General features: G+C 34.1%; 1 protein-coding gene across 1 annotated transcript; it reads right to left on the minus strand.

Annotated features, from left to right (window-relative positions):
* Window positions 1–12406: 12406 nt before the first annotated feature.
* On the minus strand, window positions 12407–182992 carry LAMA4 (laminin subunit alpha 4). The gene is made up of 38 exons (XM_051997568.1): window positions 182546–182992; window positions 132088–132189; window positions 118931–119055; window positions 113303–113383; window positions 99892–100106; window positions 97119–97214; window positions 94412–94563; window positions 92433–92543; window positions 82523–82634; window positions 76329–76496; window positions 72914–73107; window positions 68455–68571; window positions 66257–66405; window positions 62918–63059; window positions 62205–62301; window positions 58534–58650; window positions 56699–56878; window positions 55123–55262; window positions 53265–53438; window positions 52228–52373; window positions 49979–50141; window positions 46975–47108; window positions 45708–45879; window positions 43597–43728; window positions 42047–42189; window positions 38842–38980; window positions 36262–36399; window positions 33706–33839; window positions 32366–32530; window positions 31203–31356; window positions 28334–28518; window positions 26930–27119; window positions 25840–25995; window positions 23817–23976; window positions 20664–20794; window positions 19295–19388; window positions 18244–18363; window positions 12407–12876 (listed from the first exon to the last, which is right to left on the minus strand). The coding sequence occupies exons 1-38, from the start codon at window positions 182738–182740 to the stop codon at window positions 12731–12733; spliced, it is 5469 nt and encodes a 1822-aa protein (XP_051853528.1). The 5' UTR covers window positions 182741–182992; the 3' UTR covers window positions 12407–12730.
* Between the last annotated feature and the right edge of the window lie 105366 nt (window positions 182993–288358).

The following is a 288358-nucleotide window of genomic DNA, read 5'->3' on the forward strand; positions in this document are numbered from 1 at the left end:
GGCTTGTGTGAATTTGGAAACAAGAGGTAATTGAGTTTGAATGGAATACCTAGTTTGAATCTCACAAACTACTTTGTGTTAATTGATTTTAAAATAACTTTTTCAGTTTGTGTGTGTGTGATAATTAGAAACTTGACTGTAAATTACATGAAATTCCTACACGTTTTTGTGATAGGTTATATTATATCTATTTGACTATCACTTATGATAATTGTGAGAATGTTAATTAAGTTACTTGAGCTTATTGTCATAATATTGAAACCTAAAATTGACAATTACTATGCGTGTGGGAAAAAGTCCACACAACTTTAAGGATAGAAAAAGGGTGATTTGGACAGGTGGGGAAGTGAACTCAGCTCCTGCTCTGGGGTCCATTCCTCTAATTTGTAAACTTTCCAGGTTTGAAAAAGCTTGATTCTAGGTATAAAATTCCAATTTCTTCATTTTTATAGTTCAAAATTTTTTAAGATAACTTTTTATTGATAGAACCCATACCAGGGTAATTTTTTACAGCATTATCCCTTGCACTCACTTCTGTTCCGATTTTTCCCCTCCCTCTCTCCACCCCCTCCCCCAGATGGCAAGCAGTCTTTTACATGTTGAATAGGTTACAGTATATCCTAGATACAATATATGTGTGCAGAACCGAACAGTTTTCTTGTTGCACAGGGAGAATTGAATTCAGAAAGTATAAATAACCCGGGAAGAAAAACAAAAATGCAAGCAGTTTATATTCATTTCCCAGTGTTCTTTCTTTGGGTGCAGCTGCTTCTGTCCATCTTTGATCTATTGAAACTGAATTAGCTCTCTTTATTGAAGAGATCCACTTCCATCAGAATACATCCCCAAACAGTATCGTTGTTGAGGTATATAATGATCTCCTGGTTCTGCTCATTTCACTTAGCATCAGTTCATGTAAGTCTCGCCAGTCCTCTCTGTATTCATCCTGCTGGTCATTCCTTACAGAACAATAATATTCCATAACATTCATATACCACAATTTACTCAACCATTCTCTAATTGATAGGCATCCATTCATTTTCCAGCTTCTAGCCACGACAAACAGGGCTGCCACAAACATTTTGGCACATACAGGTCCCTTTCCCTTCTTTAGTATCTCTTTGGGGTATAAGCCCAGTAGAAACACTGCTAGATCAAAGGGTATGCACATTTTGATAACTCAAAAATTTTTTTGATTAGAATTTTTGGTAGTTAATCTGAATTTTAGGATTGAAAATTTTATACTAGTTATTTTCATGATTTCATGTTTTTATTTTAGATCATTTGGTTTGGGAAGGTGAGAGCATAGTCCCACTCTTTCCCCACTTGAGCGTAACTGCCCCTTAGCTCTGGTCTGAGCCCTTTCCCCTAGAAGGAAGTGAGAAACCAAACCCATTCACTTGTGCTAACCCCACCTCCCCCCTTTCTCTGCCCATGCCCTTTTAAATGAAATTCCTTAACAATTACTTCTGTTGTTTAAAGGAATAGCTTATGTTTACGTGGTGTTAATAACTGAATATTTGTTTTTAATTTTTCAAATCTGTGGTTGTTTTAAAGTAGTCATTTGTGATGCTTTATCAAAGTTTGTTAGCATTGCAAGTTCTGTGAAAATGATCACTTCTACCAATCTCCATCTGTCTTGAGCAAATTTAACATTTATTTAAATGCATCAGTCTCATTATTTAATGAATATGATAATATGATCTATAGCTTTCTTTAAGTACTTAGAGCAAGATTTCAACTTGACAGTCCTGCACATGGCTTTGACTGCTCCACAGGTACCTGGAATTGGTAGTTTAGGATCTAAAACTTCTGATTAGTGGAACTTGTTATTGAAATGAAATCTCTTGAGACTCTTAATTGATACTGTTTTGAGTTTTGAATTTGGGAATGATTGTCTGATAAATTAAGTCAACAATATTAAGTACTATTTGAGAGATATGATATCCTGAGTCTGGTCATAAGGTGGGATTGTTACTACATGATTGGTTGTCAACTATGATAAGGTGGGGATTGTTACTACATGATTGGTTGTCAACTATGACTTACTATGTGCACTTAGGCTGAAGCCTAAAGGACCCGTTTTGATGCAATTATAATCATGCCCTGCTTTTTCCTCTTAAAGCACATTTCTATAATGATGATAAATGGTCAGTAGAAGCCTAAATTAGCACAATTCAAATATGTAAGGTTTTGCTGTTTTCAGTCTTAAAATATGTAGCCTATCTTAAATAAACGAGTATTTGACCAGGTAATCTATTTGTTGCTAGGTGTGTATGTCTGAATGAAATAAAGTCTTTAAAGGTTTCAAAATAATGTAAGAACCAACTGTCTGTGGGACCTAACTTATTTTATTGAAATTAAAGTTGAGACATCTTTAGTATGGTTTAGAGAAGAGGATTTTAGTGTATTCAAGTTTTCTTAGAGGGATGTAACTTATGGAATATTTTGTTACATTAGTGGGAAAGCCAGTTTTATTTAAGTTTGTTACTAATGTGGGAATAACATTTATTTGTATTGCGTGGCCTATAGTACAAACATGTTTTTTCATGAAAAATTTATTTGATATGAAAAGCTGCTGGCCAATCTATGTTGGCCTCTCCCAATTCATCGCCTCTCCCAATTCATCCTACCATAGACTTGCTTGGAATGGTTTTTAAACTCTCAGGCCAGTTTCTATTCCTAGGGCCAAGCCAGTGGAAATTTCTCTTAGGCCTAAACTAGGCTACATCTCCTTCAGCGTCTTGTGAAATCTATTTTCACTGGTCACAGGCAAGGAGAAACTATTAGGCAGGATCTTCAGACTGATATTTTGAGCCCAAGTGACTCCTGAAAGTGCCATATTAAACCTCCTCCTAAAACCTGTTCAAAAGAAGGATACTTATCTAGGCAAAAAAGAAAAAAAAATACTGGCAGAGAGGCTTTACACATATGCCTCATGTAGAAAGTTGCATTAATCTCTTTATCTCAATATCTGGCTTTAGACAGGTAAATGAAACCTGTTTGGGAAAGATTTTGTGAATATTTCTGTTATCCTGAGGGGATTTACTCTATTTCAAATTTGCTTTTGGGTTATATAATATAACTTCTATTGGAAGAGATGATACCTAATTAACTACTTACAGGATCTTCAGGGAAGCTACAAATCCCCCTCCAAGGAATGAGGGCCCTGGTTTTAGTGCTTGCTCTCCTTTTCTCTCTACCTGTGGGTTCTGTCCATGGGAATAGGAAAACTCTTTGGTCAGACTAGAACAAAGCCTGATCTTAATCTGTTGTTCTCTCTACCCAATGCCTGAGTTCTTTAGAACACTTTGGCATTATCTCAAACGACCCCTTTACTATTTTGCTACCATCTCCAACCTCTGCTTTATTTTCCTTTAGGATATGGTCAAATGACTAGCACTAGACAGCTTCATTGACCAGATTAGCTATTAGCTATCTGACTCAACCCAATAGATGCTTCAATAAGTTCCAACTTAGCATCCTTCTAAAATGGGATCCTATAAGATGACCTAGCTCAATGCTTATTTTTAGTAGGAAGTAAGTTTCAAAAGAGATCATCACCCCATTCCCCAAAAGACGCTGGGTCCCATTTGTTTGGGAAGGAACTGGAACTGATTGATGAATGTATGAGGGGGATGTAGAAGACCCTTACTCAAAATGACTACACAGAGATCACTTAGTACAAGGCAGAAAAGTTGTTTATTAAAAATCTCTGAAGGATGAGCCATCCCATCATGAGATAAGAAAGAGAAAGCTCGTGGTAGGAGGGCTAAAGAAGTAATAAAGATACATAGTTTTCATATAAGAAATTACATCACAAATAAGAGAGCATTGAGAATGGGAGGGGGAGGCATCTAATTGGTTGTTTCTGTTTGGAGCGATTGGAATGGAAGGTTTCTGTTTCCCTGAAATCTCATGATTTCTAGGAAACAGAAAATCAGGCCTTCAACTCAATCAAGCAGATAGTGGTCCAGCTAACAGACTAAATATCGATAAATGTCAAATACTGATAAATGTCATCAGCTCATGTTAAGTAAATATGTTTATAGCTGGCCAAGGGTCAAGTTATGAGCCTGCACATATTATACAGGTCATAGGGGAAACACAGAAATAATGAAAATAAAATACAGAAAAAGAATTAATACATTCTTGTAAGTTCTTCACCTTATCTCTCTCTATTCCATACAAATGGATCCCAAACTTACCAGTGTCTGAGTGGATCTCCGATAGGAGTTTATTCAAGGGAGAAGATGTGTGTACAGTATTAATGCTGCTCCTCTACTACAATAGTATTTATGACTTAGGATAGGGATATAGAATTAAGATTTGGGTTAATATAACTGAGAAAGATTCCTCACAAACAATTCATTTTGCTGTTTGTCGAATTATAGAATGTAAAGGCTTGACTAGCCATAGACAAGTGTTTACAATAAGTATTTGTGTCTTGATAAAGAAGGTTTTATGGAACTTCCAAAGTGGAATTCCACTTTGGAATAATGTTTTGTTTGCTACAAGGGCTGGACATTTAGAAAATACAGATCAAAAGAGTAAGTTGGAAATAGATGTAATAAGTATAGATCTCTTAGGAAGATTTGGAATCAAGTCAAAGACTTAAGGCAAGTGATAAATGCCTGGGCAGTATTCTGTAAAGAGTCTGAACAAAAAGCAATTTCTGTCTGTGCTATGAATTGCCTTATACGCATATCCATTCCTTTGGGTATGGGAAAAGAGTGAATTCAGATTCATGATTCTCTTATCCCCAAAATAATAACCCTGGAGAGAAGTTACTTATTCCTTTCTGTGAGGGAATAAAACAGGCTTTACTAGTTGCTTATTTCATCTCTGGGAATCAATAAGCTTGTGTCTTATGGCAGGGTGGAAGATTCCAAATTCTAGGAATTATAGTGGTATGTACCAAATCAGAAATGTAACTGAGGGTTTTTCTCAGAGATGAATATACCTCAAGCAAACTTTGAGTGATGATGTGGAGGCAACACACTTAAACCTGCTTTGCCTGGGAACTGAATGGGAACTTGTGCATCGATCCAGTTGGCTATTCCTTTTACCCGGACATTTGATGAAGAATGTAAGACTGAATTTGGAAGAATTAAGGATAGTCATTGGTGAATTTAAGGCTAGAAATCTAGTTTTGGATTTGGGTCATTCCTACTCTGATAGATAAATATTATTTGGTAAATTATATCAGAGAGGCAGTGAAGGGAATAGCAGAGTTGTTAAAAATCACTAGCATTTAACTCAGCATGAACAGCATGGGAAAAAAGAATGACACTGAAAGATGATTTCAAGATTTTTTTTTTTTTTGATCATGACTTTTAGGTAGACCAATAATTTTTAAATTATTGCTCCTGGATCTATTTTCCAGGTCAGTTGTTTTTCCAATGAGATATTTCACATTTTTTTTCTATCTTTTCCATTTTTGCTTAATTATATCTTGATTTCTCATAAAGTCATTAGCTTCCATTTGCTTAATTCTATTTTTAAGGAATTATTTCCCTCAGTGAGCTTTTGTATCTCTTTTCCCAATTAGTCAATTTTGCTTTTTAAGGCATTCTTCTACCAATATTGCATTTAGTGTTGTCACCTTATTTGTTTGACTTTGATGAGATGTTTTTATGTGTTAGGAGATATTTATGAGGAGGTATGATGAGAAATGGCTATTGTGTAAAAAACTCAAGACATAAAACGTTTACTTCTATTTGTTTAGTTCAGCAAAACATTTCTACTTTTAGTTCTTCTAAATTTTCTCATGATATTTTATATTCAATTTCATTATTTCTTTGTTGCTGTTGCTACTGTTCAGTTTCAGTCATATTTGACACTGGGACCCCATTTTAGTGTTTTCTTGGCAAAGATATTAGCATGGTTTGCCATTTCCTTCTCTAGTTCATTTTATAGATGAGGCAAAAAGAGTTAAATGACTTGACCAGAGTCACACAGCTATTAAGTGTCTGAGGCTCAGTTTGAGCTCGGGAAGATCAGTCTTCCTGACTTTCAGGCGATTATTCACTGAGTCACTTAGGTGCCCTTAAACATTATTTATTATTGCACAGTAATATTAATCTACATTATCACAAATTGTTTTGCTATTCCATGATAGGTGTATATATCTACTTTATTTCCATTTTTTTTGTTACTATGAAATAATGGTGTTATAAATAATTTAGTATAAATGAAAACTCTTGGGAAATATGTCTTAAGTAGCAAGCTATATGGGTCATAGGTATGGACATTTTAGTCATTTTTTTAGCATAATTCCAGATTGCATTCTTAGTTAGACAGATTCACCAACAAGGAATGTATTAGTTTACCTAACCTTTCTACAACACTCTTAAAAAGTTACTGAACAATGTAGAAGCTAGGCTAGAATCACGCTTTAGAAAACCTATAAAAAGAAATACAATGCATTATTTCTATTTTCTTCCCATTTCCCTGTTATATTGGTTCCCTATTACATATATGTAGGTTTCTAATGATTTCTTGCCCTCAAGAAATAGCATATGGGATATTGCCAAAATGTGTGATTGGTGAAGGAGGTGGATAGATCAAATTACAATTTGAGGGATAAGAACTGGACATTGAGAGTACTCTCAAAATATAAAAAGACCTAGAGGAAGAATTTTGGTGCAGGATCTATGAAAGAATACAATGATAAAATGACAAGAATAACATAAGATAAAAAGGCTAAGAAAGGTTTTGATATCTGAACTGCTAGGATTGCCCACATTGTTGAGATTACATATCCATTGAAGTATTGATAAAAATATCGAATTCTCATAGCGGGAATGAATATGGCAATGATTTCTGACTGAAGGAACAAGATAATTAGTATGGATCTTTTCATTTTTTGATTGTTTTTATTCTTTATACCAAACCTCTGAGAATATAAATATTCAAATCAATGCCAGGGTACATTAAATTATTTGGGTAAGTTTGGGCAAAACTATTTTAAATACACATATGCAGTACAATGTATTTCACAGGGCCTTTCAAATCCCATAAATCTGAATGTATATGAATATGTATGTAATTATAATATAGGCTGGTTGCTGCCCCATGATGTAGTTTGGGGTTTAGGGATGACTTCTTTTTTTCTGAGTCATAGTTACTAAGGAACTTTTTCAAAAACATGATTATCAGACTCAAACGTAGTGTTATGAAACAACTCACAAGACTGTTATAGTCTAAGGAATCTCCCTTCTTAAGTTAGAAGATTAGATCATGAGATTATGTTGTCCAGAAAAATCAAATCTCCTTAGCCTCTACACAGGATATTGGGATTCAAGAATATTGTGATGAACTCCCCTCAGATTAAATGGAGAGGAGGCTTGGTATAGTAAAAAAGAATGATGGACTGGGAGTCTGAAAGACCAGATTTAAATATCATCTCAGATAATTACTAGCTGTACAAATGTAAGGAAGTAATTAAAACTCTGTAAAACATTGTACATTTTTTATCTATAAAATGAAGGGATTAGGTTGTGTTTAGTGGTCCCTGAAGTACTTTTCAAAACTACATTAGGAAGTAGGGAAAAAATAGTGATTGACTCATAATAAACATTGGATAATTGATATCTGATTCTGCTCTGTGCTTCTTTAGGAACTCTTAATCTTTTTTTTTAAAACATATATTGGCTCCCCTCTCCCCTTCCCATTTCAGATTTTCTAATTGAATTTATTGGTTTGTTTATATACATTATTTGTCTCTTCCACTTCCCCTCTCCCTAAGAGAGCAATAAAATGAAAAAAAAAAAAAACCTAGTTGAACAAAATGAATCCCTACCTTAGTCATGTTCAAAAATTGTAGGGCTCATTTTTCATTTTTAAGTACATCTCTTCTCTTGCAGGTGGTTAGTTATTCAGTCAATAAACATTAATTAGTTATCATGTGTTGGGTAGTATACTATGCCCTGGTGATACAAAGAAGGGCAAAACAAAAAAGCTCTCTCACAGAGCTCATAGTCTAGTGACAAAATAAGAAATAAGTAATAAATATTTGCTATGTGCCAGGTATTGTGATAAGTGCTTTATAAATGATAATTTGATCTTCACAATAACCCTGAAAGCTAGATTCTATTATTCCATTTTACAGTTGAGAAAACTTAAAGGTTAAATGATTTTCTCAGAAGGTTGCACAGCTAGTAAGTGTTTTAGTCCTTGGCTGATCAGAATTGATCAGAATCCTAAAGTCTTTCAAAGTTGGTTTTCTCCTCCTTCTCTGATCCCCCTCCCCCCTTGCTTTTTTGTTTTTCTAACATTATTATTTACATTTTCCTTCTAATTCTGCTCACTTCACTTCAGCTGATTTCCTCTAAAACAATTCAATTTCCCATTTCAATTTGTATCATTCACCTTATATATATTATTTCTATTTCTTTTACTGTTACAACTTTGTTTATATAACTAAATATGAAGTTTTCAAATTACACCTAAAATCTGTTACAGAAGTTTAGAAATCAGAATAGTACAATAGGGGACTCTTGATACTCTACTATTTAGATGCTAATGGCATTTCTTGGGCTTGGAATATTTATATATAGTAAATGTACAAGAAGATGGTAGTCAGAATCCTAGGAACTCATCTGGAAGGTCATTTGTGGCTCTCCATGTATTTCTGCCTTAAGGCAATCATTAGAATTGCTCTTCTCCCTCCTAAAGAAATGTGAAAAGGGAAACGGGTAAAGAAGAGAGGGTTGATCTGTTGGTTCTGTCTTGGAGGCTAGCATAGAATTTGATTCTTCCATCCAGAATATGCCCTCCTAAAAAATCCAGCAATCAAATAATCTTGAAACATCCCCATTGTTGAAAAACAATCAGACATGGTCCTTTGTATTTATTAGGTGCCAATGAGGCCAATAAGAATAGCTATCCATCTATTGGGGAATGGCTGAATAATTTATGTTGTATGACTGTAATGAAATACTATTGTTGTATAAGATATAATGAGCAGGCTGATTTCAGAAAAGCCTAGAAAGATTTACATGAATTAATGCTGGGTGAAGTGAGCAGAACCAGGAGAACATTGTACATAGTAACAGCAAGATTGTGTGATGATCAACTATCATAGACTTAGCTCTTCTCAGCATTATAATAATTTAAGACAATTACAAAGGACTCATGATAGAAAATGTCATCTACATCCAGAGAAAGAGCTATGAAGACAATGCAGATTGAAGCATACTATTTTCACTTCCCCAGCTTTTTATCATTTTGATTTTTTTTCCTTATGGTTTTTTCCTTTTTCTCTCCCAACATGACTAATATGGAAATATGTTTAAAATGATTGTACAAACATAATCTATATCAGATTGCTTGCTTTTTGGGGGAGGGAGGAGGTAAAGGGGAGAGGAAGAAAAAATTTAGAATTTGAAATCTTAAAAATTTATGTAGAAAACTATTTTTACTTGCAATGTAAAAAATAAGATTAAAAAAAAAACCCCCCAAACCCCCCCAAAACTAGGATACCAATATCCTTTCTGGAGTGGTGCTTTCTGACCTCAGACAAAGCTTTCCATCCTTTAGGTTCAAATTGATTTGTTAACTTCTTTAATTGATCATCTCACACAAGGAGTGACCTGAAAGCAGAGTGTTAAATTTAGTCAACATGATAGATTAATTGTTGGATGAATTAATATGCTTTCAGAACCATTAATATCTGTGAGACTTCCTGGAGGCATGGGGTTTTGCTATGTCTGTATTTGATTCTGTTTGCTCTGAAGAAAGGGGAAAAGAGGGCATTCCTAGAGGCAGAGTTGTGCCAATCTCATTGTGACTATTTCAGATTATGACATTTTTTAATGATTTTTTTTTTTAGAAAAATATTTTCATATTACTGGTTGGAATCCAGTTGAAATTAGGAACCATTTTTTTCACTCTGTTCTCTATGCAGAATCTTTAGTTACTCTTTCAACCTTCTATTTTGAATTAAATTATTCTCTTCAAAGGCATTAACTCTCTCCTTCTTTTACTATTATGACCTTGTTTATATAGCTTAATTCATAGTTTTCCCAAATTATGCCTGTAATATATTGTAGTAATTTAAAAATCAGCATAATATGGTAGGCATGTGAATGAGAAAACATTATCTTTCAAATCATAAAGACTCAAGTACCAAGCATCTGCTATGTGTTCTTATAAGTGACAAATGTATATGGTGAGAAGAGTACTTGCTAGTCTAGAACTTGAGATCTAAGTCCTGTTTCCAGTCATGTTTCTGATTCACCAAGAGACCATGAGTCACTGCATGATTGGAGGCAAGTTAATTTCTTAAGAATTCAGTTTCCCACCTGTGAATTGAAGGGGTTGGAACAAAATGCTGTAACGACCCCACCTGGGTCTAAAATTCTTTGTAGTAGAATTATTTTGCCAAAATGGCCCTCATCTTAAAACCATAGCATCATATACAATTCTACAAAGTTATTTGGAGCCTAATCAGAAACTCAAGTGGTTGAATTTAGTAAGGGCTATCCTAGAGTTTACCTACCCCATTCCCAAAGTAAATATGGTCAGGAAATTTCTATGATACATCCTTTGTCCCTGATGTATTCTCTTGCCTGGAGTGAATGCATTAAATTAAAATTAATAAACATATGCTAGTTGAGTCTTATAAACAGAATGCTATGCTAGGTCTGAGATAATTCATGTGTGTGTTTTGTTTAGTTGTTTTCTAGTTGTATTTGTTTTTGAATGACTTCTTTTGGGATTCTCTTGGCAAAAGATACTGGAATAATGTATTTCCTTTTCTAGCTTATTTTACAGATGAGAAACATGAAGCAAATAGGGGTAAGCAATTTGCCAAGGTCACACAATTGGTTAGTATCTGAGGTCAAATTTGAACTCTGGTTGTCCTGTCTCTGGGTCCAGTGCTCCATCCACTGCCACCCTGCCCTTAGGTCTGAGATACAGAGTGATGAGACAATTCCTATTCTTAGTTTATAATCTGTAATAGAATGTGTAGTAAAATAGTGTATTCACAATACACATATGTACATGTCTTTGTATGTATATATACATAATATTTGCATCATCCAGATTATTGCAATAATTTCCTTTGTGGTTTTCAGTCCACACACACTGATAATTATACCATTCAGTTATTCAAGATCATTCAGTTCTCCAACTTCATAATGAATACTAAAGTACAACTCCTCAGACTGGCATTCAAAACCTTACATTGAAGTTAGCTGGGTAGTACAGCAAGATATTGCTGGGCTTCAAGAAGACCCGAGTGGAAATCCTTCCTTAGACATTTACTAGCTGTTTGATCCTGGGATAAGTAACTTAGTTTCTGTAATGCCTCATTATCCTCAACTGTAAAAAAGATGATAATACTAGCACTTTTCTCAGAGGGTTGTGTGAGGATCAAATCAGATAATATTTTTAAGCATGGTGTCTTCAATGTGGTGTGGACACTCAATGAATATTTATTTACTGCTTATCTTATACCAATATTATTAATGAAGAAGTCCAGCAATAATACTAACCCCTGATTGAACTTTAAAATAAATCAAGAAATAGATGAGAGGAAACAGAAATTTGTTTTCCATTATTCAATTGATCTAATTGCCTTTTGCTCTATTCTTGCCAAATGGATTCAGCTCCACTTGTGCCACAGTTCTAATTGTCCCTCAATTAGGGAATTGGTCCTGCCTTGGTTTCCTTAATTGTTCTGCCTCAATCTCCTTACTTGCAACCCACCCTCCCCCTCTGGTTCATGAAGACTGATATAATTCAGGGCCATTTGCTCTAAGGTATAAATTGTCAATGTAGGGGGACTCCAGACTTTGTGTCTGTAGTCAGACACTTTCTTAACTCCCAGAGTGTTAGAATTTATGGTCCTACCTCCCTTCCCCCCCAACCTGTCATAGCCGAGTTGATGGTTCCTGCCTAGAGATTCCTGCTCACCAGAGTTTGGATTCTACTCCCCTACCTTTGTGTAACCACTGTGTATAAATATGTCATGGAGAACTCACATGAGCTGTTGGATGCTGGCTAGATGCTGGATTCTTGGAGATAATAATCTCATTCAGCCCTGGGACCAAACCATGGATTCATTTGGTCCCAGTAAATCTCTCCCTTTCAATAAAATATTAAGAAAGCTCTCTAATCTCTATCTTGTCTTAGTTTCTCCAACATTACACACTTTCTTAAAAATTAAAAAAAAACTCTTCATATCTCCTACAAACAAAAAATATGATTATTTTCCTGTCAGAACAACATAATTGTATTAATAAATTTATTGTCCAGATATATTCTTTAATATGTACTTTCAAAGTAAAGTTTAGAGCAAAGTTTGGGATTGGATAAAGCTTTTATAACATCTGCCTGAAAAATGATGATTAATCTGTGAATCTCTCAGCACATTGAAAACATATGCCATGACATGTTTAGAAACAAGATTTTTATTTTATTTTTTACAGATAGGATCAGGACACCTTACCAACATAAAATAACTGTACTGTCAGTACACAGAAGTTTAGCATTCCTTTGGTTTTCAACTTGCAAATATTTAAGACCGAAAATGAGCATTCAAGTGAGAAATCCTAAATACAATCCATCATCTCTAGGAGCTCATGACTCATTTAATCTTGTTCACTACATAGGTACTTCTGTTTAGAAAAAGAGATGCTGTTCTTTGTTGCTGGTAGGTCTTTTGTTTGTTCAGTGCTCTAAAGAACTTTGTACTTTGGTTGCTGCTCTAGGCTTAATATTAGGCTGCTGGACAAGAATTAATGCTCACAGCACCACTGACCAGTGCTGCTTTACTGAAGCTTACTGGACGTTCATCAATCACGAAGTTTCGGATACAGCCAGAGAAGGGTCTACCCATGGTCAAGCTTGGTGTCAGAAGAGACTCTGCAAGGAGCAAGAAGAAGAATTATTTCACCCCAGTCCCAGATGTTTTTGCACTGTGAAAAAAAATATAATGTTTCAAACAAGATCATGGTGATTTACACATAAAAATAGTAGCTAATAATTGAATTAGATTGGGCAGAATCTGACTTTAGATCATTAGAATCAAACAATAGAGAGACCCTGATGATTGTAGCTATCCGTTTTCCCTTTTCTGTAGACAGTTCACTTGTGAAACCCTAACTTTTAGGGAAAGTATATAACAGTCTCATAAAGTCCTTATCTACTTGTAAGATTTAGATTTAAGAAAACTCAATTAAATAACTGGTATTTTTTTGAGTAACTTTTCTTTGAAATATATATAGTTTTGCGTTGCTTTCTATGGTCAAATTTCCATTTGTGATTCAATTAATTCAGTTGTATCCAAAGATCAAATGTTATTTGCATCATACAATGGCCTTGCTTCTCACTCAGAGATTAGTTTATAGAATCATCCTGTATGGCGAAAATCTCACATTATCAAAATTACTTTTTCAATATAGGATTGTCAGAACAGGCGTAGCTGGAAAGGAAGAAGGGTGGGAGCATGCTGGGCTTTATGATTGTTAAATTTTCTATACGAGCATCAGTACTTCAGAAATAAGGGATTGATTTATGGTTTTTGAAATGGACAAATCCCTCCTTTCCGCCTCGGGCCAGCAGAAGAAAGTTTGCTTTGGGATTTCTTTTGTATTTCAAAAGACCGGGTCAACAATGCCCTTAAGGTTATCTGTTCCGGGCAGGTGGTGCTCCCCGATGCCCAAGACTGATCTATCTATGTAGAATATCTACTCCCACCCTGTTGTAAAATGCTAATCACAGATTCCAATGTAACAAAGCCGAACCAAAAAAAAAAAAAAAAAAAACGTTTATAAAGCTGTCTTTAGTTCTGTGAAGGTCCGGGAATTCGATTAGAACTCCATCCCGAGCTCGGTACCAAATAAATCCTAAATCTTCCTCATTGCGGCTGTCTTGAATTCTATTGCCTGGGCTATTTCAGTTTTGTCCATTGTCTAGATTTAAAAAGTGTTAATAATACAGATTAAACTTAAAAGTGTGTGTGTGTGTATATTTTCCCTCTAGAGAGCCTTGTTGTTAAACATTTACTAGTACACTCCTATATTGCTTTATAAACATTGCTTGAACTCAATTGGAGACAAGGTTTAGAGACTGAAATTATCACCAGAATTTGTCTTGTAACTGTTACAATGGCTAATTGTAGCCAAAGGCTACAAAGGCATTAATGACTGTTACTGCTGCTGTTTCAGCTGTTATTCCTGCTGCTATTCTTCCTATGACAACTATTACTATGATTACTATGATGACTACTGTTATTATCGCCACCACTATTATCACCACCACCACCACCACCACCACCACCAATAATAATTGGCATATGAATAATGTTTTAGAGTTTGCAAAGTGCTTCACATGCATTTGAGCCCCATGAAACCCCTGGGGTAGGAACTCTTGAATAGAAATCAGTGTGTTTCAGAAAGTAGATAGAACTGAAATGACTCTAAACAATTGAATGTTAATTTTATTTTTTTCTCTCACAATACCCAGCTAAACAACTAATAATCTGGAGAAAGAGGAGTAGTAGGATTTCTACTTGAATAAAAGAAAATAGAAATAAATAAAGACTTAACTGGCAGGAAAATTAATGATTAAAGGAAAAATATTTTGAAAGTTTCACGCGTAAGTGATTCTTTTAGGAAGTAATCACTTTGAGCATGGCTTCAACTTTTTCTTTTATTAGTATTTTGCTTTTTCTAATTATACATAGAAACAATTTTTAACACTCATTTAAAAAAATTTGAGTTTCAAATTTTCTCCCTCTCTCCTCTCTTCCTTTCCCTAAAATAGTAAGCAATTTGATAAAAGTTACATATGTGCAATCATGTAAAACATTTTCACATTAGTCATGTTGTAAAAGAAAAAAAGACCAAAAGGGGGGAAAACATTCATGCATCTTATTTTTTCAAAGAAGAAACAAGATACAGGCAAAAGTCAAGTCAAGGAAATCAAAGTTAATATAGCAAGGGGTTTCTAATTGATCATAATTCTAGGAAGATCAGCTATTAGCTTTACTATTCAAAGGAAAAAAAAGATTATCTGTGATTTAGATTAAGATGAGATTGCAATATCCTACAAATTAAGATGAGAGGTCATACGAAAAAGTTTGTGGGAAGCAAGATCTCTAGAGGAAACAGCAGATTTGCGTCTACCATCTCATGTTTATTATGGAGATTACACTAGCAGAATTAGATGTGGGGAGAAGAGCCAACATTATTTACATTATCTCCTTTTTACTTTTTTTTTCTTTTTTGGGGGGCTAAGTATGAATTATGAGTATATGATGTGATTCCATTGTTAAAGTCTCAGTTGTGAATTTTCATGAGCCTCTTAGACTTTGTACAATTTATTTCATCTTTACATCACTCATTTTGAGTCTGTCACTGAATTTTATTAACTTTTCTATTTTTCTTTTTATATTATCTATTACCTCCAAGTCTTTGTGTTTTAGTCAAATTCTTAAATCTCATATAAAATATATATATTCATATGAACTTGAGCCTTTTTTCTCCCCAGAGGATGAGATTTTGGATGGTAAAAAAAGAAAGTGAAAAATGTCTTTCCTCTGAATTGGGTACAGGTGCCCAGATATCAGAGGGACTTATGTTTAAACTTATTTTATTTTTATCTTAATAATCTTGAAGAGAGCTCATGGATCATGTTTATTAATTGCACAGGCATGATTAAATGAATTGGGAGCATAGAAACAATGTAAGGCAAAGAACCTTTGAGAGATTAGAAACATTCAGAAAATTTAAATTCTATTTAGGTAAAGCTTATCCCTTTGTGTGTAGAGAAGTAAACATAGATAGGATTTGGCATTGTTGATAAAAGATGGAAGATACTTAAAAATTAGTAACTCAGAAAGGGGAATAGAAAATGGTCAGGACTACAAAGGGGACATCTTCATGCAATTGTTATAGGTTGACTAACAAAAATGAAGATACATAGCCAAGGAGATCAAACTGCATGTAAGTGTGGGGAGAAATCCAATTCCTACTTAAAATTGCAATAAAATCATAAAATTCTAGAGCAGAAGGGGAACTAAGGAAACTTAGAAAAAAAGCTATGAAATCCCCATGAAAGTGAATTGTTATAACTTGACATCTCTCTTCCATATATTTCATCATCAAAAGTATGAAAATCAATTACAGAATTAGAGAATACCAATGATAGAGTAAAAGAAGATGAAAAAAAAAAAAAACTCAGCACTCCATTGGCTAATTTAGAAATAGGTACATGATTTGGTTAAGGCCAAGGACTGTGGGTTAGAGCATAGTACTGATGAAAGATTTTTGTACATAACAGGCATTCAATAAATATTAGTTAATTTGATTGGAAAAATAGGGTCCAAAAGACCAGTAATATTTAGGGAAACTACTATTTACTTTGTTGTTTAGTCATATCTGACAATTTGTTTCCTCATTTGGGGTTTTCTTGGCAGAGATACTGGAATGGTTGGCTATTTCCTTCTCCAATTCATTTTATAGATGAGAAACTAAGGCAAACAGGATTAAGTGACTTGTCCAGGGTCACACAGCTAGCTAGTTAGCTGAGGTCACATTTGAATTCAACTCTTCCTGACTCTAGGTCCAGTAGATCACCACACCACCTACTGGCCCCACTTTTTACTATTTTCCAGTAAAACTACTTGTGAATTTCACCTACAATGTTTTCCCATTAATGTTTTCCTCCCTTCTTTGTTTTGGGGATAGCGCCAGGTGGGAACAGAAGAATCTAATATGGTGATATATAGGAAATGGGATTATAAGCTTTAGCAAGTATGTATATTTTTTGGCACAGCTTTGGATTTTAAGCACCAAAAAAAAAAAACAAAAAAACAAAAAAAAAAAAAACCAAAAAACTGTGAAAGGTAGAAATAGCATCAATTTTCTGAATGTGCTAGAGTTATATTTCAGAAGAGAATTTTGGTTGCAAAAGGAAGGAGGTGGAGGTTGAATGATTTTTTTTTTTAAAGCAATGGGGTGGGGAGAAAAGGGCACATTTTTATACCTGTATATATCACTTTCACTAGCTCCTGAAATAGTTATTTTTGTTTCTGCTGCTTTTTGGAAGACTATCAGAAGGCGAAGGGAACTCAGTGTTTCCAATTACAAGTTTAGAAATTTATTGATGATTCTCAACTCCCATCCTCACTCACCACTCTTTGTGCTCTCCCACTACTTTCTTAAAGTATTTGGGAAAGGTAAGGTGAATGCCTTGGAACCTTACCAAGAAGTAGTCTGTAATGCTTTTGCAAGAAAGTAAATGAAAAATCTTTACAAATCCCTAATGCAAAGGTTTAGAAAACTTACTATGTCTGCTCTATTAGCTGCAACATTTATACTTAGGGACCAGAATTCAACTTCTGCCACTATTAATAAACATTTGAAATGAAAGTAGGTATAAAGAAGATAATAAGGTTTTGTTTGGTTCATAGCAAAGTTAAAAAACTCCAATCCTTCTTAATCCTTAAAACATTTTCTTAATACCATTCCAAAATATTCTGCATTCTTCATTGATGAGTTTTAATGATGTTTATATATTTTTTCTGCAGATGGTTGCAGCTGTTGTCTCCATTTAGATTGATTTTGGAGAAGGGAAGATATATGTTCCTTCCCCTCCTCCAGTGAGTTGTGGGCAGTGACAACAAACTTAGCTGTATGTTTGTGTGTGTGGGGTCCCCCAAATTCCCATGATTCTGGAACTGTTTACATGACTAATTTCCTCCTTAACTCTAGTTTTCAATGACTGGGGGTGTGGAGTTCTTAGGGATTTTGCAAATATATATATGGCAATAGCGAGTAGTTAGGATAAAATATTTTATCTTAGGAATTTCATATTTTCCAGTTCTCTGTTAATTTTTCTGTGATTTTGGGTACAATCTCACAACTTTGAATGCTAAGAAATGAAATTATAGAGTGTTCTTTGGCATTTTTGGATGAAGAATGAAAATCAATAACCAAGGGATTTTCAACAATGTAATGACAGTTGTGTGAAACTAGTTTTGGCATTCCCTCAATTGAATCAATAACACCATTGCTTCTGAGTAATGTACAATAACTGTACAATAGCTTCACCCATTGTCCTAGGGTCTTCTCAGACCAAAATTCCCTTTGATGGCCAACATTCTCCTGTAGGTAATGTTTAAATTCCTGAAGATAGGCAGCATTACATTTTTTTCTTCTTGTATTTGTTTCCTCAATGTAAGAGCTTAATAAATGTAACCTTAATTCATTAACTTAAAAATCTTACCTGGAACACCTCCAACAAATACTGGTTCTCTGTGATCAACTGATTTTGGATTGAGGGGACCAACCACATGGTTGACTTCAGAATCTACGTCCAGTTGAACCACATTGGAATCTCTAATAACTTAAATGCAATAGAAAAGCTGATTATAAAACATACCCAACAGCATTTACTTTGTATGCAAAAACTGAATTTACTTTGTATATTATCTCTTATTTAGGATACTTTTCTTTCTTTTTATATACATTTATATAGGTATCTATCTATATTGATAGAGATATGTATATACATATACACACTGACATATAAGATGTCATTGTTCTATAACAAAAGTTAAAGAAAAGTGGAATTGGCAGTGGACTTGAGTTTGAATTCCACTTCTAACACTTACTAGCTATGTCAACTTTATCTCTATGAATTTGTTTCCTTATCTGTAAAATGGAGTAATAAACCCAGTGTCTACGTGACAACCAAATGAAATAGGGATTTTGTGGGCTTGCTATCTGAGTAGGAAGCAAGGAGTGATATATTTAGAAATGAAAATAATAGTTCAAAAAATTAAAAAATGACATAGTGTGAATAAAGTACTTTGTAAACCTTAAAGTTCAATATAAATATAAACCATTATCAATACTATTAAAAATTTAAAAATGGCATTTTTCAGTTAAGGAATAAGAAAATAATTTGAAGACTTTTCTCATATGTTTTAACTTTGGAAAATTAAATGTATAATTATAATTTATATTTTTAAGGTAATTTTAACCATGCACTGAATTAGATAGATATAATAATTAATAATATGTGTTAATTTAAAATTTAATAGTTTTGATTATATTAAAAACAGTATTGTGAATATGCCATGATTCAAAGAATGGGGAATTAACCATAGAAAAGACTAAGTTAATATGTCTTTAGCCAAAAGTATAAGCATTTTTTTTGCTATTTTCCTCAGTTATTTTGATCATATGATCATTCTATCTGTAATATTGCTCAATCTACATTCCACATAAATTTCAACATACATGAGTGCTTATGTCCATTCTTTTTTACTCACCTGTTATTCTGTGCCATCTGCCATCACAGAGACTCTGTTTGGGTGTCACTGAAGTAGAAAAGTCTCTGATACCATTGTTGACCTTTGTTATGACCTGTAAAAATAATATAAAATCACATATCCACTTAATTAACTGAAAATTATTTTATGTTTCACTTTCCTCCTCAGATACACTCGACATTTTCCATATTGAAACAGAATTCCTAATATATTGTATAACAGAAAAACAAAAATAAACAACCCATTCGTAGTTTCAGACAAAAAGATTTATTCTGTATTTGTACACTAGGGGACACTGTTTTGCCAGATAAGTCAGGTAATCTATATATTCAAGTCCCCAAGTGAGAAATTAAAAGTGACAAATTTTAGAGGAAGAAAAAAAAAGAAAGCATAGGGAAAGAATAGCAAAGACAGACAATAGACGACATTCTATTTGTGGTATTTTATATGATTTAACAGAAAAAAGTATACTTGAGCTTAGATAAGGTATTATATATGTGATACATCATTGAAAATGTAGCTTTTTCTTTATTAGTGCTTATATTCAAGACTCTTAGGAATCTGTTAAATCATATCCTATTGTATTCTGCTATCCCATTTGGGGTTTCCTTGGCAAAAATAATAGAGTGGTTTGCCATTTCCTTCTTTAGTTCATTTTATAGATTCAAGAGCTGAGGAAACCAGGGTATAGTTATTTTCCCTAAGGTCAATTGATTAGGTTGGATTTTAACTCAGGTCCTCCTTATTCTAGGGTCCATGCTCTATATACTGTGCCAACTAGCAGTTCTCTTATGCATCTAATGTGATAATATTTTGTAGTAGAAATCATTTTAAATTAGAATTGAAAAGTTTCAGATTGCAAGTCATTAAGAAGAGGATACAGATCAAATCTGATGGTCTCTGGTAAAGATTCTGATTATATGCTTTTAGGGTCATAGTTTGTTTTATGAAAAAGTACATTCAACTTTCTTTGATTTGGCAAAATTCCCCACAGTTTTTTGGTGGGGACTGGAGGGAACAGGGATGGGAGAGGAGTATCATATCACTATGCTATTCTTAAATACTAAATTCAAATACAACATTTATTATACAGTCATCTCAGTTACCAGGGATCTCAGGTGCCATGTGATACCCCCTCCAACAAACCAAATATTTTGTGCAAAGTGTTCTTGCCATGTAGCTTTTATTGACAACAATATACTTAGGGAAGGAAACTTCAAAAGGTTCATTGGAATTAAAATGTTCACATTCAAATGTAATTTTATTACTTTTCCATTATTTTATTAGTATTTTAATTTCACAATTCCATTATAGAAATCATTTTCTAATTTGAAGAATCCAAGGATGGAAGATGTGAATAAGTTCCTACCTGACCATTTTTCATGTGAACATTCAGGTACTCTCCATTCACACTGTGACCATGGACCAGGATTCCTGAACTACTCCTGGGACGAACTTCAAAGGCTATCTCAAACTTCAGTCCAATATTGAAAGACTCATCTGTAGAAAGAAATGCTATCAATATACAATCATGTAGAACATATTCCATTCCCCGCCACGCTTTATTTGATTCTATGAGGTGTAGATTTTACATTTAATTATTTAAAATTTTCAGACTATATTCCAGTAAATATTTACAAAATAAGTATTTTCATTATGCTATAGTATTATGAACTGTGTAACTATAGGCAAATTACAGAACTTCTCCAAACCTCAGTTTTCAAATTTATAAAATGGGAATATTACTTGCTATATCTCACAGGATTGTCATGAGCTTAAATGAGATAATGTATATGAAGCAACTTTTAAATCTTAAGTGTTATATTAACATTAGCTATAAGCATCACTATTAAATTTACAAAGCATCATTATTCCATGGAAGGGAGAGGTAGGGGGTACAAGATATAGAGTGCTGGAACTGGAGTAAGGAGAACTCATCTTCTTGAGTAATCTGACCTCATATTCTTGCAAGTTGTGTGACTCTGGCCAAGTCACTTAACCCTATTTGCTTCAGTTCCTTATCTGTAAAATGAGCTGGAGTAGGAAATGTTAAATCACTCCAGTATCTCTTCCAAGAAAACACCAAATGGGGTCATAAAAAGTTGGACATGACTGAATAACTTCTAAACAACAAGATTCCCTGGAAATTAGAATTCAAAATCCTCAGAGGCACACCCTCTACTTGCCCTATATATGTCAGCTTTCTTTTTTAAAAATTTGTTTATCAAAAAATGTCAAGAATATCAAGGGTACAAATGAAAAAGATGTGAAGGAAATTAGGCTAGCAATATCAGATTTTGAGATTATTACAAAGCAGCAGTCATCAAAGTAGTCTGGAATAGATTAAGCACACAATACACAGTAGTAAATGACTTTAGTAATCTAGTATTTGGTAAACCCAAAGATCCAAGCTTTTGGGACAAAAACTGGTTATTTGGACAAAAATTTCTGAGAAAACTGGAAAGCATTTTGGTAGATGGTAAGGATAGATCAACATCTCACACTGTATACTAAGAAAATGGCAAAATGAGTACCTGATTAAGACAAAAAGTGACACCATAACCAAAGAAGGGGACTAATAGAAAATGTTACATCTGCTGTTGGTGCAGGTATGAGCTGCTCCAGTCATTCAGGAGTACAATTTGGAATTTTGCCCAAAGGCCTATTACCTGTGCATATCTTTTGATATAGCAATACCACTACTAGGTCTGCATCAGAAAGATATCAAAGAAAAAGAAAAAGGACATATTTGTATAATAAAAATATTTATAGCAGCTCTTCTTGTGGTGGCAAAGAAGTAGAAATTGAGGGGCTGACTATCAGTTGGAGAATGGCTGAACAAGTTGTGGTATATAATTGTGAGAATATACTATTTTGCTATAAGAAATGATGAAGGGGATGGTTGCAGAAAAACCTAGGAAGACTTATATGAACTCTTACAATGTGGAATGAACAGAAATAGGAAAACAATGTATACAATAATTGCAATATGGTAATGATGATTTAACTGTGAATGACTTGGCTATTTTCATCAATACAATGATACAAGACAATTCTAAAGGATTCATGAAGAAAAATATTCATTTCTAGAGGAAAAAAACTGATAAAAGTCTAAATGTAGATCAAAGCATACTTTAAAACTTTCTGGGGCTGCATGTGAGTGTTTGCAACATGACTAATATGGAAATATGTTATATATGACTTAACTTGTTTCTCAAGGAAGAGGTAGGGAAAAAGAGATAATTTGGAACTTAAAATTTTTTAAAAAGAATGTTAAAATGTAATTGAGAAATAGTCAATGAAATAAAATGATATTGGGGAAAAAATCTAGTTTTTGAAGTTTTAGAGCACATAAAGATTTTATGCAGACAAGGACTAGACAATGCTTTTTATGGTTTGAATGAAACAAAAGGCACAGAGATATGAGTGTAGTGAGAGTAAGAAAGAGAAAATACAAAATTATGTGCCAGCTAGGAAAAACACATAGTGCTCCCAGGCAACTGTTTGTTCTTTGCAGTTGGGAAATTTTGGGATGTGGGTAGGAAAGTGAGCCTTTTACTTTGCTTCAGGAGTTGTCTTTGGAGTTAGGGGGCATAGAAAACATTAGTAAGTTACTAGGGATGATCAATCAGGAAACAAAGTTAAAGAAACTTTCTCATAGGCATGGACTATGGGATCTGTGGATAAGTGGATAAAACCAAATAGAAAAGGGGTGGAGTCTAATGGAATCAGAATAATTAAAGAATAACAATGTGACCAATTAGGAGCTAAAGAAGCAGTAGAAGAGAGTCACTGTAGTCTGATGGAAACACGGCTGGGTTTAGAATCAGGTGATCTGGTTTCAAATTCCAGTTCTGTCATTTAATTACTTATATGACTTTTGGTAAGACCTGTTTAAAGTTCAATTTGCTCATCTGTAAAATGAGGGAAATAAACTTAATGGCCTCTAAGGTCCCTTTCACTCTAAATAAAATATATGATGTTATGATCTATGAAAAGAGCTAGAATCTTTTCAGTTCATTCTAATTATCTGACTTTAAATTTTACTAATAAGTATTCCAGTGAGTAAACACAGGATTTGGTAGTGAGATAACTATTCCTTCAGATTTCAATCTATTTTTCATTTGCATTAAGGTATATTCATTCTCTTTTCTCACTTTGTTGATAAATGACTGTTATCTGCATGGTAGATACTTTTTGATAGTAAGGAAGAAAAGAGTTATAGTGATGGAGAAGAGTCATCTTGGGAAGTTTGGTAGGGAGTTTTCTGAAATTCTTGTCTGTAGCCCAAGTTATTCCTATCTAGCTGCTACCAATGAAGAAATGTTTCATAAGCCATATTATCTATTTATTCTCTCCCCACTTAATAGTATTTTATTTTTTTCCAATCACATGTAAATATCATATTTGACGTTTATTTTTATAAGATTTTGATTTCCATTTTTCCTTTCCTCCTTTCTTCCCCTCATCTTCACCAATACAGGAAGTAATCTGTGAATCACATTATTTAGCATCATATTACCCAGAATCACATATCCTCCTTCTGATGAAAAATACGTTCCACTTTCCATTGGACCTTCAAAACAAGGAGTCACACTGAATGTTTGAGAAGCTGTAGTAATTGAGGTCCCATTGAGCTGAAGATTGCTAAGACAACCACTGAAACTGTAGACTGAATTGATCTGAGGGAAGAAGAGATTAATGGAATATTAATTTAAAAATCAGTTTTCTCATGTTTTCTATAAACACATTAAAGCAGGGGGTGGAGAGAGCAAATATACAAGGCTTACAAGAATGAAGGGAAAGTAACAAGGAATATTTGTATTTTAGTTATTCAACTATTCAAGTGCCTGATCCTATCCTGCTTTTTGTCTTGTCTACAGGCTATTTTCTTAAACTTTCATCGTAGATAGAATTTGGTATTTAATGGTGGTAATCTGAGTCAGTTAAGTCAAAGAATTTTTCACACACTCATGAAGTGAATTAAATATTTAAACATTTAAATATGTTTAAATCTATTATGCTTTATTACTTTGCTGCCTGGCTTCTCAGAAATTGCTTATATATTTTGTATTTACTTATATGTGTACTTATTTCTTCTTGGTAGAGTGTAAGTTCCTTGAGCCAAGAATAACTTCATTTTTATTTTAGGGTTTAGCTTATAGCGCAATACCAGGTTCAGAGCAGGTGCTCCATGAATGCTTGTTGATTAACTGAATACTACTAACTGTACTTAAAAACAGTTATTGCTGTTGCATGAAAATAAGGACAACAGTGCTTGTGGGCCATTCTGGCTTATCAAACATCATAGAATTTATTTTTTACATTTTTATCTATTGACTGGCTGAAAGCACAATGTTGTATAGGATGTGAAACTTGGATCTCTCAGATGTAATAAATTTTCCATTCAGCTTTTTGGAAATTTTTTCCTCCAGAATCTTTTCAGTAACATGCCTTAGTATAGCATACCTAATAATTCTAATTCTCTGATTTTAAATTTTACTTATAACTATCACAGTGAAAAATATAGGGTATGGGAGTAAGCTGACTATACTTTATATTTATATCTGTTTTTAATTTGTATTAAGACAAATCTATCATCTTTACTTACTTACACATTGATAAATGACTGGAAACCATTTTAGAAAGGTAAGGATAAAAGGACTATTTAAGTGTTACCATAATTACTACTTTAAAAAAATGGATTACAAAACTAAGTTCAGAGTTGAATGAGTATATATATTACAATAATGCATTTGCTTAATAATTTAATCTACCAGAAGTGAGTTCCCATTGCCATTCTCTCCCATTACTTCCTTTAATAAGATTCTACAAGAGGTTCCATGTTTTCATTGATAGAAATGTTGTCTTAAGACCTGTGTTCAAATCCTGAATCTAGAAATTATTGGCTATGCAACCTGGAGCAAATCGTTTAACTTTTCAAGATCTTGGGTAGAACAGTCACCAATCTTCTTTTGGAGAAGGAATTTCTCTACTAGGAGTTTCCTATTATTAAGTAAACAAGTCTAGTCAATCTTTTCTCAGGAAAAAAAAAAGGATGCCATAGACCTTGTTTTTATGTTTCATGGAGATATTAAAATCATTAAAAAAAATTCATCCTTATATTTATAAAGATCTTAGTGCATGTTGGCTAGATGGCTAGGATTGGCAATTATTTATGTATTGACATCTGGCTAATGGTGATTTTTACAAAAAGTTTGCTTCTGCATTACAGATATGTTTTACTTTTCCTGTCAGTCTTTAGATGCTGAAATATACTTCATTTATGTCCCTTTAATCACAAGATTATCAGAAAACAAGTAGCACTGTATATCTTAGCTCCTGTCTCTGATATAACAAATAATTATACTCATACTACTTTCTCTAATCTGTCAAATGTGGTGGGAAGACAGTAGTGATGGAAGGGGAAGAATAAATAAAGTCTTATCTAGCTCTAAAATTATAACTCTATGACTCTGTCTATGTAGGTGGTTTGCTTGGTACCTATTAAGCAATTAACAAATGCTTGTTCAATGATTGATTACCTGGACATTTTTAATAGCTTTTCCAGGAGCAACACCTCCCAAGTAAATAGGAGCCTCAATTTTCCAATCAGCACCAGTTGGAGGAAAACTTTCTTCTAGGACCCGGAGACCATCAATTATCAAACGACCACTGTTTTTTTCTCGAATAAATATCACCTTAATGTAAGAAAATGAAAAATGCCACAGGGACAAGGCTGAGGTTACATATAGTGAACAAAAATATTGCATAAGACATTATGGTTAAAATAACAAACATTTATTATGAGGTGAAAAAAGCTTCATTTTGTAAAAAACACACTACTCCCTTACATTTGAAGTTTTTTATATGCATATTACATTTTACATGGTTATATTTTTGTATAATTAAATTAATTTAAATGTAGGTTAAATTTACAAATATATTTATGTTGAAGCCATTTATATTCATGTGTTTTCCTACCTGGCCAATAACTTCTTAACATGTAATCACATATGCTAATTCTCTATTCTCCTCGGTATTATTTTCAACTGAAACAAGCTTAAGTCAGAAGATACAATTTGGAAATTGAAGAGATTCAAGTTCTAGTTTCAGAATGACCACTGTTTCAATGTGTGACTTGAGGTCATAACTTCTCAAATTCTTGGTTTCCTTGTATGGCTTCTAAAGACCAATAATTTATGGCCCCAGCTTATCTTTCTTTTGTCATTTTACACTACTATCCTTCCCGTATTCTGGGGTCCAGCCAACTGGCCATCTTGCTGTTCTTCATACATAGCCTTCCATCTCATATCTATAGATGACAATCTCTTCTTTCAACATCTGGCTCTGCTTGAATCCAGATAAGAATCCTATAAAAACCTACCAGGTTTAGCATATCAAGTCAAGTGGAAATAATCTATGACAATAATAATATAATAATAATAATCTATGAATCAAAGGATAGGTCTTTGTCTCTTTTCAGATGCCTCAAGATTGTTTTATTTTAGGAAAGTTTTTTAAAAAATGTATGCTAGAATAGGGATTTTAACTTATACTCATATTAAACTATTAATGCCTCTGTGTTTGGTTCAACATGTTTAATAGTCAACTAACTTTCCTTTTTTAACTTACATCATGCCATAATCCATCATTATACTTCTCCTGACTCCTAAGCTTCAGTTTCTTATGGCCAGCATTAAACATGAAGACTAGCCGTCCATGTGCCACAAAAAGAGTCATGAAATCATTTTCTTCTTGATCAGAGACATAGAAGATCATTCCATGGGAAGAGCGAGTTTTCAAACGAATAGAAAACTGAGACCTGGGAAATGAAAATTAGAAAGAAAAACTATCTGAAAAACATAATTTATAATAATTTCTGATCTCCCCCCAAAAAGACATTTATGTTGAGTAATTGACAAATGATTGTAAAATGCATAGAATAGAAAAATACTACCTAAATGCCAATTGGTGATATTAAAATTGTCTTTCTTAGTAGAATTAATAAACATTTGTCAAGTAGCATTGAAAGATACATTTAGTTCCTTATAAACTTACCTTTCTTAAATGAAAAGTTTCCCATTTAAGAAAATAGTTTTTCAGGCATTAAATTTGGGGCATTTAGTTCTTTGGAAAATATATTTGCTGGTCTAGTTCAAATAAATGTGACAAGGAATCTCAAACTTAAGGAGAAACACCAACTGGTTTATGAAGATTAGAGGACTTTGCCAAGATTATGATTTTTCTAAATATTTCAGATGTGTTCATGCCTTCATTGATAAAAGCCTTGATTATTATTTTTCTTTTCTGAGCAACAATAAAACTTATGATATTCATGTGTATATCTATCTGTATTTGTAGCTATAGGTATGTCACATATAAGTATATATATATGTACAGGCTATATGTAAATCTTGAACAGAATTTGTGATTTCATTGGTTTAGGGAACTTTTAGCTAAAGAAATCCTTTCTATCAATGTTTAGTCATTTTTTAGTCATATCTGACTCCTCATGGCTCCATTTTGGGTTTTCTTGGCAAAAATCCTAAAGTTGTTTGCCATTTTCTTCTCCAGCTCATTTTACAGATATAGAAACTGAAAAAGGGTCACATAGTTAGGATGTTTCTAAGGCCAGATTTAAACTCAGGAAGATGAATTTACTTAATCTAGGCCCAACACTATCCACTGGGCCACCTAGCTTCCCATAAATTTTCTTCTTTTTGGTGAGGCCCAGGGTCACATAGGTAGCAAGTATTAGTGTCTGAGGCAAGATTTGAACTCAGGTCCTAATGACTCCAGGGCTGGTGCTCTATCCATCATGCCATCTAGCTGCTCCTAGGAAAAGTATTTCATCTTTTTAAGTCTCTAGTTCTGCATTTCTAAACTCGGAATAATGATAGCCTCTTCCTTCCAGGATTATTATGATGCTTGAAAGAGATAATATATGAAAAGCATTTTGCAACATTAAAAGTACTATACCATATATAAGCAAGCTATTATTGTTATTATTGTTAGAAGGATTGGGTTTTACTTTACTTTTCAGCAAAATTTCCTTTTAAATGTTCAAACTCCTGGCGGCTGTTAGCTGTCCCTCCATATTGATAGGCATGGGAGATTGCTTTTGGACTGCTAGAAAGTTGACAGTGAGAGTCCCGGGAAACATTCTGTTTTAAGGTTTTCAGGCCAATTGGATTCCGAGGTGAGTCTTTAGTTTTCTCATACTGTATAAAAAAGTAAATGAAAAATCCTATTAAAATATAGAACTGAAATAGTAATAGATGAGATTCACTAAAAATTCATGTTTTTAAATTTTTTTAAAAGTTTTATTCATTTTTAAACTTAAATACAAAAAAACAAAAAACAAAAAAGAAAAAGAACATTTTCAGGTAAACAGCCCAACATAAATAGGAGATTCAGTATAAAACCATGAATTTTCATTTCACACTGCTAAATTTTTTTTTTAGAAAATTATGTAATAAATACTATACATAATTTTCAAAGCTCTACTTTTTTTTGAGCTTCCTTATAAGTTTTCTTTTGTTTTTCTGCTCTATACTTTTATTTTTTTCTTCCTCTGTCTAAAGCAGGTTACCATTAGATACACATATACATATTTGTGTGTATAAATATATATATATATATATATATAGATGTATGTTTATATATATAAAAATACATACATAGAATACATACCATAGATACATACACATACACCCACATCCACATATTCCATACTATACATATTTCTTTCAGTTCTTTCTCTGGATATGGATAGTATCTTCCTTCATAGATCCTTGGTAGTTGATTTAGTATTTATATCTTAATTGTTCAAAGTTGTTCTTAGAACAATATTGCTGTTGTGTATGATGTTCTCTTGGTTCTACTCTTTTTTGCTCATTATTTCATGTACATTTTTCTTTATCTTTCTAAGATCAACCAGTTCATCGTTTCTTATAGCACAGTGGCATTCCAGCATAAAAATTAGTGTTAACCAAATCAACCATCAATAATGATTTATAGAAATGAAATGGAAACTTTTCCACATCTGAAACATTACCTCATAGTTTGCCCAGCTCCCTCATTTTATAGGAAGGTTAAAGATCTTGCTTTAGGTTGCACAGGATCTGAGCCCTAAGGCCTCTGAGCCTAACACCTGTGTTCTTTACTTCCCCAATTTTGTTTGCTGGTTTGACATAGGACCATTGTGGGTCCTTGATAGGGACATCGTTGCCCTATCCTTCCCCCAACCAGGTTCTAGTAGCCAAAAGAGCTACTTTGGATTTAGATCTGGATTTGGAATCAGGGGACCTAGATTTAAATACTCACTATGCCACTTATTATTTATATATCCTTGGATAAGTGAGGCACTTAATCTCTTAGTTACCTTAGAAACCTTAGTTTCTTCGTTTATAAAATTGAGGGGTCTGGAAATAAGTGACCTCTAAGGTTTCTTTCAGTTCTAAACTCTGTGATTTCTTTTTCTCTGAAATTGAGTATATATTTTAAAAGAATAAATAAAACCAGATATTGACAATATAATATGCTAGGAAGTAATGAACTAATAACTTCTTCATTTTAAAGCAAATGCTGATGCAATTCAGTATACAAATTATAATTGGAAATGAAATATAATTATTATTAATCCCTATTCCTATTAAAATAATTCCCTATATTTAAGAACTTGGGATATAAAAAGATTTTAAAAGATTGTCTATTTTAATTAAGCTTACTAGTTTTTTTTTTTTTTTTGGCTTGAATTTAAAAATTGAGGGATTAAGTAGGATCATAGGCTGATATTTTAATTTGGACTGAATTTCAGAAAATAGGTAAAAGAAAATCACACACAATCACACACACAAATTGTCTATTCTATAGTATATCTTTTTGGGTATGGTAATATTTTGATTCAGAGTTTTTCTTTTTGAAATAAATAATATTTCCCCTAATTACATAAGAGTTTTTTATTTTTCAAAATGCATGCAAAGATAGTTTTCATTATTTACCCCTGCAAAACCTTGTGTTCCACATAAGATTTGTGTTTTTCTCCTCCCTCTCTACCTGTTCTCTCCACTATACAGCAAGTAATTCAATATAGGTTAAACATGTGCACGTCTTTGAAGCATATCCCCAATTACATGATAACCCCCTCCCCCAACTATCACCAATTTTAACACTTAAAAATGTTTCGAGCTCCAAATTCAATTCTTTTATCACTCCCCCTCCTCCCTGACACAGTAAACAATTTGATATAGTTATACATGTGCAATCATGTAAAACATATTTCCATATTTAGCCATTTGTGGAAGAAAACCCAAACATAATACCCCAAAAATGAAAGAAAAAAAGAAAGTGAAAAATAGCTTGCTTCAATCTGCATTCAGACTCTGAAGATGTTTAGCATTTTTCATTATAAATCCTTTGGAATTTTCTTGGGTCATCTATTGCTAAGAATAGCTAAAACATTCACAATTGATCACCATACAATATAGCTATTGCTGTGTAAAGAGATTTTCTTAATGAAGAGTTTAAATAGCCTCCATTAACACTGGAAAGGAAAAGTCGGATTATGCTATAAGCTATAAACTATATCTTTTAATAGCCTCTATTTTAATAATTAATTTTAGGTAAGGGAAGAGGGACACATAAAAGTATTTTGATAAGTGTAACGGAAGATACCAGAGGGTGTGACATGAAGAGAACATATTTAACAACATCCTTGTAGAATCTTTTCTATAACTGAATTGATGTTATGCTGTCAGTAAATTACAGTATCTGAAATCTAGATATGTCATCTTTCAAAAAATGTAATGATAGAATAAATAAGTTCCATTAAACACTAGACTCTCCAATATGATATTTAATAGTTGGTGAGGGGAAATTAAGAAAGTTTCTCAATACAACTTACCTTTTTGTTCTTATTTACTTTGGGCTTTGAGGAATTTTTTCCCTTTTTGTGAAGGAGAGAAATTGGTGCTGTCTCAATGGGGCACTCGTAAAGGGAGGTTTGGACTTTCTCGGAGTACCGTTGGAAATCTTCTACCTCTACATCCCTGTCCAACCTGTGTTGTGGGTTTAAAAAATGTGTTTTTAAGGGCTGTTGAAAACTGGGAAATTAAATCACTGACATACCAAATTTATTGATAAAACATGACTTATGTTTAGTTTTAAATATTCATATAATCTCAGCACCTGGAATATAGTAAGTTCTTAATAAATGCTTTTTTGATTGATAGATCAATAAATCTGAAAAGATCCCCTGGCTTCATTGTAATCTTAATCAAGACACATTAAACCATGATTTAGTCAAAAAGCATTTTTCATGTGTGATCTATATGTTTAGAACTTCTGAGAAGTGACAGCTGCTTTCTCCTTCAATATTTCTTTTGTGTGAGTTGAAATTCTTATGTGTAATTTCAACTCATTTCTCAATTCCTGAATTCACTAACATTGTGTTAAAGAACTAGCTGTATGGCTTTGTTTTTATTTTCTATTAATTCCAAAATTTTAACAATAAAACTTTATATTCTTGATATTGACAATTTTTTTCCCCTAGTACTCTCCTCCCATAGACCTATTCTATATAATAAATAATAATTTTTAAGAAAAAAAGGAAGAAAAGGAAAAAAAATCAGCAAAATAAATCATTATATAAAAGAAGCCTGAAAATATACACAGTGTTTTACACTCTTGGACCCTGCGCATCTCCTCTCCCCTACCCCTGCAAAGGAGTAAGGATTAAGGAGTAGGATTTTGAACAGTTTTAAATAAAGCTTTTGAATTTATTTTCAATTTTTTAAATAAAATCATCATCTAAGGCATTCCCCCTTGTAATATACTACTATTCTGTTTTATTGTAAAGTTTTAAAAGTTTCCTTTCTTTGAGAAGACCAATTATATAATCTTAGCATTAGAAGGAACCGCATATATCATGCTTAGCAAATCTTACTCAAATGAAAAATCCACTGTACAATATTAATACTGTATCTCTTACTGGAAAAAATTATTCAGCAATGTTAGCAACTTCTTTCTCAGATACACTGGATAATTTATGATGGAAATAAAACATACCTGGTGAAATAGGCATTGCTTATGCATCCAGTGAAATTAACATACTGGGGACTGATTGGTGAGCCCCCAAAATAGAACTTGCTCTCTCTGGCAGGAGTCTGATCTATTTTTCCTTTGCTTGGATTATTTTTACCCAGTTTGTCTTTATCCACGATGAGTTCATATCTGCAAAGAGAAAGGTTTCCTTATTAATTGCCCACTGGATATCTTATTCAGAATGAACAAGAAAGTGGATAGACATTGAATTTGGAATCAGACATGGGTTTAAGTCATGTGTATATCTGCTATTTACTATTTGTGTAACCCAGGTCGAGTCAAAGTCACTTTATCCCCTGAGCTCAAATTTTATCACAAGTAAAGTGGGGAACTACAATACAATACTGTACAAGCTTTGTTGTGAGAATCAAATCTGTTTTATAACATTGATGAATTATGTCATCAATTATTTGCTCTGCATTATTCAAAGAATCAATCCCTTATTCTTCCTATCCTAAACTAAGGCTGAGATGTAAAGTAAATTAATAAAGATTTTAGGTAATCTGACAGTGTCTGCTATGATCCTTTGGGATTTGTGAGGCAAGTAAACCCATTCATTACTTTTGTCCATCTTCTAATATTGGGTAGAAGACCATTCACAGTTCTTTAGTTGTTCATATAAATAAAACCTGTTGGGTGGATTTTGATTATAGGGATACAGAAAGATGCTTCTTTTAAATGAAGCTGGAACTGATCCAGGAGAAAAGCAGTTATTTTCAGAACTGGTTTCTAGTCACTATGGTTTCCATTTTTTTTCCATCTATAGACTTTATTCCTTCAAAAAACAAAATCAGAAGTTTCTAGCTTGAAGATCAGCAATTAAAAATTTTACAATAAACTATAGTTATAGGTTGCTTGATAATTAAATATAGACTCTAAACATTTTGTTTATTCACTTAATGCATATTCATAGAATGTCTATCTTTCAGGTTCAAAGATATTCACAGATTTGTTAAAAGGCAAATAATGTTAATTGTATTCTAGGGTCTTAGAAAATTGGGAGGTGCTTATCTATATGTTTTAAGAGTTCTACCAAAGACTCTATACTCTGATAGTTTTGAATGTTAATAATTTAACTTGGATATATATAAACAAATCTCCAAAATTAAGTTATACCTCTAAAAAAAGAAGTCAAGTTGGCTTTTATTTGTCTGAACATATGAAGACTAGAGGTGTATTCTTTATATTAGATAGTAGAACAATAAGTCATGTATGTGCAATAGATTTGCTTATAGTTTACAACCAATATTTCAAGGACAAAGAAAAAATATTGTAGTATAATAAGAAACACTAAAATGTTTTACCTTGTGGGTGATATAGAGGCAATGATGAAATGAGATTGACCATCATCATACTTTTTATCTGTTGACTGAACTTTGATTCCCTTTACATTTAATATCACTGTTCCCTTATCCATGGAAATGGAGAATATATCTGACTGAAAAGTAAAAAGAGAAGTTTAAGTATTGAGTCTAGCTATGGAAAAGATTTATGAGTTATGTAACTAAAAAAAAGTATTACTAAAACAGATGGATCACAAGAAAACTGAATGCAAAATAAAGGATATTTTATTTTTCTGTTGACTTCCATGATAAAATTGGAGCCAGAATTCCATGAGGAAAAAATTAATTCTGCCAACTGAAAATTTTTGGTGAGGAAGGAGTTAAGGTAGTGGCCAGCTTCATGTCATAGTGGAAACTATAATCACCACTAAACAGTTCTCTTTTTGATTGCAAAATTTGCCAAACTTTGTGTTTTCTACCTATTGTCAACCCTTCATTTATACCTCCCCAGAGACTATAGTTCTAAGGCCTTCATCACCTAGGAGAAGTTGAATAGACATTCATCTGTGAGTCAATGCAAAAAATGTATCTTCATGTACAATTGGGTGTTTATAGCTTCCAAAAGCTTTCTTCTTTGTTGTTGATCTGACCATGACATATTACAGGCTATGATTTTGTTCTGTGATTCATCCCCTATTTCTTTTGATGCTGTATTCAGGACTTCATTTTAGTAGCCTAATTCAGACTTCCTTGTGTTACTGTCACCTTTCTTCCAGAGCCATCATCTTTAGGTTTTTGGTTTCAGCTTAGTAATACTAGCCTCAGTTTCTAATTCTATCCTTTGCTTAGCAATTTGGTTTGGGTATTCTTTGGTCTTGCACCCAAATTTAGGCATAGATGTCTAAGCTGTGTCTTTTGAAACATAGGAATTTTCCCTGTGCCTAAGAAGTCCCTAATATGTAGCATCATTCAGGAATTTTGTTCCTTTTTTGTTTTTGTTTTTTTGTAGTACTTATAATAGTAATAATCTTGAGATAAAATACTGGATTTTATTTTTGAGCTGCCATATAACATATAGATTAATCTAAGACTGATGGCTCTGGTTAAGCAGAATAAGTTTTTTGTATATTTTTACCAATTCTTTACACACAAAATTTGAGAAGCAGCATAGTTCAGTGGAAAGAACATTGGAACTGGTGTTGGGAGACTGGTTTTGGAACCAGCCCACTTCAATTTTGTGATTACGAGTGAGGCAGTTAATTTACTCTACATTTCAGTTTTCTCATTGGTAATTCAGGGATACTAATCATACTTTCTATCTTGTTGTGAGGGAAGTGCTTCATGAAACTTAAAGAGCCATACCCTTGTAAGTTTTGATTTTTCTTGTTGCTATGGACATTCTAGAATAAAATTAAGTGACTTGCCCAGAGTCATAAAACTAAATGTCTGAAGCAGAATTTGAAGTTGGGTCTTCCTGACTCTATCCAGTGTCCTTAGTTGTCTTTGCTAGTCACTTCGGAGCCACATAGACAAAAGGTAAAGGGGAGGACTTGAGTCCAGTTTTTTCTGATGTTTGCTTCAGGTATGCTGCCTCTGGAATTCCCACAGGAGGCATTCATAGACAATGTAGTTCTGTGCTGACAGTTTGCTGTCACACAGATTTGAATATACTCCAGGTCAAATCACATCCCCTAAGATATAATAAATATAAGTAATAATCTTCTGATATGACTTGGTTAACCTATGATGTGGGTGCCTGCCTTTTAACATTAATAGGATAAAGTAGTTCTGCTGTAACAGACATATTTTTCCTTGGCTTTCAAAACATTTAATATTTATTCTTTAGAACATCATGAAAAAAACAGAAGAAAGGAAAGAATGAATCAGCGATAAGACTCAGCTTGCTCTCTCTTTATTACTTAGTCCTATCAACTCCTACTGAGTCTTCAGTGGAAGCTGCTTTCTGGAACAAAGAAGATTCTACCAATTGTGATGTACAAAGGCCTTATCTCAGTAGTAGAACTCACACAAAGTGCTTCTGGTCAAATTTTTCTTGTCCATAGATAGGATATTTTTTATATTGAACTCACTGGGGATGCTGCATATATAGGGGATGTACATGAGAACTGAATCAACCCTACTTCCTCAATGAGCTTTGTGTACACTGAAGCCTCAATTAATGAATCTTACTCAGTGGAGAAACCCCACTGAGCCACCTGCAGCTTTTGTACTATTGTTCTGTTGCAGAAATAAAATATTTCCTTAAGCTAAGTTTTAATGTTCTATAGCAGGCTTGGGAACATATGTGCATTCCTTTTGATTTCTTCTAAGCTATAACATACATAGTCTTGCTCTTGATATGCATTGTAGAATTGCTGTATTTAGTTCACATTTTGTATGTATTGTATGTACTTTCTGAAACTAGGCAGGATATCTATCCATTCGTTGAAACACAAACACCTTAGATTTAAAGTTAATTTGAATTTATTACTAGCTCGAAGTTATTTTTATTATCGAATCAATGTGACAATTAGGATATGGAATATCCCCTGGTGTCCTTTAAAAGCAAATACTCACCCCTGCAGCATAATAGAGTAGTAGTCCATTGGGCTGCAGTGTCCGGAAATTAAAACCTCCTTCAAAGGCATCGAAGAAAGATATTTTCTGGCTTGAAGCAATGAAACCCTGTCCATTGAAATATGCTCTGCGGGATATCTGCGTGCCAATTAAAGAATACACATAAGGCATGCTGTAGTTTTAAAACAATTAGGAAATACTAAAACCAATGCTACTTTAAAAAATTTTAAAGTCTATATATGGTAAATTTTCATGTGAAAAAATTCCCATTTTCCCTAGTCAGCTTACAATGACATTTAGACATATTCATAGTCTGTCAAAAAAGCCTTTGAGCAAAAATAGTTATATAAGCTGTTTAATTAAAATGCTTCCCTGGGTCCTGGAAGAAATGTGACCTTGATGCGAAGACAGGTTTTGCCAAATAAAGATTATAGGCTATAGAAGGATATAATCTATTTTTCATTAAATATAGTAAATGGAGTATATAGAAATGAAAGAGGCCTGCCAGCAATATGAATCTGGTGTACAATATGTCAAAACATTCAGAAAATTTGCAACATTGAGTAACCTAAGAAATGAATTTGTTGTTTCTTTTCTTTCTCTCACATTTTCTTAATTTTCTTTTGCTAATTGTCAATTAATCAACAAGCATTTATTAATTACTATCTATTGGTGCTGTGCTAAACACTTGGGGAAAAAAGAAAACACATTAAAACACTTCTTGATGTCAAGAAGTTCAGGATCCAATGGGAGAGATGACATTTTTTTAGACCTAGTCCTATATGAGACACTAGAAGGGGGACATTTGGATTAGATAGATTTAAATATACAGATGAATTGAACTAGATTTTCTGCTGGTTTTACCAGATATTTGTTTTTTTTTCCCCTTGATTGTGTTGAGGAGATATAACCCAAAGAGAAGATATTGGAAAGGGAAGGAGCAGGATTTGAGCAAACAGGAAAAGATCTTTTAGAGATTATTGTGATATATTGGGGTATAACCTTGAGGCTAATATCACAGTGCCCATATTTTGGGCACTCACTGGGGTTAGGGATCCAGTGACTCTGCAATCTGGAAAGTCTATGTAAAATTTTTTTGGCCTTCTTTTTGTATCAGAGAAGAAGTCTGAATTATTATGCTATTAAATGATAAAATATTTTGGTATCATCCAATACTATAGATATGTCATGCATTTCTGAGTCTCTGAACTGTTTTCTGTGTTGTCTGCTGATCTTTGCATATTAATTGCAAATTCCACAAAACTTCCCCCAATTTCCATTTAATTTCTCGTGCCAACCTTTGCCATTTCAAAATATGAGATAGGGAAAGTTGTGATGTGGAAGGGGTAACTATATATCATGAATGCATGGGACTGACATTATTGATTGATGGTTAGGTCTCAGTTCTTAAATCTTCCAGAATATAGGCCTCTTGATCTGTTGGATAACTTAACTATGCATGGAGGTAAGTTCACCCCTTTTGAAAAGCCCATATGATTTTTCCCATTCTACTGGAACAACTAATATTGCAGAAATTTTCTTTTTCTTGAAAACAAAAGGACTCTTGTAGTGTTAGTATGTCCAGTGACTTGGATTTAGATGACATATATTTTTTCTTTTTTTTCCTGATTTATGAGTATTTATTTTCTCTCCTACATCCCATTGTGAGGAGAGGGAAGTCATAACAAATATGGATAGTCAGATTGTATGCTGAAAATGACTGGAATATGAAAAGAAGTACTCCCAGGGTACATTTTTATTCTGGGAATTTTTAAACTAGAACTTTATAATCATGTCAAAGACTATGGTATTTTGAAGTGTTGATTTGTGTCTAATCCTTCTTGTTGCCTGGAAGCATTCTAAGTTAGAGATGTGACAGGTTTTGAAGATAATTGACTGTAAGACATCACATACATCTGATGGTAAGTTTTATCAATTGTTTTCAGGAATATTTGCAGCTATTCAGATCTCACCAATTCAACTGAATTTTATCACATTCAAAATAAAAGGCATGTCAAATCACAAATTTATGTATTCAACAACTTATATGATATATAGCTGCTATGTGCAAGGTATTGTGCTGTATTTTGTAAGGGTGACTGTCCTTAAGAAACTTGCTAGTGTAACTGAGTATGTTTATAGGTATGCACATTGTCACTGTATGTCAGCTCTACTTAAGAGTTTATTCTAGAGACAAAATTCATTTGCTTCAGATAAAATCAGGCTACATTCAGTCTTGTAAATGGAAGGAATAGGGCTTACAAATAAATAGGTTTAGACGCGATGCTTCCAAAAGTATAAGAATAGAAGGAAGAGTAGCTTTCCCAAACAAATTATTTGAAATAACCTCTCATACTTACCTCATTCTTTTGAAAAGGAAAACAAGCAAAACAAATGATTTCCAAAGTTTTGTTAAGCTCAATGATTCTATTTCTGTCTAGGAAAGCCAACTATTATTAGTAGCAGGGAACTCAGAATTTATATACTTTTTCAGAGGAAGTAGACTCTGAAGATTTACAAATGCACTTGTCTATAAATTAGTGAGTTTAACTTCTTTCTGGCATATTGATTGATACTTACAAGTGAATCTTCTGGGCAGCCATAACCAACTCCCAACGTTTCTGGCTGCTCCAATAAATTGAAATCCTTCTTTTGGAACTGGAAACCCTTCATGCAGCCCCTGAAGTTGACATCTAATGGAAGGTGTACTTTTATATTACTGCAAAAAAGAAAATCAGTTTAAGTTCAATTATTCTAATTTAAATATTGCATAAGACATTCAGAACATAGATGTACCCCTGAAAAGGACAGGATTTTTTAAATGACATGATTCTTATCTCTCAGTAAAGTAAATATGTTTATAAAACTAATTCTAAACTCTAGAAAGAATTTGAAGTAACTTTAATCTTCAGGCTATGTGTTATTTGATCATCTACACCAATCTTGAGTTTGAATAGAATTTTAAAAATAGAAGTTAAAATATAATTAAGAATTTTAAATTAATCTAGAGTTACATAATACTGTTACTTTACAAACTCATAGCCAAAGTTGAACTCATAGACTGCCATAGACCATCTTGACTTTGTTTCTTTCAGGGGCATCACCATTCACCCAGTCACTCATCATGGAAATTTTATCTTCCATCTATCCTATCACTCTTGTCTCTCAATGCTTCTCTAAATATTAATGTGATACAATTACCTGAAATAACAACTAAAAAAAAGCAATAATAGGCTGTCTTAAAAGGAGAGAGTTAAGAATAAAATAAGTAATAGCTTTGTTATATTTTCCCCTGATAATCAGATCATGTCTGAAATATTCCAAAGGAGGGCCAAAAGGACAGTGTGAAGATTAACCATGTTGTATGAAGATTGGTTGAAAAAATTAGGGATATTCTAGCCTAGCGAATATCATTGGAAAGGCTGTGAGGTAGAAGACAGAATTAGACTTTGTTTGAACCTTGACGGGCAGAACTAGGGACAAGGAAACAATAGAGAGAAAGATTTTAATTTTATGTAAGAAAAACTTTCTAACAATTAGAGTTCTTTCATGGAATGGGCATCTCAGGTGGATTTTTCATGTCCTGGAGGTTTCAAATGACAGCCATAATTGTTAATATTATAGAGGGATTTCTGCTTAAATATAGATAGAACCAGTTGACTCTTAGGATCTCTTCCTGGTATATAAACATAGTTTCTGGATAATTAATCATTTTAAGAATGAATGTGTCCAGTCAACTCTGACTGGTTTACAATTAATGAGAAGAATAAATATTATAATGAGAGGGGAACCTATTCTAATGAGGGATTGGGAGATGGTGACCCTGCTCACTCTCACTCTTACACATCCCTAGCCTCAATCTAGACAAAGGAAATTCTCTCCCCCCAAAATGGAGAGTAGAACACAATGGGCCAGAATTCACCTTAGATTAATTTTTTTGTAAGATTTTCTAGTTGGTTGGTCAGTAACTCTACCCATAAGATGGTCTAGGTAGGGTATATTTTGGGAAAGGTCTGGGATTTCCTGAATAATTTATTATTTAATAAATAATTTCTCTTAAAACCCTGTGATTTGAGCACACACACATTTGTATATGGATTATTATAGCAGTAACATTATTGAAGAATCCCATAGATCACTAATTAAAGAATTTTATTTAATTATTTAATAATTAATTTAATAAATTAATAAAAAATAATTTAATAAATTAAATAATTTATTAATATGCTATTAATATCAGATTTTATAAGCTCACAAGAAACCCTATTTTCCCCCTGTGATTTTTGCTTTTTAGAACACATGTTAAGCTGCTTTTAGTAGTTCTGCTTGCATGTGTCAGTACTTCTGAAATGGTGGTGGCAGGGCAGGTGTCCTAGACCAGGGTTTCTTAACCTTTTTCTACTTGTGACTCCTTTTCACCCAAGTAATTTTTACATGACTCTGGGCATATAGGTATATAAAATAGGTATACAAATCAAACATTTATTGATAATAAATCATAACTCCCACATTCAACTGCAAGACCCCATATGAGTTCATAACCTATAGGTTAAGAAATTGGATCCTAGACTATAGTGCCATATTAAGCAATGTCAGCGAACATTTAAACATGTATCAAGACATACCATGTGAGGTATAGGTAGTATAAAGACAAATGTTGGGATAGCTAGTGATGCAGTGGATAGAGCACCAGCCCTGAAGTCAGGAGGACCTGAGTTCAAATCCAGTCTCAGACACTTAACCCTTTCTGGCTGTGTGATTCTGGGCAAGTCACTTAACCCCAATTGCCTCAGGGGGAAAAAGAAATAAAGATAAATGTAAAATTCTCTGATCTCAAGGAATTTGCATTCTTTTGGGAGTGAAAACAGGCACATAAATGAATAAATACATACAAAATAGATACAAAATATTTTAAGGAGTTATGACACTAACAGTTGGAGGTGAGAGAAAGAAGGTTTTCATCTAGAAGCTACTGATTGAGCTGAGTTTTTTAAAGAAAGAGAGAGATGAGGAAAACAATCAAGGCATGGAAGACGGCCCTTGTAAAAGCTTAGAGATGAGAGGAGAACTGTGTGCAAGGAACCGTTAGAAGGCCAGTTGGATTTTATTCTAAAAGAAGGGGAATAGTGCTTAAATGTTTGCCTAAAAACTCGAGCAGGCAAGTGCTCACATGGAGGAAAGAAGTGACCCAAGGACACTCTCACAGTCTCTCTTTAGAACTTTGGAATCTGTTACATGACGTAGGAGACACTGGCACAGGTCTGCCCACATTCAGAGGGTGCTGTGTTCTATAAGCAAAGCAGAATCACAATAATTCAAAAGAAATGTGAGATGCACAAATTTAGAAACATTTCCCCTCCAAATATTCATATGGACTATTTGTTCCAGACCAATGGTAGAGCCTTCCAAGTGTTTATTGGTCAGAACAGCCACAGTTGCATACTTTGACTACAATGATACCGATGTCATTTTGATTTTCAAGAGTGAAGGGAAATAACAAACTAGAAAGTTAGACTCTGGCAGGGTTGTGAAAGGCTTTAAAAATTAAACAAAGGAGTTTATATTAGATTCTACATAAAATAGGGAGCCCCTGGACTTGACTGAGTAGGAGAGTTAGAACAGAACCTGAGGAAAATCACCTTGATACTTAGAAGACACTTGCGAATGCAGGGAGACCAATTAGGAGGCTACTGTAATAGCCCAGGTGATAGATGATCTATACTATAAATCACTTGGGGTTTTGCTTAATATATGAATAGATAACTAATTTAATCACAAAACTCACCTGGATTGTAACACTTCTGGAGGAGCTCCTCCAATGTATATATCTGTAAAAGGTATTTTCATTTTTTCATTATCCATGCTTTTCACATGCCGTCTGTCAACTACCAAAATCATTTTTTTATCATTGTGGTAAATGATTGAAATCTGAAAGAAATAACAGCACAGTCAAGGCCAATTTAGGAAATCAGTAGATCAGAAATGAAGTATTAAGTCTTTGTACCCAGGCTGGGAAATCTTTATCAGTCCCCCAAAGCTAAAATCTTTTTATTTCAGATTACTTTCCATGTACTAGTTATATACTTGTTATTCATGAGTTGCCTTCTTCATTTGAATGTAAGCTCCCTAAAGGCAGGGACCTGTTTTTGCCTTTCTTTGTAGACCGACCACTTAACCTAGTACTTGGCCCTAAGTGGTGCAATAGATAGAGTTCCTCTTCAAATCTGACCTCAGACATTTATTAACTGTATGATTTATCCTTGTTTGCCTCAGTTTTCTCATCTGTAAAATGAGCTGAAGAAGGAAACGGCAAACCACTCCAGTATCTTTGTCAAGAAATCACAAATAATACCATCAGGTAATAATGGACAACAACTTTGTAAGAATTTAATAAATACTTGTTAACTGTCTAACCAGTCAGTTAATAGGTACATACAAGCAGATGAAGGTGTATATAATGCAGTTCTACCACAAGCATAATATCTTCTCTATGCTGCTTCTGAGTCATGAGTTTGTTCACTGGAAAGTGGGCATAATAAGGTCTTTCTGCAGACTGAAGAAGGTTGGTGAGGAGCTGGAAAACTATTCTCCCCTCTGGGCCCTCGATGACAGCTGTAAGCTGTTTGCATCTTGGTTGCATAGTAACCATCACTTCTGATTTAGTAATTATTCTCTAAGCCAGCAAAATTGCTGTTGCTTTCCTCTTTTATTAAAAACAGAACTCTGGAAATGAAAAGGAATGACATTCCCTAACTGCAAGTTTTCCCCAAAGATGACTGAATTTGAAAACCCTTATTTTTACCTTTTAGGGGCTCCATTAAAACATATAATTCTAAGACAGTTTATAGTGAAGACAGAGCTGATCTTATAACTGTCCTCCCCTGGGAGATATTATGATACACATGTATCATTCATATTCGTGTATTTAATAAACACTATTATTTACATGCGACTATGTGCCAGGCATTGTGCTAGGTACTGGGGATACAAAGATTTAAAAAAAGAAAAAGACATCTACCCTCAAACAGCTTAAGCTTGTTGATTGATTGATTGATGTTTTGATGAATTATATTAAGAGCTGACACAAGCCCTTTAATCAACAAGACATTTTTGAACATGTCAATAATGCATTTTTTTAATGAAAGCTATCAGTCCTTATTTAGGAACTAGTGTGTTGGCATTGGATAAAAGGTGAAGGCTCTACTTTGTGCCTTAATGAAATAGTCCATTCCATTTCATTAGAAGGAAAAGCTGCTTATGGGGACAGACGTTTCAAGCAATGAATCATTTTGATTCATTTGAATAATTCATAATTGGGTCTTCAATTATTGGTACCTCGTGGTATTTTGCATCATTAATTGGCGCTTTCTTCTGGGAGTCTTCGAGATGCACAGGGCCATTGCTGAACCCAAAATCATAAAATACATTTAGGTAGCCATTTCTCATCTCCAGGCTGAAAAATGTACTCTGTGGACACAAAACATTATTGATGAATGAGATGATGGACTTCTATAGGGACATAAATCACAGCAAGTCCTTATATGTCTAATAAAACTACCTCTACCAAAACATTTGTGAAACAACAGCTATTTCCTAACTTAATATGATCTTTCTTCAAATGCCAATGTATTGTACTAGTCAAAACTACTCTATGTTCTTGCATTCATTACTCTACTTAATGAGTCCATGGGAAGAGTTTTGAAGCTTAATTACATTAGATAGATCATTTTCATTTCCTGAAAACTGAATAAATTGAAGTCTATGGACTTAACTGCCTTGTTTTTTCCAATAATGTATGAGAATCATCATAGAATCACAGAATGGTAGAGTTAGAAATAGTCTCACAAACTAAGTAGTAATCTCATCCAAATCTACAAGGGCCTCCCACTGAAAAATATTCACTATATAATCACTTACTCTTTCCCAGAAGATCTTTAATTAGGAGGAACCTCCTGAGGCAACTCATTACACTTCTGTATAGCTCTAATTGTAAAAATTTTTTTTTCTCTTAGATGTCAAGCATAAATTAGCCATTTTAATTTTTTTAAATTTCTCTTCTCTGGGAGGCTAACAACACATCTAAATTCCATTTTTTCATGACAGCTCTTTAAGTACTAGGCGATAACCAGCAATTCTCACCCTTCACATTTTTTTTTTTCTCTATAGGTTATACATCCGTGATTCCTTTAATCAGTTTTTGTGTGAAATCTTCTCAAGACCCTTCACCAACCTGGTTACATTTTTCTGGCTTGTAACTTATCAATGTGTATGCTAAAACATGGTAACCAGAACTGAACAAAATATAAAGACCATATTAAACCAGCAGAGCATATGGCCCCTTTCACTTACTTGTTCCTGGAAGCAATGCCTTTCAACATAAATGGAATTCACATCAGCATTTTATGGTTACAACATTATATTGCTGCCTCATTTTGAGTTTTCAGTCCACTAAAGCTGCCACTGTCTAATCATGTCTCCCCATGTTGTATTTCTGAACATAATTTTTTAAACTTAAATTATATTAGACAATGTGACTTACCCATCAAAAATAAAATGAGAACTATTGAAATTAATGTACATTGAAAAGAACCTTAAAACCAATAAATGAAAAAAAAAACTTGTCATTGATAGTAAATTCTATACAGAAAGAAGAAAAAAAGAATATAAAAAAGTGACAGAGAATTAAGAATAAAATTATTCCTAAATTCTATTTGTAATCTCCCAGTGTGTCATAAAATGGTTTAAAATCAAATTTGCATTTAAACTTATATATTGCATTGAGACACTGAATTTATAATAATAACCACAATATTATTGTAAATTTTCACCATATATGTTCTAATAACATCATTTTGTGTCAGTTAAGCTTCTTCTTTACTATGCAACTATACTGGAGATGTTTTATATTAAAATTCAGAAATAGCAACAGTCAAGTAAATGTGTAAAACCATGGAATTATGACATAGTTCCTATTTCCAAAGCATCAAAGTATAGTGGCCATCAGAGGCTTCTTTGGGAATACTGAAAGGTATTGTAATCCTCTTGTTCAAATTTTGCTAGAACCTGGAACATAGGAGCTTCTTAATAAATGCTTACTAATAGATTGACAATGTTGATATTACTTGAGGTCCTAGTCTCATATTTTGTTATTTTTCATTTTTCTACTTATTCTACACTTTGTTTTAGCTGCATAGAAGAATTAAGAGAATATCATTAAATTACAGCCAACTATATAATGCATGGTCCATGGTCTATTTATTTCAAAGAACCAACTTGTTTGGTCTTATTGCTACCTTAAAAATAATCCAACTTTTTCTTCAAAAGTTGAAATGCAATTTGATGACAAAGTATGCTTCTCCAAGGGAAATTCTTTAGTTATATTCATGTGAACTAATGAAAATATAAAAATAGAGATGGCATTATTAAAATGCAGAATTGTTACTCACCCCATTTACCATGAGAAGCACCAATCCATTGGCTGTTGGTGTTCTAACTTCAATGTCAAAACGTGTCACTTGTCCAAATTTTCCTCTCCTTGTGATATCCCTTACCACTGCATAACTTGAACCATCAAAGAAATAACTGGCAGCCCGACTTTGAGTGAAGGCCAATTTATCCCTGAAATAGTAATTAAAAAAGCAAAATGAATAAAATTACATGTATCTTTTGTTCTACTCAGGGGAGATGCTAACTATTCAATTTGGTACCTTTTCTTAATGATCCTCACAACATCTTGGTGGGGGACCACTATTTCCATTAGAGTAAAAAGGAAGAAAAGTTAGGAAAATGACTTGTCCAAACAGAGTGTGTTGTCCAGGGCCATGCACTAAGAGAGTAGTAAAATTACTTAACAGAATATTAGAGTCTCAAGTTTCACTCTAGGGTTGTTTCCTTCTTAGGTCATGTGACATACAAAAAGTTTGAAAGACATAATTTCTGGGTAATTAAAATTTTTATTAATTATGGCTTGGGAATAATTAATTAAAAATGATCATTTGGGTAGCTCTCATAAACCAATGATAGATCATGGAGGCCTATTGACATATATACCTTTGGAAAACTGGGTGTTCCTGACAGATGCCAATCAATTCTGATTGGTTGCCAATGAATGAGAATGAATATTATAATGAAAGGGTTAGGGATATGACTTTGATATGTCATTCTTACTTCCATACCATCCTCAGCCTTGTACAATCTAGACAAATGTTCTATTCCCCTGCCCAAGCTGGAGTAGAACACAGTCGATCAGAATTCACTCAGATTAAATTCTTTTTACTCTTTAATCAGAATTAATGTTCAATAGTTGGGTGGGGGCTGACTAAGACTGAAGAGAATGTTAAAATCCAATCTCATTCATTATCAATCCTATACTTCAGGGACTGATTTGACCTAATAGAGAAAGATGAAATAGGAAGGGATAAAAACCTTAGTCCTAATTCAATAAGAAAGAAATAACAATTTCTCTCACTTCACAATATTATAGGACCATATATTTAGAGCTGGAAGTTGTAAAGTATTTCTTGTTCTGCTCTCTCGATTTGCTCTGTGTACACAGGAAGAAAAACTTAAGGAGACAGGTATGACCTACTATGCTAGTTCAAAACTAGCTTTCATGAAGGAGATTGGATATAATAAACCTCTGTTTGTACCTGACCTCTCTGTAGACTATTCTGTAGTTGTGCAGGACTTCCTATATTCTTAACCATATCTTACCTTGCACTGGGTATTGATTTTGAAGGGTCCATGTTGTAGATGTGCTTAAAATTATATAAACTGATCACCTCATTATTCAAAGTGGCCAACTCCAAATAGCCAATGAAACCAGGCAGATTCAAACTAGCAGGAAGCTGTGTTGTAGAGAAAAGGGATATAAAAAACACATACATAGACACACAAAACAAGATCTCCAATGCAGGGGGATTGTGGACTTAATGACAAGGTCTCAGGGCCTTTAGGACTAAAAAAAACCCTAGAACAGAGATGATTGAGTAAAATGACTTAATATTTCAATTGACTTGAACATCCTATCAGTGGTTCTCAAACTCTTTTTCTCAGTATCTTTACGGTATTAATAACTATTGAGAATATGTCCAAAGAGTTTTTGTTTATATGGGTTACATAATAGATATTTATCATAAATAGAAAAAAAATTAATTTTGAATTTGTAGACCCTCAGAAAGGATTTCAGAGACCTTCCAGGATTCACTGCACCACACTTTGAGAACCATTGAAGATTGTGGGAATGTTGTGTAATCCCCAAACATCTAGTCAAAAGTGAAAAAAATCTGTGAAGCCTGTATATACCAGATATTACAAAACAGCCAATTTCTCAGATCTGGAGAGCAGAGATGATTTAATTTAATTTTTTTTTTGGTCTTGTGTCCTCAGGCTAAACAGTCTTTAGCACATATTAAGTGTTGAATAATTGCTTATTGATTGATTGATTCTTAGATATTTCCTCTAGGTCCCACCTGGGAAGTATGAACAGTCAGTTAAAAATTTTATTTGGCTCTCCTGGATGGAAAGGATACTTAATTATTTAATACTTAGGGAGTTGGAAGGCAATTACCAGCAGAACTATCAAGGGCAGACGAGGAAAGGATGTTTGCTCTGTGTGGTGCTGTTGAAAAGTTTTTTATTCTTTAAAAAGCAAACTACCAGCTAGTCTAGTGTCATCAGTAACATAGAACAAAAGTGGTAAGTTGAGAAGGAAGACTTATAATGTTGTAATAAAGTAGTTATTTCATTTTGATCAAATAAACATTTATTTAAAGTCATTGTGTTAGATCTTAGGAATATAAAGAAGCTAAAGATCTTTAATAAAACTGCTTATAGCCTAATGGGGTGTTAGGTAGGTGAAAGAAATGATATGTATACAAGTATATATGATAGAAGAGAATATGTGCTAAAGGCAAACAAGCTTTGTACAAAGTGTTTTGAGATAATTTGAGGAGGAAGAGATTTCTTTCCTCTTCTGTGTGTGTGTGTGTGTGTGTGTGTGTGTGTGTGTGTGTTTGGGGGGGGGGTTGAGGGAACAGGTAAAGGTGTGATTAGGGAAGACTTCATGGAATAGGTGGTACCTGAACTAGATTTGTATCCAAGTGGGACAGTAGATAGAATTGTGTCTAGAGTTAGGAAAACTCATATTCCTGAGTTCAAATCCCATCTCACACATTTACAAGCTGTGTGACCCCACTCAAGTTTTCTGTTTGCCTCAGTTTACTCATATGTAAAATGAACTGGAGAAGGAAATAGCAAATCCCTCCAGCATCTTTGCCAAGAAAATTCCAGATGAAGTCATAATGAGTCAGACATGACTGAAACTACTGAACATCAGCAGCAATAACAAAATTCTTATCCTTGTGGACACAAGGTCTAGTCAAGGGATATACAGAAACATGGCTCAAATTCATAATGATATGAGAGCCACCAATCCACACATGAAGGCCTACAGGCCATATGTTAATTATATATATATGTAAATATATATATATATATATATTTTATATGTACATGCTATCTTTCCTATGGGATATAAGCCCCTTCAAGGTAGGGCCTGCTTAATTTTTGACTTTGTATTTCTAATGCCTACTATATAGGAGAATAGATAATAAATACTTATCACTTAACTGATGAATTGATTGATCAGCTTAATGGGAATATCTTTTTGACACCATATAACTCTTCTAAGTCCATATTTACCAAGGACAAGTTTTCAACTTTAACTTGGTTTGCTCAGTAAACCTACTTTCCAAAAGTGAACATTCTATATAGTTAACTAACTTCCCCATTCTTGGACCATGTATTTATTTCTTTGATAAGTCTCACAGGGCACTTTAGAGCTTGTTATTTGTTTATATTCTTTAAAAGTTATATTTATCTGTGTGTATGTTCTTTTTACTATATGCTTCCTCTAGTACCTCGGTCAGGGTATTGCATAAAGTAGCTGCTTCATACATATTTAATGAATAAATGAATTCATATTCCTCATTAGTAAGTGGGTATTTTAATTATGAATTAGTCTTTGGTGGCCTGGTTATGATGCATCAATCCCCTAGAGTCTTATAATCCCTAGAAAAACTGAGTGCAGAATTTGCTAAGCTAAGCACAAGATTGTGATGTCGCTAACAAGATGTAGCCTATTTTGTGGTCCAGGCCAAACTAGACAGTCTTGTTGCTATCACACATGTTATTTTATCACCTATAGATGCACCTGAGTAAGAATTAGTAGAATTTCAAAATTTACATTATTGGCAAAGAATAGAATCATTAATAATGGGTTGAAAGTTTGGCATATTAGTGGCAAAAAAAATGAAACAAATTTCTAAATGCCACATTCAGTGTCCTCATCACTAAACTAAGGTACTTCTTTTTGAGAGTTTCAGACTTGTGATTTCATGATTGGGAAGCTTTCCAATGAAGAACTAAATGTAAATTGGCAGTCTTTATTATTTCATAGTCTTAGAGAGAGGTCTGAGGACAATAAGAGCTTAAGTGCCTTGCTCCTTATGTATTAGACATGAATCTGATTATTTCATCCCTGAGGCTGGTTTGCTGGACACTGACTCTTATGTTGCTTCTAATGAAAATTAAGGTCACCTTGTAACTGAATCATTTTAAACCTGAGAGGTTTGTAAGAAAAATTGCTTAAGAATTAAAAATTACCTGTAAGAAAAATACCTTTAGCCAAATATCCAGTAGTTACAATTTGTCTTACCTTAAAATTTGGTGGCACTCCTCCAACATAAAAGACAGTGTCCTCTGGACTCAAATCTAGGAGGGAGTCATCGCCAGAGACTTCTCCTTTCTTGATAAACTTTTCTTCAGCTGTGCTGGTTAGGCTTGGAACTGTTAGGAATATTTTCCCATGTTTTCCTACCCTGTTGAGATAAATTCAGTTTGATTAAAAAAAAAAAACAGTCATCAGGCATCTACTATGTGTATTTATTGCCAAGATAGAAAGATTTAAAAAAACAACAAAAACCAAAAAGTAGGTCATACCCTCAAAGAATGGTTTACATTTATTGACCAAATAGAACCTATGAAAGTCTCTCTCTTTCCTTATGTAAAAATGTTCTTAGCAGATATTTTTCTTTTTGTTAAAAGGCAATGGTTAAATTTTATAGTAATAATAAAAATCCACAAGCTTCAGAAATCAATTAAAGGAAGAAAAGACATTTTGTCTTGGAATAAATTAATGGTTTTTATTAACTAAGATCTAATAAATAGGAAGTATCCTAATTGGAGGTAATTTCTCTTAAAATTTTTTTTTTTCCTAGAAGAAAAAAAATGAAGAAAGCAAAAATTGGGATGGGTAAAAGAATGCAAGAAAATATTTATACAGGAAGAGAAAAAAATGTACAAGATACAAATAGAAAAAAAAAGTTCCTGATAATTTTCTTTTTCTTCCTGTATGTGTTTTATTTATATATATTTATATACATATCTATCTATCTATCTATCTGTCTATCTATCTATCTATCTATCCAGGTAGATCTCCATTCATGAAAATAATGAATCCTGTAGACACATTATTTAAATTTGTACGGCATATTACTATTGGGTTGTAGCCAATGATTATATTTTACATCATTATAACTTCAGATAGTGGCTACTTCAAGGGATTTATTATTTGCACAAGTTAGGACTTCTTGATCTAATATGTTTTCAGTTGTATTCTATTCTTCATAATTCCATTTGAGACTTTCTTGACTAAGATACTGGAGTGGTTTGTCATTTTCTTTTTGAGCTCATTTTACAGATGAGAAATTGAGGCAAACACGATCAAGATAAAGTGATTTGCCCAGAGTCACACAATAATGTGTGTCTGAGGCTGTTTTTGAACTCAGATCTTTCTGACTCTAGGCCTGATGCTCTATCCATTGTGTTACCTAGCTGCCAATCAGGATATAAATATCTCTCTGTCATCTGTCTACTCTATCTTAAAATGTCATTAGAGACAGGTCTTATAGGATAAGGATGTATCTGTATATATTTATATACTCACATGTTTTACTATAAACAAGAAGAATCAAATAAAATTTTGGTATATCACTGTGCTGTATGAAATGATGAGCAGGTTAATTTTAGAAAAACATAGAAAACTTTGCATGAAATAACAAAAAGTAAAATGAGCAGAACCAAGAAAATGGTATATCTAGTAACAGTACTGTTTAAAGAATAACTATTCTTTACTCTCACTATTCTAATACTCACATCAATACAAAGGACCTATGAAGGAAGATACTATCTACTTTCAGAGAATGAACTAATAAATAGAAATATGCAAAGTATGTTTTTATGATCTTTTGTAATGGGCTGAGGCTTGAGTTGATGCACTGAGGTCCCAAGCACATGAGGCTAAATAGTAATTGGACCATACTCTATTAATATATAAGCTTGGAGAAATAATGACCCCCGCCCACTCTTTGTGCAAGTCCTGATGTGTTGTATAGGAAATGACGATTTTGGTGGGTGGAGGCAGGGAATGGAAAGGGAAGGGGAAGGAGAGACTGCTCCTATTGTCATTTGCAATGGTTTTTCAGCTCAGATTCCTCTCTGTTAGCTGGCTTCCTGTCACAGCTGCCCATATTGCTATCACAATCTTTCTTGCCCATATTGCTATCACAATCTTTCTTGCTCATCTTGCTATCGCAATCCTTATTCACCTCTTCACTTCAATAAAGATTGAAGATTTTTCCCTTAACCTGAATTCCTGACTCTGGCTGATTTTAAATACGTGGTCATCACAATCTTTAATATCTTTATCTATATTCACACATCCATATATCATATATCTATATTTATCTGTATCTGTCAAATGGTGTTTTTTTCTCATATGGAGTGGGAAGGGAGAGAGGCAATTCAGAATATAAAATGTAACAAAAAATTAAATTAAAAAAAGGAAAAAAAAAGAGGCTTCTTATAAGATTTGCAAAACAACCTATATCAGTCATTCATGGTTACCTTTCAATTTTGACGATACTGAAGTGGGCTGGCCAAGTGCTGACTGGTTTAGAGTCTAGAGGAATCTCCACATCCTTATTTCCCAGATTATAAATGTATACCAGGTTATCATTTTTGATTGCAAGACCCATATAATCACTTTTTGCCTGAAACAAGAACAAGACTATTAATGGTATAGTAACAAATCATGTTTTCTGTCTTTTAAAATTCGTATTCCAATGCAGGATTGCCAGTGCAGGCAGTGTTTATATTTGTGTGTGAGCAGCCTACCTTGTTCATGTAGGTTTATTTGGCTATATTGGAATTGGCTCCAGCCTGCTGATAGCATCGTGGGAATAGAACTGAGTGACTGCAGATGTGTTTCAATTTAATTCTGAACAGGAGTATGCTGGAATTGTTTGGTTGATTAAGGAAGCTAGTGCTGATTGATAGCATAACTCAAGACACTTTCATATAGTATTTTGTGGTAATATAATATCAACAAACAGAGGTTGTTTTAAAGGTCTGTGCTTCTGAAAGGTTTATTTGAAACTCTCAGAGCTAGAAGTTAACAATTCATGTAAAGTGACCCCCCAAAAAAATCATACATTGCAAAGCAATTACTTGTCTTTGAGTTGCAAATTGGGTCTTTGTCACTAAGTTCACAGTCATTTTGAATGACTCCATTCCAGGGGAGAAATTTTGTATGTTTGGAGATATTGCCTTAGGATAATAGAAAACGAACTGGAAGGTGACTTGCAGGTTATCTAATTATGGAATCAGAGATAATGGATTTAGAAATAGAAGTAATTGTGGAGGTGGAATCCAAACTTCCAAGTTCTATAGAAAAGAAAATGGAAGTCTAGAAAGTCAGGTAACTTTGCCAACGTCATAGAAGCTCATACTTTCCCAAGGAATAGAACTGGAATATGAGTCCAGGACTCCTATCTTTAAATCCAGGGTACTTTATATAATGTTCCAGAAAAAGAGTTTAAAAAATTTAAACCTTTCTTTTATATGCTTTATCTTAAGTTAAAATAAAACTTGATTATGCTTACATTTTTGCTTCCAAGATATAAGACAAATCTATCTGCATTCTCATTCTTCACTGCTGACTTTGCTGGAGGTTTCATGTACAGGCTCATGGAAGTAAAAGCTTTTAAGTCATCCACACTAGTTTTGGTGTTGACTTCAACTGCTGACTGACCATCAAACATCATGGAGACTTGAATCTAGAAGCAGAAAATATTGTCTCATGTTAGATATGCTAAGAATTATGCTCTGGGGAAATTAGTATATTGATCACTGTTTTTTTCTTATCCCTTCTTCCTTGTCTCCATCTTTGGTCATTAGATTCAATTCAAATCAATTCAGCAAACATTTATTGAATGTCCAATATTTGCAAAGTGAAAGGTGCTGCAGATAATGCAAAAATTAAGATAAGGTCCATATTCTCAAGGAATTTGCAATCTATGGGGTAATTAAGTATATAGATAATTGTAATATAGGGACAGGAACTGGTGATTTGTGATTTAATTTATTTAGGGAATTGCTAGATGAAGAAACTAGTCTACCAGTTCAGCTCATTATCTTGTCTCCAACTTCAAGTCTTAGAGTTGACTAGGACACTGAGAGGTTGTGATTCATCACATAGGTTGTATGTGTCAGGTATACAATAGTTTCAAAAAATCTTAGTGCAATTTTTCTATTAAAGCTTAAAATTGGAAAAAAAAAACCTTTGCTGTATCATAAATATACATATAATTATATGTATGCATTATGTAACATGCATATATATTTATATATTTGTAATAAATATATTTATAAATACTACATATTTCTGTATACTACAAATGAAATATATTGTGCATATAAATATATAATTAAATTTATTTATATAAGTATATATTTAATATCTAAATATATGTATTTCTTCAATTTTAAACATTTTTAGAACTCTGAATTCAGCCAAATTATTGGTTGAATAAGCACAATCTATAGTTATATTTTAGTCATATATTTATATATTACATATTTATATGTATCATATATTTATATATTACAAATATATATATTTATACACACTTTTTGGGAAGAACTGTAATCTTATTGTTATGGGTAACTTCCAGGGTAGAAACCCCCTCTACTAATGCAGATCAGTGACTTATCCATAATTTTCATATTATAGAGTTTCCTGGGGCACTTAGAGGTTAAGTGACTTCTCTAGAGTCACATAACTCCTGTATGTTAGGAACATATTATTCCTGATGTCAAAGCTATCTATTCACCATGCAATTGTGCTATTTGAAATAACTAGGGGGATGGTTTTGGAAAAAATGTGGAAAGACCTATATGAACTGATGCAAAGTGAAGGGGATAGAACCAGGAAAGCAATGTAAAAAAATAGCAATATTATAACAACAATCAACTGTGAAAGATCTAGCAATAGATTATTGCATCTGTTCAATTGTTCAATTCAAGACCTCATGAAAAAAATGCTATCCATCTCTAAGAGAAAACTGAAGAACTTTGAGCGCAAACTGAGGTATATTTCTCACTTTATTTTTCTTGCTTTTTTATATAATTAATATGAAAATGTTTTATGTGATTTCACATATATAATTTATACCATATTACTTGTTTTTTCAATGGGTGGGGAAGGGATGGGAGAAAAGGAATGAATTTAGAACTTAAAGTTGAAAAAATTAAAAAAATGTTAAAAATAAAAGCACAATCAAATTAATGAATTGGGTGCTTTCTAATATTAGTTTTCCCTTCAAATGATGCTAAAATTTCCCTAATTTATGGTTCATATGAGATTATGCAGCCCTAAGACCTGAGGCTAGAAAGTGATCTAAGGTCTTGAAGTTAAAATCTTTGCTCTCAGGATCCCACTTCTCTCTTCCATTGTTTTACCTTGCTAGCTACACTCCTGGTCTGTGCAATGAGCTCTCTGATCCTCCGAATGCTGTCTGAAACATTGCTTGCAGGCCTCTTCTGCTCCACTGTACGCAGTTGATCCAGAAGCTGGGGGACGACTTCGGTCAAATTTCTTACTGAAATTAACAGAAAACAAAGACTAGCTACAAATGTCTTGATATCCTCTAAATTTCCAGGAAGATAGATGTATAAATAAATAGATAGACAGAAAGATAGCTAGCTAGACTGGTAGTACATTAAACAATTACTTTGTACCCAAGCATTGTACTGCAACCAAATGGGGAGACGCAGTTTTAGTGAAATACCAGGAAGAGAAAAAAAATTCAGATACTTTTCATCAGAAGATAAAATAAAATGGAAAGCTAAGCTTACGATCAATATCCATCAAAGGATGCTATTAAGTATTCTGGTCTCTGTATTATAAGGTATGAGGCAGATTTTCTTAGAATAAAAACGTCTAGAATATAAAATCCAATCTTCTGCAAGAAGGCTTTTTTAGTCCTCCTTCCCTTTGTGATCATCTACAATTTAATCTTCTATACAGGCTGTTGTAAAAGTCTTAGTATAGTTTCAAACTTTTGTGACTTTGGTAATGAACTAAACTAGAGAAATGTCATAGTACAATATAGAAAAAAATATTTCAAAACTAGGAAGAATTGGATTCAAATCTTGTCATAAGACAAACTGGGGTCAAACTTTAATAGCTTAAAACTGCACTAAGACTTTTGCAATATCTTGTATGTCTCATTCAAGGACTGAACTTATGATTTCATTAGAACGGAGAGGTAAACTTCCTCTATTAATGAAGATTGCAACTCATAGTACTCTGGATTAAGTGATTGCCCAGAGTTACAGCTACACCCAGAGAAAGAACACTGGGAATTGAATGTGGACTACTTGCATTTTTGTTTTTCTTCCCAAGTTATTTTTACCTTCTGAATCCGATCTTTCTTGTGCAACAAGAGAACTACACAGATCTGTATACATATGTTGTATTTAAGATATATTTTAATATGTTTAACATGTATGAGACTGCCTGCCATCATGGGGAGGGGGTGGAAGGAGGGAAGGGAAAAGTTGGAACAGAAGTGATTGCAAGGGACAATGTTGAAAAATTACTCAAGTTTATGTTCTGTCAATAAAAAGCTATAATAAAAAAAATAAATCAGCATATCCATCTCAATAGTATGCAAATTTGCTTTCATCTTTAATAAAACAATTATATATACCAAATAATTATTTTAAAATACATTTTTATGATTTATTATCAGTAAATGTTTGATTTGTATACTTATATCTAGAACCACATAAAAATTTTTTGGGTGAAAAAGAGTTGTGAGTGGAAAAAGTTTAAGAAGCCCTGCTTCACAGAAGGGAAGTAATTTTCCCAATGTCACCTTGTTTGTAAGTGGCAGAGCAAGAATTTGAAGAATCTGAATTCTTCAGATTTCAAATCTTCCATTCCTCTCTCCACTGTACCACACTGACAAATACATAAATATAATGGCTAATTCCAATACCTAATCAGATATGAGAATATTCTGCATAATACCTGCAGCTCTAGCAGAGTCTACTGCAGTGTTGTAAGCTGAAGAATCAAAATGGTGAAGGCTCTGTGACCAGTTGGTTAGATTGTTCATCATTGGGGTGGTTTCTCGGCCTACCACCATGGTCGTCTTCTCAGCTTCTGCAATAATTCGCTTTGAGTGATCCAGACGCTGTTCTGCATCCCCTAATTATGCAAACCATAAATAGTGATTTGCCTTTTAGAGAAACTGGACCTTTAGTTATAATATATACAAATTCATTTATTGAAGGAGGAATAATCTACTATTGAGACTATTAATCTATTAGACAAATACACTATTGAGTTAAACTTCAATATTTAAATGCTATTTGACAGTTTTAGCTCATTTAAGACAGACATTTATGCCATTAATCTCCAAAGATAAAATGTAAATTATGATCCTGAAACTCTTAATAAGGTATTATGTTCTCTTGACAAGGTTAACTATTTTGTCATGGTTGATTCCTCGTCATCAAGGTTAATTAACACTGATCAAGTCTTTGTTCTGGTATTGCTGATGTTTCCTTGATAAAGAATATTTCCATTGAACTTTTGATACCACATTCAAGATGATTAATTGATTCATAATTAGTTTATATACCCTTGAACTTGAACTTTAAAGGAGAAAGCAGAAATAGACTAGCTAGGACTTCCAGAGGGCTAAGGACAAAGTCTTCAAATGAAGATAAACAGTTCCCTGGAACAGAAGCTCATGCATTTGTGAAGTTCTCTAGCAAAGGAAGTAGCCACTAAGATGATAATATTTTTGCATCTTTAGAGCAGCAAAGAACTAGCTTGGTTCAGGCTGGGAACAACAGGTTTCCTAACCAGCAGTGGTAGAATGGAATATGTTCATGTTTTTGGACTCAGCCTTTTGTATTTAGAGAGTCCATTCCTGGACAATGCAGATAAGGCCAGCATTGGACCTGAGTAGAATCAAAGTGAAGGAGCAAACCTGGACTTTTGCTTTGTACTGAGACTGTGAGTTAGGAAGCATGTTAGGGCATCCTAAGTGTTTTCTCCTCCTGAGTGGTAAATAGTCAACACCAAGGTAATAATACTATAAGTCAATAGGACTACATAAATTTTAGGATAAGATGAGAATCAATGAAGAAAGACAGAAAATTATATTGACTATTTATGGACCCACATAAGTTTAAAAAACAACTCCAAAATTGAACATCACATTCTTCTTTTACTAATTTATTAGATCTAAAATAAATTTACAAAGAATCCACCAATTTCTCTATATTAAAAATCATAAAGGAAATACCAGGGGTAATATACTCCTAAGGTTTTAATACTACAAATGTTCGAAAAAAAAAAAAAAGGAAATCCAAATTATACTTTTTTATATTGTTCTTAGGTGAGTTTTTAAAATAGCCCCTCCCCCCTTTTAAATGGGAATTTATTTAGTTCTTTCTTCTCCCTAATACTATCCCACTCTCCATCCTTCTCTTGTAACATGAAATTTGAAATGGAGTTGTAACCCTTTCAGTGCAGAGAAATGTATTCCCTAAGAAAACATTATAGTCTCAGTTCAAGCAAAACAAATGCCAGGGTGTTTATTATGGCTCTGTGACTTCAACTACACAGTGTTAACATGATAAGAATTGGAATGTGGAATGTTACAGAGATTTCTATGAACAGTTAACGGTCAAAGAAATGATGACCAAGTTTGGGCATTAGGTATGAGCTCCACAAAGGCTGCTACTTCCTCAAATGTTTTAAGTACTTATTAGAATGTTGTCTTTCATGTCAATTCAGTGGTTAATATGGTAAACAAAAAGATAAGCCTTGCTTTAACTTATGTCTCTTACCTCTCTCTGCTGCTTGAAGTTTCTTAATAGCTTCATCTAGCCTGTTTTTCAGAAAAGTCTTACGAGCTTGGGCTCCATCCACACGTTGGCTGGTATCAGCCACAGCCTGTTCATTGCCTATGGATAAAAAGGAGAAAAAATTCTGGAGCTCAGAGATCCTAATTTAATTGAAAGCAATGACAACCACCATCAAATCACTATCAAACCTTGCTCTTCTGTTTCTGTTATCTGTGATAACCTATTTTTCATATAGCTCATCTCTTTTTTAAAGGTAGAAATATGTAAAGAATCTAGAACACACCAATTTGTTGTGACATGAATTATTCCCTGGGGGGACTACATCGATGCAAAAGGACTTTGATTGTATGTACACAGACAAACATTTGTTCGGATTATATCTCTTTTTTTTTAAAATAACTTTTTATTGATAGAACTCATGCCAGGGTAATTTTTTACAACATTATCCCTTGCATTCACTTCTCTTCCGATTTTTCCCCTCCCTCCCTCTACCCCCTCCCCCAGATGGCAAGCAATCTGGATTATATCTCAACCTTAAGTTTTGATAATTTGCTCAGAATGGTCAGTGTAGACTGGGGTACAATTGGAGAAGATCTGGGATGTATCAGGTATAAATGAGATATAGTCAGAAGGTGTTGACAAATAGCAAATATTCTATAAATAGAATACGTTTTTTGATTTAAGCATATCAGTACAAACTTTTGGTTGCAAGTTGGGACTTGAGCTAACCAAGAAATTGGTAAAATTTATTTGTACTTTCCATACAAATATTTATAGACAACTACCACATTCCCTACTGAATCTTCTTTCCTTTAGTCTAAATATGCCAAATTCCTCCAGATGATTTTTACATGTCATAGACTAAAGAAACTTCATTCACTGTCCTGTTTACCCTGCTCTGGACACTACACTTTATCACCTGGGATAGGGATAAGGACTGAATTTGTGATTTCATTAGAATAGAGAGGAAAACTTCCTTTACTAATGGAGGCTGTAATTCTCAATGCTCTGGATTAAGTGATTTACCCAGAATTATAGATCCCACTTTATCTTCTGACAAGACTTGAATTCAGTTCTTCCTAGCTTTAAAGTCAATTTTTTATATATTGTACCATGACATCTCTCTAGTTTATTACCAAAGTCCCAGGCAGAGATACAATTGTTAATATTCAACAAAATATAGCTTCTTTATACCTTTATGTCCCTCTTCTCATCCTGAATGCCTCTTGAAACATCCCTTTGCTATTAAATAATTTAATTTAAGCTCCTTAAGAATATGGACTTTTATTTTTTTTTTTTATCCCCTAAAACACAGCCTAGTATCTGGTACATCACAAATGTTTCTTGAATGAATGAATGATTACTTAGCCATGTCACCTAGCAAAAGTTATAGGCTGTATTTTATTTTTATTGTTCCCATTTTGGGTGGTGCTAAGTATTTCTTAGATTATGAGGAATTCTTAATAAATACTGTTCAGAAATGTTGCTTAATTTCATTGTCAACTAATTTAAGCAAACATTAATTAAACACTCATACACAGTATGCTGGGCCAGATGCAGGGCATAATAAGTCCAGATATATAATTTTTGTTTCCAGATAAATTTTCATTTTCTTTACCTATTTCTGTTGTCAAAAGGGATCTGCTAAGGCAAAGAACTAGAGAAGAATTGGATCAACAAAGTATTTGAAGATTTAGAGATGATGAAGAGGACACTTCTCATTGGGCACTTATGAAAGAAAACGATTCTGAGGAAAATGGCCCTTAATCAATATTCTTTTAAGTAGTATATACCACAGTGAATAAAAAAAAATTATCATAGACTATTTACCTACTTGATGGAAATCGAGGAAATACATAATAACTAGGACACAGAAAATCATAATACTATCATATTAATTTTTACAGTGAATTGAAGGTCAAAGTAACAAATATTAAACATGCTGCTAAATATAATATGATAAAACTAGCATTGGATTTTCAAATATTTCATTTAGGCACAACTTTTCAGGAATATATCCTAGTGTGTAAAGTGAGGTACAGCTGTGGATTTTCTCCTCCATCTCCCATCCCTACCAAAAGGAGGAGGGATCTGAAGAGGCAAGTCCATGGAATATGGTTACAAGCCCTATTGTATAAAAGGACATATATCATTGCTATAGTGAGAGTTCTCTGGGTATGGAGCATGGGATCCTAAAGAAATATCCTATCTTTAGTGTATAAGAGATTATTCCCATGAACTTCAATGACACATTGTTGAAAAGAGAAATTTCACTGATGAAATCACAGATCCTTTAGGAATATTAATGTGGTATATAATTGTGTGATGAATTGCATACAGATGAATTTCATATTAGAACTGAGAATTGATATTTCCAATTGTGACTAAATAGTTCTACTCTCATCTGTTCTATCAAGTTTTTGACCTCTTGAAATAAAACTATGTAAAAAATAATTTGATCTTTTCATGACAATTCGGAAGACCCTTTAGAATCTTCTAATGTTTTAGAATGATACATTTGATTGTGATCATAAATTATGATCACATAATATCTTGTATCAGTCACAATGTTTATAACAATGATGATCTGGTAAGATTCTGAAGAATTTAATAAATCAACCAAAATAGATTAAATCATGTTCAGTGAAATTTTATTTCAGAGTCCCCAAATTAGATGGTATGTGTCAGATTTGCCCTACATCACAAAGATACAGCAATTAACTTGATAATGGGGCACATAGAAACAAGGGGTTGAAATGATTTAATGTATAAGTTTTCAGAAAAAAAGAGAATGCTCAAGATACAAAGAACATGACTGAAATTAGTCATACTAAATATAGAGAATGCCAAGGAATATAACTGAAATTCATCATACTAAATATAGGGAATACCAAGGAATGTGACTGAAATTACTCATATAAATATAGGGAACTGGAGCACTAAATGGCACAGTGAATAGTGTATGAACCCTGGAGTCAGGAGGATCTGAGTTCAAATCTGCCTCAGACACTTAACACTAATTATGTGACTTTGGGCTAGTCACTTAACCCCAATTGCCTCTCAAAATATAGAGAATACCAAAATAAAGGGAATACCACTTCATCTAGTTTAAACTGCTTTTTTGAAAAGAAGGGGCACAGTCCCTGCTCCTGGCTGGGACTCACATCCCTTTTGGTCCTGGGGAGAATATGTTTCTACTTTCTCCTGACTTAGTCACCTATATAAATTATTGATCTATATAGGATGAGCTAAGAATCTGACCATTTTGATAAGGATGGAAGCACAAGGACAGATAACTTCAGTTTAGATGCTTAATAGATTTCTGCTTATATCATGCTATAGAATATTAATATGAATATTTTTAAGTTAAAAATATTCTATTCTTTGAAAATTAGTGACAACTTGAATAACCAAAATACTTTATTATCTAGAACATCCCATCTACTTATAATTCCAGATAATACAAAGTTTACTAGGTTACATTATACTAAAAATAAATTATTTACTTTTTCATTCATTAAATATTATTAGGAAATACTCATGTATAATTCTGTTTTAGTATTATTTACTTTTTAATGTTAGAATTTTGAAATGCCTTTCCAAATTCAATAATGGTATTATTAGAAATAACAGTAGGAAAAGAATATATTTACTAGAATCTGCTGCTGCTTGCAGTGTCTTGGCTTGACTGAGAAGATTTTCACTTTCATCTTTGTGGTAAGTGATCTGAGTGTCAATCCCAACTACAGCCTACAAATTAATGGGAAAAAGAGAGTGAGAATCACAGCAGAAATTTAGCTTTCCATTGCTTTGGGATTTAGCATACAGTCTAATTTACTTAGACATTCTCCACCAAATTTCTCCAATTCTGTTTTCAAAGCTCAGACTAAGATCAGATGTGACTATGAAAAAAATAAATTTCCTGTTGTTTCTAAGTTTCCTCATCACTACCCTTCTCCTCCCCTACTCTTCCCTCACTTCCCCACTAATGGAGAGGAGCCTTTTCAAGAATGGCTCAGCATAGAGCATTTAATCTACAAAGATTTACCTTTTCTTTGTAGTGTTTTCTCCATGGATTTAGGTCAAATCATTGTAGGGGGAGGAATATGCTATTCGATGCCTTTGATCTGCCATTACTAATAGCACAATTTCAAAAGCCATACATTTCAAAACTCAGTATCATAAATAAATATGATAAATATCATAAAAAGTCTATCCTTGCTCTTTCCTTTTCCCCTTTATTTTCCCTGTCCTTCCCACATTTCTGCCTTTCTTTTTCATCTCTCTTCCTTTTCTTCTTCACCTGCCTAGCCTTGACCTGTACATCGAAGAAGCAGACAATCTGAAGCAAAGCCACAAGACTTACATCATTGACTCTGTCTGTAATGCTCAAAGCTAGTACTGCTGACTCGTTGGCCTCATGGACATATTTGATGATATTTTCATAGACATTTGATGCATCCAGAGCCTTCTGTACTAATCCATTAGTATCCAATCTGTGGAGACTCCTGTGAAAAAGACAGAGGTAAAAATGTGATTTTCATTTTTATCATTTCTCTTTCTTCATATTTCAATCAATCAGAAAAGCATGTATTAGCTATTTAGAAAGTGCTAGTCACTATGCTAAATCCTGAGGGCATATAGAAAGGCAAAACCAATTTCTGCCCTTAAGGGGTGTGTTCTAATGGGAGAGATAATGTATAAATTAATAACATGTACATACAAGATATATAGAGAAACTGGAGGGTAATCTTAGAGAGGAAGGCTCTAGCAGCTTGAAAATGGAGGGGATTGTGATTGAGAAAGGCCCTCTTATGAAATAGGGACATTTCAATTTTTTTCTTCTCTCTTAAAGGAAGTAGATTTGCTTTCTTATTTCTATTTTTTGAATACATATTTCCTAAAAGTGATTTCTTGAGTGATTCCTTTAGGCACAATTATATATCTTTAGTCTTTTTCCTCTGCTTTTATCAGTATTGAACTGAGGCTGTTACTTCCAAATGCAATCTCTGTCTTTGTGCTATTTATATTCTATTAGGAGGAGGCCACACAGATAGGAGGTTTTAGCTGTAAGTCAGAGGAAAAGCCTCAGTGGTCCTTAGAGTGCAGCAGTAAATCAGGTGTAAATGCTTCTTTAACGCTATTTCCATTGAAAAAGCATATCTGTTTGTTGAACCCAATGGTTCAACAAGATAGAATCTTCAACAATTCAGGAGATGGGGACTAAGTCATCCACAGAGGCAGTTACCAGGCTCCATGTCTACAAGGATTGCTCCTTTGGACAGTGGCTTCAGGACTGAAAGCAAGCATAGTTAGTGGCCTGATGGTATAGTAAGCAGTGCTATTCCTGAGACTCTTGGTTTGTCTGCCTGTTGGTAGCATTGGGTACAGGGAACATCATCTTTGTCATTTGTGAACATATTTCTCTCTTTATATCCTTTGTTTAATATTTGTTTTGTTTTTTACTTTTTTAATATTGATCAAGTATTGTTAAATAAAGTGATGACTGGGATTATAGTAATATAATTGTGATAGTAGTAATCAAGGAATCTTGCATGCTTTTAATCATACAGAAGAGTTCCTTGTTGAAGGAGAGTCTTTATAGTAGGGTCTTTTACTTGGTCAGATTAAAAAAAACCTAATAAACAATAAATCCAGTGGGATCTTAGGATCTTTATGCCTCAAGGTCAGTTATGTAACTATGGAAAAGTGATATACTACTGAAAATTGTCTGCAAATCCCTTCTCTTCTCATTTCATATTTTCATCAAGGATACTTTCACATGTGCAGATTATTTTAATAAAGATATTTTGGAAATTGAGAAATAAGAGCCTGAGTCAGTAGTTGCAAATGTTGTCAGATGGCTTTTTTTTTGTGAGGCAACAAAATAATTTGTGATAGTTTCCCTTTCTTTTAGAGTCTTCTGTTCTTTGAATGATCTTGAAAATAAACCTTAGAAAGCTTTATTTTTGTGATGCCTTTAAAATGGATTTCTTCAGTATTTATTTGATCAGATTCAGATGATCTTCCCAACTTTATCTTCTTACATGTCATTTCTATTTCCTTAGAATAAATGCTTGAATCACTGGTGATATCAACATATTGTTATAGAAATGCTCAGAAATATCTTCAATTTCTTGTAATTTTTTTTCAGTTTCAACTAGAAATGGCCTTAGAATGTGCCAGTTTAACTGAAACTTACTCATACTAACACAATATAGGACACTGACTTATAAAACCTATAAAACAAGTTATGTTTATAATATTCTAGGTCCATGAAGTTTTTCATCTCTCCCTTTTCAATTGTCATGTATACTCTTTTCTGTTTGTATCTTGCATATCTTTATGCTCCTTGAAGGCAGGCACTGTTTTGTTTTGCGTTGTTTTGTTTTTATTGCAAAAGAACCTAGCAGAGTGCCTTGAACATAATTTGTTATCCAGTTGTTCTCCTTGACTCTTTGTGACGCCATTTGGGTCACATAAAATACTGGGGTGCTTTGCCATTTCCTTCTCCAACTCATTTTATAGATGAGCAAACCAAGGCAAATAGGGTTAAGTGACTTGCTCAGGGTCATACAGCTAATAAGTATATGATGAATCTTTCTGACTCCAGACCCAGCATTCTTTCTATTTTGTAACTTACCTGTCTCTTTTAAGCATAACAGCTTCATAAATGATTGCTGGATTCATTGGAATTTTGATTTAAGTAATAGATAATTTTGTTTATAATTTTTATTTTTTTTTCAAAGTAGGCATTTCTCAATGTATTGTTTCAGTGTTTGGGGCAGCTATGTGGCTCTGTGGATAGAGTAATAAGACTAGAGATGGGGAGACTCATCTTCCTGAGTTCAAATTTGGCTTCAGACAATTAAAATGAGTTGAAGAAGGAAAATGGCAAATCACTATCTTTTCCAAGAAAAACTCCAAATGGGGTCACAAAGAACTGGACAAGATTGAAACTAAACAAATGAACATCAACATTTCCAGTACTTAGCATAGTACCTTGCACATTGTAAGTTTATGATAACTATTCAATGAATTTACTTGAAATCTTTCAATGTAGTAGAAATGACATCATTAGAAATCCTGCAATAAATATTTTCTATGTACATAAGTTAAAAGCAATATTTCTCAAAACTAAGACACCACTTAAAAAGATTTGTACACCTACCTTAGAGTGATCTGAAAGTCCAAATGTTTAAAAATGAAAAGAAAATAAAACCTGAAAACATTTAAAATTCTTGATAATAAAGAGTCAGTTTAAGTTTTTTGTGAAAACCAATATTGTTTCTTGTTTTATCCACCAGCTTTACCTGTTGTTATTTATAATTTCTAGTTTTCTGTTTTTTTCTATAGTATTCTCACTTTCCCCCCCTGTTGTTTCAGGTTCAAAAAGTCAATTCCAATTCCATCCATACAATTTAGTTAACATTTATTGATTGCCCAAAGGGTACATGGCACTCTATGAGGTGTTATAAGGAAAATTGTCAATTGATTTTCTCTTAATAAGTGTTGAAATCAAACAGTTCCTGCCAGGCATAGTTGAATGGCTCTAATACTTACCAGAAGTCAGTTTCATTCCTAATTCCCAATTAGCTTCACTTAACATGTTATGTATGGAAAGTTAACTTCTTTGTACAAAATTTATGGCTGATAAGAGGATGAAAACTCAGATTGTTGAGAGTGCATAACAGCAAGAAATTACCTATTTAGCTCATTAGCCTGTTGCTGAAGGTTCTGTGCATGCTCTACAGCTTGCTGGACCAAGTCATGATCGAGAGTGGTCAAATTGGAGAGTTTATCTTGTAGCTCTGTTTTGGCTCCATCGATTTCAGCATAAATCCTTGATGCATTCTAAAGAGAACATCAAAGTGAATTTCCTTTTAATTTTAATAGGAATTTAATAGGAAAAATAAATGTAATAGAACATCAAAATTATTACACACACACACACACACACACACACACACACACACACAACCAAACAAGCTACATCTTCTCAAATTTGAGAAGCATGTCAGAAACAATGAAAGTTGTTCGAAGTAAATTTCAGTGGAACTGAATAATTACATTGCTGTAGTGTTTGACAATTCTTTCCTAATGTGAAGCTTATTCAAACATTTAAGGTAGATTAAAAATCTACCTTAAAGATGATCCACAAAGTAAACAATAAATTGATTTGAAAAATGAAAATTCCAATCATACATTTCAGAATTCAAAGACATTTATTTCAGTGTTGATCTACTTCAAAACATATCTGGAAATGAATTCTCTTCAGAACATAACTCAAAGTTTTTCAGTTTTTTTATTAAAGACCTTCAGTAAAGGGGACCCCTTCTAGTTTCTAAGGTAATCCATCCTTAATTTGGGTAAATCTACAAATTAATAACAAAATTGTTGTAGCTAAGGACATGATGATTAAAATTATTGCTACTGTCTTCCTGTTCACACACACACACACACACACACACACACACACACACACACACACTTTCTCCTCTGGGTGGGAAGTAATATCAACTAATCTGTCATTCTCTTTATTGTTAATTGTGAACCTTCATTCAGGGACAGAATTGATGGCAAAATACCTCAGTGTTAGATCCATCTCCATCCCCCATAGTTTTTCCCATATTTGTTCTTCTCAAATATATTTCCAAATATATTCTCTGCCATGAAATAGCCAATGTCAGCACAAGGTAGACATGCTTTTTCTAAGACCAGAGAAAAAACCTTTGGATTCCCATGAAGAAATTCAAAGGGATAAAGGAGATATACAATTACCACCTTGGATAATCTGTTGTCTGATAGGTGGTTTCAACTATATAGCTTCATCTTCCAAATACCTCATGCCTAATTGATCCAAACAGTATGACTTCTAGACATCTGAACTTTGTCTTTACTTCTTTCTACTGTCCCAGTTCCAGGTGCTTTTTGCTACCTCCACATGTCTTCTTGTAAAGTCAGGAACAAGATTTCTCTTTGAGTCTCTTTCTTGGACTCAGTGAACTAGCTTATAAAAACTACCCAGAGACATTGCTTATCATTCTTCCTTACATGAAAATTAACTCAAAAGACTAATTTATTCTAAAGGAATCTCTAGTTGCGCTTTCAGTGTTGTATTTACATAGTTAACCATCTCATTTTCTGTTCCCTTTTCTGTGATTAACTGTGTGAAAGATCATCTTTCTTAAAACATTATTATTGCTAATAACAATAATAGGCAACATTTAAATAGTTCTTTAAGGTTTTTGAAAGCATTTAAAAATGTTATCTTATTGGAGATTCACAGCCTTGTGAAGGAGTATATTATTCCCATTTTACAAATCATAGAGCCATAGGTTTAGAGATATGAATAAGATGCTTATAAGAATGAATGAAGAAACAGATCATAAAAGATGTTAAGGAATTTTTCAAAGATCACAAACAAACCCAAAAAGAGTCTGAGGTAGGAATCAAACCTGAATCATCCAGCTCTATCCATGGCATGGACTTCAATTTCTAGGCATTGATTTCAGTTTTGCCCCTTGGGAACATTCAGAACAATTTTAATCTCTTTTCTAGCTGATAGTCCTTCAAACAGGGGAGAATGCTATTATGTTTCTTCTAAGTCTGCTCTTTATCAGGTTAAAAATCACCAGTCCCTTCAAGTGATTCTTATATAGCACTTCATCATTCCAGCTGCCTCCCTCAGTGTGCTTTCCAGATGATCAATGTCCCCTTAAAAAAGTGGCATTAAGAATTGCACATAATATTTGCAACATGATTTGACCAGGAATCAAGGAACTTGTTTTATTTTCAGAATATTAACTAATCAGGTTTTAATTTAACTATTCCCATCCCTTCCAAATGCCAAGTTTCCTAAGTATGTAATCACAAACTGAGTTGACATAGAAAGTTAATTACCTTTATGACATCACTTAGTTCAGAGATGGTCAGACGAGGGATTTCTAGAGATTCTGTAGATTCACTCAAAGAAGTGTTCACCACTTCTACCTGTTCTTTGATTCTTTCATGTTGTTTCTAGACAGAGAAAATATGGAAAAAAGGAATAAAAGGTATTTGTTTTTTTTTAAATAGGCAAGGAGACTTAAAAAGTAGGAGTTACTAAAAGTAGTTTTTGATAGCAAATTTGTGTCCTTATGATATAAAGCAACACAAGAGCAGCATGAGAATACAAGTACAGTTTTGATTTCTTATTAAGTGATATGCAGTACAATGGATTGTATACTATCTATATCTAACTATATAAAGTATATCTATATACTTTATAAAGTATATAGGTATATTTTATATATATAAGTATACATACATATATGTGGTTAGTATAAAATTCTAACTTTAATTATAGCATATATAAAGTACTAGTCTTAAGCAAAATATTGTCTTAATTGAAAGCTGCAAATAAATGCCTCTATTATTTAAAATTTGGTTTGTAGAATTCTGCTCTTTAGTCATATTCTCTGTGAATTCTTCCTAATATCAGTGGATACTCAAATACGCATATGGAAAAGGTAATTGCTTAGATTTTGTAACATATAAGTTTATCCTCAGATGTATAGTTTAGTAGTGTAACAGGTATATTATTTTTCGGAGATCTCTTTTACCTAAGAGTCCCAATCCCATTTGAAATTTGAAAACAATAAAGGTTTAAAAATGTAGCATGTATGTGAATGAATGAAAAGAGTTACTTATTAAATGCTTGCTAAGTTCACTCTTTTAGTGATGGAGATAAAAATACAAAAGTGAAGATAGTCATTTCCCTCAAAGAGCTTATGGTTTTAATAGGAAGAGAGCCTCTCTATAGGCTGTATCACTGATTCTGCTCTTGTACTTTCCCTACAATGTCTTACAAACCTTTTCACCCTGGAAACTCATTTTAATCTAATTCTAATTCACACATTGTAATTATCCTGCAGATTCTACCTCTGATTGATTGGCTCCTCCCAGAACTTCCATTTTAAGAAGGATGCTCAGGTCCTATATATCTTTGTTCCTCTCCAGGTCTTGTTCATGATTCTCCCCTAGACATTCTCTACTTTTCTACCTTGCCCTGCCCTTTCCAGTTCATTGTTTTCTCCTGGTTTTCTAGCAAGGACTGTTTCTTTTCTTTCTTTTTTTCTGCTTATATTTGTATCCCTAGAATTTAGCTGTTTAAATGCTTATTGACTTGACTTGTTGAGACTCAAGATATATGAGGAATGATTAAACTAAGAGCATTTATTGAGTGCTTATGCCTGTGTTAATCTGGGGATACGAATATGAAAGTGAGACAATCACTGTCCTAATGTGGTTTGCATTCTAATGGGGGAGGAAGCACATACAGGGGAATGGTAGCCAGAGAAAGGAGTAATAATCTGGGAACTCACAAAGATAGTAAGTAGAATAATAAAGCATCCAAATTACATGGCTTTTCCAGAAGGGAATGGTGGTGTTAATTCAATTATAGTTCTTAGAACAAAGCTGGAAAATAGGGAGATGAGTTTGGAGAAGGGAAGAAGTAAATAGCAGGGTGAAAAAAATAGCTTGGTGAAGAAACTACAAGAATCTAGGGAAGGCACAGCTGGTTACTTAACTGTAATTAAGATTTCTTGAGATCTACATTGGATAGTGGTGCTGAAAAGGTTAAGACTTAATATTCACTGAGTTGAACTGGACTGTACTTTAGAGGTGAAAAGTTAAATATTTATTTTATATTTGGTCACAGTATAGAATAAGAAGTTATTTTGGAAATGGTAATTTTAATTGAAGTAGGAAGCCCTTAAGTTAAAACTTAATTCACAAAGGCACTATTTCAGACCAAAGAACATTAGCAGCTTTATAAGATAATTAGCCATTTGCATATAAAGTCTTCCTTCCAATCTGTCTTCACTTCCATTTTTCTCCACCTATCCATCCCTGATTAAGTGGAAATGGAATGTAGGTCACCACTTACTTTAAGCATATTGCTGGCTGACAAAACAGACAAAATGTCTCCCTTTCTCCTACCCCCTCATCCCAACCCTACTACCACCACCAAAAATAGAGGGCATTCTTTGTTTATCCACTTCTCTTCCCACAGGAAAGGCACTGCATTGCTGCATGTTTACATCAGACCTATACAGTCTTGTTATTGTGGGAGCTCAATCAGAACTAGCCTATGATGACAGAAAGATAATCCACTTCACTCTTAGTTCCACAGGGACTGTCTTTCACATTTGTAATACTAGAGTTTAGTGCCGTACTTGGCTCTTAGCATTTAGAAATAAGCACTTAGAATATTTCTTTTTTTCTTTCTTTCTTTCATTCTTTCTTTCTTTCTTTTTTTTCTCCTCTCTTTCCTCCTTAACTTTAGTGCATTATTACTGTTCTTACTAAAGAAGTAAGCACTTAAAAATGCTTATTGGCCGAATGATTGGTTGACATGGAAGGGAGTAGAAATAAGCAATTGAAAACTTTTTACTATTTTAATTACAAAGTTTGCTGCTGTCTGGACTATTTGCATGACTTAGCTTATTTAGGGTAGTTTTTCTTAGATGACAGTCTGAAATGGGACTTTGAAGAAATATTTATGATTAATTACCTAAAGTAGATAGTTGATCTTTCCCAATTGGAGGTTATAGCATCCTAAATAAGGAATCCTGCTACAAGATTGATCAATTTTTCAATTTAGTAAAGATTTTTTCCCCAATTTTTCATGTAGCATTAAACAAAAGAATAAAACTCATAGGAAACTTCTATGTGAGGAATCTTCTACTAGTGTCATTTGACATCTTTGCCACTTGTAATTTTAGAAAGTTACTTAAGTGACTTGCCCAAGATCACATAGCCAAAATAAAGCAAAGTCAGACCTTGAATCCAGAAGTTCCTGGCCTCAAAGCTGGCTCACTAATTATTACACCACCAGTGCCTTTCTAAAGTATTAAACAAAGACCCTGAAACGATAAGGTCCTTATGAAGAAATTTGCATTCTCTTTAAAGAAGCAGAAAGCAATGAAGAATAATTGGGAAAAAATGAAGTTAATATTTGCATATTACAGCATGAGTACTACCATATTCAGCTTGCTTCAGGCTTTATTTCACACACGGGAGGAGTGCTTTGCCAGTTTTGCTTTAAAAAAAAAAAACCCTACAAGAATAATGGGAAGCCAGCACAAAGGCAATTTCTATTTATGAGAATTCTTACACTTCCTAAAGATCAGCTTCTAAATTCTAATACTGAAACTTTATTTAGCTGATCAAACCCATCACTAGCCATTTACTCTTTAGAACAATGATCAGGAGAGATGAAAAAATACATTGAGATTTTCTATATGTTGATACTGTTTGTATACATCAAATCAAGTATAATACAAAGTTATTCTTGGTGTGTAGTGAAGCAACATTGTTAAAGAGGCATACAAGCAGAAATCTTGTCATTCTTATCTCAGTCAATCTCTGTCATTCACTGATGTCATTCTTTGAGAACACATGACATGTGCTGCCCTATAGGACAGGCAGAAGTAAAATAAAGAATCATAAGACATTCAGGTTGGCTTTGTAAAGTCACAAAATCAGATTTCGCTATAGCCAAAGCAAAGTAATTTGAATTAATTAATTAGAAAAAAAAACCTGGTCTATTTTAGTGAAGAGTCTTAACTATGTTAGTTTGTCAAGAAATATAATTTTTTCTGGTGGAAGTATCTAAAATACCTCAAAAGAGACTGACAAAGTGTTACATAAATCTGCTTGATAGTCACTAAGAATTTCATTCATTCATTCATTCAATAAGCATTAATTAAGTGCCTGCTAGGTACCAGACACTGTGTGAGGCACTGGGAATGAAAAAAGAAAAAGACAAATTAAAAATAGTTCCTGCCCTCAAGAAACTTGTCTTTTAGTTTATATAAAAAGCCTTTCCAGACATTTTCTGCAATTACTATAGCAAGTGCATGTGAATAAGTGTTCCATAGTATTCAAAGATACTTTAGTCCTTAGAGAAATAATTATTAAGCACCTACTCAAAAGATGCATAAGATATGAGGTCTCTGCCATGGAAGACCTTACTAATAGAGATATTATGAACACAAATTATTATGATGTAAAGATAGTACATGGTAAGCAACAGATGTAATAACAATAGTTTATAAGAATGAATAAAAAAGAAATCACTTTTAATGGGATAATTGGGGATAGTCATTATAGAGAAGAAGTTGAGTGGGAAAAGAAGAGTAGGTGTGATTTGTGTAGGGCAGTTACTTAGGAAGGAAAAAAAAATCATTGACATTTGTAATATTAAGAGTCACACGTCTCTGTAACATTGTCTGCTTTCAGTTCTATTTAGTTCTTCCTAATGGAAGCTCTGTTAGGGATTCATACAGTTATTGTTTGGGGGTTTTTATTGTACCTCATTGTCCCGTTGTCTGGCAGCATTGGCCCTGTTCAAGTGTTCAGCATCTCTGACACGGTCAAGAGACTCATCCAGTGACTCTTGAAGTTCTGACAACTTGGCGTCATAGTCATCAAGCTGCTCTAATACCACAGGAAACAGTGACCGTGTGTCATTGTGGAGCCGTTGCCAGTTTTCAGCGAGGGATAACACTGAGAAAAATGACAAAAAGAAACCAATTTCATTACTTCCATTCTCTTTAGTCTTTTGAAAAAAGTTCAATTTACAAGCATGTTTAATCAAGGATATTCTACAAAGCAAAGACTTTAGTAATCTTTTGATGGTCAGTGGTTCCTTGAGGTGGGGTTTGGAGGATTAAATTCATGTTCTTCTACTTATACAGAAATTATGATAAGCCATTGTCAATTGGATATTTTTAGTCTGTTCAATTTTGCCATTATGATAGAGACCAGGTTCAAATTCTTCTCTGGCTCAGTTTCAAAACTCATATGCTTGGTCCAACCCATCCTTCATGCCAGCCTCAGACTCATTTTTCCTAATTCATGCATGGATATTGTTGTGTTATACCTCTACTCAATACCTTTCAGTGATTCCCTATTGCCTTCCAAGACTAACATTTTACACTGCAGTCCTGAATCCATTACTTTACTAAACTTTGGGATCATGGGTAAATTATTTAACTGCAATCCTGAATCCATTACTTTACTAAATTTTGGGATCATGGGTAAGTTATTTAATCCATCCAAGTCTCAGTTTACTCATTAGAGGGATAATAGTATCTGTCCTGGAAATTTTAATTGGCTTACATGGAACAAATGAGATCTGTATGTTCATAAAGCAGTTTGCAAACTTTAAACATTATATAAATGTTAGTTATTTTATTATAGTTAAAGTAATAATGGCATTAGAAAAGATTTGGGAACACTTACAGAGCACAGTTAGGGAGAACATAATTGTTTCTAAACATTTATACTTGGATCTAGAAATAAGCTACTAAATTTAGGATTTGAATATTTCTTCTACCTAGGTCATTATTTTTACATGGAAAAACTCCCTTTTAAAATGTGCTAATTACTTCCCTGTCAACCATTTATCATACTTGTTTAATTATATGAAAGAATAAGAATTATTATGATTTTTACTGATAGAATTATATGGAGCTAGTTGACTGGCAATATACTGCAAAGAAGAGGCAAAACAGTGTTGTTAGTCATCTGTTTTCTGTTTTTTATTCAGCTTGGGTATTTATTTAGCTTCCCGCCTTTCAATTTAGCTTACTCCCTATATCAAGTCCTAACCATCAAAATTTGTTATATAATGAAGAGAGAATTTTGGAAGGAAATTATAGTACATTCTTATACTTTAATTAAAATAAGATTAGTAAAATGCTTATCTTAGAGATACAGTTTAATGAAGAAGAAGGGACACAGATTTGGGATCAGGAAACCTAGGCCCAACTCTTGTCTTTCTGATCATAGGTATGCGTGATTGGGTTAGTCACTAAAACTTGCACCTCTATTTAATTTTCTGTGCAATAGAAATTACAAATCTTATATAATTTACTTTAAAGGAATGGTATAGGGGAACTGCAAACTTTAAGTATAATATAAATCTGAGCTATTGCTTATAAATCTTAAACTCTATATAAATAGTTTGCTGTTACTGCTTCTCTTCAATAAAAAAGTGCATACATTATCTTTGTGTTCCCATTCTGCAGTTTTTAAAAGTGAGCTGTAATATGTCCTATTCATGCATTGCATGTTATCTTACATTTACAACATTTAACAATTTGCATTGCACTTGTGAAATTTGATAGATATATTCACTGATCAATCTATAGGAACTCTGAAAACAGCAAGAAAAGTTCTTTCTAAGTGGAGCTTCAGACTCCACTGCTGGTGAAGATTTCTTTAGGAGATATAGTGAAGTGAAACCATTATGTTTTTACTTGTCTGAATCAGAGACATGTCTTATTTTCCATGACCATACATACTCTGTATTATTACTTATGCCTGAACTGTCCTATTGTCCTCACCTGGATTTCTCTCTATCTTTTAAAGTTCAATTCAGAGGCCATCTTCCCTGTGAAACCTTTACTGATCATTTGAGTAGTGATGAGGTTTCTGTTTTCAGTTAGGTGATGCAGAGGATAGAGAGCTGAAATTGGGGGTCAGAAAGAACTAGATTCAAATTCTGCCTCAGACACTTAATAGTCGTATGACCCTAGGCAAGTCACTTAAAAAGTCACTTAGTTTCCTCAACTATAAAATGGCATCTATTATCAGCTTCAAATGTGATGGTATTTGTAAAGTGTTTAGCAAATAACTGGCACATAGTAAGTGCTTAATAAATCCTTTTTTCTTTTCCCTCCTCTCCCTTCGTACCTCAAATCATAGGATCATGGGAGAGCTGGAATGGGCCTCAGAAGCTATTTAATTTAATTTTTTTACTTTACAAATGAGAGAATTGAGGCTAGCAGCAGGGAGAGAGGGATAAGAACATAATGGATATGTTAAAAGACTTGTTCAAAATTACAAATACTAAGTAGTAAATATCAAAGGCATTTGAACCCAGGTTCTCTGATGGTAGAGTAAATGTTCTTCTTATTATATCACCCTGTTTTTGTTCTATTTATATGTATGTATACATATATATGTTTACATATAATATATGTGTGTATCTATTGAGATATCCATAGTTGCAATGTTATATATGTATGTATATATACACATATCTACACATATGTAGATATACATACACATATATGAGAGTGAGAGAGCAAGAGTGAGAATGAGAGTAAGAGTGAGCAAGAGTGAGAGTGAGAGAGTGTGAGGGGGAAGGGAAGGAGGGAAGGAGGAAAGGAGGTAGAGAAACAAAGAGGAAGGAAAATAAGGAGGGAGGGGGAGAGAGAGAGAGAGAGAAAGAAAAAGGGAGAAAGAGAGAGAGAAAGAGAGAGAAAGAAAGAGAGAGAGAAGGAGAGAGAGAGAGAGAGAGAGAGAGAGAGAGAGAGAGAGAGAGAGAGAGAGAGAGAAGAATGGAGGGAAGGTGAGAAAGGGAGAGAGGGAAGGAAGGAGAGAGGGAGGGAAAGAGGGAGAGAGAGATGCACCTATATGTGTGTGTCCCTACAGCATTTTCAACTCCTGGGAACTTGTGTGAGGTAAACTTTGGACTTATCTCCCGTACTATATCCCATTATGCTTTTCATGTCCTACCTATGTCAGAACTTCCTAAAAGTCTGAGTTGAAAGGAACTAAGTTCATCAAATAGCAGGTAGACAAAGCTATTTCTGGTTCCACTGCATGCATGACAACAAGTGGTAGCAAAAGCAGTGCCATCAGTGCCAGAGTTAGAGTACTTTTGCCTGGGAAACTCTCTCCTCTTTAGGACAGACAGTCAGAGATATCAAACCTACATTCTTGCGCTTCATCAGCCTCTTCATCCACAAGCTCCCGTTGAAGGAAGAAGGGCTTTCGACGTCTGATTTCCATCAGCATGTCCTCTGCTAATACAAGCTTTTCAGAGATTTCTTCTGGACTAAGGTCCTGCTCAACTCCATAATATAGCATCTTGCTGTTGATCTCTAAAAGAAAGAACAGATGTTCATTTTGAGTGAAGAGAAAAGCAGCAGAGAAAACCTGCTTATGTATTTTTAAATTGTGCTGTAGGAGTGCCAAAAGACATCTGGGATTGTAAGTGATGGTCACAACCCGCAGATGGTAATGTGACGAGAGCTTGATCCTGTTCCAGGGTCTTTGTCAGGAGCATCCATATAGCAAATCATACAATTTGGAAAGGACCTCGTGAGTGCAATTCCATTTATAATATTGCAAAGCAAATTCAAGCTAAGCATAAAGAACTCTAATAGTGAGGAATAAACCATCTCTTTCAGCAGCCTATTCTAGCATCAAGATTGTCCATCCTAGTATTAGGATTAAATAGGACTTAGGCTATTTATCTATCAAAATTATAGAATAAAAGTGAACCCAGCATGGCCCAAGGATAAAGAAAATAAAAACAGAGTCACTGTTCTTTCCAGATTCAACCATGTTTGGAATTGAAGGGATGAAAAATTTGCATGATATCTATCTGCCTTTTTTTTTTTTTTACAGTGGGCCAAGACTGATAATATTAAAATCCACTAATTGGGCAGTGCTAATCAGTGCTTTGTTGTGAACTACAAATATATGGAAAAACATTCTGGTGAGCTGTGTGTAATTTATGTGGTATTTCACCATGCTCCAATCCAACCTCCATTCAGTTGCCAAATTGATATTCCTAAAATATTGCTCTCAAACCCCTTTATTAGGCCTCTGCTCAAGAAGCTTTCAGGGTTTCCCTTTGCTTTTAGGATAAAATAAAAACTATCTGTTTGGCCTTCACTATCTGACTGGAGAAAGAGTTCTGGGCCTGTAGGCAGGAAGCCTTAAGTTCAAATATGGCCTCATACACTTACTACCTGTGTGACTTAGCCTCATATTCTGTTTCCTCATTTGTACAACGGGTATAATAAAAAGCATCTACTTCCCAGAATTGAGGGTCAAGTAAGATATTTGTAATTGGTTTGGCACAGTGCCTGACACATAGAAATGTTATCTATTATTATTATTACTATCATTTTTTAGGCCTGTTTCATAATATTCTCCCATTGTACTCAAAGCTGCCATCATATTAGCCTACTTACTTTTCTCAATATATGATAATTCATTTCCTATCTTTAAGTCTTTGTATATGCTGTCCTAAATGCCTAAATGCCTCCCCTACTCCCTCTGCTTCTTGAACCCTTATCCCCCTTGTACACTCTGTCCTAGTTGCATTTCCATTCAGAGACTTTCCCTGATAACCCCAGTTGTCAGTATTACTTTTCAAAATCATCATTGTGTATGTACTTTATTCTTATGTGTGAATATTTTATTTCTTGCAGTAAATTATAGAGATAAAACTTTTTCAACTATAGCATTGAACTGGAATGCTTCCTTGAGGTAGCTAGTTACAGACTTGAAAAATGAACTTTTAAAAGGTGACTACATGAAAAATTCAAATTCTAGACCATATTTTTCCATTTATAGAATTGAAACTGAATTTGTAATTTTGACACACTCAAAACGACCTGCTCAGTACTTAATGTCTCAATTAACTGATGACATAGTCATAAACTATTATAGTTGAAACCAACTAGAAAGCATTTAAGTGCTAATTATATGCCACACACTATGTTAGCAATTGTAGATAAAAATATAAAAATCTAGCATCCAATCAATAAGTCAATAAGTAGTCAATAATTAATTGTTAAGCACTTACTATATATGCTAGGCAACTGTTTTAAGTACTTGCTAAGACCTGATTTCAAATCTGGCCTTACACATATACTGACTTTGGGGAAGTCACTTAATTTCTCTAAGTTTCCTCATTTGTAAAATAAGATGGTTAGCCTTGAAGATTCTTTCCAGTTTTAGATTTATGATTCTTACAGTTTTAACATTCTGAGTGATTTGAATTGCCTCCTAGAAACTTGAAATCTTAGTAGAATGCTTCAGATCCCTAGAATCCTTGAGCTGAAAAAGGCCTTTAGAGGTCTTTTAGTCCAATTCTCTCTCATTTCACAGATGAGAAAAATGAAGCCTTACAAAGATTAAATAATGTTATCAGTGTTAATGTCAGATGTAGGCCTCTTGACTTTCAAGCCAGCCCTCTGACCAGTACATCATGTTCTGAGATTGCCAACTCTTTCTAGGATAGATACCAGGGAAAGTTATTCTGCCTTCAAAGCATAAATAAAAAGGTCTCTGGGCTTTATTATGATTGATGTGGTTGGTGAGGGGTGATGGGTAAACAAACACTGCAGTCCTATAAATCAAGCTTAGATTAGAAAACTGGGCTGGGTGTGAATAATAGCTCACATGTCCTCATCAGTTATTTTATAGACTGTTAGTCACAAGGAATGTCGCTACGGATGCCATAAAGCATTCATATATACTGGAGGAGGGAAAGAAAAATAGATGAGGAGGCTTTTACTGCAAGAATGGTTGCTGAGAAAGCTATGAGGATATCAGGAAATGTGGGTCCAGATAAACCTTATGTCATCTCTGAAATTAATATTCAAAACACTCACAATTGGGAGCAAATGTTGCTGTTGTTGTTCAGTCATGTTTGACTCTTTGGGACTGTATTTGGAGTTTTCTTGGTAAAGATACAGGAATGGTTTGCCATTTTTTTCTCCAGTTCATTTTACAGATTAGGAAATTGAGGCAAATAGAGTTAAGATATTTGCCTAGAATCAAATAGCTAGTAAATGTCTGAGTTCACATTGAACTCAAGTCTCTAGGTCTAGTAGATTGAGCACCTAATTACTCCCACCTGCCTTTGTGTATTTTATTCTGGTTTCCTTCAATTCAACAATTAAGAGGAATTTTTTTAAGTGGGCTAGGCACTGTTCTTGGCATTATGTACAGACAACATTTAAACAACAGCTGTTTTTGAGGAACACATGAATATCATATACATATATATCCATATATTCTAATGATAGCGACACTATAAACAAATAAATCATGCAGAATAAATACAACACTGGAAGCAGTGAGGCTCCATAAGGAAGGTGGGGTTTGAGCTGAGATGTGAATGCTATAAGGGCTTCTAGGAAAAGGGGGAAAGCCAGTTGGAAAGACAGGAGGTGAGAATGTCATGTGTGAGAAATAGCAAGGAGGCTCATTTGTCTGGATTGTAAAACAGAGTAATGTATTAGGATCCTAGAAAGATAGGTTGGGGTCAGATTGCTAAGAGTTTTAAAAATCAAATATTTGAAACTTGAGCTAAGAGGAAACCAATGGACTTCATAGAGCAGGAGAGTGACATAGAACTTAGCTTTAGGTGAATCACTTTAGCAGTAGTGTAGAGGACAGATTGGAAAGAAGAGAGGCTTGAGACAAAGTGACCAATTAGGAGGTTATTGCAATAGTCCAAGTGATGAAAGTCTTCATTTAATCTATGCTTGAACAAAACTACTAGCTAACTACCAAACATCTTCCTTTTCTCTGAAATTTTAATATATTATTAATTACTTAAAAACACTGTGAGGAACAAAATCCACAAATTTTCTATATTAATGTAACAGCCTTAGAGAGTCAGGTAAGAGAGATTTCAAATAATTTTCTTTTTCTTTTTTCTTTCTTTTTTTTCTTTCTTTCTTTTCTTTCTTTTTTTTTTTTTTTTTAACATAATAGGCATCAAAGGAAAGGCAGCAAATGTTTTAATCACAGCTTGATATACCCATTGGACCGAGATGGGTCCTTGACATCTTAGAATAAAGACAATAATCTGTGATTGTTGTTTTCTTTACTTTCATTTGCTTTGAGCTGCACTTCCTATTGTCAAACCTATCTCTTTATATAGAAAAAAATAATAATTCTGGAAAAGATGGAAAAAAAGAAACAACTAGAAAACTTTCATTTTTGTCCCTAGTCTATTTTTTATCTGAGAATTTATAAAACCATGTATGCTGGCATTAAAATATGTGTACTTTAGAGGTAAAAGAACACTTTCAGAGAGTAATTGAATTTTAGAGCTGGAAATAATGATTATCATTTACATTGTAGTTTCTATGTGTTAGATGTTGTGCTAGGTGGTGCATTGGATAGAACTCTGGGCTTGGAATGAAGAAGACTCATCTTCATGAGTTCAAAACCAGCCTCAGACACTTACTAGCTTTTTGACCCTAGGCAAGTCACTTAGTCTGTTTGTCTCAGTTTTCTTATCTGTAAAATGAGGTGGAGTAGGACATAGCAACCACTCCTATATTTTTTGCTAAAAAAACCAAAAACCAAAAAACAAAAAACCTCAAATGAGGTTACAAAGAGTAGGGCATGAATGAAACAACCGAGTAAAAACAATATGCAGGCTAAGCCCTTTAAATTTATCTCATTTGATCCTCACAAGAACTCTATTTTACAACTGAGGAAACTGGCAAACACTGATTAAATGATTTGCCCAAGTCACACATTAGTAAGTGTCTGAGACCTTATTTGAATTCAGCACTTCCTAAAACTTAGTTCTTCAATTTGTCTTCTAGCCAACATTATGGACCATCTACTCTAATCCATCCATGAAAAAGAATTCTTGTTTTCAATCCCTGCTCTATTACTGAGAGGCAGTTCCTACTGACACAAGGAAAAGGAAGTATTCATAACACTATGATACAGATACATTCTGTTAGATTTGGACTTGTTACATGCTCTGCTCCAAGTGCCAACTGTCAAGTTAAGAGTTTATGACAGTTTGCATTACCCAATTTCCTTCTATTGACTATAAGTAATGTCTGTAGATGTTAAAAGGGAATGGATACTTTCCCTTTGGTGATACCGAGGCATAAAATTTTCTTTCCTGGGCAAGTACTGGGGTATTCCATTTCTCTGAACTAACTGAAAAGCAAAGCATTCTGAACATTTCTTTCTGAAAATCACTAGTTATTAAATTAGGATATATGTATTGAAACCCCAAAGGAATCAGATTTGAACTTGAAATTTTATTTTCTTTAGGCTAGATTTGGGCTAGATGTTTAGATTTTTTTCCTTTTCATTTTTTCCTTAGGAATGAAGCTGTTAGGGTTTTGTGGGTGATGAATACAGCTACTGGGGAGACATGCAGTCAGTGTATTGTCTCATCTAAAACATATCTTCTCCCATAACTCCACTGGCATTTTCCCATTTGATTTGCTGATTTCTTCCAATTTGAAGTTTTCTGTTTTTTTCTTCTTTTTTAATGGAAAAAAAGGAATTTAATATAACTGGAAGATCCACATGTATTCCATTCTGCACAGTAGGAATCCTCTGTATGGGGCATAGGCTAAGTAGTCCAAGGGAAACCATTTACTATTTGGCTGTCAGCGTTGTCTCAATATTGTAGAATTGTGTATTTGTTTTCTGCTTCTGAGAAGAGAAGTTTTATATTTTGTATTTACCTTTAAGAGCACTCTCAGCAGAAAAAATTACTAGGGAAAAAGCCTGAGATTAGAAGGAAGGCTAACATTCTGGACCAGGGGTATACTGGAGCCCATGAGAACTGGAAAATCAATTGCTAAAATTTTAAAGCAAGCATTTGAACCTCAGAAATTTGCAAATACTACAAATAAAGGCTTAAATCATTGTTTTGTTTATGATCTAAACTTAAGAAAGTGATGCACACAGTATTAATATTGCAGATTAAATTTAAATCTTTCTGTAATATATTTTCTTTTCCAGAGGGTTGGTTGTTTTGGCAGAATATCTCTCGTCTGGTCCCATTATTGTCTTTTTTTAAAAAAGGATTTCACCTCCTCAATAGTATTTTATTTTTCCAAATACATAGTTTTCAACATTCATTTTTGTAAAATTTTATGTTCCAAATTTTTTCTCCTTCCCTTACTTACCTCCTCCCTCCCCAAGACAGCAAACAATCTGATACACATTATATATGGACAATCTTAAAAAAGGGATTTTTCATTAAAGAATTGAATTATTTTTTGTTGGGTAGCTATGCTACTGATACAATAACATTTGCACTACTGATACAATAACATTTGCACTACTGATACAATAACATTTGCTAAGTTGAACCAGAAGAGAATATATTTACCTTGGATCTTATCCCTCATGTTATGGGCTTCTTCTACAAGTTGGGTTGCATAGTTAATGGTATCCATAGTTTCCTTATGAACCAGCTGGCTTTTTTTTGAAGCTCGATTTTCCTACAAATAATCCATAATACACAAGATTAAATTTGTGAGCATGGGTCTCCTTTATGTGTGTGTGTGTGTGTGTGTGTGTGTGTGTGTGTGTGTGTGTATGTTTTAAATATTCACTTCTCTGGAAAACAGAAGTCTAATTAAAATGATCCAAGAAGACATACTTGAAGACTGATGTGATCAACAATTCTAGTATTAGGAAATGCCTTAAAATGAGATCACAGCTCTATGGTGTCAGTGAAATAAACTAAAGCTTTTCCCAATCTCTCTTAATTCTAGTGCTTTATCTCTGTTAATTATTTTCTAATTACTCTGTGTATTACTTTGTTGTTCAGTCATCTTTCAATTGTCCGACTCTTTATGACCCCATTTAGAATTTTCTTGGGAAAGGTACTGGAAAGCTACATTTCCTTTTCTAGTTTATTTTATAGGGAAGGAACTAAGGCAAGCAGGATTAAATGATTTGCTTAGAACACACAACTAGTATGTGTCTGAGCCCAGATTTGAACCTATGAAAACGAATCTTCCTGTCTCATTTTTCTACCAACTTCCAGGACACATTTGTCCTGTGTATAATTTATTTCTATATATTTGTTTGCATGTTGTCCCTCTCATTAGATCATGAGCTCTTTAAGTGCAGGGGAGTATCTTTTGTCACTTTTTGAATCCCTAAGCTTTCATATATGTCTGGTGCATAGAAGGTGCTTAAAAATATTTATTGGTTAATTGATTAATGTTATTTTCTCCTTGAAATTATGTTACACATTCTGATTGTTGGACTTGTAATCATCCAGATTTATTGATCAATATGTTGAATGAAAAATTTAAAGTTCCAAAGAAAATATTGTGATGAGGTGAGACTAAAGCACAATTGGTCAGGCTTGAAATCTCCCATATAGACTGTTATTCCTGGGTAGTTCAACCATGACTGTAACTGAACCATGACTGTAACTGAATTATAGCAGAGATTTCAAGAATTATGCTCATTGGGCTAAATACTGCTTTCAGAGTTTCATTCCAAATTCCTATCAACATTGATGGTACTTGTGTACAAATAACTACTCAAGCAGATTTGGCTCTCAGTGAATAGAGTTCTCTTCTAAATAGTCAATTCCATTCCCTACCCTTGGAATCTTACATTCAAGAACTTCAAAATATTATTTGTCAAAATCCAGTGTGTGCGTGTGCGTGTGTGTGTGTGTGTGTGTGTGTGTGTGTGTGTGTTTAGTAAGGGGAAGGGTGATTAAGAAGCTGAGCTCAGAAAATGAAAATCTTTCAAGGCATGGATGTTACTTTGCATATTGTGCACAATGTGTGTGAAACATATTCATTTCCGTTCCATATTAGAAACACTGAGTCCTTGGTTGGATTTAAAAAGAAGGACGTCTTTAGCCTGGCTTACCATTTACTTTGTTTTCTTGATTTACTATGAAACACGGTTCTACTTTCTAATATCAAAGAATATGCAGACTGAATGAGGTGCAAAATCAAACCATTGTCCTGGTATCCATAATAGGTAATATTTATATGAGAGACAATGTAGTATAATGGGTAGACAATGCGATTTATTCAAGTTCTCCTACTATCCAGAAGAAGCTAGACTGACCTGGGAATGAGATAAAACTGAGCATTCTTTGCTGAGCTTCTTAGAAATTTCTTATAGTATTTGCACATCAGAAGTTCCTTGCAGTAGTGACATTGAACCCAGAATTTCTCCTGCTGTGCCAGATAATTAAGATATAAAAAGAGGCAAAAGACAATTTCTGACCTCAAGGAGCTTACAACCTAAAGGGACAGCAAAACTGAGAAGTTAGGGAAACAAGAAGGCAGTGAAGGTTTCAAAACAAATGATTCTTGAAGATTTTATGTTGAGTTAATTAGGTCATTCAGTAATTAGAATAATTGCTCACTCTTATATAGGGCTTTATACTTTATGAAATGTTCTCTCTCAATAACCTTTTGAGATTAGGTTGGTAGTGAAATATTAAGACCTTAATTTTAAATGACAGGTAACTTTCTTAGAAAAGTTAAATGACTTTTCTAATGTTATAGGACTAGTAAGTCTTAGAATCAGAATTTGAACCCAATACTTTTACTTTTAAGTCCAGGGCTTTTCCCAGAGATTATGTGTATGTTGTTTAGCTACAGAGAAGTTAAATGAATTATATAAGGTTACACTGGTACTCAAATATTAAAGTATAATATAAAGTATAATGAAACTCCCCAGTGAAATGTTTCTTTTTTTCCCCGTCTTTTAATTTAGCACCTAGCATAATAATTGAGACATAGTAGGTACTTAATAAATGCAGACATACTTCAACTAAATTTTTGATATATCAGTGTTTGGGAAGAGGTCTGGTGGTATAGATTTCATGAAAAGCTGTCTTGTCTATACAGAGGGTATCATGTTTCAGAGTATTTTGTGTTCCTCAAATGAATCAGCTGCTTTCTTTAACCTGATGTATTTGATGAAATGATTCTTTTCATCTTTATTTTCTTGTGGATTCTTGTCATAGTTCCTATTCTTAGAAGATTATTTTCTCTCAGGATTGAAATGAAAGTGCTAAATTTTACTCTCAGATTAATTTTTCTTTTAACCAACTTAGTTTTAAATGTTAATCTAAATTACAGAAATTTTTGTTCACAATTTGTTTGTTCATAATTGTTAAAATACAATGCTTCCTTTTTTGGTTTTGTGAGTCTCCATTTCTATCATTATTGAATTAGCATCTTTAGTTGTTTCATTTGATTCAAACTGAAATGGTGAATAAAAGACTGCAGCAATACAAGACCAGCCTCTCATACAAGTAAACATTTTCATTTAGAAAAGCACCAGAGGGCACTGCAACCTCTTTTTTCATTAGTTAAGTAAGCATCAGTAAAAGAGACAAAAAATATACTTATCACTCACAGCATAGCATTTGAATGTAACAGATTTGTTTACCTGAAAGGTGTAATTATTGGCTACAATATAATGATGGTTTATTTAAGTTGCCTTTGTTTTTTCAGTCATTTCTTGATGATCTTGTAATATATAAGGTAAGGAACAAGATTATAATAGAGCACTTAGTTGTCCTTAATGAATTCATTTCACTAGGCACAGACAAACTAGTATTCTATAATTCTTAAAAAAAGTAACTGATGTAATTGCTGAGCCATTGTCAATAAACTTTGAAAGATCATAGAGAGTGGGAGAAGTAATGCAGGATTGGAGAAAGGCAAATGTTCAGTTTTTTTTTTTTTTTTTTTAAAGGGAGGATAATAGAATGCTAACTAGAGATCAATGAATTTGACTTCAATACCTGGCAATGTTGTAGGCTTGTTATTAAAGGGATAGTTAGCAAACACCATGAAAATAAATGGTCATCACAAAGAGCTACCATTTCTTCATCAAAAATAGGTCATGCTGATTTCAGAAAAGCCTGGAAAAACTTAACACGAATTTATGCTAAGTGAAATAAACAGAACTAAGAGAACATTGAACACATTTTCAATTGCAATAACAAGTTAGGTGATGATCAGCTATTTTGGATTTGACTCGTTTTAACAATGAAGTGATTCAAGGCAATTCCAATAGACTTGTGATAGAAAGAGCCATCTGCATCCAGAGAGAGAACTATGGAGAATAAATGTGGATCAAAGCATGGGATTTCCATCTTGTTGCTGCTGTTTGTTTATTTTCTTGTGTTTTTTTTCACTTTTGATCTGATTTTTCTTGTGCAGCATCACAAATACAGAGATATGTTTAGAGGAATTGCATGTGTTTAACCTATTTTGGATTGTTTGTTGTCTTGGGGAGGATAGGAGAAAAAGAGAAAAATTTGGAACAAGATTTTGCAAAGGTGAATGTTGAAAACTATATTTGCATATATTTGGAAAAATAAAATAGTGTAAAAATACCCCCCCCCTCCCCGCCAACATTTAATGCTTAATTTTTTTAAAGCTACCAGATAAACTTCACTGCTTTTTTTTTGGGGGGGCATAATTATTAGGCTGGTAGATAAGTTGAATGCTATTGGCATAGTTTACTTATTTTTAGTACAGCATTTGACAAAGTATTTTATTTTTGTTAGAAAGATGGAGAGATATGGATTTGATATAAGTAACATCAGATGATTTCAGCACTGGTTGAATGGATGGACCTAAAGAGTAGTCATTAATACTAGATAGGTAAATATATAGTAGTAATATATAAGTAAATAAATAGTAGTCATTAATACTAGGATAGAAGTTTGAAATCACTGGAATGGAGTGCCCTAAAGAACTATGTTTGGTGCTGTGAAATTTAACATATTCTATCAATGATTTGGCACAGATAACAATTTTATTAAGTTTTGAGATGATAACAAGATGGGAGAGATAACTGACATACTGAATGAGAATAAAGATTTAATAAGATCTGGATGGGTTAGAACTCTTGGCCAATTAAATTTTTTGCTGTTTGTACTTGAAGAGAGCAAATAACATCACAAGCATATCTTGACTTGAGAGGGACTTGGATTTAAGTGAGACAGAACTGAGCAAAGTTGTGAACTTCACTCTCCTTCATAGTCATCAAAATGGCAAGACAAAAGTCAAGACAATTGGCTAATTGAATGAGATGAAATTTAATAGTAATAAATATAATTTGATGACTACAGAGTGATAGATCTGGTCATAGTAGCTACCTACTTCAATTTCCTCATTTTATAGATGAAAAAAACCACAGTCTTGAGAGGTTAGTTATTTGCCAATGTGATTTGTGATAATTCTCTTGGAAGTGGGATTTAAACATAGGTACTATGACTTCTTAGTATTTTTCCACCCTCAGAGTAAGACAATAAAGTGGATAAAGCACCAAGCCTGGAGTCAGAAAGACCCAGGTCTTAATTCTGGCCTCAGATGCTTGCTAGCTAAGTGATCTTGGACAAGGATCACTTAATTTTGTTTGCCTCAGTTTTCTCATCTGTAAAATGAGCCAGAGAAGGAAATGGCAAACAACTCCAGTATCTCTGCCAAGAAAACCCCAAATGGGGTCATGAAAAGACAGACACAACTGAAATAATTGAACAACAACACAAATACAAGGTCAAGAAGACATAGGTAGCAGGCTCTAAAAACGTCCATGAGTCTTAAGAGGTCTGCTCAATATTGTAATATGGAAGCCCTAAAAGCCAATATAATCTTAGTATTTATTAAGGAGTTCAGCACTAGGGGAATGGTGGATAAGCTGTACTCTATCCTGGTCAGTCTACATATGGAAGTAATAGATTCAGTTTGGGGTACCACATTAAAGGGAGGGCATTAATGGGAAAAGAGCAAACAGAGGAAGTCAATTAGGGTAATGAAGAGCTTCAGTATCATGCTACTGAAGGCTGAAAGACATGGGAATATTCAGTCTGGAGAGGAAAAGATAAGAGGGATATGACAGTTGTCTTTAAATATCTGGAAAAAAAAGGGATTATCTGGAAGAGATATTAGAGTGATAAGATCATAGAATCATATATTTATAGTTGGAAGGATTCTTAAAAGTCATCTAGCGCAAACTGCCCTCATTTTACAGTAGAGGAAATTGAGACTCAGAAAGGTTAAGATAATACAGTAAATAATAGATTAAGATCTGAACCAAAGTCCTTCCTTCAAATCTGGTATTTTTTAAATGTGCCTATTGACTTGATCTTAGCACCAAAGGCCAAGAAACAATTGCAAAAGTGAAAATTCAGTAGTAATAACCAGAAATTGAAGGGGAGGGGAAGCAAACAGATTTAATACAAAGGAAAAAATCATAACAATGACAGCTATCCATGTATATATTGAGTTGCTTTGGAAGGTAATTGTTTTTCATTTCTTGCAAACCTTTAAGTAAAGTTTGGGATGACCACTCATCAGATATGTTGTAGAGGGGATTCTTGTTCAGAACAGGTTGACTTTTGAGAGTATATTTAACTAAAAGTCTGTTATGCTGTAATACACAGTATTTAACTTTATGAAAGACTGATGTTAAAAAATCCAGAATTTCAACAATAGATGTGATTACTTTTATGATATAATTTATAAAAGAAGAGATATACCGAAATGCCAAAATTTTCAAATGTATATGAAGTATGATAATTCAAACATTAAATTCCTGACATTTTTAGTAAAATTCTATGAAGTAAGCATATAGCTCTACTCTCCTTAGTCTTGAAAGGGGAAAGACCATCAGATGCAAAATAAACATTCCACACTTAGAAAGGGATTTGGCTGGAATAACTTAATTGCTCATGAAGAGGTCAACAAAATAGTGAATGACCCAAAGGGAACAATTGCTTGCCCACCTTTGTACCCAACCACTCATCTGTGTAAGACCTAAAAGAAATGTGGGAAATATAACTGAACTATAAGTAAATGTGTAGTATCTAAAGCAATCCACTGATCCAGGAAGAATTATTGTTACCTGAAGGTGACAAAACTTGCAATCAAGGCTCTGAGGAATTCAAAGAGAAAAGGTTTCTGTTAATTCTAAGATAAGAGTTATTACTCTTGCTGAAAGGAATACTATAATACTGTGGGCAAGTTTAGCTCCATGCAATCTTGCTTGACTTAGCCTAGCACTAGATTTTTGACATTCCCTTGGACAGCAAAGAAATCAAATCAATCAATACTTAAAGAAATTAATTTAGACTATTCTTTGAAAAGATGAATACTAAAGCTGAAGTTTAAATACTTTGGCCACATAATGAGAAATCAGAACTCATTGAAAAAGATCCTGATATTGGGAAAGATTAAAGGTAAAATAGGGGATGGCAGATAGATAGATAATGTTATGGAAGCAACAAAAATGACCTTGGACAGACTTTGGATGATAACGGAGGATAGAAGGACCTGGAATGCTATGGTCCATGAGGTCATGAAATGATTATATAATTAAATAACTGAACAGCAAAAGCAATAAATGGACCCATTTATCCAGCCAAATTTATCCAAGCAACAGAATGAATTTAATGGCAAATTTTATGAGGATCTCTGGAAGAAGAAAGGACAATACCCTATAGTTTTGGAGATGGGAGCTGCCTTGTAAGCTTACATTCACTCTTCCATCCAAGGTCCTATGTGCATTTGTAGGAGAGTGTGCTCCAGCCTTTGGGGGATGCTTTGTAAGTACTGTTATTATTATGCCATTTGAGTAGATATTTTTGTTACTGACTAACTGGGTCTACTGGTTGATTGATGAAAACCCTGGTGAGGACTGGTATGTTATAGTGGTAGGGAATATAGTTATCCATATATGGGGTTATTCCCAGAAACTTCAGCAATCTCTTTGGGGAAACAACCTGCTACTATAAGAATGAATTAGAAAAGTGTGCCCAGTGGATTCATTCATAAAATATTCCTGTAATTTAAAACATTGGAGATATATTATTTTAAAGGAATCAGAAGGTTAACAGCAGTCAGATTCCTGCTGTTAACCTTCTGATTCCTTTAAAAAATATATTATTATTATTATTAGTGTACTTTTTGAAAATCACTCTATGGAATTATGTCTATTCATAAGCTAAGATGGCATCCCTTGTGTCTCTGTCTCTTTCAATCTCTGTGTCTCTCTTTTCTTTTCTCTGGCTCTCGTTTCTGTCTCTCTGTCTCTCTTACGCTTTCTCTTTTCCTCTCTATCTCTTTCCTTTCCTCTCTCTCTCTCTCTCTCTTTGTCTCTGTTTCTTTCTGCATATTCCAGGAGTGTTTTTGGTAGACAGATATCAGTTATATTCCTTGGATAATCCTCTCCAGTGAAACTTTATTTAAATGCTTCTAAGAATGTCAAGGCATTCTATGAACTCCTGAGATTTAAATGAGTTTTCAGTGAAGAGTATTGCTCTTAGAAAGACAGAGAGAGAGAGAGAGAGAGAGAGAGAGAGAGAGAGAGAGAGAGAGAGAGAGAGAGGTAGAAACAGACAGAAATGGAGGAAGGAAGGAAGAAAAAAGAAAGAAAGGAAGGAAAAATGAAAGAAAAGATTAATAGATAAGTATTCCAAAGTATATTCATTTTGGTCTGTCTGTTTGTCTGTCTCTTTTATTATCTCCTATATAGTTATTTAAATGTTGCCTTCTTAATAGAATGAAAGTTCCTTGAAGGGAGAAACTATTCTTGTCTTTATATCCACAGCACTTAGCACAGGGTCTGGCATAGGGTAAGTACTTATTAAATACTTGTTGACTGACCAATTGACTGATATTCCTCAGTCAAATGTATTTTCTCTCTCTTCAAAATTTCCTCAATCACTTTGAATACATCTCCATCATGTCCTTTGGTAGCACTCTATGGCCCAAGATTACAGTTATTTGTGCACATGTTGAATCTCCTTACCTGACAATAAATTCTTTGAGATTAAGGACTTTATTATTTTTATATTCCCAGTGGTGCCTTGTATGTAGAAGTAGCTTAGTAAATGATGAATTCAAGTATCTTATTCTTTATATGTGAGCACTAAATCCATTGTTTCTCTAAAGCCATCACATGACAAAAGATTTTTATTATAGAAATTCATGAAAATACTTTACTAGGATATTTAGGGGTTGGGTTTGTACTGGTAGAAGAAGCACTCGTATTGATGGAATCATAGAACTTTAAAAAAAGAAAAATGTAATAATTGCAGATCAGGATCTGAGCTGCTGAATGTGTTATTCTTGGAAAAATGTCAACCTTCCTATGAACTCAGATCCATTTGGGAAGATTCTAGTTATGATATGAAGTGAAATATAATGATGAATGCTGTATTCTGTGAAGAAATGACTAGATCTCTATTTTGGTCTTCCAGTTCATTAATTTCACAGCCCTTTAAATACCACTAGAGAGAGGAATGCTTTAGCTTGTGCAAGCTGTCTGGGAGCCATCATTCTAAATTTATTTGTTTGGTTTTACTTTTCCAAGATACTTGGTTTGCAAATCCTAAGTCAGAACCTGCATCTCTATACTGAAAGCACCAACAGAAAATCCCAACCAATTTTCAAAGAATATTTAAAATTCTTAATTCTGAATTATTGATTCTGAAAGTAGCAAGATCTTGAAGGAACCAATCAGTGCAATTTACATTTTGGGGAAGAATGTCCCTTTTGAGATCAGCATTTCAAATGTTAAAAAAGGTATCAGTCTTTAAAAACCTTGATTTGTAGAAAAATGATCGGATACTTGTAATTTTAGCTTAAAACTTTTGAAAAGTAAAAAATACATTGGGTGTATCATTTCCTTCCCTTATTTACTGAAATTGAATGATTTAAAACCAAACAAACCTCATGGCCTATCCAGTGTGACTCTTTTCATTGTCATTTAAGGCAACATAAAGTAGCACTTAAAATGCAAATTCAAAATTATGATTTTTTTAAAACATTGATTCACATCTCATCAATATTTTTTATCTTCCTTATAGCACACTCTTAGCAGTGAAATGTTAAATTGGTCAGCAGCAATTCTTCCCAGCAAAATCTGCATTGAACTCAACCATTTTTATTGATACTACCCCTTCTTAATAACCTCACTTAGTCCTCCCTACTGATCACTGAAATAAGAGAACAGGAGCATATGTGGTAAAAAATATTCTTCATTTTTCCACTAACAAGTTTTTATTAGACCAAACAATAGGAGAAGATAAATAAGAGAGGATTACTTTCAGTTGGCCCTGATTTATTTTTAATATATTTGGGTCATTGTTTATTTTCAAACCTGAGTTAAAGATTACTTTTCTTTTGGTTTGAACCTGTGAATCCATTTAAAGAATAATAATGCAAATTGTTGTATTTACCCAGGTTTTGGTTTATCTCTGAAAGTGATTTCAAGAGATGAATGCCTACCTTTTCAGTTAGTTCTTCCAAATCAGAGAGAAGATCCTTCATTGTATTCTCAGCATCACTGATCTGTATTTTTCTTAGGAGGTATTGGTTTTCTCTTTCTGAAAACTTTGCCTGTGGGGGAAATGTGTTTTGAAAGATTTGATTCAACTTATGCATCAGTTTTTCTGAAATATTCATAAAGCAATGTTCTTATAAGACTGCTTAGAATAAATGGAGGCACTAAATTCATTCCTGTTAGTGTAAAACCTGGAGAATTTCAGGGAAGGAGGCCATTCTGGGAACTTATCTTCAGGATCAATGGAAAATGGAATAAATTCATCTCTTCCTAGTTTATCATAAAGGAGATAATTTTCTAAGAGTGGCTCAGATCTAATGATACTATGACTTCTTCCTTGCCTCTTCTGTCTACTAGGGTCTTATAAAGCTCGTAATAGAGCTATCTATTCCACATTGCAGAGGTTAGGGAATTTGTGCCCCCATGACCTGGAAAATACATATGAACTTTTTTGGCCCTCCCTTTGTATCAGAGAAGAAGCATGAGGTTTTGTTTTTTTTTTCCCCTTTTATGGAGTGTTTGCGGTGCCTCATTTATTTATTTATTTAATTTATTTTTTTTCTTGCTGAGGCAATTGGAGTTAAGTGACTTGCCCTGGGTCAGATAGTCAGGAAGTGTTAAGTGTCTGAGATCACATTTGAACTCAGGTCCTCCTGACTTCAGGACTGGTATTCTATCCACTGTACCATCTAGCTGCCCTACATACAGTCCCTTATTGTAACATTTAGGTTAAGTATTTTGTCATAGGTATATTTTATTGAGTTTCTAAACTTTTTTTGTGTCATATGCTGAATTCTGTATGTTGTCAAGGCTTCCACAAAACTCCTCCAAAATTCTCATTTACAATAATTTCCTATGTCAGTCCTCAATATATTAAAAACACGATGGGAAAAGTTGTGATGTGGAAGGAATGACTGTAGAGCATCATCTAGGAATTGTTGCATTTGACTCAGTTTAGATAAAGGGCTAAGCAATAACAAGTTTATTGCTAATTAAGAAAATGACATTATGTCTCTATTAATATTGTGGTATAATCAAAGGAGAAATTAAAAGTCATGGATACTACCTCTAATGAAAGCAAATCACTTTAACTTCATGTGTCCTAGTTAACCCACCTGTAAAATGAAGGGAGCTTCTCATCTTAATGGGTAACTGTGGGAGCTGAAGTCAAGTTAAATTCTACCAAAATAATCCCTTTATTAAAGTTGATTAATCGGAACTCCTTAATGAGAAAGAATTCTGAGGCACATTTCCTATTGTTTTGACTGATCATGTTTGTAACTTCTAACCACTTTCCTTATATCTTCTGTGGGCAGCCCAAGGTATATAAAGTAGGTCAAGTGGAAAGACTCTGTCAGGATATCTACTTTCAGTCCTGAACTTTAGGGGTATGCTGATAAATGCTTCACCATCAGCTCTCCAAAAACAAAACAAAACAAAACAAAAAAACCCGAATAAACTTTTAAATTATTTGTATTATTAACATTTTCTCCATCACTTTCCTATGTCTAGATAATTAACAAAACAATCCAGGAAGTCCTGATTTGTAGCATATCTTGATTTCTGAGTTATAAATGTTCACATTGAAAATTTAACAATTAGCTCTATGAACAAGCTTCAGCACCATCCCTGTTCAGTTCTGATTCTCTTTAGTGGACCCTCACCAAGTCATTTCTCTCTCTGGGCACAAATTTTCTTCTTTAGCAAATAAGGGTTATATTAGATGATCTCTGAAGTTGTTTTCCACTCTAAATTCCATGAGCCTAGGAAGCTTATTGCATACCTATGTATACAATCTGTTTTGCATGACTTTCTTGGGCCAGCTAAGCTTTAAGAAATCAGAATGGGACTAGTTGGAGCTGATAAGATTTATCTTACAAGGCTGAAATGGAAATATAGCCAAAGACCTATAAGCAAAACATACCTTGAGGAAGTAAACAGTAGAATTGATTTCATTTACATGCCTGTGAGCAGCTACTCCAGATGATACACTCAACAAATTTGATTTGCTTTCATCGATAGCAAGAGCTGCTAATCGTAGGTCATCAGTCAAATCCCAGATGCATTTGTCACAGCCTGGTGATAAAAATGGGAAAATGCCATTTTCTCTCACTATGTAATTTAAAACTGAAAACATTCTGACTTTGCTAGGTCATGCATCATGTATCTGTATTTTTTGACTATTATTGCTTTCATTTAAAAAAATCCAGAGTAGGGTTTTCTATTTTTCTCACGAAAACTGGTCCTAATCTTCATGTCCAATTCATTTACATGGTACATATCTCCTACACACATAGTTTTTTGCATTTGTCTTCTTTTGCCTTTACCCTCCTCCAAATTAAAATATAAAGCTTGGTATTTCTCCGTATCCTTGGTGTTTAGTATAATGGTTGTCACGTATTTGGAGCATAATAATTGCCTAGCGATCATAATGAGGAAGAGGAAAGGATATAGGGTCATATAAAAATGAAGAAAATCAGCTAATTTTAGGCAACTTCTCCTGACAAATATTTTTAGATAAGTGCAATAAGATTAAAATGAACTTTGATGGCAAAAAAGAATCCTAAAATGCAACATGAAGTTTTGAGGGAGCTTGTGGGAGATAACAGAAACCAATTTCATCCAATTTCTCTTGACATTAAGTAGGTGGTTTTATGGATTAAACATATGTATATGACCAGTTCTTTCTAAGTATTTGTTTATATAGTCTTTCTAAGTATTTGTTTAACAGCAGCAAGGAACATGGGCTAGTCAAGGGTGGAGGGCTAAAGTGATTCTTTATACCATTAGGTATGCAAAATTTATTCCCCATTCTTCGTATTTCTTTGAAAAATTTCCCTATCAATGACCATCTTCTTGGTAGAAAAGATTCATTGGGAGTTTGCTTCATTAAGAAACATTCCCTTTTCCAGAGAAAGAGATTTTTTTTTTTACTTAGGGTGGCCTAGGCAAAATTATATAGTAGGTGAAGTTTTCATAGAATCACTCCTTACTTCAATACCCTGGTTTATTTCAATTTAGTGTCCTCTTCTCTGCTTTCAATTTATTTCCAGGTATCTACCTGCTAGCAGCAAAAAATATCCCATCATTTCCCTGATGGAATCTGCCTTTTCTAGAAATTAATAATTCACCTTTCCCAAGGATCACTTCTACCAAATCTCCCTTTGCTTTGAGAGCATGGATTAGTTCATGTTAATGTGTTAATGGTTATTAATATGTTAAGTCTCTTACATTTTAGCCAAAGACCTCATTTTGGATGATATCATGAATAGGGAGTCAATCCTGGAGAATTTCTGGCACCAGTGCCAACCAATAAAATAGGTACTTTGAGGGGCTTTCCATATTCCTCTTAATGCATTTCACAAATAATCTCTACTTTAACTAAGCTAAGACTCTAACTTATTAACTTCTGCCAAAACAATGCCTTTCAAAATTAACATTATCCTTCATGTCACTATTTATCTGAATCTTTTATTTCAAGTGGATTTTTATTTTAATCATAAGATCAAAGCCAAACTCCTAAATGGAAACCTTTCTATCTGGGGAGTATGTATTGATTTTTAAATCTTTAGAAAAAGAGAAATGATTTAATAAAGAATGAAGTCACCAGAGATTCAGGAACTCTTAATTTTATTCCTGGTTTCACTCAAGATCTGGCCTGATTTTGGAGAGGTCACATAGTCTGATAATTCAGTTTGCAACTATGTAATTTGGAGCAAGTAATATCACTTCCCTTATCTATAACATGGGAACGATTGTATCTGCTCAGCTTAACTCTCAGGATCACTGTGAGGATTAAGAGAGAAAATATAGCCCAAAATGTTTTGGAAGTTGAATTCTTGTACACATACAAAGTATTATTATTAAAGTTGTCCCATATCTCCTCCAAAAGAAGTATTGTGAGACAATATCTATAAATCATACTGAGATCTTGAAAGAATTATAAAGAAATACTCCAAAGATTCACAAATTCACATGTGTGGGAGCTGTTCCATTAGGATATATCATGACTCTTGTACTCATTAGAAGAGGACCTTCTTGTATTCCTGCAGCTGATATAATTGATCACCTGACCAAGATTATTGATGAGTTTTTTCTAAATTTAGCTAGACTGGTTTTTGGATTATAGTCAAGCTGTCATCTACTCATACTCAGAAACTTTCTTATTTGGTAAGATCTAAACGAGTTTCTGATCTATTATTGATGTGGCCTTTGGGAACCTAGGACACACTAGAATATGGATGGATAATGAAATCTAAAATAAAATTAAATTTGACATCTGCTTCAACAGTTTCTTGAATTATAAAATGTTTGATCATTGACTTATTATTACTATTATTGACTCATTATTACTATTAATATATTGAGATACTGACCCTAACAGGATCTTAAAAGCTGTTTTTAAAAAGTTGTTATTTAATTTTAGAGCATTTACTGATAAATTTGTACTAATTATGCCTAATTATTTTCTTCTCTTTGTGGTTCATTCTGTCAAAGGATGTACAGACAGAGTTAATACCACAGACTCAAGTATTCCTGAAAGATACTAATGCTGATACACTGTTAAAAAGCACATACTTGAAGGATATTAGAAAAAGTGAGGTTAGTAAATCAGGTATTGTTATTTTTACTTATAGTTGGGCAGTCCATGCCTGTAGGGGGTTCAAAACTTTCTTCAAGGCATTCTCCAGTTTCACTGTCACATGGTCCTCCCCTGCAATTGCATACTGTGGAAACAAAAACAAAGAACAAAGATTTTTTGATTTATTACTCAATAGGAGAAAGAACTGGTGCTTTCATGTTTTCCATTCACATTTTGCATCTGTGTACGTATGTGCTCTTTGATGGGGCTCACACCAAGACTTTATGATATCTTACCATGGGGTCCACTTTAATTGTCAGAGAAAGGACTGATTTTTTTTTTTAATGTAGCTAAAAGGAGTGATTTTTTTTTTTTTAATATAGCTATCTCCAGGAGAATTTTTTATTGAGGGAAAAAAATAGCAAAACTACCAATATTCTTCCCCTTGTCCTTCCTGAATTTAACTATGTTAGGGATTCTTAACTTTTTTGTGTTTATAGACACATTTTGATGGTCTGGTGAACCTTTTAGACCCTTTCTCAGAATGCTTTTAAACATATAAGAAGCAACCAAATATACTAAAATAAATTTTTGTTAAACCCATGAAATCTATTTATAATTGCCTTGGAGCATTGATCCCGGATTAAGAACCCCTGGACTAGACTATACAAATGGTCAGATCCCATATTTGGTACTTCTCTTATCCCACTGCAGGCATATACCACTGGGAAAAACTAGGCCATGTTTCTTTGGTTAAAATTTCTTTCCAGTTTATTTCCGGCTCTAGCATTGATTATCTATATGGTAGCTGCCAGATAAACGTCACAGAGCAGCTCACTAATACCTAAGGAGAGAATTCAAAGCAATAAATCTAGGCTCTTGAGGTATGGGAACCTGGACAAGCCAGATATGTAACCTCCAAATCTTCCTATGAACACTGAAGAGACCATTAAGACAGGCTATAGGCATTATTAATATATTTGGACTGCTTGGAAATGACCAGATTCCTATTGCTTATCTGCCATTTATTTCCTTGAATTCTACTGTGGCTTAGTCAATGAAATTTAAGATCACTAAAACAAACAAACAAACAAACAAACAACAACAAAGATCAAAATAAAACTCCAGAAACTCACCAGACCATTCTTCTTTACCATATATAAAAAGAGGATTTCATTTGCAAAATTAAAAAAAAAAGTATGGTGACTTTTTTATATTTGAATAAAACTGTAACTTTTTCTACTTCTTAAGTGACTATCTTAAGGATGTGTGACAGCTTGGTGGTTCTAAAAAGTCAGCTTCAAAGAGATAACAGAATTATGATTCTTTAGCTGTTACATAAAATTCAGAATTATTAATCAGTTCATACATATCATGGCTCACTGTTGCAGAATATTTTAAAAATAAGCTGATCTTCTAAGAACAATTTGCCATATTAAGTTGAGCTTAATGAAAATCTTAAAAGCAATACTAAGAACAGAGATGATTAAATGGCATTGTGGAAAAAATGCTAGACTGGGGGCCAGAAAGACCTGAGTTCAAATCGTCCTCAGATACTGAGCAACTTTCTTAGTTTTCTCATCTATGTAATGAAGTATCTAGCTCTCAGAATAATTGTAAGCATAAAATAAAGTAATATTTGAAAAATTACTTTATGGAAAATTTTGAGTTACACATTCTATCCCTCTGCTCTCCTGTCCCTGAGATAGTAAGTAATGAGATATGGCTTATATACGTGCATTTTGTAAAACATTTCCATATTAGTCATTCTGTACAAGAAGGTTTGAATAAAAGAGGAAAAATGAAAGAAATAAAGTGAAAAATAGTTTGTTCCAGTCTGTATTTAATCAATATCAGTTCTTTCTCAGGAGGCGGATAGTATGTTTCATCATTAGTCCTTTGAGATTGTCTTGGATTACTGTATTTCTGAGAATATTTAAGTTATTCACAGCCCTTCATGAATAATCACTCTGCAAATTCTTAAATGCTGTAGAAATGTAAGCTATTATTATTATTTAAGGCTTCAGTTGAGCTACCACTAGTCTATTTTTTTTTTTTTTTTTGGAAAGAAGGTTATTGAAGAATATCCACCGTCTCACTCCCTACTCTCAGCTCTCTCTTTGGCCCTTGTGTCACTGAAATGTCAAGTTTTAGAAAACAATCAGAGAAATAATTGAGCATCTCAGGAAAACTGACCCGTCAATAAAAAAACTCATGAAATTTGATTAATGTAAAAAATAAACTACAAATAGCCCCACAAAATCATTTTTTAGCATCTCAGTACCTTTGACAAGATTTAGAAGGATATGAACATATGAGAATAAGGCAGCTAGGTGATGCTGTGGATAAAAGCATCTGATCTGTAGTTAGGAAGACCTGAATTCAAATTTGCTTTCAGACACTAGTTGTGTGGCTCTGGGCAAAATTACTTAAGGCAGTTGGCCTCAGTTTTTTTATCCATAAAATGAATTGTAGAAGAAAAGGCCAAACCATCTAGTATCTGTGCCAAGAAAACCCCACTGGTGTCATGAAGAGTCTGAAATGACTGAACACAACAACAATAAACATAAAAGAAAATATCTACATATACATCAATCAATCAATCAATCTATCTATCTATCTTCTGCCCAAATATATTTGTATCAGTTTCCTACCTCATAACATTTGCTTAATTTTCTAAGTTACTCGAGGTATCTTGGCAAAAAATATTGTTGGTGAAATTGTGAAGCACTTTTCATAGAAGATGGCTAATCAGTGTTTTCCAAACGGATGTGTATAAGAAAGTCAAGCAACTATGTGGAAATGGTTAAAATATAAAATACCTGCACAGTTCTTAGCTATCCTGGCATCCCCATAATATCCAGGGGCACATTGTTCACATTTGAATCCGGTGGTATTTCGTAAGCAGTTGCGACACTGGCCAGTAACTTCATCACAATCCTCAAATATCAGGTTGGGATCCGAATTTCCACTGCAGTCACATTTCTTGCAGGTGCTCCCAATCAGTAAGGGGTTTCCATAGTAACCAGGGGCACACCTGAATAAGAATCATGAAGCATGAATAATTAACATAACAATTTCCTCACTTTTTTATGAGTCTCTTTCTTTTCACCTAGCAGGTTAATTCTCCTAATATTGTGGAATAATACTTTAATAAAAGAAAAACAAATAATCCCTAAGATACTTTTTGTTTGGCTACTACTATCCTAAGGATAAGAAGAGTCATAATTCTATTTCTCATTCCTATAATGCTTTAAGGGTTACAAAGTGGGCCTGCAGTGATCTATGCTACTGGGAAGGCAGAGCCGGTGGATTCCTTGGGCATAAAACTTCAGAGCTATTGTGGGCTAAGATGATTTGCAGAGATGGTTCATGGATGTGAACATTGCATAGGTTGTCAGAGTTCTTTGATGTATTGATTAGTTTGGCTGATACTGCATTCCCCCACCAATTTTTTTTTCCCCTTATAAATACTTATATGGTATGGCCCTCTGAGAGCAGAAAGGGAGGGATACAGGGGAAATTTGATAAACATTAAAACAAAATATATCAATAAAATTTTATTTATTAAAATAAAAGAAAAACCTTTGGTCCCAATTGTAGTCTTATGTGCCCCAACTACACAAATTGTGTGAAGTTTTACTTTCTCTGGGAATTGTTCCAATTTTTATTAGAAGTGGAAAAGTATTTCTCTCCTTGCCTTATGGGGGAAATGATGTGTAGATGGCACAGTTGCACTTCATTAAACAGGCCTTTCATTTTCGTAAGGACCAGAACTCAAATTTTTAGCAAAGAGTTTAGAAGTTACAAAAGTAAAATTTTATTATGAAACAAGGAAAATCTCCAAGGCGACTAGCAGAACCTTAACTAGAGTAGAGGGAATGAGGTTTTGCCCTATTGCAACAAATTTTGAGGGAGCTGGAATTATTTGCTTTGGCGACTATTCCAGGGCCCCCAGTGGAGAAATAAAGGTCACAGGCCTCCATGGTGTTGCCTCGTACATACTGTGCAGGGATTGATGAGCCCAGTGGGTCTAGGAGCATGGTAATGTGTGCCGTTGCTTCCAAAAGGCTGGAGGGTGGTTGTGTGTACGGGGTGTGTATAGGGATGCAGCTGGGGGTCCTGTCAGATCCCTTTTCCCATACATCCATCTACTTTATTGTCTATTCTCTTGGTATCTAGTATCATCTAGTTGAGGTTCAGGTCCAGGCAGGGAGTGGGAAAGGTGATATGAGTGGAAGCTTATGATCAGTCTGGGAATCAGGTTGGGTACATGCCCTTCCCTGCTGATGTCAGCAGTCCTCACATACTCCTTCTGCATTTCCTTCAGTCCACCCTTATAGTCTCATTCCCACTAGCAGAAGCAGAGGACGTCCATTTATGTAGGTCACTGGCTATAAGCACTATCCTGCTCCCCTCCTACCCTTAAAAATTGATGCAAGGGCATTATTTCCTTTCCTGCTCCTGAGGACAGTTTGTGCTGCTTTAGTTAGGATTTTGGGAAATATTATTTTTCTTTGTTTTCAATGTCAGGTCACTCTATGTCCCACTTCTGACATCTTTATGATTTCTTTGGAATTGATTAGAAGCCAAAGCCATGATGATATTGGATTTGCTTAACTCCTTGGCTTCAATTAATGAATCAACCAATTCTAAAACATTTATTAAATGCCCATTATGTTTCAGGTACTATGTAAGAAGCTAGAGATATAAACATAAAAAATGAAACAATAATTCTTCTAAAGGATCTTACATTCTGCTGGGAAAAACTTTAAAGAACTTCCTTTTTTTTGAGGTATCTTTTTTTTTCCTTTAGCTAAAGCATTGGTTGTTAACTGTTACTTTTTTACTGTTGCTGCTTCTGCTGCTACTTTTGTTTGTATGGAGCTTAATGCTTTCCATAGAATTTCCACATACAAATCTCATTTTATATTCACTACAACTTTGTGAGCATATTGAGAAGGAAGACATAATTATTCCCATTTTACAGATGAGAAAAATGAGGTACCCAGAAACTGTTACTTGTCAAAAAGATTACATAGATTGTTAATGAAAAACCCAGGAGTAGAGTTCAGTTTTCTAATTACTATTATACATTCCAAAAGTTGACTTATTAATATTCAGCTTGGCTTATTTCCATAGAGGCAGAGAACCTCTCTTTTAGTCATGGGAAAAACTTATCAATGACTTAAATTAATGAAGTTGATTTCAAAATATTCAATACTTTTATGAATTAAAAAATCTCTGGCTTGGAAAATAAGTTAATTTTCAACCCATTTAAAATTGTCTGATCTAAAATATTTCTTAAGAAAATTTCTCATTAAAGATGAAACACTAGATAATTTTTAACTCAAGTGTATTTGTAAACAACTCCATTATTTTTGAAGTCTTAAAACTCTAATCAAGTTTCTCTTTCTCCTTTGTACAAGTTCCTTTTTCAACCCCTATACAATCTATGAATCCTCTGGATTCAATCTGTATCTGGAGATCCAAAGAACATCTATAATTCACTATTTTAATGAATTCTATCTCTCATCAATGTGTACATTCCCTTTGATCTGTGTCAATTGTAACCCAGCTATGTCTTTCTTATGAAATTCTTGTTCATGTTTTACCATAGCTCTTCCAAAGAGGAGCCACTCAACACATTGATGTCATTGTTCTTCTCTCTTTACATTTTGAAAATATTTGATTGATTGCACATTGTTTCCCCTTATTCACTCAAGATTCCAGTCCAACTGACCTTGCTGTTCTCCACATATGGCATTTACAGTCTCACTGTGGTGCCTTTGTAATTCTGTCTCCCATGCCTAAAATGCTCTATTTTTCATCTTTAGCTCTAAGACTCCCTAGAGATATTCAAGGTTGAGCATAGAAGCTGCCATCTGTAAGGATTTTGGCAACAGATTGGATAGAAAGACTGAGAATAAAAAATCAAGGTTGACTCTTAGTGTGTGAGCCTTATTGATTGGGAAGATAGTGTTATTCTCAACAGTAATGGGAAAATTAGAAAGAGAGGAAAGTTTTTGGGGGAGAAGTAGTGAGTTCAGTTTTAGTAATGTCAAGTTTAAGATGTTTATGGGACATCATTTCCAGATGCCTACTAAGTATCTGGTAAGGAGAGTAGAAGAGTTAATGTTTTCAGATAGATCTAAGATTCATCTGCAGAGAGATGATAATTGAATTCATGGAAGTTGATGGGATTACCAAGTAAAATAGCATAGAGGAAGAAGAGAAGAGGGCCCAGGTTCTGTCCTGGCAGACGTGAGCTAAAGATCCCACAATGAAGACTGAAAAAAGCTATCTGACAAGAATGAAATGTTATAAAACTTAGAGAAAAGAGTCTCAAGAAGAGGGTGATGAACAATGTAAAAGATCATAGAGAAATTTGTGGGGAGGTTTGAGGAAGAATGAAAAGATCTAGAAAAGTCATTGTGTTAAGTGGGATGCTGAATTGATTAGGGAAGTATAAAAGGATTGCTTTGTCACATTGAACACCTAGTTAAAATCACACAACCCAAATTTGTAGTGGATTGTAATCTGTACAATTTCACCATTTTCTTTAGCTTCATTAGCAAACTGTGAGTAGGAACAATGGAAGCAGATAGTGGGATTAATTCAAGGCTAAGGATAATATCATGTGGTAAGAAGAAGGGATTAGAGGGAAGAGAGCCTTACAGAGTTGAACTGAGTTGACCAAGGGTCAAGATGGGGAAAGAAAGTACATGTAGCCAGTGTAGGAATGATGGACTTAAAAGAATTAAGGGATGGAGGGATTCGAAAGCCTAGTGAAAATGATGAAAAGTATTAAAATTTGCAACATAGAAGGAGAATTAGTATGATAACAGATTATGATTAGGTAAAAGAATTTTGGGAGCTCTTGCAGGTGGTGGCAAGATCAAGGATATGTCTGTCTCTTTGTGTATCAGAAGACTCGAGGTACATTACAGCTGTGTTACTTAGTGCTCGTGTAATTTTAGGAAAGCAATGTATTTGAACCTCAGTTTCCTGATCTATAAAATGTAAGAATTGGTAGAAGTGGCATCTAAGTTTGCTTCCAATTTTAAATCTATCATTCTATGATGATCCTACAGTTTGAGTATTAGCAGCTTTTAAAAATAAACATACTAGAATTTAATTATATTAGTGAGATCTTTTAAAGTTATTCCTTTATAGGTAGAAAACTTATTCTAATATATATTCCAATTTCATTCAAGTGTATTCTTTTGTAATTGCCTTTAGAATCAACCATAACTAAAAATCCAGGTCATTACTTAAGCCACACATAATTTTGTATTCAAAATTTTATTAGTATTATTAAGTACATTATTTATTAGCTAGCACATAGTAGGTATTTAATAAATGCTTATTGCCTAACTGACTTCCAATAGCTTTTTGTCCTTTCTGAAGTGTCAAAGGACAAATGTTTATCACTACTTAGGATTTTCAGCATAAGAAGTCAGAGATTCTGAAGGTAATATTAAGAAAAATTATGATATCCTTTTGAGCAATACCAGCATTGATGGAAGAAGTATATAATTGACTATTATGAAGGGTATGCTGTTCATTGGAACTATAAATGCTGTTTTGGTGGTTAAAAATGAATAATGTTATTTTTATAGACTTTGTGAAAGTGCTATAGAAGTATAGAATTGAGGGAATTCAATGGGGGTGGGATATTTAGTTTTTATGGAAAAAATGGAACCTGATATGGGTTTTTAAGTAATGGATTTTATTAACATAAGAAAAGGAGAGTGGAAGAAACACTTTAAGCAAGGAGAACAATGGGAGAAAAATGGGGAGGTGAAATGGGTATGACTAAGCATGTCCCAAAAGTCTTAGTGCAATCAAAGTATGAAACAGTATTGTACTAAAAACTTTTGGGATATCCTGAATTTTCAGGTCAAGACCTAAGTAAGGCAGAAGATACTTTGAAAAAATAGTGGGAAATGAAATGAGGCCATATAATGGAAGGCTTTGAAAACCAGGCAATTTTTTATGTGGTAGGCAATTCAGAGCCACAAGAGGTAGTATAGGGAAGAGAATTTTGACTCAATAATTAGAGGATATGGATTCAAATACCAGCTTTCACTTCTAATGTGACCTTGGGCTGTTTGCTTATCTGTAAAATGGAGTTCCTTATGGATCTAAATTGATGACAAATTCTTTGAGTAAGATTGGCAAAATTAAAGTAGGATAAAATGATTAGCCTAATATCAATCTATGTTATCAAGTTTCTTCATTCCTCTTCCTCTCCCCCTCTTTCTTTCCTTCCTTCCCTGTCCCCCATTCCCCTTTCTTTCCCTCTCCTCTTTCCTGTCCCCCTCATTGTCCCTTTCTCTGTCTCTTTCTCTCTGCCTCTCTGTCTGTCTCTTTTGCGAACAGAAAGAAGAGAGAAGATGAGTTATAGGGTTGCCAAAAACAAACAAACAAATAAAAGAGAATCATTGAAACCTTAAAAAATGTACAAACTGAGGGTATAAGGAAATAGATAAGTAAAACAGCTTTGAATATTACAGGTTGATTTTATAAATATATAATCTATACTAGATATATCTAATATGTACATATATAATCTATGTATATATATATATATAAAATATGGGTGTAGATATATTGTTAGAAGATAAATAAGCTTATATAAAATATTCATAGTTTCATGGAAAATCCTCTTTTTCTCACTTTATTTGATATTTGTCCATTTCAGAATATAAAAAATGAAATAAAAACTTGTTCCTACAGATCTAGGAGAAACTAGGAAGGGAAGGCTAACTAGATATCTGCTTCAGTAATACAGGAGTGAGGTGATGAGGTTCAGGAACAGGAAGCAGGGGTAAGATATTTTTGAAGAAAATAAAATCAACAATATTTTTAAAGGTTTTGATTTCAAAACTATTTATTGATTGACCACCTAACTCAAATGTATTGCTCTATAAACCTGTGGGAGAAGCAAGGATGAAGGAGACATAGAGACATAGTCTCTATCTTGAAGGAATTTATAGTGAAATATGTCCAATATAACAGAAACTAGGATATTTAGATATCTTAAACAAGAACAGAACTTCAAAAGGAGAATAAATACTACATGCAAAAAAGGCAAAACCAAAGAAACTGTTAAAATTAGTTCCTCTACTAACACTTTCTCATGCTACTGAACCATGAGATTTGAAATTTGAAGCCTGAATCAGCCTTAAGTTACTCCTCCATTAAGTTACTGGGAGGGCTGACCTCCCAGTCCACTCCCTTAGTTCCTAGACCATATGGTCAAAGGCTTTCTATTCAATTTCCTTGGCTACAGTCCACTAACCATGAGACTTAATTTATCTTTTCCTCCATTTTATTTTTCTTTATATGGTCTCAAAAGAATTATAATCCTGTTGATATCCATTCTTCCATAAGGATAAACCTACCTTGTCTTTTCCTAGGCTAATCATCTTCACCTAAGGAGCCTTTTTGAATATACCATCAAAATCATAATTCAATGGAAGCTCATCAAGAATATCCCTGGACCTTATCTTTGGCTTAGGGCCTATTCCCAATTCTCTATCCATACGTATAATAAATCCTTCAGATTTTCTTGAGTTAAAATACAGATGTTAGTGTATTAATAGTCCTGCCTCTGGTGTTGAGTGTTTCCTTCCCTGGAGAATATGAAACTTTGCAGTTAATTGAGCTTTGGGCTAGATAGAGGAAGCCTCAGTTCTATTTCTAGCTTTGCCAAATGATTCAATGAATTCAGGGAAATGAGTGAAGGTAATAAAGTTCTGAAGCCAACGTAATGAGTGTGAAATTTGAATTTCATAATATTAGTCGTTGCTCAGGTTTTCAAGAGTGAATATCAACCAGTAAAACGTTATTTTATGGAAAACAAATTTGACCAAAAATCATTGTTTTCAGCATCCAAGACCACTTTTCTGAAGGTGGTTAGGTGAATAAAGCCCAAGTCTACTTCTGGAGGCCTATTCTTTCCTCTTCCTCCTCTTCTTTCCTTGATTTCCCTTTATAGTTAGCTATAACGTCCATCATCCACCAGTGAAGATTTCTGTGATCAGTTGCAATTCACCAATTACCCTAGTTTGTAAAAACTCAAGGACTGTCTCCATAATCCCTACCATGTAGGTGGTAAAGAAAGAAAACTGAGATAATCCCAATTTATGTTTATTTAATGCTTTAGGGTTTTTCAAAGCCTTTTTAGATGCATTGTTTGTCACTCCAGAAACTCTATGAGGTAGAAAATGTAGTGGGTAGAGATGGAAAGATTGAAAAGATATGAAGCCACTTGCCCAATATCTCATAGCCAATGAATAAATAACATGATCATGACTAAACTCTCCAAACCCTCAGAGACTGGACTAGAATTATTTCCAGTCAAAAACAGACTTGTTATCTTCCTATTAGAAAATTTCACTATTTATCAGAGAAACATTCATTTTAGGAAGATTTTCTGGATAATAAGAAGACTACTTTTCAGAGGGATTTGGTTGATATATTAAAAACAGAGATTATACTGAATTCCTGAACTCCTGCTTAGTGGTTTAGGTTAACCTGAGAGCATTCTAGAGGTCACCATTAATTCAGTTCAATTAAATTCAATTCAGTTCATATGGTAGTGAGTAAGTTGGTGAACTTGAGGGAGAAAAATCTATCTTAAATGCTTACAATCAGTGTGACTTCTCTGATCCTCAGTTAGGAGCCAATAAGGAGTTTGGACCCACTGTTCTGTACGATTTCTTTCAGATCTAAATGTATGATTCTGTGATTTAATTTAATAAACACTTTGAGATCAATGTACTTGCTTCCCTGTCTTTTTCTTCTGTTCTTAGATGCCAAGAAAATATGAAAACATCATCATCATTAAAAAAGTATAAAAATAGATATCAATTAATTATCCTTCCAGTTGAGCAGAGAAGAAAATGTAATCAAGTTTTTATGGGAAGTAGTGTTTGTACAGCAGTCTATAATAGACCTAAAATGTAGAATCATTGAAATAGGCTTAGAAAAGCTTTGGACTGGAAGTCCGAAGGCCTGGGTTCTAGCTCTGATCTCACTAATAGCTCTGTAATCTAGGATGAGTTTTATTTGTTCTCTAGGCTCAGTTTCCTCGCTTGTATGTAGCAGTGGTAAGATGGGCAGTATGGTGAACAGTGTTGTTCATTTAAGAGCAAGTGTAAAACATTCTGTTTGGGGATCATAGTCCTTTATGATCTCTATATATCCCCAGCCCCCAATACACCTTCCTAGTCTTCTTATACCTTATATTCTAACACATATTCTTTGATCCAGTGACACAGTCTCTTTGGGCGGACAAACTATCTGCTCTTTTCCTCTATCTGTGTCCCAGTGTTTATCACAATGCCTGGTACATAATAGGTACTTAATAAATGTTTATTGACTAACTGAAAAGCCTCCTTTGCTCTTCCTCATGTAAGAAACTCTATCTCCTGACTGGGCATTTTCATTGGCTTTCCCTCGTGGAATGCTTTTCACCCCTTTTACTTTTCAATCAAACTGAGACCTGTTGAAGACTTTGTCTCCCATTGCATCCAGGGCCATTTCAGTCATCCTGATCTATATCTGGCCACTGGTCCAGTTGGCTCTGGAGGGAAAAAATGAGGCAAGTGACTTTGCACACTCTGCTCTCACTTAAATCCAATTCAGTTGCATGTCATGGCATCATCTCCCTGATGTCATGGTTCTCTTCAGAAAGGAATAAACAACAACAACGATGTCCATAAATAGTCATTATTTCCAATGCCAGCTTAATGGATTTCCTGGGCTTTTCATATACAAATGAACACTCAAAGTTCTTTACTAGGTATAGATAAGTCTACTCAAAGTTTTGCAATCATTTTAAAGTTCAAATGATCCATTCCTATTTAAAATTTGTTTAGTGCAGATGTAGCCTGAATGGGACTTGCCAATTTACTGGAACATGAAGAGATTGATCTCCAAATGCTTTATCCTGCTCTGAAATGTTACATGGGCAAGACTAAATTTTGTTTTATGTTCTATTTTTTTCTCTTTATTTGAAATCTCATCTACATAGACTTGACTGTATATCTTATAGAACTTAAAACTGGAAAGGATCTGACATTGTCTTAATGCATTCCCTCATTTTGAAGAGTAAAAAAAAAAAATAACAAACTACAAAGTACTTGTCTATGGTCACAAAGGTAACAAAGAGATAGGATCTAAATCCAGATCTGTTTACTCTATGCTATCTCTTGACCTTAGTTACAGTAATAGTTTGGAAGTGACTTTGGGTCCCTGAAGATTATGCAGGTATAATACAGAGCCTAAATTTTGTTCAGCCATTTTTTTTCAGTTGTGTCCAACTCTTCATGACCCCATTTGTTTTTTGTTTGTTTGTTTTCTTTGTCAAAGATACTGAGTTAATTTGCTATTTCTTGCTTCAGCTCATTTTACAGTTAAGGAAGCTAAGGCAAATGGGGTTAAATGATTTGGAGTCTCACAGGTAGGAAGTATCTGAGGCAAGATTTGAATTCACAAAGATGAGTTTTTCTGACACCAGATTTGGCACTCTTTCTATGAGTATTAAGTGACAGGATAGAAAGGTTTTGATTAAATAGCCTGGTGACTAATCTATCTATATCATCATCTATATCTATATCTAAATATCTAATTATCCATGATCAGCCAAATTCATAATCTCTTTGGGTTCAGGGCAATGAAATTTTATTTATAAAAATTCCTGAAGACCATCTAGCAAGCTGGGGAGTTTGTGATCTGCCTTAGTGAAGAGAATGCTCACAATCAAAACACATAGAAACTTGACTTTGATATGAAAAGATGAAATGATCTCTCCAGTTTTTTTCATCTCTAAATCTAAGATCTTATGAACTTAATTAATCCTATCAGGCAGCTAAATTAAAAATGGAAGCTCTTATCCTATTCCAGGGGTCAATAACAAATTACAAGCAGTAGATATAAAAGGAATATAGGAAGACATCAAGTATTTATAAGCTCCTATTATGTGCCAGACACTGTGCAAAGTGCTTTACAAATATCTCATCTGATCCTTACAAACAACCCTGAGAGATAGGCACTGTTATTATCCCAACTTTAAAGTTGAAAAAGCCATTCACAAAGCTAGTAAATGATTGGGATCAAATCTGAATGAAGGTTTTTCTGACTTCAAGAGCAGAGCTCTATCTACTATGTCACCAAGATAAACTCTGTTAGTGACCTGAATTGATTACTTCCTTTATGATGAGGTAATCCTTATTTCTAAGATGAGTTCTTGAAATAATGTTGCTTTGGTGGAACTGGAGGGAGGAAGGGTGGAAAGTACAGAGTGTGCTCCACTAATCAGTAAAGGGCTTTAGAAGAAAGAGCAGATGAAATGAATCTTTCCCCCAGCTCTTATCTGTAGTTACAGTCTCAGCCAAAAAGTGATACTCATAGCTTAGGAGTAAAGTGACAATTATTTTCCATAGTGGATACAGCACTGGACCTGGAGTCAGGAAATCTCATATTCCTGAGTTCAAATCCAGTTTCAGACATTTACTAGCTGGGTGACCCCAGGCAAGTCATTTACCTTGTTTGCCTCAGTTTCTTCATCTGTAAAATAAATTGGAGAAGGAAAAATCCAGTATATTTGTCCAGAAAACCCCATATGTATGGGGTCATGAAGAGTCAGATACCATTGAATAATAGCCAAAGAAGAGCTAAACATAGATTTTCGTGTATAGCAAATGCTTAATAGAGGATTATTGACTGACCGATTGTTGACCAACTCCTGTAGTGCAAGTCTGGGATTGGGCCACTAGAAAAGGATTGACTTACTTTCTAGCTGAAAGTCCTGCATTTAATTAGCAGGAATTGGATCAAGGCCATTAACTTTTTTTCACAGGGATCAGCAAACACTCCTTAGGTAGTAACTTTGATTAATCCTTAGCAAGCTACACTGACTTTAAATCACAGATATACAGGAAAGAGGTTCCAAGGCTTATTAATAATCCTTTCTACTATGCAGTGACCAGAAAATGGGACAATCAAGGGGTTAGGCAATCTGCTCATTTGCTCCTTAAATAGTAAAGGCTGTCACACAGGGGATCTGATATTCACCATGAAATCTTCCTGGGGGGAGGGAAGAAAATGTAATCATGTTTTCAGCTCTCCATTTTCTATGTTGTCTTGGTAAAACTCTTTCTGCACAGCCCAAAAGATGAATCTTTTGATTCATCAGATGTTTTTCTCCCTCTCTTTACATATTTGACATTTCAAAATGAGTATGTCATAAGTCCTGATGAGAAATGAGTTTTTCTTGTTTTATACTCTTCTTGTATAGTAATGGGACTTGTTCTCTGGACACCAAGCCCATTTCTGGAGCCCCAGACTGGCCTGTTAAGATTCGGAGAGCCTTTCCCCTGGATGTTCCTCTTTTTTCTCCTGATCTCAGTGTGTTAGTGGTCTTCCTCAGCTGGCACACAGCTCAGCTCTTGCTCTGCCCAGGATGTCTGAACATAGTTCCATGATGGCTTCTGGATATGAAAAGCCCCCCATACTTCTAAGACATTCCATGTTGAACTCTTTAAGATCTGAATGGAGCCCTCAAGCCAAATATGGACAGTGACATTTTTTTGAGGAAAATGAAATGATCATTATACCAGTCTCTTAGCTAAAGTTCCTTCATCTTAGAAAACAGCATTTGTTATGGGATAGAATGAAAGGAAACTTTAGAATGCCACTTAGAGGAAAGTCTTATAAATTCTTAGCCAGAATATATAACACTCTACAAGTTGGTACTGAGCCCATATCCCAAAGAGATCAAAGAAAGAAGAAAAGATGCGTCTATATAAAATATTGCACCTATTTTAGTGCAATGAACTAGAAACTAAGAGATTGTCCATTGTTTGGGCTATAGCCAAAGAAATTATGGAATACTGTTTTGCCATAAGATAATAAAAAGAATGGTTCAGAGAAATCTGGGAAAACTTGTTTAAACCGATGCAAAGGGAGCTGATCAGGAGAATGACTTATACTATAAGAAAAAATTGAAAAAACAACTTTGAAAGACTTGAGAACTGTGACCAACATAATGACAAACTATGATTTCAGAGAATTGATCATCTGGAATTTTACTTTCTGACAAGAGATGTGATGGACTAATATAGTGAATATTAAATATGGCTTTTGTCATGATCAATGTGGGAATTTGTTTTGTTTGACTCAGCCTATTTGTTACAAAAGTTTTTCCTCCATCCTAAGGGATGGAGGAAGCTGTGAAGAAGAGAAAATAAATACTTTTTAGTTGAAAAAGAATAAAATTTAATTAAAAAAGGGAGGTTTACCAGTTATCCAATCCATTAATCATCAAGCATTTATTTAGTATTATGTGCCAGGAAAATGTACTAGGTACAAATACAAAGAATGCAACAATCTTTACTTTCAAGAAACTGATATTCTAATTGCAGACAAGTACATGTGTAAATATACATTTGTTGCTTTCTTGTTGGTCTGACTCTTCATGACCTCATAGGAGTTTTTTTTTTTTTTTTGGCAAAGATACTGGAGTGGTTTACTACTTCCTTCTCCAGCTCATTTTACAGATGAGCAAACTGAGGCAAAAAGGGTTAAGTGACTTGTCCAGAATCACAAGCTATTAAGTATCTGAGTTGGAATTGTACTAAGTCTGGAATTGTACTAAGTCTTTCTGATTCCAAGTTCAGCACTCTACTGTACCACGTCACTGATTATAAATGTATATAGAGGGCCCCAAAGAGGGAAGTAGGATGCTGATAAATGGGAATAGAAGCCTTAAACCTTCATGAAAATTTAGTTTCTTTTCAGGAAAGAAGAGAGAGTCAATACATCTTTTTTCTTTTTCCATTCTGTTGCTTGATGTAAGATGCATATATTCTCTGAGATAAGCATAGTGTCTAAGCCTTTGATTTTATTGACATAGGGAATTCTTGGATAAGGAATATTCCTCTATCAGTGCTGATTAGCACCTTCACTGCAATACATGTCTTAGAGTTGCTAAGATTGATGAAACATTAAGTAACTGGCCAGTGTATCTTGTATGTATCCAAGATAAAAACCTGAACCCAGGTTCTAATGGTAGCTCTCCATTCATTAGATCATAATGCTTCTCTGAGAAACATTTATTGTTGTTTATAAGAAAACCAAATAAACATTATTATTACAGTTTAGAAAAGGTGATGTATATAACGTTGAACAAAAATACAAGTATACAAATTGTTAACTCACCTTTCACAGTTAGGGCCAGCATATTTTTCTTTACAAATACATCGTACCACACCACTTTTTCTGTAACAGGATACTGCAAAACTAGATTTTGAGAAGAGAAAATCAGAAAAAATAATTTAAATGGAAACATATCTTTAACTTTTGAGTATCTCTATTGCAAATTACTGCCAGAAAATCTTGCTATCAAGTTTTCATTTATTTCCATAATTAAGTCATTTGTTGACCAAAACATTAGTTTATTCTTAAATTATTTATAGACACTTATAGGAGCTTTAAAAATTGTACAACTCTTTACATATATGCCCTGATCTATTATGAGTAAAACCCTTTACATATATTATGTCTTGATTAGAAGCTTGAATCAACCATTGAACATTTTTTAAAGCACTTACATATTCTATACTCCATGCAAACATTGGCAAACAAGACAAAAAGAAATGTCATGTCCTCAAGAAAATAACTTTAAAAAAGAACACCTTTGACAGCAAATTTCTTTGATGTCTCTGATAATACTTTATCTGATAAAGATAAATAAAGAATTGGTTCAAATATATAAGAATGACAATTGTTCCCCAATACATAAATGATCAAAGAATATGAACAGTTTGAATGCAAGAAATTCAAGGTATCAACAACCATTTAAAAATGTTCTAATAATTAATGATTAGAGAAATGCAAATTTAAACAGCTCTGAGGTTCTGCTTCACATTTGTTATATTGATCCAATAGTTGATAAAAAAGGAAAATGACAATTGTTGTAGGGGCAGAGTAAAGAAAGGCTCTATGGAGCACTCTTGGTGGAGCTATGAATTAGTTCAGTCATTCTAGAAAGCAATTTGGAACTATGTCCCCAAAGTCATTAAACTATGCCTACACTTTGACCCAGCCATATTCTTGGTCTTAAATCTCAAATAGATCAAGAGGGAAAATACATACACAAAAATATTTTGTACAAAAAATTGTATTAAAAACATTTTTTAATAAAAATAGCAGCTATTTTTGTTGCAGTGGAGAATTAGAAACAAAAAGTACAGTATGTATCAATTGGGAAGTAGCTGAATAAATTATCATATATGACTATAATGGAATATTATTGTATCATAAGAAATAATTAAAGGGATAGTTTCACAGAAACCTAGAAAATTGTGCCTGAAGTGATGAGGAGTGATATAAACTAAAGCAGGATTACACTTTCTATAGTAATAGCAAGAGTGTAAAGGAAAATAACTTAGAAAGACAAATCAATTTTATGACCAACTTTGTCTCTAGAGGACCAATAACGAAGCATATTTCTTACATCCTTATATAGGGTGATGTGCCCATTGAGCAGAATGTGATGTATATTTTGCATCTAGCAAATGTATGGATTTGTTTTGTTCAATTATGCTTATTTGTTCCAATTGCTGTGTTACTCCTTTATTTTATTTTAATTTTTATTATTTGGGAGAGGTTCTGGAGAAACAGAGGGTTAGTGATAGTACTGTAGAAAAAAAAAGGAAATAAAAAAGATTCTTTAAAACATTTAAAAGTGAACAGAAGGCAAGAGATGGAAGTCCAGAGAGACACACAGATTGGCAGGATAGCTTTGAAAATAACATGGTGGATTTATAAATTTCTTTAAAAAATATTTATGATATATTAAAATATTTCACTAAGATTAGAATAAACTATATCCATAGAGTTCTCCTCATCTACTCTTGTTCTGACAAAAAAAGGGGAAAAAAAGAAATGAATTTATTATGGTATGACTTGTTCTTTTATTTTCTATTGTTTATTTGTTTAAGACCAGAAAAATAGAATTTCCAGGCCAAGAGATTCTAATTTTTTATACCCTCTCTATAGATAATTAATTCTTAATTACTTTCAAGCAAAAAAAAAATCATTTAAAAATGAGATGGAAAGTATTAGAAATGTTTGGGTAAGAAGGCAACATTCTGATGATTAAGCAGGGAAAATTGAGTGTTCCGTTTCTACATTTGTAAGATTTGGCCACTATACATGAATCCTTCTACACAAAAAGAGCAAAGGTGAATGTTTTAAAGACTTTTAAATTAGTTTTGGCTCTGTTATTGTACAAGTAATAAAATTTGGCCATAGTGCTCTCATGTTGCTGCATATACCAGCACCTCTCAGCTAATATTATTTAGGAGAAAACAAATGGACTTGTTTGCCATGTTTGGAGATGTTTATAAAATCACTTAGAAAATAATATGTGATTCTCTGGGAAAGACAATGTTGATAATTTATCTTCCGTAACAGTTAGCTAAAAACATTCCAATCAAATTACTCTTTCTTGATCTTTTAAAAAAATCTATTTTGTTGGTTTGGATTATTGAGCCCACTAAGAGAAACATGGGTAGTTTAGAGTACAGAACATGGAAAAATAAAAAAAAGCCTCTTGAATAATTCCTTTTGGAAGACAATATAGTTGCTCACTCCTTAGATTTAGAGCACTAAAACATCTGCTAGTGTCTGGAGGAGTATGCCTTCAATTGATTCTTTCTTCTCCTCGTGCCTCTGCATTGCAACTATTGCCACGGTGCCCAGTAACTGGGAAGAAAGGGTAGAATGACTGGCCAGTGCCCAAGTAAATACATAAAATCTATACAGACAATCCTTAAGATTAACTGTGTAACCAATGAGTTCAGTCACTTGGAAGCTCTAATACAGCATGGTTCACTTAGTGTTGTAGTCAACACTAACTGTTTATATTAAATTTTAGGGTAAGTTGGTTTTTGTTGGCTAAGAAAATATAAAAACCCTGGGATTATTTCTCAGTCTTCTCTCAGTCTCATGCTGTTTCTTTAAGCCAGTTGGAGCATCATGCTCTTGGAAGCTCCTTGGAGGCTTTATAAGAGAATTAGACTTTCTTTTCATTTTTGCTTAAAAAAATCTTTCAACTATTATATTCTTTGCTTTTCAAAATGGCCATTTGAATGGGGAACCCAAATTCTGAATATATGTGCTCAAGTTCTTGATACCTCAATATCTGAATATAGTCACAGTATTATAAAATCACAGACTGTTGGAATTGGAAGGATAATGGACATCCGTTAGTGATTAGTGGACTCCAGTCTAGCCAACCTCATTTCTCTCACTCCTTTCTTCCCCCCGCTTTTTTTTAACAGAGAAATGGGGGTAGCAAACATTTAATGATTTGTTCAAGGTCATACAATGGGTTTGTAAAGGATAGGGGCAGGGACTTGTGATTTCATTGGTATAGAGAACTCTTAGATCAGGAAACTGCCTCCTACAACTGCAGGTTGGTACTTCAATTTAATAGTCTCAAAAAGTTGCCTAAAATACTGAGAGATTAAGTATTGTGCCAAGGATCACACAGTCAATATATGTTGGAGGTGAGAATTGAATGTAGGTATTCTTGGCTCTGAGATCTACTCTCCATTGTTTATAGAACTGATTAAAAAATAAAATCTCTCAAAACTTGGGCCTCTGAACTTTCAGTTTAGGCTTCTATTCACCATGCTATAATAATTTTCTGAGGGAACTGTAGCATTTGAGCCCTCTGGACCATGAATATTGCGGGGAGGGAAATGAAAGAAATAGAGAAAAAGAGGCTCCTGATTTAATCAGTATCTGAAATTAGTTCTCTAAATAGTCCAGTATGCAGCATTAATAAAGTCAAGTTCATAGGTTAGATCTTAATATGAATTTATGTATTGTTGATGGTGGGACCGGATGGTAGAATGTGGATAGATAGTGCAAATCATAAACTTCAGTATTTCAGGGCATGTGTGACCTCATCCAAATGGGTTCTCACTTCCATTTTGTTGTTGGTTAGTCATTTCAGTTGTGTCTGACTCTGACCCCATTTGGAGTTTTCTTGGCAAGGATACTGGAGTGGTTTATCATTTCCTTCTCCAGCTTCATCTGTAAAGTGGACATGATGACCTCTAATGTCTCTTTCAGCTTTCTTCCCAGGGTCCAGCTGTTATTCCTTCCTCTTATACATGAATAATTTACCTTTTCTCTAATTATTCTCTTTCCTCTTTCAGTAAGTCATTATTTTTCCTTCAAATACAGCCTTCTAAATTATCCTCTCTTTGTGTAGATCACCATCATTCTTATATGCACTTGGGTTTGCAACTTCTACGTTATACTCAGCTCCCTATTTTCGCTCCCCTCATCTATCCAATCATTTACCAAGTTTTGGGGATTCTACCTTCACAGCATCTCTTCTATCTGCCTCTTCTTCACTTACACCATCCAATATGCTCTGGCCCTAATTAACTATTTATGTCTGTGAATTGACATCTATCTAGGCAAATTTTCCTGGTATCTTGTCTACTTACTGGTCATAATCTATATATACATAAAGGAAAAAAAATAAAAATAGTTGTTTGGTACCAGTAGAATTTTTTAGACCACTTAGTATATGACTATTTCTAGATACTCACTACTTTAGTGACTTGAAAGTGTTAACACAGCTTTCAGAGGAGCCTTGTCTTACTCTGAGCCTAAGGCATTGGGAATCCTGGCTTGAAATTGAGAATAAGTTTTGCAATAGCAATTTAAAAATAATGATGTAGGAAAAGAGTATTGATGCATGGGGAATGAGATTGTGAGCACCTCATCTCCCAACAAATTAGTGTTGGATAATTCAGACAGGAAATTTTTGTCATTCATATAAGGGAAAATGCAATCACAGAATAATATAATTAGAAGGTACCCCCAAAGGCTATCATTTTAATTCATCTTCCTCCCCTCCCCCACCTGGAGAATCTGCCTAACAGCTCAAAGTCTGAAAAATGAATGTTGCAATAAGAGCTCTTACATAATGAAATAGTAAGTGAAACTTGGAATCATTAGAATGTTGGATAGAACACATTTAACCCAAATAACTGTAATATGACAGGAAAGCCTGTTTTCAGGTAATAATAAAAATACTATCTTGCATTTAAATAGCTATTTAAGTTTTGCAAAGCAATTTACATACATTATCTCATTTAATATTCACAACAATTGGGTGAGATCAATGCTATCATTATATCTGTTCATATAGCTATTAAGTGCCTGAGGAGGTATTTGAACCTGTATCTTACTGATTGCAAGCCTACTGCTCTCCTTGTCATGCTCCCTCTCCAGAGAGTAGACAAGTGATCCATCTGACATGGCTAAGGGCTATGCTCAAGTATACAACCTGGATAATCAGTCAGTGAGAAAAGAGACTAAAAAGTAAGGAAGCATACATAGTTTATGGGAAAAATAAAGAGATGGTGAAAATGGCAACTTTCACATTTGTCACCAAGTATTTCCCCACATATTAATATCATTACATATGATAAATACAGGATTGACTTGAAGGAATTGGTATTTTCTGAAAGACTGATGGGAGCTGTTCAAATATTTTCTTCTTTTAGTTCATGCTGGAAGCACCAAATGATGGAATGATCAAAAGCAGTCAGGTTAAATGAAATTTTGATTTTTGTTTAAGAGAAAAAGAATGAAAGGGGAAGAAAACATTTTGACTTTCTTCCTTTGGATATGGGAAAAAAATCACTTTTTGACTGTGGAAAAAACTTATCTGTATAACAATACATCAAAGAAGTAAAGGGAAGGAGGGGGAGGAAAAACAAACATATAAGGGGACAACATTTGTATTAAACTTACTTGGCCATATGGGGCAGAGGGCAAGGGCATGGCTGACAGAGTCTAGGAGCTCCTCTGATGACATCCCCAATGTAACCATCTGGACACTTTTCACAGTGTTCTCCAGTAGTGTTCCGTTGACAGTTCTATGTAAAAAAAAGGACAAAAACAAAAGAGACCAGCATAAAATAAAAGTTCTATTGGCTCATATGAAGGAACCAAAGAATAGTGCCAAGTAGAACCGTTGCCAGACCTGGGTCTGCCAAAATGTTGTTAGATTAGATAGAGAATGTTATTAATGGGTAATATAGTAAGATGAAAGGGAAACCATTTTGAACAATTAAAGTTCAGAGCAAGAGAATGTTAATAGTATGATATATGAGACTAAGGCAATGCTACAGGGACTGACCACTTGAGACTTGAGAGTCTCTAATACAATTAAAAAAAACAATGAAACTGCAACTATTTTTTTAATGTTTAAGTAAAATAATAAAGCCTGGTATGGTGGTTATACTTATAATTCCTAAGACTGGGGAATCTGAGGTGGGAGGATCATTTGAATTTAGGAATTTTGAATTGCAGTGACCTAAGCCATTATTAGAGTGTCTGTGCTTAGTCTGGCACTAATATGGTGGGTCCCTAGGAGTGGGAGGTGGGAGAGAGGAACCAGATTGCCTACAGAGGAATGAATTGGTCCAAGAAAGAAATAAAGCAGTTCTAAGCTCCCACAGTGATCATTAGTGGGATTGGGTCTGTCCTTGGATGCTTTCCTTCTAGCTTCAGTCTTGATCATTAAAGAGATAGATGGAAAGGATGAGTGAATAGAGCTCTTGCTTGGATTCAGAAGAAGTCTGATTTTAAATCTGGTCTTAGACACTAGCTGTGTGACCCTGAGCAAATCATTCAATCCTGCTTGCTTCAGTTACCTTAACTTTAAAATGCAGACAATAAAAGTACCTACCTCTGTGTGTTGTTGTGAGGATCAAATGATTGCAAAGTGCTGAGCACAGTACTAGCTCATAATAATACCTTATAATGTTAACTATGAATATTAAGTATAAAAGTTTAACATGTTAGCTTCTAAGATGTCTTGCTTATTCCAAATAGAACATGGTTTGAAGTCAGGAAGGCATTATCAATACATCAATACTTAAAATTCAAAAGGGTAACAAGATTGAATTCTAGCTCTGGATGTTCCAAAAGGATTAGCCTATTTTCCTGACATGAAAATAGTATCAAAAGAAAACTACTTCTATGACAATGGAATGTGTGGTAAAATAGAAAAAAAATCTGAATTTGGTTCATATGCTATCTTCTTCACTAATTTCTGATATATGATCTTGGGTAAATTATTCAGTTTCTCTGGCCCAAAGCCAACACATTGGAGTAGGTGAATGTTAATTCTTTCTATGATTTATGGCCTATGTGGATAGATTAGAAGATCAACAATATCTCCAATAGAAATAATTAGAAAATAAAGAATAGGAAGATAGAAAAAGAGACACACTACTAATTTGTTATATCGTTTCTTCTTTCTGAATGCAAAAACACTTTTAAAATAGAGAGATAGAGAAATATAGCCTCCTTTGCTCATGTGGATTGTTAGAATGTCCGGTAGCCTGCATGAAGTATCTTTTACATATCTTGTATTATATTAGATATTGGGAGAGCTTCAAAGGCAATGAATGTACAGAGCCTACCCGCAAAGAGATGTCAATCTAGCTGGAAGATTATAATGTGCACAACAGATAGGTGGCCTATCAATAAGAATATGATAAATGCATAAGCAAAATTCAAAGTTCTTTAAGTAAGGAGAAGTGTAAGAGAGGAAGTACATAGGGCAATTAGGCAGTACAGTAGAAAGAGCACTAGTCCTGGAATTAGGAGGAGCTGAATTCAAATCTGATTTTAGACATTTCCTGATTGTCTCCAAAAATAAATGAACAAAATTTTAAAAAGAAGACAAAAGAGGTACATTTGCATATTAGCAATCTATGAAATGCTACAAAGAGATAGATGATTCTAATTTTTTTTGGAGTTGTCCTCTGTATTAAATGACAATGGAATTTTAATTTATTTTAATTTTCATTTATTAAAATTTTATTTATTTTTAATTTTCATTTATTGAAAAAACAAATGTACAGGCTGTGTTTCCTGTGGGAAGGATTGTACAATGAGGAATCCAGCTTTCAGGATTAATATTCAAGCAGGAAAGGAAGACTTCTATTTCCTTCAGTAACATCTAAGCATTAAAAATATCCCAGGATGTAAACTTTTTTCTTTAATAGAATCTGGGTTTAAAATGAATCAAATATATCCAAATGAGTCAAATAAAGAAAACATACCTCTGGAAGGAGGCTAGTCATTACTATAGTGTTCACAGTGGATATTTAATTATTTATGAATGTTTTACATGAAAACAATCTATCACCAGCACTTGGTGGTGGTTATGTTATCAGAGCAGGGTTTAAGAATGAATCTGGGTCCTTGTCAATTAGATATGTTTAAAGGAACTTGATCACTCTTTTGAAACCAAAATAGGGCCAGAACCAGAATAGTTTATAAAAAGATGGCAACAATGTAAAGAAAAACAATTTCAAAAGACTTGAGAATCTTGATTAATGAAATGACAAGCAATGTCTCTGGAGAACGTATGATGAAGCATGTTACTGAAGTCTTGACAGAGAGGTGATGCACACCAGCTGCAGAAACATATATATTTCAACATTTGCACTGTGTGGATTTGTTTTTGCTTCATTATGCATATTTGTTATAGTTTGTTTTTCTCCATTTCTCTTGCTTTTTCCTTAAGGGAAGTGGGTTAGCACTAGTAATATATAAAAAAGATGACTATTGTCAATGTAAATTTTTTGTATTACTATAAATTATCAATTATTTTTTATGTATTTCTTTTTTAGATGAACAAATGAGAACAGAAGGAATTTAATAAGAAAGTATAGGCCAACAGGATAGTTTTAAAAGTAACATGTAGAATTTGTTGTATGTGTTTTTTCAAAAGCAATATTTCAATTTCATAAAGATATTCTCTCTATATATTCTAGGATATATATATATGTATTCTCTATATATTTATTCTTTATGTCTTACTGTATATATGGAAATGCTCTCTTTTGGTGTTTAAGTTGGGAAAAAAATTTAAAAGAAAAAAGAAAAAAGTTGGAAATGAATGAAATTCTATGTTGCTATTTCCCTTTTCCTTTAATGAAATAGAAAAGTATTTCTTCAGTCTTTTGTGTAAATAAGAAATAGGGATGTAACCAAAAGTCAAAATCGGTGACTATTCTTTATCCCAGACTTGACATTCTTACCACCTGATCATTTTTTGATCTTTTACAATCTAGCTTCCAATTTTACAACTCAACTGAAACATATCTTAAATGCTTTCTGTAGCTTTTGGGACTGTTGACTAACCCTACCCCCGTCTACTTTCTCCTTAGGTTCCTTGATACTGTTTATTCCTGGCTCGTCTGTTGCCTATCTGATAACTACTTCATAGTGCTGTTGGTTAATAATACTCTGTCCTTCATAACACCAACTTATATTTATTTATTCTTGTACATGTGATGTCTCTCCAGTGGAATTTAATATTCTTGAGGGCAGGGATTGTTTTATTTACTCTGGGTGTCTAGCCCCTGCATATGGTTGGTGCTGATTTTTTTAAAAATTGGTATTACTGTATTGTTGAATGTTGTCTAAATTATTTTGTCTTCATGATGCTGAGCTACAGGCAGGACTTCCAGGATGTTTGTAAAAGTTTTCTAAATTTGTTTCCATTGTTGGACAGATGAAGCCCATCTGTGCAGGAGAAAATCTAGCAGTTGTAAGCTGTAAGGTCATTCTTCATGCTTGAAGAACCTATTAAGTTGCAAAACTGAGCCAATACCCATTATAATCCCTTATTGCTTGATGGATGTTTGTGAATTCCTTGGCTGCCCTGGAAGTGGGGGAACAATTGCCCTCAAGGGTAAAAACACCAAATCTCTTCCAACCCTTCTAATTTTCACAAAGTACAAACACTTTTCCTCATTTGCTGCATTTATCTAAATGTCTATTATGAGATTTTCTAAAAGACATCTATACCTTTTAGGAGATCGTAGATATTTGCCTTGCAATGAGTTTTTCTTGCCTAAGTCCTCAACAACCTTGCCATTTAAACATGAAAATGCCATAGAACTTATAGAAATAACATTTGGTAAACATTAATTTCATTTAAATGTAGGTCTTTGGAAGGTGATTAAGGGAAATCCATATGGAGAGGTGAAGAGATAGTGTGGTATAGTAGAGAGAGAGCTGTCCTCAGAGAAAGGAAGATCTTAGGTTCAGATCTTAAATACTGGCTGATGGACTCTGAACAAATCACTTAATTTTCAGTGTCTTATATTACATATATGCATACATATGTGTACACAAGACAAAAATGTATACATATGTATGTACATGTTCTTATATACATTTACACACACACATATATACATACACATATACATAGAGAGACAGAAAGAGAGAGGCAAAGAGAGAGAGACAGAGAGGGAGAGCAACAAAGAGAGAGAAGGCAGCAGAGAGAGAGAGACATACACACATAGAGAGGAGATAGAAACAGAGAAGAGAAAAACAGAGATGGAGAGAAGAAAGATGGAGAGACACATACACACAGAGAACAGAGAGGAGAGAGAGAAAGAGAGAGAGAGAGAGATAGACAGAGAGAGAGAGAGACAGACAGAGACAAAGACACAGAGACACACAGAGAAACAGAGACACAGAGAGACAGAGAGTTTTTTTAGTCAGGAAGAGACACACACAGAGAGTTTTTCAGTCATGTATGACTCTTTGTGACCCCATTTGGGGTTTTGTTTGCAGAAAACCTGGAGTTGTTTGTCATTTCCTTCTCTGGATCATTTTACAGATGAGAAAATTGAGGCAAACAGGACTAAGTGAGTGGTCTAGGATCAGAAACTAGAAAAGTGTAAGGACAGATTTGAAGTCAAGAAGATGTCTTCCTGACTTCAGGCTCAGCACTCAGTCTAATGTACTACCTAGCTGCTCTGTATAAAGTTGTTTACATGTTTCTTCATTGAGAGTATGGAGAGCAAGGATTGTGTCTTTATATCCCTAGAACTTAGCAAAGTGCTTGACTGCAGAGTAAAAGCTTAGTAAATGCTTACTGATTTGACTCTGAGACCATAAGTTTCAGGACAATTGATCTGCATTGATAAGAGGAATTCACTTTTACTCATATACATGTGTATAGGGATGAGGGTGTGGGGAAGAGAGGAGGTTTTGAACATGGAAATACTTAAACATAATTCATCCTTATATAGGAAATGAATGAACCCATTCATCTGATATAAATTATTGATTCAGCCATTAGTACCAATTAGCATCCATTCTTGATTTGAGAGCAAGACTTTCTGTTTTTTTGCAAACTACTATGACCATAATTAAGAAAGCAAAAAACAGTGTAATTTTATTAATTCTTTATTGTTCCCAGGAGTTTACCAAAATATGCTGGGCTTCTAGTTTTGCACCATAGTTGGTTTTGTCACATTGTGTAATGGAAAAGTGACCCAATCTTATTTCCAGGAGGTACTCTGTGTTTTATTATGCAAGGAACTGATTATGTTCTGTGCCCATTTATTTGACTGTTATTATAAGAGGGTGACAGGAAACCCCCACTGTTTCATATGTCCTTTATGTCCCTTTAACATTAAAAGCTGAGGTAAATACTGTTTTATTACTTTAGCTCAAGTTGAATTAAGCTTCTTTTCCCTCATTTGCAGTAGATTGAACAACTGTTCAATTTTAATGAAAGGATTATGCAAGCCAATCCATCTTCCAATTTTATAATTTCATGTAAAATAGGAAAGAGAAGCAATTTCTTCTTGTTTTCAGATCCCAAATAACTGTGCTGATTTGTTGATTGTGTATGCTTAGTCTGGCAGAAATTTCATGTGGATCAATTTTTGCTGAACAAATAATGTTGAAGAGTTGGGAGCCATAAACAAAATGCTGTCTGAAGAAATTAGAGACAGGGCATCTTGGGTTTTAGTAAATAATGTTTTAATTAGACTTTGAGACTAATAAAAAATTCATTTGGATGTAATGTAATTGAAGACTTACCTTCCCCAAAATGAAAGAAACAAACTGGAGGTTGGGGAGGAGGGCATAGTTTTGAGACTTGGATATTTAGTTATTTTAAGAGTCTTTCTGAGAAGCTGATTTTGATGCTTTTGGCTTCTGAAGCTTTATACTTACTTTTCATATAGTATCCATTTGGAATGCAGACATTTCTTTATGTTTCTCTAATACATTGGCAGCCAAAGAAACTTATAGATACGCAAGAGGAAATTCAAGGAAATGTTCCCTCCTTATTATCACACACACAATCACCTATGTAACATTGCCTTCTGAAAGCAATCTTATTTAATGAAAAAAAAATTTTTTTAGACCCTTTTAAAATTTCTCATTCTATATAGAATCTTAGAACTGAAAGAAAATTTAAAGGCCACCCAATCCAACTCCTGAAGCAGAAATCTATTTTATAACATTCCCTAAAGATAATCCAATCATCATTTGAGGTTCTCAGTGATATGACTTCTACAGTCAACTCATGCCACGTTTGTACAACCTAAATTTTTAGGCATTTTCTTCATATGAACTAAATGTGACTTCTCTGATGCTTCTATCTATTACTCTTAGATTTGTCTTTTGTAGTAATCAAAATAAATCTAATCCTTCTTCTATGTGGCAGGCCTTCATATACTTAAAAGCAATTATTTTGTGTCTATCAATTCCCACCCCCCCAAAGATTTAACATTCCCATTTTTTCAATTAATATTTATGTGGTATAACTGTTAATCCTCTCACCATTCCATTCAGTTTGCTCTGGACATTCCCCAGCTTGTCAACTTCCTATTCAAAATATAGTTTCTATGCCTAAACATAATGATCCAAATGTAGACCATGATAAGCTAGAGAGGGAATATTACTTTTCTTATTGGATAAAATATGATTATATGAATACAATCTAACATCACATCAGCTTTTCTTTGTGACTGGGAAACTATTGCTTCTTACTAAGCTTGAAATCTACTAAAATCTGAAAATATTTGAAATATGAAATATGTTAGTATAGTAGATTTATATTATATTTATCCCTATTGCATATCTATTTGTTATATTTATCCCATCATCTAGTGAGGTGATAGCTTTTTAAATCTGTATTTTGATTGTTTTATTTGAGAATTTGATAATGTATCACTATACCTTTATTTAAGTCATTAATAAACATGTTAAGAGAAACAACACCAAGTTGAGAAGCCTTGAGCGTGGACACTGGCTACTCTTTTGATCTAGACATTCAACTGAGTTTGAATTCTTTTTTTTCATCAGTTCTACAACTCTCCACCTCATAAAAATTATCATGAGAGGTTGTGTCAAAGCCAAATGTGCTCTGGAGAGACAATATAACAGAGGGGAAAGAGTGCTGAAATTGGTGCCAGAAAGACCTGGCATTCAAATTACTTACTTAAGTGAGATCTTGGACAAGTGACTCAACTTCTAAATGTCCTAGGTCTTTAAGATTATATAAAGTCCGGAGAATGTGCTGACATGTTAATAGAAAAAAATTTCACTAGAAGGTTTTTATTTCATTTTTTTTTCAGGTCTAGATCCTAGATCCTATGTCATTCCTCTAGTTAACCAATCTCCTAGTGTGTGTGTGTGTGTGTGTGTGTGTGTGTGTGTGAGAGAGAGAGAGAGAGAGAGAGAAACAGAGAGAGAGAGACAGAGAAAGAGATAGAGATAGAGACATACACAGAGAGACAGACAGAAAGACAGAGACAGAGACACACACACGCACACAGACACATACAGAGAGATAGAGACACACAAAGAAACAGAGAGAGAGAAAGAGAGAGACACATACATATACAGAGAGAGAGCGAGTGAGAGAAAGACAAAGACAGAGACAGACACAGACAGACACACACACGGGTGGGGAGAGAGAGAGAGAGAGAGAGAGAGAGAGAGAGAGAGAGAGAGAGAGAGAGAGACAGAGAGACAGAGAGAAAGGCAGACAGAGATAGAGAAAAAAAAAGGGGGGCGGTAAACAGAGGAAGAGAGAGAGGGAGGGAGAGAGAAATGCTAGTATTGCCATGACTTGTTTTTGATGAACCATATTAGCTCTTGGCAATCATTGCTTCCCTTACTAATTGCTCACAAATGAGCTCTTTGATGAGTTTTAGAATTTTCTCACATTAGAATTAGAAAAATTCATTTCTTCCTTTTTGGAAAATTGAAACATTTTTCTTGTGACTTTTCTTATTTTCTATGATTTTTCAAATATTTTTCTTCCCCCCCCCCAGACACTGCTGATAATTCATCAGTAATTATATTTCCAAATTCTTTTAGCATCATGGAATACATTTCATCTTCTGTGCTTGGTAACTTGAACTCATTAATGACTCATCAAATACTCTCTGACCTTCTAAATTATAGGTTAAAATTTTTACTTTTGAGGAAGTATCATTTTTGTTTGTCTAAATTATATTCAAAATATTTTCCAGTTTACTTTTGTTGGATCAGTTGCAGAATTGTCCTGCTTCTTTTGAAAGTCAATGTGCAAAGAAACTTAGTTACTTTATTTTACCTGGAAAAAGCAGGCTTAGGAGAAAATGAGGGGCAGTTGGAGATAGATGTGCACAATGACTTTTGTTGGTTTCAATATGAAAATAAGTCAAAATGATTTTCTTCAAGGGGGAAGGTAGGTGGGAAATGGAAGGCAGTTTCTTTGGAATGCAAGAGTCAAAAATTGGTTCAACCAAACTTAAAACATTTGAAACATTTATATTTTTAAATATAAAACATTATAGTTTTAATCAGTGACAATAGATAGCTAGATGGCACTGGACCTGGCATTTTTCTGAGTTCAAATCTGACCTCAGATACTTATTGGCTATACAACCCCAAACTAATCATTTAACCCTATTTGCCCAGTTGACTCATTTGTAAAATGAACTGGAGAAGGAAATGGCAGACCATTTCAGTGTCTTTGCCATGAAAATTCCAAATGGGGTCATGAAGAGTCAGACACAATCAAATAACAACAGCAGAAACAATAACAATGAGACAGCATTGTGCTATGAATGGACTACTAAGTTAAGTCTGCATACCTGGGTCTACCCTTTACTAGTTGCATGCTGTTGTTCAGTCATATCTGACTCTTTGTAACCCTGTTTAGGATTTCTTGGTAAAGATACTGAAGTGGTTTGCTATTTTCTTCTCTAACACATTTTAGAGATGAAGAACTGAGGCAAACAGAGTAAAGGGACACAAAGACAGTAAGTGCCTGAATTCCAGATTTGAACTCCAGAAAATGAATCTCACTGATTCCAGGCCCAATTTTCTATTTGCTGGACTACCTAGCTACATGACCTGGGGGCAAATCACCTGTACTTCACAATATTCTCTTAATTAGTCTCTCTCCATTATTTTTCCCTCTGCATTCTCTTCCTAGTTTCCAAATGATATTTCTAAAACACATCTAAGTATAGCAGAATCTCTACTCAAAAAATCTTAGGTTTATTATTGCCTCTGGGAAAAAAAATACAGACTCAATAAATCACAGAGTCTCAGAGTTGGAAGGCCATCTAGTCCAACCTATACCTGAAGCAGAAATCCCTTTACAACACAGCTGAACATAGCCAATTGGAAGTATCCTTCCTTTGATTCAAGAGCTCAAATGGAAGGAACTACCTTCTTCTGAAGTAATATAATAAAAATAACAATAGCTAACATTTATATAGTACCTTAAAGTTTGTAAAATACTTTGCAAATACTATTTCATTTGATCTTCACAACAACCCTGGGATTTAGGTCTTATTATTAACACTATTTTACAGATAAAGAAACTGAGGTTGATCGAAATGAAATGATTTATCTAGGATCACATAGTGTCTAAAATTTTGCTCTTCCTGATTCCAGGTCAAGGTTCTATTCACTGTACTACACAACTCTCTAAATAGACAATTTTGCTTTGAAAATTCTCATTTTATGAAGCTTCTCTTTACATAAAATCTAAATTTGTAAATTCTCTGACACTTTTACCCTTTTTACTTTCTTTTTGATTAATCCCTCTTCAAATACTTGAAGAAGGTTATTAGAACTTTCCTAAAATATATTTTCTCCAGGTCCCTTTTAGCCTAAAAATGTTTGTCATTTAAAGTAATCCTAAAGTAATCCCAACTTTATTTCTCTCCTATCTTTCTAGTCTTATTTTGTATTATTAATCCTCTTCTCCCCCTCTCTGTTCCATTCAAATTGATTTACTGGCTATTCCCTCTAAACATGCCATGCTATTTCTTGCCTCCATGGCTTTTCATAAATGATGACTTTATTCCTCACCTCAGTCCCATATAATCCTGTGTGTGTGTGTGTGTGTGTGTGTGTGTGTGTGTGTAAAAATCTCCTATATATCCTTATATAAATATATATATCCTATATATAAATATAAATCCTACATATAAATATAACTCAACAGTCTCGTACACAAAGCCCTTTTATATATACTCAGTTATTAGCACTCTCTCTTTTTATATTTATATATTGTTTATATTTATTTTCTTGAGTACCCTTCCCCATATATTCAAGGTAGAATACAAGCTCACTGAGAACAAGGACTATTTGGTTTTGGTGTTTAGATCACTAATATCCAGCCTAGTGATTTTATACCTAGTCATTTAATGATTGTAAATTAAATTAAAATGAATTGAATTTCTGCAAATCCCTGTTTCCCCATCTGTAAAATGGGATGGGATTATATTTTTCTCTCAGGTATCTTTTGGCTATGAAATGACAAGGGTGCTAGCTATAAATGAGACGTAATATGTATTGTAATGTAAATATAATATTTGTTTTCTAGCTCCTTGACAGTTGAGAACAATCTGTAGCAAAGAAGACCAAAATCATGAGTTGACCTGTTGTGGACTGTGAAGACAAGACAAATAAACTAAATGGTTAGAAACTGGACTTTATCTAAATTAAAAGATATGACTCAATTTGTTCATGTACTCCAAATACATCATGTGACTTAGGAATGGTTTTGTTCTTCCCATAAATCATCCTTTTAAAAAAATTAAACAAACCAGAGATGGTGTACTCTGATATACTCTGTTTTTCCATTCATAAACACTACATGAATAGTAACTTAGGTGGGACAATGGGTCCTTGTCTCTTAGGTATTGATAGCTAGAGTTGTGCAAAATCTCTAGGGGAGTGGGATGCTGTGTTCTTCTGGCTTACAGAGTGATAGAGTGAGTAACCCTGCTTCCTCACCTGGCCCTACTCCCAATATCTGGGAGCTGCTTAGTACAATGCTCTGATCCTTGCACAATGTTGAGTGGTTCCCTTGCCTGGTCCCATGGTACTATTGCTATAGTACAAATGTTCCAGGGATCTTCCTTTTCTTTCTATCACCTCAACAGCTGAAGTGATTCAAATGGGGCTGCCTGTGCTATGGACAGATATGGTCTGTTCTCTTTCTTGAAAAAACAACAACACCACCACTTTCTTTCACTTCCACCCCATGGAACTGTCTTCCATAATGGAACCATTATTGCCATGACCCAACTCTCCTTCTTGTCCCCCAGTTTTGAGAGTTTCACCTTTATCTAAAAGTTTCTAGGTATGACTCTACTATTTTGTCTCTGTTTCTTTGTCTAGTAATAATGACCAGGTGTTAGCCATTAGAAGTGAATGGTATCTAGGAAGTTCCCATTTATCTTTTGAAACTCTATACTGAAAATTCAATAGTGATGAAAATTTCCTTTAGGCTAAAGAGAAGCATCTGTGGTGTGGAGAACCACAGGAAGATTTGAGTTCAAATTCTCTGATATTTTCTGGTTGTGTGATCCTGGACAAGTCACTAAATTCTTTATTCTAGGCAAACTCTTAAAGTCAGGACCTGAAAAGCGATGTCCACAGATATTTGAATTTGGGTGGAAAAAATTAAAACTTTCAATATATTTGAATTTCAATATATTTCAATATATTTGGTTTCCTTTATAATGCTATGTGTTTTATTTTATGTATCAAGTCGTTCATAATACAAGAAAAGTTAAGAACCCCTTCTGGAAAGCCATAAATTTCAAAGATGGTGCTGGTCTAGATTAGTAGAGGGAGTTTTCTCATCTCCCTATCCCATTTCTATACCATTCCCAATTATGCTAATATCTTTATCAGACAGGCAGATGTATTTCTCATTGTTACCATTAGGCACCTGGCAGGAGGAATAGTTTTCGTATGAGCTCACTTGCTATTTTTTTTCCTGTGGGAGAATATACTTCCCCCTACCTTCCCAGCTTTTTGCCTTCCTCGTTTGCCAAGAAAAGAGACTGGGATGCTAAGTCCTGCTGTCCTGGGGGTTGAGTGAATGAAATACAAATTATCAAAGTTGTACATTCACTCAAGCATTTCCATGGGGATGATTTTGGAAAAAAAACAGTTCTGGTATTAAAATAACAGGAAACCGGAGATGGGAGCATTGGAAAGGGGGAGTAGGTTTTGTCAGCTGCCAATGCCTACACCCCCAACAGAGGACATCCTGAATGTAAGGGTTATTTAAGAAAGTAGGGGGAGGAGAAAAACTCAGCTGATCTAGACTAAACAATGCAAAGATGAAGCTGCTTTAAGGGATTTTATTATTTGTCACTGTCCACAAAAAAGGGAGGGCTCCAAGTTAAAAGAATGAACAAAGAGGTTTCCTTTATGTGTAATAAATGAGAAAAGTTGTCTGAATCAGTTTCACTACTGCCTCTTCCCAGGGTCAATTGGGCTCATTTTGGAATCATCAAAGTACTAGTGGTAACTGAACTCCCTTGTAGCAAATACAGTACTCATGTGTAAGATTTCTGTAACTGAGGCTCACAGAGGTTCATGTGCCTTCCTTTAGCAAGGGACCGCGATAAGTGTGTTCTTCAAAGAACCTAAGTTTGCATGTCCAGCTCCATGGGAGGGATCACAGTCCACACGATTTGATTTCTTCTGATTTTAACCTGTTCCAAGTGTATTGAATATTCGTGAATATGGTCTTATTTTTTTTTACTTTCAAAATAAAAGAGGCAAAATGAAGTAGATACAGGATTAAAGGAACTGGAACTTACCACACAGAATCCAGAGCCATCCAGACACTCATTTGAATTCCCATTACAATCACAGGGTAAGCACTCTCCCGTCACAGAGCGAAAAAATCCCACTCCACAGCTCTGAAAGACACATATACATCAAAGAATTTTTATTTAAAAGGTCAACTTTAGCCCAAATTCTGAAAGAAAGGATAAGACAAATCTTCAAAATCTTCAAATTATCTTATGTTCTCTACAAAACACACAGTCTAATAGGGATCCAATCGACCCTGTTCTTGTGATCTTTTGTCAAAGTTTTCTTTCATAATTTGTTTTACATAATCCTTTTTATTGGCAACATGGGATGCCTCATTCTTTATAAATTTGAGCTCTGATTAGTTTCTCTCCTTTTTTGTCTTATTAAAGTCATAGCACTGTAGATTTGGAGCTAGAAGGGAACTTGGAGGCCAGTGAGTACAATTCTTCTATTTTATAGATGAGAAAATTAAAGTTGAGAGATATTAAGTGACTTACACAAGATCATATAGCTACTATGTGTCTATTTAGATCCTTCTTATTCCAAGAAGATATAGATACACAGTTACATATATGTATACGTATGTATTAAATGTATGAATGCCCATTAAATCTCAGAATATTAGTATAGATACACATATACATATATATGTAATGGCTTATTTATCTGGGATTCTTTAATTTCTGTTGTGATTTTCTTGACATTTGAAAAAAAACTGGAATCTATTTAGAATGTAATTAACACATTTGGAAACTTTGAATGAGGAAAAGGCTCCATGGAGGAGTGTTAGGGGTATAAGTCACTGTATTTTATTACCTTTTATTTCTTGGGGAGGAAAGGCATGTTCTCATATTATCAAAGACATAGATATCTACTCACTGTTCCTTTGGTCAGATCTGCCTTTAAACCATCCTAGAGAGATAATGTTCTATTTTATTTCCAAAGATTTACTGAGGGAGAGGGAGATTATAGAGTTTCCCTCAGGAATTTATTTGGCATACATCCCATTCCCTTTTTTCCCCTCTCAGGGACTATGATGTAAACCTATTTCCTCTTACATTTTCTTCTGTAAAATGAAAAACAACTAGTCACCACCCCTAGGGTGATGGCAAGTTTTGGGTCCCACCCCTGAAGCTGGTCATGAAAAACTCAGAGGAAATTTAAGCAAGAATGATGTCCATTCTCGAATGTAAAAGATGAAAGAAACTTTTGACATCATTAAGATCAGCTTTCACAGATGAAAAAACTGACTCCCTGGAAAGTTAAGCCATTCTCCTAAGGTCTTAATTAGTAAGAGTTAGAGTGAAGATTCAAACCCAGAAGTTCAGGGCTCTTTCTACACAATTTACCACAAGATTATGGCACAGGAACAAGCTTCCATGAAGAAAGGACAAAGAAATTGGCTTTCTTGTTCATATAAAGGAAGGCAGAGGTAGTATTTTTTTTGCAGTCCACAAGGAGACATTTTATAATTTACATTGGAAAGCCCATCTCCATTGCTAGTGAGGGACAACTAAGAGGAAAGCATCTTAAATGCCAATAGGAAGCATTTAGGTTAGACAAGAGCAAAATATAAACTGAATGACGGATCCATTATTATGAATTATGAATGTAATTTGCAGTTTCCTTTTCTTGCAGTACAGCCTTGATTTGACCTAAGCATATAATTGAAAGTGGGAAGAAGATAAACTACTCTAAGAATTCTTGCCACAAGGTCCATGAGTTTTATTTTAATTTTTTAAAAGGTATTTTGATGACTTTAGTTCAACATAATTTGTTTCCTTGTAATCTTATACATACACACAAATAAAACAATCCTTATTTAATGCATTTAAAACATTATTCTAAAAAGATTCTATATTCTTCACCAAATGGAAGTTATAGTCTAAGTTTCATTCTGTTATTTCCCAAGAGCACTTTTTGGGATTGAGGATAAAGGGTAAGGGGTTTGATTGTTTGCTAATGCATTATTGGAGAAACAAAAGGGACTCATGACACAAAAAAGAACCTGTGGACTAGATGATCTCTCTAGTCTCATGGTTCTATGACATTGAAAAACCCAGAGTAGATTTCAGGGCTTTGTTGTTGTTTAGCAAATTCTTTATGACCTTATTTGGGTTTTTTTTTTTTTTTTTTGGCCAAGATACTGATGTGGGCTGGCATTTCCTTCTCCAGCTATTTTACAGATGAGGAAACTGAGACAAAGAGGGTTAAAATGACTTTCCCAGGGATATATACTAAATTTGAACTCAGAAAGATGAGTTCCTGACTCTAGATTTTGATACTCTATCCACTGTGCTATCTATCTAGATAAAGAGACTAGGCTAAAATATCTGTCTTTATCCTCTTATTTATTCTTGTAGAGTAGTTGACATGTTCTAGGAAGAAGTTTTTGATGAGAGGACAAAGCCATTCCATTGTTGAGTGAAAGGTCACACTCAGCAATCACTCATTCTCACTCGAGTTCGCACGTAGAGAGAGGAAAGGAATATAAAAGCTTAATTCCATCCTCAAAGCACCTTGAGTGTAGGACTATCATTAAAGAACCCAAGTAGACCTTAATTATTTAAAAAAAAGAGTTACTAAAGCCTATGATCACCATTAAGAATGAACTCTTTCACTTTGACTCTAAAATTGCTGTTTAATCATTCTCAGTTACTTATGAAGCCCATCTAACCTCTTCTGCATATATGGATGGTCCTTGATTTGTTAGTAGGTAAAAATAAGAATATATTTATAGTTCTACTCTTTATATACAGCATGGGGAAATGAAAGAGAAGAGCTTTAATTATAGTTGAACATCAATCAATTATTCAATCAACCTATCAATAAGTATTTGTGGGATATTTGGTGTTTGTCTTCCATTTCGGAAGAGAACTAGTGACATCACAGGGTGATGTCTTGACTTGGATTATTTGGACATAATTGGATTGGATATTTATAGAGTACTACATATTCTATGATCATATTGGATCCAAACTGCTATATAAAGAGTAAGACTTCATGTAGTTTAACTCCTCACATCTGTCCCCCTTCAAATATGACAATCCCTTCCTCTAGACAACCTCATTAAGTCCAACACCCATTAAATCAACACAACAATACACAGAAAGGCCCTGGAGGAAATTAGGATTACTGAAGGAATTTGCAGGATACTTCTTTCATTTTGTTATTATATTCCAAGTGGCACTTATGGGGGGCAGGATATAGGGAAAGGGAATTAGTTGTTTTCTAATGCACTACTAGGAAAAAAAAGGCTTCCACTCTAGTTTCTATAGATCAGAGTTGGGAATATAGCAGCATTTTTACTATGAGAAAATACCATTCTAAAAACCAGTATCTATGTTATGTCTTATAAATTGTTATAATTTTGTTATAATTTGATTTAAAATGATTTTTTTTGCTTTTGCATTGCCTTAATTTCTAGATATATCTTCTTCCCACTCCTTCCCAGAGATCAGTTTCACCTAATAAAAAATAATAAAAGAATGAGGGGAAAAACTAGTTCAGCAAAATTAATCTCTACATCTATCATATTGAATGGTTCCCCACCTTTTCAAAGAAATAAGTTTTTTTTTCCTCACCATTTCTTTGAGTCCAAGGTGTATCATTATAATTACATAGTATTGAGATATTTTTGGTTATTGTTGTTATTTATATTATTATAGTTTATTGCACATATTATTTCCCTTGATTTATTTATTTTCATCAGTTCAAGATTAATTGTTGTCTTCATAATCATTATTTCTTATGAACTATAATATTCCATTGTATTCATGTCCTCAATTTACACATTTCTTAAATGATGAGTGTTAGCCTTATTGTATTTACTCCAGCCCTCCTCCTCTTCCCACTGGAACTGGGACTCTCAATTAGTCCTAGGCTCACCATGTCACTTAGTCTTCATCTCCACCCTGTGCCATCTATCCTCACCTTTTTATAACTCTAACTTAACTTCCCTTTATGTGTTGTCTTCACATATTAGAGTACAAGCTCCTTGAAGGCAAGGATTCTTTTGCTTACTTCTTTTTAATTCTCAGCTCTCAGCATAATTTCTGTGACATAGCAAACACTTACTATATTCTTTTTTTTCTTCACTCAAAGCTTCATCTATTCAAGTGAGGGGGTTGGATTAGATTTCTTCTGAAGTTCCTTCCCACACTAAATCTATCAGCAGTTGTACTAGATTTTGTTTAGATATTTCCCAATTAATGGACACTTACTTTCCCTCCTTAGTTCTTTCCGACTTCAAAAGTGCTGCTATAAATATTTTGGTGCATATGGGACTTTTCTTTTTGGCTTTGATCTCCCTGGAATATATAGTTAGTACTAGAATCTCTAGGTCAAAAGATAAAGACATTTTAATCACTTTGTTAGCATAAATATAAATTGCTTTCTAAAATGGTTGGACTAGTAACTTAACCACCTTAATTTATTACTGGGTTAGTAAATTGAGTTTCTAGATTTTGACTTTTCTGTTAGTATTTCTTACTTGATTTTTCTGTGATGTTGAGGCCATTTCACATCTTTGTCTTGGCTATGGAAATATTTTAACTCCTAAATTAATTTACTGATGACATCAGCCATAAAAATGTTCAAACTATTTGTGTGACACTGATGACCCAGAAATCAATGTTTTATTTTTCTAAAATTTGTTTTGGCATCTCTCTTTCAACACTGTATTTTAGTTGAGACAATTTCACCTCACATGAAAGACTTTTTCTGTCCAAGATTTGGAAGTGTCAGTGATCCTTGCATTAAAAAACAAACAAACAAAATAAACACCCCAAAACCAAAACCAAAATAAAACAAACAAAAAAACCCAGCCTAAAACCAAATCCAACATCCCCACATCCCCAACACACATACTCTCCCCACCCCAAACCAAGTCTCAACTGTCTCCAGGGAATGATCATTGTAGTCAGAACTATTTAACTTTTGTAGTTTAATTGTGAAAGTTGCATTTATAGTCAGATATCATATTGAGAATAGAACTCAAAACAACCTCTTGCTCTGAGTGTACTCAATTTGACCATGTTGATTTTAGGTTTACTTAAAAACCATTGCAAGTTTAGGATGAAAAGAGAGGTCCCAGAGAACTTTATTTTCTTAGAAGATTACATCTCACTCTAGTTTATGAAAAAAAACCTGGTAACTGGAAGATTAGAATTGACCACTAGGCCACACTAACTCATTCGACTTTATATAAAAAAATGGAAGGATTGTAATCTACTTTCATAGAGATAGTAGCCATACTGGTAAAATCCCAGAATCTTGAAATAACATTATTATTTCAACATATATATATATATTTCAACAATATAACAATAATACATGTATATATTTATATGTATACATATACATATAGTTTTATATGTATATAAATATATAAAACACACAATACACATGTATATACATACATAAAAATATAATATAGACAATATATTATATATAACATATATTATACTAATATATAGAATACATATTTTATTATATATAAAATATATAATACACACATAACAATGAATTTTGGATGATAGTATCAAAGATTTTGAATGGAGAGAAACTTTATAGGTCATTTTATTTAATTTTTTCACTCTATAGGAAAGGAAACTGAAAACCAGTCAAGTAAAGGTATTTTCTCAAGATTAAACAGGTAGTAAATGTTAAAATTTGAATATACATCCTCTGACTCCTCATCTAGTAGTCTATGGGAGGCAACATTACAGTATACACAGAGAGTAGTATGTACTTCAGAGGAGTGAGATTCAGAGGTCATCTAATCCTACCCTCTGATTTTACAGATGAATAAGTAGGGGTCTTGGGTGATTAACTGACTTGTCCAATCTAACACAAGGAGTAAATATTAGACATATTTAAATCTAAATCCTTTGATTTCAGAGTATCTTTCTATTGTGCCACACTTTTGGGAAGAAAATGCATTTATATAGTAACAGCAATATTGTAATGATAATTGACTATGTTCTTGTTCCAGAGGTGACAGTTCACTGGCATGGGAACCTTGCTTTTCCAGTGTAGATCAGCCTATATTTTTCACTTTTTAAAATAATCTTAGCTGTCTAGGACATAGAACAATTAACTTGTTCAGGGTCATACAACTATCATGTGTCAGAGAAGTAACTTGGACTAAAGTTATTTAGCCTCTTGGGCAGCTCTTTATTCACTGTGTCATGTTGCCCCTCAGTAAATAAGTTTAGTTATTGCTAGGAAGATCCTGAAATGTCCTGAAACAGCGATCCAAACCAAATAGTTTTGTCTTTTCCTGTCCAATTAGAATTTAATAAGACTAAACTAGAGATCAAGGACAATGCTCAGATAAAACTGATTCTGCTTTGTCTCATTAGAGGTAATGAGCCACTAATTCTAGCATTTTTCATCTACAGTCAGCATGTGAATTCAGTAGAAAAAACTCAGTAATGAAGTAAGTTTCTGCATACTGTGGTTTCAGTTGGCTGGATGTTGGGCTCTCTTGGCTGATTTATTTGAAATCTGGAGAGAATTATCCATGTATATCCTCCTTCCACTCTCTAGTTTTTGCTTGCATAATTACAAATTCCCCAGTTTTCAAAGGGTGAGGCTTTAGAGGCCAAAAGAAATTTCACCATTGCTTGACTGATTTTTCTTCCTGTAGCTAGGAGAGTTGTTTCAAATTCTTCAACAGTTTATCTAGTTCAAAGCCTTCCTCCCTACTCAAGTAACACTTATGAAAACACACACACACACACACACACACACACACACACACAGAGACACAGACACAGACACAGTCACACACCTACACAGACACACACCCACAGATTTATTTCAAGATTGATGTAAGAACATTGGAAAAATTACAAAAAGCAATAATGATAGTATGGCTCTCTCTTTGAACTCTTCAGAGTTGGACACAAATCTCCCCTAAAGTAAGGGAAATAGTCATTTGTGCTTAGAACAGTTTGAGTTCAGATTGCAGCTGCTTCTCCTCTGCTATTGCGGTGATGTCTTTGCTTGTTTGCTAATCCTCCTGGATCTGAAAAGAACTGGTGAAAGTGAGATCGTAACTTTTAAGTAAGAAGGGTGTTAGAAGCCAGATGGTTCAACCCCTTCATTAATAATGAGGAAACTGAGACCTGGGGAGGTGCCCAGGGTCACTTAGGTTTATGTTATTGGCCAAGATGAAAGGTCCAAGTCTGGGACTTCTGACTCCAAATTCAAGGTTCCTTCTACCATCCCATGCACAATTAGTGATAATTCTTTGCCAAGTAAAAAAGACCCAACTCAATGGCAAAATGAGGGATAACAATATTTATTTTAGTTATTATTTCTGCATTTGTGCTTTTGTTCTTCATAGTTTCCTTATGAGGTTCCCTCACATTGCATTTAAGAATCTTGTTTATATGTAAGGAGATCAAAGCTCAGGAAGGTGAAATTTTGGATCCCCTGATGAGTGATAAGTTCCTTACAATTACAAATATGAGATTGTAGATAGAGAAGAAAGGTAGCAGAGTTCAGTGAAGAGAGAGATGGCCTGGGAAGCAAAAGTTCCAAGTTCCACCTTTGATGGAATTGTAATTGAGTGACCCAAAGCAGGTGACTTAAGTCTCTCAATACTCCAAGAGATTTTCTAAGATGGTAAATTTCAGAGAAGGTATTGAGAAAGTTCCTTATTTGGAGCTCTTTATTCCAATTAAATCAAAGTGCCTATTAAAAATTATCCACATAGTGAGTGGAAAGATAGTTTTACCTTTAGCCTTTTTGATCTTTAGGGGCTTGAATATGGCAGGAGTCTAATGAATGCCTTTTAGACTATACTCAATTATATAGACTAATGATCTGGTGAATATTTTCCAAATATTCTCAATCTTGCTTAAGAACTTTATGCTCCCCTTTTGAGAAACTTAAAGACTGAAAAAAGAAATCTCAAGCTAAGAAGTGATACTATTTTTCTATTTAAAATGTCACATTTTTATGATCTTTCTGATTTTAAGTCTTTGTTTTTCTGAAAAAGTTTTATTTTAATAACAATCTCAAAGAATACCAATAATTTATTTTGCAGGATGTCACTTTTTATAACAGATTGTGGGAGTTGAGGGAACTTGTTATGCAGCTTTCTTGTTATAAAACCCTGACTGGATTCTATTCTAGGCACCAGCTGAGAGGTCTCCCAAGAAGCATTTTAATAAATAGCATTTACTATATGTAAGGTATTGTACTAAGCACTAGAAATAAAAAGAAAGGCAAAGGAGTCTTTGTTCTTAAGGAACTCACAGTCTAATGAGGAAAGACAAGATGAAAAGACTTATAGTAACAAATTATATATAGTATAAATTGAAAATAATCAACAGAGTGAGAGCACTTATATTAAAGTAAATTGGGGAAGGCTTTCTGTACAATATGAGATTTTTAACTGGGATCTAAAGGAAGCTATGGAAACCAAGAGATGAAGGTGGAGAGGGAGAAAATTCCAGGGATGGGGAACAAATATTGAAAATGCCTAGATTTGGGAGATTCAGTATCTTGTTTGAGGAACAGCAAGGAACTGTGCAAGGTATTTTGTGAATGAGTGGAAATAGGGAGCAAGATATAAGAAGGAAAGGTAGGAAGGGGCCAGGTTATAAAAGGCCTTGAATGCTAACCAGAGGATTATATATTTAGTTCTGGAAATTATAGGACAACATTGGATTTTTAAAAATTGGAATGGAGGGAAGCTTGAATGTTAAGGTCAGACTTATGCTTTAGAAAAATAATTTGGTAACTAAGGGAAGATGAATTGGAATGGACAGAGGCTTGAAATGGAGAGATCAATCAGTTGGGAAACCAACCAGCTGGTTATCACAATAATCCAGGACCTGGTCAGAGTGCTAGCAATAATGGAGGCAATAAGAGAGCATTTATGAGATGCTACAAAGATTAAAATGGACAAGATTTGTCAACACATTGAATATGGAGGATGAGGGAATGAGGAATCAATGATGACCCCTAGGGCTGTCAATCTGGGTAACTATAACCCTTTCCATCACATCATTATACTGCCAGCTGTTTTAGCTTACTTATTTTTTCACTTTTTGTTCTCTCAATCATGAGAATGATTTTATATCATTTACAAACATATTATTAACTTGAAAACTGAGTCATAATCAAATTGAGTTTACTGGAGAAAAAAATCACAAGCAATTTTCTGAGAGAAAAAGATTGTACAAATCTTTGAAAGAATAAATAGGATATGATGACTAAAGAGGTGGAGTGGTGTGGTAAAAATTGCAATGGATTTGGAGTCAGAAGTCTTGGATTTCATTTCTGACTGCTACTTCTTAGGTTTGTCACTGTGGGAAAATGTAAATCTCAATTTCCTCATCTACAAAATGGGAATAATATTACTTATACTTCCTACTTCTCAAGTTATCTATTTTGCCAGGAAAGTGCTTTTTAAATCAAATACACACATACATGCACACACACACACTCATACTCACTCCACTGTAAAAGTAAGTTGTTACTATTACTCTGACCTCAGTTTATAATGCATATCACTCTGAAGTAGTTTTTACCTGTAGGGAGACACCGCAATGGAAAGAACACTTAAAGTCTGGACTTCAATTTCTTTATATATAAAATGAGAGAATTGATCCTTTTATATCCAAAACTAAAATCCTGGAGTCATTTCTATGGGATGAGAGGAATCTTTCTCTGCTTGTCATCAATATCCTGGTTTAAATTGAAATACTATCCTGGAAAAACCTGTTCACATCATATCTTTCCTTATCTCCAAGTTTGGAAGTTTAATTTTTCATTAGTGCTTTATTTTCTGAACATATTCTTCTGTAGTAGCAAAAATGTGTGTGTGTGTGTGTGTGTGTGTGTGTGTGTGCTCACATGTGTGTGGAGGCAGTGTTTTGTCTCAGTATTTCACATTCCACATTTTACAGTTCTTAGAGACCTCAAGGATCCCCTAGTTCAGTGGTTCTCAAACTTTTGTTTTCAGTATCTTTATCCTATTAAAAATTATTGAGGATCTCTCCAAAGTGTTTTTCTTTATCTGGGTTATATTTATAGACATTTACCATATTGGAAATAAAAACTATTTTTGAATTTGTAGACCCTCTAAAAGAGTTTCAGAGATTCCCCAGGATTCTCTAGACTATACTTTGAGAACCACTGCCCTAGTTAATTCCTTCATTTCGTGGAGAAAAAAAGTGAATCCTATTTAGGACAGCTATGGCTTGCTCAGGCTCACACAATTAGGTGTGATAGATTTTGAAGTAGAAGCTGGCTTTCCAGCCTGTGCTTATTCCAATAAATCAAATTGCCACTAATCTCTCACTAATGATTCCCTGACTTCTCTGCTTGCAGAGGAAGATGCTTCTATCTTGAGACATATTTCTACTCACATATTCTATTCCTGGAATGTTTCAAGTTTCACTCATTCATTCAACTATCGCTTGTTAGTTACATACCCAGAGCATTGTACTAGGCTGTGTGTGTGTATGTGTAGCATGAAAAAGTGTTATAGGCTGTTAAATTAAATTTAACATTAATAACTGTTAATTTAAGCATTTATACCTTGGACATCAGTAAATGCTACAAATCAGACTACGACTGATTTTTTTTGATTGTCTAGACTTAAGAAAGAAATTGAGAAAATGTCAATAGTGCAAATAAAATTTAAAACTGTATCACCTGTATATTTTCTCCCCTCAAATATTTTACCATCAAATCACTAAGTACACAAAGTTTCTGTAAGACATTTCTGTCATAGAGGCACAGGACAAAGATATACTAAATAACATTACAAGATAAATGCAGTGAAATTGCAAAACAAAAAGATTTGTAAGAGGTCTAAGGAGGAAGGCCATTAAGATCAGTGTTATCTTTTATCAAAATGTAGGTATCCTGTTTATCTTTTAAATTAAATTTATTTTAGCCTTAATTTTAAGATCATGATTGCTATCCTTGTCTTTTGTTTCAGTAGATGAAACATAACAAATTCTTCTCCAATACTCCATTTTAACTTTGTGTATATCTCAATTATCTCATAAAAATGGGGAATGAAAAGAAGAACTGATACAGAGGAAACAGGTGGGGGTGGAGGATTGGCAGTGTTGGAATTTTATTTTCAAAGGATCTGGATTAAAGAGAGAACAACCAACATATTTAAAAGGATACAAAAGTCTTCTAAACTTATGGAGAAATAAGAAGGGTAGAAGATAAAGTTGTATAGATTAAGTTTAGGAGAATGTGGGGAGAGGATAAGAGAGGGAGGGACTTTCAGAAAATACATTAAAGAGAATAACTTTATGACATATTTAAAAGGAATAACAAGTAGTACATAATAAATCAACAGTTTTATGTTCAATTATCATTGTTCTATTCTATGATGTGGAAATGCTTACTGCTTATTTCTTAAGTTCAGAATAAAATAAATAAAATAAAAAAAGATGGATCAATGAGAATTTCATGGAGGAAAAGGCATTTAATTTGTAGAAATTCAATAAACAAAGAGGACATTTCAGGCAAAGGGAATAGTATGAGCAAGGAAACAGAAGTTCAATGTTCAGGAAACAAAAAAAAATACATATTAACTCAATAATAGAAAATTATAGAAGCAATGTGAATAAAGTTGGTATTGGTATTGATAAAGTTGGGAGAGTGCTGATAGATTATGTAGGTCCTTGTATACCAGGGAACTATGGAGTATTTATCTATTTATTTATCTTCTACATATTTATTTATCTACCTACTTATCTATTCATTTATTATTTATTTCTTTATTCACCCATTTATTTATTAATTCATCTATTCATTTAATTATTCACTAACATATCTTTCTATCCATTTATATATTTGCTTATATATTCATCCATCCATGTATTTATATATTTATCAATTCATCTATTGATTTACTTTTTTCTTCATTAATGAATAAATGAATTAATTAATTGCAGAAGAGTGATATGACCAGGAGTTTGTAAAAGATAGACTATATTGGCAATGAGATGATCAATTTGAGGACAAAATGGAGTCAGAAAGACCTATAAGAAGGCTATCTCAACTATTTCAGAGATAAGACTGGATGGAAGTAGTATTTGATTCCCATAAGAAGACAGAGGAAGATAATTCAGAGAAAAGCTTGTCTTTGGGCATTTAGGAGGAGAGACTATAAACTTGATCTTGGACATGATAAATTTGAAGATGTAGTGTTCCTAGTAGACAGAGAGTTGGCCTTAAGACCTGAATTTATATCCTAACTCTGAAATATATTGGCTGTGTGACCCTGGGGTAAGTCAATGAATGTCTGTGTGCTCTTGGAAATTCTATAAGTCTCTAAGTTGTGGAGAACATGCAGATCTGTAGCAATAGAAGGAGTTTACTCTAATAATGAAATCATGAATCAAGTTTTTATTCTTATCCTAAATTTGAGGTGAAGATGGAACTATATCCATTGTTCTGGAGATATCTAAAAATGATGGTTTTGAGTGGAGATGTAAGAGTAGGATTGAGGGGGAAGTCTGATAGTGTTTCCCCTCTTGGTTTAGAACAGGCTCCAAAAATTATTAGGAATAAGATCATTTGCCTTTGAATCAGTAAATAGACCTACCTTTCACAGTTGTACATTGGGTTCCCAAAGTCTGCTTGGTCTAAAAAGCAAGATCTTGGGAAGTGACTAATATAACCTTGACCTTGACAATGATTAAACCCTTGCTTATTATTTCCCCAACTTCCTTGTTATTCAACTAATACAGGGTTAGTCATAATATAAGTTAATAAAATGTATTTTCCCAACACTTAGTTATTTTTCTTTTGCCACATCATAGTTGGTACAGAAGTTGGCAGCTAAATGGTTCCATCAACAAAGTATTTTATGGGTTTGTCTTAGAAGCATATTAAAGGAGAAAAAATAAGTCACAATGGAAAGAACATTAACTTTGCAATCAGAAGACTTGGATTTAAATCCTCTTCTGTATATCTGTGTGATACTGGGCATATTATGCCATCTTTTTGGACCTCAGTTTCCTCATTTATAAAATGAAAGGAATGTAGCTAAGTGATGTAGTAGATAAAGCACCGGACCTGAAGTCAAGAAGATTCACCCTCCTGAGTTCAAATCTGGCCTAGTTGCATGACCCTGGCAAGTCTCGTTTCCTCATCTCTAAAATGATTTGGACAAGAAAATGGCAAATCATTCCATTATCTTTGGCAAGAAAACCCCAAATGGGATCACAAAAAGTTGGACATGACTGAAATGGCTAAATAAGAGGTCCCTTCTAATTCTAAAGCTACAATCTTACAATATTCTACGTAAAACCTTTGCAAATTAAGGCACCATATAAACATTAGTTGTTTTATTCACTCCAATGAATTTTGAACACCTTCTATGTACTTAGCACCAAGTCTGAAAGGAATTTCAAAGATTATTAATATGACAGCCTCTTTTTTAAATAGAAAGAAACTGATGCTCAGTGATGGTGAATAACATGCCTAAGGTCAAATGTTGACTAAGTGGTATAAACAGAATTCAAACTCATCTTTCCCTGTTCATGTACCACACTGATTATCATTTTATTCTATCTCATTTTACAAGCTGGAAAGCTTTTGTGAAGAGCTTATATTTATTTTGTGGACTTTACTAGGCATATAAGATTAGACCTATCTGGAAATAATGTAAGAGATAAAATAGTTCAAAGTGTGCTCAAAAACATTATTTTTCTATTATTTGTGAAGATAAAATTTTAAGATCGAAATAGCATAGTTTTCTTATTTTAGTTTTCTATTAGTCTATGGCATTTTTGAATGTAGGTGGCAGTAACATTGATGGACTGATTGACACTCCCTGTTGCTTCAAGCTTCCACTCTGGAAAAATGTCCAGAATGAGATACATCCTATGCCAACCACTCCTAATCCCAATTTACAGGTGAATTTAGGAACAATCTCAGTTTGTCAAAGGCCAAAATAAGTGAAATGAGATGCGGTTCTGTGTGTGTGTGTGTGTGTGTGTGTGTGTATGTGTGTGTATGTGTGTGTTTGTATATATGTGTGTGTGTGGTGGGACTTAAGTTTTAAGAGAAAAAGGAATAAAAGTATTTAAGCATTTTTATAGCACTTATTATTAGCTAGGTATTGTGCTAAGTGCTTTACATTTATATTAACAGTTGATCCTCACAAAAACATTGGGAAGTAGGAACTATTATTTCCATTTTTCAGACAAAGAAACTTAGGGTAAGTAATTGCCCAGGATCACACAGATTGTACAAATATGACACTGGATTTGTACAAAGGTCTTCTTGGCTTCAGGCCTGGTGTTCTATATACTATGTCACCTTTCTATCTCTAGAGTACTAGACATGCTCAGGGAGGAGATACAAAAAGTTTAAGGCATACCCTGATTTCAAACAGATTACCAATGATTTTTTAAAGAGAGAAGACATGAATATATGAAAATTTAAATGGCAATAAACTAAAAAATAGCAGATATATAATTAAGTAGTATTTTATTTATTGCTAATAAAGGACATTTTGAGATTTGCTTAGGGATAGCAAAGAAGAATTTCAGAAAGCTCTGGATAACTATGGAGTGAATTTTAGGAAACTCTATATGATGAATTGAGAATGGTTATTGAATTAGGGTTATGATAACCCTGAAAAGTGTTCTTTCAACTTGAGGAGGGGGAAAAAGCATGCTAGGGAACCTGAAACCTATGTGGAAATATATTTCTAATTCTTCAGTAACCAGAGAAGCTAAGAGAAAACTCTGGTATTGGATTGGAATGTAAGAGTAAACTAATAAAGAAAAGAGAGATTTGGGAGTTGGCTGACTTGGAGATAAAAAAAATTGGAAAGAGGCCAAGTTGAACTTTAACTTAATGAGTCTATTCTCTTATGGAAAACATGAACAAATAATTCTCAAAAGAAAAATCACAAAATATTAACAACCATATGAAAAATTGATCAAAATCACTAAAAATAATAAAAGAAATACCAATCAGGACAACTCCAAGGTTTTGTCTTCCAACTACCAAACCAGCAAAAATTGACCAAAGATGACCTATGTTGGAGGGGTTATGGAAAGATGGGCACACTGAAGCAGTGTAGGTAAAGCTGTAAAAGCAATTTGGAATGTTGCTAAGAAAGTGATTAAAATGTCTATACTCTTCAATTCAGAAAGCCTATTCCATGGCATATAACCTAAAGAGTCAGTGATTTAAAAAATACAGAATTTTATTAGAGAAAAAAAATTAGAGCATAAGTTGATGGTCAATGATTGAGGAATGACTGAACAAATGTTGGCTTGTGAATATAGGCTAAGTTTAATGTTAGATAGAAATCTCTCTATAACCAAGACAAGTCAGGATCTCTTTAATTCAGTCTCAGCTGTCTAGAGCACTCAGAGATTAAGGAACTTGTTTAGTAATGTAGGATAATATTATACTGAAAGAAACAATTTATATGATGAATATAGAGAGAAGCAATGGAACATAAAGCTGATATTAAAATGAAATAAACAGAGCCAGGGAAATAATATATACTATAAATGTCCTGCAAAAATGTGAATGGAAGCTTAATAGTAACAAAACAATTAAAACTGAATGCTGTGAAATTATGACAAAGTTTAGTCTCAAAGAAGAGATAGAAGATTGCATCTCTCTCTCTTTTTTTTATAGAGGTAGAGAATTATGGGTATAGAACACTGAATGCAATGTTGGGTTTAGTTAATGTATTTATTTGTTTTGTTGAACTATTCCTTTCCCCTCTTTTTTTAAAGATTTTGTTATAAGGGAAAGGTTTTTGAAAGCAGAAGTGAATAGGGATAGATTGGGAACTGTAAAAACAAAAGACATTAACAAATTTATCAATAAAAATCTTAAAATCTTAATAAATTTGATTATAGTTCATTGCCTGAAAATTCTTTCATATTGTAGAAAAATAATTTATATACTTTAAATAGCCGACTGCTATAAAAATGGGGGTGGGTGGGGAAGAGCATTTTTGGATAATAGGCTATAAAGCTATAAGAGACCTTGAAGTTAGAACCTCTAATTTTATAGAGACTTTTAATACCTGCAGTGATGGTGCCATTTATTTACATTGCTGTCAAGTATCAGACTTGGTATTCACACCAAAATCCTTTCACATCAAATCTAGTGCTCTTCCTTCTGCATCAAGAATTTTAAATTAAAGGCTAGGAATATCAGAGATGCTCTCTTTGATGGGGAAATGCCTTTTTCCATTGGGCATGGTAAAAGCAGAAAGTTACATAAATAATTATCATAAACCACTGAGGGTTTTTTTAACCTATATGTTTTCATTCCCTACATTCATTTATGTAGGGAATTCCCACTGTGGAAACTTGTTCAACCAACGCAGATAGGTACCTGCTCTGCAAATTTATAATTTTAGAGAGTTATTTGAAGTGTTGAGAGATTAAATGATTTGCTTATCAGAAGCATATTGTTGCTGTTTAGTTGTTTTAGTCCTGTCTGACTCTGTTCCTGCCATTTGGAGTTTTCTTAGCAAAAATACTGGAATGGTTTGTCATTTTCTTCTCCAGCTCATTTTACAGAGGAGGAAACTGAGGCAAATAGGGTCAAGTGCCCAGTGTGTACTAAATGGCTATATTTCAATGCAGGTATTCTTGACTCCAGGACTCTTTTAAGACAGAAGTAAGTCTACTTCCATAGACTAGCAGGCTTGAATTTGTCCTGAATATTGGGTATAACTAATGGTTGTCTCCACACTCCTCTCTTCTTTGTTGCCAGTCTTTGGTCAAGGAGGGTTGAAATTTTTAGTTTTTCAAAATGTAATTTTTAAAAACTAAATTCACAAGTTTCATGTGCTATACTAAAAGCACAAAGATTTTAATATAAAAGAGTCATTTTTGACAGTGTTTTTATCTTGTAGCAGAGTGATTACAGAATTTGTTCAGTTGTATTTCAGTCATGTTTGACTCTTCATGACTCTACTTGGGATTTTCTTGGCAAAGATATTGGAATGCTTTGTCAATTTCTTCTCCATCCAGCTCATTTTATAGATGAGGAAACTGAGGCAAGCAGAGTTAACAGACTTGCTTAGGGTTACATAGTAAGTATCTGAGGCCAGATAAATCTTTCTGACTCTAGGCCTATACAATATCCACTGAGTGACCTAGCTGCCTGATGATAGAATAAAAGAGACCAAAACAAAAGCTTCAGATTTATTTGTAGTCAGACATCCATTCCAGAATCTTAAATCTGAAGATAGACGGGACCTTTTAGCTCCTTTAGTCTGACCCTTCATTTTATATATGAGGAAACTAAGGTCCAGAGAGATTAAGTTGAAATAATAATAACTGGCACAATAAAAATCTTATCCCAAGTCCCATAATTCTAAGTTCAGCTTTTCAAGTTCAATGCACTTTCCAATTTCATTTTCAGTGAATAATCCTTCTTTATAACTTTAAGTTTAAGCTTAGGTAATCAGTATTACATTACCTTTTCATTGGCTTTTTCCAAAACCCTGAATTTACTCTTCTTCCTCAGGTGTAATGCCTCACAAAGTAAATCAACACAATAACTTTATGTGTCTCTTCTCCCTTATAATTTTGCCAAATTTTAATCAAAATTTATGCAATTTTAAAGTTATCTCTAGTGATCTCTTTAGTTCTTTTGAAGTAAAAAAGGTCACATTCTGGCAGTAATTATTTTAAAATTAATTCTTCAGTGACAGGACAGTTAGATATTTAAGTATTCTCATTAGGGGACATTTAGTGATTAGAAAGTAGCCTAAAAATATCTTTTTATAAAATCTATGTTTTTGGGTAAAAATGATAGCTGACCTAGTTATCATTTATGGCTTATGAAAAAATTTATATTCATTGACATGAAAGAAAGAATATTTGAAATAATCCATCTGGTAGTAGAATTAATTTTTAGATTTATTTTAAAATGTTTTTGAGAACAGAGAAAATAAATGGAGATAATCAAGACATAGAAGGAATTGGACACAATAGCCCAGTATTTGATAAATCCAATTACATAATTCATTTTGAAAAAAAAAAACTCAATTTGATAAAAAAACAGTTTGGAGTTTGGCAGGAAGTAAATTTAGACCAACAATCTACACCATAAAAAGTTTGAAATATATATTTAATCTAAACATGTGTTCACATTGGAAAAAGGACACAACTTTCATATTTATGATTAAGGGAGAATTTCAAAACAAAAAGGAATAGAAATTATTACAAAATATAAAATAGAAAATTTCAATTACATAAAATTAAAACTAGTTTTTACACAAACAAAATTAATGTAGCTAGAATAAGAAGATAAATTGTTGAGAGGGAAAAATTATGTACCAAATATCTCATAAAAATCTGATATCCAAGATCTATAGAAAATTAATATAAATATATAAGTTAGTTTCTAATAGATGAGGGAGTAGAGGATAGGAATAAATAGATTTTAAAAGAAGAAATGCAAACTATCACTAAAAATGCTCTGTCACTAGTAATTATAGGTATGCAAATTTGAATAACTCAGATTTCATCCAGAGACTCTAAATTTACTTACCGTGGTCTTATATTTGATGGATATGTGTGTGTGTGTGTGTGTGTATGTATATATATATATATATATGTATATATATATATATATATATATGTCACCATATGTTCATTATATGTAATGGTTGAATATTTTGCTCTCTGATTTATATGTAGCATGTATGTACAATACGCATGTATTGATGTCAGTCTCATTTTTTGTAGAAGGTCCATTTCCAGTGAAACAATATTGTATAGTGGATAGAAGACAAATCTTGAAGGGAAGAAATATTGCTTTCAAATTAGGGGTCTAGAGGAAGGTCAAGGATGTATTTTACAATGAATGTGACATAAAAGCAAAAATAAGACAGTCGGGAGTGGTGATATAATTATGGAGTCCCTGCAATCTGGGAGGCTGAGGCTGAGATATAGATTGAGTTGGGGAGTTCTGAGCTTTAGTAAAGCCAAATGAGTATCCATTAAGTTTAGTACCAAAATGATGAACCCCTGGGGGCAGATCAACAGGCTGTCTAAGAAGGGGCACACTGCCATCAATTGGAGAATGGCTGGGTAAATTGTGGTATATGAATGTTATGGAATATTATTGTTCTGTAAGAAATGACCAGCAGGATGAATACAGAGAGGACTGGCGAGACTTACATGAACTGATGCTAAGTGAAATGAGCAGAACCAGGAGATCATTATACACTTCGACAACGATATTGTATGAGGACATATTTTGATGGAAGTGGATTTCTTTGACAAAGAAACCTGAGTTTCAATTGATAAATGACGGACAAAAGCAGCTATACCCAAAGAAAGAACACTGGGAAACGAATGTGAACTATCTGCATTTTTGTTTTTCTTCCCGGGTTATTTATACCTTCTAAATCCAATTCTCCCTATGCAACAAGAGAACTGTTCGGTTCTGCAAACATATATTGTATCTAGGATATACTGCAACATATCCAACATATAAAGGACTGCTTGCCATCTAGGGGAGGGGGTGGAGGGAGGAAGGGAAAAAAAAATCGGAACAGAAACGAGTGTCAATATAAAGTAATTATTAAATAAAAATTAAAAAAAAAGAAGGGGCACACTGGCCTAAATGAAAGCTTCTATGCCCATCAATATTGGAATTAAACCCATGAGTGATTGCTGCACTTCCAGAAAAAAATAACTAAGAAGCTCCAGTCTAAAAAAAGACATTGTGAAAACTGAAAACAAAACAAAACAATTTCTTTTATAAGAAAGCTTAGCTTACACATTTAAGAGTTTATTGAAGAAATTAGAATCTTTTCTAAATAGAAATAATCTCATTGCAAATATGTCAATAACATCTAATCTTAAAAAGATGAAGACCATCATCACCATTAATTTAGAGACTGTAAATTTATTAATCTTTGTATCTTCTCCAGTACCCAAACAAGCATTGGGATTTTGAATATAGTAGATGCTTAATAAATATTTACAACATAGATGTTAAATCATCATCTAAAAAAAATCTAAAAATTTGCCTTCCTTAGTTATTGTCCCACAATTTTAGAAAGTGCAAGCTCCAATTGACTTGTACCTGAACAGAGATCTTTTCTAAAACATCCCTTTAAGTAATGATCACAACTCTGCTTACAGTCAAGGGGAAGCCCCTACCTCTGAGGTAACCTGGTTCATTTTTTGGATAGGTCTTCTTGTTAGGAAATCTTTTTTTCTTATGTCAAATTTAATTCTGTTTTTCTATAACTTTTGGCCCTTGCTCCTAGTTCTGCCCACTGGAACCAAAGGGAACAAGTTCCATCCCTTTTCCATATGGCAGCCCTTAAATACCTAAATGAAACTAGCATATTCCCTCTTCCCCACACCAAACCTTTTTTTTCTCTTGTTCCTTCTTGTTTTCACCATCAATTCTCAGACAACATAGTCTTGAGACCCTTCACAACCCTAGTTGCCCTTCATTATCTGCATTCTAATTTGTTAATGTCTTGCTAGTTATAGAGTCCAAATCTGAACACAATACTCCAAATGTGTTCTGGCTGTCTGGAATGTCATTTTATATACTTTTTATCTCTTACTGCAAACTAAGATTAAAGTAGCGTTTTTGCCTGCTGTGCCACATTGCTCAAGTTTGTTTAGAAAATCAGTGGCTGATTTGGTGTAATAATGATAATAATATCTAGTATTTACATAGCATTTTAAGTTTGCAAAGCAGTTACACACATTATCTCATTTGATCCTCAAAACAAGCCTATGAGGGAGGTTCTATTATCGTAGCATCTCATTTTACAGATAAAGAAAATGAGGCTGAGAGGCTAAGATTTGTCCATGGTTACAGAGTTACTAAGTAACTGATGAAAGAGCTGAATTCAAGTTCTGATGACTCTATGTTCAATGCTTATTCCATAGTACCATCTCACTGTCTTGGAATAGAAAACATTGTTTATGAGGCTATAAAAAATCAAGCCTCAGATACTTATTAGTTATGTGATCTTGGGCAAGTTACTTAATGTTTATTTATTTCAGTTTCCTCATTGGTAAATTGAGGATAATAATAGTACTTATTTCTGAGGGTTATTGTAAAAGTCTAATGAGATAAATGTAAAATGTTTAATGTAGTGCTCAGCCCATAGTAAACACTATATAAATGTTAGCTATAGTAATAATTAGTATTGAATATTTATTTCACATTTTAAAAAATTTAGACGTTTTGAGCTGAAACATACCACAAAACAAATAATATATATGATATTCCCCCAGAAAGCCCACATTCATTAGGAGCTAGCCTGAAACCATCTGGAAGAGACCATCTGTATCTATGATGCTTTGCTCTCTCTCAGTTGAAGGGATTTGATAACAGGGTCTGAAAAAGGATGCTCCCTTGGAGGAATACACTCAGTGTGCTTGCAGGTGTTTCCTCCTGTTGTTTGGAAACAGATGTTTGGTCAGGTACAGTTTGTGACAACTTGAACAATGAACATTTTTCAGACATCTGTCCAGCTCAAGCTGACAGGGAAAATTGTAACTCATATATTATAGCAATAGAAGGTTAACTCCATAGAGAGGCAAACTCTTTGCCAGGATGCCAGCTTTGTTTGGAAAACAAAAGAAAATGTGACTACTCCCTTCTGTACAAAGCTACTCCCAATACTTTCATTCTTTACTGTGATGATAGGTTAAAGCAATCAAACAAAAAACACTCCAGAGAAAACTAGCATGTGACTGACCATAATGATGTTTTGAATCCTACTTCCCAGCTTGATGTGAGACACCTTGGATAAATCATTTAACCTGACTTTGCCTCATTTTTCCTTCTTTAAAATGTAGGTCATAGAATGGTAGTTCACTTCAAGGAACCAAATGTTACTGTAGTAAGCACTCTAAAAATATACATCTATTTTTAAGCTAAGGGACTCCAGTGATGGTGTCATTTTCAAACATTTCATAAATAAACCTGTCAAGAATGGAATGATTGTTTAAAATACTCAGATGATGATTTACTGCTTTGAACTTTGAAAACTTTGGAACCAGTAACACTTTGTTATAAGATGTTCACTATTGATTAGATTTTTCAGATAATTTCTTAATGGTTTCAGTATATTTTTGAGAACTGTTCATGGTCATAATTCTTTTTTCTTTATTTCTTCAAGCCTTCATTCATTCAACATCCATTTGTTAAGCATCGTGAGATATGTAAATTTGGACACCTCCAATTCAAATATTCATATGGACTATTTCTTCCAGCCTGGGGTAGAATTAACACTTCTAACTGTGTGACCCTGGGCAAGTCACTTAACCCCAATTATCTCAGCAAAAAAAGAAAAAAAGAAAAAAGAAAGAAAAAAGAAGAATGTAGTGTTATGTCTGAGACCAGATTTGAACTGAGGTCCTCCTGACTTCAGGGCTGTTGTTCTATCCACTATACCATCTAGATACCCCTGTTATTCTTTCTTAAAGAGAACCAAAATGACATCACTATGTTGGAGTCAAGATACAATGTGACTGATCATGACTGATCAAAATGACAAGTTCAAAAGGCTCTACTCCAGGCTGGAAGAAATAGTCCATATGAATATTTGAACTGGAGGTGTCCAAATTTACACATCTCACGATGCTTAACAAATGGATATTGAATGAATGAAAGCTTGAAGAAATAAAGAAAAAAGAGTTATGACCATGAACAATTCTCAATGCACCTCACATTGTCACATGATCATAGTTTTAGCCCTATTGTACCTTAGTACAAATCAGTAAATGTCTGAGACTAAATATGATTCTTACTGACTTTAGACCATACTCTATTAATATGCTACCTAGCTGCTCAATCCTCTATACATAAAAACATTTAGGTTGATTTCTCTTTTGACAATTCTTTTTCCTTTTGAAAGAAGTTATTCCTCTTGAATCTTTAGAATTCTACTTTTGAAAGTTTCACAATTTCCTGCATTGATTTTTCTTTGTAGAATTTTAATCCATGGGATCTGATCCTTTTTCTGAACCCTTTGGAATCTGGTCTCTCAAAATCTAGACCTGAATCCAGGTCTTCTATTGACTGTACTATGCTGCCTTTTACATAGGTCTATCTTTTCATACATTCTTTCTGTCTCTCTCTGTCTCTCTGTCTCTCTCTCTCTCACACACACAGACCCTATGCTCTAGACAGTTCTTTAAATTATGGAGAAAGTACCAAACTGCATTGGTAGAGTAGACTTCCTACACTAGTGAAATCATAATTCCATTTCCTACCTATCACATACAGAGACTACCATGCTTGAAATCTTGCTAGATTCAAAGATTTAAGACACAGTTTCTGCCCTTGAGGAGTTTATAATCCAATAGTATTAATTAAATGAGTATAGAGACAGACCATGAAAAGCAAAGGGGAAATAACTACATCATTTTCTTCCTCTAAGAAAGTTTTGATTGGAAAACAACATAAAATGTCTCCCATCTTGTCTCATCCAATCCTGCTTTCCCATTCTCATTTTTTGAATACCATATCAAGTTATATTATACAAAAGGCTTATATCTGTGTGTATATTTCTCTGTCCAACCTTATTAGTATTGTATTTAGTCAGAGCCCGTATGTAATTCTGTCCAATTTAAATCCTTATACTTGTATAATTTCAAATTGATGAACTATGCAAAAGAAGCAGAATTTTTCCTCACTTAGGATTTTGGAATTAAGTTTTCTGAAACATTTGCCTGCCAGTATCATCTGCTTGCAACATTAAATTTTACTGAGAAATATTTGCTACTCTTCCAATGGTCATCCTATTTTTTGGCAGGCCCTACATTTCCTACTCTTCTGCCCCAACATTGAAAGATTTCTGTAAATATTGGGGTTGAATAAAGATTTACTGAGGTTATCTTTCAGCCTTAAATATGGGATCTTCTGATTTACACAACAAATCTTGGTGACTATAAGTTTAGTGTGTAAGATCTGTAAAATATACTTTGTCACTCTAACAGGAACAAAATAATGCATGGATTTGAAAACAAATAGATAGTGCCAATTGACATTTGATTTAATAATTCTGTTATCTAGCATTTGAAGAACAAAAGTACTGATTTAAAATATAGTTAATAAAAATTTTCAGTTACAGATGTTTCCAGACTCCTTTCCGGAGCCAAAAAAACAGAATACCATTCAGCAACAAGCCCAGATTTAGAGATGGGGTTAGTTCCAATATAAACATTTCTCAGCTAGGCATTCACCATAAAAGTGCACATTCAGTTTTTCCATATACAGTGGGAAAGACAAAGCCTTTAGCTTAAAAGGCATTCTCTTTTTCTCCCATAGAAAAATACTCTTTGGCTTTAATCTCCTGGGGAAGCATCTGTGTATTGTTTATGACAGGTTATTGTGTTCATTTATTTCCCAGACATGACAAAAGACATTGGAGCGTGATCATGAGTATGGGTAGAAAGTTAGGCATAACAATTACTTAGTAACATGTTCTGTGTCTTCTTCTAGGGTTTGAGGATTTGTATGAGTATGTGTTCTTCCTTCATAAGAAGTACTGATAAAATGAAACTTGGATTATTTGTCATGTTTCTATGGCTTAAAGCAAAGGTGCTTTCCTCTATTGGCAGCTTGCTTTTGTATTTTAATTTTTATTTATTTTTTATTTTTTTGCTGAGGCAATTGGGTTAAGTGACTTGCCCAAGGTTACACAACTAGGAAGTGTTAAGAGTCTGAGGTCACATTTGAACTCAGGTTCTCCTGACTGCTCTAGCCACTGTGCCACCTGGCTGCCCCAGCTTGCTTTTTTAAACTGAATCTTCAGTAGATATATTTTTAAAAACATTCAGTTTATACTTCACTTTAAATAACAGAAAAATATATTTGTTATAAATTTGAAAATTAATTTTACTATATAACATAAAAGAATAGGACATTCATTTTCATACATGATCAATATGTTGATAACATGATCTTTTCTGTATTTATTACAACAGAGCAGAGTATCTAGTTGGGGAGCAACAAGGAAATTAGCAGGTAGGGCTAAAGATACAAAAAGAAAGAAAGAAAAACATTAATAAAGAATTAAAAAAACAGAAGCAAAAGTGGACTCATAGTGGGAAAATTTGTTACTATTATGCTTCATTGAATATACACTTAAAACAGTCAAAAGAAATTCATGGCTTTATTATAAGCTTCTTTTTTGTTCTTTGCTGAAATGTCTGTGTTTGTTGATGTTGATGAAGTTCATAATAAAGAAGAAAATTTATAAAGAATAAGACATTAGGGTACTCCAGCATGACAGGTATGAGTTACCTTTCCACATGTAATTATTATGAATAGGCCTCTTCTGCATGATCCCTGTGATTTGTGGTAGCTTATGTGCTTGGTTTATGGGGAGAAAGGTCTAATGCAAATCTTCTCACTACACTATTCATTAAATGTTTTGTTTTTAAAAAACAAAGAAACAAACATATTCAGTGTCCAAAACAGTTCATGAATTACTTCAACTGTCATTATTTTCCTTTGGCTTTCTGTTTGTTTATTCATTCCCATAATTGTACAGATATTTCTTTTTCTTTTTTTGTCCTAACAGTTGTTCTGACATACTTGCTATCCTTTCTGAAATCCCTAAGCACTTAGAGTCACCTCTGTGCTCTGATTGGGCATCAAAACATGACTTTAGTGGAAGGAATTAAATGATATTTATTCCTATTTATTGTAATTGCTCAGTCATTTTCAGGTGATTCTGACTCTATGTGAGCCTATTTAGAGTTTTCTTGGTAAAGATAATGGAGTGTTTTGCCATTTCCTTCATTAGCTCATTTTACAGATGAGGAAACTGAGGCAAACAGGGTTAAGTGACTTGCCCTGAAACACACATGCAGTAAGTGTCTGAGGTCAGACATTTAACAGACTATCTGAGGCTATTTGCCTCAATTTTGTGAACTATAAAATAGTAATAATAATAACACCTATCTCACATGTTGTGAGAATCAAATGAGGTTTTTGTAATTTATATTTAGCATATAATATTATATTCAGGAAGATGAGTCTTCCTGACTCCAGACCCAGCACTCTATCCAGTGCACTTTCTAGCTGCCTCTTTCCAACTTACTCATTTTTGCAAAGATGGGTTATAGAGACAAGTCATGCTAGATTTCTGAGGGAACAAATTATTTCCTGAGGATAAGTTAGGCACTCCTGAAAAGCCGATTAATATTTTAGAACATCATGGTTTCATTAGGAAGATTATAGTTTCATTGCTTTATAGAAACCTCCAGTGACCTGAGAGAATGAGGTACTTTTGGAAGATGTGTTAACATACTTTCAGGATTTAGCTAACGCATTGAGAGAATCTGGATCAATCTTAAAATTACAGTGATTTTTATTGCTCTAAAGTCTGTATCATTGTGATAGTATGTTATAATAAATATTGATTGGACTGAAGAGACCAATTGTGACTTCAGAAGACTGATGGCAAAACCCCTTGGGAAGAGAGGTAGTAGACTGTAGATACATATAGATAGAGATAAGCTATATATTGTGTGCTGATTTGCTATCTTTGATATAAGGAAGGGTATCATGGGGAAGCGAAAGGGGTAAAAAGGAAAAGTCATCAGTAAAACATTAAAAAAGATAATGCTGAATTTGAATGAAGTTAGGAAGATCTAAGTTTAAATCTTGTCTTCAACTAGCTGTGTGACTATATTTAATCTTTCTGAACCTCAATTTACTCATTTGTAAAATGATTACTTAGAATACTTACTTTACAAAGTAATTGTGAGGACCAAATGAGATGGTAAGTACAATATTATGTGTAAAAAACTTTTGTGCCCAGGTAGCAAGGTGTTGAAGTGGATAGATAGAGAGTTAAGTCTGGAGTCAGGAAAGACTGAATTCAAATATAGGCTCAAGACACTAACTAGATCAATGAACCTTGACAAACCACTTAACTGCTATCTGCCTCAATTTTCTGAGGCTGTAAAATGGTAATAATCATCACACCTATTTCACATATTGTAAGAATCAAATGAAGTTTTTGTAATTTATATTTAGCATATAATTGATTCTAAATAAATCTTAGTTATTATTATTATCATGTTTCATATTGATTTATTGTGTGCAGCTGCTATTTCCTTTATAGAACATAAGCTCTTTGAAGGACAGGGAATGTTTCATTTTGGTTTAGTCTCTATTTCTTCAGAGTCTAAGATAGTGTCTGGCATAAATGATTATTAAATGAATGAATGAGTAGCTAATCAATTGAGGAATGAATAAGCCACTTACGGCCTATGAATATGATAGAATATTATTGTACTATAAGAAATAATTAATGGTTCAATTTCAGAAAAATCTGGGAAGATGTTTATGAACTGATACAGAGGAGAATCAAAAAAACAAGGAGAATAATCTATACGATTACATTTTTGTCTACAGTACCATATTACTGTAAACACAATTCATTTGATCTCTATTTAATAAAGAATCTCTTAATCACCTTCTGTGTGCCTGTTAGACACTATGTTGGGCACTAGGTATAAAAAAAACAGAAATGTAATCATACCTTCCTGAAAAAAGCTTACACTCTAATAAGGAAAACAAAATGTAAATTTTAAAGTATATACAAAATAAACACAAAGTACTTTTTTTGGTAGAGGTTGAGAAGCATCATAGGAGACTCATGGAAAGTTTCATGTAGAAGGAGGTACTGATAAGCTAAAAGTAATTATATGAAAAATATATAGAAAGGCAGCCAGATGAAGACAATTAGAAAAAAAGTTGTACCTGATATCAGGAAGAGCTGAATTCAAATTCCACCTTATCATTCTCCATCTATGTAACCCTGGGCTAGTTTCCTAACTGTTTTCTTATCTTTAAAATGGAGATAATAATAGCATTTTACCTCTCAATATTATTATGAATATAACATGAATAATATTTGTACAGTGCTTTGCAATATCAAAGCATACTATATAAATGCTAGTTACTATTAGTAGTAATCATTATTAATTTATATTACTTTATCATTAACAATATTTTTAAAATAATAAAATATTAATTTGGGAAAATTCTTTGCATAAATCTGTTAGTTCCTTGTTTGACCAAAGGAAATTTTAAAGCCTACATAAAGATATGAGTCCCTCTCTGTTTTTGAATACCCTATTGTCAACACAGCAGTTTTAGGAATTAACTAACAATCTAAATAGATTAGGAAATCTTTCTAATCAAAAACTTGAATTATGTCTCATAATTACTTCACCTGAAGCCCTTTGGAAGATTCGAACTAAGCTTATAGAATATCTGTACTCCTTTTATATTTTTCCAAAAATGTATTCTAGAAACTATACCTAACCCTAACTGCTCATAAATAGGGCTAAATGTGTGTATTTTAAATTTCTGAGTGAAAGGAAAAAGTAACATTAATGAAATGTAAAGTGAAGTGCTAATGTTTCCTCATTTTTAAAATGCAGCATGAATTGTCTTTCTTTTTTTTATAAATTTTATTTTAAATTTAGAAAAGGAAAAAATTGCCATGTAGACAGTAAAACATTATTCTAAATCTCCATTTCAAGAAAATCTGTAGTAAATGCCACATATTGTTTTCAAAGCTATCTAGGTTTTCTTTGTTTCCTTTTAGGTTTTCTTTTGTTCTCTGCTGTGCACTTTTAATTTTATTTTTCCCCTCTCCCTCCCTCCCCTTAAAGAAAGTTAAAATTAAACATAGAGATATGTATATACACATATAAACACACACACACACACACACATATATATATACATATACTCACACACATATGTAAGACTGTAATATACTTATTTCTACTTGTCATCCATTTCTCTGAAGATGGATAATATCTTCCTTCATAAGTCCAAGTCTTTCCATATTTTTGTTAATCAACTAGTTCATCATTTCCTATAATACAGCAATATTCTAACCCAATACCATCCCATCTGAGAAACTGTCTGTGAAATCTTCCCCTCAATTTTCTGTATTCCTTCTATTCTTGCCTACACAAGTTTAATTATATAAGAAAGTTTTGATTTAAAATTAACTTAAATTGTCCATGTAATACTTTACCAATGGTCTTAGCTTATAATGTATGAATTATTTTTCAAAATGATTGAAGAAAGATACAGAGAAGGTAATGTTTTCCAAAATAATAGTGATAATTAACTATGTTTTTATCATGGTTTACTTTGATATGTCATAGGTTCGAAAAACAGGAATAACTAGAAAAAAGTTTCCCTGTTTCATCTGCTAAAGGCACCATAATAATAGTTTTAGTCTAGAAAGTAAACTCTGACCTCTTAATCTAAATTCAGGTGAGTTAGTCATCTTATGAAAAAATTATTTTCTGTGAGGAGACAGGAAAAGAACAATACACACTAGTCCCTTTCCAAAAATTAGATTCTATGTGGTTCATACAAAGTCATTCCGTGACTCAATGCCTTTCCTGTTTTAGGGACATTACCTAAAAGTCTCTGCTATCTTCCTTGATATGTGTCCCTATCCTTCCAGGATGTTTTTTAAGTAGATACTGCTTTGGGGAAGGGGAGGGAAGTAGTTTTTTGAAAAACACCAGGAAAAAAAAAATCAGACCCAAGTAGATGCTTTTCTTTTCAGAAAGAAGAAAAAAAAGGCAGTAGAAGCATTCTGAAGTTTTTAGAGTTTCTAGTAAGGGCCAAGTTATTTTTCAGAATCAAGTAGTCTATTTTTCTCATTCTATCTGTGAGACCCTGAGGTATGACATCCATTGGAGGGTGAATATGAGAAGGCTGTCAATGAAAATAAGGAGAGTAGATACTATTGTCACAAAGCCTCAGGCTGTAAAATCATAGCACAGTACAAGTCTCAGATTAGAGAGCTTTGGTCTGGTTATTGATTTCTTTAGATTAGATTTGTTCTTAAGTCCTATCTTGTAGTCCCTGCTAATGGGGAAGCTGAGGCTGATAGATGCCTTAAATTTGGGAGTTTTGACCTGTAATAAAGCTAAAGCAATTTGAGTTTCCTTGCTCAGTAAAGTACTGATATGGTAAGCTTTCAGGAGAGAAGGGCTACCAAAATGTATATCCATGTGTGCGTATGTGTGTTTGTGTGTGTGAATGAATTAAAAGTTGTAAAAATGTAGAAGATTAAAGTTCAGTGCAGATTTTTGTTGGAACAAGGCTTACAAATTAGATCGACAGATAGATAGATAGATAGACAGATGTAATCTGGGATAATGGATTCAGAATTGGTCATATTTTTATGAGATTTTAAAACATTCAGTTGTCTGAATCCTCACCCCACCTCCTTCTGAAATTCCTTTGTTGTGTGTTTCCAGGTGATGCTTGTGACAGGAAGTGGAAGTTCCTAAATTCCTAGGAAGGGGCCAAAAATATCACCAGACAGGCAACAGGAAGCATTAAAATATCTCTCAGGAGAAATCCCATTATTGTGAGATTTCTAACTCATTGTTTCTAGATATGGTAAGTTTGGAACTACTTCAGAAATGGAATCAAGCTGTTAAGACTCCCTATCCAACCTTACAGCCTGGGTGTTAGGCTAAAGCTATTTGCAGAATGTGTCATGTTATCTACAAGAAACTGGTCAAAGAACACTCTGGGGAAATTTCCCATTATTTGTACTGACTAAGGGCATAAATCCTTAAAGTTCTAGCGGATATCATAAGCTAGGGACACTCAGCTTGTGTGGACTGTTATAATAAACTCCTATATGAAAAGATATTGAGCTAAATTTTGGGGGATATAAAAAGAAAAGGAAAATAATCCCTGCTCTCAAGTAAGTTCGTAGTCTAATTGACATAAAGATTTCAGATAGAAATAGCGATATCTATATATCATATATATATACACATATACATATAAATGTATGGTATATACATACACACATGTACATTTAAAATCTTTATTTTAAAGAATATTCAAAGCCTTCATAACTTGCTCCTCCCATCCTTCCAGTTTTTTTTTAATATCTTATATATCCCCTGCAATGCATTCACTTTGGTTTTCTTATTGCTTTTCTTTTTATTCCCAGGGCTTAGTATACTGCCTGACATATAGGAAATGTTTAATGCATATTATTGACTGACTGGTTGTAATATCCCACGGTTCATAGAACAGGCCTTCTTAAACTTTTCCCACTTGCAGTCCCTTTTTGCCTGAGAAATTTTTACATGGCCCTGAGTATATCCTTTTTTTTTTTTTAAAACTGAACAGTGATATTTGACATGTAAGCTATACCTTCCATCTTTGAGTCATTATTGGCTAGGACACAGAGCATAGTCCTCATCCTTGGCATAAACATCATCCTGAGTTGCTAAGACAACTCTGTCCTATTAATGGAAATATTATATCCTAGCTGCTTCCTGAATTCTCTGAGCAATATTCTACTTACAAGTATCCACCCAAAACTATCTCCCTTCAAAGACAGAGCTTCTACTGTTATAATTATAGTGTGAAGAACAGGGCTGAAAATGGCAGGGAGATCCTGAATAATTGCATTATTGTTTTTGAACTTCCATTTTATTCATCCATTCTCTCACTCATCCATTCATTGCAAAGTATCTATTAACTGTCTGATACATGGAAGGCACTATTTCAGCAAGCTGTGTGCTACTCCTTCAAACAGTAAGATTTCATAAAGTAATTAGTAGTAAGTTCAGGAAGTGGGTTGATGCTCATTATATGCATGAGGGCACATCCTTGGGTTTGGGGTCTGGTAACTAGGCAACTTGAGATAAGCTACCAGAACCAAATAAGGTTTCTTGTAGTGACTTATCAACTGTAAGCTATAAGGCCTATTTAAAATTATATTGAATCAAATCCAACATAATTACAATTTAATTAAAAATAATTTATTAAGTTTTTATTATAAGAAGCTTAAAAGGCAGATGTTGGGCCTTTGAGTCACAAAGAACTGTGTTCAAATCTTGTCTCTAGCATAAAACAGCCATATGATTATGGGCAAGGTACTTAAATACTCAGTACTCTGAGGAATTCTCTAAGACTATTAAGTTACAGAGAAGTAACCAGTCTGCATTAGTAGGAGTTTTTATACTCTATACTCTTCTGTATACTGAAGAAATTATAGAACTGAATTTAAATATGTATGTATATGTCATGTGTATTTGTCTATATGTAGATGTATATATGTTTATATATATATATATTTGTGTATGTCTTTATCTCCCTTCTCTCTCTCTTTTTTGTCTCTCTCTGTCTCTCTGTCTCTGTCTGTCTCTGTCTCTGTCTCTGTCTTGCTCCTTCCTTTCCTCCCTCTTTCCCCCTCTCCCCCCCTTTCTGTGTCTGTCTGTCTCTTTGTCTGTATCTCTGTCTCTTTCTCTCTTTATTTTCTTGTCTTGGGTTGTGATTGGTTGGCTCATTTTTCTGGCAGCTCTGGGTGGTTCTCAAGAGGAGTGTCCATATGGACATACAACTCAACTCTTAAGATTCTGGTATATACATGGGGATACAATCCTAGTACTTACCATCACAGTTCCTGTGTCCCCATCAGTGTGCTTCTCATTTATACAAAATCAGCCACAGTAACAACACTATTAAAAATGAAACATTTTCTTTTCTTTTCCTTTTTCTTTTTGAAAGGCAGTTAGGTTAAGTTATTTGCCTAGAGTCACACAGCTAGTAAATGTAAGTGTCTGAGGCTGGATTTAAACCCAGTTCCTCCTGACTCCCGGGCTAACACTATATCCACTGTCATGTAGCTGTCCCTGAAACATTTTCTAAATAATAAGATAAAAAAAATAATAACATTGATTTGTTACAAGACAAAATTACTAATAATCAAAATATAATAACTTATTCCTAAACTTGTGCCATGCATTCCCCACTAATACATATATTTTCTGTGGGGATAGTGAGTATATATTTACAAAAAACTAATAAGGAAGGCATATGAATAAGGAAACCCATTTACTTAGGGACAATTCCTAACACTAGGCTGCTATCATTGATTTTCTTGATCTCTTTAGGAAATAGTTTATATATCCTGAAGCATCCGTCAGGCAAAATGATTTCCCTGATATTTGCTCACTTTTTAGTCCTCATTGTTATCCTTTTGGGTAAAGAGATTTCTCTGTTATTCTTGGGCTGCTAAATTAATGCTAAATCTTTTTTTTATAGCATACAATACTCTTGGCATGGTATTTAGAAAATGTTATATTCTTCTATTAAAATATATTAGCATTATTTATAGCAAAACAGCAGCAGATCCTTTTAGCCTCTCTCTCTTAAGTTAGAAAGGGTGATGGATTCCATCAAAAATACACTCAAAAGATTTCTTCCCTCTCAGGCTGTAAATGACACTATAGAACAATACTCTAAATCGTTCTTCACACAACATCAGCATTCATCTTACCTTCAATAAACTCCTAGTAGTTTCAGAGCCTTCTGGGCTGAATCTCAGTTGACATAAACCTCTTTTAGCCAATCAGCCCTCATTAGAACAACACCTCTTTTTTAATCAACACAGTTCTCAGAAAGTAGTTCAATAACTATCTATTGGCTTTGTTGTTGTTGTTGTTGTTTGTTTATCTTTTGAATCTTTTTATTTCTTAGCTTATTTTGAGTCCCCTTGTAGTTAGCTTCTCCTCTCCTATTTTCTACCTTCACCTGGTTATCTCCCTTTGATTTTTCATGCCTCAAATCAGGGTTTCCTATTGTTACTTAACTCATTTCTACCTTGTAATGAAAAGCTCAAAAATCACCTTTCTACCAGGTGCAGTTCTAATAACCTGTATATATTTACCTCATATTCCCCATAGCTATTTGATTTCTAGATTATCAGTTATATCTTTCAAAACTCTGTAAACAATAATCTGATAGACCACAATGCATTACAATTTTCTTTATCCAGTTATGATTGCTTTCAAACAGGTTGTCTCAGTAAATTTATCTGAAGGACACCTTTCTCTCAGAACAGTCTGTGTTTCTCTTTAAATACCTTGATGTGGAGGGGATATTTTTCTTCTCAAGTTGATTTTATCAATATTCTACATACAAGTGTTCTTTTTCTACCTTTTTCAATTACTAAAATGTCCATATTACAAAGGAGCAGACTTTACACAATCTTAGTAACTTCCAGTTGGGCAGATCATGGATCAAAGAAGTGAAACTTCAGTTATTCCTTAAAAGAAGAAACTGGATTTCAACAGAGTTATATGGAGGTAGGAGGGGAAGTAGAAGGGATGGTGGTAATCCATTTCAGGTATGGAAGATGACTTTGAAAAAAGATACAGAGATGGGAGAGAAATGAGAATGTAAAGATGGACAACAGTCCAGTTTAGCTAGAACATAAAGTATGTGAATGTAAAAATCTGAGAAAAGGCCAAAAAGACTTTTGAGCAATGGAGTGTAGCAGTACATTAAGAATTGAATGTAGAAAGCAATATAAAGGAGAGACCGGAATTGGGAAATTTGGAGATTGGAATGACTTGTTAGGAAGTTAAGTTAGTAAGTATTACATGTCTGAGGCTGGATTTGGACTCAGGTCCTCCTGATTCCAAAGCTGATACTCTAGCCACTGTGCCATCTAGCTGCTCTCTGGGTTTCCGTTTCTTTATTATTATTATTATTATATTATTATTATTATAGCTTTTTTTTTTACAAGATATATGCATGGGTAATTTTTCAGCATTGACAATTGCAATTTTTTGTTCCAATTTTTCCCCTCCTTCCCCCCAACCCCTCCCCAAGATGGCAGGTTGACCAATACATGTTAAATATGTTAAAGTATATGTTAAATACAATATATGTATACATGTCCTAACAGTTATTTTGCTGTACAAAAAGAATCAGACTCTGAAATAGTGTACAATTAGCCTGTGAAGGAAATCAAAAATGCAGGTGGACAAATATAGAGGGATTGGGAATTCTATGTAGTGGTTCATAGTCATCTCTCAGAATTCTTTTGCTGGGTGTAGCTGGTTCAGTTCATTACTGCTCTATTGGAACTGATTTGGTTCATCTCATTGTTGAAGAGGGCCACATCCATCAGAATTGATCATCATATAGTATTGTTGTTGAAGTATATAATGATCTCCTGGTCCTGCTCATTTCAATCAGCATCAGTTCATGAAAGTCTCTCCAGGCTTTTCTGAAATCATCCTGCAGGTCATTTCTTATAGAACAATAATATTCCATAACATTAATATACCACAATTTACCCAGCCATTTTCCAATTGATGGGCATCCACTCAGTTTCCAGTTTCTGGCCACTACAAACAGGGCTGCCACAAACATTCATGTACATACAGGTCCCTTTCCCTTCTTTAAAATCTCTTTGGGATATATGGGTTTCAGTTTCTTTATCAGCAAGAGGAGGGGGTCAGATTGTATGATTTCTAATTTTCTTTCTAGCTGTAACTTTATTTTTTAAAAAAATATTTTATTCTGAATTTAAGAAATAAAACAAGCATTTCCATTACATAATGTAATAGAAAAAAAAGAGATGATTGCACATGAAAATGCAAATCTATCATGTACAATTTGCTATTTCTTTTAAATATATAATAAAGTTATCATTTATTCCACCTATTTTTTCCCCTCTTTTAAGAGATGACTACAATTAGACATAAATATGTATATGTTTATGAATATGGATACATAAACATATACAAGTGTAAAATCATTCTATACATCTTTTTATCAGTTCTTTCTTTGGATGCAGATAGTGTCTTTCTTCATGTGTCCTTTGTAATTAATTTGGGTATTTACAATAGTCAACATGACCTTATGATTCTAAAATCCTATGATACTGTGAAGCAAAAAGGGCTGAACTAAAATTGTGGCAGCTGCTTTGCAAAGGAGAGATGGATTTGAGTATCATTATAGTTGAAGCAATGATAGGACTTACTGATTAGATGAAGGAATTTAGGGAGAGGAAAAATTCAAAGGGGACTCTAGAGGTTTTAAGCCTGAGTTCTTGGGATCATGGCAGTACCAATAGAAACAGAGAAATTAGAAGGGACAGATTTTAGGAAAATAATGGAGAATTTAATTTTAGACACAAGGAGAAATGTACTATTGAGAATAGGACACACTACTCACTGAGTCCATTTAGAATCAGAATGTCACTTTTTGTCAGATTAAATCTACCTCAGAGTCAGCACCACAGGAACTCATAAACCTCTGCATGATAGACATAAATACTGGCTTCTAATTTAACTTCTGCCCTGCAGAATTTCTCTCCAAAACGCATCAATCAATTATTGTGCTCTGAAATGCTAGAAAGAAGAGTTCAGAGGGAAAATTATGGAGTTTGAAGATCAGTGGATATATTAGGTTAGATTCTCACCACTCATTATTGTTAATAACTCATTGTGTACTCTATTATGTTCAAAATGTGGACATGGAAAAATCATTTGGGTCAATTCCTGTTTTATGTCCAATTAAATCTTTCACTGGCTCCCTGCCTATTTTACAACCAGTTCACACATATTCTCATCTCTAGATACACTGTCCTTTGGCATTTACCTCTGTATTTTCATTTTCCCCATGTGATCACAATAGATTCTTCCAAACTATTCACTTTTTATTTCCTTGTCATTACTGACTAGTTCTGTCTTTGGGGCCCCTGCAAGATCAGAAACAGGTGTTGATCAGTTAATTGGCAAAGAGCCGGGAAACTTGGGGGCAGGGCAGGGATAGAGAAAGCACGTACGCGCTCATGTCTACATCCTTAGCTTCTGGGAATACAAATCCTGTGAATTGTTCAGGTCATGATGACTATGCCCGGCATGTAAATTCTAATCCTAGTTCTGTCATTAAGACACTATATGACCTTGCAAAAGTTGTTGCAGTCAACAACAGTTGTCTCCATTGTCCAAAATATCATAATTCTGCTTTGCTGTGAGGAAAGTCCATTGCAAACCCTAAAGCATTATCTAACAGTGAGAAACAAAATGACAAAATGGACAGAGAACTGCCCTCTCTGTCAGAAAGTCAGAAAGGCCTGGATTCAAATCTTCCCTAATATAGTCTACCTGTATGACCCTGGTCAAATAATTTAATCTTAATAATTAACTAATAATTAATTATTTAATAGTAATTAATAAATAATTTAATTTGATCTCTCAGTGTTTCAGGAAATTCTCAAAAAGTATAAATTGCAGGAGGTGGTTATTTGCATTGATGGGGGAGTTCCTCATTAGAAGGTCCCTAAACTAATGAAATTACAGGCCTGGTCAAGATATTTGTAAGAGGAGAGAATTAGTCTAGATATCCCCTAAGCTTTCTTCAGCCCTAAATTTCCACCTTAAGGCTCCAAGGCATGTAGATTATGCATCTATTGCCAATATTAGATCTTTCTCTGTGTTTGGCAAGGGACTATTGTCAAAGAATATAGAATCTTCCTCAGATTGGTGTCTGAGTAGCTTTCTAATTTCTATATGCTCAAATTTTAGAGGAATGAATAGCTTGAACGGTGCACATGTTTCTGTTATTAATCTAATGCCTTTTTATAGCACTTAGCAAATGCTATTGTAAGTGCTTTGCAATTATTATCTAGTTTAATTCTTATAACAACCCTGAGAGATATGTATTATTATTATTATGTCCATTTTACAGATGAGGAAACTGAGTCAAACAGAGATTAAATGACTTGATCGAGGTCACACTGCTAATAAATTCCTGAGATCAAATTTGAATTCAGGTGAACCCAGAACTCTATCCATTGTGCCATCTAGCTTCACCAAATACTTTCTCCCTTTAAAAAATATTTTATATATATTAAATATATTTTTAAACTTGTTCATTTTAGAATCATAAATAGGTTATGGAAATTGTCTAGTTCCCTTATTTTACAGAAGAAGAAAATAAATCTAAAGAGTTAAAATTGATTTGCCTAGCAACATAGCTAACCGAATAACCTGGTATAAAGGTAAGGGTCTGATTGAGTCAATCAATCAAATCACCCCCCTACTACACTGAAAGTAACTGACAAGATGCTATACCTTGTTACCTCAGATAAGAAGACATCTCTACAGAATCCATCAAACATAGGCTTTAGATTAAGTTATTGATTTAGATATTCTTTGAAGTCACTGGATGAACTGGTGTGATGTGGAATAGGAAATGTGTTCATATTTGTTGAGCAAAATTGGCGTCTTCAGTACAGATAAAGCACTTTTACACTGCACACTAAGAACAAACTTTCTAGCAGCTTCAAGACTCTACAAAGAGTCCAACAGAAAGTTGCCACCATATTTAAAGGGAACTTACTAAGTACTCCATGAAGGAGAGGAAATGAATTATAGCAACCAATTAACTATGTATTACCACTTTGCTGCTTGTGCTCTCTAAGCTTGAGTACATTTACTTCTAAACTCTCCATTAACTTCTGGGGAAATTTATTACTGATAAACTTTTTAGGGGAGGAAGTTTTGTTCTAATTCTTATTACTACACTACCTTAGTAAATACCCCTTTCTAAAATCTAATTATTTCTGACTAATATTTGATAATGGTGGAAGCATATCAGTGAGGGCTCATTAGCTTTGGTGTTAGACACATACCCTTAATATCTCAAAGCCATTCCTAGAACTCTGATAAGAGATACAGCAGACAAGCTTTGGGGGTCCTACTTGCTATTTCAAATAGGGGTTGGAAAAAATCATAAAATATGTAGCTTTTTTTATTATACTACATTCCACACTAAATCCCCAGAGATAAATTAATCTAAGAATAGAGTGAAATATCAAAGAGTAATGATGAGAAAACAGGATAATCAAAGACAGCAATTTCTCACAAAAGTTATGTACTTAGGTTCATCCACTTATCATTATGTCTAAAATATAAGAGCAAACAAGCAAACATTTAAAACAAATTAAGAAGAGCATTGGATCTTGTGAAACAAAAGAATTGATTTCTAATATTGGTTCTGTCAGTAATTAGCTATTTAACATTAGGTTCTTTGGAACTCAGTTTCCCCAATGGACAAATAGATTATGTCATAATGATGTAATGCTATAAGGTTTCAAAGATCTTTACAAATATTATCTTATTTTATCCTCACAACATCCTGAAAGGGAGGTATTACTATTATTCCCATTTTACAGATGAACAAACTTGGGCAGATAGATATTAAGTGACTTGCCTAGGATCACAGAGATAGTAAATGAGGCCAGATTTGAACTCATGAAGATGAGTCTTCCTGATTTCAGGCCTGGCATTCTATTTACTATGCCAGATAAAAATGCTTGTTTGACTTTGAAAGCTCTTCATAACCTGATGCCCATTTATTTTTTAAACTTCATCTGTTTTACTCTTTTTGTCTCACTCTATGGTCCAAAGTAGTCTTCTCTCTTTTCCTTACACATGTCATTCCATCTCTCATTTAGATGATTTTGCATGCCTGAGATGTGTTTCCTTTTCATATAGCCTCTCTTTCTACCTATAACACTCATCTTTATACAGCTCCACTTTCTACACAAATCTTTCCTCATTACACTAGTTGTTGATATCTTCTTCTCAAACAATGTTTTTGAAATTTATTTTGTATGTCATTATATTTGGACGTGCTTTCTCCTTTATTCCAATATAAACTCCAGGAAATTTAGGATTTTTTCATGTTTTTATATTTATATCCTCAGTTACTAGCACAGTTACCTAGCACATAGGAAAGCCTTAATAAATGAATGTTGATTGATTGATTAGCCATTTGAAACTGTCAATGATCATTACATAACTTCTCATGATTTGTTTATCTCCCTTTCCCTTCTCCTCTGAAATGAAACAATTATTATTTTTTTACATTTCAAATTCATCATAGTAACATGCCACACTTACTTTTCTTTTCAGATTAATTTTATTTTAAAGTTACTTTTCACAAGGGATTCTGACTCTACACATTTAATAGCTTTTTTTTTAACTATTGCAATGAATATTTATTCTTAATATTTAAGACAGATCACTAGTAGTGAAGGTAGTATAATAAACTATATTATATCTTCATTATATCAAACTATATTATAAATAATCACACTATATTGTATTTATTGAATTATTTTATACTTAATCATTGTAATCACCCACCACCTAGAGCTATGTTTAATTTGAAGTCCTTGACTTTACGCTATACTTTTGTGTTTTGGTGCAAGATAGCTATGCCTCCAAATAACCAGCCCTCAGAGTGCAAAGATGTTTGAATAGACAGTTAATTTAAATGCTTCTTGATTCCCTATCCAAAATAACTTTTGAGCCATTCTTTAGAATGATGTCTCCTTTTACTGAGGCAGCTTATTCCAGAATCTACATGTTCCTATGTCATTTGTTATAGAGATAAACAATATTCAATATCATCATTTTGGAGAATAGGATTTAGTTAAGGAGATATTTCACCTCTTGGGAAATTTGTTTTCCTTAAGGGAAATAGTTCATTAAGTTAACTGAGAGAACAATTGAAAAACAAAGTCTCAAAAAAATGGAGCTTAAACAGACCTCAGAGCCCTTTTAATTCCATGTTATTGGTAAGATTTGCAAGGGGCTTCCTAGAGACAACTGCTATTGTTATGGAAGTTATTCTTCCTGTTGGGTCTCATGGAGTAATAAATATAAGTACTTTTTTTCATAAATGACCAACAAATTTCTCAGGATGCACAAGTCTCGGTGTCTGTTTCTCTGATGAAGCATATTGTTATTATTATTTTTTTCTTAAAACTTGCCTTATTCAGTTTTTTCTCTCACTCTGAAGACATAGCCTTGCACATGTAAAAATTCCCACTCCCATTTAGTCCAGGAATGCTGTTGCTCCCAGATTCTCATGATAAAAAGACTAGGATTCATGGCTGAACTGCTGGCAGCTGATTTTCATTAGGACTTTGATGAGAAACTTAAGTTGGAATTACAAACATCTGTGGTTACACTTCCCTTCAGTGAACTGTTTCCCAGAACTTAACTCTACCACACCAGGAGGAAAAAAGAGCCAAGAACAGTATTCTGTCAATAGACATTTCTTGTATCTGTGGAAAGCACTAAAAAGTAGGCAGTTAACTGGGTGAGAGGAAAGGGATTATGGAAGAGGAGTATGGTTAAATACTAGAAGTTGGTACCCAGGTCCTGTGTGGAATGGGAAGTAAGAGATACATTTAATAGGATAGGGATGGAGATTCCACAAGGGTTAGCAGTGCTCATGAGTGGAAACCTCCAAGATGCTTTTAGACCATCACTGAAATGGCTACCATCAGAAAAAGGAAGCAGACCCAGGAGGACTTCACTGGGGTGATACACTATTGTATGTAGGATGGTAGGAACATACCATCTGCCACCTTCCTTTTGAAACTAATTATTCTTCCAGCATAGCATGGTGGATAGAAAGGAGGCCTTGGTGTCAGTCAGTTGACTATATGATCCTGGCCAAGTCATGTAACTAGAGCAATTTTTTAAAGTTAAAATTGCAAAGTATATTAAATTAATAATTATTTATTAAGTACCTACTTTGTGCCAGGCACTATGCTAATGCTTGGGATTAAAAATACAAGCAAAAAGGAAAAAAAATGGTGGAAAAAGAAGTCAGGAGAGTTAGAAGAAGAGTCCAGAAAAAATGGAAGAAACATGGTTGGTTTGAGTCCTTCTACAAAATGAATATCCTGAAAGGAATTCACCATTGGGAGAAGAATGTCATAGAGGCAGAGAGGTTGAGAAAATCATAGATAGTGAGGCAACTTTTCAAGTGAGAAGGCTATTGAGAAATAGTGGAAAAATTAGTGTCAGAAGCAGGGCTGGTAAAGGAGATGAAGGATGACTGGTCTGGTCTTTCAACAAAATGGAGAATTTGATAAAAACTCACCAATAGTGGGAATGGGCAGAGGAATGACAAAGAACTTCTGTTGTAAGAAGACAAGTAAGACATGTTGATAAAATCAGGAGAATCAGAAGTAGAATTGGTGGGGGAAGTGGAGGAAATTGTAGAGCAATTGTCATCTGCATTGGTGCATGAATTTCCTTTTTCTGGAGCTCTCTATGAAACCAATCTTTGCCACAGAAAAAAAAAGTTCTTACTAACTTCCTGGTAAAATAGATGGTGTGGTATTATGGTTAGAGCACTGGGCTTGGAGTCCTACAAAATCATAGGATCATAGTTTGAAAAGTGCAAGTAATGTAGAAAGAGATAATCAAGACCCTGGGCTATAATAAAGGAGAACACTGGGATACAGCCAAACTAAAGTCATCACAAGGCTAGTAAGAGACTACACACCTGTCAGATGGGCTAAGATGACAGGAAAAGATAATGTTGGAGGGGATGTGGGAAAACTGGGACACTGATGCATTGTTGGTGGAGTTGTGAACACATCCAGCCATTCTGGAGAGCAATCTGGAACTATGTTCAAAAAGTTATCAAACTATGCATACCCTTTGATCCAGCAGTGTTACTACTGGGCTTATACTCCAAAGAAATCTTAAAGGAGGGAAAGGGACTCGCATGTGCAAGAATGTTTGTGGCAGGTCTCTTTGTAGTGGCAAGAAACTGGAAACTGAGTAGATGCCCATTAATTGGAGAATGGTTGGATAAATTGTGGTATATGATGTTATGGAATATTATTGTTCTATAAGAAATGACCAGCAGGATGAATACAGAGAGGCTTGGAGAGACTTACATGAAATGACACTAAGTGAAATGATCAGAGCCAGGAAATCATTATACAGGGCAACAACAAAATTATACGATGATCAATTCTGATGGACGTGGCTCTTTTCAACAACGAAATGGATCCAGGCCAGTTCCAATGGTCTGTGATGAAGAGAGCTGTCTACACCTAGAGAGAGGATTGTGGAAACTGAGTAGGGATGACAACATAGCACTTTCACTCTTTTTGTTGTTTTTTGCTTGTATTTTCTTTTCTTTTTTTTCCCTTTTTGATTTGATTTTTCTTGTGCAGCAATATAATTGTATAAATATACATATATGCATATATTGGATTTAACATATTTTACCATGTTTAACATATATAGGATTACTTGCTATCTAGGGGAGGGGATCAGAGGAAGGGGGGAAAATTGGAATACAAGGTTTTGCAAGGGTCAATGTTGAAAAATTATTCATGCATATGTTCTGAAAATAAAAAGTTTTAATTAAAAAAAAAAGCTAGTGAGAGAAAACACTCCAAGAATTGGACACCAAGTCCAGTATATGCCATTCTATGACTCAGAAAGACCCAGTTAAATTCTTTCTGAGCATTAATGATGTGGGCCTGGCAAGTTAGTCAGCCTTGCTGAGACTCAATTTCTTGTTTTGTAAAATGAAGAGGTAGGACTTGATGATAATGTTTAGCTTCAATTTTATATAGTCTTCTGAATTGAATTGATTCTCCCTGTTGAAGAAGTAGTAGTGTTACATTCTTGTCAATTTTTCAGTGCCTCCATTCTGATACAGTGATGGAGCAAGCCATTCACATTCAGAGAGAAAATTTTGGAGACTGAGTGTGGATCAAAGCATAATATTGTCACCTTTTTTTTTGTTGTTTGTTTGCTTGTTTTTTTTTTTTTTTTGTTGTTGTTTTCATGTTCTCCACACACACCCTCTCTCCCCCTTTCATCTTATTTTTACTTATGCAAATATCTTTAGAGAAATTGTACATGTTTAATCTAAATTTTGTTGTTTGTTGTCTAGAAGAGTGATTGGTGGAAAAAAGAAAAAATTGGAACAAGGCTTTGCAAAGGTAAATGTTGAAAACTATCTTTGCATGTATTTGGAAAAATTAAAAAACTATTATAAAAATAAATAAATAAACAACATAAATAAATAAATATTTATTATTGACTGTAAATAAATAAATGTATAAATAAATTCATAAATAAATAAAGTTATTGGACTAGGTGAAAAAAATTTATGCCTTTGTATAAAGACCTAGTTGCCTCATTCTAGTTTTAACTCTTCACAAATACATAGATACAAATATAGACATTTTGATGAACCCTCCCAACATCTATTCATATTTCGTTCAATTTTTCCTTTTTGCTGAGGCAATTGGGGTTAAGTGACTTGCCTAGGATTACACAGCTAGGAAGTGTTAAGTACCTGAGATCAGATTTGAATTGAGATCCTCCTGACTTCAGAGTTGGTAATGTAACCATTGTGTCATCTAGCTGTCCCTATTCAATTTATTTCAATGAAATATTGTTCTTACTGCGATAGCTTCTTGAGAACAAGAAATATTTCATTTTTGTCTTTTTATTGCCAGTGTGTTCAATCAATGTTTTTTGAATTGAATGAAATTCTTTTTGACAAAATACAAATAAAATAAAATTGCTGAGAAATGCAGAAAGTTTGGGCATTCACAAGAACGTGCTTATAACCATATTTCCAATTCTCTTATTTTTAATATCTGTCTTTTTCCAGATGATACCAACCAATTAATGATTCAAAATTTTATCTTTTTGACTTTACCATTATTCATGTTTCCTCTGAGCTGGGATAAGAATCCTGAAGAAAGAGAATTTAACTACATGCTTAAAGGGTACCATGTGTGACAAGCTAGATTTGGGAAGGAATGAATTTAATTATTGTTAAAAAAAAAAAAGAGGACTTTCTCTTAATATTTCAGGGATTTCCATGCTTCTCAAAGAGTTTTTGTTTTCCTCTCCTCTCTCCTTTCCCCTTCCCTCCCTTACCCTCCTCCTTTCCTATTCCCTCCCCTCTCCTTCCCTTTCTCCCTCCCTTTCTCCTTCTCTCTTTTCCTTCCTTCCTTCCTTCCTTCCTTCCTTCCTTCCTTCCTTCCTTCCTTCCTTCCTTCCTTCCTTCCTTCCTTCCTTCCTTCCTTCCTTCCTTCCTTTTTCTCTCCCTCCCTTCCTCCCTTTGTTGATCAAAGTTTTCTATTACAAGGGAATTAGCAGGAAAGTTTAGCAGGAAAGAAAGAAGTTTGGCAGGAAAAGGTGTCAAGTTCTCAGCCATACTCCCTTTCCCTGGCTTGATATATATATCAACTTCACTGTAGATCAGCAAATAAACTTTGACCTGCTATTCCAACATGGTTGGTTGCCTTTCTTCTGACAGCTTTCCATATTGATGCCAGACTTAGTGCAGACATCTAATATATTTTGGCCCTACTTACTCAGAGCTCAGAGCTCCTGGATTCAAGTGATCTATCCATTTCAGCTTTGCCTAAAGCAGGGATTACAGGCATTCATCATGGTTATTGGTATACAAATATGCTCTTTATTGGAGTAGAATGTAAATCCTTTGAAGGCAGGGATTTTGGGTGTATGTATGTGTCTATATATTCCCGTAGTACCTCGTACATAGCATTCACTTATGCATTTGGGGAAAACAGTTTTAATGAATAAATATATGTTGAAGGAAAACATTTGCCAGAGAATAATATATTTTTGAGGAAGAGCCCCCCCACAAAGGGTCTTTTTGATAACTTGGCCAGCAGCTTAGAGAGGGACAAGACTATTGAGGGGGAAAGGTGGAAGGGGAGGAAGAGAGAAAGAAGAGAGAGAAGGAAGGAAGAAAGGGGAAGGGAGAGGAAGAGAGCAGGAGAGAGCAAACCAGCACATGAGCACAATGGACTGTTTATATCTCCATGTCTTGCTAGATCTCTTTCTTTCTCTTGCTAGATGTGGAGAAAAATGGATCCTATAAGGAAAGGGATTTTTTATTCTTCAAAAACAACTTGAGCAAAGGAACTCACTGTTAAGTGGCAGCATGCATTATATCTCTCCTTATACATAGTATTGTGCCAAATACTATCAAGAATAAATGCAATAGCTATTGCCCTTTGGCTTACTATAACCATTGATATGTGTAGGAAAAAAGTGTGCCATACTTACAAAGCAAAGATATATAATGGTTCAGAGAAAAGATCCATAAAGAGAAGATTATTCATGTTAGCTATACTGGGACTTTTAGATAAGAGTACATTAGATATACTTGGATAAAAGAAAGCACTTTCATTTTTTGGCAACTTCAACATAACACAGTCTAAGCTTAATACATGCTACTTGAATTGAATGTAATAATTTATTTAAATATGTTTCCAAATCTTTGAAAAAATATCCTAACTGATAGGTCTTTAATTCCAGGTAAGTAAAGAGTTGAGAATCAATCTTTTTTCCCTGTGCTGATCAAAGTTTTCTATAACAAGGGAAGAGATAGAAGTTTAAATAGAAACTATTTGCAGGAAAAGGTATCAAGTTCTTTGGTTCTGGATTCCAGTTCAACGCTGCTACTGCTAAATACATAATATATAAGTTTGGATAATACCCTTTTACTCCTGCCAAGCTTTAGTTTGCTCAGTGGCAATATGAGAAGTTTGGACTGCATACTTTTAGCTCCCTCCCAAATTTAACAACCTTTTATTTTCCATTTATCTTTTCCTTTACTCATCTTTTCCTAGAGACTGTTTCTGTTTTGAAAATAAGATCTTTAAAACTTGTCCTAAAAATCACCAACCTTACTGCTATAAATGAGAAATTCCTGAGGACCATAAAATAATCTAGTATTGTATCCCAACCACATTTACAATCCACTGCACACAGTAGGCTCTTAAGTGTTGAAGTATGACCAAAGACTGATTTTTTCTTAATCCTGAGAAGTTTTAAGATGAAGACATCATTTTTCAGCTGCAGAGGTCAGAGAAATCTCTGAGAGAGCATCTAGAATATGATGTAAGTTCCTTGAAGGCAGGGACTTTCACTTTGTAATGTCAACAGCTAGTATAGACCTGACACATAATAGGCACTTTATACAGGCTTAAGGATTGTTGAGTGTAGCCTTGAAAGGAATTACTTCAGTAAGCAGTGATGAGGGGGTCATCCATTCTAAGAAGAGAAAACAATATGAGTAAATGTATAGAAATGAGAGGATATGAAATGAGAAATGAGAAATAGGGTAGGAAAGTTAGTCAAGAACAGTCCAATTTGGCCATAATGTAGAAATACATAAAGAAGAGTGAGTAAAAGTTGGAAAATAAGATTGGAGTCAGATTATGCTTGTGTTATCCTGTCAGTGATTGGGAATCACTAAAATTTTTTGAAAAGATGAGTGCAATGATTAGAACAGCTTATTAGGAACGTTTTCTTCTTGTCAGCTCTATGAAGTAGACAGAAAGAATGATAGCTTATAAGGAAGGAGACCAGTTAGGAAGCTCTTAGAATAGTAGGCAAAGAGCAATGAGGACCAGACTTCCATGACTGATTGGAAAGGAAGTGGATTCTGGAGATGCTATAGGAGTACCGTATCCTCTTTCTATTTTTTTTTTAATTTCTCTCCTCCATTCTTCCAAACCTAGTCTTTTTAGACCCACGTGGAAGTGATGGTTCTCTTAAACTTTTTACTACAAATGCCATACCTTAGACTAGTAAAGCCCTACTGAACCACTACTTTCCATTCAAACTCTGTCCTAGATATTCATTCTAGGAGAAAAGAAACCTATATTTTGACCCAGGCAATGTCATCTGTCATGTTAGTTCATAAAAACCTCAACAGTGAAAAGTGAAAGGTAGAGAGAAGGCATTCATTCAGTTCTGAGTATCTCATTCTCTTCTCTGTAAGCTATGCTCTCCATTGCCTTTGAAGTGCTTATGGTACTGGAATCCCAGGGGAATTTGAGAATAAATCATTCATATAAAAAGGGGAATATATTTTTAGGGCATTCCATTATTCTTATTTCAAATTTTCCTCATGGAAAAAATGTGTGTATATACAAAAATTGCCCATAAAATGCACAACATATATATATATATATATATATATATATATATAATATATATATGCATGTGTGTGCATATATTACACACACGTATATGTAATATAGTAAAATATATAATTCTAGATAGACTATAATTTGAACACACACAAAGATGTGTATATATACAAAATATGTATAAATACACATTTATAGCTATATTTAGAATATATATATAGACATAGCCATGCATGTGGTCTTCATGATGAATTTTCATGTAGCTGTCCTGTTATTAAAAGTAGAGAATGTATGTGGCTTGAGGTCTGCTTGTATTTTGTCTATGAAGGGAACTGTAAACGTTGTGGCAGGGGATCAGCCTCCCTTGTGGGATCAGTATAACATGAGGCATTATGTGAAAATATGTAGTGGAAACGTAACTACAGCAATCCCCTCCCTCTATCCCCCTTTCTGTAACATGTAATTTGACTCTATTTGGAATGACTAAGGGCCTCTGTCTGTCAGTTACAGAAAACCACTGGTCTCTCCTAGTATTTGGAACCATTTCTTTAGAGAAATTAAGGTATTATTAGAATCAAACAATGTTATGAAGTTAACTTCCTTTGGGACATACTTTCTGATTGGCAGGTAAAAAAAAACCTTAGCAAGAAGACTGAATTTACTATTGTCAAAAGCACACAGTGGAAACAATGCTTTAAAACATATAAAAAAACTTAAAGCTATCATCATCATCATCATCATCATTTTCATGGGATTATAGATGTAGATGTAGCAGGGGTCTTAGAGTAATAATAAGCAGTATTAAAGTTTTCAAAGCACTTTAGAAACATTTTGTCAAATGATCCTCAATCCTGAGGGTCCTATAATAATAATATCTGTATTTTACAGATGAGGAAACTGAGACTGAGAGCAGTTGAGTGATTCTCCTGAAGTTACACAGACAATAAAGCACTACAATTGTGCATCAGATGATATATGAAATCTGCTTCATGTCCCATCATTTAATTTCATGTTTTCTAAATATATACATTACAGGCAGTGCTTCTCCCCTCCACCCCATCCCATCCTGGGAAATTACTAGAGAATGTATTCAGCACATTCGACCTTGTCTCCCATGAGCAGGCATTTCATTCAGGGACTTTCCGTTTGGTAAGCAACAGGTGGAGATAATGTTTCCCAGTGGTTAGTTTCAAGCCTGTGAAGAGGAGGTTCCCTCCCCACATTGTGGAGCGTATCCAAGCCCCAGCTTGTTCCCCAGTGTTGAGATATTAAATTGACCATAGTTCATGCTCATTACTTTCTCCTGTAGGTCTCATTTCCCACCCTATAGTGTTGTTGGTTTGGAGTTCCCATGCATGATTTCTTAAATGGAGGGCTCAACTCCCTTTTAAGACAAAAGATGGGGATTTGTGGATCTTCCTTTTATGCTTTTGAAGTTTTTAAATGTAGTCTGAATTTTAGGTTAATTAGTACTTAAGATCTACTTGGACTTAGTTTCTGTCTTTGATGCTTATTCTACTTGTGTATTCTTGAACTAGTGACTTAAATTCCCTGTGCCTCAGTTTCTTTACTTTGAAGAAGGTTAGACTAGATGACCTCTGAAGCCCCCTTTAACTTTAGAACTAAGATTCTGAGATATAGAAGCAGCTAATGCATAGTGCAAAGAACACCAGTCTTGAAGTCAGGAGGACCTGAGTTTAAATCCAGCCTTAGACACTTAACACACTAGCTGTGTAATCCTGGACAAGTCACTGAACCCCAATTGCCTTGCCAAAACCCCCGCAAAAATCACCCCATCAAATTATCTCTTCCTCCTGCTCCTCCTGTCTCTTTCCCCTCTTTTTCCTTCCCCTCTCCCTCTCTCCCATAAATTTCAGACTTTCATTTGTCTCCTACTTATTATCTCCCACTGTCTGATTTATAAGGACCTTCCACTCTTTCCCCTTAGATTTTGATCTTCTCCATCACCAAATTTCTATACTTTGTTGTTGTTACCTATTTCTCCATAAGTTAAAATGAGTGTTTGACATTCAAGTAACAGATTTTTTCATAAATGTGACACTGAAAACACATTCGGAATTTGAGGATTATTTTTAATTTAATTTAAAACAAATCCTGGGAGCAATCTTAACTTTTTGCTTTATGTTTAGGATTCACAGTGACTTTATTACAGGTCATAGAATTATGACTCTTCAACTGTAAGTACTTAAGAGGCCATTTAGTTTTAAAGTGGGGAAAACTGAGACCCAGGGAAGTTAGATAGTTTGTTCAAAGTCACCCATACAGGCAGTACACATTAGAAATATTCAGTCACAATTGATCCTCTCCCTGACCATCTTCTCGTAGAAGGGACTTATTTGTCATCTAAGATGGGAAAAAATATTACCAACAATGGATTTCCTTTCACATCAAAAACTTTACTGAAAGTTTGAATCAGGGAGAAGTCAGTGACTACCTGGGAACGCTAAGGCACGCAGGTTCACCGGGATAGAATATAATTCTATTGGGCAGGAGTTTGTCCTAAGTGCTGGCAAGAAACTCAGGGGCGTTCTTGGCCAGTGCCCCCACGCCACTCTGCTGTACTGTGGGGTGCAGGCTGAAGGTACACGCCTTTTGTAATTTGGAAAATAACGTGCCAAATGTGAAAGCTTTTACCACAGAAACTTTCTTGATCATTTTACAAAACCTTTCAAAACTGACTTTCATTCAGGTGAGAACATCACGGGGAGGAGATAGGAGTGAAGAAAGGTGGGGAAGAACGAAAGGAAACACACATAACATGCAAGGACAAAGTTTTCACTTGAGAGATAAAACAGTTACTATACCTCAGCAAAAAGCACCGGATTTCCAGCAGCTAGTGATGGCTCTCTGTTATCAGTCAAGTCTTGTTTGCTGATTGCAGAACTACCTTCAATGTCAAACTGAAAAGCGCTGCCTTCCACTGCTGCATTGCTGGAGGACAAGCATCCCAAAAACAGCAGTATAGGAAAAGCATAAGACCAGGCAGAGATCAAAGCCATTTCCTTCTTTTACATCCAGGAGTGTGGTCTTCTTAGAGCTTAGTAATTGTTTACCCCCTTCTTCAATCAGCCCCCCTCGGTTCAGTGGTGTCTCAGTTATTTTAACTTTCTTTCGGTTTGTAGTTTCCAGATGTGGCACTTTAAGACAGCCTAACTAGCTTCTTATTCAAAAAAAAAAAAAAAAAAAGATGGGGGGAAGAGGAGAGTCTTTTGCTTCCTCTTCTATGTAAGTCTCTCTCTCTCTCTCTCTCTCTCTCTCTCTCTCTCTCTCTCTCTCTCTTTCTCTTTCTCTCTCTCAGTCAACTCTACCCTCCCTTCTTTTGTGTGCCTGTAGTTCTTCTTTTTCCCTTAGTCTGGTTGAATAATATACAGATGGGCAGTGCTAAAATGGAGAATGTCAAAATGCAGATTGTATTCCAGGAAAGCCCCACTCTCTCCCCAGCCACCTTATCTCCCCTCAGTCAGGATACAGACTGACTCTTTATTCTGCCTCTGGCTTCCTTCAGGCAGTCCCATCACTCCCTTTTACCTTTAGCTATGGGACCCTCCCACTCTCAGTTCACCAGTCAGACACTGTATTCTGGTCATTCCCCTTGACCCTCATCATCACCTTTCTTGATTTGGAGATAGTCCAATGGTTCTAGATGAATAGTCAGCTCCTACAGATTTTCTTAAAAAAATAAATAAAAAACCCAAACCCACTGCCATTTATTTAGTCAAGGTGCCAAGTTTTTTTTTTTTCCCCTCCAAGAACCACAGAGAGGAGTGGAAAAAGATTCTAGGGAAAGGGGCCAGATTTAGACTATCCCAAATAACACAAGGGCAGAATGCCCACTCTCTTGACCAAGTTTTCTTCTTTTCCACAGGGTTGGGTTGTGGACTTGGTTTTTTTTTTTAAATACCAGAGAGCAATACCTTCACTTCAAACTTCCAGGCCCACCCTTCTTGATCCTGACAGCTACTTTTTTCCTCATCCAGCACGAATGTAAGAAGAATATCATTCATTCCCTGCAACTTTGGAAAATGACTTCATTACTCAATGCATGAACTTTATTTACAAAGAACATCTTGTTTTCTCCCTAAAGAGGTGCTTTGTAAGGCCCCAGGAACAAGGCCTGCAGTGTATGAAAGACTGTCAAATATACTGCCCACAGTCTATCTCATAGTTTTTTTTTTTTTTTTTTTTTTTTGCTTGTAATCTCATGAAGATTTCATCTGTCTAAGTAATATAACCTTTCCAAGACTTCTCGACACAATTAGGATATAATTATACTGATGGTGACTGTGTTAGTGGCTACTTGTCATTAACACAGCACTAACATAAGCACCTTGTTTTCCATTGCTTTCATAAGTCAGACTTTTAAATTCTCATGAAACCTGGCATTTGAGAGATTAGCTGGGACAGCACTTTTCATTTGCATAAAACCTTAGCTAACTTAGAAATTTGGCAATGTTTTTTCTAGTCACCTGAAATGGGAAAATTGCAAAATTATTCGTTTTCATATAATCTCTGCTGAATGACTATGGAAGTATTTATTATCTTCATTTTGCCAAAAAGGGACATTCCATCGAAGGAGGAGTAAGTTACTTAAACAAGATCTCAGTGATTTAGGTTTTGTAAAATCCATAATATTTGTAAAGTTTTCTTTCTTTTTCTTTTCTTTTGAGGATAAAAACGCCCCTTAGTCAATCTGTTCTTCTAATCTGCAAAAACTTTTCCAATGGGAGTAGAATGATTAGGTTTTTTAAGATAACATTGACCAACAAAGCTTTAGGAATATTAATTGAGTTATCTAGTGGGAGCTTTAGGAGAACGGCGGTGGAACTTTAAAGAAGAAAAAATGGTATTTCTATTATTTCCTACTGCCATGTCCATATAAACCTTATAGAAAGTACTGAAAAGTAAAGTTCAATCCAAATTTTACAGATGACACTGACCTTTTTACTTTTAGGAAAAGATGAAAACAAAACTAAACAAACAAACCCAAACCCTCCAACTCAGCTAAAAAATAAACTACAGTTGACTCTTAATTATCAGTCTATGGGTTTTTAATATATATTTTTTTGATTAATTATAGGAGCTAATGCCTCTTTTTCATTTCTACCTACTGAGATTCCAGCTCTTTAAAAGAGAATAAAGTAGGGAGCTGTGGAAATTAATTATGTCTGATCACAAATATGCTTATTTTATTTTTTTGAGAGGCAATTGGAGGTAAGTGACTTGCCCAGGGTCACACAGCTAGGAGTTGTTATGTGTCTGAGGTCAGATTTAAACTGAGGTCCTCCTGATTCCAGGTCTGGTGCTCTATCCATTGTGTCATTTAACTGCATTCTTTATGTGTACTTAAATGTATAGCCTCCTATCCTCTGCCTTTCAGCTCCCTTTTACCTGTTGTCTTCCCTTACCTAAGTATAAGCTACTTGAGGGTAAGGACTTTTTTTTTTTTTTTTTGCTTTGCATAAGATCTGGCATAAGTTATAACTTAATAAATGTTTGTTCAGTCACTGTCATTTATCTAATGGCAGTTGGTAATGTGGCAGAGTGCTGAGACTGGAATCGGGAAAACCTGAGTTCAAATCTAATCTCAGACACTTAACCTTACAAGCTGGTTAACACTGGGCAAGTCACTTAACCTCAATTGGTTATATGATGCTTGGGAAAGCAAAGTACCTATAGTTGCCTCAGTTTCCTCAATTGTAAAATGTGGATCATAATAACACCTACCTCCCATGGTTGTTGTGAAGATTAAATGAAGTAGTATTTGTAAAGTGCTTGACACAGTGTTTGGCAAATATTAGGTGTTTAGTAAGTGCTTGTTCTCTTTTCTACCACACCCCTGTATTTTATCTAATTTTCAATGTAGGATCATAGGATTACAGACCATGTTCTTTGGAAAGGATCTTAGAAGCTCATCTAGTCTACTACTTATCTTACCCATAAAGAAACTAAGACTTAAAGAATTAAATAACTTGCCCAATGCCTAAGAGGTAATTAGTATCTGCAACCAGCTCAGATCTTCTTGACTCACCATAGGTTGCAAATATTTCTTGGCTGTATTTCAAAGTCAATACAAATAAGGTTTGAAATTTCTGCTTCATGGGATCATGGGATTTAGAATTGAAAAGAAGAGGCCTTAAAGCTAATTGCTTTTGAACATTTCTTTTTATAGAGGAGGAAACTAAGGTCCAGGGAAGAGATTTACCAGAATATATACACAAACTAAATGACAGAGCTAGGGGTCAAGACCATTTGCACTGGTACCAATCTAGTGTACCCTTTCCCTTCCCTCTCCCCCCCACCCCCCAATTGATATATAACCCAGTCTCTAGGTTCATTGATATAACACATTTTCCTCATTGGTAGAAGTTATTCTTCATGCTTACATAAGGTAAAATAGAGTTCCAAATACAGGAAAATTCAAGTCTCTTCAGTCTTCAAACTTTATTCCAGTCTATTCACTTACTTGAAACCTTTCTGGCTTCTATTTTCCATCTTCAAGAGAGAAAGTGGAAAATGCCACACCCCACGTGCATCTTTTTTTCTTCTTTTTGAAAGTTAGGCTAGTGAGAAAATTAGAGAAAAATGAGATAAAAGCAAAAAAAAAAGTGATTTTTTGATGAATTTTGTAAAAAAAAATCCTCAAACATATTTAACATATAAATCAATAATTACATTCAAGAAGAACAAGAAAAACAACAGCCCCTGCTTAAAGATTCAGTGTATGTAAGTTTATGTATATGTGTATATATATGTGTTTGTATATATGTATCTCCCTAATACCTGACTTCTGCCTTAATGAAGTTATAATTATCAAAATATAATTAATATTAATATATAAATGTTATTAATATGCCAATATATAACACAAATACAAATAACTATAATGCAAAAAATGCATAAGTAACAGAGATAGAAAGTGTTAAGAAACTAGATAGCCTGGTATATAGTGTTAGAATTGGAGTTAAGAAGATCAGAGTTCAAATTCTTCTTCAGATATTTATTAGCTATATGATTCCAGGCAAGTTGTTTAAGTTCTCTCAGGCTCAGTAAAATGGGACTAATAATAGCATCTCAGATAAGATAATACATAAAATATTTTGCCAATTTTGAAGTGCTCTCTAAATATGGTGATGATGACAATAGATTTGGGGAAGGGAATATTATTATAAATTAAGAATCCAGGAAGATCTCTTGGAGGAGGTGACTTTTGCTTGTGTTTTAATATTCAATCAGCAATTTGATAAGTTAGGGAGAGGGAGAATGCACAATTCAGGAACAGAGAATATTGAGAAAAGACTAAAGCAGCAAAGTATAGAGTGTGTATTGATATTTGAAAGTAATATAGTTTGGCTAGTGCACAAAGAACTTGGAGAGGAATAATGCAAAACAAGTTTGAAAAGATAGAGCAGTGGACTAGAGGCATAGAATGAGATACATTTTCAAGTTCTCTGCCAATATGTTGATTTGTTCTACTTATTTGTTAAAAAGGAAGGGCTTTATAGAGGTGGAGTAGTGAGTTAGTGAGTAGTACCAGTGATACAACAATAACTACAACAAAGAGAATCAATAAAACATCTAAAAATAGAGGGAAAAAATGTTCAAAAGAGGCATGAAGAAACAGAACAGTTTTTTTTCTGATTATGTTAGATTTAACTTTGATTTAAAACACAAAAGAAACCCAAAGTTTAGGTAGCAAATGACATTTTCTATCATTTCCCAGTGCAATGAATTCAAAACAGAAACATACAGCTTCATATAGGATGCTTTTTTATATTGAAATAATTATGTTTGTTGATAATGGCAAAGTTTACAATTAAGAAATATTAAAAAAACAAAACAAAAAAGAAAGGAGGGTAGTGACTGAGTGCCAGGATAACGAGTTTGAACTTTAATCAAGAGATAGTAAGGAACCACTAAATTATTTCAAGCAGGGGAGTGAAATGAGCAAAAATGTAAGTTTCCAACATGGCATGAAGGATGAGCTGGAAAAAAGGTAAGACCATATCACTCCCTACCCTTAATAAATTCCACTGGCTCTTCATTATCTCTAGAATGTACAAACTCTTCTGTTTGGCATTTAAAGCCCTTTGCAGCTTGGGTCCAATAAACTTTTATAAACTTTTGATAGTTGCTCCCTTTTGTGCACTTTACAATCCAGCCAAACCTTCCTTGCTGTCCCTCATGGATGATGTGGTTAAACTTGGAGGGTTTGTTTTCATTTTAGTCTCTGTAGCCCTAGTGACTGGCACATTCTTGTTGCTTAGTTGGGAGTTCAACTCTTTGTGAACCTCGTGGACCATAGCATGCTAACAATGACCATGGAGTTTTCTTGGCAAAGACTCACTTGGCAAAGTGATTTGCTATTTCCTTCTCCAACGAATTAAGGCAAACAGAGGTTAAGTGACTTATGCAGGATCACATAGTAAGTGTCTGAGGTTGGGTTAGAACTCAAATCTTTCTGACTCCAGTCCCATCACTGTATCTATTGAGCCACCTAGATGCTTCGTGACTGGTACTTAATAAATGCTAGTTGGGTTGAGTTGAGTAGAATTGAATTGAATTACAGTGAGTGCATTATCGACCAGATTAACTGATGGAAAAATAAAGTGCTAAAATGTGTTACTATGATATCCTCAATGAGTAAATAAGCAATAGAGTATCAGAGTTGGTAGCTGGGTTAATTTTTTTTTTTTGTCTACAATACCCTACTGTAAGAATGTTTCCCATTTATGAATGAATAGTTGAGGTTCAGGCTGTGTGTGTATGTATGAGTACTAGAATCAAAATCAAGGGAGGCATTGTAGGCTAGAAGAAAACACAATGAATGTGGTATGAAAAAAATCTGATTTCAAGTCCAAGCTCTGCAGTTTGCTGACTTTATGAACCCAAGCAAGTCATTCAAAGTCTTGGAGTTTAGGTTCAATAGCAGGAAAGGTTCCTTGGAAGCCATCTAATAGCACTGCTTCATTTTACAAATGAGGAAACTAAGTCTAGAGAAATTCAAGGTCACCCTACTCATAAACTGGACTTCACATCCAGGTCTTCTAACTCCAAATTGAGTGTAAAATGGAGATGATTATATTTATACTTTCTATCTCATGGGTTGTTGTGAGGGCCAGTTGAGATAACGGCTGCAAAGTTTCATAAACATATAGTGTCATATAAATAAGTGAAGATGGTATTAGGAGCTTTATAAACATTGAAGTACTACATAAATTCTTGATTCTATTAGTACTTATTGTTATCATTACTGGGAAGGAGTTATTGGTATGTGTGCATGAATGGAGAACATTTAGTAGTTACTGTTGCCTTTATGTCTTCTCTAGGTTGCTACTAGTTTTTTAAGTATTACATATTTTTCATTCCTATTCCACCACTCGGTAATTAATTTCTCTTTTGAGTTAACTTATTTTTCTCCATATTCTTTTGGAACTTAAGATCCAATTCAGTTAGCTTTTGTTAAACACCCACTAAGATGCTAGGTTGGAATTCAAAGGCATGCAAAAAAGGAAAATAGTTCTTGACCTCTAGGAGCTTATATTCTACTAGTAGTTAGTAGCCTTTTGTAGTTATTTACTTTTTATCTAATTTGTTTTAATCATGTCTGACTTTGTGATCTCACTTGGGGTTTTCTTAGCAAAGGCACCAGGGTTGTTTGCTATTTTCTTCTCCAGCTCATTTTATAGATGAGGAGACTGATGCAAATAGGGCTTGTTTTTCCCAGAATCACACAGCTAGTGCCCATGGCTGGATTTTAATTCAAGTTTTTCTGACTCCAAGCCCAGTACTCTTATCAACCATGCCTCCTAGATATTTAAGCAGGTCTCATCTTTACAACTAGATTATAATCCCTCTGAGGGCAGGAACTTTGTTTAATATTTTTTTTTATCCTCAATGTCCTGCACTGTGCTCTGTTGACAATAGGCACTCCACAAAATTTGTTGATCATTTTGATTATGATGAAGTAAATAATAAAATGAGGGAAAAATCAAAGATTAAACAGAAAAAAAAACTTCCCCTAATTTAATATTAATCAACATTTTATTTTTAATCAATCCTGTGATCTAGGAAAGTGATATGACCTTGAATCATTATAGAATAGAAAATGTAAGCAAAGATTACATGGGTGATGAGATCAATGGAAATTAGAAAAACTCACTGGTTAATGAAATGATGTAATCAAGAAAAAAACTAGAAACTGGAACATAATGCATGGAAATTTGAGTTCAGAAATGAAGATCGGGAAAAATGGTAGACCACCAGTGCCATCTCATCCAGTGAGAAAAGGAATGACTTGCCCCACAGTAATTGTTCTGTAACTTGGAGTGATGTTGCCCCCCTGTGGAAGATAAAGAAGAGATCTTATCAAGCATCTACATGGAATTATCTCTGAAGAATACCGCACCCATTTCTCTAACAATTTAATCGTGAAAGAAAATTTGAAATACTATGAGTTGATCACAACTAAGGAGAAAACTATTCATCCCCAAAGGGATTGCACAAGTAAAAAAACAAAACAAAAAAACCAAACTGATTTTGGATTACTAAGAAAGTATGTGGGTAGTAATTACAGAAAGCTAAAGGGAAAGCAAGGCAGCCAAAGTGGTAGAGTGGAAATAGTCAGCAGAGACCTGGATTTGAATTTTGGCTGTGTAAGTCACAACCTCTTTGAGTCTCCGTTTTCTCATCGGGCTGCTATGTGGGTCAGATGAAGCGCAAAAGAAAGTTCTTTGTAAAATCTGATATAAATTGAAACTTGATATAAATAGAAGTTATATTCATATTAGAGCTGAGAAGCATCTGGGCTTGGGCTGGGGTCAGGTGGAAGTGAAGAATATCTTTATATATCCCAAGGACACAGGATTATCCTACATAGTCTTGGAGGACAGAGGGAAAAATGATAAAATCATAGAATTTGAAGCCATCAAGTCTGATCCTTGTCTTTTATAGGAAATGAAGCTGAGAGAGCTCAAGGGACTGGACCAAAATCATATTGCTGGTAAATTCATGAAGCAAGATCTGAAATCAAGTCAAATGGTTATAATGGTCATGGGGAAAGTTAATGGGAGATTGATATTAGCTCAGCATGAGAGAACTTCTAAGACATTTGATTATCTATAAAGAGAATGGCTCTCTTGGTAGAATAATGAGGTTCTTTCTATTGCAAGTGTTCAAAAAGTGTTCTATCAGGATACAGAGTGAATTTCTGTTTTAGGTGGAAGTCTGGACTGGCTCAGTTTCCAACTGTAAGATTCTATGAATCCATATGATCAGTGCCAAATTTAACACTGTGCCAAGACACTATTCTGGGCAGAATACATATCTTAATTGCTTAACATAGAGTAGACTAATATAGAAACACAATTGCCAGAAAGGAAGAGCCAGCTACCTCTCCTCCAACAAAATGGTCATGTGAAAGACTGATCTGAGAAATGGTTATCTGATTCCAAAGAGCAAATTGCAGAGCCAAATCAGCAGAGGAGAGATTCTTAAGGTATTGTTTTTCACATACTTTAAAGGAACACACTTTATAACCTCTGACCATTTAAAACTTTGCATGCACCATTCAGAAATCTTGACTCAAGCTGTTAGCTTTTACTATCTTTCCATTATCCTCTTTTTGAGTAGTAGAACCTTTTCAAAATGTATTTTGCTTTCTTTTCAAATATATGTATATATTATTTAATATTTTCCCCTAATTATGTGTAAAAACAATTTTTAACCTTCACTTAAATTTTTTTTTGATTTTCAAATTCTCTCCTCATTGAGAGGTCAATTTGATATATGTTATACATGTCATAAAACATATAAAATAAGTTATCCCCAAGATCTCTAGTCCATTATCAACTGCTTATAAGAAGTTAGTACCTTGAAAAAAGAGAAAAAGAAAGTTCAGAGGGAAATACAGACAAGCAGGACAGCTTTGAAAGTTCCAGGTTATTAACTTAAAGGCCTTCAAAACTTCCAGAAGATAGAAAACAAGAAAAATATGGCCTTCGACATAAGTAGGAATAATCATAGATTTAAAGCTGGAATGGACCTTTGAGTTCTAGAAATGAAGAAAAATGGTGAAACTGAGGTAAATAATAGCACCAGAATTGAAGTTAGGTTCCTCTGACTCTGTATGTACTCTTTACTTTATGGTACCTATAAAATTAGGAACACAGGAATTTTAATCAGTCCCTATGAATAAAAATATGTAGTAGTTCAGAGTTAAATTTTTGGATATAATCAGACCATTACAGTATTATATTGAGTGAACAATCATCTCTAAAGTTTTCTTTATATTTTTGAGGCAGCTAGTGCTAAAGAGAGATTCAAAAATCTAGATGGAATAAGGTTAGCATGAATGCAATTACATTCCAGAAAGCATTCATCTTTGTGTTTTACTCTATCACTAAAATAAGCGACACTGATAATATGTAATGTTCCTATGTTTAAGTATTTATTACAAAGCAATGTTATATTATGTGTCTCAGAAAATGTAGAAAAGAAAAAATAAACACAAACCTTGGAGTTTGAAACTACAAGATTAAGAAAATTTTCCAATATATTTTACTTGTTATATAATGACTGAGCAAATGGAATTTTGTTCTTTATTTATGCCTGTCTTTGCTAAATTAAAAAAAAAATCTCTTAAAAAGAAAGTTACAGGTTAAATTTATTATATGCTCAAAAAATTAAGTAGTACACAAGAGATTTGCAGTATCATGTATAATCATTTTCCTCTGTGTTAAATATCGGAAAATGTTGTATCTTTTCTTTTTGGATGTTTGTTAAATTCAGAATTAAAAAAAAAATTTAAAAAGGTTAGTGCCTTGAAATCAGGAACTTTCTTTTTTGTCTTTATATTCTCTTGCCTGGCACAGTGCCTTACCCACAGTAGAAGTTTAATAAATATACTGAGCTAAATTGAATTATAATATTATGACTCTCTAGACCATTAAGGAACTATTTTTTAAAATTTCAATGATTAGTTTAATCCTACACAGGAATTTCTGTTCTACATTTTAGCCAGACAGGTACTGTTCCCCAGACTGGACATTCCATCTTCCCACTTTATATAGCCAGTAAACAACCATTTGATGAGTGTCATTCCTTTTTACCTCTGCTTTTTTGGAATCCTTAGTTGGCTTCAAGTCTTAGCTCACATGCCACCTACACTGTGAAGTTTCCTTTAATTCCCTCAGGTTATTAGTAATTTTTAATTATCCTCAATTTACCCCAGATTATACTTGTTTGTATATATTTATGCATATTCTTCTTCCTACCCCCCGCTAACCCCAATAGAATCAGAGATCTTTGAGGGCAAAAATGGAATAAGGGAACAAAGTTAGCTTTGAAAAAGATAAGGACAGCCTTTTCTTTAGAGAATGAAATAAAAGGAAAAAAAAAAAAGAATGGGAAAAGATGTAGTGGGGCAGCTAGGTAGATCAGTGGATAGAGTGCTATCCCTGGAGGCAAGGTCTGAATTCAAATATGGCCTCATATATTTATTAGCTTGTGACCCCGAGCAAGTCATTTAATATGTTTGCCTCAATTCTCTTATCTGAAAAATGAACTGGAGAAGGAAATGGCAAAGCATTATAGTATACTTTCCAAGAAAACCCTAAATAGGGTCATGAAGAATCAAACACAATTAAACATTTTTTAATTTTAAGTTCCAATCTCTCTCTGCTATGTTGCCCAGCTAGCTATATCCAGAAGACAACAAGTAGTGTATTCCACCTCATTGGAGATCTCCAAAAAAAGACTTAGTTGTGAAAAATATTCTTGATCAGGTATGACTTGGACTAGAAAGTGTGTGAGAATTTTCTTTGATTCTTTGGAAATGATTGGGAATTCTTACTGGACTCCAGTGAAAACTTGGGTCCTAAGAATATAAATATAGCACAAGATACCTACAGATAACATATGTTAAGATTTCAGTGAAGTGAGAAGATATGAATTAATCAGTTGACTACTGATCTCTGAGTCTTGAGCACCACAAGCACTCTTGTACTTTTGGTACGCTGAGATTTCATACCTCTTATAGGTTGTTGACAAGTCTGATTCCCTGGAGGTGGCAGATGATATTTCTGGTATTTGGGTTCTTAGAGCCTCAACTAAGATCAGCCCTGTGCCAGCTCCAACATCTCATCCCAAAATGCTACAGGATAAGCTAGACTTTAGATACTGCTAAAATTAAGAGCCCAATTTTAGCGACATCAAGCCTATTGGTCATAATCCTACCCAATCAATGCTGAGGTGTTGACAAGATCTGTTCTCATCCTAGAATTTGGTAATATTAAAGTTTATGAAATTCAAAAGTTGGTTTGCATATCCAACTGACTAATAGTTGGAATTAATATGGAAATTTGGAATATTTGAAAAATTCACTGTAGTACATTCAGCAGCATAGTGTAGCAGAATGAGCACTAGACTTGGGATGAGGAAGACCTGGGATTCAAATCTGATCCCAGAGAGTTAGTAGTTATGTCAATCTGAATAAGTCATTTAACCTCTTTCAGCTTCAGTTTTCTCATCTGTATAATAGAGATAATAAGATCTATAGTAGGTAGCTCACAGGATTAGCTTATATCAATGCTTACTATGTCCAAAAGCTCTTTTCTTAATGCCAGATTTTTATCTCCATTTGTCTAATTTCAAATTGAATATCCTATATTCATCTTAAACTAAATATATACAAAATGGAATTCTTTCTCTCTTTCCCTTCCCCTTTCCCTCTTCCTCTCCCTCCCCCCCTCCCTATCCCTCTTTCCCTCTTCCTCTCCTTCTTTCTCCCTCTCTCCTCTCTCTCTCATAAATAATCTCTTTTGTATTGTGATCCTATCCAAGGTTCACTTTGGAGCATTAGAATTTACTTCATGTCTATGTTTCCATAACAAAGGCTGAAGGATTCTTGGCTCTCATGCATCTACACAAATATTTATAGCACAAGATAGTTTATGCTAAGTGCCACAATAGAGGTAAAAACGAAGAATTATAGAAAGCCAGAGGAGGGAAGGAATACTTATATAGGAAGTGATGACAGAAAGCTCCAGGGATGTGACAGGTGGTATAAGCTGGTTCTTGAAGGATAAATAGGATTTCCTTAGGCAAAAGGCATAAAGGTAAGGGAGCACATAACAGGTAGAGAACAAAGGAGAAGCAAAGACAAGGTAGTAGTTTTAATTTGCATTTCTCTAACAATAAAGAATCTGTAAAGGGGGACACTATCTGCACCCAGAGAAAGAATTAAGGAAAAAAAGTACATATAGAATGATTTTACATATATTTCCATATTTATGTCTAATGGTAACCATCTCTAGGCCTGGGGGAGAGGGGAAAATAGGAGGAAAAATGAAATTTATATGATAATCTTATTATATATTTAAAAGGAATAATGAATTGTATATAATAAAATGTCAGTTTCACATACAGTTATCTTTTTATAAAATTATGCTATTATGAAAATGCTTGTTTTATTCCATAAATTAAAGATAAAATAAACAAAAACTTAAGAAAAGAGAAAGTGGTAGGAAAATGTAGGGCATGCCATGCTCAAAATATAGCTTTAGGAAGATTCATCTGAGGTGGGATAAATCATTTAAGAGACAATGTACAGATAGTGTCTTTATGTGAGGCTTTTATAATAATATTGATGTTCCTAGGCCAGAATTAGGCTGTTATTGATTTCTTTGAAAAACATATTTTGCTCCCCCATTACATGTCAAAACGATGTTATTTTCTAAATTTTGAGTTCTAAATTCTATCCCTCCTTCTCTTTCTTCCCTCTTCCTGAGATGGTAAACAATCAGATATAGGTTATACATGTGCAAGCATGTAAACAAAGTTATTGATTTCACTTTGCTACATAAACTAGAGAAAAAACTAGGTTTCTAAAATATGAAATTTTTGGGAAACCATTTGTTTCCTTTAAAATGCGTAGAATTCTGTCTCATACAAATGACATCTTAATGAAAGAGGATGTCTGTCACTGTCTAAAAAGGGGAGGGAGAACTTTGTCATTTGTTTCTTAAGTTCTGCATAGTCTCTTGGGTTTATCAACAAACTAACAAATCTCTGAATCACATTTGTGTCAGTGGAAAGTGTTGACTGATTCCACTTCTCTAAAGCAGCTCCTATCACCTCCATTCCCCCTCCTAGATTTTAAGAATTAATTGCTTTGACCTATTATTAGGCTTATCCTTGAGTACTTTCAAAGTAATCTACTAATATCTGTTTATTTCTCTGTCTACCAGACTATGTGGTCCTTATTTGTTTCCTGAAAAACTCTATCCTGATTTTGATTAACTTTATCTTTGGCTGGAAAATGAATAAGTTTACTAGTTTTAAAGTGATTTTCATATTTATTGTCTTATTTAATTCATTTTAATTTATTAAATACCTGCTATATGAGTGACACTGAACATACAAAGATAAAAATAGATCATCCTTGTCCAATGCCCAGTATAATGACTACAATATAGGTGATGGGAAAGGAAGATAGGGAATAAATATCTATTAAGTATCTACTTTATATCAGGCACTGAGCTAGGAATTTCACAAATATTATTTCCATTTGATCCTCACAACAACCCTGTAAGGTGAGTGCTATTATGACCCCCCATTTTATAGATGAGGAAACCCAAACAACAGAAATTAAATGAGTTGTACAGAATCACATAACTAGTAAGTGTCTGAGGTAATATTTGAACTCATGACTTCATCCCTAATGTATTATACATTAATAATACATGCTTGTTGATGGATCAGTTCATTAGTTTAAAAGAATATTTTATCATTTAGGGTATTCAAGTTTCCTCTTGACAGGCCATAGCAGAAAAATTACTCTGTACATATTGGAATGTGCACATTGTTGTTAGCAGAGAACCCACAAGTTAGTCATGTTTGCCGAGTCTCACTTTTTTCCATTAATAAGAGGGGAGTTGGACTATTTCAGTATTTCTCAATCATTTTAGATTTTTATATTCTTAAAAATTATTGTTTTGTTTGTATGTTAAATTTTCAATATTTGCCATAATAAAAATTGAAACTTGTTATATTTAAAATATTTGTTAATTAAAATAATAGTCCATCAATAGTAGTAAAAAGGACATACTTTTGTGGAATTTTTTTCAAAACCAAAAAAAAATTTGTGAGAAGTGACATTGTTTTATATACTTTTTACCATTCTCTTTAATATCTAACTTAGAAGAAAGCTGCACATTAATTTCTACTTTCATATTCAATGTTTTAATGTTATTTTGGTTGAATTTTAAGATAGTCTAGTCTCATAAAGATATATTGAGAGAAATGATTATTAATAACTAATGATTTGGGGAGATTCAGAGTTCCCTCTTTTCTAAAATCCTGTCAAAGTTCAGTCTCTGAAAGACATTACGATAATGGAACTGAATTAGTTCCCTCCTCAATCTAGGTATTGTTACCCCACCCAACCTTATAAAGAATTTAATCTAAGGTGCACCTCATGGCTCATTGCATTCTGCTCAGATTTATAGGGGATATAAATTTTTTGAATAGATTGTCCAAGGCTGGGAAATTTAGAAGTAAATGACATAATTATATCCCTGGCCCCTTATTGAAATGGCTCTGCCTCTCCTTGTAATATTCATTCACTCATTAATTGTCAACTAATTTGAGTTGATCCCCACTCATTTTTCCAAGGGCATATAAACAGTGATCCCACCTCCATGATTGTTTTTTGACATTTGAGAGTATCCCTGATCCTTTTATTAATAAAATGCTAGTACTATTAATAAAATAATTAGTTACCAAGAAATTATGTTTCTCAAAGTTTTTAATTATCACAATATGGGTGGAAAAGGATGAATATGTTAATAGTCAAATAACACGTCAGTTTAAATATGAAAACAATTTTGATCGTAGTAACCCTGAAAGTATCTTAGAGACCCGCAACCATGGGCCACACTTTGAGAACCAATAAACTAGAAGATTTCAGATATTCTGTGGTTATACTGCTTTGGCTTATCAATCACTTTTATTAAATAGATGGGGTAGAATGTGAAAAAGCAGGAATAAATGATAAAATTAAAATAACATCTTATAAGATTACTCAATAATATAATGTTCAATACAGGATGTCTTTTTCCTCCTTTTAGTCAGTTAGTTATGATAAAGTAACTGTTTCTTAAATGAAAGCATGTAAAGACTGGACCTAATACACATCTCTAGGAGTCTTAGTGGTTGTAAGAAAAGTGAGATTGTTAGGAGTATGTGACATTTGAAAGGAGTTTGCAACTTGGATCATTAAAGTTAAGGGATGGACAGATTTTGGAGGAAGTATGGCTTGGGTTTCTAGAAAAAGGGATTAGGAAAGCAAAGTTATATCCTAGAATTCAGTCCAGACAATTATGAAATTTACATTTTAAGGATAGTACCAAAGACTTTCTGTTCCCTATTCACTTGGACCTTCTCTACACAGTCTGTAACAATTTAAGAAGACTTATGAAACTCTCTGTAAATGAATGCAAATTGACAATTTACATTAAGGTCACTTATTCTATAGAAAATGTGGTGGTACAGTAGAAGGAAGACCCAATTTGGAGTCAGAAGATCAAGTTCGAATTTTGATTCATCTACTTATTACCTGTGCAATGGAATTGAATTAATTCTCCTAGGAAGGGTAAAGGAAACAAGACTCCTCATAAGATCTCTGGAAGGTAAGTGCTATTATTATTCCTATTTTACAGTTGAGAAAACTGAGGCAGGCAATAGTTAAGTAACTTGCCCAGGGTCAGCAGTACATATCTAAGGCAGGATTTAAAATCTTCTATCTGACTCCAGGACCAACAGTTCTACCCACAGAGCTATCTAACTTTCCAACTTAACTTGTCTTGGGCAAATCATAATCTCTCTGAACTTCAGGGCATTTTCTGTAAAATGAGAGAGTCTCAACATTTCCTTACAACTACAAATGTATGGTCCTATGAGCCTAAATAGGAACAAAAGAAGAAGAATGGAATTATCTATCAGTTATAATTAGTCAAAACGGTTCCCAAAAAAGAATTTATTATTTGAACTTCAAAATTAAAACAAATTAAGATAATTTAAGGGTTATTTATATTTTCTTTTATATTTGTATTTCTCAAACTCACACTAAATATGAATGCTCTATTTTATCTTCACAAATTATCTATCATGAAGGATTTTAAGACAAATTGCTCATTTGCTAGGGATTTCATGAATCACAATTAAAAAATATTAATAAAACCCTGCCAAACAGATTATGGCAATTTTACCCAAGAAATCACTCCATTATGCCCAAGGTGAATTTTTATTAGCAATACAAGAACAGTTCAAATTTAGGAAAAATGAAAGTAATCAATCATATTAAAACAAAAACATCCTAAATCACATAATGCATTAATGATAGATGTATCAAAAATCTTTGACAAAGTATACCAAGTGGTGATTAAAACCAACAAAAGATAGGCATAGAGGGATTTTTAAAAATATCATAAAAAAGTATCTATTTAAAACCCAAAGCAGCATCATTTGCAGTGAGAATAAACTAAAAGCCTTTTCAATAAATGTAGAAGCAAAGGATAAATCTTGTTCTCCGACCATTATTTGATGTAGTTCTAAAAATAATGACTAATATTAAGACAAGAGAAAGAAATTAAAAAATGTAAAAGCAGGTTAAAAAATACAATTATCCATATTTGCTGGTGATATGGTTTACTTAGAAAATCTGAAAGAATAATCAGAGAATCAGAATTGAGACAATTGATAGCTTGAACAAAGTTATAAACTACTAAAAAATTCTTTAAATCAACGACATTTCTATATAATAATAACAGATTTCAAGAAGTAAAAACAGAAAAAAAAATTCATTGAAAATCACTACAAAATACATAAAATATTTGGGAATCAATCTGTATAGATTCAATTATAAAATGCGTCTTAAAAAACCAATTTAAATAGCCATGCCATGCCAATCCAATAAAAATGACAATATTACCAAGATTAATTAACAGTTTTAATGCTATACCACTCAAAGAGATATTTTGTAGAACTTGATAAAATAATTAGCAGAACTCATTTGGTAGAATGAAATACCTAGACCTTTAAAGGAAGTAAGGAGAAAAAACCTACAAAGCTTTTCCATACCTCAAATTATATTGTAATACATCAGCAACCAAAATCGTTTCATTTTGGTAGAGAGAGTAGAGAGAGAGATGCCAATCAATGGAACAGACTAGACAAGGGAGATTCAGAAATAAGGGAACTCATTAACCCAGTATTTTCATTTTCAGTAAACTTGAAAATGTAAACAACTTAGGAAAGAACTGTATTTGATTTTTTAAAAAAGAGAAAAATTTTGGGGGAAAGTACAAGTAATCTGATATAAATTAGGTTTAGATGAACACTTTTCAAAATATCTCATGATAAATTGAAAATGATTATATATTTTAAATATTAAATATAATATAGAGGAGAAACAGATCAAATAACTTTCATAGCTTTGGGTAGAAGATGTAGTGTTAACTAAATAAGGGATAGAGGCAAATAAAAAAGATGAAACAGAATCATTTATAGTGTATGAAATTGAAAAGCTTCTGCATAAACAAAATTAAAGCATTTTATACAAGAATGGAAGCAATAGAATAGGCTCTGTAGAGGTTTTTATAATACCTTTTCCACTCCCCAAGCTCTAAAGTAAGGCTTTTTCATTTTTGATATAGCAAAACTCAGCCAAATTAAGTAACTTGCCTAAATGATAATAACAGTAGCACAGCAACTAGAATAAGAGAGTTCAAGAACTCTGTCCTTGGATTTTACTAAATTACTGACATATGTTAGTATCCCATTAGGAAAAAAAATGCTTATTCCAAAAAAATATATGAGTGGGATGGGTTGAGATGGGGGGGAATAAAGAAATGACCCTTTTGAGAGAAGACCCAAGCTAACCCTAAATAACTGTGGTTTGTAGAGTTAGAGAGAGAAGATTATCTGTTTTTTAAAGCTAGAAAAACTAGAACAAAGAAGTACAAGGAATAAGTTTCTGGAGTAAAAATCTGGTAGGATAAGAAACAGATAATCTTGATGAAAATGACCATTCAGTTCCACAATTTTTAAATATTAAAATGCAAAAATCTTGAAATAAGGTTACTGATTGAGGATGGGTCATAAAGTCTCTGCAATGACAACAACTAGATTTGATATGGTAATTGTTAATACAGCGCTTTTTTGAATGTTGTCAGTACTGGGTATTTCTAAGATTTATAGACAAAAGGATGAAGTAAGGAACACAGAATAGCATAGCAACTTTTAAAAATCTTTTTGATATTTTGACATTTTTGTTTCTTTAATATATTGACAATTTATATAGGAATTGGAACAGATCTCTGATTTCATTGGTATAGGGAATTTCTAGATAAGAGAACTTCCTCTACTCATCTAGTTCATGAACTGTCACTGCAACTTCTTAAGAAACTACCTAAAGTTACAAAGCCATGGTGTGTCAGAGGTGGAATTTGAACTCAGGTCTTCCTGGTATTGAGTCTAGCTATTTATATTTACATTTACTTTTATATATGTTGTACCAAATACTTTCTTCACAGTAACTTTATAAGGTAGGTAGGAGCAGACAACTTTATCCCTATTTTGCCAATTAGGAAACAATCTCCAAGAAGTCAGTCTTCCCCAACATCCTTTGATTTTGATTTGATTTGATTTGAACCCAAATGTCTGCTTGACAATATGAATTCAGATCTTAATACTGCCATTAATGAGTGTATATCTGAGAGATAACTCAATGTCTCTATTTCCTCATTTATGGAATAATGGATTTGAACTAATTAGTGTCTAAGATCCATTCTATTTCCAACAGTCTCTGATTCTAGGTGGGGCTCTCAACCCTGGACATTTCAACCTTTTGGCTATAAACCCTTCAGAAGCAGATGTGTAGTTCTCCAGAGTAACACTGGAAGGGAGATCTTATGACCTTCTCCACAGGAAGAATTATGCACAGAGGCTGTTAGATTGTGACTGATACTACTTTCAGGTTCCATACGGGTGTCTGGGAATATTTCAGATGACGCATCAAATGCAACAAATAGAAGAGAAATATGAGTTACTTTTGAAATTGTTGCCAGACTCAGAACTGTAGGCCAAAAAAGAAATGATGCCGCTTGAGACCACAAAAGGAAAGGAATTTAGAAATTAGTGTCTGTCCCCAGTTCACCCTTCCATTATTTAGCAATCAGCTGAGTTCTATGGCACTGTCTCTGAAAACAAGAGGTCCTCTAGTCATGGAGTGTTAGAGAGGGAAAAAGGCTGATGAGGACATTTGGCACCTTCCTCCCCAAGAGAGAGCACTTTGCTTGGCCAACATTCAAGGGACAGTCCCAGACAAATTTCCAATTATTTCCCTATAATATTTTCATCTTTTAGTGTTTTCAAGATAAATAACAATTCCTATAGGGTATATGAAACTTGTCCTTATAAGCGGTTTGTGGGCCAGTAACTTTAATTCTTTAAACTCATCTATAAACAGACATAATGAAATCTCCCCACTAACCTGTAGGGCTATTGAAAGGATTAAATTCAGCATCTTAGAATTCTTAGCTACCTTTACAATTCAACTCATCTCCCATTTTCTATATGAGACTTTTCCTAATTTCTCCAATTTTTTCTATTTATTTTGCATATATATTTATTTATCTGTAAATATGCCATTGGCCATCAATTGATAGTAAGCTTGTTGAGGGCAGAGACTATTCTGTTTTTTGGTTTTGTATCTCCAGAGTCCAGTTCAGTGGTTAATACATAATAGATATTTAATAAAAGTTTGGTGAATGAGATATTTCATATAAAAATGCCTTTTAAACCAATGCACTGTTCTTTGTCAGATGAAGAAGTTAGCCCAGAGAATGTCTTAGGTTTTTTCTCATTATATGACTTTTTGATTTTATGATAGAGATAGATACTGGTAATTGGTTTTCTCATAAGACAAAATTTGGACTAGACTCATAATTGAACAGAAAAAGAACTGAGCTATTTCCACAATTCAGAATTGAGTGTTAAAAGATGGAGTCAGTGTTGTTCACTCAATTCCCACTAACACTTGCTGCTCCAATCTTCTCAGTTCCCTAAACTCCCTTTCTTATCTCAACCAAAATCTTGTTTTTAATCACTTAATTAGGTATCAATAATTATACAGGCTGAAATTCATATTTCACTTTGGTAATTCCAGTCATATATGTTAGACTTTAGAGACTGGTGGGGAAGAGAGCAATTTGTCCAAAAGTACAATGCTATCAGGAATGGTTTTATTCTAGATGGCTTGCAGCAACAATGGGTGAGCAGCAACTCTTTATTCCTCTGAGACAGCACCAACAAGAGCAACTTCCACAGTTTCTAGATAACTGTCTCCCCAGTTGATGCTTAACAAGAATAGTTTCCATTGCTGCTTAACAAAATGTTAAGGTATTATCTGTGTTAATGTAAATGTTAACGTATTATCTGAATCCACTTAAAATAGTGGGGGATGACTCAAATGTTCAAGAGTCTAGGAAATGGGAGATATTTTGCATCAGGGACTAGGCGGAAACAGTGCAGAGTTTGAGAAATGGCATCAATCAGAAATTTTAAGTTTGGTTCTTTCTCTGATATTTACTATTCATGCAATCTTGGTATCATTTTACTGATATAGCTCCCAGTTTCCTCATTAGTAAAATGACAGAATTGGAATAAATAACTTCTGAGATCCTTTCTAGTTCAAAATTCCAATGGTTTGGGAGAGAGCCTGATGTGATAGAAAGAATATTAGAGAATCTGGATTCAAATTTTGGCTTTTCCTGCCTATCGAGTAACCTCTCCAGGTCTTAGTTTCCTCATCTCTAAAACAATAGAGTAAGACTAGATGGCATCTAATGTTTCTTCTAGATCTAAATCAAAGTCTGAACAAGTAGGTAAACAATTACTTCCATTTTGTTTTTAATTTTGAAGAATAGACTTCTTTTGCTTTATCCAAGTCCTTGGTAGTATCTTGTTTCCCCTAAGTATATTTGTACATTTATCATGTTGTGCAAGAAAAATCAGCTCAAAAAAGGAAAAAAAATTACCAAAAAACCCATCCAAACAACAACATCAAAAAAGGTGAGAATATTATCCTGTGATAGTCAGTCTCCAAAGTCCTCTCTCTGGGTGCAGATAGCTCTTTCCATCACAAGTCTATTGGAATTTCTTTGAATCACCTCATTGTTGAAAAGAGTCAAGACCATCACAGTTGATCATCACAATTACTTCTATTATTAATAGGTTTATGACATTAAGAATTATGCTGTTAGCTCAGAGATTTGATAAAAATGTAGAGATCAAGAGAACTTTCAAGAACATTATATAAAGTAATCTCTCACTTTCCATATATATTCATATTGTTATATATATGTATATATACCTATATAAAAATAAAAAGCATGCTAAATATATATAACATGTATGTAATATGAATACATATTATATATAATATATATTCATACTAATATATATGTTTTATATATATATATTTAGCGTGCTTTTATTTTTATTATTTTTTTTGTCAAGGAAATTGGAATTAAGTGACTTGCCCAGGGTTACATAGCTGTACATGTTATGTGTTTGAGGCTGGATTTTAACTTAGGTCCTCTTGACTTCAGGAGCAGGGCTCTATCCATTGTCCCATCTAGCTGCCCTATAACCCCTCAATATTATAATGATGACCTACTGTAAAAGACTTAGCTACTTTGATCAAAACAATGATTCAAGACAATTCCAAAGGACCCATGATGAAAAATGATACACAATTCCAGAGAGATCTAATGATCTCTGAGTGAAGATTGAAGCATGCTTTTTTTCACTTTCTTTATTTTTCTTGCTTTTGTATGTGTATGATCGTAACATGGCTAAAATATCTGCTTTGCATGATTTCACATATATAATTTGTATATTGTTTGCCTTCTCAATGGTTGGGGGAGAAGTGAGAGGGAAGGAAAGAATCAAGAGCTCAAAATTTTTAATAATGATTGCTAAAAATAAAAAAAATGTAATTGGAAAATATTTAATGAAGTAAAATGAAAACTTTTATTATCCCAATTTATTCTTTTATTTCCCATTACCAAAAGACAAACAACAACAATAGTAAAACACAAATCAGAAAATCACGTCAGGAATCAAAAAGAAATGATTTCTTGATTTGATGATAGTATGGATGACACTAAAATAATACTAAGACCTGCCATCTCTGCCTAGTTTTCTCAAGTTAAATAGGCTTCTTGCTGGAATTTAAAAAAAAAAAAAAAAAAAAGGCCTAATTGGAAAACACCTGATACAGTGTACAGGAAACAAGGCTACTTCCTTCCTGGGAGATCATTGCCAGAAAGTAGTAACAGTTGAGAGGGAATAGCCAGTTCAATTTGTTTCTGATGATATATCGTGAAACTTAACCATGAGAATAATTATGGGCTGGTCAAATTTTCTCATCTGGACTATCTCAATTTGGCATACTTTTGCAGGGAATTTTGCAGTGGACACATATTAAAATCTATGTTTCTGAAGAGACAAAATAAGATACATTCTAGTACAGCTAACCAGATGTAGTTCTTATAACATTAAGATATGTTCTTTTTAGAAACTAGAAATTTCCAACTTGGGAATATTATCCTCCATTTTATTGGACGTAGTAGAAAAAAAGATTGCATTTGGAATTAGGATAAGTGGATTTGAGTTTTGTTATTCCATATACTAATTATGTTGCTGTGATAGGATCAAGGTTTGCTCCATTCCCTTTCCCTTAAAACTATTTCAAGGATCTGATTGGAGCCAGCTTTCCTTGACCAGACTCCCTAGTCACCTAAAAACACAAGAAGTTCTGCCCATGGGAAGGATTTCTTTCAACTAAGTGGCTATCTAAAGACTGTACCCATCAATATACCTCACTCCCTTCTGAAGAGACTTTTTTCTAAATGGCAAAGAAGTGGGGAGCAGTGTGGTGGTGGTACACCTATAGAAAGTAATTGCCATGTTATCCTTTTTGCAAAGTAAATCATTTGTTAACTGTTTAATAATTAGAGTGTGTCTCATTTCATCTTGACAGCTAATATGAACTAACAAAGTTTTAATAGTATATTCTCCTGAAAAGTAATTTTGGAAAACATCCTTAACCTTTTGATCTTTGATTTTTACATCTGCAAATAAGAATAGAATACTTAAAAGATAATCGATTTAGAGGTGGAGGGGATCTCAGAAGGCCATACAGACTAACTCATTCATTGTATGGATGAGAAAACCAAGGCCCAAAAAGATAAAAGGGGCTTGCCCAATGTCACAAAGATAGTTTCAGAGGCACCATTTGAACCTTGGTTTTTGATTGTACCAGGAAGATTCTTTCTGTTCTATCATTTGTCTCCTACTTGTAAGAAATGGGGTGGAATAATGTAAAAAGAGTAGACTCAGGAAGACCTGAATCCAAGTGTTGCCTTTCCCACTCCTAAACTTTAGAGTAACTCTGGACATAGAAGTTTTCAAAGGGATGCAATTGTGTCCTTGATTGAGCCCAGGAGTTTTGTTCTGGTCCTAAGCTTTCAATTACCTCAGAAATTCAGAATTCTCTGATGAAGTTCCTCATGCCAAGGAGAACTTTTGCATTGTAAAGACAGCTGTTTAAAATACACACTCCCAAAACTTTTACTTCCTCCCAGGCTGTAACAAGAAGGAGGTGTATAACAAGTCAGCTGGCCTCCTAATCCACACTTTTCAACATCTGGTTTTCAGGATATTCAGACCAACTGGATAAGGAAAGCATCTAGCCTGATTCATTCATTATATACATGAGACAACCTGGGCCCAAGAGAACAAAGAGAATTCATTCCCCAAGGTTGGAAAGATTGTTTCAGCAGCAGAATTTGTACTTTGGCTATCTGACTCTACAAACAAGTTGCTTTCCATTTCAGCAGACTGTCTCCTACTTCTGAGAAATGGTGTGGGGGAAATATATAAGGAGCAGGCTCACAGTCAGAAAAACCTAAATTTGTGCTGCCTTAGATATACATATATTGGCTTTCTGAATGTGAGCAACTAAGTGGTATTAGTGGCTAGAGCACTGGACCTGGAGCTCAAGGACAAGATAGGAAGAAATATTCTCCTGCATAGAGCACTGGATTGTAAAATCTGATTGACTTCTTTATGTTCAGTTAGAAGTAGGCTTTAACATGAAGATTGGATCAAAGCTGATGACTGGGGTAAATAGATTACCTTGTTGCCCATCATTACTCTTGACTGCAGGCCGGAAGAGTTTGTGTACTTCATACCTAATTATCTCCATAGCTGTATCACTATTACAATGTCTCTGGAGTGGAAGGGGACTGGTTAGCCCAACCAGTCCTCAGTTGAGCAGTAATCTCCTTTATAAAGTACCCAACAAGTGGTTATCCAGATTCTGTTTAAAGATCTTTGAGAAAAGAGGACCCGTTCCCTTTCAAGATAGCCTATCTTGTGGAAGTGTTTAACAGGAAATACACCTTATTGGAACTATGGATAGCCAATCCAATATTTATTGAAATTATTTATATGAAAATAATCTGTTCCAATGGCCATGAAGACAGATGAAGCAGGTGTTGTGGAATGCTCAGAGATGAGTCAAGACATCAGACACCAAGGTTATCTACTGCATTCTGTAATGATGACTTTTTTGTCCTGCTGCTGGACTTTGATACTCTGAGAGAATGAGACTGATGACTTTGTACAAGTCACTTAATTCCGATTTACCTGCAAGTCAAGACATTGTCCAGTGATGTCATTGGTGTTCTTCAAAAACAAAAGATGAACAACAGCAATAGACATTTATTATAATATACTAATATATACTCAGTAGCACTCAGATTGAAACTTCTTTTCAGTAATCATTGGATGTTTCATATTGTTCTTAGCATCCCCCTGCATAGTTCTCTATACCAGATCTTCTTTTTAATGGTTGCTATTGGTTTTTCGTAGAAACTCTGTAATTATCTCCATCCATTGTTACAAAGAGTCAAAAAATATGTTCCTACATATTTCAAAGAACAATAATGAAGTTTTCTGTCTAATGAAAGGACATGCTGAGAAGGACATATAACATTTCTGTTAGTAATAATAACTGGTATTTCTAATGTCCCTTACAAATATTATTTCATTTGACTCTCCCCAATTCTGTGTGATGGATACCAAAATCCCCATTTTACAAATTTTACATTTTATGAAAATAAACAAAAGTCAGAATAGTTAAGTGACTTGCTAATATAATAAGTCAGAGCTGTTGATAATAAAAATAGGTACAATTACATAGTACTTTAAGGTATAATGCCTTGAATATATCATTTAATCTTCATAAGAACCCTGGAAGTACAGCCTATTTATTATCCTTATGTTATAGATGAGGAAACTAAGGCTGAGAGATGTTAAATGACTCCTCCAGACTATATAGCTAGTGAGCTTGCTGCTCATTTATATAACAAACCCAGATTGATAGGATTTGAACTTTTAAAATTAAAACATTCTTTTAGTTCTCTTTTCATTTGTGTGTGTGTGTGTGTGTGTGTGTGTGTGTGTGTGTGTGTGTGTATGTGTCAAAGTGACCTTATCCTGAATTCCTGTCCTGTTCCTTCCCCCAAATGGAAACAAAAAGCTCTTATAACACACATGTATAGTCAAGCAAAACAAATTTCCTCTTTGGCTATGACCAAAAATGGAAATCTCATTCTAAACTTTTCTGTCAGACTGGGGGTTGTGTGTTCTATCATAGGGCTTCTAGATAATGGTTGCTTGTTGCATCAGTTAGAGTTTATAAGGCATATAGAACCCATCAGCACAAGATATATGTTTATCTGAAAGACTAAGACAGAAATGACTTATTGTACAGCAGGCAGAATGTAATAGTAGTTTAGAGTGCTGGATATGGATTATAGAGGGACCCAAGATCAAATTCTACTTAAATACTTACTAATTGTGTGATCTTGAGCAAATTGGTACAGTAAACCTCCATTTCCTAATCTTTAGAAAAAGAGGGATAATAATAGTACTTACCTATCTAGGTTGTTGTAGGGATCAACAAATGAGATTGTATATATAAAGTGCTATGTAAATATCAACTATTGCATATGTTAGCTTCCTCATTTGTGAAATAAATGAAAGAGTTGGACTAGATAGCTCCTGAGTTTGTTCCAGCTCTACACCAAAGATATTAGGATTTTCAATCCTATATAAATCTTATATAAACCACTGGGCTTTTTTTTTTTAAAGTGGTTAAGATTGTAGAAGGGTAGAAGGATAAGGAGGCAGTGAAGAGAGAAGAATGAAGGTACATGGTATAAGATCAAAATCTTCCACCAACAATATTGCTATTTAGTCGTTTAAGTGGTATCCAACTCTGCGATCCCGTTTGGAGTTTTCTTGGCAGAGATACTAGAGTGGTTTGCCATTTCTTTCTCCAGCTTATTTTATAGATGAAGAAAATGAGACAAACAGGGTTAAGTGACTTACTCTAGGTTCCCACAATGAGACTGACTTTTCAACTTGGGTTTTCCTGACTCCAGGTCCAGAGAGCGTAAAGGAGTGTATAAGATGCAACATGAATACCAGTTCATCAGAATATGCTCTGCCAGATATCTTTTCTTGATGATTGACTTTGCCTTTATACTTTGAAAATAGAATTAATGTAACACAGAAATGATGTAAACTTTGATCAAGTCCATCCTACTTCCATTGGTTATCCACTTTATCATACATAAAGATGGGCCAAATTCCTAGTATTCTCTTGAAAGCATGACTAAGGGGTGACTAATTCATCACATCAGATAAGGGATGCCTCTTCCATGAACAGGCACAGTAGGCACATTCTCACTCTACAAACAGCTTTTATGACAAAAGCAACTTCATTATCCTGTATTACCATAGCTTTCTTCCTCCTGCCCTATCATGAAATTGTTGATGTACACATAATATGAAGTGAGTTTTTTCTTAACTAATACCCTCTCTAACTCTTCAGAAACTCCCTATATCCTATCTTTACTTCCTCTCACCATTTTCTCTCTGACCTTTAAAAAGCCCACTGTTAAAATCAGTTTGATTTTGCCCATGAGTCTTTTCACATCAATAAAGGTACCTTGTGACTATAATAACACCTGATGTGAATTCTTCGCATATCCAACCCCTCTCCCACCACATCAGAACCTTTGGGAAAGAAAGGTTAAAATATGGGTCTTCAGAGAATTTAATAGATGAGCACTTTCCTAAACTGAGAGAATTCAGAACTGGCACATCCTATAGCCATACCCAAGCATGAAACAGTGGCTGAAGTGCAGAATAGTTTCTTTTAATTTAGGGGGTCTTAAAGTGTTCATAGATAGATTTCAGGGGGATTGCAAATTTGGCCTTTTAAATATCATAATTATCTCAATATAATGTACATGATATCCTTGATCATGCATTTCAATATGTTATTCTGAGAAGGAGTCTCTCAGTTTCACCAGGCTACCAGAGGTCCATGACATTTAAAAAGATTAGGAACTCCTGTTCTAGTCTGACTTTATTCTCTAAGGAAAGGTAGCTCTAGAACCAGATGCCCAGAACCAGTATTTGAGACCTAAGGAGGGCAATGCTTCTGTTCCTTCCTGAAATCAAAAGGAAAAAGAGTCTATGAGGCCTGAAAACTCCAGTGTTTGTGAGAATACTTGATCCCTGCTGCTCTTGGCCAATTCTCTTCTCAGGCTCCACCCGGAGCTAATCCATTCCAAAACAGCTGCCAGTAAAAGATGCTGCAGTTCAATCAGGCTGAATTAAGAGTGTTCAGCAGCTGTTCCTTTGTGTGTTCCATGGTAGACTTACAGTACATGGAACTTCAGAATTGTATCCTTTTTTTTCCTTCTCCACCCAAATGAAATCACTTCCTTTCCCAGTCTGATTTCTTAGAAGTTTTCACAGTGAAGGAGCTAGGGCAATCTGGGAAGCCAGGGAAGGAAAGAGCAGTCAACACATAAAAATGCCAAGGATTTCATATGTAAGTTTGAAAGAAATCTCATACACTCAAAAAGACAATGGCTCTTTAAAACCTAAAACTCTAGTTATTAGGTTTCTGTATAGGAGAATGGAAATCAATGTCACATCCTGAAATCAAAAGTTTTGTAATACAGCCCTCTTGGGCAATTCCATTTGGGTCTGCTTTCTTCAAGATACTTAAGGGATAAGGCAAGTTTCATGGGGTATTCTTTGTTATTTCCTTGCTGATAAAGGAAGGAAACAGGCACTTTTTGGTTACAGACATGAAAAACTGGTAGGAGGCCATCTACTCATTTTACAGATATGGAAATGGAAGTATGAAAAAATAGTTGATTCACCCAGAATCACATTGCTAATAAGTGCCACAGGCAGGATTTAAATCCAGTTCATCCTAATTCCAGAATTTCTAACTACCTTGCTCTGGTCTGACTTTTAACTCTATATGGAAAGGTAGCCCTAGCACTAGAGGCCCAGAACCAGTATTTGAGACCTAAGGAGTATTGCCTACTGTTCCTTCCTCAAATCAAAAGCCCATAAAGGCTGAAAACTCTAGTATTAGTGAGAATACTCCATCCCTGCTACCATGATTTCTAACCATCATGACACACTCCTCTTGTCCCCCTTTTTCATCCTCATCTCTATTTTCAATTTGCAAGGTTGAAAAAAAAATGGACAATTGAACTCTTTCCCATGTTGGGACATGACTCCTACAAGTAAGGAAAAGTCTACAGACAAGGGATGTGTCTGCTCACTCTCAAATAGGAAGCCAAAAATGTAAACTTTGAAATAAAAATAAATCTATCTATTTACACACACATACACACACATATATACATATATAGAGTATCTTTTTTGATATATTTATGTATATATATACATCTCCCCCATATATCTCAAGCTTTTTTCCCTTTTCTCAGACTTGTGTCGAAATCTAAAGCCTATTGTCAAATACTAAAATAAAAATGCTTCCAATGTTATTTCCTCAAGCCACATTCTATATTTTTTGCAAATGAGAGGAAAGAGCATTCTTCAAATAGAAAGCAAAGCCTGGGGACAAAAAGAAAGCATATTGAAGTTGCTTACTTCCCCTCCCCTGCCCCCTCACATTTAAAGTGGGTGGAGGAAGAGAAACAGTCTCTTGGCTTAGAAAAAGTCAATCTCTCTATTGTCCCCTGAGTTGGCATTTGGCCCTGGCTCTGTAAGGCATCAGTTCCTTACTCCTATCTTGATAGCCCGTGAACAGAAGAGGGATTTCTCAGTTTGGGTTTACATGGACCAGTCCAGAAAAAGGAAGGAAGCAGGGCCTTTGTTCCTAGTCTCCAGACAAGGAGAGTGGTACAGTGGTCCTTTGGAATCATCTCTGATGCTTACCACTTGTGTGAGGTTGGATAAGCCCTAAATCTCTCCAAAATTTAGTTTTCTCATCTCTGAAATGAGAAGATTTATATAGTTATACATATATTTTATGTATACATTTATATATTTATAAATATTAGATATTATTAGATAGATTATAATTATATATTAATATTTTTACATTATTGTATAGATTATTAGATAGATATTAAAACATATATTTATACATACATTATGTATATATATGTAGTAGATGGTCTCTGAGATCTTTCCAACTTCAAATCCAAGATCCTATTACTAGCAATTTCTAGGCATATGGGTACCCAATAATAGTAATATTTTTAGTGAATCTCTTTCTCATATGACTAAAAGATATTTGGTCATGGACATGTTACCTAAATTTGTTGAACCTCACTTTTCTTACCTGTTAAAAAAAAAGGAGTAAAAATCCTTAAGTAGAAAAATCCTTAAATCATAAAATTGTTATAGAAAAGCCCTTTATAAGCCTTGAAAGAAAATGTTAAGTAATTGCTAGCTTTTTTGAGTAGGCATTGGAGAGTAGTATGCATAAAATTGAGATCTAGATTTGAGTATTTCTGGATCCAGTACTTAATAACAGTGTGATTTAGGGCAAGTCACAGTAATCTGAGTCTCAGTTTATCTAAATGTAAAATGGATATAAGAACACATATTACTTAGGTCATAGGGTTTTTGTGAGGTAGGTACTTAGTAAACTCCTGAAGAGATATAATGAGAGCACTTCAAGGTTTGCAAAGCATGATTTATATAAATTATTTCATTTGATTTTCATAACAATAACAAGAAGATGTTATTTTAATTTTAATTTTGTAGATGAGGAAACTGAGGCAGGAAAGGCTAAATTACTCATTTAAGATCATTTAGTTAGAGTGTTTAAGATAGGATTTGATAAATATTTTTAGATGATGGTGGTGGAACAGAATTTAAATGGCTTGCTCCAAGCCTGCTACCTCAATTTGAACCCTTCAGAAGACTTGAATTACTTGTCTCAGTGCTCCAGAGGAAGGAGAAAAATCCTTTCAATGGTACCCTGGAGAAAGTTTTCTTCTCATAAAGCTGAACAACTTTCTTGACCATGAATATAGGAAAGTGGAATGGACCCCACTATTGGCTGTTGCTGAAAAAAAGGCTTTATTTTCAGGAAATTACTGTCAGCTTATGAGCGATGCCAAATAAAATGAAGTAAAAGCGAAATATCCCAAGGGGAGTTTTTTATGCTTCTCTCTAGAACAGTCCAGCTCCCTACAGTGAGATCAACATTCTCTTCTCTAAACTTCCAAAGGTTGAGGCATTTTATTTCTCTTCTTAGGTTTCTTGGTAACTTTAGAAACAGGGCAGTCCAAATTTTTGTTTATTCCCAAAGCAGAGACCAGACAATTTTACCAATTCACAGAAATACCATGGCTTTAGGGGCCCTCTAGACCAAAAGTCCTTAATCCAAAGCCTGTAAACTTATTTTTAAGAAAAATTTGGCTATGTTATTTCACTATCCTACTTTCCTTTATAAGACTAGATCTTTTCTTTTATGAAACCTTCTCAAAATATTATTCTGAGAAGTTGTTATAGATTTCACCAAACTGCCAAAGGGATCCATGATGCATAAAAATATCAAGAAACTCTCTCTACTCATTTAGAAACAATTCTCTTATTTCAGAGATGATAAAGAAGTCTAACAAGATTCATCAATTTCCCCAAGATAACACGACTTATTCAGTGACATGAGCTGAACCTAAAGCTGGATCTCCTGATTTTAAGTGTCAGTGTTCTTCCAGCTTTAACCAATTCATATTTGAACCCCATAGATACCCAGAGCCAGGGGACTTTCTGGGAGTTTGTTACAGTCAGCAGAAAAACATCTGGCATAGATTCTGCCCGACACAGCTGACATATATTTGAAACGTGAAGTGTTATAGTCATTTAAGGACTAGCAATTTCCTGGTCAGAGATGAGCTCTTGGCTTTGAAAGGGAATATTTAGTTTATATAAGAATTAGGAACTTAAATTGCTGTCTTAAGCAAATCATTTGATCTCTAGTTTCTAGCCTGAGCCACCCTAGGTCAAAATAAGGAATAAATGTAGTTTAATAGGGGTCAGAGCTATTGACAAGGGAAAGGAGGCACTTTTTCTCCAAGCTCTATTTAGCTTTTGCATTTTCCTTCACAGAAATGATTCCACCCAGAATTCCTGTTTCATCAGGAACATTTTCCTGATATTTTCACAATATTAATTTATTAAACTAAACTAAGGGATTATAATTAAGACTTTGCTTTAGAAGAATGCCATTTCCTCTGATTGATGAAGAACAACCCAGAGCCATATGGTTGCTTTTGACTCTCTCTGAAGTTTGTTCAATTGTGAAATAAAACAAATATCCCTCATCTAAAATGAGAGGGAAAATCTGGCCTAGCTGATCCCTGAGCCCACTTCCAACTCTCAACTCTATGATTCCATTCAAGCATTTATCACAGTGTCTGGCATGTAGTAGGCACTTAATAAATGTTATTGATTGATTACAGAATGAGCCCATTTAGCTCAGCCTCTTTTAAGAATAGTTATTTTCTCAAAATGTAAAATTTAGAAAACTGTTGAGAGCTGAGCTGGGACAGAGGTAAGGTAGGAAAAGGGAAAAGAATAGAGAAGGAAAAAAGGAAAAAACAAAGTACTGTTGAGGATTGATGGCAAAAATGTCAGGGCAAATTCACCTAAGGATTGACACTTTCCAGGACCGAAATAAGTGAATACTAATTATTTTCACTTACAAAGTAGAATGAGCTAAGTTTTTAGGGAAAGACTCTTTCTAGAGCCCTGATATTTAAATCTGAGTCTTGATCTTTACTATGTGATCTTAAACAAATCTCTAAAAAAATTTTGCCTTAATTTTCTCAACTGTAAAAAAGGGGATAATAATAACACTTGCCTCACAAGACTGTTGAGGATTGAATGAGGTAATATTTCTAAGAATCACAAAATTCTTTGATGGCACCTTTTTTATCCCTCTTTCTTCAGAGATATTCATTGGCTCAGTGTTGCAGTCTGCTTATAACATGCTTTTCTCCAATATCCTCTGCTTGATATTCATTTTTAATTTAATTTTTCAGACAAATATATTCAAACAACTTATTGCCATTAGGTTATATCAGTACAAAGTTATAACAGAAAAGATGGGCAGGGAATATTAACATCATTTAGACAGCTTTTGAATTTCTTGAACCGATAAAACATAGCACTTTTGGTATTGAATAAAAAAATATTCTCTGCCTGACCTTATCCATCTATAAAGTATATTTTCATATCACTTTGGCTCTCTCCTCTTCTCTACTTTTTTCAGGGGATAAAGGTCAGGATTGATAGTGTAAGTTAAAAGAAACAGATAAATAAAATATTTATATTAAAACCTCAACTAAGTTTTTAAACATTAGTAGCTTTTCCCTTTTCCTTCATGTGTTATGCCATGAAAATATAGGATCAAGGATGATAGTATGTAGATTTAGAGCTGGAAGGGAACTTAACATCTTTTAACCTATCTCTTTCTTTTTGCATAGGAAGAAACATAGTGCCAGAAAGGTAAATGAATTATCTGAAGTCAAACAGATAATAAGTGATAGAATCAGAATTCAAACTTAAATTCCAAATCTAGTGCCCTTTCTTTACCCATATTCTTAAATTAGTTTTTAATTGTGTCTGATTCTTTGTGTCCCCAACTGAGGTTTTCTTGGCAAAGATACTGGACTTGTTTACCATTTCCTTCTCTAGCTCATTTTATAGAAAAAGAAACTGAGGCAAATAGAATTAAGTAACTTGCCTAGTGTTACATAGCTAGTTAGTGTCTGAGACCATATTTGAACTCAAGAATCCTAGTGCTCTATCTTCTGCACCACCTAGTTGCCCCTTCCTTATACTAGAAGGTCATGATTTTTTTGGCATCAAAGTTGCTTTTGGCATTCTGTTGAAAATTACAAACCCCTTCTCAGAGTGGTGCTTTTAAGTGCATAAAAATAAAGTTTCTTTGTCTCTTTCCCTGCTTCTCGGTCCAAACTCTAATTACTGCAATGACTTGATTGCAGATAGGTATTCAGGTCTGGTTTAGGATTAAAATAATTTACATAATTCACATCCTCCTCCTAGCATTTCTCTTATAAAAGATGGGTTTTTAAATTTAATTTAATATTTTATTTTCACCCCCAATTTCATGTAAAAACAATGTTAACATTATAAAAATTTTTTTGAGCTCCAAATTCTAAAGGTATTGTTTTAGACGAAAGTCTGATACAGTAGAGTAAAAAAAAAATTCTTTTCTGGCAGGAGGAAAACCAGAATTTGAATCCTGACACTTTTACAATAACTTAGATATATCATTTACCCTCTCTGAGTATCAGTTTCCTGATTTACAAAATGAAGGAGTTGAATTAGATTTCTAAGGACTATGCTATGATTTAATTTCTGTTAGAATTTTAGGTACTTTGGAAAGGAAGGGAAAGTCAAATACTTTTTGGAGAGCAGGACTTTCTGATGACCTGCAAATCATAGTCCCTAGGTAACTAGTTTGCATTATATCAACTAGATCTTAATCATTTTAGACTATTCACCATTGGCAAAGGAATCCAATGACCTTAAACAACTTTGCTGACCTTAGACAACTCCTATGCTCAGGGAGTGAGCTTTACTTTTTTTGGTCATTAGCAGGAATGGCTATGATGTAGCTAGAGCTTGCCAAAAAGGAAGAACTTAAGTGTTCTTTTTAAGGCATAAAGAGTCATTTCTTGGCTTAAGAATCCCCAGTTGTGTTGAAGTGATTATAGTATTTAGTGATGTAGACTCCATGACTATTCAATTGCTGCATACACAAGGGAACCCCAGATGTATAGTTTCTAAACTCCAGGGCAAAATGGTAAAGTAGATAAAATTTATTGTTGGTACCTTGTTCTGCCTTTTCTGTGGTACTCTGTTTGCCTTTTTGGTTTTATTGAGTAGGTGGTATAGTAAACTTCATTTCTGATCAAGGATAGCAAAGCAAGGTCAAAGAATAAAGTTTTAGTGATACAGGTTGAGCTATATCAACAGTTAGCTCCCTTACACTCTCTATATTTGGTCCTGACCTCCTGACCTAAATGTCTGGTTCTATAGTTGGTTCTACTTCCATTTTAATCCATTAATTTTTTTTCTTCACATTTCCTTTTGCCTTATTCAGGGTCTTCCTTACTACATCAGTCTTCCTCTTTGTCTCCTATTATCTTCTATCCCTCCCTCACTATTATATCCTTTCTATCTACCTAGAAATATGCACAGGTTTCTCTATTCCTTGAAAAGCATTTCTGTGGTCCTCCAGACTCTCATTCCAATTCTCTTATCTCCTCCTAGGCTAAATTTCTTTAAAATGTTCAAACCTGTGGCTTCCACTTCTTCATCATCCATTTTCTTTGTTCTTTGTTTTATTATAATCTGACTTCAACCATTACCTTTTTACTGAAATTGCTTTCTGAAATCAACAATGATTACCTAATTTCCAAAACCAATTAAAGATTTTTCATCTTAATATAGTTTCTGATTTTGTTGATCAAATATTCCTACTTTACACTTTTTCTTTCCTGAGCTTCAGAGAAATGACACTCTCTTGATCCTCTTCTATCTAACTTTTTAATTTCTTTCTTTCCTTTCTCTCTCTCTCTCTCTCTCTCTCTCTCTCTCCCCCTTTCTCTCTCCCTCCCTCTTGAACATTATCTCCATTTTCTTTTCTTTTCTTTTCTTTTTTGTTGTTGTTGAGGCAATTGGGATTAAGTTACTTGCTCAGGGTCACATAGCTAGGAAGTATTAAGTGTCTGAGGCCAGATTTGAATTCAAGTCCTCCTGACTTCAGGGCTGGTGTTCTATCCATTGTGCCACCTAGCTACCCCTATTATCTCCATTTTCAACAATTCAATTCAATAAATATTTCTTGAATACAAAGTATGTGCCAAATACTAACTAGGTGCTGAAGATAGAAATACACAAATAAAAGTCCCTGACCTCAGGAGGTTTACATTCTACCATCAGGATGATGGACCACCTGATAATATAGCAGAGAAATTTACTCTAACTGACTAGTAACTTTTTCTTTGGGACCACCATTTTACAACATGTTTCTTCTCACTCATTGCTGGTCTCTTTCCAGAATCCTCTTCAATTGCTTCATTGTCATCTTGAGAAATCTTCTAACACCCCCTTTTTCCTCACTGGTAACTCCATCCCCCCAACCACCAATTTAGCAAGGTGCCCAGCTATGTTTTTCCTCATTCATGTTTGGATTGTTTTCAGAATATTCTTCCTTTTGCTTGATTGACAAATTATTCCACTTTTCTCTTCCTAATTCTCCTTTATGTGTTGTCTTCCCAGATTTGTGTGTAAGTTCCTTGAGGGCAGGGACTAAAGGATATGCTGATAAATGTTTAATAACCTGCTTTCTGAAAGTAAGATAAAGATTTTAAGTTCAAACTGAATTATTAACATTTTCTCCATTCTTTAAGTCTAGACAATTAGTAAAACAGGAAAAAAATAGAATAAGTGTTTATTAAGTGCCTACTCTGTGCTTGGCACTGGGCTAAACACTTAACAGATATCTCATTTGATCTTCACAAATACCCTGTGAGATAGATGCTACTATTATTACCATTTTATAGTAGAAGAAAGAATAATTAATTGGCTTGTCTAGTATCATGCAGCTAGTATATATTTGAAGCTGAATTTAAAATCAGGTCTTCCTTACTCTATTCCTCATACTTTATTCACTTTGTTACCTAGTTGTTCACTATAAGTAGGCAAAAAACAATAAATCACTTCTGGTAAGGACTGTCATTCCTGTTTGTATTCATATCCCTGAAATTTAGCACAGTACCAGGCACATAGTGAACCTTTAACCTTTTTTTTTTCTTGATTTTTGTTTTTCTATTTATCCATTTGTCTATTAAGAACATATTCTTTCTTTGTATCCTCATTTTTATTTTCTCTTCTTTCTCCATGTACTGTAGCCTCCTTAACCCATGATTACTTGGAAGAGTTGGAGGCTACCAGTTTAAGTGATGTATAAATAGGAGGTTAACTGTTCTGTAGTTATAATTATGCCTTGAATATATGGGGACAAGTCTTGCTAGCTTTCTTTGACTAACAAACCAGTGGACCTTTTTAGAAATGGATGGAGATGCTAGTAGACTCCTTCTGGTTCTTCAGATAATGAGTCATATGGTTTCCAACCTTGATTTGCCATCTTAATTATATATTTTCCCATGTTATATAAGGAGAGAAGAAGAGAGGAGAGGAAAGAAAAGGAGCTGGGTTTCCAGTGGGGCAACTTCTACTTTTACTCACAGAGGTTATTTGTCTTTCAATCTTGAAGAGGATCATGACATCAGGAAGGGGATGCCATGACACGCAAGTGGATTGGATTTAAGTGAGGGAAAGCTGCCTTACTTTCTTCTCCAGAGTCATCTGACCCTAGTGGCAAAATATGAATCAGGACGACTTTGGCAAAAAAGGCTCAAATAGACTTCAAACTTCCAAATACTCTACACATGTTTTCTATGTGTATTTCCTCTTTTTTGTTGTTGTTTGATGCTGTGAAGAAAGGTATACCTTAAGTTTATGGTAAAAATATTTAATGACTACTTTTCTTATTATGCCATTTGTTTTGCTATTTGTTATATTATTTGGTCAACTATGTTACTTGTTTTGAGGACTTTATGTGTTTTGTCTATTAACAGTAGAGACAAAGGATTTGGAGCTCATGAAAATTTTTGAGTGGATGTGAATATGGAGTAGCCTTATCTATTCTATCTGAATCCAAAGGACTTCATGCAAAAGTTACTGTGAAGATTAAAGATAAGAAATGTCTTACTTTTCTTAACAATGGATCCCAAATGATTGCATTCCAATCTGAAAAAAATACCTTTATAACCCATAAAAATGTCTAAGGCTCTGTGGCTTGAGTGATTTAAATGCTCCATTCTTGGAGTAAATTATTGTGCTTGAAATTTGCTGGGGATTATTTGTGGACCACATGGTTCTGATATACCCAAGTAATGAACATCAGTATTTTATAAACTTGACTCGAATGGAGCTATTAGCCTGCTTTTCAACATTTGAAAATTTTGATAGTCCAAACACTCTGTATAATTTTATAATCAATCTCCATTTGATCCTCACAAATACCCTGAGAAGTAGATGTTACTATTATTACCATTTTACAATAGAAGAAAAAAGCAGAGAATAATTAGTCAGCTTGTCTAGTATCACACAGCTAGTATGTATCTGAAGCTGAATTTGAAATCAGGTCTTTCTTACTCCTTGCATACTGCTTTATCCATTTTGCCACCTACTTGGTCTGGGTAGAAAGGAAGATTAGCTCAAATTTCAAAGAATGAGGCCTTGAAATAAGGATAAAACTTGTATATCTTAAGATTCATGTATAATGTTATATATGAATCCTGTATAAGGTCATGTATTCAAGCAGTGTTTTTGATGGTAGCAAAGAACTCAAAACAAAAGAAGTATTCACCAATAAGAAAATAGCTTAACAAATTGTGATGCATACATATAATATAATATTATTGTGCTATAATAATAATGCATGCAAAGAATTCAGAGAAGCATGGAAAATCTTATACGAATTGATACAAAATCAGTAAAGAGAATTAGGAATAGAGTATACACAGGAACTACAACAAGCTCTATAGGTTATGAAAATGGCATTTCTATATTAATAGAAGGAATTTCCTCATTGGGAGTAGCCCGTTAATCAAATAAGTCCAGACCAAAGTAAAATTGTTACTTATGATATAGTTCATTCAATTCCAATGGTTCTGTTGTTCTTTTCTAGTACCACTAATAACATATTCTCTTCCATCTAATATCTTTTCTTTTCCTTTTCTCAAATGGCAGTGAGTGAGATCTGATCATCCTGTATTTGAAAACAAATTTAGACCTTTTTACCTCTAAATTTGTTGATGTTCACACTTCTTTTTCTCTACTTGGGACTTTACTTTTCCCCTAATTCCTTCGAACTTTTGTTTATGGGAGATATGCATCTCTGAATGGGGAGGAGTATAGAATTAGAATTGCCTTATATTAGCAAGAGCATGTATGTCTTATCGTTGTTGGAATGAACTACTCTTGTGAGTTTATTTACAACTACTGTTCATCAATCACCTTCCCTGGTGTTGGAGTTGTTGTGAGATGTGAAACCTGTACTTGATTGCCATCTTCCCATGTCTGAAAATATCGTGTAGATAGATCTTCCTTCTTACTCTTCTCTTAAAAGACTTCTTCACTTTGTCTCTTGCTCCCTTTGTCTCTTTAGGGTTCTGACAAAAGGGGGAAATAGCTGGACTCAATGTTTGTTGTTGTTGTTGAAAATTTTTCTTACCTTGGAAACAGGCTTAAATTAAAAAAAAAATTAAGTTCATTAGCTTTTGCAGATGATAGTTTTAGAGCTGGAAAGGATCTCATTGATTATTTAGTTCAACTCCATTATTTTAAGAAAGAGGATACTGAGACCTGATGATAAAGTAGTAGGGAGGAGAGGTAGGATTTTCCCTCAGATACTCATATTCCTGAAGCAATACTCTTTCCACTATTTCTCATTGACTTCACTCCTCACCTTTGTAATGCTGTAATGAAATTTAATACTTAGTTCCCATCTAATGATGAAGGCTTTGTATCTTTGGAAGGCTTTACTCATGAAGAAAAGGTACTGAAGAGAGCCAGAAGATAGAGAAGGAGATGATATTATTCTCTGTCCCTATGAATGTAGAATGGAAACAGGGAATATTTAAGGAGAATACAAAATGGCATTAAGGGTAGGGAATGTTTGTTTTGTATCTGGCCCACAGATCTGTGGTCTATGTCCATTCTAATGCAAAAACACCGGATTGAGCATTAAAGATTTACTCTGAATAAGGAAGGCCAGTGTCTGCTTTTGCTACTATAGATCATAGATTTAGTATAAAAAGTGGCTCTAGAGTTCCTTGAGTCCAAATGTTACTTTGTAGTCTAAACTGAAGCCTAGAGACAGGTGATATTTTAAAAGTTTGAGAAAGATAGTTTTAGAGTAATTTAATAATTTTTATTAATGCTTATTAATAAAAGGTAGCCATTTAAATATCTCTTTCTTAGATAAGAGAGAATCATTATGGTGGGCTCATGGCTTAGATGCTCATTGGAAGGGAGGTATTCCTGGGGGTGGTAATCAATTCTGGTTAACAATTAATGAGAGAATGACTATTATCATGGGAGGCTGGAAATGTACTATGATTATATCATTTTACATTTAAGTTACTTCCAGCCTTGGGCATTTCATTCAAAGACTTTATCCTTATCCAAATGTGAGTAGAGGATAATGGCTTCCCTTGTTGGGTGGGATCTAGGTAGAAGAGAAGGTTAGCTCAACCTTCAAATATTGAGGTCTTAAAATGAGGATAAAAGAGGAAAAATCTGAATCTTTCTAAATCAATGATTATTAATAATCATTTCTCTCAGATAATATTAATATTTGCATAGTACTTGCTATGTACTAAACATTTTATAATTATTATCTCATTTGCTCCTCACAGAAACCCTGAGAGATAGGTGCTATTTATTATAGTATTACAGTATATTAATATAATATGAGTGAACATTTTTTCATATGACTAGAAATGGCTTTAATTTCTTCATCTGATAATTGTCTATTCAAATTTTCCAAAAGTCATACAGTTAGTAACTATCTGAGGCTGAATTTAAATTTAAGTCTTCTTGACTCAGGTCCTGGGTACTATTCACTACACATCTAGCTAAGTGACTTGTCTAGGGTCATACAACTAGTAAGTATGTGAGATAGGATCTGAACTCAGATCTTAGTCCAAGGTCAATTCTCTAAGTACTTCATCAAATCATACTTGAAGAATGGATGGTAATAATATAATGGGTTCAGGTAGGAATGGAACTTCTATCATTCTTGGTCTTGGAGACATGAATAGATTTTTTTTATGAATAGATTGTACTTTTCTCTGATATTGCCTTGGCACTCCTAGCCTACTATTCATACAATGCTCTCCAATCCTGAGAGCATTTTTGGGAAAGGAGGATGGGCTTATTTCAAAATTTTAAAAATTCTAAAAAAAAGAAGAAAATAGAGCAGGACCTTCTACTATCATTCTCCTTTAAATAATAAAATCTTGGCTGTACTTGAATTATTTTGTTGTCATGATCACAGCCTCCTTCTCCTTCAACAGACTTTCCTTTCCCTTCTCACTTATTGAATAGTAAAACTGCAATATATAAGATTTCTGTGAGGGAGACACAAGATTTCCTATGATACCAACACAATGAAGCTGTGTCTTTTACAAAACCTTAATAGCTGACTTGGGATAATGCTATTCTCAAAAAACAAAAACAACCCCTTCTCCCCAAACATCCCAAATGACATCTCCCCCCAGAGAGAAATATATCCAAAGATAATAGGGTTGTGGCCAATTTTGTACCACTTGACCCACATCACTACCCTCTCTTGACCATAAATGCCCCAGCTAAGTGTTCCATCCATCGGTACAATTACTCCCTAATATAGTCATTCAGTAGACTCCACTGGGTTTCAGTAATTACAATACTAGCAGTAAAAACACTGGTTTGAAGGCTACTTCCAAAGGCCAGGAAGGATGTTAAATAGGGTCTCTCTTAGTGTAGTGGCAATAGAATCAGAGAGGAGAAAGATGAGACATTTATTGACAATGTGTCACAGTGGTAAGAGCACTGGCTTCAGAAGCAAAGAACCTGGCTTTAAATCCTGCCTCTCAGGCTAACTATCTTTATTATCCTGGGATTCAGTGTCTGTCCTTGTAAAATGAGAAAGATGGACTAGATAGGTTCTGAGGTTCCTTCTAGCCCTAGATATATGAGCCTGGTATCAGACTGGCTAATTGTTTAACTATGTGAGCCACAAATGTGTGTTTGATATCTCTGCTTTAAACAACCTGATATGTAATTTTGGAATCTTAAGGGAAGTTAGCATGGGGAATATAAGTTTGCAAGAAATTTGCATTAAGAAGTTATTTGGAAAGCCATAAGTATGAATGGGATTGTTAAAGTAGAAAAAAATAAAATAGAGCTGAGGACAGAACTTTGGGGGATATACACCATAAGAATCAGGAAAGATAAAGGGGATTCAGAGAGGGAGATATAATGCATGAAGTAAGAAAATTCAGAATGTCCTGAGAGTGTAAGAGGGAAGGTAGGATGTGCATGAGGAAAATCAACAGTGTCAAACACTACAGGGAAGTCAAGAAGACTGAGAATTGAGATAAAAATCATTGGATTTGGTGATAAGGCAATCACGGTTGTCTGTGAGTAATTTCAGTATAATGGTGTAGATGGATTATAAGTGGTTGAGAAATGAATTTGTAAAGTGTTTGAAAGCATAATATAGATTAGATTTTCAAGAAGTTTGGAGTAGCATGGAAAGTGATAGAATCAAAGGGAATGAGAAGTTTCCTTTATAACTGGAAGGACTTGAGCATGTTTTCAGGCTGATGGGGGAAAAATTCAAAACAATGGAGACAGAAAAATCATGAACTTCTGACATATCATTCTGCATCATTCATTTTACAAATCATTTTGTACTTTCTGTTGTTATCGCCTCTACTATTGTGCTAAGTGATGAAGTAGATAAAATACTGGGTTTAGAATCAGGAAGTCTCATCTTCATGAGTTCAAATCCAGTCTAAGACACTTACTAACTCTATGACTCTAGGCGAGTCACTTAACCCTGTTTGCCTCATTTTCCTTATTTGTAAAATGAGTTGTAGAAGGCAAACCACTCTGTATCTTTGCCAGGAAAACTCCAAATGGGATCACAAAGAGTCAGACATGACTAAAATGGATAAATAATAATAACAAATTATTTTATTATTTAACTTTTATTATTATTTTAAATAATGGCTTATTTTCAAAAACATGCTAAGATAGTTTTTCAACATTCATCATTTCAACATTCAGGCTTTTCTGAAATCATCCTGCTAATCATTTCTTATAGAATAATAATATTCCATAACATTCATATACTATAGTTTATTTCGCCATTCTCCAACTGATGGACATCCACTCAGTTTCCAATTTCTTGCTACTACAAAAAGGACTGCCACAAACATTTTTGTTCATTTGGGTCATTTTCACTTTTATACGATCCCTTTGGGTCACAGATCCAATAGAGACACTTCTGTATCAAGAAGAATGAATAGTTTGATAGCCCTTTGGGCATAGTTCCAAATTGTTCTACAGAATGGTTGGATCAGTTCACAACTCCACCAACAATGTAGCAGTGTCCCAGTTTTCCCATATCCTCTCCAACATTCATCATTATTATTTTTTTCCTGTCATCTTAGCCAATCTGAGAGGTGTGTGGTGGTCCTCAAAATTGTCTTAGTTTGCATTTCTCTAATCAATAGTGAACATTTTTTCATATGACTAGAAATGGCTTTAATTTCTTCATCTGATAATTGTCTATTCATATCCTTTGACCATTTATCAATTGGAGGATGGCTTGTATTATTATTTAACTTTTAGCATATTTACATCTTATCTCCATCTGGGTTTTATTTTTTATTTTTTTGTTAGATTTATGGGCATCTTTTGTTTCTATATCATATTAATTTTGAACAGGCTCAGACTTTCATCTAACCATATGTCATCTCACAGTGCAATAGTGCTGAGAAAGAGGAAAGTCAGCAAGAAACAGAACTTCAATTTCTTATAGAGGAGGTTCAGATTCCACCTTCTGGGTCATCTCTTGCCTAGTTCTAGCCTTCAGAGGGAAGAGGAGGAGAGAAATGGGTCCTTTCTTATAACCCATGACTTGTATGTGTCTTCCAATTGATCTTCAGCCTCTTCTGGGAGAAGTGGTTTAATGCTTAACATATTCACACCTGACCACACCTTACATATTCCAGTGATTCTGACCCCAATAGGTCACCATCCAAACCCTGCCACTTTGACCTGATTCATTATTCTCATAACCTTCCTATTCTAAAACCTCATTCTGCCCAACTTTTAAACTATACCCTCTGCAATACATTTTCCATAGACAATAAACTTGCCTTTACCTCAGATCTTTTTGGGATTAAATTTTCTTCTTAAGTGTCCCATTCTTTCTATTTTTGAACAATCAATGTGATGGAGCCTCTCTGGCCACTCTTTCCAGTACTAATTTTATTCTCATTCATTCCCCTCCATTCTCTGATCAAAGAAGAAGAGTTGGAATATACTTTGATCTCTATTACTACTTCCAGGTCCCTCCCTTACCTCTATCTCCCTCCCTCCCTTCCTCTTTTTTCCTCTTCTTCCTCCTCTTCCTTCTCTCTGTCTCTGTCTCTGTCTCTATCAAAATCCTGGTAGCTATTCTCTACAGACTTCCCTTCCTTTCTCAAGGAATTCACTACCTGGTTCATAATCTTTTTCTCCTCCCCAAATCCTGTTCTCATATTAGGGGACTTTTTCATACATATTAACACCTTCTCAAATACCCTGACCTTTAACTTTTGAGCCTAATTCTTTCTTATGACCTATTCCTCTATCTCACTTTAGTGGAACATAAAAATTCATATCTTTTTTCTTCCTATCACTCATAAATGTATCACCTGCATGTTCAAGTACTCTGAAATCCCCTTAATTGACCATAATCTATTAGTTGTCTACCTCTCCTTCTGCCTTTTTCATACCAAAGTCTGTTCTTTGTTTATACTATGGCCTTTAGTCCCTTAAATATTTAGTTTTATTCCAGGTCATCACCTCTGAACTGGCCATTCTCTCTTCTCTTCTCCATTGACTGCTTGGTGCATGTATTCAGCTCCATATTGTTCTATTCTTTTAAGTTCTTGGCCCCTTTATCATACCAAGGACATCACCCTACTAAGCCTCAGTCATAGATCACTTCCACCATCCACTGACTTTGCTCATACAAAATTGCTGCTGATCAAAGATGGGAAAAAAAATCACACAACTGTTCTGAGTCCACTACAAATAAATATATGTTACATGGCCTCAACTAGATCCTCACTGCCAGCAGGCAATCTTTCTACACTTTGCTTATCAACTCACTATTCCACTCTTTATTTCTATTCTAAATCTTTGCATCCCTCCTCAAACCTCCCATGGTTTTCCCCCTCCCAACTCTCTCAGCTAAGTACCTTATCTCATATTTTACAGAAAAAACTGAGGCTTTTGACATGATTATTTTGACATGACTTCCTAATCTCAGAATGGTTGCATCAGTTCACAATTCCACCAACAAAACATTAGCATTCCCATATCCTGTCTAACATTTATCACTTTTCTTTTTCTTGTCATATTAGCCAATCTGATTAAGTGTGAAGTGGTATTTCAAAGTTGTTTTAATTTTCATTTCTCTAATCAATAGCAATTTAGAAAATTTTTTACATGATTATAGAAGGCTTTAATTTCTTCAGCTGAAAACTGCCTGTTCATATCCTTTGACCATTTTTCAATTGGAACTTGTATTCTTATAAATTTAACTCAATTACCGATATGTTTTGAAAATGAGCCAGAAACACTGGCTGTAAAAATTATTTCCCAGTTTTCTGCTTCCCTTCTAATCTTGAATACATTGGCTTTATTTATGTAAAACTTTTAAAATTTAATATAATCAAAATCATTCATCTTGCATTTCATAACGTTCTCCATCTCCTATTTGGTCATAAATTCTTCTCCACAGATCTGACAGGTAAATTATTCCTTGCTCTCCTAATTTGCTTATAGTATTACCCTTTATGTTTAAATCATGTATCCATTTTGTCTGAGATGTTGTTCAATGCCTAGTTTCTGCCATACTATTTTTCAATTTTCCCAGCAGTTTTAGTCAAATAGTGAGTTCTAATCCCAGAAGCTAGAGCCTTTGGGTTTATCAAACAGTAGATTGCTACAGTCATTGCCTATCATATTTTGAGGCATGCATACACATATGAATACAGATGTGCACACAAGGCATGAATACTCACATGCATACAGATGTGCATGCAAGGTATGCACACTCATTTGCCTAACTTGCAGCACATACTTGTTACAGTGCAACATATACCTGTACAAACATGCACATATATAAATATATACTGAAGCACTGTTATGAATATTTTGGTATGTTCTGTCTTTGACTCTCCATCTAGATTTTAAATTCCTTAGCAGTAGGAGCTATATCTCTCTGTATTACTCAGTGTTCACAACTATAGATATTGAATATGTTGAATATGTTTTATTGATTGATACCTGCTACTCAAGAGGTTATGGTTATATTGCTTGTGCAGTTTTTGCCTCTTTGCATTTCTCTGTTTTATCATTCATCACTGCTACCTTCCTGAAAGCTGTGTTCAGGAGTAAACACAATTCTTTTTTTTACCCTATACTCCCACCCAAACCCTGGAGGAAGAATATATTTAATCTTATAGCAAGAGAAACTCACATGGACCAGAATGTTATTAGCACAGGAGAATATCTAAGTTCTCTGAACAATGTATATTGTGTGCCCTTTGACATCTTAGCCTAATTGAAAAAAATATGCTGGGAGGTCTTTGACCTGGGCTAAGGCTCTACTTCTATCCCAGATTTGTTTCTTGAACTTTTAATGTTCTTGTACTACTAATCACCTGGATGACTTTGACCATCTGCTTTTTCTTCTTGAACAGGGGAGAACCCTGGAGGAAGTCAGGAAACTGCTGAATAGATTTCCTACAGATTTATGTCATCTAAAGTCAGCTGTGTCCTCATTGCTGCGTGGCAAAACTTGTCCTTTATCATCCCCTAACCATTCCCCATAGGGACAGTTTCAAACCTCCTCATTTCTCCTCAATCTCCTAACTCTCTCATAACAATCCATCTGCCTTCCCAACCAGCAAAATTTTATCGTAGTGAAAAATTCAAGGCTATTAAGTGTGTTCTTTTTAAATCTCCTTCTTCCACAAGGTAATGTTTTTAAAATCATAGAAGGGAGCTTAGAAATCATCTAGTTTGACTTCATTATACTAGTGAGAGAATGACTCTGAGAAAAGAATGGACTTGCCTAAAATGGCATAAATAACAACTGAGTTGGGATTTGAATCCAGGTTTCCTCTTTTACTAAGTCTTATCTTATGATCACTTTTCCAATTTTTCTCAGATAATGCTCTGGTTTTCCTCCTGATGTAGTTAGCTCTCTTCCTTATTCCTTGTTTTGTCATGACCTCTTGCCTCTTGAACCCTTGTTCCATCAATTATTCCATCTCTCCCTTTTTATTGGCCACTTTCCATTTGTCTATAAACTTAGAATTTTGTGTATGCTGAAAAGCATCAGTCACCATAATCCTTAAAAGATAAAGTACTGAACAAAAACTTTTCCTGAAGTCTGCTTTTCCCTTACCTATTGACTTATCTTTATCCTGTGCTCTAACTACCCCATTATCTTTGCCAAGAAAACTTCAAATGGGATGATGAAAGTTGGACTTGACCAAAACGGCTAAATAACAACAAAACTTTTGTGTCATGAATCTCTCTTGGAATAGTCAAACTTATGAATTCCTTCTCAGAAGAAGGCATTTAGATGTATAAAATAAAAAGTAATGCAAAGGAAAATAATTATGTTGAATTAAAGATATATTTTTTCTCTACTCACATTCATTGAATTTCTGAAAGGGCTTTGTGGACCATAGGTTAAAAATCTCTGTCCTAGAGTATATAGTCTTTGCTCATTGACTCTACCTATTTTATTTTTAGTCACATCACAGATCTAAGCAATCTGGTCTGTCTCCAAAACTATTGCATTTACTCTTTTCAAGCACATCATTGAGCTACTAATTGCCACCATGTCTCCTAATTGTTCTATATCTCTCCCCAATTTCTTAGGCAAATTACTTGCAAGAATTATCTACTCTTCCCAATCTCATTTTAACTTCTAGCAATGAGGCTTTATCACTGAACTGAAAATTCACTCTCCTACAGTACTAGTAGTCTCTTATTTAGTAAATAATAATGGTCTTTTCTTAATTCTTATCCTTTGTCATTTCTGAAGCATTTAGCACTGCTTATCACTCTTTCCTCTTAGATATTTTCTCCTTTTTTGGGTTTTAATGACTGCTCTCTCAGTTTTTCTACTTGTCTGATCATTCATTCATAATCTCCCAAGACTATGTCCTGTGTCTTTTAAACATTTTTAATACTTTCTCGTTTGTTGCTTTCAACTCTTTCAATATGAAAATTGTCATCTCTGTATTGAAAACTCCTAGATCTATCTGTCTATCAGTCAAGCTATTTACCTATCTTGTCTATCTATCTTTTCTGTATTCTATTTAATGAGCTTCAATTCCACCTTAGCAATTGCCTATAGAAATTCATTTTCTGGCTTCAGACAGTGACATTGAGCAAGTCATTCAACCCTGTTTGCCTCAGTTTCCTCATTTATAAAATGAACTGGAAAAGGAAATAGAAACAAACCATTCCAGGAGGTTCATGAGGAGTGAAATACAACTGAAATTATAGAACAACAACTCTTACTTTCCCTCTAGACATTCTTCTTTTGAATTCTCTTATCATTTTTGAGGGTGGCACCCAGATTCACAGCTTCAGTATCATCCTGTTTTCATTTTCACTAAAAATTTAATCACAAAACATTGTAGAAATGCAAAAAGAACTTCACCTAATGTTATTACAGCAAGGTAAACAAAGAAGGGTTAATTTAGGAAGAGGTCCCCTAACATCTGTTTCCTCAAAACTCCCTCCTCCCACAATCCAGGGGAAGGAGATTATAAACGGATGCATCCCTGTTCCCTAGTCTAGTTCATAAACAGAACATTATGAGCATGGGAGAAGAAAGGGTATAAAAATTTGTCTGGTGGACAAATGTTCAAATCTTGATGCTTGGAAGATGTTATTTCTCTTCATTGGCATTACAAATTCTTAGTGACTGGGAAGTATTGTTGCATTAGAGTTCTGAAAGGCAATATTAGTGCCTGCTTCTACTGCTGGAAAGGGTGGAAACATGTGGATCTCCTACTAGTGAGGGACAGATTTATATATTCCTGACATAGTAGCAGAATCACTGGAAGGGCATCCTATTAGAAGGAGCAGAAATTAAATGCAACCTTCTTCAGCTTCCTTGCTCCACTCAAAGGTATACTGCAGTTGGCTTGTACAGCTCTTAAGAGCCAGTTGTTAACATTTTCAATTAAAAATCAGGTTTTGATTTATAGATTTGTTGACTTTCTCTCGACTAAAGAAATAAAAAGGAAAAAGGTTAATAATGCAGATTAAACATAAAAATATGTTATGCCTTTGGAGAGCCTCTTGTTAAACATTTTCCAACAGACCTCTGCTTCCCATCCAATCATTCCCTCTTTCTTATCTTTAGGTGTCTCACCCTTCCATTTTTTGCTTCTTCCTACATCTGCCACTTGTGAGAACTTTGGCAGCTATTCAGCTCTTGAATACTTGCATACCTACAAATAGTATCCTTAGGAATTTCCTTACAATGAATGAGTCCCTCACTCACTGAACATAAGCATTTTTCTCTGGAGCCACTTAGATATTCTTTCATTTGTTAATTAATTAGATAATTAATTACTTTTTCTCCTTAACTGCACTATGGGACAGTGTGAACAGTATTGAATTTGAATTCAGAAGTTCGGGTTCAAATTCACTTACTAGGTGTACAGTCCTGGGCAGGGCTACATGGTACAGTGAATATAATTCTGGGGCTGGAGTCAGGAAGATTTGATAGCCTCAGACACTTGCTAGTTGTGTGATTCTGGGAAAATCACTTACTCTTTACCTGCCTTGGTTTCCTCATGGGGATCTTAATAGCACCCACCATTCAGGGTTGTTGTGAGAATCATACGAGATAATTTTTGTAAAATGTTAATACTGTACTTGATACATAATAAATGAATAATAAATGCTTTCCCTCTTCCTCTTTTCCTTACTCTCTAATGACCACTGTTTTCTTTATCCATAATGTGAAGGATTTGGAGCAAAAGATTCCTAGTTTCTCTTCAAACTCTATTTCTTGTTAATATCCTTGGCACCAGTAATCATCTCCATCCAAATGACTACCAAATATATATGTCCAGATTGAACCAGTCTTCTGCCTCACCATTTGAATTCCTTGCTCATTCTTTTCATTTAGATGTTCCACGAGAATAGAAGTTGGATGAAAAAGTAGTTTAAAGGACAAAAGTGATTAAATTCAACTTGAAGCAAGTTAAATTTAAGATGCTCTTTCAGGTATCTGATCTCTAAACTCTGAGATCAGGGCAAGTAGTGGCACTGTGGATAGAGTGTTAGCTCTGGAGTCAAGAAAACTCATTTTCCTGAGTCCAAATGTGACCCCACTTACTAGCTCTGTGATCCTGAGCAAGTCACTCAACTCTGCTTGCCTCAGTTTCCTCATCTGTAAAATGAGCTGGAGAAGGAAATGGCAAACCACTTTCATATCTTTGCCAAAAAAAAAAATCCCAAATAAAGTCACAAACAATTGGATGTGACCGAATAACAAGAAACCTTGAAGTCATTCTTAACTTCCGTTCTCCTTCCCCCATGACATTTTGTCACAATGATTATAGCATCTAACTAATTAATTCACAGAATCGTAGATTCAGGGCTGGAGGGAAATTAGAACTGAAAAAGCTACCTATTAACAATCTCCCCTGTCCAACAAGTGTGCTGGTGTCAGCTGAGTGAGTCTATGAGAGCTGATTGTTCAGTTTTCAGTCTGAGCATTTATACCTTGAAAATTGGTAAATATTGCAAATCAGTGCTTGATTTGATTTATTATTTTGCTAATTGTCTACACTTAAGAAATTGATGGAGGAAATGTTAATGATGGAGTGTGTCTTGCATACATATTTTTCCTGTTGGAACACTGAATTTCTCATTTTCTTTCAGATAAAAAGAGACAGTATGGTCCAGTGGACAGGTAATCTGTCCACTCATAAATTCATAAAGATTTAATAAGTTTAAGTACTGCCTCCAATCTGTATTGGCTACGTGACACAGATACTGGAGCAGTTTGTTGCTGTTTCCTTCTTGAGCTCATTTTACACAGGAGGAAACTAAAGCAAATAGGGTTAAGTGATTTGCCCATGATCACACAGCTGGTAAATGTCTGAGGACAAATTTCAACTCAGAGAGTTAGAAAGTTAGAAAGACTCCAGATCCAACACTCTATTTCCTGCACCACGTACTTACCAAGATCTAGAATAGGTTTCTTTTCCTCATATTGTTATCTTTCTCCATCTTCAAGGTCCAGGACATTAACTATGGCTTCCCTTCTGAAGACTATGAGTCTTCCAGATCACTATGATTGGGTTTTCCTATGTACTTAATCATCTCCTCATTTATATTATAATTATTTGTAACTCTTTCCTTTTAGTAGAATCACAACATGGCACTCAGTTTTTTTCTTGGTATCTTTGTTATTTAGCAGAATGTCTTGCACATTGTGGTGTACAATAAATGTTTATTGACATGGATTAAATCACAACCTCTACATTGTGTGATCCTTCTGTGGCACAAAATCTGTAAAATGGAATAATAAAAACTTCCCTTATCTAGTTTAGGAGATTGTATTAAGAAATGAGTTGGGATCTGGAAAGCTGACACTATATCATATACTATACCAGTATGGTATACCAGTGTTGTGATATTGGTACAAATTAGGAAGAATGAAACAAGTACCACTGGAAGAAATGCATTAAAAGTAAATAAGAGAACAAAAAGAAATCCAGAAGCAGTTTCACAGAACTTGCAGTCAGGAAGACCTTACTACTGACAGTTACTAGCTGTGTGACCCTTGGCAGATCACTCTGTAGACTTGAGTAGACCTATAAAATGAGGGGAATAATAGCACCAACTCCTAGGGTTATTGTAAGGATCAAATGAGATAATTTGTATAATAAACTTTGCTAGCTATCATTAATTTAAAATGACATAAAATTATTATTATATTAACATTGTTATTAAATATAACAGCACATATTAATCTAATATTATTTTTATTAAATCTAATCTTATGTCATATATTATAATTTTATTATTTAATAATCCAATATTATAGTTTTATTAAAGATTATATATTATAGTTTTATTATTTAATAATCTAATATAGTTTTATTAAAGATTATATAATATTTTATATTATTTTAAAAGTTTTTCAAAGCTTAATACTACATTAATATTACTGGGACATTGATCTATTCCACATTTGTATTCTTCTTTGTATATTGAACATTCAAATTTAAATTCATAATAAAAAGAAATTTAAAAAAATAAGAGGTAAGGTATGAGAGTAATGTGAGCTGTGTAGAAGAAAAATCTTTTATAATGTCTAATAACCCTTAGGATCTGCTTCTCCTACTCATACAAACACTGGCAAGCTGAATCCTTAGAAGGCAATGATTTTTTTTTTAGGAGGGAATAGTAGTCTTTGGCCTCTGGGTCCTGTTACAAATGTAAACTATTATTTTTTTCAAATCCCCTTGGTCAGTCCAGACATTTTATCTGGTAGCAGTGATAATGTCATATGTTAATTTTGTGCCGGCCGGTGGATAAATTGGAGGTAATTCATTCTGTAGCAGAAAGACCAAGGAAAATCAAATAGAAATGTACAAAAATAACAATTTTCCCTCCCCCATACTGAACAAAGGAGGAATGAATATGCCAAATTAATTCCTTATCAGGATTATTCCAATACATGACAAATTGCTGTCCTATCCAGCTCCCCTCCTCCTCTAGGTCTTTCACCATGGGTGCTTGAATCTTCAAGCAAATTATTATTTTTTCCCAGCAGATTTCTGGAGCTTGCCTGGTGGTAGATATCCATCATATATTGTTGCTTCTACCTGAAAATAATATTCCTAGTTCTTTCTCCTCATTAGAAAGTTTAAATTTGAGGGGAGGAGAGACTCCTACCATGTTTACTTCCTGGGCTTCACCTTTGCAGACGGTAATTATGAAGAGTTCAAGCCAAATATAATTTCTGTAAATGAGAAATTCCCATTTTCATGCACTGATTGACTTTATTACCCATTAAGGTTAATTGGGAAGCTTCTCAGGCTTATCTGAGTAATGATGAACAGCTGGGAGAGATCACACTCCCCTGGGATCATTATGAAGGAGCAGCACCCAAACAAAATCTAAAACTTGGTCTTTCTACCACCATGTGATCCATGCAGGAAACAGTGACTGCAGTTGTATCTAGACAGTGGCAGCTAGATGGTGCAATAGATAAGGATGCTAGGAGAGTCCAAATCCTGCCTCAGTTCTTTGCAAAACATTTATCTACTTTGCCTGATTCAGTTTCCTCCTCTCTAAAATGGAGATAATAATAGTATCTCATTACAGGACTGTTGTGAATTATTAAATGAGGTAATATGAGTAAAGTACTTTGCAAAATGGTTGCTATTTGGATTATTACAAAATATTAGAATAATATAGTTTTATAATTTTATATAAAATAAGCATGTAATATAATAAAATAATATATATGTAATATAATATTTATGTAACACTGTAATATATATGAACATAGCACATATGTATATAATATGCATGGAATGTTATATAATATATGAAATATGCTATTCATGTAATATAGTCTGTAATAGTATAGTATGTTACATAATTTAAATATAAAGTATATAATGCATTATACATGATATATAATAAATATCATTACATAATATATATCACATATAACACATTATACATGATATATATTATATAACTTGCACATATACATAATATATTACATATGATATACAATTATATAATATGTATATAATTGATGATAGCATTTACCCAGGATATTGGTTAAGAATAATCTGCCTGGAACCTGGAAAACAATATTTGCAGGGACTACAATATTACTGAAAACAACAATAAAATGGAACTGATGACTGTGTAATTATAATAAGCCATTTTGGCACTGTTGAAATGGGAAAAATGAATCTCCCTCCTTTCACTGGAGAGGTGGGGGACTATCAGTGTGGAATGTAATATATATTTATATACTTATTTAATTATGTTGCAAAAAAAATCTTGGATTTAGAGCTAGAAGGGGCTTTAAAGGCTTTCTGGTCTAGGCGTTTCATTTTATAGATTAGGCCTAGAAAGTTTAAGGGACTTGCCTGTGATCACACATGTTGTAAGCATTAGAGCAAGGATTCAAATCCAGGCTCCCTTGAGACCTTTGCCTCCAGATTTGTTAATCTTTCTATTTTACTGCACTGTCTAAGGCATGACTGGTATCAGTCCAACATAATACAATATTTTCTTTTTCTTTTTTTTTTTTTTTTGGTGTAGGAGATGACATTTTGGCTATAAGGTTTTACTGTATGCCCTTTGAAGTCCTTCCCAGATCTGACAGTAAATCTGGATCTCCCTTTATTCTTCCCCCCCTTTTTTTTTTCAGTTGCAACATTCTCTTTATGGCTTTTCTCCTGGAAGTAGCACACCATCTCCTCTGAAAATTGGTATAGTTATTGGAAGAGCAATCATTTCCTCCTTGGGATCTCCTAACCTCATGAACAAGTTCTGAAAATGCCCATTTTTTAGCATCACAATTTGTGATCCAGATTCAAGAAAGGAAACATGAAGCAGAAAAGTTAGCCAGGGTAGCTGAGATTTAGCCTTAGGCTTTTTTAGGTGAGCAAAGGTTTTTATTTCCATAGGTGTTGTGAATGGTAGTATATTTCTAGCCTAGAAAAAGATTTATATCATCTTTTCTTATTGCGAGAAGTCTAAAGGAGTGTTGTGTTTCAAACCAAAGAAAAGAGGTCAATTTTTTTTCTTCATTTTTTTCAATGTAAAGAAGGTGAAAATCTATTTAATTAACTTTAACGACAGAGTTCAAACCCCTATACAAAAAACATCAAAACTTGTCTTTGGGGAAATGACGAATTGTAAATAAAAACCAACTTGGTGGGAGAGAATGAAAAGCTTTTCAATTGGTGGTGGAGGAGGAGGGATATTCTCAGGTCCTTCTGAGGAAAGAGGGGACCTCAACACTGGGAGTATAGTTAGGGGATATTCTTTTGGATTGAAGATATATACCTGGGGCTTGGAGGTGAGTCCTTTGAGCTTGAGAATGAACCTCTAGAACTTAGGGATGGACTCCAGGAGCCTGGCAGTGAACCCAGGGCTTGGAGATGAACTGTAGGAGCTTGGGGATGAACCCCAGGTGTTTGTGGATATACTCCAGGAACCTGAGGAGGAACCCAAGGTGTTTGAGAATATACTCCAGAATCTGGGGGATGCACCCTAGGAGTTGGGGGATGTACTTGGGAGCAGGAGGGTATACTCCAAGCCTTGGGGGTGAACCTCGGGAGCTGGAGGGTATATTCCAGGAGCCAGAGGATGAACCCCAGGAGCTGGGGATGTACTCTAAATGCAGTAGAAGGCATCTGAGGAGGTCCAGGAGAGCCTGGGTGTGCAGGCCCACTGGAAGGGATGGGTGGTAGAGATGGTAGTGGCAAGGGCTCTGGCAGAGATGGTTGAGGAGGTAAACCATTTATCAGTGACAGTGGAGGATGCTTCACTCCTTCACTTTACACACAACAGAAGAGCTGGAGGAGCAGAAGACCTGAATTTAAAAAAAATTAGCTTTTATAGCATACTGCTTTCCTGGCCTATAATCATATAGGACAATCCCCACATTTTTAAATAAATCTTTGCCAAAGCATAGGGTAGTAGATATGAAATCCAGTTATTTTTTGTTGAGGGAGCCCTATCATATTATAAAGCTCCCTTGTTTTCTCATTTAGATTCCTATAAAAACATGGGATATCCCACATACCAGTCCAAACTCATTCATTAATAGGTTAAAAAAGCTGGCTCCAGAGAAGCAGAGTAAATTCAGTTGAGATCTGGGCAATACAAAATAGGATTAAACATTTGGGAATTAATCAATGCTTCAGCTCCATTATGAGAACTCTTTTATGCACATTTAATATCCTTCCCTCTAGGAGCCCTTCTTGTGGACTCAAATGACCTAGGTTTAGTTTTGGGAAGGATTGACTCTTGAAGGAGTGGAGCCAGACTCTCCTTGCACTCTTTGATTTCATTCCAGAGTGCATAACAACTCCTAGTAACTAGCATTTATTTAATGCTTTAAGATTTGCAAAACATTTTGTAAATAACCTTTTTTTCCCTTCTATATATATTTCCACATTTATCATGCTGCGCAAGAAAGATCAGATCAAAAAGGGGAAAAATGAGAATGAAAACAAAAAGCAAGCAAGCAAACAGCAACAACAACAACAAAAAAATGCGAAAAAAACTATGTTGTGATCCACATTCAATTTATATAGTCCTTTCTGGATGCAGATGGCTCTCTCCATCACAAGTCTATTAGAACTGTCCTGAATCACCTCATTGTTGAAAAGAGTCAAGTCCATCAATTGATCATCACATAATCTTGTTACTGTGTATGCTGATCTCCTGGTTCTACTCCCTTCATTTAGCATCAGTTCATGTAAATCCCTCCAGGCTTTCCTGAAATCAAATTGCTGCCCTGGGATTATTATTATGTTCATTTTAGATGGAGGAAACTGTGAAGAAAGAGATTTAACTTAAGTGACTTCTCAGGGTCACACAGATAGCGTGTCTGATGTTGAATTTTAACTTGGGTCTTCCTGACTTTACCCAGCTGCCTCTAGTTACAGAGAAAATATTTTAAATGAAGCTTCATTTTGGTTCTTGCCTACCATCTTCTCTAAAAAGGATTAACAGGATCTCTTCTGGAAATGTATAAAGCAGTTATCAGGTATAGGAACGCTGCTTTTTCCGGTACACATACACATGCACAAACAAACCAAAATAATCAACTCACAAGCATGCGTTAAAAGTACAAAATGATAACCCATTGCCAATTATACTCTCCAGAGGGACTGCTGAACAGATATTTTCTCTTTTCCCTCTTGACCTGCACTAACTGTGCAGCTCATAAGTCTGGGTCTTCAGGCCAGTCAAGCATAACTCCTTATTCCCTCTGGGTTTAGGATGATCCTGTTAATGGTCACAATGTAGTAGGAAGATTGGAGTAGGAGTGAAGGAGGTTATAGTTTTACCTTTGTCACCAAGCTTTGCTATGTGACCTCAGGGAAATTACATCTCTTCTCTGAACCCCGATTTGCTCATTTGCAAAATGAGAGCTTTGATGAATTGATCTCAACTGTCCCATTCATCTCATATTCTATGATCCTGCCAAGAAGCATTGCCTCTAGTGATGAATTCATAACCCTGTATTGCTCCTTGACTTTCCACAGAGACATAAAAATCACAAACTCAATCCCCTCTTCCCCATTTCTTGTCTACATTTGGAATAATAATGTAGAATTAGATTAGTCTTTGAAAGTTTCTTTGAAGATTGAATTTGTAAAGGGCTTGCCTCATCTCAGGTGAACCTAATGAGTTAACTTCAAGGTCTTTATGGAAAAGTCAATTCAGTTTACTCTTAATTCAGAAGGCTTCTTCTTTGCTGTTTGCTGAAGAAACAATACATTCCTTTTCCTTCACAAAGGAGATCTGCATGGGATAGAGTTTTGGGCTTGGAGTCAGGAAGATTCAAGTTCAGATATACCTTCAGATACTTGCTACCCGTATGACTCTGGGCATAAGGAAAGATATCATGATAAAAGATTATGATCACATAAAGGAATTTCAGCATTCATGGATATGAAAGTAGAGTACTCATGCGTGATGGCAAGATTAAGAGCATGACCATCTCTGTATGTGAATGAGGTAGAATGGATAAGATGGTTAGGGGAGGAACTGAGATTTAAGAATGCTTGAAGGAGTACCAACATATACAATGATCTCTTCTGCATTCCAATTTTCTTCTTCATGACTTTGATATATCGTGGAAAGGCTTAAGAAATCAAATGGGAATTTCTTGGAAATTTTGTGTAAGTTGCAGATGACACATGAAGGCCAGCAAAAAACATAGAAAAAAGTTTAGAAATTCAGAAATGCACCCAATATATGGATAGAGTCATAATATCAATATATTTTATATTTTAATACCATAGAATGCTTTAGAATTGATTGTATGACATGGGAGACAATGGTACAGGACTGCTCAGAGAAGGTGCTGTGCTATATGAGCAAAGCAGAATTGAATTGATACAGAAGAAAGGTGAGATAGCTCAGAGTTAGAGAAGTCATCCTAAATATTCATAGGAAGTATTTGTATCTGACCTGTGGCAGAGCATCCTGAGGTTGGATTGGTCTGATCAACTACAGCTGGGCACACTGTAATTTGTCTCTAACGTAGTGGTTTTATTTTGGTCCTCTTTGAGAATGAATAACAGTAATTAATTAATCAATTCAGATTTATTTTCTGGTACCAAGGGCAAAAAAATTTATGTGGAATTTTTCAGGTCTCAAAGGTGCTATGTTCCTAAGCCCTGTGATGTAGAAGGGATAATTTTACAATAAAATACCATAATAGTAGAAATTTTACATCTACTGACCTTTGTGGTGGCAGGAGCACTTAGATAGTGTCATAATACAAATAATACCAGGCTTGGAGTCAGAAAGACTCTCATGTTCCTGAGTTCATATCTGACCTTAGATACTTAGTAACTGAGTGACCTTGGCCTGAGTGACAGAATTCATGTAATTCTGTTTGCCTTAGTTTCCACATATATAAAATGAATTAGAGAAGAAAATGGCAAACTACTCTAGTATTTTTGCTAAGAAAACCCCAAATTGAATCAAGAAGAGACGGACACAATTGAAACAGCTCAACATTGGTAGGTAGGTTTATGGGGCTAAGATGGGAAAAGATATTAGAGGCTATCTAATCCAGTCCATTCATTTTACAGATGGGGAAATAAGACAAGGAGGTTAAATAACTGCCCAGGGTCACACACAGTAAAAGCAGCAGATCCTGGGTTTGGATGAGTGGTTTCTGATGCCAAATCCAGCACTCTTTTCATTGTACTATGTTTTAGGTTTCTCTGGAGAATTCTTCAGGAAGAATCTCTCACTTAAAATCATGCATATTTCAACACCCTAATTCATTGGATTTTTTCAGTTATTATTGAGAGAAATTTTCTTACTTAAGAGCAAGGAATTTTATAGATGCCCTGCCTTATTTCTCTTTCTCTAGGGCTTCTCTCCAACCGCACCCTCTTTTTCTTGCTAATGAACTTAATTTTTTTTTTTGGCAATTATTGAAAGAAACACATTCTCACATCTTCACATAAGAGAGAGGAATTTTAAAGATGGGCTACATATTTGCCCTGCCTTACTGCTGTGTCCTGGTGGTTCATCTCCAACCCCACTAACTTTTTTCATCCAAGAACAAAATAAAAAGTAAAAGAAAAAAAGCTATGTCTTCTGTAGATAACTAATGACAACTCTAGGAGCTTTGCCAGATAATTTTCAAAACAAGAATATGATAAATCTTCTTCTCTTGGTTGCTTTCCAGCAGATGTTCCTACTGTCCAGAGACCCAGCTTGCAGTTTAATGGCTAATGGGAAAGTCATTAAGTGAATCTGACCTGTTTGGTGATGACATCCTTAGGTGGACATGGCTCATTTACTTGCAAAAGTGCAGGCAGGATTTTACTCCCCCTTGTCTTTCTCCCTCCATACATCGTTCTCCCTTAGTCACAGTTCTCTGGAATAAGTAAAACATGAACTTCACAGGAGGATTCAGCCACTTGAAACATCCCAGAATGCTGTCTGACTTTAAATACAAACACCACATGTGGCTGCTTGGGGCCCCATTCCCTCCATTGGCAGCCTCACAATTCCCAGGCTTTACCTCCAAGATCTCAGATGCTGCAGACTATAGAACTGGCCTGCATTGTCCTTGCATAAAATAAGCTTAAATAATCAAAGCATTGAATCTTTTCCTTCCTGTGCTTAAACTTCATGAATGTCAGGGGTTTAGGCACATAAAAAAGTACTACAATGGAGGCTGTGGCAGCTTATGTGGAAGATTAGTGTTTGAGGTAGTGAAAGTATTTGACTTGGGAGACCTGATTTTAATTCTAAATTCTGCCACTTGTTAGACATATACTAAGGGACAAGTCACATATTTCTAGGCTTCATTTTCCATATTTGTAAATAGATACGAAGATACATTAAGAAGCTGTCATTTCTCAGGCAAATGTAACCTGTCTATAAGAGACATGTTTGAATCTCAGAATAATGAAATGACTTGTATGTGGCCACACAGATAATAAATTGGACACAATAATGAAGGAGGCAAAGTCTGTCCTTACTTTCTCCATTATGGACCTCTTGCCTGCTTGTCTAGTGTTTTTTTTTTTCTTCTTCAGGGAGTCAATAGCTATTTCTCTCTATTGAAGCTTTCTGTTTCTTCCTTTCAACTCTCCAGAAAAAAATCCAAATAACATTCACATTGACATTCATACTAGGCCATTGCCTGTCACTTGAATTTTGGACTTTGTTGATTCTGGAAGAGAGAATAAGGCTGATGACTTTGCTTAGCTCTGCTCAATTTAATCCAAGTTCAAATCAAGAGTATAATTTGACTCTTGAGATATCATTGATCCACTTTGAGAATGAAGGATGAGCAACATAATATACAACACAGCGAATACACATCTGAGATGCAATTTGATCCCAGGTCCTACTGATTTCAACTCCAGCATCCTATCTAATAAAATATTATTAATTAAAAGGATTTTTCTGCTCCTCAGATCACATTTGATTGCCATTTCCTACTTTTGGGTTGGCTTTGGTTGTTCTCATACCTGGGATGAGCTACTTTTTCACCTACCAGCATTCGTCACTTCCCCCAAGATTCAACTCAGGAATAATCTTCTAGAAGAAGAGTTTTTTTTTTTTTAACTTGAAGACTCACCCCAAATATTGACCTGCAAGTATCCAATTTTACATGTTCATTTATTAAAAATACAATTGTTTTCTCCAACTGTTTACTACCCTTCTACCCTAGTATCCTTGGATTTACATATTCAGTTTATATTAATTCTGTGCCTAATTATACATGTACACACTGTCTCAATCAACAGAATGTAAGAGAATGGATATTGTTTCATTTTTTTGTTTAAGTATCCCTAGAACCTAAGTGCTTGAATGTTTGTTGGTTGATATGTCATATTATCTCTATTGTAAACTAAAGTTAGGTTATTATTTTAAAAACATTAACAATGCCTTCTGTTGTTTAAACCAGTCATTTCCCATTATAGCCTCTCTCCCTAAATCTTTACTTTTAACAAAGATAAACACTTAAACAAAACCAATCAAAACTTCAACTCTGTCCATAAGCACATACAATATTTTACACTTGTGATCTCCTACCCTTCTACTAAAAATAAGGAAGCATATTTAACCTTTTGTTCTCAGGAACCAGTTTTGACTATTGTGTTTAGTTATGTTCCCTCTTAGAGATGTTTTCATGTTCACTATGGAACTCACGTAGTTTCTGCTGTCATGGATGAGATTCTGCCCAGACCCACAGTCACAGAGGGATTTCTAACAAGTTTGTGAAGTCCTCTAGGATGCTCCTGTTTGCAAATAACATTGTGCTGATTTGTATCAAGCTTTTGAAAGTGTCTTAAAAAGAGAACCATTGTCTCTCTCTAAAGAGTATAATCTAGCCATTTATAGAGAAAAACCTAAAAAAGTAAAGTATCTGTTTTCCAGACCATGATAAGTAATTGAACAAATAACCTATTATAAGCATATTGATTAGTACATATATCTTCAGTAGACACTGTAAATGGACCATGAACTAAGACCATAATTGAACAGGAGGAAGAGAAAAGGCTGGATAGCTTTTGGTAAATTGCAGGGTTTTTTTTTTTTTTTTAATGAACTCCAAATCTTTTCCTGAAATAAGGCCCCTCTCTCTCCCTTTTTAAAAGTGAAAATTCTTATATGGCCGTGGGTCAGAGATCATTACAATTTCCAAGTGATTATACTTGAAGATAACCCCAAAATAATGGAGATATTCATGGTGAATGTAAAAATAAGGAATTGCATAGAAGAAATGGTGCAAGGATGTCATCAAGGAAATATATATTTGAAAAGAAGATGAACTTATCTTGCAATGGTGAAGGATAACTTCAGGGAGTCATATGTTCCAATGATACCCTTGTGATGACAATAGAGCTAAAAGAACACACCCAATATCCAATATCCAGGTGAATTCCCTGTGGTGAACTTATGGAAGGAGATGGACAAAGATCACATTGAATGGGCATACATAGGTGAAATGGAGCCTACAGCATTGGAGGGAAAATAATGATCATAATAATACTACTAATATTAATGAAAATGGTAATGATGATGATTATAATGAGATCTAACACTTAATAGTTTTTAAAAATTCAGTTAAAAAACATTTATTAAGCATCTAATATGTTCCAGACATTGATCAAAAGAGGCAAAAGACAATCCTCACCCTCAGAGACCTTACAATCGAATGGGAGAGACTATGTACAAAAGCATATATGTAACATGAGCTATATATAGGATTAATAGGAAATAATTAAAAGAGGGAAAGGACTAGAATTTTGAGGGATGAGGAAAAACATGTAGAAGGTAGGTTTTTAGTTGGAACTTAAAGGAAGTTAGGGAGGTCAGTAGCTAGAATAGAAGAGGGAAAGAATTCTAAACATGGAAAATAGCCAGAGAAAATGTTTTAACTAAGAGATGAAGTTTCTTGTTTGTGGAACAATCGGGAGGTTAGTGTTGTTGTATTGAAGAGCACATGTTGGAGTGTAGGGGGTAAAATGGCTGGAAATTTAGGAGGGAGTAGGTCATAAGGACTTTGGATTTCAAACTGAACATTTTGTATTTACTCTTGGAATAGTAAGAAGTCACTGGAGTTTATTTAGTAGAGTGTGTGTGTGTGTGTGTGTGTGTGTGTGTGTGTATGTGTGTATCTAATGATCAGATCTGAATTTTAAGAAAATTACTTTAATGGTTGAATAGATCAAGGGAGACTTGAGATAGGTTGATCTACCAGCACACTATTGTAATAATCAAGGTATGAGTTGATGAGGGCTTGCATTGGAATCATGGAGAGGAGGGACTTATTGGACACTTATATTACCAAGGTGAGGTCTACAAGCCTTGGCACTGGTTTGGATATAGGGACTGAGAGATAGTGAAGAATACAGAATTATTCCTAGGTTGAGATTTGAGGGACTTGAAGAATAAATAGTCTTATCTTCTCCAGTTATAGAAAAGGTAGTGATGGTAGGAGAGCATTGGGGAGGATGGGGGGGAAGATATTCAGTTTTGTTTCAGCTATATTGAGTTTAATATGTCTATTGGATGTCTGGTTCAAGATGTCTAATAGGCAGTTGGAAATGCTATCAGTATGGGCAGGAAAGGTATATTTGAGAATCATCAACATAAAGACAATAATTAATCTATGGAAGTGGATAAGATCACCAAGTGAAGTAATATAGAAGGAGGAGAGACAAGGGTCCAGAAAAGAAACCTGAGATACAGTATAGTTAAAGGGCATGATCTAGAGGAAGATGCAGTTTTTTTAAACTAAGAAAATGCAGTAAGATAGTTAAAAAATGCAGAGAGAAGATTAGGGAAGGAGATACAATTAGCAGTGTCAAAGACTGCAGAGAGTCAAGGAGAATGAGGACTGAGAAGAGATCATTGGATTTGGCAACTAAGAGATCATTAGTAATTTGAGAGAGAGTAGTTTTGGTGGAATGCTAAGACAGATTTAAGGGGTTAGAAGAGATTGAAAGAAAAGAAAGTGGAGGTATCTGTTGTAGATGGTCTTTTCAAGGAGTTCTTGATATTATCTTATTTTTATCTTCTCAACATTTCTGGAAGGTAGTGGCTAATATTATGTTCATTTTATAGATAAGGCAGACTGTAAGTCACTTAATGACTTACTCAGAGTCATGCAGCTAGGAGGTATCTGAAATCAGATCTGACTTTGGATCTTCAGGACTCCAAGGCCAGTACTCAATTCAATGTACCACCTAGATCACTGATGAGATCACAGACTAATTGGAATATTTTAGCATTAGAGTCCTTATCCATATTGTTCTCCTGGTTTTGCTTTCTTTATATTATTTCCTAAAATTGTTCAGTAAGATTAAATTAGATGACTTCTAATGTTCTTTAATCACTAATGTTTTATGATCTCTTCTCTTTCATTATCTCAAGTTTTCTATTGTGTTATTGAATATGATAGTTAACTCCTTTACCTCTTACTTTCTTTCACTTGTACTTAGGGATACATTTACCTTCTGGAGTTATTGTGATAATGAAGTTTTAAATATATGACAAACTTGTGAGCTCCAGGGACTCAAGGAATATTGTGACTAGAAGGCAGCAGCTTAGAAGTTTTTTTAATTATAGTATCATAAGGTCATTGCATTTTGAGCTAGAAGGAATCTTGGAAATCATTGTACAGTAGTTCTTAACTTGGGACTGTAACATTTAAAAAAATGATTACTATATTTCTCTATAATTGATTTTCTTTGTAATTTTATGCATTTAGAAACATTCTGAGAAGGGGTTCATAGATTTCTCTATTCTGCCCATGACGTACAAAAAAGTTTGAGTCCTTCTTTAGTCAAACTCCTTCATCTTATGGGTGAGAAAGCAGTAGGTCCCCAAAGTTGAGAGGCTTACCAAACATTACTGCTATTTAGTTGCTGAGCTGGCATTTTGATTCATAATCCAGTTATTATTTTTATCACATTACGTTTCAGAAATGGTCCATCACCCATTTTATTTAGAATTACAGTGACTTGAATTTCTATTCAAGTTTTGATTGAATTTGGAACAGAATTAGGCTAACTGAAAAGCCCATCTTTTTGCATTTATAAGGTCACTTCTGCTTCTACATTTTCTCTCCTTTTTCTCCTTTCTTGAAAATAGCTTTGTGTCTTTCCACATCAAAAGAAATTCCAGGTTACATTCCAGGAGAGGAAATAAACTTCTGTGCCCTTACATGTGAAAAAAAAAATCAACAAAACTTTCATTCCTTTCCAGGAAGCCACTAAAGAAAATAAACCAACAGTCCATATTTTACTTGGTAAATGTTTGTGTTTTCAATACATACTTCTAACACGTATTGTATAGATAAATAAGTCAAGATTGTTTATCCAGATGAATGTAGAACATTGACTTTCATTTGGGCAATGAAATACAGACATTTCCTTTAATACTCAGATGTTTTTAATAGTTGTTTAGAACGTGCTTGGAATCCCATATCACATCCATGGGGCTAGAAGTAGCTGAATTCCCCAGGGAACATAGTGTACTTTTATTTTGGTGTATAATCTGCTTCCTCAGTACAAACCACAATGCATAGGTATTTTGTTAAAGTTTTCCTTTAGTTCACTTCTGTCTTTCAGAATTGATTCTAATTTTGTCTGATAATATAAATTCCAAGATCAAGAGCTTTGAAATCACCCATCACATTTCCTGTATCCTCTTCTATGTTTTGTGTGTTTAAGGAATAAAACCCCCCATCTCATTTCACTCTGATACATTAATCAGGTCACAGCAAGTCTCAGTTATTCACTTGTCAGTCAGCCAATCTATTTGTCCTTTCACCTGTATGTTTCCATAAGCATAGTTTATTTGAATAAAACTGACAATTCTAAAGCCTGATTATCCTCAGAAACTCATGGTATAAACAATGAACATAATGTATTTTGGTAACATATATATAATATGTATTTGGTGATATATTGTGGATCATATATAGATGCCAGAGTGAATCTTCCAACTCACGTTAGACGTGGTAGATCATATCCCCAGCTCTTTTCCTTCCTCCCTCCCTCCCCCCTTTCCTTTCTCTCTCTCCCTCCCCTTTTCTTCCTTTCTTCCTCTTTCCTTCTCTCCTTCTTCCTCTCTCTTTCCCTCCCTTTCTCCTCTAAAATACAAAGAATCCAGAGGAAAGTAAGCTTGGAAAGCACATGTGACAAAAAAAAAAGTAATTCACTACTCCTAGATGTTCAGCCCTCTTAGGTATGGTATAGCTTTTCAGTAGGGTACTTTGCAGAGTCTTGAATATATTTTCCTCACCTCAACTAATTAATCTTTGTGAGGATATCCCAGTGAAGATACTGTTATCAGCTGTTACTGTCCCTAGAACACTGCTAGAGAATCAGTGGGAAATTAGGAAATCAACAAATCCTCTTAACCCTTTGAAACCCAAAGGTCTTCTTCCAGCTAAAGGAAGAGAAGAAATCTAGCTCAAGGCTAAATCTAGGGTTTTCTTTTACTCCATCTTCTCCCACCTCCTCAAAACACTGTCTATACAATATCGCTTCTTCCAGGTTTTCTTATCCATCATGACTCCCCTGAAGTCCAATTACTTTCTTGAAATAAGGCAGGGGAAAAGGACAAAGAAATAAATCTATCACTAAATTGAGGGATTAGCCTAGATCAAAGGTTCTCAAAACTTTTGCTCTCAGATCCCCTTTATACTTTTAAAAATCATTGAGAATTCCCCAAAGATAGTTTGTTTGTGTTGGTTAAACTATGAACATTTTATTTTATTAGTAGTTGAAATGACTTAGTATTATTAGGAAAATAATTTTGACTGTGCTGATCCCCTGAAAAAGAAAGGAAGCAAATAAGCATTTATTAAGCTATTGTCATGTGCGAAGTACTACTATCTCATTTTATCTTCACAACAATATTGGGAGATAGGTGCTATTATTATTCTCTTTTTACAGGCCAGGAATCTAAAGCAACCAAAAATTAAGTTATTTGCTCAGGTAGGCAGCTAAATGGTGCAATGATAGAGCCCTGTCCCTCAAGTCAGGAGGACCTGAGTTCAAATTTGACCTCAGGCACTTAACATTTACTAGCTGTGTGACCCTGGGCAAGTTACTCTGGCTTGAAAAAAAAAAAAGTTATTTGCTCAATGTCACACAGCTAAGTGAATTTAAATTCAGGTCTTTCAAACTACAGGAGAAAGAGACTTGGCCCTCCATAGAGTATAATTTATCTACAGTAACAAGTGGTAAGACAAATGTAACTTGAGACCCTTTCTTTTTAAAGTCTCCTATGGATAGCATACTCTTTTGTGTCCTGATTGTTAGGGAAAGGAGAAGAATGACCAATGAGGATCTAACCATTTACATATACAACTGTAAACGTGGTGAGTCTGCTTTGGGAAATGACCTGATTCAGGACATGCTCAGTAATTGTCTATTTTCTGTCAGATTACTGTATTGTGACCAAAAGACTTTTTATTGATTGCCTAGCCAGAATGGAGTTTTTGTTCAATAGTCTTAAATAGAAGAAACTTTTTTCTGAAGGTCTTGAAAGAAAGAATTACTATGAGTCATTATTTAGGGCAAGAGCCTCAGATTATTTCTCTCTATCCTTCCCACCCCCCTCACCCCAGCTGCCATATGGCTATGAATATGGTCTCTGTTTCTTCTATCTTTGTTGGGATTCATTCTTTTCTGATGAGGGCTGGAGATGGACCGTACCAGGTTATGAGCTTCAAAAGAGCTATCAAAATTACCTAGGCAATTGGACCCAGTAGCAGCAATAGTTGAGTCTGATAACCATTTTGAGAAAGGATCTTGACTGAGTCCAGTAGAGAATCAACCTGCCAAGAGAAACTACTATGTACTCCAAGCAAGAAAGTGACTAATAGCCAAGAGCAGTCTGAGCTCCCAAATTATAGCTGGAATAGAATTGGGAAAATATAGAAACTTTTTTGCTATACTATTAACAAATGGCATTTAGCACAGTTTCTTATATTTATGGGTATTTTCTTTCATTGTATTTCTGTTGACAATTTCTTCATAAAGCAGCAAAGTTTCAAATTAATAAAGATTTTTATAATTTTATACCAAAGTGTCCCTCCTTGGGACTTCTATAGAATATAAATTCCTTGAGGGTAGGGACTGTCTTTGTTATTATATTTGTATCTCCAGAGCTTAGCACAATGCTTGGCATATAAAGTGTTTTTTTCCCCACAATAATACTAACCATCTAAATTTATACTTACTGACTCTTTTTTTTTTTTAAATTTACCACATCTCCTTGTAATATGACTTCTGATCCAACTAAGGGAAATTGCTTTTTCTAATGTTACTAATCCTTTAAAATTGCTAATGTGGATCACTTTTTTCTATCTTCATCATTCTTTTTGTCTTTTTAAGTAATGAAAATCCTTCCTCCTGAATATTCTATCCTCCCAGTATTTTTGTGGCATTGTTCCCCTCTAATTCTTTTCCATTGTGTTTTATCATAGTTAATCTTCCTTGTTGGTTTTTCATCCACATCCTACCCTCAAGCTTTTGGCATTGCTCAGTGTACTAATCTGGGACCTATTCTCTTATTATATATTTCTCTTTATGACTTTATGCTAATTAACATATATATTCCCATGATTCCCAAATCTCTACATTTTGCCACCATCTCATTACTAAACTTTTAGTCTTTCATCACCAAATGTTTGCTAGACACCTCCATCTGGATGTCTCATAAGCAGCTGAAATTCAAAATATCCAAAACAGATATCAATATTTTGACTGAAATTTACCTCTTTCTAATTTCTGTATTTCTATTAAAGGCACAATAATTCTTCAATAATTCTGGCTTGCAATCCCTTAGTTATCCCCAATTCTTCCCTTACTTTTACCCCATATAGTCAATCAATTGTACATCATGCCCATTCTACCTCCATAACATTTTTCACCTAACTCTCTTTTTCTTTATTTCAATAACCATCACAATACCTTACATCCTTATTACTTCTGCTTGAATTAATGAAATGATTTATTTGTTCTTTCTGCCTCAGGCTTCTTTCTATTTTCATCCATCTTTCAAATGACTATCAAAGTTATTTTTCTAAAACACTTGTTTGAACCTGTCACCCCCATGTTACAAAACAAAACAAAACAAAAACAAACAGTAATTCCCTATTAACACTAGGATAAAATATAAACTTCCATGATTGATGTTTGAAGCTATTTCCATTATGGCTCTAACCTATGTTTCCCTGGTTTATTGCACAAATTCCTTCTTATATACCATATGTTTTAGTCAAACTAAATTTCTTGTTGTTGCCTAAACTCTATTTCATAACCAATCTTTTAAAAATAAATTTCAGTAGTATTTTATTTTCCAAATACATTTACAGACAGTTTTCAACAGTTGTTTTTGTAAGACTTTGTGTTCCAAATATTTCTTCCTTATTCCCTTACCTTTCCCTTCCCCCAGAGAGCAAGTAATCTGATATAGGTTAAATATGTGCAATTCTTTTAAATATATTTCTATATTTGTTATTTGTGCAAAAAAAAATCAGACAAAAAGGGGAAAAAGTAAGAAAGAAAAAAGCAAGCAAACAAAAAGTGAAAATATTATTCTTTGTTCCACATTTAGTCTTCATAGTTCTCTCTCTGGATTCAGATGACATTTTCTATCCCAAATCTATTGGAATTGCCTTGAATCATCATATTGTTGAGAAGAGCTGAGTCCATCGCAGTTGATTATCACATTATCTTATTGTTACTATGTACAGTGTTCTCTTGATTCTGACTATTTCACTCAGCATCAGTTCATTTAAGTCTTCCCAGGTTTTTCTAAAATCATCCTGTTCATCATGTCCAATCTTTATATCCTTATATAGACTCTTCCTCAAGTCTGGATTAATAAACTCCTTACTTATATACATCTCTTGGAATCTCTAGCTTTTATAAAGTTTAACTCAAGTAGCATATTGAGCACATATTTTAAAAACATTTTTAACTATGTTTGTTATTATATACCATGGGTATGCTGGTAAATATTTAATCTCTCTAAAAAAAAAAAACAGCATGACCCAATTTTAAGCTTAATCTGCACTTTAAAGATATTCACTGTCATTTTCTTAAAATTAGAGGACAAATGAAATAACAAATCAAGCCCCAATTTGTAACATTTGTCAATTTACTAAGTGTTTAAGTATTCACACAGCAAAATTTAATATTTGTTTCTTGTGAGCTGGTTGTAAGCAGGCTCCAGTGTACCACTGCTTAGTCTTTTTTCCATTTCAACAAGAGAAAATGGACAAGAACCATTTTAGGTTTGTCTTTGTTTCTCCAGTGCTAACTAGCATGGTAACTAATTCACAGTAAATAGTTAATATGTGTTCATCCACAGAAGATCACACAAGATCATAGTTGGAAGATTCAATGGATCTTAGTGATCATCTAGTCCAACTTCTTCATTTTACAGGTGAGCAAACTGAGGTCTTAATAGAGAGAACAAAATTGTCCAAATAAATGGCAGGGATGAGATTTTAATGGTTTTTATTTCCATTTTACATATGAAGAAACTGCAATTTATATAAATAATGTGACCTCCTTATAGCCCCTTAGTTAATAAAAGGTGGGAGTCAGAACTGAATCCAATCCATTTGATTTTAAAGTTAGCTCTTGTTCCTTTACACTGTATTGATTCTTGTGAACATTGATTATTTTTGAACATAGCAGGCTGAAATAGGTATACATTATTTCTGCACAAAGGACTGCATGAAGGCTAACAACTTATTTCTGGAGATATTATAGGTTCACAACCTGAATAGTAAACTGAACAATTTATAAAATGTAGGTGGGCAAAAACATAATTTCTCCAGCTTCATTCTATATTCTAGTTGCTTTGAATTAAGAATGCCCCCATCATTTATTTTCCAATAGTATTTTCTATGGTAAAGTTATAGTTGTGCCTTTTTTAAAAAATAGCTTTTTATTTTCAAAATACACTTAAAGATAGTTTTTATCATTTAGTCTTGCAAAACCTTGTGTTCCAAATTTTTCTTTCTTCCTTCTCCCTTACCTCTCTCTAGCAGTCAGCTATAGTTGTGACTCTTAAAGTGACTGCACAGAGTTGGAACTACTTTGAGGTTGATATTAAAAAAAAATCAAAATAAAGAACTTAACAAATTGGAAAGGAACCAGAAATGATTCAATAAAAGACAGAAATCAGAGAAGCTGCAAAAATGTACATCACCTGTCCCACAAGGGAGAAGCTCTATAAGCACTAATATAGTGCTTCTTGCATAACCAGAACCATATTTTCAAAACAAATCATAAATAGAAAGACTGAACTATGAAACAAGATTAATTACTAATAAAGTGGTGTTGGGAAATAGGATGATCTGTCTCTGAACAGGTTCCAGAGAACTTGAATATATGAAATCCGAAAACAGGCTCAAACATTCTTTATAAAAAGACTACACTCCTCTGCAAAGGAGAAACATTATTCCTAAACTAGCTCCATGAAATGGCATTTCTTAATGGCTGAGTCAGTTCCTTAAAAATGTACATTATTAATTTGTAGTTGGCATTCTTGATGCCCCCAAACCCCTGAACTTTAATGATGAATAGTATTTACATCAGTTTATAAATATGTGAAAAGTGGGTCAACATTATTTTTAGTGAAGTACAAAATCTCTTGGGTGTTTCCAACAAATGCTTTTCCTGTTCATCAGTAGTATTGTTTGGCATATGAAATCAGTAAACAGAGAAACAGCACAGACTAGTGAAACCATCCTTTACCTCTCTCCAAAAAGAAATGTATATGATCAAATTGACAACCAGAGAGAGAGATGACATAAGCCTCAGGGAAAAATTTTTATCAGGAACCAAAAGCAATTTTGCTCAGAAGAAATGCATGCATCAAAACAGTACTTTTCAAAGGTTTGCCAATTGTCTATTTAGTATATGACTTAAATGGGAATGTAAAGCCATAGACTGATAGAACATTGGAATTGCAGGAATATCCCTAGTTATCTAGTCTGGCTGAATCATGTATCCTTTGTGCATGTATGTATGTGCATACCTGTGTATGTATGTAGGATGCATGTGTATATGTATGCATACATATATAATGTTCATTATGTGAAAAAACTAATGGAAAATTTACATATTCATTTTCCAAGAAAAAATGCCTGCATGGACCCAGAACTTATTGATATTGTAACATGAGTGATGATTTGGCTTAGATTGTTACTCTTTTCACAAACTATAGTCCTATCCCTTCCCTCTTTACTTCTATATAAGATCAGAAGTTCATAGTAGGAAAGCCCTCTTTAGATCATCTAGTCCTCAGCTTCTTAAACTGTGGGTTATGATCCCATATGAAGTCTCATAACTGAATGGTTGGGGGAGTCACAAAAATCATGATTTATTATCAGTTAATGTTTGATTCACATACCTCTTTTAGATACTTGGGGTCACATAAAAATGTCTTATGTGAAAAGAGATAAAATGTGAAAAAAGTTGAAGAGACTTGATCTAATCTAACCCTCATATTTTAAAGGTAGGGAAATTGATGTCTAGAAAGGCTAAATAACCTAGTCTCAAGTAGCAAAGAGGGGAGCCAGGATTTGAGACAAGGTCCTCTTACTTCAAATGCAACATTTTTCTTGTCATACCAAATTAACTCTTATGGTTCATATCCCCATTACTCTATTACATGACACATCTTTGCATACTTTGGACATTCTCTGTCACTCTAAGTTTTCTTCTTCCCTTCCCTCCCTGCCTCCCTTCCTTTTCCTTCCTTCTTTCCTCCCTCCCTCCCTCTTTTCCTCCCTCCCTTTCTTCTTCCATCCCTTCCTTCCTCCCTCTCTTCCTTTTTTCCCTCTCTCTCTCCCTTCCTTCCTTCCTTCCTTCCTTCCTTCCTTCCTTCCTTCCTTCCTTCCTTCCTTCCTTCCTTCCTTCCTTCCTTCCTTCCTTCCTTCCTTCCTTCCTTCCTTCCTTCCTTCTTGTCAAGTTCATTTCAGAAGTAGATTTGAAAGTGTGAGCTTTCCATTCATTCTGAAAGTTCTTTGAGGAGAGCATTTCAACACTATATTATGAACCCTGAAATTTTAGCCTCAACTTTTCTCCATTGACTTATGATTTTGGTTTCTGTACATGCTTGTCCATTCTAGGCCTTTTTCCAACTTTCTCTGGTTTGCCTATTCACTTCAACTGAAATATCTCCAGATCTTTTGCTAAGATTTTTGAAAATGCTAGGACCTTTACAAGACTTTTCACTTGACAGACTATAAAACAGAGTTACTTCTCCCAGGAAGTGGTGGTAACCATGTTTTTAGCAAGAGAAAAGTTCTAGATAATTTTGTAAGTAGTAGAGGAAAAAATCCTGGAATGTTCCCTCTTTTTCCCAAATATTCAACTTGACTCAACAATCAGTAACTTTGGATGATAGCATGAATCATACATATAAGAAAAAGGATCAGTAAAAACATGCACTAACTAATCTGAATAGCAGCTACTTTCCCCAAATTTTAGAAACCTCACTGTCACCTTTTAATAAGAGAGTTTAAAGCACTGTTGATTGAAAGTGAGAGTTTATCCTTTTCTTTAGAGCTTTCTCAGACACACAAATCTCAAGCAAGGAAAAGAATGATTTTTGAGAGCTCTTTAAAAGATAGATGTTTAACACATATGGTCTTGATACAAAATGTACAAAAAAGTTAAGCCCTAAGTTCAGCAATAATTATTACTTACTATATATAGTATGACTGTATATATTTTCTAAAACTGGCCATGAAAAATATTTCAAAGAGCAAAACATCCAAGAAGGAAATGGAAAATTATTGACATATAGATGTGACCCACAGAGTTGAATGTTTCACATGAGAAAATGTTATCAGCAGGAATTTTGAGTTTGTGTTTATATTCAAACAGGAATTGGCAACATAGGTTTGTATAAAATTTAAGTCTCTGGAGAAAACAGAGAAAGAGCAAGGAAACAAACTAACCTGTAGAAAGAAGATATTCATCCCTTAGGACTAAAGTATAGATAGTGAGAAAGTTTTTCTTTTTTATCCTAATAATGGTCTCCTCGCAGCTGTGAGATGTGCAACTGGGAGACATTTTACCTTCTAACATTTTATTTTATACTACACAGGAGTCTAAAAGGTGTCCTTGGTTCTTGCTTTCTAGTCTCAATGTGCACAGAATATCAATGATGTAGATAATTTGATGTGCCATTTGTTTTATTTTTTATTTTAAACTTAAATACAAAACAGGAAAAGAAAAAAATTGTCATTTGTACAGTAGAATGAAGAGAGGATTCAAAATATAAAGCAATACATTTCCCTTTCAAGAAAGACTATATATAAATATTACATGTTCACACATACATACACATGCATCCAAATATATAGATATGTATACATACATATACACAGTATTTACATAAACACATATTCATATAGACATGCATGCATATGCATACATATACATTGATATTTATAATTATACACACATACATTCATTTGCATCTATGTAAGACCAAACTATGCTTGCTTGTCCTGTTTCTCTGAAGATAGATAACAGTTTCCTTTATAACTTAACCAACACTTCATTTCCTACACCAAAGCTATATTCCAACCTGATACTGTCTAATTTTATATAGTTTAAACAGCATTAATTAATATGGTTGATATAAAGTATACTTTCCCTGTTTTTCTCTTTTGATTAAATCTATTTTAGCTTTAACTTTGTTTGAAATTATGATTATTACCTCTGCTTTTTATATAATAAATTCTACTTCTGATCTTTATTTTATGTTTGTATATATCTCTTATTTCCTATCCCTCTTGACTTCACTACTTTACTTCTACCTACTACCTTGCCCTCCTATTTTTTGTCTTATCCCTCCTAGAATCTCTCCCTTGCCTTATCCATTCTTTCCTCTTGCCCTCTTGTTTTGATCTAAACTTATAAGACTTTTATAACCTTTCATATATGCTTATCTATTTTCCTTCCTTCCTTCCCTTCTCTTCCTTCCTTCCTTCCTTCCTTCCTTCCTTCCTTCCTTCCTTCCTTCCTTCCTTCCTTCCTTCCTTTCTTTTTCTTTTCTTTCTCACATTCCCATTAATCTATGTATTTTTTCCCAATCCTATTAGTCTATATATTCTTTTGTACCTCCCCTGTCTTATCCTATTCCCCTATTTCTTTACAAATTTAGAAGACTTTTATTCCCTTCTAACTGTGTATGTTGTTTTCTCTTACTCCTAATCTGCTATGAGTTGTTTTCTCTAAAAATCTCTCCTTTATCCTCTCTCCCTTCCTATCCCCTTACTTTCTTATTTCTTTCTGAATTTAAAAATGTATAGATATGTTTGTAATACATACACATACACACATACACATACAATTATTTCCTTTTCAAGAAAACTTATAAATAAATGCTACACATTATGTTCATAGCTGTTCATCTTTTCTTTGCTTCCTTATAGGTCTTTTTTTGTTCTCTCTTGTATACTTTTGACTTTATTCTTTTTTTATGTATGTATATACACACACACACACATACATACATATATATGCCTTGTGTATGTATATATTACACATATGTGTGCATGTAGTTCTCTCTTTAACCAGAGTAAGGTTCCAGAACTACTAGCCCTCCTCCCCAGTTAATTGCTCTGTGTTTCCTAAAAGATTTTGCTTTTTTAGAATCACATCATATTCAGCTTTATCTCAGCCTTTCTATAAAACTACCTAATTACTAATGACAATCTTAGACATATGATTTACGTTTTTACATATAAAACATAAACTATTTGTTCTCATTGAGTCCCTTGTAGTTATTATTTGATGTTTACCTTATATTTCTCTTGGATCTTGTTTTTCAGTTTTCTATTAAATTCAGGTATTTTTGCAATAAAATCTCTTAAGTCTGGCAATTCATTGAATACTCATTTTTTTTCCATTCAGTCTTATGCTTAACTTTGCTGGGCATATTATTTTTGGCTGCAATCTCAGTTCTTTAGGTCTTCACTATATATTGTTCCAAGACCTATGATCTTTTTGTGTAGCTGCTGATAGGTCTTGTGTGATACTAACTGTGGCATTGCTATATTTGAATTATCTTGTTCTTGTTCCTCATGATATTTTTTCCTTGACCCCACGTTTTAGAATTTGACTCTGATGCTTTTTACGTTTTCTTCATAAGGTCTCAGGTGGTAATTGTTGGACTTTTTTTTTTTTCTATTTCTATTTTTCCCTCTTGTTCTAACTGTTCAGGGCAATTTTCTTTAATTATTTCTTGTATTATTGCATCAAGATTCCTTTTATTGATTGTAGCTTTCAGGTAGATCAATTATTCTTATGTTGTCTCTTCTTGATCTGTTTTCCAGATGATTTCTTTTTCTTATGATGTGTCTCACATTCTCTTCTATTTTTAAGTTCTTCATATTTTGTTTTATTTTTTTCTTAGTCTCTTATAACTTTGGTGGAGTCTGCTTGTCCAATTCTAGTTTTCAAGGAGTCATATTCTTCCTTAAGATTTTGGATCTCTGTTGAAAATTATGTATTTTGAAAATTAAAAAAAAACTATTGTTAAAAAATAAACATATGAAAAGAAAAAAAGATTCTGGATCTCCTTTTCTAGTCAGAAATCATTTTGTTTTTCTTGACTTGTTCTTATTTTTTTCTATTTTTTCCTCAACCTCTCTCATTTGACTTTTTAAAGTTTTTTTTGGATTATTCTATAAGTTCTTTTTTGAACAGGTGACCATTTGGTGTTATTCTTTGGAACAGGTGGGGCTTTTTAAATTTCAGCATCCTCTGAAGATGAACTCCAACCTTCTCTATTTCCCTAGAAATTTTCTATGTTTGGTTCCTTTTTTTTTTTTTTTTTTTTTCTGTCTGCTCATTTAAAAAAATATCGCAGGAGCAGCTAGGTGGTGCAGTAAATAGAGCACCAACCCTGAAATCAGAAAGACATGAGTTCAAATCTAGTCTCAGATACTTAACACTTTCTAGCTGTGTGACCTTGGGCAAGTTCCTTAACAAAAAAATGAAATATCACAGATTGTTAGTGTAATCATCTCTACTCTTGGGGGTGGGGGGTGGGGAATGATGCTTCTGACCTCAGGTCCTCCTTCTATTTTTCTCTCTGGCCTGGAAATGAAACTGAAGACTCTGTCATCCTGGGGCCCACAACCAGCAGCCTCCTACTGCACTCCTTGTGCCCTTACTGAATGTGTGTGGGTTCCAAATTGTGGGCCACAATTTGGCAGCATATGCCCCCACAGTATTCCCTGGCTCAGTCACCCAACTTTCCACACACTTCAGGAAATGAAAGTTCCAGAGCCTCAGGCCAGATCACCTACCAATTCAGCTAGTTATAGGTCTCACAACTAGCTTGGAGGCGTTTACATTTTATAGGGGCCAAACCTCTGACCTGGTCTCTTTCTTCAGATCTTCTCTGGTTATCCCAGGAGGGTCACTGTTCTGCCCCCAACTCTTGCTTGTTTTTTTTTTTTTAAACCTTTTCCATGTTTGCCCTGAGGTGACATTTTGTCTTGTTTGTGGGGAAGGTCTGGAGATTTTGGAATTTTCCAATCTACTCCGCCATCTTCCCAGAATCCTCTCTGTGCAAACACTTGTGAAGTGTTTAATTATGAATGAGAAAATATATAACAGAAACTCAAAAGTAAAATCCATTATTAAATGCCAATATATTTGGCAAATCTCATTATAGAGTAAGCACAAATCAACACAACCTCCCTGTACACAAACAGATATTTCAGCTCAAATGATTTCTGAAAGTATAATTCTACAAAAGACCAAATGACATCAAATGATTTAAGGTATCAAGGCAATCATGACCCAATCAAATTAGACTGCATTGGTATAGTTTGAGATGTTTTTAAGATGTTAGAAGTTGAAGATGATATGATCTTTTCACTCTAAGTGATTTATTGCTGCAACAAAACAAAACAAAACTATATATATGTATTTATATATATGTATTTTTTTCTTCTAGCTCCAATTCTCTAACCAAAGTCTAACAAAATTCTATAAAGATAACAATGTACATTTTATCTTGTAATTTCATTCCCAAAACACAAATGGTTTGCTGAAATATAGGAATTTCTATACTTCAGAGATTATTCATTTATTAAAAAAAAATGCAGTATTAACTTCCCACTTGAGACTAGAAAATCTTGGTAAATGCTTTGACATCCATAGAAGGAAAGTGACAATAGCAATAAAGATGATGATCATAATGACTCACAATTATATGACACTTTCAGGCTTACAAAAAATAGTGTGAGGAGTGTGATATTGATATTTGAAGGGCTGTGTAAATGTTCTCTCTAAATTGTAATGTTCTCTGTTGAGGTTTTCTTGGGGTCTCTGGGGTCAGCCTTTGTTTCAGTTCAGTAATCACTGCAAGTACAACCAGGGTTAAAGTCCACATCCTTTATTGTCTTCTTCAAAATCCTATCTCCTTCACTTGGGGCACAGCTAGTTTTCTGGAGGCCTATCTCTCTCTTTGGTTCGGAGAGCTTGAGCTCCCACCTGCCTTCTCTGTCTTCTGAATCTCTCCAAATTCAAAGGTTTGTGCTCCAGCCACCACAAAGGTGGATGATGGAATGAATCTGTCTCAGCCTTCATGAGTTTCTAGTGGACTTGTCCTCTGTGGCCCTGAGAGCTTCTAGCTAATGTGCCCCACATTGAATACAAACCAATCATTATATCACTAGGAAACCATTATTTGTTGTAGGATTAAATCAATGCTAAACTAGATTTAACCACTGTCTCCTCAATTCCACTTAGTACTTTGTTTCAAGTTCTGGCCCATAACATCTCCTTGTAGGATTAAATCAATCATACTGAACTATCCTAAATTAGATAATTATTGTCTCTATCAACTCCATTGACTTAGTACTTTGTAAGAATCCTTTGTTTCCAGTTCAGAGTTCTGGCCCATAACAGGACTGATTTTGTTGTAAAATTTTATATATGTTGTAGCACAGCTTCTATTTCTAAGTGATTCTCATCCTGACATACTTCACTTGTACCCTCTCAGAGATATGCCAATAAGATTATATTTATGATTGTTTATGGCCTGTTAGATATACTCAATAATTAGCACTTAGTGAAAAACATTCTTAGAAATGCAAACTTTTCTTTGATTCTCCACAAATGCATAGCATATATTAAGGGGGAAGGATATAAGCATTTTTCATTTGGATCCCCATTTTGGGGGGTTTTCATGACAAAGATGCTAGAGTGTTTTGCTATTTCCTTCTCCAACTCATTTTACAGATGGGGAAACTGAGGCAAATAGGATTAAATGACTTGGTTAGGGTCACAAAAGTAGTAAGAATCTGAGATTAGATTTGATTTCAAGCACGCTATTCATTGTGCTATCTAATTACCTTAGACAAGCTTTACTAGTTACCTACTATATGTCAGGCTTTCTGCTAAGTACTTTATGAAATTATCTCATTTGATACTCATAACAGTCCTCTAAGAAAGTTATTATTAGTCCCATTTTTACAATTGAGGAAACTGAGGCTAAGTGGCTTACCCAGGGTCAGAACTTAAAGTTATCTTAGAAATCACAAGATTATTTCAATTTTCAGCTGAAAGGGAACTTTAACACCAGTTATTTACAGATGAGTAAACTGAAAAGTATAGAAACTTACTACACCAAAGTAAGTATTCTCAAGTTCAAGTCATACTTTGCAATTCCTCCCGCTTCTCCCCACCCCCAGTACAATAAACTTGTGATCTCTAGGAGCACAAATGAATTTTGGCTTTTAAAGATTACCATTCTACTTATATATTGCTCCCCACCATTTTCTCTATGATGCAGCCAAAGTGACTTTCTTAGTTATAATGGCCAGATTTGAACTCAGATATTGCTGACTCTTGATGCAATACACTATGTATTGAGCCATCTAATTGCTTACCTTAAGAAGCTGAACATATAATTGATTCTGTTTCAGCAGTGTGGAGTAATGGAGCAAGCCCTAAACTTAGAATCAGAATTAGATTCAGATCTATGGTATATTTTTTGCCAGAAACTAGTTGTGGAATGTTGGACAATCAATAAATTGATAGAAAAGCATTTATAAAATATCTTTTTTGTGCTAGATGTTATGATAAATTTTAAGAGATAAAAAGAGAAAAAGGTACATGGACAACAGTCAAATCAAATATAAGGTAGTCTTGGAGGGGATGGCAGTTGGGAATAGTGGTGTAAGGTCAAAAATTATTTGTGAAAGGAAGAATTTGAACTGAATCTTGAAGGAAACCAGTCATTTCAACATGTGAAGATATGGAGGGAAAGCATTCTTGAGATAGGTGAAAGCCAGTGCAAAGGCAAGAGAGGTGAATAATAGTAATTAGGAAGATCAATTTAGGAATCCAATTTCCTACCCTGTTGCATAAATCTTTAAACATTACATTATGATTTGGTGTTGCACTCATGAAGGGATATAAGGGATATCTTGGATCAAAGAATTAATAGTTAAATCAATAAATACTTATTAAGCACAAACTGTGTGCCAGAAAGTACTTATTAAGCACCTACTTATCATATACCAGACGCTATTCCAGACACTGGGGATATAAACAAAGGCAGGAGCTCTGTCTCATTACCTGACTCCTAAAGTCTAGTTTTTAATTCTTCTTGCTTCTAATAGATTTTGGAATTTTTTTTCTGGCAATAGTTCTTTCAATTTGTTCATATTTGGTTCCCTTTCAAGTATCCAGTCTCTCTGATAGTTTGGAGCTCAGATGAATGGTGCAATGTATAGAGCACCATTCCCAGAGTTGGAAGGATTTGAATTCAAATCCGACCTCAGACACTTGACACTTACTACCTGTGTAACCCTGGACAAGACATTTAATACACATCTCTTTTTCTCTGTATAATATGACCTGTTCTTGGGTTCAAAGTATTAAAACCAGGATGATGAATAGAATCAGGAAGACCTTAATTTGAATCCTACTTCAAATCCTATCACTAGCCAAGTGACTCTGGGTAAGCCATATAACTTCTCTCAGTCTTAACTTAATTCTTATCTGTATATATTAGGTTGGATTCTATAGCTTTCTAAGTCTCTTCAATCACTAAACTGGTGATTTTGTGATTGCTCTCTCCACTTTTTTCTTCTATTTTTTCTTTCCTATGTTCTTCTTTAAATTCTTTCTCTTTTGAATCTTTTTGTTAAATTGGATTGGGTTTCTCTAAAAAGAATGAATTTCTTTTTTAATAAATTTTCATTGATTTAGACAATTATGAGCAAGAATTTCCTGGAATTGTAGCCACTTCTCCAAACTCTCATTTCAAATAACCAAAATTGGTAGATTATCCCAAGGTTAATTTAATGACTTCTGGAACTTGACCTTGTTGATGAGGACTCTTGAGATATTCCTTGGGTTCCTTCATTTTCTTTTACCAGATGTTATAGATCATAAGCGATTAGGGATCAAGAACTGCAGCATTTAAATCTTTTTTGGTTACAGTTAGATAATTATCTGGCCAAAAAAAAAGGATTCAGTAAGAATGGATACTAACAGTTACAGATTAAGTTTCTTTACTTCTCTTAGCCCTATTTATTATGTGGAAACTGATACTTAGATCATGACCAAGAAAATTTATTTTGGCACTGCTGTATGACTATAAATGAGACTCAGAAAAAAAAAATCATTCATTATATATCTAAATGCTACAAAATAGCAAGAATCCAAGAGGTGTGGTTTCAGGATTGAGTTAAGAGTCTGAATGTCTTTGGTTAATTCAATGCTATCTTGGAAAAATCACCATAAGCTTTCTTTCCCTGTAATAAAATTGGTATAAATTGTGCCATCTACTTGACTCACAGGGCAAAAAGGCAAAATAATGAAGTATTAGTGAAATTCTGCTTAAGATGTTCATGTGAAAAGTGATAGAGAAGCCTAACTTTCCCACCCAAACCCCATAAAATATCTGAAATTGGCCCCTGAGAGACCAATGATAAAGGATGTTATGAAGAAACAAAAGCATATGTTTCTATTCAGTACCAAACTGAACAAAAAAACAGAATGGGGTGGGAGAGAAGTTGTATCAGGGAAGTCAGTAGGGACTCAGAAAAATGGATATGATACTAGGTTAGTGCTTTGACCAGGGAGATTCCCAAGCCAGTACAAGCTGTAATAATTAGTGACCTAAAGCTATGGCAAACTCTGTCTTTAATAGGACAAAATGTAGGATAGAACCAGCTTCTTTAAGTCACAATAGGAGTATATAGGACCCAGCAGAAGATGGAAATAATTCTGGATTGGGGATAGTGCAAGGTGAAGGAATCAGATTTTCCAGAATCCAGAGTGAACCATGGAGAGACTGAGACAAAAGTGAAGTATGGAGGCAGATAACAACTGATAGCTCCTTACTAAGGAGTCTCAAACTAACCGTGATGATTTATTTGTCTAGTATTGGTCGATACAGATATCCTGGCTAAGTAAGTTTGTCAGAAGTTATCATTTGTTTTTACCTCTCTACAATTATAATCTGGCTTTGAGTCTCTATTTATTGGCCAACCTTATCATACTTTGAAATGGCTATCTATCAATGAGTGTTAGCCACGTGATCTTTAGCTACTAGAGTTGATCCCAGGGAAACAGACAAACATATTAGTAGCTGCGTGGTCTAGTGGATTTTTGAATAGCTAAAATGTTAGAAAGACTTGAGTTCTATCCTGCCTTAGCTCCTATTAACAGCATGAACCTGGGTAATCCATTCACTCAGTCTCAGTTTCCTCATCTGTATAATGGGAATGATGATAGTACTTACTTTACAGATTTGTGAGAATCAAATAAGATTACATATATAAATTGTTTGGCAAACTTTAAAATTCTTTAAAAATGCTACTGTTACAGAAATGCAGTTATTTTGTTCTTGGCAACAAATCATTAAATAAATTAACTGTAATAAATATCTATTAAATAACAAAGAAATAATATATTGTGTTGTTCTTATTGTTCAATAGAGTTGATCCTTCATGATACAAAGTACCATATCGTCCATGAGGTTTTCTTGGCAAGTGGTTTGCCATTTCCTAGGATTAAAGCATTTAGAGATTAAGTTACTTGTCCGGGGTCACACAGCTAGTTTGTATCAGATTTGGACTAAGGTATTTCTGACTCTAGGCTTGACTCTGTCCAATGAACCACCTGCCTGCTGCCAACATGCCTTAATAAACAAGAAACTCTGAGGTTTAAGTCTGTTGTTTTTCTAGACTACTGAAATCATTGAAGACATAGAATCATTCAGGGCCCAGAAACGTTTGTATGTGTATGTATAAACACATTATATATATATATTGAGGCAATATGTATATATGCACATACATATAGATACCACATAATAAGGTATATGGAACACATAATACAATATATATAAATGTGTACATACATATACACATAGAATATCTATATATTTATCTATATGTACACTAATACAGCATAATTAGGTGAAGAATATATGTTTATGTATATATGTATGTGTACAAACACATTTATTATATATTATATATAATGTATTATAAATAATACACATACATGTAGACATACCACATAGTATTTACACAGGACACACATATACATGCATGTATACATATGTATGCATGGTATTTCTATGTGTATTTTAATACAATATCATTAGGTGAAGAATATATCTGTATATGTATATAAATACACAATGCATATATGTATGTATATATAATACACATACAAATGGACATACCACATGGTATTTATATGAAACATATATTATACATACATGTATACATATATGTGTATAGGATATCTATATACTGATCAATATATACATTAAATACAACATCATTAGGTGAAGGATATATCTATACATATCTGGAATGTGGTATCCTGTGTGAACTGGAACTCAGGAGGATGGATACATTGTTATGTTAATAGTACGGTTTCAGGGACTATTGCCTGCTTCTGATTGAAACTAAACCCAGCAGTATGCACAGAATTAAAGATTCAATCCACTATTCAAGATGGTATCCTCCAACCAAAGGAGCTGCCTGTCTATTGGCTACGTCACATCTTGAAGTGAACCTGCCTAAGAAATTGTTTTGTAGCAAATGCTTTGAATCTGAACCCAGATACCTGGAAACTGAGTGGGTGTTTAGAAGAGCCTGTTCCTTGGTTCAGAAGATGCTTTCATAGTTCTGTTCTCACTATATATTATCAGTAAACATCCTTTTGTAAGAGCTGATAATGGTTAATTGATATTGAAATATCAACTAGTTCACTGTCGCTGGGGATATACTAATTGGTTATTGATATTGAGATGATAGCAATTGGTTAATTGATATTGAGAAGAAAACACTCATTAGGCTTCAGGTGTAATAACATTCCCCTGGGAAGGGGAAGGAAATGACACTCCCTGGAACATGGGCTATAACTATTTTCTTCATAACTGCATTCAGATGATCGTCCATGAAATGTCCCTTGCAAGACTTAATAAAGATATTCTAGTTGAAATACTGAATAGCATTAGGAGTCCATGACCCCATTCTCTTCAGCCTATTTCTTTTTATACAATTCTGTTATTGCTTAAGGTTTAAACCGCACATACTGCTAATTAGAACTGACTGCTAAAACTATCCAGCAAACTTGCTGTATATTTATAATTCCCTCTTGCTCATCCTAAGTAGACCTTCTTGGTTTATTTTTAGAAACCCTTTCCTTTGGCTGTAGTCCATGTTGCCTAAATCTGTTGCTCTACCTGACAGCTGCTGTGGCAATCTCTTTGAAAATCCTGTAAGTCCTGTAAAAACCAAGGACTGTAAAAGCTCTTGGCTTTTCATTGTAGAGTATATACCACATTCACTCAGGCTTCCATCCAGAACTGCCCTGAAGGACAGGGATTGGGGGGGGAAAGGGAGTAGTGTTCCTAATTGAATTGCTGTCTATACACTCTTTTGCAGTGTTTAGCTGTAAGTTATCAGTAGACAATTCTCATTTATCTTAGGGGCATCTAGATGGCACAGTGAATAGAACACTGAACTTGGAATCAAGAAGATTTTCAGATACTAGTATCACTGAGCAAGCCACTTAACTCTGTTTGCCTCAGTTTCCTCATTTGTAAAATGAAATACAGAAGGAAATAGAAAACCATTCCAATGTCTTTGCCAAAGAAAACGGCAAAAGAAGTCACAAAGAATTGTTTGCCACTAAAATAATTGGACAATGCCTATCCTAGAGTTGCTATGTGCCATTTACCTAAACTCAGTTCTAAATTTTCATGACAAATATTTATTATTTTTAGCCTAACATTCCCCAAGGTCTCTTTGGAAAGGCACTATAAAAATAAGCCAAAATCAACTATCCCCTGGTAATGAGCTGAATGATTATGGCTATGGTAATATTACTGAATTATTATTGAGAGCTTTTTAGGTTGAATTGGATCTATCAGAGGGGAATCCTAAAGCTGCGAACCACAGTCTTTGTATAAATGGAATTTTTAAAAAATCACAGGATGGAAATGAGTAAAGCACTTATATTTTAAAGCACTATATCAACATGAATTATTATTAATTCTTCAGAGTTCTCAGAATGAAAGATTTCTGCATATTCACTTCTCTAATATAATGTGAAAGGGAAAGCTGCATTATTATCTGTTTAATTAAGGATGAGCTAAATATATAATTTGAATCTATAGGAATGCATCCCCAATGCATTCTTCTCCAAATTTTTGGTCTGGCTTTCTTTGGATCCATGTCCTAGTTCATAGTGAAACATTCTCTTCTTAATTTTCACTTATAGACATGGCCTTTAAGAAAACATAACTATAGGCAACATGATATCACAGAAAGCCCATTAGTTTATTTCCACTCGTCCAGGAAGTTGATTTAATTGGGACCATAGGTCTAGCATTGTCTGAACTGAGGTATGTGGATGGTAATGGTAGATAAAATATTAGAATATGGGAATTAGCAAGATTTAAATTCAAATTCAACCTAGGGATACTTATTAGTTGTATGACTCTTAGCAAGTCATTTACTTTTCTCAATTTCAGTCTACTTATGTGTAAAATGGACATGATAATACTTAATTTAAATATTACTTTAAAGTTTGTGAAGCGCTTTATGAATATTATTTAATTTTTAATACAACTCTTAAATATTGTATTATTTAATACAATAAATTAACAATTAATTTTTAATACAATTAAAAATTGTAATTTTTAATACAATAGCAGCAGAGATTAGCTGCTATTACTATCATCATTTTATAAATGAAGATACTAACGTAGAAGATAAATGACTTGACCACAATCATACAACTAGCAAATATATGAGATTGATTTCAGCTCAGGTCTTGCTAACTTGAGGTACAATTTAACTGTTACTCATCTCATAGGTTTGATATAAGGATCAAAAGACAGGGTATGCATGTGTGTGTGTGTGTGTGTGTGTGTGTGTGTATGATGTATTTTATAAACCTTAAAGTGCCAAAAAAAGTTCTAGTTATTATTATGTCTTGATACTGACAGCACAATATTCCCAAGAATATATTCTTCTTCATTGTTCACTTGCCTGCTAGATCCTTTGAGATATTTTAGCATTTATTCTATGTATTCCCCAGTACAAACTCTAAGACTCTTTTCTTTTGTTTTGTCCTTCCCTCCTTCCTTCCTTCTTTCTTTCTCTCCTTTCTTCCTTCCTTCCTTCCTGCTGTTTTTTTTTTTTTAAACCAAAGCAGCAACTCTATTCTTTGTATTTTCCTCAAGAGGGTTGTATTTAGTCATACTAAGATGAGAAATTTAGATCCTCTTTCAAAAAATAAATATCTTAGCATGTTTCAGCTACCTATATACTTTGAATATATCATCTTTCAAATGTGGGGTGAAATAAAAAATTCATTACTGAAGGGTAACTATATCCAACTTTTTAGAGAGAAATGACTAAGCTACTATTGATTTCATTACTGACAATTTTAGGTATTTTAATTATAATTTCTGTAAAAACAACTACTGAGATAATATATGTTTCAATGACATTTTTTCCCTATGAAAAATCTCTCTTCATTTTTTTTTTCTCTCTTGCAACATACCTGGTTAAATTGTTAAACTATTATCTCTAATTTTTGTAACATTCTAATACCTCTTCCTTTACAAAACTGGGTTCATTTCGCAACATACTGTTCCCCTAACCCTCAAATGACAAATCTATGCTGTCACCAAATATAATTTTCTTATGCAAAACATGTTCTTTGAAAAGTAAGGACCATTTTTGCCTTTCTTTGTATACCCTAAACTTATCACAATGCCTGACACTTAGTAAATACTCAATAAATGTTTCTTGACTCATTGATTGATTGTTATTGCCTCCTCTCTATTATACATTTTTACAGTCCATTAGAGCTAGCTTTGAAATCAAGCTCTTTTTGAGACTTTCCTTAAAAACCTACTCCATCTGCTATTATCTCTCTATCACCAAATAAGATTATGTATATAAAAGATTTTGGAAATTTTAAAGCACTATGTATCAGTTACTTCTATTACCATGATTGTTGTTATAATCATTATTTAATTTTTCTTATCATTCTTTTTTATTTAAATTTAACTGGTGGAGTAGATAAAGTAACTGGGTTTTGTAGTTGGATAAAAAGGATATAAACTAATTTTCTGTATGCTCCCTGAATATATCCTCCATAAAACTTTAGTAACAGTGAGTATGTTCTGCATGCTACATGCATGTAAAGAAATGTAGATTCTTTACATTTATGACATCATGGAACTATATACATGTTTGTATGTATACATATTGATTTGGATCTGTGCCTTTACTATGGCAGAGCATTGTTAAGGGAGGAAAGTTCTTCACCAATACAGAGGGGTAACTATTTTGTAACATCACCTAAGGGAGTTGCCTGGGGGGTTGCCTGGGGGCATGAACTTAAAGGACTTGAACTGGCTCACACAATTAGTAATAATTTGAGTTTGAACCCATTCTTTTTGACTTTGAGGTCAGGTCTGTGGTTCTTTATTTACTAAATTACACCATATGATATTTATCTATCTATCACTTGTCTATATCTCCTCTCCTCCTCCCCTCCCCTTCTTTCCCCTTTCCTTTGCCCCTCCCCTTTTTTCCTCTCTTCCCCTCCCATCTCCCTTTCCCTTCTTTCCCTTCTCTCCTCCTCTTCTCTCTTCTCTCCCCATTCCTTTCCTCTTCTCTTCTATTCCTATACACACACACACACACACACACACAATGTACCTTGAAGATCTCCAGTGAAAGAGATCTTTCTGTTGCTATCTCAAGCAACACCTTATATCTAGAGTGACATATTAAATTTTGGATGTTAGTTTATTGTTTTGGTTTTGGATCTGTTATTTTGTTGGTCTATGGAGCCCTTGATTGAGGAAGCCCTTTATAGGAAAGCAGAGTGAAAATTATTCTGCAGCTTATGTTTGAGAGATCTGCTGAGAGGCATTATGGTTCAGTAGATAGAGAAACAGCCAGTCAGAAAGGTGTGTGTTCAAATGCCATCTCTGACACACACATTTAGAATATGACACATAGTGTCTTAGTGCCTCATCCAGTTAATTCTAATTAGCAGAAATGATTAATATAATAGGAGAAAAGTTAGGATGATGGCGTGGGAAAAGCAATTACTTGAACCCCCTAGAAACATTCTTCTCTAAACAACTTTAAAATATGTCCTCAAATCAAATTATGAAGTAGCAGAGCCGACAAAAAGGTAAGCTTGAGATATTCTTCTAATCCAAAATAATTTGCAAGGTTGAAAAAAAAGATCTGTGACACAGGATGGATATCGGCTTAGACTACGTGTAGATGAAACACCTGTGATAGGATTAGGTGGTGGTGAAAGAAACAGTAGCCACTTCAGGCGTTCTGAAGTCAGAAAGGGTAAAGACATTTGGGAACTGGTGAGAAAGAAATTACAGGGGACCCTGTAATGATCGTGTATTTAAAATCAGCTAGAGTCAGGAACTTAGGTTAAGGGAAAAATCTTCAGTCTTTATTCAAGTGAAGAGGTGAAAAAAGATTGTGATAGCTATATGGACAAGAAGGATTGCGATAGCAATATGGGAAGCTGCGACAGGAAGCCAGCTAGCAGAGCAAGTGAGGGCTGAGCTCTCCTCCCCTTCCTTTTTCACTCCCCTGCCTCCACCCATCAGAATCGTCATTTCCTATACAACACATCAGGACTTGCACAAAGAGTAGGCCGGGGCCATTCTTTCTCCAAGCTTATATATTAATAGAGTATGGTCCAATTACTATTTAGCCTCATGTGCTTGGGACCTCAGTGCATCAACTCAAGCCTCAGCCCATTACAGGACCCCTCTATTAGGACTATATGTAGGACTTGATGCTGTTTGACAGATACAGTGTCACTCACTTCTGGGTCATAGTTCAAAAGCAGAAAAGAGCTTTTTCAATGAAAAGGAAGTAAGAATTCTGAAGAGTCATATCATTTTTGATCCTAAGGGATCAGGAACCCTTCCTGGGTAAAAACCAGAGTGCAGACCAGAAGAGTAGTGACTATACCTCTCCAGATCATACCAACTTGGAAGCATTAAAAACTTCTAACCACCCAGAACTAGTTCTGAAAAGAGCAGAGTGAAGAAGTCTGAAGCTTAAGGCAGTGACCTTCTCTCCCCCATCTCAATGCTGGAACAGAGTCCAACTGTAACTTAAAAAAAATAGGGTGGAAAAAATGAGCAAACAACACAAAATGAACTTGACCCTAAAAAGTTACTATAGTGACAAAGATCAAGACATAAACTTAGAAGACAATGAAATGGATATAATTCTGAAGGAAAAAAAGTGGATTGGACACACACAAATCCAATAAGAATTTGCAGATTAAGCTAAAATGATTTTCAAAATCAAATAAGAGTGGTAGAGGAAAAATTAGTTAAAGAAATAAGAGCAAGGGAAGAAAATTATGAAAATACTATTGACAGCTTGGTAAAAGAGCTAGCAAAAAATAAATACCAAAGAAAATAACATCTTAAAAAACAAAATTGGCCAAATGGAAAAAGAGAGGTACAAAAGTTCACGAAGAAGACGATTTCTTAATTATTAGGATTGAGTGAGTGGAAGTTAATGACTCTACAACACAGTAATAAACAATAAAATAAAATCAAAAGAATGAAAAAATAGAAAATTATCCAAAATATTTCATTGAAAAAAATGGACCTGGAAAATAGATCAAAGAAAGATAATCTAAGAATATTAGACAATCTGAAAGCCACAATCAAAGGAAGAGCAAAGAAAGGGAAAAAATCATATTTCAAGAAATTATAAAGGAAAATTTCCCTAATATCCTAGATCTAGAGGGTAAAATAGAAATAGCTTAAAGATACATCAATCACCTCTTGAAAGAAACTTCAAATGAAAACTCCCAGGAGTATTATAGCCAAGTACCATAATTCATAGGTTAAAGAGAAAATACTTCAAGCAACCAGAAAGAACACAATTCAAATATCATGGAATCACAGTTAGGATCCAAATATTTAGCAATTATCACATCAAAGGAGAGAAGGGTTTAAAATAAACATAATATTCCAGAAGACAAAAGAACTGAGATGATAACCAAGAATACTCTGCAAAACTGAATATAATCCTTCAATGGCAAAATGGATATTTAATGAAATAGAGGATTTTCAAGCATTCCTGATGAAAAGACCAGAGATGAATTTGACTTTCAAAACAAGATTCAAGAGAAGTTTTTTTAAAAAAAGGGCAAAGAGAAAACAAAAGGGATTAAATAAGGATAAACTGTTTACTTTTTAATATGGGAAGATGATACATGTAACTTCTAAGAATTTTATCATTATTAGGACAGAAGGATTATACCTAAAAAGAGGACATGTTGAGATGATGTAAAGAAAAAATGGAAAGATGATAAAGAGGGATGTCCTTAGTGATAGAAAAGAAGGAAGAAGAAAACATTGTCTCACATAAGAGTCATGCAAAGAACTTTTGCAGTAGAGGGGAAATAATAGGAATGAAGTGGACTGGGCAATGCTAGAACCTTAAAAAAAAGACTTGCAAATCACCTAAATTAGTTCAAAGAGAAAAGGAAAAAAATGCTCTAAGTAATAAGTTCTTAGAGAAATGCAAATTAAAACAACTCTGAGATCCACTTCTCATCTATTATATTGACTAATATAATAGAAGGAAAATGAAGAAGATAAGCAAAAATTGGGATAATAATGCATTGTTGGCAGAATTGTGAAATGATTTAACATTCTGGAGAGTAATTTGGAACTATACCCAAAGAGTTATCAAGTTATACAAAACCTTTGACCCAGCTTTGTATCTAAAGTGATTAGGTAAAAGAAACTATATGTACAAATATATTTAGAACACCTTTTTTTTTTTTTTTTTTTTTTTTTTGGTGCTGAAGATTTGGAAATTTTGGAAATAAACTTTCTTTTAGTATTATTGTTTTATTTTTTTGTTTTCTTTTTTAAAATGACTAAATTGATATATGTTTTGCATAAGTTTATATGTAGAATCTATATCAACTTGTTTTCCTTCTCAAAAAGGGAGGGAATAATAGAAAGGGAGGAAGAGAATTTGGAATTCAAAATTTAAAAAAAAGAATGTTAAAAATTTTTTACATGTAATTCAAAAATAATGAAATAAATGAAAATATATTAAAATAATGTGATATTGAGAATACAAAGTATTCATAAAAATTAAATCTCCAATTGTAGCTTTGTTTAAAAAAAATAACAACATTTACATAGTGCTTGTTATGGTTACAAAGTAATCAAAAACATCATCAAATGGGCTGGATTTTCTAAGAACAGATAGAAATTGCATGCCAGAAGCAGACACTGCATTTTCCTGCATTGTTTATGCCTAAATCCAGACAGAAAAAAAGTAGTCTCTTGTCCCCCTCTACTGCAACAACTGCTTCAAGCAGTTCTGCTGAAAGCTCTCTCCATATTTAAACAACTACATAACTGCCAAGACTTCTATTATTTTTATTTATGAAGAATTTCACAAAACCAAATCAAATTTTTCACTTAATTTAAACAATTAGAATAGAAAACCCTAAACACAAACCATTATAATGAGATTTAAAACTTTATTTAGAAGCATTAAAAAGATAATGGGTTTATGTCAGCATATGACAAGCAAGAAGAAAACTGAAGAAAAAAGGAAATGAACCTGATTGAATAAACTATTGAATTTCATTTTCTAAAATCATCTTTTCCCCAGGAATGCTTGTGAATAAATGATATTCTCTAGAATTGTGCTGATGATTAATTGAATGTGAATGTTTCCTCCAACTCTCAGAAGGCTGTGGTATATTACTGATTCCGGAGAGTAGCACACTTGGATTTTTATTTTTGTAGTTTCAGAGATCTTGGACAAAAACACTGCCCTGGCGTCAAATTCTGCCACTGATTCTTACCACCTAGATGACTTCCTTGCTGACCTATGGTTCCTCATTTAAAATGAGAGAACTGAGGCTACATGTCTTATGATTTCCTTTTCAGCTCTAGAGATATGATGAAAAAAATTAATTCTATAGAAATACTGATTATATTAACTGAAGTTGGAAGCACCTAGAAGTGGTTATTTTGCCTATTTTCTGTTTTCTGACTTCTGAACCACTGGCAATCACTGCTTTTAGCAGTTTTGGAAGGTGAGTCACTTGAGATTCTCCTATTAGCAAATATATATGTATGTATGTATGTATATGTATGTATATATATATATATACACATATATATATATACACATACATATACATACATACATACATACATACATACATAAGTATAAACTGAATAAGCAGAAGGGCCTGATTTAGTCAAAGAAAGCTGTTTATTTCGGTTTAAAAATCTATTGGCACCCAAAAGGAAGTCTTAGCAAGGGCTTGGTAAGGGCCTTAAATTGCATTATATCTTATATGTGAAGCTGATAGAAAGTCATCAATTATGTTTATAATTTATTTTTTTTTTTTGCTTTATTTTATTTTATTTTTTGGTCGCATGGATGAAGGATTTCTGCCCTATATTTTAAGTGTTACTGGCAAGTAATCAGTGCTGCCATTTCTTCTTCTTCTCTGCCTTGAGGATTGTCCACACGTTGCAGTGAGACCTCTGCTGTTGGTTTTATTTATTACAAAGAACTTTGATTTACATGATTTTGTGACCTTCTCAAAACCTGCTCAGGTTTTTATGTTTCTATTGTGATTATGCATTTTTACCCAGCAGAGAGAACATAAATCCTCCAACTCCAGCTGCCATGGTTAATATACCTGCAACTTTGCCCTAATTGAACTATGTCACATCATTGAAACATCTGGTAGGTTCTAATTTCCATATTGTAGTGGAGTTTTGACCTCTATTTCACTTTCAAATAGGCCTCCTTGGTAGAATTTTTCTGTATTCCTGATTAACTCTGGCTCTAGCTCCCTTTATGGTGATTAGGAAAATTTTAATCATATTCTTTAGAAAGTCACCCTCAAGTGTTACAAATGTTGTAGATCTTTCTTTTGTCTTCTCTTTCTCCTTTGTCTGATTTTTCCACTTACTCCAATTCTGCCATCAGGAGGATTCTCCATGGCTCAATCTGATGCTGTGGGAGGTTAAGTCATTTTTCCAAGTTCACCTCTGTGGTGAGCACCAAAGGCAATATTTGAACAAAGACTCTATGATTCCAGGGTACAGAATCAGAGACAGAATTAAAAATCTATGAGGATTACTCTCCATAATTGAGAATGATGACCATCTTGACATGGGAATTGATATTCAATTAATCTATTGCATGATTTCCTAGAATGTCATGTATTCCCTTTTATTCTAGGGGTCCTTAAATCTCTTTTTTTTCCTTAACGCTCTTTGCCTCAATGAATTTGGAGAGTAATCTTAACACTTTTTGCCTCAGTGAATTTACAGAATATGAAGCTTTAGGCCTGAAGTTTTATTGATTCTTTCTTAGACAGAAACTGATGGGAAACTCTTGGGACCATTCTATCAATCAATTAATCTTTCATTCAATTAACAAGCATCGATTTTAATTAAATTAAACAAATATTTATTAAACACCTGCAATGTGCTTGGAGCTGTATTTGGTTCTGGACTTAACAAGATTAAAAAAAATCCAGAATTTTCACTCTCAAAATCCTTACATTGAACTGGTAATTTAAAAGATAAAATTATTGGTATAATTATATGGTCAACTATTTTTTCCTACTTGACCAAGTGACCAGAAATACCAGAATAGTCATGTAATTTGCGCAAATGGGGAAAATTAAGAAGATGGTATGTTTCAGAGCTATGAAAAGGATCAATTTAATTCTGAACATTTTGAATTTGAACTGATTATGGATTAATATGGTCAAAAATATCTGAAACTAATGGGAAATAGATGTCAGGTGAGAGGTTAGGGTGGAAGATATATGGAAAGACAGCTCCAATGTATATCCAACAAAGAACTGCCTAAAAGAACAGAAGTTAAAGATGATATAAAGTAAATGTATGAAAGGAGAACTATGGGCTAGCTAGATGATACAGTGGATAGAGTGCAAATCTTAGAGTTAGGAATATCCGAGTTCAAATCTGACCTCAGATTCTTATTGTGTGACCCTGGGCAAGTCACTTAACCCAGTTTACCATAGTTTCCCCATCTTTAAATGAATTGGAGAAGTAAATGGCAAACCACTCTAGCATCTTTGTTGAGAAATTCCCAAATGGGATCAAAAAATTAAGACATGACTGAAACTGAAGAATAACAACAGCAATAACAGCTGAACAATAAATGATAGTAAGACTCTGGGCTGGTTACTCAATAGAGTGATAGGTGGATGATATGAATGTTCCACTGGTATTCTTATAATGTCAGGAGAAGTAGAAGTGGGTTCCTAATGTGAACTTTTGGGAAACCATAGACAAAAGTTATTCAGGTATCACTTTTTCAAACAGCCTGGCTAGAAAATTGGGAGGTGTCAAAAATGATATTAATAGCTTTCTATTATATCCTGTATATCCAAGCTATCCCCATGATTTTTATTTTAGAACATTTACTCATTTTTCTTCCTATTACTGAAGTACAACCCTATGTAGAACTCATATTTGGATTACTGTTTTTATCTCCCAACTTGTCTCCTTGCTTTCAACTTTTCTCTACAACAATCTGTCTTGCAGAACTCAGTGATGGGTTAATCTTTCTAATGTACCCCTTCTATCATATCACTCTTTTGTTTAGAAACTTTCAATGGAATTTAATTGTTCATCAGAACAAGTTCATGTTTCTCCTCATTGTGATTAAAGTCCTTTGCAATGTTTGATGTACTCAAACATTTTCCCCACACAACGTGTACCCTCTATCATAATAAAGCCAGACTTTTTGCTATCACCCTCCTTCAACTCCTACACTATTGCTTATTCCCAACTTCATCTTTTACTTAAAAGAATATGTATTCAAAAGTTGATTCTGCTTAACACCTGCATGATCTTGAGTTAGTCATTAAATTTCTTTGAATCAACAACCTTATAATTTGGTCCAACTCTAGGTTATGAGCATAAAATATCCAGTATATCAATAATTATTTAACATGATTGTTGTTTTTTTATGATATTTCTTTCCTGGTTCTCTTTTGGGTTATGTGAACTCTATCATATTTTACAGGACCTTGAACAGACCCAGACAAACTAGTTTTATTTAGTTCAAGCTCTATAATTAGGCTTGCTGAGAGAGGGGTGGAGAAGGTTAAATCTTGGTCTAATTGGTAAAATCCAGCATGGGGAGAAAAACTCATCCGCAGATGGCACACAATAAATGAAGACATGTATGTCTGAAAATTGTCTGGGCTCAGATGGCAGGACCAGGTTCAAAAGTTAGACTCTAAAAAGGGTTAAATTTAGGGATTGAGGTCAGGTCTTAATAATCAGAGCTATCCAAAGGTAGACTGGGCTGCCTTGGGATGCAATTGACTTAGTATAGCTACATAACTGCTATAAGTTATTTGAACAAAATCTGGATGATCATTGATTGATTGGATATATTATGGAGTAGTTTCTTGTCCAAGTAAGACTAAAGGGCCTAAATGACTTTTTTTTTTTTGAATTGCTTTTTATTTACAAGTTATATGCATGGGTAATTTTACAGCATTGACAACTGCCAAACCTTTTGTCCAATTTTTCCCCTCCTTCCCCCCATTCTCTCCCACCGATGGCAGGCTGACAAATACATGTTAAATATGTTAAAGTATTAATTAAATACAATATAAGTATACGTGTCCTAACAGTTATTTTGCGGTACAAAAAGAATCGAACTTTGAAATAGTGTACTATTAGCCTGTGAAGTAAATAAAAAATGCAGGCGGACAAAAATATAGAGATTGGGAATTCTATGTAGTGGTTCATAGTCATCTCCCAGAGTTCTTTCCCTGGGTGTAGCTGGTTCAATTCATTACTGCCCTATTGGAACTGATTTGGTTCATCTCATTGCTGGAGATGGCCACATCCATTAAAATTGATCATCATATAGTATTGTTGTTGAAGTATATAATGATCTCCTGGTCCTGCTGGTTTCACTCAGCATCAGTTCATGTAAGTCTCTGCAGGCCTTTCTGTACTCATGCTGCTGCTCATTTCTTACGGAACAATAATATTCCATAATATTTATATACCACAATTTATTCAGGCATTCGCCAATTGATGGGCATCCACTCAGTTTCCAGTTTCTGGCCACTACAAACAGGGCTGCCACAAACATTCTTGCACATACAGGTCCCTTTCCCTTCTTTAAGATTTCTTTGGGGTATAAGCCCAGTAGTAATACTACTGGATCAAAGGGTATGGACAGTTTGATAAGTTTTTGAGCTGCTCTCCAGAATGGTTGAATGTACCTAAATGAATTCTTAAGTGCATTCCAGCTTTGAGATACTATGATTCCTATTCCTCTTGCCTGGACTCAAAATTTTAAGTCTTACCCACAAATCTCTTAGAGATCCTTTGTTCCTATTTAAATGCCTAAACCTTGAATACCTGATGCCTTCTCTGATAATTCTTTACAACAGACATGTTGAAAGAAGGAGAGTATGGATTAAGAGTCAGGAAGACTTTGAGTTCAAATCCAGACTCAGATACTTACTCTGTGATTCTGGGCAAGTGATTTAATTTTTTGTCTGCTTCAATTCCCAAATCTATAAAATGGGAATAATAAAGCTTCTCATTTCCCAAAATCTTTGTGAGGATAAAATGAAATATTTATAAAACATTTTATAAACCGTAAAGTTCTATATACATGCCATCATCATTGTCATTATCTTTATAGCATTTACCATTTATATCATATATTTTGGATGCAATTGTATTTTATAATAGTTGGACACATAAATATTAGATTTAGAAAGGACTTTGTTCTTGCTGTTCAATTGTTGCAGTCATGTCTGACCCTTTCTGAGCCCATTTGGGCTTTTTCTGACAAAGATACTGGAGTAGTTTTTCATTTCTTTAACTCATTTTATAGATGAGGAGACTGAAGCAAACAGAGTTAAGTGACTTTTACTAAGAGTCTGAGGCTGGATTTGAACTCGGGAAGATGAGTCTTCCTGATTCCAAGCTCAGTGCTCCATCTATTGTATCACCTTGGAAAGGATTTTAGAGATAGTCTATTTTATGGATGCCCAAATTTTTTTCAAAAGTGACCAATCTAATCAGAAATTCAAGTGTTCAGACAACAGCCCCAGGATCTGGTTCAACATCATCAGGCAAATGAAGAAGCATTTATAAAGTACTTAATGTAGAGCAGATATCATGCTAAATACTAGGAATATAAATATAAGCAAATTTGAACATCCCTTGCTTTCAAGGAGCTTATATTTTAAAGGAAGTCAGGATTTTAAAAGTAGCTAAAAAAGGAAGAGGGGAGAGAGGAGAAGATCAAAGTTTAGAGAATATCAGGAGTACAACAGGCATGGTTGGCTATGATGGCCCATCACTAAAAAGGAGACCTCTGGAAGAAATTCACTAGTGAGAGAAGGTGCAGACATGGTCAAGGGATGTATTATTCTCAAATTATTTCATGTTCAATTCTTCCCTCTATAATCTGACTGTATTGCTTTAAGCCTGTTATATATAGCATCAAGTACAGCAAACAGTAATCTCTTAATTCATTTTTAAAGAGAATTGATAGGAATGATAGGATGAAAAGAAAGGAGGAAGTAAAAACATTGAAAAAACTGAGAGCAGAGGGTAAGTGATTTGTACAGGTTCATACAACTAGTAAGTATTGGAAGCCAAATTAGAATTGCTCTTCCTTACTCCATGACCTACCCTCTATACACTGTGTAACTTCTATGTCCAAGGGAAACATTTATAGACAATGCTGTAGTTTATATTTATTTATATCAGTGCTTCTCAAACTTTCTTACATATTTATTATGTATTTATTAATTCACAGTATTAATTAGCTAAAAATAGTGAGGGTCTGTCTAAAGAGTTTTTGTTTATGTGGATTTTATTTATAAATACTTACCAAATTAGAAATAAAAACTTAAGGGTTTCAAGGACCCTAAGGATTCTCTGAACCACACTTTTAGACCACTGATTTATAGTGCTTCCTTTCAAAAAGCCATGTGAAACAGGTGGTGTTACAGAATAATATATTGAAAGACAAATGGGCAACTAGGTGAAGCAGTGTATGAAGAGCTGAGCCTGGAAGGAGGAAGACTCATCAGATGTTTTCAAGATGTTGGACAAGTCACTGAATTCTTTTACCCTAAACCTAACCCATTTGTCAAATGAACTAGAGAAAAAATGGCAAGCCACTAATATATATTTACCAAGAAAATTTGAAATGAGTCATGAAGAGTTGGACATGACTGAAAAACAATTGAATTACAAACGGGACCTTTAAAATCTTTTAATTCAGCTCCATTATTATTATTATTATTATTATTATTATTATTATTATTATTATTAGCTGAGGCAATTGGGGTTAAGTGACTTGCCCAGAGTCACACTATTAGGAAGTATTAAGTATCTGAGACCAGATTTGAACTCAGGTTCTCCTGACTTCAGGGATGGTGCTCTATCCACTGCTCCACCTAGCTGCCCCATTCAAACACATTGTTTTAAATTTTAGAACACCAAGACTTGGAATGTCTTGCCAAAGACTCCCAAGTATTAAGAAGACTCAGCCTTTGAACCCAGCTTCCCAGAATCCTTTCCAGAATACTCCCTATTTCCAGTTTGACAGATGAAGAAGTTAGAAACTCAGAAATACTGAATGACTTGTCCATAGTCCCAAAGTTTGCAAGCATAGATTAAAACCTCAGTTTTTTGACTCCAGATCCAGAATTCTTTTCATAGTACCACACTACTACTATCTCTTGTAATTGTTTTCTACACATAAACTTCTTTGCCTCCTTAACCAGTCACATCATTCAAATAATTGGAAGGTCCAGAGCCCTTTTGTTAGATGTTACAAAGACAGTGGCTACAGCAATACCATGGGAACTCTATTATATGCTAACTGACAGAATGAACAATGAACCTTCAGTTCACAGAAGACAATAGAATGGTTCTCAGCCAGTAGCTTTTTCACTTCATCATATTTCCTTCTATCAATGGATTTTAGGATTTAAGACATATCAGGTGTCTTCCTGAGAAGATATCTGCATCCATCATCATTTCAGAAGATAGTCTGATGGTTTTATTTCCTTCTATTGGCTAGCATTTTTTTCTGAGAGATGGATGGTGGGGCAAGCCCCTTTCAATGCTTAGAAAGTCATTCTGTCATTTATCATAATTTACTAAGAATCCAAGAAAGTATTTAGACATTTTCTCTCAATCCTTAATGGGATATGAAAGTGACCTTGTGTTATTGAAGTATATGCCAATGAATGGCAAAACCAAAACAAGAAAACTGAATCTTTATCCCAGGTATTGACAGCTTGGGGAATGGGGGCAGTGTACAATTGCACAATTAATTTTCCTTAGAGAAGTGATATTTGTCCCATTGTGCCACTCCTTTCCTCAGTCTCCAAGCCACTATCCCTCCCAGCATGTTGTGATCATTCTACTTCTCTCTGGGACTTTCATTCTCACTATTCCAGAAGGCTCTCAAGACTCCATTTGATGTGGGAACTCTTAGAACAATGTAGGCAATGGTAAATGGGAACAGTTCAATAGCTTCCTTCTTCCATAGGAAGTTTAGTTCCTAGGACAGTTAGGTGGCATAGTGGGTAGAATACCAGGCTTAGAGACAGGAAAACTTATCTTTGACCTTTATTTGAATCAGTTCCTCATCTATAAAATGAGCTGGAGAAGGACATGGCAAACCACTCTAGCATCTTTACTAAGAAAACTCCACATGGAGCCATGAAGAGTTGGACATGATTAAAATGAATGAACAACAAAAATTTCAATCAATCCTTCCTAGTTCTATCCTTTTTTGTATTCCCTTTGATTGTGCCCAGTAGAGCCCTCCCCTATATTTTAATAAATTCCCCTTCATTCTAGGTCTTTTTTAAAAAAGCTTTTTATTTTCAAAACATTTGCATAAATAGTTTTCAACATTCATCCTTGCAAAACCTCGTGTTTCAAATTTTCTCCTTTCTCCCTTCCCCTACCTCCTCTCCTAGACGGCAAGTAATCCAATATATATTAAACACATGCAATTCTTTTTTTAGTGTCTTGAATATTCCTTCCACTTTTTGGTGCTTACTGAAACCTGATTTTCTCCTGACCTTACCATATCTCTTGTCACCATTTTCAAGTATAGTCAAGTATAGTCCTTTTTTCCCATATCCTCTGACATACAGAGCTAGGAGAAAATTCCTACTTAACTCCTAGCTCTGTACTGTTTCTTTTGGATCATCCCATAGTACCATAATTCAGAAAACATCTATTTTTTTAAAAGAACTTCTTGTCCAGATTTTTGTCACTATGGATGCTTAGATAATTTCTCCTCTGTCTAATTCTTCTTTTTAATTGAGAAAAATGATCATTTCTTTCTCATATTAGTGACCAACTATTGAAGTAGGATCAGGATTTCCCCCAGAAATTTGTAGGTTGTTTAGTATCTGAAGAACATTGCTAATAGTGAGATTGAAAAAATCTTGTTTCTGTGTGATCTTGGGAAAGTCAAATCTATTCTCTTGGTCTTAGTTTCCTTGTCTGTAAAATGAGATTTTTCAGGTTCCTGTTCATTATAAATCTATGACCATACTTTCACTTGGTTTATTGATTGACTGAATGACTTTTGGCTTAGAATGGTTACCCTCATGAAGTATATAGATTGATACAGGATATCAGATGTATAACAATTTTGTCTTTTCTGCCAAAATTTGATGACTTAAGTATACCAATACCAGCACATCAAACATTGTGCCAGATGATCTATTTTCTTGCAAAGGCACATTTCTAAGAAAAAAGTCAATACAGACCTGGATCTTTTAAATAATCATTTATTTATTTAAAATTTTCTTATTAAAATTTGAGTTCTCAATTCTTTCTCTTTATCCCATGCCTTCCCTACCCACTAAGAAGGCAAGCAAAATAGTATCAATTACATATGTGAAATCACAAATATTGTGAAGATATATTTCCATATTAACCATATTAAAAACCAGATAAATAAATGAAACAAGAAAATTATACTTCCATTTGCAGATAGAGTTTACAATTCTTATTTTTTATCATAAGTCTAGCCAAATCTTTTTCAATTGATTATCAATAGGGTATTACTATGTACAATGATCTCTGGTTCTTCATTTTATATCAGTTCATATATGTATTGCCATTTTCCCTTCTGAAACCACTCACCTCATCATTTTTATAGCACAACAGTACATAATATTATGCTACACATTGTTGAGCCATTGCCCAATTGATGAGTTTTCTTTCAATTCCCAATTCTTTGTCATGACAAAAAAAGCTGCTATAAATATTTTGTGCATAAAGATTCTTTTCCTTTGATTTCTTTGGTGTATAGACCTAGTAGTAGTGTTTATAGGTCAAAGGGAATAATTAGTTTGATAGTCCTTTGGGCATGGCTATAAATTATTCTTCAGAATGTTTGGACTAGGTTACTATTATATTATAATCTTCAGGATTAAGCCCACTGTGAGATACTCTCCTCTCCCTCATAGTGCTTTCCCTCTCTCCTTACTCTAGCTAATTCTGATTCATCTAACCTGCCAGACAATGGCTTATTCCTACCTCATGGGATATTTCCTTTCTCCTGATTGTGAGTCAGGAGAACTTGTCTTTTCCTTGCTAACTATATGTGCTCCCAACTTTCTTATTTGGTTCCTATTTTACCCTCGATTTTTGTCTGTAACCTACTCCCCTGAATAAACTAGCCTTTTGCCAAAGAGGATGGCTATTATTAATTTGTCACATGTTTATTTTGAACTAGGAATTGCTATTTTAACCACATCAATATGACTAAACATGATTTCTTTTAAAAATTGCCTATTCATATCCTTTCACCATTTATCAATTGGAAATGATTCTTATTTTTATAAATTTGTCTCAGTTCCTTATATATGTGAGAAATAATTTCTTTCCTAGACAAAACTGATATCAAAATATTTTAATATTATATCATTGTCTATGCTAATTTTTAGCAACTGTAGTTTTCCTGATTATCTTTTTTAATTGGATCTATTTTTGCTTTTGCTTTGTCTGAAATTATGGTAACTATTTCTGCTCATATGAACTTCAGCTGAAGAGCAATAGATTTTACTCCAATCTTTTATTTTAAATCTGTGTGTTCTTCTGTTTTGAGTGTGTCTATTGTAAGCAACATATCACTGAATTCTAGTTTCTGATATATTCTGCTACCCACTTCCATTTTATGGGTAAACTCATCCCATTCACACTCACATTCACAATTATGATTACTGTGTATTTCCTTTCATCCTACTTTTTTTCTATTCCCCCCTTTCTTTCCTTCTTTCCTTCCCTCCCTCTCTCCCACTTTCTCTTTCTCTCTCACCTTCCTGAAAAATCTATTTTGTTTCTAATGGCTTCCTTTTTAAATAAATCTTCCTTTTATCTTTCTACCCAAACTTTACTTTATATATCTTATCCCCTTTCCTTCCCCTCCTATTAACCTATTGAGTAATCTATATTTCCATGCCCAATTAAATATACATTCTGATGAGAATAAGGTTCAGGATTTATCTGCACCCCTCCAATTTTTCTTCTCATTATAAAAACATTTTCTTTGCATGCTGCTTTTATGTAAGAATTTTTTTCTTTTCTACGTCTCCCTTCTTCCTTCTTCCATGTTTCATCTTTAATAAACTCACACTCATGACTGTTATTTATGCTAATTCTTTCTAACTTCTCTAATACTGACAAAGTTCTTAGGAGTTACATGCATAATTTTTTATATAAGAATATAAACAGTTTGATTTTGTTGAGTTCCTTATGATTACTCTTTCATGTTTACCTTTTTATTTTCCTTTGAGTCTTGTGTTTGAATGTCAACTTTTCTATTCAGCTCTGGTCTTTTCATCAGGCATACTTCATTAATCTCCATTTTTCTCCTGAAACATTATACTCAGTTTTGCTGGATAGGGTATTTTTGGTTGTAGCCCTACCTTCTTTGCCTGCCTTTGGCAGAATATAGTATTCCAAGTCCACTGCTCCTTCAATGTGAAAGGTGTTAAATCTTGTGCAATCCTGTGTCTTTATGATATTTCTTTCTGACTGTTTGCAACATTTTCTCAACCTCAGAGTTCTGGAATTTGGCTATAATATTCCTGGGAGTTTGAATTTTGGGATCTCTTTCAGGAGGTGATGGGTGGATTCTTTCAATTTCTATTTTACCTTCTATATCTAAGATTCTGGGGCAGTTTTCCTTAATAATTTCTTGAAATATGATGTCTAGGCTCTTTTAAAAAATTTTTTTTTCGATTTCAAATAGTCCAATAATTTTAAAATTATCTTTCCTCAATCTATTTTCCAGGCCAATTGTTTTAGATGAGATACTTAATATTTTGTTCTTTTTAAAATTTCTTTGAATTGTTTTTATTATTTCATGATATCTCATGGAGTCATTGGTTTTTTCCTTCCTCAATTCTAATTTTTAAACAGTTATTTTTCTTAAGTGAGTGTTTGAACCACTTCTTTCCATTTGGCCTAATCTGCTTTTTAAAGAATCTTTTTCCTCCAGTGAATTTTTGTGTCTCCAGTTTCATTTAGACTATTTTGCTTTTTAAGGAATTCTTTTCTCCAGTGAATTTTTGTGCTTCTTTTACTATGATAACAACTGTTTTTCATTTTCTTCAGTATTTTTCACACCTCTTTTCTCATTTACTTTAATTTCTTTCCCCATTTCCCTTCTACTCTTTTTTTTTAATTGAAGCTTTTTATTTTATATATATAATTTTCAACATTCACCCTTACAGAACCCTGTGTTCTATTTTTTCCCCTCTCTTCCTCCCACTCCCTCCCCTAGATGGCAAATGATCCAATATATATTAAGCATGTGCAATTTTTCTATACATATTTCCACAAATATCATGCTGCACAAGAAAAATCAAATCAAAAGGGAAAAAATGAGAAAGAAAACAAAATGCAAGTAAACAACAACAAAAAGAGTGAAAATACTATGTTGTGGTCCACATTCAGTTCCCACAGTACTGTGTCTAGGTGCAGATGCTTTCTTCACCACAAGACCATTGAAACTAGCCTGATTCACTTCGCTGTTGAAAAGTCATGTCCATTAAAACTGATCATCATATAATCTTACTGTTGCCGTATATAATGATCTCCTGGTTCTGTTCATTTCACTTAGCATCAGTTCATGTAAGTCTCTCCAGGTCTCTCTGAAATCATACTGCTGTTAGTTTCTTATAGAACAATAATATTATATAACATTGATATACCATAATTTATTTAGCCATTCTCCAATTGATGGGCATCTACTCAGTTACCAGTTTCTTGCCACTACAAAAAGAGCTGCCACAAACATTTTTGCACATGTGAATCTCTTTCCTTTCTTTAAGATTTCTTTGGGATATAAGCCTGGCAGAAAAAGTTTAATACAGATAGTAGCATTTGAGCTGAGATTTGAAAGGAGCCATTGATTCTGAGAAAGGAAAGATAAAAAAGAGACCATTCTAGCCATAAGATACATACAGCTTATGCAAAGGTACCAATAGCTGGAATGTAGAGAGTGGAAAAGAATGCTGTGATATTCCTGAAAAGGCAGGTTTGAGGCAGGTTATGAAAGGCTTTACATGATAAAGAGTCTGTATGGAATTCTAAATGCAACAAGAAAATGGGTTGTTTAGCAGAATCTATGATTTTGTGATAAATGGAGCATGGAAGTGAAAAGTAAAAACCCTGTTTTAGCACTATCACTTGCAACTGGGTATTGGGTTTTTTATTTTATCTGTGTATTGGGTTGATGAAGGAAGAAAAAGAAATGTCAATTATGAATCTTTTGCAATAGTCCAGAAGAGAGGTACCTTCTTTTTATTTAAGTAATTCTTTTTGCCTGAAGGAAGTATTAAAAACAGCATATTGTCTGTGCTAACACTTGTATATCTTGTGGGTGTGTCTGTGTTTGTGTATGTGTGTAAGAGAGAAAGACAGACAGACAGAGACAGAGAGACAAAGACAGGCAGACAGAGAGAGAGTCAGAGACAGAGACAAAGTGAGAGACAGAGAAAGACACACATAGAGATAGAAACAGAGAAAGAGAAATAATGTTTTATTTTTTTTTTTACTTTATTGTTGCTTCCCAACAACTTTACAATCACCCATCAAAAGTCTTCCATGAAACAAAATTGTACAATTAAGAAAATAAACTGGCAAACTAGCCACCTTTGACAAGCTATATTTCATCCCACACTTATAGTACATATGCCCTTCTGCTGAGAGTGGGAGAGACATATTCACCAGTAATCCACTGAAGCACTGATCAGAGTATCTTGTATCTTTCAAATTTATTTTCTACTTTTCTTTATATTATTGTGGTCGCTATGTTCATTTTTCTCCTGATTATACTTTGATATGCAGTTCCTCTAAAGTTTCTCTGAATTCTTCATATTATTTCCCATGACACAATATTATCACAATTTGTTCATCTATTTTCTGTGATGAATACCTATTTTGTTTCCAGTTATTTTCCATTACAAAAATGCTAATATGAATATTTAAATAAATATATAATATATATATGTACCACATGTATACATGTGTATACACATGCACATATGTATGTATACATATACTTATACATATACACACACATATATATGATTTCAATTTCTAGAATGATTTGACTAATTTATAATTCTTCCATCAGTACAATAGCATGTCTATTTTACTATAACCACTTACCCTTTTGATCCTTGCATCTGGTGGATGCAAGGTAAAACGACAGATCTTAAAACAAA

Source organism: Antechinus flavipes, chromosome 4 (assembly GCF_016432865.1).
Source record: "Antechinus flavipes isolate AdamAnt ecotype Samford, QLD, Australia chromosome 4, AdamAnt_v2, whole genome shotgun sequence".
NCBI classification, from domain to species: Eukaryota; Metazoa; Chordata; class Mammalia; order Dasyuromorphia; family Dasyuridae; genus Antechinus; species Antechinus flavipes.

Bases quoted from the DNA above. Each gene is read 5' to 3' on its own strand.
- LAMA4 (XM_051997568.1), bottom strand. From the start codon at position 182,740: ATGGCTTTGATCTCTGCCTGGTCTTATGCTTTTCCTATACTGCTGTTT. The intron at 113,384-118,930 runs GTAAGTTTAATA...CTCAAAATCTAG, and splicing joins CCTCTGCCCCATATGGCCAA to TTTTGCAGTATCCTGTTACA. The intron at 97,215-99,891 runs GTATTTTATATT...TTGTTTCCACAG, and splicing joins GATAGCTAAGAACTGTGCAG to TATGCAATTGCAGGGGAGGA.